General features: G+C 42.8%; 2 protein-coding genes and 2 long non-coding RNA genes across 5 annotated transcripts; 1 reads left to right on the forward strand and 3 right to left on the reverse strand.

Annotated features, from left to right (window-relative positions):
• Window positions 1-287: 287 nt before the first annotated feature.
• On the reverse strand, window positions 288-9066 carry CAV2 (caveolin 2). Its single transcript, XM_075929307.2, has 3 exons — window positions 8632-9066; window positions 7947-8134; window positions 288-1876 (listed from the first exon to the last, which is right to left on the reverse strand). The coding sequence occupies exons 1-3, from the start codon at window positions 8779-8781 to the stop codon at window positions 1726-1728; spliced, it is 489 nt and encodes a 162-aa protein (XP_075785422.1). The 5' UTR covers window positions 8782-9066; the 3' UTR covers window positions 288-1725.
• Window positions 8118-125782, forward strand: LOC142829510 (uncharacterized). The gene is made up of 3 exons (XR_012903944.2): window positions 8118-8241; window positions 61880-62053; window positions 125376-125782. It is a non-coding gene; the product is annotated as an uncharacterized LOC142829510 (long non-coding RNA).
• On the reverse strand, window positions 58411-73456 carry LOC112545697 (uncharacterized). The gene is made up of 3 exons (XR_003089243.3): window positions 71338-73456; window positions 68499-68557; window positions 58411-61958 (listed from the first exon to the last, which is right to left on the reverse strand). It is a non-coding gene; the product is annotated as an uncharacterized LOC112545697 (long non-coding RNA).
• A 59072-nt stretch (window positions 125783-184854) lies between the features above and the next one.
• On the reverse strand, window positions 184855-227777 carry TES (testin LIM domain protein). 2 transcript variants are annotated; one of them, XM_014573352.4, is made up of 8 exons: window positions 227375-227777; window positions 219555-219732; window positions 212685-212770; window positions 195803-196055; window positions 194220-194555; window positions 190597-190812; window positions 189348-189506; window positions 184855-187068 (listed from the first exon to the last, which is right to left on the reverse strand). In XM_014573352.4, the coding sequence occupies exons 2-8, from the start codon at window positions 219564-219566 to the stop codon at window positions 186877-186879; spliced, it is 1254 nt and encodes a 417-aa protein (XP_014428838.2). In that variant the 5' UTR covers window positions 219567-219732; window positions 227375-227777; the 3' UTR covers window positions 184855-186876. The 2 variants fall into 2 exon arrangements, with proteins under 2 accessions (XP_014428838.2, XP_006122597.3); XM_006122535.5 differs by lacking the exon at window positions 219555-219732.
• Between the last annotated feature and the right edge of the window lie 56407 nt (window positions 227778-284184).

Below are 284184 nucleotides of genomic sequence, written 5' to 3' on the forward strand. Positions count from 1 at the left end.
ACTTCATAGAATATTAAGATGATTTTAGAAGAAAGTGTTCTATCTTACCTGTGAATTTGTGTGCTTGAGTGGTTCTAAAGCTAACACAGGGAGACAAACTCTCTGCCATTGTAAATGGGTGAAACACCACCAAGTTCAGGGAAGTGGTGTTCATTTACACCATATTTTCCGTACCATATTTTAGTGTAAGATTGCATAAGTATCCTACATTTATTTTTTTAAATTATTTGCATATTTGTCATCTGACCGAGACAAGAAAAAGGACTGATAAATTGGGCCACCAAAAATTGAAAAAGCTAATTGTTTTATTACATACCTCATATCATAAGGAATGCATGACATTGCTTCAGAGGAGAACATATTGCACCATACTATAAACATTTTACAGTTGTAACTTGTTCATCTGCATTTATATAAATCAGTAGCATGTACCCCATCGCAACATCAATACAGTTTTCATGTACCTTTGTATATATGCCATTCTCATTTAAAAAGTTGTGTTAAGTTCAGAGGGAAAACTATCCTTTATACTTAGACCTTAAAAGTAGTAAATAAGCATTTACCAGACTCAAATGTACAGAGAATTGGACGAGCATACTAAATATGTCCACTTGCTTAATACAAGACAGAATGCTTTCCACTTAATCAAAGTGCCAGAATAGTGTATATTATTTTAAATATCACAATATTATACACAGAAATAGGCAAGGTTGCATTTGATACAGCCTATTTTTAATAAAAAATGAACAATTCACTTAAACATGTGATTTCAAACTCTTTTGCATAATCTTGTATGAAAAAAATTATGTGCACTGCTTTTATACTCATGTATGAAAATATATTTATTTGATATACTTGAATTGCACAGTAGCATTTCCCAAAAGCTGCGTAATCTATTCAATCTCATTTAATTTCCTGCAGTGTCAAACTTCTTCAGTATAATAATTCTGCAAGTATAGAAATGCTGTAGAAACAATCCTTCAAGGAAAACTGATAAAGTAACATTTACATAAGTACAAAATATACAGCAAAGTTAAAATTTCATTAAATAAAATACATAGGTTAGCTGATTGTCTCAAACCATAAGATAACACCTCATTTTAAATGGTAACCTTTGGGGAACTTTTCTCCATCGATACGTGGGAGATTTACAAAGCAGTAAAGGGAGTTAATATTTCCCATGTACATCAGTAGAAAAGAATTCCCGCCCCACACTTTTGCACACAGGGCATTGCAGGCACAACTCCTGGTAACAATGATAACTGAGCATACAACCTTCCATGTATTATGCTGAATAGTGGGCCAGACCCATCCTGACCCCTAGAAGCAAGTTTAGACCAGTGTATGACATCATTACTAATTTCACTAGTATTCAGAGTAACACCACCAGCAACAACAATTTTATGACATTATTGTGATGGTCTCATATACCTCACATGAATTTTACTGCAATCTGGCAACCAATGCACCATTAAAATAAAGTGTTGCCAGAATACCTCACTTTTTTCTGTTTAAAACAGGTAGATATGAAATTAGTCTAGTTTATCTTAAATTGATCCCCTGAAAATAAATGTGTGGGTTTTTTTTTTAAAATAACGAGTCCCTACTATAAATCAGCTATTTTAATCCTAACATGTTTTGGAATGGAAGTTAAGTGCATCAGCACTATTTTAGCAAAGAGGCATACCACAATCTAAGACTACAGCAGAATTGTATCCCCGATGTTCACTCCTGGTCCAGACGTATATTGGCTGTAGCGAAGCATCGGCCTAGACTCTGAAATACTGGTGCAATAAGAACATCTGTCATACTCTTCCATACAGTCTGCACAGAAGGCAAGACCATGAGGCAGGTCTTTACAAAAGGCATCACAATCCTAAAAAGAAGAAGAAAGTGGAAGATTTGAGGATTACCACTACTACAAAATAATGGAACTACCAGTCAATCCTTGGTTACATTTATTCATGGCAGTGAAATCTTTTTTTTTTCCTGGTTAAATAAAAGTTCGAGACATTTAAAGCCTTCAGAAAAATAGGAAAAGTGATGAAGAATCCTGTGGCACCTTATAGACGAACAGTTTTATTGGAGCATAGGCTTTCATGGGCAAAGATCCACTTCGTCAGATGTATCTGACGAGGTGGGTCTTTGCTCATGAAAGCTTATGCGCCAATAAAACTGTTCGTCTATAAGGTGCCACAGGACTCCTCGTTGCATTTGCAGATTCAGACTAACATGGCCACCTCCTGATACTTGACACCAGAAAAACAGGAGTTCATCTATGCTGAGAAGCAACATATTGTGTAATTTATGCTAAAGGGATTTGACTTCTCTTCATTTTTTTGGGCATTTCATCAAGCTAGAAGTTGTTTAAATGTTGTTCAGCACAGATAAAAAACAAACGTAGAAATGATTTATGTTATGTTGAACTATGACTGTAAAGTGGTTTTCTAAAAGGCTGCAGCACAGAGCAATACTAAATGTTTGTCTGTTTGGGTTTTCAGCCATTATCAAATCAAGTCCAACAATGCAAACAGTATGCTAATATGTCTATGTTGCACTCTCAGCTAACCCAGATGGATTTAAAGAAGAATTGTTCTTCTAAAGCCTTCTATTTCTTTGTCTCTGCTGAAACAGCAAGTAATGTACATACTATATAGAACTTTGAATGCTGCTGGAATAATATGCATGCAGCATAAGAGGGGACACTATACTCAGACGTGTGGCTACGGCTACCTTCAGTTCAGCTGTTTATACCAGGGGTTGGAACTTCAGACCTGGGAGATGGATACGCCCCCTAGCTTACCTGGATCCAGCCCAGGAGGCTCAGCATTGGGAGCCTGTGCTGGTGCTCCAGCTCCCCTAGCCTCTCATCTGCAGGGCTGGAGCACACAAAACCTACTTGGCTGGGCCCAACCTAGGCTCTGGTGTGCAAGGGGAATGTGGGCAGTGTCTTTCTTCTTCTCAGTCAGGGGCTTCTCACCATGCTTCTCACTTGTGTTTTTTTTTGGGGGGGGGGGAAGTGATCAGCAGCCCCCAACAGAACAAAGGTTCTCTACTTCTGGTATATACAATATAGTATAGAGTGTGCTGCTAGATAAATTGCACCTTCTCTTCTGATTTCCATGAGTAGCTTATGATTTTCTCTACATTATTATCTGATCAAATTATTTGCTGAATAACTTGGTGCAATTTAAACCGTCACCCCAAATCCTATGTGGGAAGCTGCATCAGGAGTGTGGGAAGCAGTTGGAAATCACTCTTAATAGAGAGGTAGTGGTAAAGCCAAAATCCTTGGGTAGGACCTCTGGCAAGGACAGCAGTAACAGAATGTTTATTTCAGGGGAGATTTCCTACTACTGCTCCCCACCAGTATTCTGGAACAATCCTCTCCTTGATTAGCCTCTTCTACTTTCTGAGGTGCACAAGACCAGTGTTTCTCAACCCTTCTTTACAAAGTACTATACCCCTTTTTTTAAAAAAAGCATAAGTACCCCCAGTATCTACAGTTTTTAGACACACAACATTTTTTTCTTCCATTGCAACACATTTGTTTAAACAACTTAATCGTAGCTGGGTGGGCAATGAAATTTTTGGGTGTAAAAAGTATAAAAATAATAAAGTGCTGTAAAATTTAACGCAAAAATTCAAGTTTTCCTCAAATTTCAGTTGTGTTGATGTACCCCCCCTCCCAGACTTCTCTCGGGTACCCCTTAGGGTACTCGTACCACTGGTTGAGAAACATTGCACAAGACGGATCTAGGCTCTACAGTGGAACAGGCTGCAGGCAGTCAGAGCCCCTCAAGCTCCACTTAGAGCAGAGGGTACATCTACATTGCATCTGAGAGCAAATCTCCCAGCCTGGGTGCACAGACTTGCTCTAGTGCTCTAAAAACAGCTGTATAGACAGCATCTGTGGCTGGGGGAGGAGATCAGGCTCTCAAGCCCCCTCTAGCATCTACCCAGCTATTTTTATAGTGCTGGCATGAACCCTGCAAATGCAATTTGGTGGGCATGGGCTGGGAAGTTTGCTGTGGGATATGGTACAGATGTGCCTAATGAGAAGACACAGCCACGTTTCCAAAAGTGAATTAAATCCAGTGGCTTAGAATGTAATCAAAGTGATAGTTAAGACTTATAACAGAAATGCTGTTAACACTTAATAGGCAGTCACGAAAATAGTCCCCGCTGCCCAAGATGGAATACAGTATGAGGTTCTAGTCTATTGCTTCACAAAGATCCTCCCCCTACGAACAGGCAGGTGGGGTGAAGAAGGCAGAGAGAGAAACATCTTTTCCTTTTCATTTCCTGCAGTCAAGAAGTGGGGAGAAGAGATGAGGGAGGACGGACTCCTCTCACATTGACGCCACACAATGTCAGGACAGTTATTGGGTGGCTCTCTGATTCCATTCATTCAGGGAGGATGAGGCTTTCCAGCTCTCATTATTCTGTGGTCATCAAGGCTGAGTACCACAGAATGGAGGGCTAGAGAAAAACGTGAAAGGTGAGAGACATCCACTTCTTTGCATCTTGGTCATTGTGCATGTAGCAAGTAGTGGAGGGAAGTGCAGGCCCTGATACAGATTAATGCCAAGTACCTGCAGCTCCAAATGCAGTCAAGGCATGAAGTTGATTGGCTTTTGGGAATCTTTACATGGGCAGAGGAGAACTTTGCTTTCCAGTGTTGGAGAGGAGATCTGTGCATGCTACACTAGCTTAATGGAAAGTTCCCCAAGAGAAAGCTGCAAGTCCACAACTTTTTTCTCAGGGGTAGGACTTTAAAGAACAAACACTAGGACATTTTTTAGGGAGGAAAGAAAAAAAAAAAAAAAAAGAGTAGAGCCAAATTCTGCCATGAGTTGTAAAAGACAAACAAGTTAGGCTTCAAAATGGTTGCATACATGTATCTCAGAGCAATATTTGGTCTCTGATCTATGGTATGGCTCAATTTTGAGTGCATCATCTGGAATGCTGGTATTGAAGCAGCACAGCCTAGCCATAAACAAATCACTTCAACAGAAAATTCCAGCTCCAGTTTAAGGATATCTCTTAAAGTTTACTCAAGATAGTCACATGGAGCCTCTAACAGTTGGTGTGACAATTTTTCAACAACTTACAGTCTGTAGCATGAGAGAAAGAAATCACTACAGGCAAAGGAATGCAGAAAAGTAACTTTGCAATGAGCTCGTACACAGATCGCTAAACTGTTAGCTGGCATTGGCAGAGTTTCAGACTCTCTCATTCTTGCCCAGATAGTGCAACCATAGAGACCGGCTTAATGTCAGTGTGAGGGAGGGTCCAGGACATGTTACTCTTTAATAGGAACATAAAAATGAAAATTTAAATCAAATCCCACTGTTGGTATTTTTCTCATTTAATTTTCTTTTTCTCCTTACCTGCTCCCATTACATGTTGTGCAATATACTGCATTTCTTTAAAATTAATCAAGCTACCAAGAGCTAGAGTCTGCTCTCAGATATGGGATGCACAACCACTGCTGAAATCCTGGGGAGTTCTAGCTGAGTGAGGAATGCCAAGTCAAGCCAGGCTTATGTGGATTTTTAGTGTGGCTTTATAGTTACAACACTACTTTGCATATCTACAGCATTTTCCATCTGAGGACCTCAAAGTGTTTTACAACAGCATGGAATTTAGCCTCCTAAAAGACCCTATAATATAACTGGCTCAGTTTCATTGATGAAGAAACTGAGGCACAGAGGCTCTGCAGGCCTCTTCTGCAGCCAGTTACATCGGACTGCAAACTCACAATCTGTTAGTTGAGTTTTCCGGGAATTGTTCCAAAAAGGGAGGGTTTGAATGGAATTCCTATCCTCTCACCCACAAAACAAGCAACAGGTATGTTCCTAAGCCCAACAGGATTCCAAAGGAAGCCACAGTACTAGCTATTCAGAAACCCTAAGCTACCCACCACTCCATGAGGTCTCCTGCCCAATCACCAGATCCTGGGGAAACAGCTCCATTCAAATCCATACTCCCAAGGAACCTGGAGAAGGCAGATAATGCTGCACAGAAATTAAGACTCAAGCTTTATTAATTTTAGGTTGGAGTTTGTGGGGAAAACTAGATTAAGCTGATCATCATCATCTACTTGAAATAGATCCTGGGTTGGGTAGGGATGGAGCTAGAGGTAGCTAAGTAGAGCAAACTAGATTCTAGAGCTACACCTCTCCCAGGGCATAACAGGTGATCAGAATGAAAGCTTTCTGTATTGGTAAAGGGTGTGGATGTGGGTGTTGTGTGTAATAATTAGGCCCAGAGAGAAACTAAAGCCATAATTTTCATAAGTGGATGCTTATGGTTAGACACCTCTATCACTGAAGTGCTGAGCAGCCCCTGTTAAAATCAGTGGGGATTATTCATAGTATCAACTTTCAAGGACTTAATTCAGTAAAATTCATGTCTGCATTCAGTTGCATTGAAGCTCATACAAGAGGTGTTTCTGGGGTACAAAAACAACATTATTAATGAACTGGGGCTTATTAAATCAGACTACAACATCTTTAGATGTTTAAAGAGCTGCTAACTCTAGCTATCCATGCCTGAAAATAAGTTCTGACAATGAAAATCTTATCTAAAACTAGCATGCAAAGAAAATCTTGGTTGGTGCGCATGCTACTGGGCCTTTTGTCATCCTACTCTTTTCACCTGCTGTGCAGTCAGGTGGATTCCCAACTTTCTCTTATATAGCCCTTTCATTTCCATCCCCTGGTTCTTTTTTCCTTCCATCCATCTCCACATAGCTGACTTTCTGTTTTGAAGATTTTCCAAACCATTGCTAAAAATATAGCAAAGCATATCAGCTTTCTTGTGAGATTCTAGAGCTACTGCCTCTTGCCTGTGGGACTGGCCATGGGGCCAGGGTCAGACTGCCTGAGCTTAGCAAGGGAACCCTTTCCTGAAGGTGGCTAGGGTGCACAACATTGCATGAAGCACTGACCAAGCCTCACACTAAAAGACAGAGGCAGCAACTTTGATGATAATAGTAAAGCTAAGGTTATTTTTTTCAGCAAAGCAGCATGGGAAAAGAGAAGTAGCTGGCTCAACTGAGTAGGGGACTGGGTGACAAACCAATGAGAAAAAGTTGTAATGGAGAAAAAAAGTTGCAATGGGAAGAAGCAAAACATGGCCCTCCAACTCAGCTGGCATAATACCTCTACCAAGCCCTTACATTAAATAAATGTGAAATAAAAAAAACCCAATGAATGGCTCTGCAGTACCTTAGAGATTAACAAAAATTTATACGGTATCCTGAGATTTCAGGAGCACACACCATTAAATACATATATGATTAAGTAATCTGCATAGTCCAAGAAACTAAGCCATCACCATTATTATTATTTATAACCTAAGTACAGGGCTGGTTTTACCATGTGGTGAACTGAGGCAGCCGCCTCAGGTGCCAGACTGTGTGTGTGGGGGGGTGGGGTGGGGTGAAGGAGGTCACTAGGACGCAGAGAATTGAGACCTTTCAATGTTTTGGCCCAAGCAAGGGGGCACGGGGGCATCATTTGAGCTCCCTGCCACAGGTGCCAAAATGTTGTGGGCCAGCCCTGCCTAAGTAGCATGTAGCAGCCCAAGCCAAGATCAAGGCCCCACTGTGCAAAGCACAGCAAAATTCAAAGAAAGAAACAGTCCCTGTCCTAAGGAATTTGCAAATTACATAAACAAGACAGGCCTCTGGTAGAAATTATACAGATGAAGAACTGAGCACAAAAAGTGTATTGTTGTCCCTTTAATAAATACTCAAATTGACCTGATTATACTAGATGTAGAGGTGACTATCACTTGTTAGGATCTATGGCAATAACACAAGAATGGTTCACTCTCCCTTGTGAAACTGAATTCATAAGAGGCACTTCTTTACTGTATATGGAGATTAACGTTTCAGTAAGAAGACAACTGAAGTGGAAGGCAATTCATTTACTCACCAAATATGCAGACAGCTGAGTACTGCAAAGACAATTCCTGCAACCAGAGCCAGTGGAATAGCAAGGAACAGAGTCAGGAGCTTGTACAGCACGTATCTGCTGAGCTCAAAAAGAGCGTGGCTGCAGATCCAAACTTTGTCAAAGGAGTGAGATGACGCAGGCTCTGCTATGACATCCTCAAACCCCAGCTAGAAGGACAGAGAAAACACCCCCCGTGTAAAGGCAATAGCAGGCGCTGGGGTTGAAGAGGGAACTAAACTGGAGCCTCTGCGACGGATGCTGGGAAAGAGGCAGAGTAGGTTGCACTGGGCTATGTTTAATTTCCCTGCCGCGGCTTTATAGTACAGCAGATGGATTTTGGCTACAGACCCCTGCAGAGAAGGAAACTCGCTGGGCGTGACCTGCACAGGTGCTGGGGCAGGCTGGGCTCAGGCGGGATCGGACAGAGACACCCCGCGATTTTGGTACTGCCCAGTTTAAAACAACAGCCCCTTATGGGAAAACAACCGCCCCGGCTCCTGGGAAGAAAGGGAGGTGCCCAAGCCGGTCACGGTGGCTGCAGCGCGGCGGCTAAGGGGAATCGCAGCCGCCTGCTTTGCAGGGACCCAGGGGCCGGGGCGGCGAGCAGAGACCAGCGCGCGGAGGCAGCGGGGCGCTCAGGTGGCCGCCGGGGACCCTCCCTCACCTTCAGGTGGGTGTTCAGCCCCCGCGGGTCTCTGCCCTGGCCGCTCTCTGCCAGCTTCTCCGGACCGGCCAGCGCAAGGCCGCCGGGGCGCCCCAAGCTGTCCTCGGCCATGAAGATTTTGGTGTCTCCAGTCTCCTTCTCCAGCCCCATGGCGGCTCCGCTAGTGCGCTCCCTCCGGGGCGTCCCCGCAGCCTCTGGGCTTGGGTGGAGCCGGGCTGGCCCGGAGTCCCGCCCCGGCGAGCGGCGCGCCCGCAAGGGGCTGCCTTCTGGCTCCTGCACAGGCTCCGCCCTGCCGAGGGAGGGAGAGTCCGCGCCCTGCACCGTTCCCGCGCCGGGGCTGGGGCATCTCCCCCTGCCCTGCTAATTGCTAAATAGGGTGACGCCACAGGCCTCCTTGCACCCCCTCACCGCAGGCACCAGTGGCCCATGGCTGGGCTGCAGCGACCGGGGTGACTCCCTGGCCCCGCTCGCGAGTGGGGGGATCCGAGGATGGGTCCCCGGAGAACAGGGCCTGTTACATGCCCTGACTGTTCTGGGGTAGCTGGGCGGGACCATAGCTATGGGTGGGCCTGAGTGGGCGGTGGCAAACCTACTTAGCATCCAGGGCCAGAGCCTCAGGATTTCTTGCCCACATGCTCAGGGTTTATTTGGGGTCGGGAAGGAATTTTCCTCCAGGGTAGATTGGCAGAGACCCTGGAGGTTTTTTGCCTTCCTCTGTAGCGTGGGAGGCGAAAATGGCGATCAGGATTTTTTTGCGGAAAAGTGCGTCTAGATTGGCCACGGACGCTTTTCCACAAAAAGTGCTTTTGCGGAAAAGCGTCCTGCCAATCTAAACGCGCTTTTCTGAAAATGCTTTTAATGGAAAATGTTTCCGTTAAAAGCATTTCCGGAAAATCATGCCAGTGTAGATGTCGCCTGGCTGTGAGTGGGCTGCCAGCGGCTGATTCTTATTGATGGTACATGCATTCAAATTGACATCAAGATAACTGAGCCCCTGTTAAAAAGAAACAATGTGCAGCTGGGTTCCTTCCATTTACCTTGGTTGACTTTCGGGTTCCAATGGGGGAAAGGAGACAGGGAGAGAGGTGACACCCTCCCCCCCCAACTTCTCAAACACAGGGGCTGTGTCTACATTGGCATCCCTTTCCGGAAAAGGGATGCTAATGAGACACTTCGTAATTGCAAATCTGCGGGGGATTTAAATATCCCCCGCGGCATTTGCATTTACATGGCTGCCGCTTTTTTCCGGCGCGGAGTTTTTGCCGGAGAAAAGCTCCGGTGTAGACGCGATTTTCCGGAAAATAAGCCCTTTTCCGGGAGATCCCTTATTCCTACTCGAAAGGCTTATTTTCCGGAAAATCACGTCTACAATGGCGCTTTTCTCCGGCAAAAACCCCGCGCCGGAAAAAAGCGGCAGCCATGTAAATGCAAATGCCGCGGGGGGTATTTAAATCCCCCGCGGATTTGCAATTCCGAAGTGTCTCATTAGCATCCCTTTTCTGGAAAGGGATGCCAATGTAGACACAGCCAGGGAGAAGTGACACTCTCTAACATGGGGGAAGTGACTGACCAACCTGACTATCCATGCCCACCACATTCCACTCACCAGCTACGTCTACACTGGCCCCTTCTTCGGAAGAGGCATGCTAATTTAGAACTTTGGAATAGGGAAATCCACGGGGGATTTAAATATCCCCCGTGGGATTTAAATAAACATGGCCGCCGCTTTTTTTCCGGCTTGGGGAAAAGCCGGAAAAGAGCATCCAGACTGGTGCGATCCTCCGGAATAAAGCCCTATTCCGGAGGATCTCTTATTCCTACTTTCAAGCACATCTTTTCTTCCCCATTCTCCCCCCTTTCCCCTCCCCCCCCTGCTTATGGCTGAAAGCAGCTTATCCCTTCCTGTCCGGAAGGCTACGTCTATACTGCACCTCTTGTGCAAAAGCCTATGCAAATGAAGCACGGATTATCATATTGCCATGTTTCATTTGCATAATTAATTAGGGGCCGTTTTTGCACAAGAGGCTTTTGTGCAAAAAGGAGCTGTGTAGACAGCTCCTTTTTGCGCAAAACCCCACTCTTGCACAAGAGCTGATCTTTTGGAAAAAATGAGGAAGAATGGCTCTTGTGCAAGAGGGCGTTTTTGCACAAAAATAAGCTGTCTACACAGCTCCTTTTTGCACAAAAGCCTCTTGGACAAAAATGGCCCCTAATTAATTATGCAAATGAAGTGTAGCAATATGCTAATTTACAGTTCATTTGCATAGGCTTTTGCACAAGAGAGGTGCAATATAGATGTAGCCACAGTGTTGAAAGGCAGCTAACTTCTCTAGACTGCTGCTGGCCACCAACATAACCCAGCCACCTCCTTTTCCCCTGGCTACCACATGAACAGGAAGAGTTTAAGCCTAAAGGGTGTATTGTGAATCAGTGCCCAAGGAACTTGACTGCAGAGGCTACCACAAACCTGGCAGGAGCGATGTCCCAGCAAGGGAGGGTGCCTAGGTGATATAGCAGTCTGACTTTCCTTAGAGTCAGGGCCAAACACAGTTGGGGGAGCCAAGGGGTAAAGAGAGTACTCTGCCCCTGCCAAGGGGGCTGCTGCAGAGCTTGCAGGTTTGTGGTGTGAATTGCCTGGAAATCACTTCTCACCGCCCCCCCCCCACTCCAGAGCTTAGCTGAGGAGTGGAAAGGAGTCCCTGTGCCAGTGTTGTGCATGGCTTCGGTACATGTAGGGCTTGGCTCCTCACCAGCACTCAGGTCTTGGGCTTTCTTGGGGTGCCAGCCCAGTCAGAGGCAGCGGGACAAGGAAGGAGCCTGTCAGCTAGGCTGTTGGTGAGCTGGTTCTTTGCACAACCCTGGGAGTAGGATATGTCCCATAGGGGGAGGAGGGAGGGGTAAGGAGAAGCAGCAGGGCTGAGGGGGGGCAAAGAGGCACAGCAGGGAGAGGACAGTGAAAGGGGGAGCACATAAAGGGTCAATGGGTGGGCAGCAGAGGTGACATATAACAGGCTGATACTTGGCACCTGCCTGTACTTGCCAACCACTGCAGCATACAGCACTCAGCCAGTGCCAGCTGGAAATGAGATGGGGAGGAAGGATGGAGCCACCATTCAGAGGGGGCTGTGCTGATGGATCAGCAGGAAAGTGACTGGCCCCGCATCTTCGCTCCACTATAAGTGTTGCACCCCCACACCCATTGTGAGCCATGGAACCCCTTTCCCACTCACCATTGATTGGTAGCAGGCTGTCAAGCAGGGATCTGTCACTATCCATCCAAACTGTGTCCAGTCTCATGGATCTTTTATGGAACATCTTATTTTCTTTCCTCTTATGCCCTGCCTAAACCTACCCATAGTCTATAACAAGTAAATGAGAAGTGGCCCAGTTATCCTTCACTGAAAATCCTCAGCATCTCATTCTCAGGCTTTGTTTCTCCATTTTATATAACTCATTCCTACTAGGCTGCGTCTAGACTGGCAAGGTTTTCCGCAAAAGCAAGTACTTTTGCGCAAAAACTTGCCAGCTGTCTACACTGGCTGCTTGATTTTGCGCAAAAGCACTGACGTTCTACTGTCCAAAATCAGTTCTTCCGCAAATGCTTTGATGTTCCCGTTCAGGGAAAAGCCCTTTTCCGGAAACGTTTTTGTGGAAGAGGGCCAGTGTAGACAGCTAAAAACTGTTTTGCGCAAAAAAGCCCGGATGGTGAAAATGGCGATCGGGGCTTTCTTGTGCAAAACCGCGTCTAGATTGGCACGGACGCTTTTCTGCAAAAAGTGCTTTTGCGGAAAAGCGTCTGCGCCAATCTAGACACTCTTTTTTGCAAATGCTTTTAACGGAAAAACTTTTCTGTTAAAAGCATTTGCGGAAAATCATGCCAGTCTAGACGTAGCCCTACTGTATTATCTTATACAATGGTGTGACTATAGCAAAGTAAAGGGATAATTTCTGAAAGGCTTTGGTAGCTGTTTGAAAGCACTGATGTATGAACACCCATATATTGACACTCGCTGATTTCTGCTACAATACAATATCCATTATCACATCTCACTCTCCAAAAAGAGACTTTGAGGTTTATAATCCAGCTACTATTCATGTCTGTTACAATGAACCTGGAAACTCTCAGTCATCATTTTCTTGCATTCATACTGCTGCATCAAATTAGTATTAGCTTCAAGCCTTGAACAGTTCTGGCATTCATAGCAATATCAGATTTGGATAAGATGTCACCTAAAGCAATGATAATGATGTTGTATCGTTAGGTGGGCAATTCCTGCAGAGAAGCTCCATGTTATTCCTTTATTTCAATCTATGTATGGAGCTTTATGTTTTTCGTTTCTGTGCTGCAGCCAAATATTGCCTTGTGTACACTTCTAGTCTCATAGGAAATAATGAATGGAACATAATAATGAAGGAGTATGACATTAATTATGTTATTTATTGGAGAATCTGCAGGTAAAGTCAATCCTGATTCCTGTTCGTCAGCCTTGCTCACAAATATAAACTTACAGTGTGCTAGTATGTGTTTGGAGAAAATATTGTGACTTAAGGCTCTTTTTTGAGCTTCAGTTCTTCTTGGTGTCTTCTGGAAGGTTTAAATAATCTATAATAATAACAATTAATATTTCCATTGTGCTTAGGGGTCCCCCATCATAGACTAGGGCACAAGCCAAAACAACGGCCCTTCATGCCAGCAAACAGTTTGTCGTTTAAATAGAAGCTAAGAGAGAACAGTTGGAGATAGATAGATAGATAGATAGATAGATGGTTGAGGAAGTATAAGGAAGGAATGAGGCAATATTGGGCAGTATCAAAGTCAGTGGTCTCAGCACACTAGCAGCCTACCCCTTATTAAGTTTTTTGTAGGAATTGTAGCAAAGGAGTTTGAAGGAGGGATTGTCAGAAGGATAAGGAGGAGGCACCTTTATTTATGTTTATTATGCTGTCCCCCTCAACTTGAGGGGAAGCGTGGGAGAAAGCATCTATCAAATTTGGTAAACAGACTTTTAGAGGGGGCAGGTCTCTGAATTCAGAAGTAGAGGGAAAACCACCTTTGCATATATTGCTACAATAATTTTGTCATTTGAATAAAAAAAATGATGTGGCTCAGATTAGCTGCTGAGTAGCATCTCCAGTGTGTACTATCATTCACTAAACTTACTTTATGTAGATACTCTGATGATGAATAATATCCATTGAATAATATCCATTGTCCTGTAAAAATATTTTAAAAAATCAGAGATTTATGTTTGCTGATGTTCTACTAATATATTTCTAATGTATTTCTTCCCACTCCTAGCTTAGCTTACAGCTTCTCTTGTATTGCCAGTGAGAATAGGTACTGTATAACAAAAAACAAAGTAAATCAAGTGTAGAACAGAATTTGCAAAGAGTGTCCTTTCCCCCTAAGTATCTTAATAAAATCCTGTAATGAAGACTCTGTCCAAGACTCTGGTCCCCACCCCTCAAACAAACTGCTGGAGGCTCTTCTGCTTAAACAAAAGAAAACTTCATTCTCAGATTGGCCTACAAACAAACAAACAAAGACAAACAAACAAACAAACAAACGACAATAAGACTCAAAAGTTCTGTACAGTTCTTCTTGGCTGGCTGCTTAAACAAACCAAAGCATAGACAACAGATAAACAAACCACAGGTTAATTCTCAACTCTTACACACCTAGGGTATGTCTACACTACCCTCCTAGTTTGAACTAGGAGGGTAATGTAGGCATACCGCACTTGCAAATGAAGCCCGGGATTTGAATTTCCCGGGCTTCATTTGCATAAGCGGGGAGCCGCCATTTTTAAAACCCCGCTGGTTCGAACCCCGTGCAGCGCGGCTACACGGGGCTCGAACTAGGTAGTTCGGAATAGGAAGCCTAGTCCGAACTACCTAGTTCGAGCCCCGTGTAGCCGCGCTGCACAGGGTTCGAACCAGCGGGGTTTTAAAAATGGCGGCTCCCCGCTTATGCAAATGAAGCCCGGGAAATTCAAATCCCGGGCTTCATTTGCAAGTGTGGTATGCCTACATTACCCCGCTAGTTCGAACTAGCGGGGTAGTGTAGACATACCCCTAGACTTCCTATGCTTCCTGAGGGAGATGGAGATAGGTTCCTTTAGTTTACCCTCCCTGGAGAATTTCCTCTCTTTATAAGTTTCTCTCTTAGGAATGCAGCACACTTGCCTTTATTTAATCAAGCTCATTAAGGATGAGGTGTCCTTTTCTCAACACTCCAGAGCTGTATGAAGAACTTTCCTGGTGTCTAGATGTCCCTGGAGTCCTAATTACCTAATGTCTATAGGTGGATGTTGTTTCCCTTTATTAGAGATACTGGGCAATGGGTGTATCAAGAAATTCATGACTGCAACGGCTTACTGTGTTGCTGGGCACAGAGACATTTTTTTAATGTGTAAGCCTAGCTAACATACAATAGATAGATACATTTTGTGATCTCTGCAACATGTTATACTTACTTGGTATATGTCATTTACCAACATTTCTACTCTTGACAGATACATTAACCAAAAATATTTTCCATTTAACGGTATCCTTTGAAAGAGAGAATTTAGATACCGAGATCAAGAGAACAAAAATATTCCATTTAAATAGATGAGAGCTAAGGTTCTGTGATGAAAACCTGAATTTATTTGTATTTGTTAAGAGTGATGGAACTAATTCCTATTTTCTGTTCTGTGGCTTCATGTGACTCTAGTGCTGTAGAGAGAGCGTGCTTGGCCAGATGTGTAAGATTTACAGTGTTCTTAATTAATCTTTTCCTTCCTTTTCAATTCTTATGTTTGTGAATGATGTAATAGAGCAATGTACTGTTAGTTTCTGTACCTTTTAAAATTAAGGTAATTGTAGATTACATTTTGGAATTCATTTAGAGCCAAAGAATGGGCAGGTCTGTTCCACTCTAACTTTAAACAACATACTCCAGTTTGTCCTTTGTTCTATAAGTAAAGGATGTTCCTGTTTAAGCTTTGAGCATCACTGCTTGTTGTAATACTTTATATACAAATAGAAGCTATCTTTCCTGAACATAAAAAGGATGCCAATTTAATCTCTGTTAGCACAATTTTTTAAAATTAAACTTTGCTTTGAGAAGAAAGACCTCTCCAATCTCTGCATCAGGATCATGGTTACAGTCCACCTGAATATCTGTCCATTTCAGTAAAGTTTTCAGTGTTTTCCTTTTATTATTTAAAATCAAAACCAAACAAAAAACTTTCCCTGGTATCATACATCTTAAAAAATAACACTGCAGCTTGAATAACACTATATATTTTCAAATAGCTTAATAAACAATGGGCCATATTAATTCTATGTGTAACTCCACTCCTTTCACTTGAGGGGTGAAATCCTGGCTTCCTGGAAGTTAAGGGTAAAATCTCCCTTTGATTTCACAGGGGACAGTTTTCACCGTTGGTCACTGAATGAAATAATCCTCATACTCCCACTTTGTGTAGCTGAGTAAATTTAATCACCCCCTTTCTACAGCTGGAATATTGAGTCACAAAATCCCAGAGTTGATGTGATTAATGGTGTAATTATGAATTTGGCGTAAGATGAAGTAAAAGGAAAAATATAATTGGGTGTAAAATAGTGCTTTCATACACATGGCATTCAATGGCTATACAAGACATGTTAAGACAAAAAAAGAAATCACTCCAGAATTGAGCACCCCTGAGTTTGTAGATTCAAGTTCCAGATCTGAATCTAATCTTTCCCAGTGTTCCGGGTGGTTAGATTTGGTGTTCGGATTTGGCAAATTACATATGTAGATAGGTTTGAGTTGCAAACCTAGATCTGTTGTTTTGGTTGAACTACATACATAAGCAAATGTGACTTACTTGCTGCAGCAGTAGCCAAAAAAGCTACTTATGGAAGGATGTAGGGAAAAATAATTTGCACCTGGTCCACACCAATTCAACTCCGTTGATTCAATGATTCCTGACTGTTTTGATGTAAGAGGAGGGGAATCAGACTTTATTTCTGTGTGTGAATCTTTTGGATTTTTCTTTTATCCAACTCTTGTCCTGTCAGCTGATTTTCATGCTACATTAACTTTCCTCCTGCATTCTGAATGTAAGGCCACATCTACATTATGGGCTGCACAGTGGCACAGCTCTAACATTGTTGTTATGCTGGTGTATCAGTGTCGTGTAGACACTTCCTACAACAATGGGAAGGGATTTTCCATTGCTGTAGAAATACTACCTCTCCAAGTAGCAGTAGCTGGGCTGGTGGAAGCATTCTTCACCATTTTAGTGTGTCTATGCTCAGGGTTAGGTCAGCATAGCTACAAGACTCAAGAGCAGGGGTACTGAAACAAATGTGTATAGTGGAGGTTCTGAGAGCCATTGAACTAAACTGTAAACCTTTATATGATGGAAACCACTTCAAACCAGAGGTATTGTAGCACGCTGGGACCCTTAGTTCCAGCACCTATGCTCAGAGGTGTGAATATTTCACACTTATGAACAACATAATTATATCTATCCAATTTTTAAGTGTAGACCAGGGGTGGGCAATAATTTTTTGCTGGGGGCCCACATTGGAAGGGGCGGGGCCTCAAAAGGAAGGGGCAGGATGCTTCAGGCTTCCCCACCCACAGGCCATGATTGATCTGGAGGTTGGGCAGCCCCATTCCCCCCCTTCCCACTAAGCACCCCCGCCCCTGGCAGTGGGAAAAGACTTCCTGTACTCCCCCACTCTCAGGCGAATCAGAAGTGCTGTGCGCTCCTCACAGAGCGGGGGTAGGGTGGAGAAAACTTCACACGCTTTTCCTGCCCACAGGCCAATCAGGGTTTGCTGGTGGGGGAGCACGTGAAACCTTCTCCCACCCTGCCAGGAACGTGCAGCACTTCTAAGTGCTGAGTGCTCCTCGCAGAGTGGGGGTAGAGCAGAGGAAACTTTGTGTGCTCCCCCTGCCCCCAGGTCCTAATTGGCCTGGGGGCGGGGGAGTGGCAGTGCCTCTGAGGGCCGGATCAACCCGCTTGGTGAAGACCATGCCCGGTGTAGACCTCTGGTGTAGACCATGCCTAAATTAAACGAATTGTTTCTGATCATTGACTGAAAAGGCAGGTGATTCCATTTCACCGTTTTCACCCAATGTGAAATTTATATAATTATTTGTGGCATTACTGGATTTGAACTAGAGACTTCTATAAAAACTTCATTTATGTAGAGAGGCAGAATTTGGCCCAGAGAGGTTAAATACCTGCCTAAGGCCAGGATTCAAAACCATTTCGGAGATGGGATTAAAATTAAGGACTGTCTGGTTCCCTTTCCTCTAAGCCATGGCTCTGCTATTCAGTTTAGTCTCTAAATTCAGAGACTAAATTCAGAGAAAGGGAGAAAGAACAAATCTTCTGAGGGCCTCCTACATTGCTATTTTGGTGGTCCACCAGTTCAGCACTCAAGTCCATCTACTGTGTGTGGGGGTGGGATTGTTTACAGTTAAATACCAGCAATGGGAATCCAGTTCCCACTGAGCACACAGAGAGGTTGGGTAGTTGCCAAGGGTTGGGCTGAGGTATTTTTAGGTTATTTTTTTTTCTTTCAGTGAAAAAATTTGGAAAAGTTTCCAACATGTTTCCATAATCTACATTTATCTATTTGTGTTCTTTTACTGTGTATGATGAACAACGTATTCTTTACTGCAGCACATAGGCTGTATCAGCATAGTTAACATCAGCCTGGCAGGGGAGCTTAATGGTGTAAAACTCCCTGTAGCTTCATTGGGACTTGGATAAGAAGAAGGATGATCCAATGGCTAGAATGATAGCCTCAGATTTAGGAGGGGGGTACAATTCTCTGTTCCACCACAGCTTCATGTGTGATCTGTGCTTCAGTTTCACATCTGTAAAATGGGGATATTCCTTCTTCCCTGTGATGGTAAATACTTTAAATACTGCAGGGTGCTCAGACACTGTAGTAATGTAAGCTGGATAACTACCTGTGGTAGATAACTGTTGGGTGAGTGGGATGGCTGGGATGAATAGATACTGGCCAAGTTAGCTGGTTGCAGATTATAAAGTATAAGAAAAGAAACAAAGGGCTGGTGTACACTACAGGAAGGAGATCAATCTAAGTTATGCAACTTCAGCTACATGAATGACATAGCTGAGGATTAGTAACAGAGAAGTAGCCATGTTAGTCTGATCTTGGTAAGACAAACAAAAAAGAAGTCATGTAGCACTTTGAAGACTAACAAGATGGTTTATTAGGTGATGAGCTTTCGTGGGGCAGACCCACTTCCTCAGATCAGATTCTGAAAGTGAATTGGCATGACCATTATATAACAGAGGGATACAATGAAGAAGTAAATAAACCACACAGTAATGAATCAGTTACATAGAACAGAAGGTGGGGGTGAGGGGACAAGGAAGGAGGAAATTGCTTATTTTAAGTGGCTAATCTGGAGTTACCACGAATATCAAAAGGTGGGGAAGCTATCTTTGTAATGTGTAAGGTAATTATTATTTAAATTAAGGCCCATTCGTAACATGTCGAATTTTAGCATAAATAAAAATTCTGAAGTCTCTCTGTGTAATCTGGTGTTAAAGTTGAAGTAAGACAAATGTTGTTAGGTCTTTTAGGGAATGGCCAGTTTGATTAAAATGTTGGCTGACATGTTTCTCTGTGTGGAGATGTCTGATGTCTGACTTGTGAGCATTGATTCTCTGGCGAAGTGACTAACCACTTTGTCAAATATACATCACAGAGGGACATTGCTGGTGCATGATGGCATATATCACACTGCTGGACGTATAGGAATATGAGCCCTTGATCGTATAACTGACCTAGTTAGGTCCAGTGATGGTGTCTCTAGAGTAAATATGTGGACAAAGCTGGCAACAGGGTTTGTTGCAAGGGAAAGTTCCAGGGTTAGTTTTAATGTGGTATGCCCTGTGGTTATTAGTAAGAATCTTCCTGAGGTTAGGTGGTTGTCTATAGGAGAGTATAGGTGAGAGACCACCATAACCATAACCACAGGCACTATGTAAAGTAAATAAACATGGATGCTTTGGCTCCTGTGTCATGTTGAAAGCACATTTTTGACTCACTAGCTGTGTTTTTTACTCTGTTCAACTAGTGGGTCAAATCCCGGTCTGCCTTACTTGTTCAAGTTATCTTACTGAAATCTGATTTTAATGGGACTTATCACATGATTTGGGTGAAAAGGGATTTAGCCCATATTTTGGAACCACACTTCTGTGGTTTATTACCACAAGGGTTTTCCAAGGATCATTGCAATTTACTATTTAACAATTTCCCGTGTTTGCTTCTCTGATCTTTCCACACATTGATGCTCCTTCTGCACTATGGATGTGAAAAGGAAATGGTGAGTATGCTCTGCCTGAAAGAGGCCATTTGCTTGTACACATCTGTTACCTCACCAAAAACACTGCATGACCTGGTAAACTACTTATCTGAAGAACAAATTTGTAGCATGTTTGCAGTGTGTTAATGAGTCAGAAAACCTCCAAAGAACTGAGACAGTCTCAACTCAGGAACCCCAACCCAGGAGAAACAACAAAATGTTTCACTGAAATATCCAAACATGTCTCTAACATGCACATTTGTATTTCAGGATTCTAGTTTTATATTTTCTCAGGTAGAAAGCCAGAAATAATTATTGGGCATCAATATATAGTTTTTCTTTTTCATAGCACTGGATAGCCCATATATTCGGGGTTTATAAGTGTTAGTTGTTACTGACTTATTTGCATAGCTTTGTCTTTTCAAAACCGTCAGTTCATAACACATTTCTGATTTATGTTTTTTGAGTGGAAGATGTGGAAAACTGGTGGCTTTGGTTGATTGTGCTATTGGGATAAACAAAGCATGCAAGGAAAACAGTCGTGGTGTTAAAATGGGATGCTAATTATTTGGAAATAGTAGAATTGCAGAATGCAAATGGTCTAAAGGGCAGATAATTCAAATTGCTTGTTTGAAAATTCCTGCAAGATTATTATGAAAGAGCATCATAGAAATAGCCAAGTGCTATGGCCAAAAGAAAATGATATATATGGTACTCAGCAATGAAAAATCCAGTCAAAACTGTGTTGTATATGAATAGTATGTATGTTAGAATTCAGCTGTTGTTGGTGTTCTGAATTGATTGGAGATCTCTTGAATTTTCCCTCTATTCTGAAATATATGGTTTCAACTAAATTAGAGAAGGAAAAGACCAGTTAGATCATTGAGTCCCACTCTGGATATTCTTCAGGCAGGTGAGATTTTGTGTACTCTGTTTTGATTCATATTGCTTAATTTCTACTCATTCTAGTAAATTGGCTTGGATCTTGTGTGTTTGTTTTGCTTACTCACTATGAGATGTCACCTTTCTCTATTGTTACCTGCTCGTGCAGGATTATTCAGTGCATTGCAATCTGCATTTGTGCATGTTTTTGTTCAGTCTGTTTAAAAGTTCCAAGCAATGGGGTGTGCACAGCCTTCTTTTCAATCTCCCCTCAGACACAGGGCACACCTAAGTTAGAGTCCAAATTCACCTCTTCAACAGGGTTTGGTTTTATTAGCATAGAAATAAACACAACAATATAAAATTCAGTTGACCTATACATTGTGGCTCCTGGGATTAGCTCCCCCTGACTGCTCAAACCACAGATCCTTTCTCACAACAAAGTCACTTCTACCTTCCTTGTAGCTAAGAGGGGTAATGAGAACCCCTGCCTTTTTGAGTCCACACAACCAGTTAAGACTTTCCCAATCTGCTCAGAGGAGCTGTGTCCACACTTTCCTTTCCCCGTAAGACAGTGGTCCCCAACCTTTTCAGGTTGTCGGGCGCCAGGAGGCGTGGCCGTTCGCCCGCCGGGCGCCAGGGGGCGGGGACACTTGCCCCCACCAGCAGCATGCCCAGGAGCGGGGCCCCCCCCCAGCCACGCGCCCGGGGCCCCCCCCATAGCCACGCGCCCGGGGCCGGCGCCCCCCAGCAAGCGCCGCGCGCCAGGGGCCGGCGCCCCCCCCGTAAGCGCCACGCGCCCGGCGCCGGCACTCCCCCCGTAAGCGCCGCGGGGCCAAGGCCGGGGCCGGGGCCAGGGCACGCGCGGCGCACCCGGGGGCGGGGGTCAGGGACCGGCCATGCGCCCGGGGCTGGCACCTGCCAGCCCAGATTGCTCCGCGGGCGCATGTAAAGAGCCCGGCGGGCGCCATGGCTCCCGCGGGCACCGGGTTGGGGACCACGGCCGTAGGATTTGCTACTCTATGGTAGCTCTGTCAGTGGTAGCAATAGAAAAAATGCTCTTGGAAACAAGTCAAAAATCCACTTATTGTCCAGTACTGCTCCAAGCAAATTTAAAAGATCCAAAGGCTAAAGTGCCAGCAGCCATCTGAGTTCTGTCTGTACTAGTGCTCTCACTTTGTTACTAATGGACACGGAACTGTGGTAGCAATTGTGGGAAATGTTAAGGAAAAGTGTAGTGTGACAAGACCTCAGAGGGCTATTTCAGGCAAACAAGGTTACAAGGGCCTTCCACCACTTCCCTGAGAAGACTATCCATTGACTAATAGATCTCACTTTTAGGAAGATTTTCCTGATTTTTTTAGATGACATTTTCCTTTTAATTTCATGGCATTGACCTTAGTTATTTCTCTTTGTGCTTTGCATAAAAATTCTTCTCCAGCTTTTGTGTTCCTACTCTTCAATATTAGATGACCATTATATCCCTTGTAATTGTTAGGTAGCCAAACTTTTAAAAATCTATTTATCTCTTTTAACCTCTCCTCATAAATCAGTCTCTACTGCCTGCTGACCATTTCTGTTGCATTCCTTTGGACTCCCTCCAATGTACAAGTTGTATATTTAGCTGACCACAAATGCTCGTAAGACCTGATAAAGATGGGCTTTCCTTTCCTTACTCTGATATGATGTGTCTGTGTATGCAGCCCCAGATTACACTACTGTCTTTTGTGTCCTTGGCACATTACAAACAAACTATTGATTTTCCTGACAATTATCACCCTTGTCTCTTGTTGGCATTCCTGTTTTCCAGTATGCTCCCTGTTATTGAGAAAGCAGTTAAAACAGTAACAAACTCTCACCATGCCTCAGTAACAGTTTTGGGCCAGATACTTAGCTTCAGTGGACCCATTTGTGTATGCCCAGTGTGCCAATTTACACCTGCTGAAAATCTGGCCCATTTTGTTCTCTGTAGCTGTCTTTGATCTCTTTGGTTCCTTGTCTGCTTCCTTTTCTTTTCATTATCCTGCATTTGTGCTCATTGGTATTGTTTTATTGCTCAGATTTACACCTGCTGCTGCTCATCTTCCCACCTTTTTTAGGCTCCTTCTTTATGGTGACTCATTCTCTAGGGGTATGTCTACACTACCCCACTACTCCACAAGGAGTAACGGTAGTTTGGACTAGGAAGCCTAGTCCAAACTACCTAGTTCATGCCGCGTGTAGCCACGCGGCACGGGGTTCGAACGAGCAGGGATTTAAAAATGGCGGTGCCCAGTTTATGCAAATGAAGCCTGGGAAATTCAAATCCCGGGCTTCATTTGCAAGTGCGGTATGCCTACATTACCCTCCTACTTCGAACTAGGAGGGTAGTGTAGACATACCCTAGCATACAACAGCACCTTGGTCCAGCTCTATTTCACTCATAGCCTGCTTTTAGCTCCTCAAAGAGAAAGTCATGAGGCATGCCTGTTCCCTCCGTTTGCAAGCTGCAGATCAAATGTAAGTCCAGATTTAAGCTTTTTCTCCATCACCCCTTTGCCATTTTTTTAACTGAACTCTTGAGAGTAAGGGAGTGTATGCAAAGAGACTAATAGTTACAGATAGCTAACCTTTGGTTTGTGCCCACATGTACCTCCTCCACCTTTGTGCTGAGGTGCTCCCAGTGCATCCAAGTTGAAAGATCAAGGCTGGAGGGCTGTTTAGTGCTCAGTATCACCTGTGTATCAGTGATGCACACACTAAACCCATACACACTACGTGCAAAAGATCATGAACTACTAGTGTTCCCATTCCACATTGCTCTGTGGGGTAGATGATTTGTTTTAAAAATACATTGGCAACAATGAGCTTTTTGAAACAGGAGAATTAGCTAATAATACAATCTAATACCAAAAGGCAGTAGAATCCTGAGGTGTGTCTTGAGTTCTTACTAAAGTACTTTCCATTTCAGCTTCAGTTCTGGCTAGATAGTTCAGTTTTAGTTTTGTTGGGTCACCATAACCCCATTTATGGTGATTATTTTCAAGTTAATTTCTTTGCGAGCTTTCTGTCACGCTTTAGATTTGCTAGTAAAAGTGAGGCAAAAGGCAGCAGTCATGCAAGCTTTAAAGGGTCCATCACATGAATGTGAGTAATGCACAAATAGGCCATGCTGCAGGGCACTAGACTAGAGACTCATGACATGAATTTTATTCCTGCCTCTGCCTTACACTGGGCAAGTCACCAGAGCTGTGCTGCAGCTTCCCCATTTGTTAAATTAAAAACAAAACATGGTATTTTATCAAACGTTCTTTACAATCAAGTATATAATTAGGATTTTTTGGGCAATTTGCATCTGCGTCTGTGGATGCATGTTCGGTTTAACAGCTCTTACATAACCTAGACTATATTTAATACATCTTGGTTTGTAGTTACTGTAATCAACAGGCTGTGTCATGAAAATGAAAATACTCTGGCAATCCACTTTTATCTTATGGCTAAATCTTCCAGAACACTCCCTGATGTCATTGTGTACATACCTTGGACTGCAGCAGCCACACATTAAATCCCTGTATTGTCACTGCACGCTGTTACAATAGCCCAGTGTTATGATTCTTTAAATATGTTGTAATGAAGGTAATTTACTGTTCAGAGAGTTTGAAATGGTCACATCAGAGATGTGAAAGCTGTTTCAAATAGTGTAAGATGCATATTGTATGTGGGGAAAATGAACGGGGACTGCATCTTAATGTATGCAGCACTAACTTTGAAGGTACATAAAGGGCTCCGTTGTGGAGTTACCATTAACCCTGATAAAGGGCAACATCACATTCTTGTCTCTGATTTCCCCCTTACTCCAGAACTGTGCTAGTCCTTTCCCTGGTGCACATCACTTCTCCCTCTACATTTACTCAGTTGTGCTGGCCAGAATGTAGGTGGGGGTTGAGTCAAGATTCCACTCCTATGCCTGCCTATGCCCAGCCTGTTTTCATGGAAGGAAGAGCAGTAGTATTCTTCCTGCACTGCTGTACCCTATGTTGAGCACTGCTAATGCAGGTAAGCGAGCAGGGAAGAAAAGGGGCATCTCATGCTTCCGTAGTCCCATGTGTGAGTGCATAGGGAAAATCAGTCTCATCCTGTATTTGTGCCCATTGAAATGCATAGAACCAATGTATATATAGGAATATTGTTGGCCCTTTATTTTGGTTCTGGGAACTAGCCAGCAAAACCCCACTAAGTTTTAGTAAAGTGAGAGGATTGATGGGAGATCAGAACTCTGAGACTGACAATCCCCGGAGGCAGTGGGGAGAGGCCAAAGCTCCAGGCCAGCATGTTTAACAGGGTGAGCAGGCTAATGAGAGAATCAAGAGGCCAGGTGTCCCTGTGTGAGGTGGGACTGCCTGAGCCAGAGTGCTGCTGAGCTACAGAGAGAGCAATAGCAGGTAGTAGGGCCAAAGAAGCAGCCCAGGGAGCTGTGCTGGACACAAAGCAACAGCAGGGCTGAGACAGAGTGGGGCTGGGGCTGGAGCAATCTGGAGCCAGGTGTGATGAGCAGTTGAGGAGTGTGTGTGGCGGAGCGGGGGAGGGGAACCCCAGGCAAAGGGCTCAGCACAGGGATATCCCATCAGCCATGATTCTTGTAGGTCAGACTTGGAGGGGAACTGTGACCCCGGCAGGGTCCATGCTGGTAAGAAAGGTCTTGTCACCTTGAGGCTGACAGCATGTGGCTACTGCCAGAGCAAAAATCCGACCCAAAGAATCCCTGCAGCACAGCCAGGGCCTGAGAAATAGACTGTGAACTTTCCTTGTGATGTCCTTATGCCCAGAGCGAGGTGACATGTTTTCCCTCTAACCTTTCTCATTTTTCCTTTAAAAAAAATTGATTGCTGTTTAATACATTGTATTTGCTTGAACTATATGCAATGATCAGTGGGTCAGGAAGTGGAAAGAGCACCCTGGAGTGGGGACACTCTGACCCCTGTCCTAAGTGATCACAACAAGATTGGGGGTGGAGCTCACAAGGAATCCTGGGTACAGCCTTTTTGGGGTTGTCAAGGTTCTGTCATGCAGGAGTGTGGTAAGGGAGCCCTCCAGGTTAGGGAGGCCTATGGGTAAAGGAAGTGAGAGTGAGGACACAGATCCTTTTGTTAGACTAGTTCACCAGGATAGCGTATGTAGCCCCCCTCTCCACCTGGTTACCTTCTTTTAAAGCCAATCTCCTTTCAGGTTTGGATGGATAGGTCTGGGTTCTTCTGGATCCCGCCACCTACTCAATTTTATTCTTTCTGATTGATGTACTTGGCGGTGCCTCCACCCCCCTCACTCCTTCCTAGCAGGGTCACCAGGGCAGCTTGGGAGGAAAATCCTAGCCCAGGATAATCCCCACGTATTTGCCAGATAGTTGGAGACTCCCAGAAAATAACACAAACACATACACTATAATAAACACAATTATATTAAACAGGAGACAATAATAACAGAACAGGGTAAAACACTATTTTTAGGGTCACCGGTGCCCAGCAACTGTGAGGTTAGTGTCCCGTTGGTACGCGTACTTTGTTGGGGCCCTTGATGACTGTTGACCACACAATCCTTCTCTGCAGTGGTTTAGCAGTGGAGCTGACTAGGTCCAGTACAGCCCAAAGGACTCACAAATGGGAGAAGGCAGTAAATCCCTCCAGAGTTTAATATGCTGCAGGTAATAAAATCCCCAAACAAATTCCCTGCCTGACTAACTAAAAATTGGTGCACTCACACACTCCATGAATGAGCCTCAGGTTGAGAGATGACTCAGTCTCTGCAAAGGGCTGCTCTCTTCTCACAGGGGTCCTCTTTAAGCAGGAACCAGGCTGCTTCGGTCCCAGAATTTCCCCTCACCGCGAAGGGGTGCAGGGCTCAAGATGCAGACCACACAACTGCACCAAAATTCAAACTATAGCCTCCCAGCCCAGCCTCCAGACCCACACAGCAGGCAGCAGCCCTGAACTTGCTGCTAGAGCCGAGCTGACCATGCAGTGACTCTCTCACCCAGGGAGCTGGAGAGCCAACTCCGCCTGGCTGGGGAAGCCTCCCAGCAAACTCCACAACTGGGAATCAACAGTGGAGACATAAACCCAGCTGAGGGATCCTGCCTTCAGGTCCCTAGAGGCTAGCTCTCAGGGGGAACCCTGCATGCAGGCCTGGGGCTTACTAGCTCCCACACACTCAGTCCTCCCCTTTTCCTGGCTGGCTCCAGACTCCCCTCAACAATGGTCTCTACTTCCCCCTGGGAGGGGCATCTCACTCCCCATGGGTTGCCTGGCAGACTCTGGCCCTGGTAGAGAGGGGAAGCCAAGGCAAACTCAGAGTGCCTCTCCCTGAGCTGCCAGCAGACAAAGCCCCGGGAATCCAAGCAATCTCCTTGGGGGTTACACGTATAAGTCAGGAAAGTTCCCCACAATAGTGGGACGATTACCTCACTTACATGTATAAATATGCAGTTTAGTGAAATGAATTATGCCAAAAAAAAAATATTTCAGAGCATGCAGCTTTGACCTGTACAATTGGGGCACTCCTACTGCCAACAGCTTTGCTAAGAATGTTCTTCTAAATAAAGATTGATATCTATGTAATCAAGAAACAAATCCGTGATTGCAACAGAAAACATGAGCTAAGTATTCTGACCTTCCATATAATGTCTGCCAAAGGATTGGGAGGTAGAATGCAGATATCAGGCTCACCTTGGAACGAAATGTCAGTCACATGCAGGACATACTAAAATCTGTCTTTTTTTTTTTTTTTATGGTTAGGAAACCTGGGAGCGAACACCAACTGTTGGTTTTTTTTGTTTGTTTTGGTTAGGAAACATTCTCTACAGGCATCTGTGACATGACACAACTTGTCTTTATAGAAATATTAAACTAAGTGTTTCTGACAAATCATTGCTTGAGGCAACCATTTCTGAAGGAAGGTACCATATGAACTTACTCCATTGTGATGTCACTGTTCCCAACCAGTAAAGGCATGTTTTTCCAGCCAATTGTTCAAAAATCATCAAGCATTGAGGAAAAACTCAAGGCTGGCAATGTGAACATTGTGCTCAGAATTCACATGGAGTAAAGATTGATGCTTTCAGGATTAGAAAAGCAGGGTCAGAGTTTTTGTTTGTATGTTTAACGGAAAACACATTTTCTATTTTCCAAATGATGGCCTATGTCTTTTGGCACTCACAAAATTCACAGAAGGGAGGTCTATTGGGTAATAAGCAAAGCTGGCACAGAGCTTCCACTTATCTTTCCTAGTCCTGATGGTTCTCTTCATGTTTCCAATTGTGTGCTATGTGGCGTGCTCTGACGTCTCCCTGCAACATCAACAAAGCGTAACATAGTGCTGTCTAAGCCACGTGTCCTTTTGGTAGTGACTCCACCTCTTCACTCTCTCACTGACAGTAGTGAGAATGGGTGGCTTGTGTCCTTATGTCTGTTACATACTACTTCAGGATCACACTTGGGTAGGGTTGATCCTTCCTGAGATACTTAGCAAGATTCCACTGCTAAAATACATCAGCAATGTAAAAAAATGAAGGGCCTGGACAAAACAAAGCTCCAGATATTATGGCAAAACTAACTTGCCCATTTAGAAGTTATTCTCATCTCCATTAGTAGCCTCAATAATGTACATTCATATAAGAGGACCCAGAAGATGCTGAATTCTGCCCCTCTGTTATATTCTGTCTACCAAATCCAGTACACAAGTCCCCAAAGCCAGCAAGCATAGTGCATAAGTTTTGTCATTCCTTTCAAGTATACCAAGCTAATGGAATGAGAAATCTTATCTGTGTTTTTTATCTAAGAATGTTTGGCATAGGCAGCAGAGGGTTGGCTTTTGAAGTCCTTGTAAAACTTGGCCAAATATTTTAAGCCGACTCAAGCCCAGACAAGGCAAATTCAGATTCAGCTCTGAGAACTAGTTTACTCTCATACTAAACTTTATGGGTCAGACTCTCCATTGCTGTGAATCTGTGCAAATCTGTTGACTTAAACAGAGCTAAGGCAATTTACTCCAGTCGGGGATCTGGCCCCACTGTGAAGTGAAGGATGTAATGAGCATTTGTGTTGTTAATGGACTTTATCTTAAGTGTTTACCAGAATCAACTAATTCATCTCAAAGTTATGTCAGAGGCCAGGAGCGACTACCTAAACTGTACACTATATCAATCAGTCTATTAACCCAGCAATTAGTGCAGAGGTGGGCAATAATTTTTGCAGGGGGGCCACTGTATACATTTCAGAAGTGGCCACAGGCTGATTCAGAAGGGGCTGGGCCTTGGGTGCAAGGGGCAGGTTTGAGAGCTTTGGGTTGCTAGGAGCTTTGCTTGGCCTGGGGTCCCTGCCCCCTGACTTCTGGCCAATGGAAGAGACCTGGGGCAGATGGGAAGGTGCTGGGGCCTAGCCTCCTCCCAGAGTTGTGTGGGGTGGAGGCTTAGAATTCACATAACGTCATTGGCAGCTCCTGGCCCCGCTGCTATCCTGTTGCCTGGCAGCTGCCCGGTAGGCACAAGCCCTTTGAACAGAAGCAGTTGAAAGGGCTTGCGACTCCTGGGCAGCTTCCAGGCAATGGGCCAGTGGGACCGAGAGCTGCAGGCCCTTTCAGTTGCTTCTGTTTAAAGGCCTTGTGCCTGCTGAGTGGCTGCCAGGCAACGCACAAGCCCTTTACACAGAGGCAGTTGAAAGAGCTCGCGCATCTCCGGCTCCCAGGCAACACGCTAGGGCAGGGGTCAGCAACCTTTCAGAGGTTGAATGCCAAGATTTGACTTTATTCACCTCTATGTACACATCTGAGAGCACCTGCGATACTTTTTTAAAGTCAATAATAGTCTTACTGACAGCAGCTTCGTTAATAAATAAATAAAGATGCAGATCTTACCTTTTAGTGCAGGGGTTGGCAACCTTTCAGAAGTGGCGTATTGAGGTTTAACTTATTCACTGATCTGTGTGCTGGAGAAAGGAGGGAGAGGGGAGTCAAGGGCAGGCTGGGTACAGTGACCCTATTTTCTGAACCAGTTGCCGCTAGTGAGAACGATTTCATTTACATTATGAAAAAGATTAAGTGTTTTAACTTTTTCATGTTAGTTTATCAAACTTCATTTTAAATAAAGTAAAATATTATGTCCAACATAAAAGGTTTCAATGTTTTCTTTATTTATGGCAGGGCTGGGGAACCTTTTTTGGGTCGGGGGTCACTGATCACAGAAAACTCAGATGGGGACCACATAAGTGAGAAATGAAAAACTTCTCCAAACACCCCCAATGCTCACTGATGTGGCCCCAACTGAGACACCTCACTTCTCTGGTGCCCCAGCCTCACAGGGTGAGGGGAAGGGAAGAGGAGACTGAGGTTCAGGGATTCCATAGATCAGATTGCCTTTTCTGGGGTTCTGGAGTGAGTGGATTTTATGGACCGCCTTAGGCTCTAGGGTAGGGACAAAAATGAGGGCTACAGTACATGAGACAGGGCTGCCCGCAAGGGATAGGGTGCAGAATCTGGGAGCAAGGTGGGGTGCAGAAGCAGACTGGGAGTAGAGTGTCTGGCTAGGTGGAGGAGCAAGGCAGGATGCAGTGTGTGGCCAGAAGAGAGAGTGCAGGAACAAGGGAAGAGCAAGCTGGGGGTGCTGGATCTTGGGGGGAGAGGGAAGTGAGGGGATTGGAGGACAGACACGAGAAGGGATCTTACCTGGCTTTGTGCCCCTTTGCAGCAATGGCTGCAGCCACACTCTCCTGGCTGATCCGTAGGGAGGCCCCGCTACCAGGGCACTCATGATACGGGCCCGGGCCCATCCCTAGCCCCAGTGGCCCCACTGCTGCTTTTGACACAGTCTAGGGCCGCCTTAGAGGCCCCACTGAGGTCCGGGGCCAGCCCCAGAGGCCGGAGGTACCGCTGCTGGCACAGCCACATAGCCCCAGACTGCATGGCTGTAGCAGAGGCATCTCCAGCCTCTGGGGCTGGCCTAGACTGCATGGCCAAGAGTAGCAGTGCCTCCAGCTCTGGGGCCAGCCCCAGACAGTGTAGCTACAGAAACGGCACCTCTGGGACCAGCCTCAGACCGCATGGCCATGACAGCAGCGCTTCCAGGGCCAGCCCCAGACTACATGGCCATGGTGCCTCCAGGCTGGCCTCAGTGGCATGGCCATGGAACCTCTGGGCCTGCCCTGGACTGCGTGGCCATGGCAACGGCACCTCTGGTCCCTGCCGAGGCGCTGATGAGTAGCTTTAGCCGCAGCGTTGCCTCCTCGCATCTCATCCTAACCTGCTGCAGGAAGGAGGGAGCTCTTTCCAGTGGCTGCACAGGGGAGGAGTGGCGGGGCTGAGCTCCCTCCCCCGTGCTGCTGAAAATTGGCACCCTTGGCACACGTGCCATAAGTTGCTGACCCCTGTACTAGGGGGCGGTGCCTGTAACTGCCTCGTGGGCTGGATCCAGCCTGCTGAGAGGCTTTTGCCCACCCCTGAGTTGGTGGCTACAGCACAATACAAGAGTTATGCAATAACCATCACAATTGGACCTCTTCTGTAATGGATGCCCGAAAGGAATGGAAAGTAGGAATTCATATGATAATGACTCCTGTTGAAATAAGACATCTGTAATTTAGAACTCCTACTAAGCAACTCCTGGGAATGTATAATGAACCTTATTTTTGTTGCTATAGTAATGACTAAAGTGTTTCCTTGACCAAAGTAGAAGGATATGAATCAAGGCTGTCAGTGGGAATATTATTGTTGTCCTTAGTGACTGAAGATGACCTTGAGAATGGTTTTAGCTGTGGCTAAAAGGGCGAATGCATGCCTATGGCAGTTCCTTCCACATGAAGTGTACAGTAGCTCAGGGCAGAGGAAAGGTTCTTGCTGAGTCTGCTGCTGCTTATGATTCAGCCTCTGTGCCTCAAGAGCCATACAATGGGTAATGTCAAACTGGGTAGCCCTGTGACTGATTACTGCTCACCAGCATGACTTATTTGTTGCTGTTGACTCCCAGGTATCAGTCATTATTACAGTGGTTTCTAGTTATGCTTCACTGTGCATAGGGACGACTCCAGGGTTGGAGCATCCCCAGAGAAAAATTAACTGGTGCTTAGCACAATGTTGCCTCTAATCTTTTCCCTCTACGTGCAGATTTTCTTCATCCATGTGTGGAATACAGTCATGTGCGAATGTGCATCACCTGTAGAAACAAAAAACCTAGCTGTGGGCACTCTGCTGATCAGCTGGGCAGCATTAGGGGGATAGGTAGATATGCTGGAGGGCAGAGATAGGGTCCAGTGTGACCTGGACAGATTAGAGGATTGGGCCAAAAGAAATCTGATGAGGTTCAACAAGGACAAATGCAGAGTCCTGCACTTGGGACAGAAGAATCCCAAGCATTGTTACAGGTGGGGGGACTGAATGGCTAAGTAGCAGTTCAGCAGAAATGGACCTGGGGATTACAGTGGATGAGAAGCTGGATATGAGTCAACAGTGTACCCTTGTAGCCAAGAAGGCTAATGGCATATTAGGTTGCATTAAGAGGAGCATTGCCAGCAGATCCAGAGATGTCATTATTTATTGGGCTCTGGTGAGACCACATCTGTAGTATTGTGTCCAGTTCTGGGCCTCCCACTATAGAAAGGATGTGGACGCATTTGGAGAGGGTCCAGTGGAGGGCGACCAAAATGATTAGGGGGCTGGAGCGCATGACCTATGAGGAGAGACTGAGGGATTTGGGTTTTTTTAGTCTGCAGAAAAGAAGAGTGAGGGGGGATTTGATAGCAGCCCTCAACTTTCTGAAGGGAAGTTCCAAAGAGGATGGAGAAAGGCTGTTCACAGTAGTGATGGATGGCAGAACAAGGAACAGTGGTCTCAAGTTATGGTGTAGGAGGTCTACGTTGGATATTAGGAAAAACTATTTCACTAAGAGGGTGGTGGAGCACTGGAACGGGTTACCTAGAGAGGTGGTGGAATCTTCATCCCAAGAGGTGTTTAAGTCTCATCTTGACAAAGCCCTGGCTGGGTTGATTTAATTGGGATTGGTCCTGCTTTGGGTAGGGGGCTGGACTTGATGAGCTCCTGAGGGATCTTCCAGCTCTATGATTCTATGAATCTCTTCTGAAGGCTGCACGAGCACACAGTTTACAAGGAACACTGCTTAGCACCCACCAGCAGCCAAGTGCCTCTCCTCTCCCTTGCACTCCCACCCACTGGCAGCCTCTGCCAATCAACTCCTTCCCTGCCCTACCAATGCCTCCTGAACAGTGAGGATCAGCTGTTCTGTGGCATGCAGGAAGCTCTGGGTGAGAGGGGAAGGAGAGGGGACAGAACTCATGTGGAAGAGGTATGGTGAGAGTGGGAAGAGGCAGGGTGGAAGTGGGGACTCAGGAGGAAGTGGTGGAATGGTTGTGGGACCTGAGGCTAAGCAGGGGTTGAACACCCTGTGGAAAATTAGAAGCTGGCGCCTATGTTACCGTGACCTTGAAACAAAGGTGTTGCCTCTGTGGCAGTGAACCTTCTTTCCTCCCCCACAACTTCTGCCCACTGGTGACCCCTGCTGATCAGCTCCTCTGCCTCCCTCTCAGTACCTTCTGCCCACGGTGGATAAGCTGTTCTGTGGTGTACAGGAGGCACTGAAAGGGAGAGGGAAAAGTGGGGACAGGGCGTGATCAGGGAATGTGGCAGGAAAAAGAGGGAGGGCAGGTGTAGAGTAAGGTCAGGAAGAAGTGGGGTAGGGGAAGGAGCTTGGGGGAAGGAGTGGAGTGCAGGTGGGTCTGCAGGTGGAGCAGGGGTTGAACATCCCCGGGGGAAATTAGAAGTTGGCACCTGTGCTTTGAAGTGTTTCTTCTGGCTGCTACAAATGTGGTTTTCCCCCATTCAATTTGCCATACAGCAACTGCTTTGGCATCCTGGTGTTATCTGTCTTCCACACAGAAACTGCCCCATGTGACTGTAACACAATAAACATGGCTTCAGTCCCCATGGAGTAGCTACAGTCCAGAGCCTCACAACTGGTGACTCTATCCTTCCATAGGATGAAGAATATGGCACACAGGTATCCTTAAATGGAACTTTCTTAGAAGCTTAATGTGATGCCAGTAGCAGGTCCAGGTCTCACACCCAAACAGCAAGTGGGACAGAGCAACTGCGTTTGATGCTTAATACTATGTTGCAGCTGATGCTGCCTGACCATCTGCCAAATGATGAGCGGGCTTTGTTGATGTAACTTGTCAGCTCCTTGTTTATAATAACATCATTTGACAATGTACTACCAAGAGAGCAAAAGTCTGTAACAGCACTCATCTGTGTGTTGCTAACATTGACTTTTGGCTTTGTGTAGCGTTTCCCTGGTGCAGGTTGCTATGTGATCTTTGTCTTTTTCAGATTTATTATCAGTCTGTGCCTCTCTCCGCAAATCTGTCTGTAATCAACTATAAATCTTTTAGTCTATGTATCTCTAGAGTAGTCAGTAGTATCAGCAGCTCATGAACAATTGATTTAAAGATCTTCATGATTTAAAGATCTTTAATCATAGCCTGATCAGATTAAATAATTTTTCAGAAGATTGGAAACATATTATACCATCATTCAGCTATCTTGTAGCATCATTGATATTGCTTCATAGAAAAGATTCATCAAGAGTGGACCAATTACTCAGACTTGCTTAATACTATTTGTAATAGGAAGTAGGTCAGATAGAAGGCCATTGGCTCTGACTTGTCCCAATGTTCCTTCATGAAATAGTCACAGAATGTTGGTGATTTTTTTCTGGACAACCAGAAAATTATATAATAATTGCCAAAGCCCAGATCTATTGACATTTAGCTAGGTTACTAGAGACAGTGTAAGCATCCTGTTGCTATACTCTGTATTTCTCCTGCAGCTGACTGACAATTATGTTTGCCATTCCTTGTATTGACCTAATTCTGCACTACTTCTCCAGTAGCACACAATTAGTGATGTTGTGTAGCAGATGATCAGACAGTACTCTAGTGAGTACCTTTCTGGCAATGGAGAATAACAAGATACTTAGTTGTACTTTTCAGTTTTCTCTTATATATGGTGACAGTGATGGCATCATCTGTGAATTCCTGCAGTCTTCAGTGTGCATATAAGGAATAGTCCATGCAGTTGCCTCAGTAGGATCTCACTTCCATACTTGATTATGTCTACATAATCACATAATCACACGAATGCCATCTGATTCAGGAGTGCTGAAGTTCTTCATGGTACTGATTGTAGTGCTGACTTTGCAAAGGATGGGGCTGTGTCCATCTAGTCATTACATGCTGGCTGATCTGCTACTCTTATTATAGCCTTACCTGTGTTGTTGGAGGATGTGTTCTAAAGATCACTGAAATACTCTAATCTCCGATAGATTTCTGTTTCATCAGTGATCAGTGTTAGGCTGTCTACACTCCTCAAAGGCACTGTAGTTGCATGTGTAGGACCCTGTACGTTTTTCAAAGCTGCATGGAAGTGTTTGGTCTCATGGCAGTCAGCATAGCCTGGATTTCATCTGCTTCACATTCCTCCACTGATTCCACATGTCTGTAAGATTAGATTGCATGTCACTACACAGATTCCTGTATGTTATAACTCTACCTAGATGCCTGAAGGATACAAGAATTTGACAATTCATCTGTCACGGGGTGGGTTCACCACCACAGGCACCTCCTGCTGGTCACTCTTGGAATTAGCTTCTGGGTGCTAGAGAACCCCCTTCTCACTGGTGTCTCCCTGTGTCTCTGCACTCTGGGGTCCTCCCCCACTGGGAACTCCCAACCCCCTATGCTCTCCTTGCCTCAGGGACCCACTGCCAGTCTTCATCTAGCCCCTTACTTCAGGGGCAAACTGCAGTCTGAAATGCCCACTCATCATTGGTAAGGGAGTGTGGCCCTGCAGCCTTTGACTACCCTTGCTGCCTCTCTGCAGCCTTAGTACACTCAGGCCTTGCTTCAGGCACTGCAGCCTGGGAGCTTGCCTGGCCAGAGCTCCCCAGCTCTGTCTGCCTCCTCCCAGCACTACCCTGTCTCAGGAAGCCTTCAGCTTCCCTGGCAGCCAGGTCCCGCCTGCTCCCCAGCCAGAGCAAGAGTGTGTCTGTCTCCATCCCACCAGGAGCCTTTATTTATACAGCCCTCAGCTGGGCCCTATTTGGCTCATGCTGGCCACAGCTGCTGGCACCACAGCTCCACTGCTCCATCCCTCTTCCAGGGCTGGGTTTTAACCCTTAAAGGGCCAGTGCGGGGCAAATGCCCTGTCCTACCATCTCATGTATTTGTGAGCAGCAGTTGAATTTTTGGACCATTCTTGTCAAACCAATCTTGATGACATTTTGTTATAATCAAGGTAATGAGAACAGCTTGATATACCATGTTGAGTGAGGAAAGTCACCCCCTCACTGCTCGCAGTGAAGTTACTCTAATGTTATTACAGCCCTGTGCACATATAGCTTCATCTCATACTCTATGGTGAGTAGTGCAATTGGCTTAGATGATGTCTTGAATGACAAATGACAGTAAATCATTGGAGCAGATCATGCAATGATCTGTCTAGCACTCTGCCCTGTGCATGGTTATATCCTATACATCTCACTTCTGTTGATAAGATGCCATTGTTTGGATCTCGGATGCTTTCATGACATTTTCTTTTGTCTGGAAGCTGGAAAAAGGTATTCATGATTACACATTCACTAAGTAGCCTTGTTCCATTGCTACTCTCTTTCCCACTCCCATGCTGCCTAACAGCACGCCACCAGATTACCACATACCTTCCAATCCTTTCTTTAAAGTCCCCCATGATAAATCTGTTTATCTGCCACTGACGAAGACACTGTGGCTACGTCTACACTGGCCCCTTTTCCGGAAGGGGCATGTAAATTTCACTAGTCGTCGTAGGGAAATCCGCGGGGGATTTAAATATCCCCCGCGGCATTTAAATAAAAATGTCCGCCGCTTTTTTCCGGCTTTTAAAAAAGCCGGAAAAGAGCGTCTAGACTGGCCCCGATCCTTTGAAGTAGGAATAAGAGCCTCCGGAAAAGGGCGCTTTTTCCGGAGGATCGGGGCCAGTGTAGACGCTCTTTTCCGGCTTTTTTAAAAGCCGGAAAAAAGCGGCGGACATTTTTATTTAAATGCCGCGGGGGATTTAAATATCCCCCACGGATTTCCCTACGACGACTAGTGAAATTTACATGCCCCTTCCGGAAAAGGGGCCAGTGTAGACGTAGCCAGTGAGTTTGTATAAGTCATGACCGAACTTTTCTTTTTAATTGTCAGCATTTGTCCTGGTAGGAGCAAAGTGCTGATGATAGTAACATACAACTTACATTTCAATAGCAACCATAGACTCATCAGAGGATCACTGATGCCTTTAGGTAGACTTTCAAGCTTGGAAGCAAAGGCCAAAGCCAACACCCAGCTATGATGGCTCTGGGATGGGTGACCTTGCCAGTAGAATGTGTGCCCTGCACCGGTCTCTGCCTTCCATCAGAGAGTCTGGCTTCACAATGTGATGCAATGTCAACCCTATACCTGGCTAGTTCTTTTGCTGTGCCTCAGGTTGGCTGGTGGTAGGGTTGATGCATGAAGTTCTAACATTCTACGAAGTTACTGGAATTGATGACATGAGCCATCCACATGTGGATCTGTGATTATGACCATCAGCATCACCACACACCTCACTTCACTATTTACCCATCACTTTAAAATTGTCTTTCCTTTTCAGTACACCCACACGAATTGTTAGATCCTGCCTGTTGACCCATGCTCCAGTGGCATGCATTAACAAAACATCTGGCAGGTATTAGAATACAGTCTGTGGCCATCACTGTGGAATTACTGCATGCACCCTGTATATTAGTAGGTAGCTGCATAGGTGCCAACACCAAGGGTATTCCAGGGTTGAAGCACCCATGGAAAAAAATAATGGCTGTTCAGCACCCACTAGTAGCTGTGTGTGGACCATCCCTTCCCACTCTTCCCCCAGCCCTCCTTCCTGCCAGTGGGCCCCACCAATCAGCTCCTCTCCCTCCCTCCTAGCCCCTCCTGCCTGTCACAATCAGCTGTTCAGAGGTATTCAGGAGGTGCAGAGGGAGGGGCAGAGTATGCTCAGAGGAGAAGGCTGAACGGGGTATGAAGAGGCAAGATGAAAGTGGAACTGGGGTGGGAAGAGGTGGCACAAAGCAGAGTCAGGAAGAAGCTGAATGGGGGCAGAGTTTGGGGTGGAGCTGGGGTCAAGCACCTGCACAGCAGTTGGGGAAGTTGGTGCTTCTGGAGAGCTACTATGCCTGCATTTGCATGCTACACTGTTAAATTAAAAATTAATGGAGATTGCCTATCTCCTAGAACAGACCTTGAAAGGTCATCAAGTCCAGTTCTGTGCCTTCACAGCAAGACCAAGTACCATCCCTGACAAATTTTTGCCCCAAATACCCTAAATGGCCTCTGCAGGGATTGACCTCATAACCCTGGGTTTAGCAGGCCAATGCTCAAACCACTGAGCTATCCCTCCCCCTGTTTACTGTTGTAAAATGTAACACTCTTGCCCACCATAGAAACCATTGAGATCTTCACTACTGATGTAGGTAGCTAAGAGTATGGCCTAGAGAGTGTCAGTGTGTTTTTCCACACACCAAGGGACCTGTTTCCTACTTCTTTGGGGCCCATACTGCTATGTGATCCCCTGCAGAATCTGCCTGGGCATGCAAGGATTCAGTTACTGGTTGGTACCACTCAAGAAATACTTCAGGAGTCTTGCCTATGGAGAGGCTATGTACCAACAGGGAGAACTTATGTACTTGATCTTCTTTTCATATAAATGAAGCTAGCTGGTAGCCAGGGGTGGTAGTAGTAGAATCACATGCACTAACTGCTTCAAGAATGCCTATGCTGTGGCATTAACCAACTAAAGTGGGACATGTTAAATGTGAATTCATCTTTACAGTTTCTGAAGTTTCCACGGTTTGTCTCAGCCTACCAGTATGTCTGGTTTTACAGATGAGGAAGAAAAGAGAGAAGGGGAAGGAAATATAGAAGAAGGAAGGAAGATTGTGAGAATCTTTCCCTCCCTCAATCTTTTACATTTAAAAGCATACTGCCTACCACGATTTGAACTCCAAGTTCAGTATTTCACTTGACAACATCCGAATGCCCTGATCCTGCAAGCTGTTCATCACACTCAACTACCATCTAGCTGAATGTGGTCAGGACCTCAAAGCATCAGGCTAAAGCAGAGTAGGGAGCTGAGTTCCTTAAAGTGCTTTAGGTGTTAGATTATCAACAGGTGCAAAGGCAATACTGAACCCTGAACTCAGGGCTTGGCAGGTAAATAAAGGGAGAATTTACTTTCAGCTCTTTTGTCCTAAAATGTATTTATTGAAGTGTGCCCATATTCTATTAATGATCTAGCAACTGAACTTTGTAATTTAATAAACTGTTGAACTCCAGTTCACCTTGAAGAAATTCTTCTTGTTATAAAGGAATACAGATTGTTTTCAAAGAGCTCCAGAAACAGTCCTTGAGTGATGACAATCACACTAGTATCTGCCTAGTGGCTGTTTAAATATTTAAATTCCATTCATTGTGCCAGATTTGGGGGACCTCTGGATTCTGAATCCCAGCAGGGCAATCTGTGAATACCAACTTGATGTATCACCACACATTCCACAGCATAATAGAACCACTTTTCTGCCTTGAAAAATGCACAATATGTGGTTATGCCAAACTAATAATTGCTTTTAGATACATTTTTTATTAAGACTCGTTGGAAGCTTGGAAATAGCAAGTGTTCAATTTATGACCAGATCAGAAACCGACAGATTCTGTTTGACTGTAGTTAGCCAAAATCTGTTGTAAAGCTACATTAGCTCTATTAGTTTCAATGGATTTGAGCCCTCATGCTCCACCATGCCCGAGCAAGAGTGAGCCAGTTGTGATTCTCAATTGCTCAGCCATGGTGGAAGTTAGAGCAGTAAGGGGCCTGTTCTTACTTCCATCAATAGGGTAGGCTCCATAACGGATAAATCACCATTTTAATTTTGTGTTCTTTCCTATGAGAACTTCACAACTTTTCCTCACATGATTTTGTGACACTGGCCTCACTCCAAACTTTGCTTTTTGTGCAGCTTTGACAAAACATCTGCTTTTGCTCAGCAAGGACAGTTTGTGCATGTTGGGGTGTGTGATGGCATGTGCTTCCTACCCTACCCCTAGAAGAGCTAAATTGCGCCCAATCAGCTATTTAAGCTGCAAACAGGGGAGCATCAGGCAGGAGACAACTAATTGGAGAGAGGCTTGTCTGTACAGGAAAAACAGGACCTATAAGGCTAGGCAGTGGGCTACAGAAGAGGCTGCTGGTAAAAGCTGCAGGAAGGCAGGCAGCAGTCACTCCCTGGGAAGAGGGAGTAGGGCTCTTGGAGTTGGTACAAGCAGAGAGAAGGGGAACCAGAGTGGCTGAAGGCAGGGAAGAGGCAGTGAGAGGAAAGCACAGAACTGCTGAGCTTAGGGTCCCTTGACTGGAATCTAGAGAAGAGGAAGGGTTTCCCTGGGTTTCCCTACCAATGACAGAGGATGTGGCACAGACCTGAGGCAGTGAACGGGAGGACTTCCAAGGAGTGCTGAGAGACCGTACCCCTGAGGGGGGAATGCTGAGTGATCTAGTTGTAAGACTGAATCATGAAGAGGATGCTGGGACGCTGAATCATGAAGACACTGAATCATGAGAAGAAAGACACTCCCCACATTCCCCTTGCACACCAGAGACTAGTAGGGCCCAGGCTAGTAGATTTTGTGTGTTCCAGTCCCTTAGTAGGTAGGAGGAGAGCCCTGAGCCTCAGGGGCCAGATCCAGCCAAGCCGGGGGCCGCATTTGGCACCTGGGACTGAGGTTCCAGCGCTAAGTAGTGGCAAACATGTTCACAAACTAAAGATGTTGCACAAATTTCAGCATGATGGACATTTGTCCAAACATTAAGACCAGAATTATTGGTTGCTATTGCTTATTCTCTTCTTTTAAAAGTTTCAGTCATTCTCTCAGGGTATGTCTACACTACAGTGTTATTTCGAAATATTTTATTTCGAAATAACACTTCTACACACAAAATGCATTTTGAAATAGCTTTTTGCTATTTTGAAATAGCCCATCCACACTGAATGGACTCTGAATCGCATTTAAGGCCGGCAGGAACCAGGTCTGGCACGGCATCAGGTCAGGATTACTTTGTGTGGCTGCTGCCTGAGGCTATCTGAGGCCTGTGCTTAAAGGGACCCCCCTGGACAGCCAGTTCTCAGGTTTCCCTGCTTGCTTGCCAACCTCGATGAGGGACAGCAAAGCATTTTGTCTCTGTGTGCCCTGTTTGCTCTCACTCGGGACACCACAGCACTCTGCAACATGGAGCCAGAACTGCCCTGGGCACTCTGGTGCTTCTCATGGACGCATTGCTGCGAGTCTGTCTGCGCTTGCTGCAGGCTGCCATCCGGGAGGTCCATTGAGGGGTGTCAGTATCCAGGAGGCCCTGCGGGAGAGCTTCCACCCCGAGGAGCACTAAGAGCCTCCCTGGTCTGCCCCAATGGGGGCTTGTGCCTCATTCCTCCCTCATATCCTTCCACTTACCCCTCCCTAACTTCCCTTCCTGATGTCAAATAAAATACACGTATTTTCATAAACACAAACTCTCTTTATTTAACAAAACTGGGGGGCAGGGAATGAAACTCTGGTGAGACTGGGGAAAGGAGGTGAGAGAGGAGAAGAGAGAGGGTGGGAGAAGGGAGGGGGAAACCTGGGAGGAGGGAGCTGGAAGGGGGAAGCAAGGAGAAGAAGGGGGAGGAGAAGCTCAGGGCTCAAGGTTGGGGGGTCTCGCTGAACCAACTTGATTTTCATGCAAACCTGCTCCTGGGTTCGCATGTGGCCTTTGGACAGGCTGGCAGCTATCCTGCATAGAGAGCTGAGTTCCTCCATCTAGTGTGGAGATCATGGGCGTTGGGGGCATCCCCCACAAACCTGAACAAGGTCTATGATCTCCACCCTGGACCAGGAAGGTGCTCACCTTTTCTGGGCCCTGGCAGGCTCCTGAGCTGGCAGACTGCTCCTGGGGAGTGGTGGAGGGCTGGCTGCCAGTGGCTTGCTGGCTCATGTTTTGGGGCCACTGAGTCAGGTGCAACAACTGCTGGCTCTGGGCTGGCAGGCTTGGAGCTGGCACAGGTACTGTGACCAGAGTCTACCCCTTTAAGGGCTCCAGGGAGGGGGAAGGGAGAGGAGTTTTCTTGGTTGAGGCTGGAGTGGCCACCAGGGCACCCTGGGAAGGCTGGAGGCCCCCTATTTCAAAATAAGTGTCTACACAGCTCTTATTTCAAAATAGCTATTTTGAATTTTGCGTTATTCCTCATGGAATGAGGTTTACCAAATTCGAAATAAGAGCTCTGCTATTTTGAATTAATTTAGAAATAGTGGTTTGGCTGTGTAGACGCCAGTAAAGTTATTTCGAAATAACGGCTGTTATTTTGCAATAACTTTGCTGTGTAGACATACCCTTAGGGAAAAGAAAACAGTACCCTGTCTCTTTTATTGGCCAGGCATATAACACCAAAGACAAACAGTGAAGAGCTGAATCAATTGGGTCATGTAAAAAGCATTAATCTCCAAAACAAGTCTCTGCATGTCACTTTGCAGCAAAAAGCTGGGGATTCAACAGAGGAGGGACAAGAATGGAGCTAGTAGATTAGCTGCTCCATAGGTTTCCTGGTGATAGGAAGAGGCTGTATACCTGACTTATGAACCAGTTACGGACCAAGCAATTGGTCGTAACTCAGTTCGCTCGTAAGTCGGACCCCATAGAGTTACACGCGACTGCGCTGTTCGTAAGCGCGGATCGTGTTTGTAACTCAGGGTCCGCCATTTATGACAGCTTGGGTCTTAACTGCGAATGGTTGTAAGTCAACAGTTCGCAACTCAGGGACCGTCTGTAATATAAATACCTAGGAAAAACAGCTATGCTAACCATTTCTTCAGTGAAAAGGGAATAAGTTCAGCAAAGGCTACTTCAGCATTGAGGATGGAATTTAAGGTGTGGAACTGTTGGAATCTTCTCTGCTTGTGGAGATGGATTCCTTTCTCCAGCTGCTATTTGGAACACCAAGTACAAAAGCCTAATTCATCCATGCCTTATGACTCATTTGTTTGAGTTCCATTACACTGATGGCATTGATGGTATCAACACCCTCATACACACAATTGGGATTTAATTAATGAACAGAGGCTGAGGTACAAGTTAGTCAAGCACATACACATCTTGATGACCTTCTGTACTAATAGTTCTCTTATGGTCTTCTGCCCTCTGCTGTGCTTGTATAAACCAGATGGAGTCTCTTTGTCTTGGTCTGCCTTTTGGAATCAGAAGCACAGAGGGGCTAGGCAGAAGCTTCATTTTAGCCAATGGAATGATAGGGGCAGTTCCACTGTGTCATTTGAAAAATGTATTCCTGCATATTTATGTACACCTTACAAATCTGTGTAGCAGCCTTTAATATTTTGCCTGCTCTGTCTTAAGTTTTTCCGACAAAACTTGAAGAATGTCCATACTGCAATTGCATTTTTCCGCAAGAAAATCGAAAGAACAGAGGGATTTTTCCGGCATTGGTAATTCTCATTCTACGAGGAAGAAGATTTTTTGCAAAAGAGCTCTTGTGGATGGGGAAGAGGGAGTTCTTTCAGAAGAAGAGGAAAGAGGAAAAAGCACAGGTTCCTGGGTGGCCATTCTGTTCATAGCAATCACAGCTTACATGCGAGAGCATCCATTCAGTATAGACTGAATTGCTTTTTCGATGCACTTTTGCATCCATTCAGTATAGACAGATCACTTTTTCGATGCACTTTTGTGTGTGGATGCTCTTTTTCAGAAGTTTTTTCAGAAGATCTCTTCAGAATAAAGCTTCTTCTGAAAGAAGCCTGTAGTCTAGACGAAGCACTAGTCTTCACAACATCCTCTGGCAAGGAGTTCTGCAGGTTGATTGTGAGCTTAGTGAAGTAAAACTTCCTTTTGTTTGTTTTAAACCTACTGCCTATTAATTTCATTTGGTGACCCCTAGATCTCACATTGTGGAGAAAAAAGTAAATATTTTTTCCTTATTCAGTTTTTCAACATCAGTCATTATTTTATAGACCTCTATCATAAAAAAAGGTTTTCCTTTTTTCTAAGCTGAAAAGTTCAAGTCTTTTTAATCTCTCTTCATATGGGACCCATTCCAAACCTCTAATCATTTTTGTTGCCCTTTTCTGAGCCTGAACTTCTAAACTTGGGGGCCCAGTCATGGTACTTGCATTCAGGTAAAACTCCCTGCTATCTGGTTTGCAGCCAATGCACTTGCCAACTGTCATGTGAGAAGGATAAATAGTCACATGAGGAATTTCTCACTTCTAACATCTCATTAGCACCTATTCTAAGTATTTTGTGCCTAACATTATTCTCTTTGTGTCACTGCAAAGCTTTTACCTAGAACTTTCCCCAGCTCCCTTTCTGCCTCATTTCCTTCTTCAGATATAGAGAAACAGCACACATTTCCTTCTAATTTGCCTTCAAACTTGGGAGCAGATTTTGTAGTCTCAGAGTATAATCAGGACAGTTTTTAAAAATGAATCGGTCCCTGCTTTTAAATGTATACAATCTGAAAAAGCATAATGGAAAAACAAAAAGATTTTGCCAGGTATCAAACGTGATAAATATTGTTACTAGATTTCATTCTCCTGGTTATTGTTTATAGCACCTTGGCATGCTACTGCATTTTAAATCAGTCAGTGTCTTCTAGGATAAGATAACCTGCTTTTCTTTGGCTTTTGGGCTCCAAGAAGACTGGACTTGCTGTTCTAACTATAAGAATTCTCTGCAACATGTGTCTGTATCATGTAATCAAAAATTCTTGTTTATTCAGGTTAAAGGTTCTGTAATACAATATTACATTAACGTCACCTTTGAACAAAATGCACCTATCCACTAAAATCAATGCATGAATGTAGCAACCATATATTATTTGTGATTAGGTTTGGAGAGTCTCAAACCAATCAATACCTGAAATGTAAACAAATCAGGATCAGTCATTTGACCCTCTTTAATTTTCACTCAGGCAAAGTTGAGGATGAAGTGAGAACACTTAGGGTATACATAAGAACATAACATAAGAATGGCTGTACTGGGTCAGACCAAAGGTCCATCTAGCCCAGTATCCTGTCTGCCGACAGTGGCCAGCACCAGGTGCCCCAGAGAGGGTGGACCGAAGACAATGATCAAGCGATTTGTCTCCTGCCATCCCTCTCCAGCCTCTGACAAACAAAGGCCAAGGACACCATTTTATCCCCTGGCTAATAGCCTTTTATGGACCTAATCTCCATGAAATTATCTAGCTTCTCTTTAAACTCTATTCTAGTCCTAGCCTTCACAGCCTCCTCTGGCAAGGAGTTCCACAGGTTGACTACACGCTGTGTGAAGAAGAACTTTCTTTTATTAGTTTTAAACCTGCTACCCATTAATTTCATTTGGTGTCCTCTAGTTCTTCTATTTAGGGAACTAATAAATAACTTTTCTTTATCGGCCCTCTCACACCACTCATGATTTTATAGACCTCTATCATATCCCCCCTCAGTCTCCTCTTTTCTAAACTGAAAAGTCCCAGTTGCTTTAACCTCTCCTCATATGGGACCTATGTCACCAGAGGGATTGTAAATTAGACATACCGAGATTGCAAATGAAGTGGGGATTAAATCTCCTACGCTTCATTTGAATAAAAATGGCCACTGTGTTTTGCTGAGTCAGCAGTTTGTCAGCAAAAAGCAGCTGTCAAGATGGGGATCGGGTAACAAAGGAAGCCTTTGTCGGCCAGTCCCATAAACCTCATTTTATGAGGCATAAGGGCTCGGCTGACAAAGGCTTTCTTTTTCGCCCGATCCCCATCTTGACAGCTGCTTTTTGCTGACAAACTGCTGACTCGGCAAAACGCGGTGGCCATTTTTATTGAAATGAAGCGCGGAAGATTTAAATCACTGCTTCATTTGCAATGTCGGTATGTCTAATTTATATCCCTCTGGTGACAGAGGGATGTAGTCTAGACATACCCTTAATGATTTATCTCTAAGGCTATGTCTACACTACAAAGGTATTTTTTTGTTTTGAAAATGGTTGTTTTTCTGAAAAAACTTAATTTACGTCCACACTGCAATTGCGTTCTTTCCAAAAAAAATCAAAAGAACAGAGGGGTTTTTCCGACATTGGTAAACCTCTTTCTATGAGGAAGAAGCCTTTTTCCGAACGAGCTCTTTTGGAAAAAAGGCATGTGTGAACAGGGAAGAGGGAGTTCATTTGAAAGAAGAGGAAAGCAGAAAAAGCACAGGTGCCCTGGTGGCCACTCCATCATAGTAATCACAGCTTACATGTGAGATAGCGTCCACACTGAATGGACACTATCTTTTGAAAAAACAGATCGTTTTTTCGATGCGTTTTGACAGTGTGGACGCTCTCGTTTGGAAGAATTTTTTTTGGAAGATCTCTTCTGGAAAAGCTTCTTTCAAAAGAAGCCTGCAGTCTAGACATAGCCTAAGTATGTTTTGATTTGGGTTTTCTGTTTCCTCCACGCACTGAGGTCCAGGTCCTGCAACACTGAAGTGAAGGAGTATTTTTACCATTCAGGTCAGTGGGAGCAGGAGCAGGCAAGAAAAGCCTAATCCCATATCCCTTATGAGACAGATGCTGCCTGGACCTCAGATCAGCACAAGGACTGCTCCCTAGCTATTTCATTGGACGCACACCAGGACCTCTCAAAATATGTACGGGCAGACCATAGGTCTCTGCCTGTGTAGGGGTGCCTCTGCATTGCTTGCTATGCTAAATGGTACTGTCTAGCTCTAAGCAGGTCTGGTGATATATGAACTCTGGTTTTGCCCTATCTGCCATCAGCAGAGAGGAAAGTGCCAGTGTTGGACTTGGGAGTTAGTTGGAAGAGATTGCTTCTATGAAAGATTTGTTGTCAAGTAATATTACTCCTGAAGTTAAAGTTAAAGCCAAAACCAAGATGTCCTCATATAGAGGATGGTGTTTGATACAGGAAGATCAGTACATAAGCACATGAATCAAACCGATTTTAAAGCTCATGTTTCCTGAGCATGTTCTCCATTTGCACAATGGGGAGTTTGCAGACAGAGAGAGTATTGTATTATATCGTTAGAGGACAAAATAGACATGTTGAAATATACCCACCATCCATCATTCAGGAGGAGCCTGGAGTGAACCAAAATATACAGTTAGATGACAGGCATTGATGTTGAAATATTGTACTGATGGGCACCAGAGCAGAGCATGGTGAGTTGCATAACCAAATGAAGTTATTGTGATACAATAGAAGTTGACTGTGCCATTTCTAAGGAGAGAAACAGGCTTATTTGAAATTTTGTGTGGGTGAAACACAAGTTTCTGGAGAACGGTGAAAGGACATCCCCCTTTCCCACTTATATCCCTTGAAATCATAACTTTTTCTCAGTTGTTTAACTAGAAAAGCATTAATTATTGAGTCTTGATAATATTTTAGCATTATCTACCATGTACTTGAGAGTGTTTGTCTGTCTGTATATCTATCTGTTCAAGATCAACTCCTGAACAGTAAGGGTACGTCTAAACTACATGCCTCCATCGACGGAGGCATGTAGATTAGCCAGATCGGCAGAGGGAAATGAAGCCGCGATTAAAATAATCGCAGCTTCATTTAAATTTAAATGGCTGCCCCGCTCTGCCGATCAGCTGTTTGTCGGCAGATCGGGGCAGTCTGGACGCGACGTGCCGACAAAGAAGCCTTTCTTGATCGGCACAGGTAAACCTGGTTTCACGAGGCATACCTGTGCCGATCAAGAAAGGCTTCTTTGTTGGCGCGTCGCGTCCAGACTGCCCCGATCTGCCGACAAACAGCTGATCGGCAGAGCGGGGCAACCATTTAAATTTAAATGAAGCCGCGATTATTTTAATCGCGGCTTCATTTCCCTCTGCCGATCTGGCTAATCTACATGCCTCCGTCGACGGAGGCATGTAGTCTAGACACACCCTAAGAGCTAGAACTACCAAATTTGGTATGCAGCCTCTTATAATAACGTAAAGCAAGGTGAGTGCTTGGTTGTGCCAGGAAAGTGGGATGTGCCTGAAATGGAATTGTTTCTCATAAAATAATACAGAAAAGAGAGAAAGGAGCTAGCTGGGGGCGTGCACTCCTGTCCGTGACTGCCCCAGTAGCAAGCCTCCCACCCCCCTGGCACCCTTTAGGGATGGTGGCGGGGGGGCTGAAGATTTCCCCCAATTCATACTGGGACATTGCTGGCTGTTCCCCTTCAATGGGAAGTGAGGGGAAGGTGCAGTTTGCTGTATTCCTCAGTGTGGCTGGGGACCACAAAGGGCAGATGAACCTGGACCTACTCCAGTTGGGAGACATGCATCCCTCTCCTGGCTATGCCCACTGGAGCTGTAGCAGCCTTAGAGAGGTGCTTCTCCCTGACCCCAAGCTGTTTCAGTGAGAGAGGGCTGGGGTTGTTCTGAACCCCTCATCCCCATTCGCACCCTACAGCAATGTACATTTTCATTTTATTTCCCAAAACACAAATTAGTTGAGGCAAGGACCCAAGCAATGCTTGGTAAATCATCCAGTTAATAAATATATATCTATGACAATAATTTATAATACCTTGTCATAAATAGTTGTAGCCTGGGAAATGTAGTGGGAGTTGTGTGTTTAACTTCCTAAGGTGCTTTCAAAATCCCAGACTTAAAGTCTGCTTTCATCTGTAATTTCTCCTTTGCCTCAGTGAGCTACAGAAATTGACTTGCTTCATAGCTGAACATCTGCAGTACCTTTGATACAGATTTATTTACTAATAGCATGTCTTTGAAAGATAGTTGGTCAACAGATTGCTCAGTCTGAAATCAAAGTGTCTCACAGTTTTGGATTGCACCAAGTGTCTTGAGAAAGTTACCCTTGGGTGTATATATATGTTTCATATTGCTCTCCTGCCAGTAAAGTTTTCATGTGTTTCTTTTATGTCAAGCGATGTTGCTAAAGCCCTGTGTCTTATTTTTATATATCACTGGGCAAAAGCTCTACTGTGCAACGTGAAAATATATTTGCATGAATAAAATGTTTATTAATCTGATATTGACACATTGCTGTGTCAGAGTGCCTGTAACACATATGCATTCACAAGGGGGTGCATAAAGCAGTATTGCCACACACAAACCACATGCACTAGTTAAGAGAAACATTTCACTTTCAGTAATTGTGCATTTCTGAACACACTATCCAGAGCCTAATTCAGTTAGTACCAAAAAAATATGATGCTTTGATATAGGCTGAACCTTTCTCTAATCCAGCACTGTCTGTTCTGGTAACATCAATGGCCCTGCATAATTTTAGTTAGCCAGATGTCCATTTATCACGGGTGTGGCCAAGTTTCCTGTGATCCCATAAAGTTTGTTTACAGCCACCAGTCCTGACTCTGTGTTCTGTGCTGTTATTTAGCTCTAATTTACCCTTAAATATCTTCTAAGAGCCCAGAAAGCAGTGGAAATGCTGGTAATACTGCTAGACAATATTGACATCCTGTGGTTTGGCAAATTCTCTAGTTTGGCACCGGTCAGGTCCTGAGGGTGCTGGACTACAGAGCTTCAATATGTGCATTTATTTCTCAATGCCATGTTGCAGCACGCTCTGGCCTTACATTGTACATACTTGGTCACTCCCATCTAGACTCTTTCAATTCCCTCTTTTATGGTCCCCCTAGAGAAGTGGTCTCCAACCTTTTTAAACGTGAGATTCCTATTTGAATTTAAGTGCAATCCAAGATCTACTTCAGACCCAAATATCCTTGTCCTGCATCCTTTGTGCCCCTTGTCTGAGGCCTTCCCAGGCAGGGGCAGTGGGTTAGAGTACAGGCTCTGGTCTTGGATTAAGGGATTCGGAGTGTGAGAGGGGCTTGGAGCTGAGCTTGGGGCAGGCAGTTGGGGTGTTGGAGGGGGTTCTAGGTGCAGGCTATGGGAGGGGATTTGGATGAAGGGGTACTCAGGGCTAGGGCAGGGGCTTGGGATTCAGGAGGGGGTTCATGCCTGGGGTAGGGTTTCAGGATGTGGGCTCTGACTGGGCACTGCTTACCTCAGGCTGCTCCTGGTTGGTGGTGCGGTGGGACTAAGGCAGGCTCACCTCTGCTGTGGCCCTGCACCACTCTCAAAAGCAGCCAGCAAACACCATCTCAAGTCCAGTTGTGCCCTCTCTCTACTCTGAGGAGATAGGATACAGGGTGAGAGGGGGCACCTTGACATCAGCACCCTTCCTCTCCCTCCCCTGCCCTGCAAGCAGGAGGCTCCCAGGGGTGGGGGTAGGCAGCTCCAAGGCAAAGGGCGGGAGATGTGCAGCAGAAGGGGGAGGGGCAGGTGAAGTACCAGCACTTGAAATCCTCTTGGCCAAATCAGTCAGAATCACCTCTCAGAGGCTCCAAGATCTACCAGTAGATCCTGATCTACTGGTTGGTGACCACTGCCCTAGAGCCTTTCTCTCAGCTTTTGAATGTCCAAAGTACAGTGGCTAAATTGCTTTCTTACTCAAGGAAATGGAAACTTCCTACTCTTATCCTCAGCCACTGTCACTGCCCTTCTGGCCAGCTCTAAATCTAATTCAGAATTGTCCTTCTGTGTTCCAAACTGTTCGTGGCAATCTTCACCCTCTCCCACTAAGGCTATGTGTACACTGCTGTTTTTTTCGGAAAAAGGTACACAGGTTACCTTTTTCAGATTCTTTTTTTGGAAGATGGGCCAAATGTTGGAAAACTCTCCTCTTTTGGAAGAGCCCTTATTTCTCATGAAATGAGGAATACAGGGCTTCTGAAAGAGCATGTCTGCTCTTCCAAAAAAAATTCAGAAGAGCAGACGTGTTCCCTGGATGCGGCAGAGGTTTTCTGCGATACTGGACGTATCCCAGAAAAACTCCATAGTGTAGACATAGCCTAATACTCTATACCAGTGTTTCTCAACCAGTGGTACGAATACCTTTAGGGGTACTCGAGAAGTCTGGGGAGTACATCAACACAACTGAAATTTGGAGAAAACTGAATTTTTGTTTTAAGTTTTACAGCGCCTTATTATTTTTGTACACTTTACACTCAAAAGTTCATCGTCCAGCTGGCTATGATTAAGTTGTTTAAACAAATGTGTTGCAATGGTAGAAAAAATATGTGTGTGTCTGAAAACTGTAGGTATTGGGGGTATTTATAATATTTTTTTAAAGGGGTACTTTATAAAAAAAGCTTGAGAAACACTGCTCTATACTTATTTTCATTATCATGACAGAAATTAAAAGTAGTAAATTCAGCTACTCAGAATTTCCACTTTATTGGAGCACCATAGACCAAATGACCACTACATTTCATTTCTATCACTTTGAGTGGGGATATCAGAATAAAAAATCCTCATCAGACAAATATTGAATGCTGTGTCTCTGAGATGGATTCCACCCACATGCCTCTGGATAAAGACTGTTTTCTGGGCAGCAGTTCTCAGGGTGCACAAAGCACTGACAAGTCAAGATCTCTTAGATTTTCAGAAGTGATAAGGACCTTCTGGACTAAACCATTCCAAATGTGACATATTTAGAAATAGCCAATAGAGTAAAATTGTGACCCCTCTGAAGTTGGTTGCAAAACTCCTACTGGTGTTCCTTGTGATCTTCCACAGATCACTGAATTAACTTCACTGGAGCTTCAAGTGGTCAATACAAGGCAACTTTGTAGCTCTCTAGACAGACCTTCCTAACCTTTAAGTTTTAGCAATAGAAACCCTTTGTGACAGAAATAGCAATTTCCTGTCCCAGTTTTATTCAATTAAGTTCAACCTTACTGAGTTAAGTTTAAGTATCATTATATTACAAAGACAAATATGTTTTAATTATTGTGGGATTGCATGTATTGTCTCAGGGAGGGGAAGAACATGACCATTGTAAGTTTGGGTAAGTATTTTGAGCTTTAAAGGACTATTTGAACTATTGTATCTTCTTAGGGTATGCAAAAACTCAGCTCTTTTGAAGCTTCACTTTGAGGGTGGGACTTTTGTCTGCTGGTTACAAGAGGACATGATCAGAGTAACTGTATAAAGGAGTAACTCGAACATTTATGGGGCTGTTTGTTTGGAGCTAATTGGCTGTCATGAACCCATGGGTGAGATTTGAAGGACTGCCTCCTATCAGAGCCCTTGTTGGAGTTAGCTTATTAGTGTGTGTCCATTGTTCTTTTAGCTTATTAGCATGTGTCTATTGTTCTTTTATGGTTTTTAATTTTTTTCTGTAATGCTTTTGCCTTAAGAATCTGCTGGCTTAGAAAGAGCTGTGTGATAACTTAAAACCATGGATAGTTACATTATGTTTAGCCTCTGAGAAAGCAAAGCAGCCAGCTGAGGCAGTCTGACCTGCTGGGGATCTCAAAGTATAGGAAGGGAATGGAGCAGCCTAAGCCTAGAAATGCGCCATCAAAAGGGAGAGAGTTGTGTGATAAGTGAAGAGCCAGACACCTATGAAGGGTGCCTGTGCTGGATGCCAAAAGGAGAACACTGTTGTAGTTTCCTTTGACTAGGACACCTTTGACAGGGAATGTTTATATAATGAAATCTAGTAAATGCTTATTTCACTGAAATTCTAATTGTACTGAAGAATTTTCTCAGATTTAACACAATTTGCACACATTATGGTTTCACATTACAGTGTATCCTATGGCACAATACGTCTCTTCAACCTACAGTTTCCTTGGGGTTTCTTTTACATTATTTTTCTGTTGCTATTTTTGGTTGGTTATTTCTTCCCATACATTATTTCAGCAAGGTATCCTATAACACATTGGCAAGTCAAAGAAAAATGTGTATGTGATCAATGTAAAAAGCATGTTATAAATCCAGTCATGATAGATTTAGTCAAATCACAGGGCTTTATTAGATTCCAAAAGACAAGCAGGTATTATGAATGTAAAGATTTTTACCTGTTTCCAACACCTTATGTTCATTAGTCATTCTTTGCTTCCTATTGTTCGTCCTTACACAATAGGAAAGGAATCAACTGGGATAACCATGGAATTCCAATCCATTGAACTATATTTAGGTTACAAAAGCAGCAAAACATAATGATGGACATCACAGGCTGTATGAACAATGCCTTTAGAAACATGCACGTAGATTTCCTTTGATTCTGGAAGGAGCTCTTTGAAATAAACAGTGTGGTAAATTATTTAGCCTAGTTTTTTTGGAGGTTCAGATGGCTAATGTTCCAGATGTGATAAAACAGGAAGCACTATCATTTCCTCAGTATATATGATGTATAGACATTTAGGACTGTAACTTTGATATAGTGATATGAATATAAAACAACTAAGATCTAATTCCATTAAAATAGTTCTATTTCCTTATATAAATATTATGCCGTGAATGTAGCTTGTGTTGGCATTGCTTCTAATACTGGGTTCTCACATATGTGTGGCGTGTACTTTCACTCTTTAAATTGATAGGTTCTCATAGACTCATAGACTTTAAGGTCAGAAGGGACCATTATGATCATCTAGTCTGACTCCCTGCACAGTGCAGGCCAAAGAATCTCGCCCACCCCTCTTAGAATAATCCTCTCACCTATGTCTCAGATATTGAAGCCTTCAAATACTTTGAAGGCCCCAACATGCAGAGAGTCCTTCAGCTGTGATCTGTGCCCAATGCTACAGAGGAAGGCGAAAAACCTCCAGGGCCTCTGCCAATCTACCCTGGAGGAAAATTCCTTCCTGACCCCAAATATGGCGATCAGCTAAACCCTGAGCATGTGGGTAAGACTCACCAGCCAGACACCCAGAAAGTCCCCTACAATGAATGGTCAATTAGTTACCAAGATCATGTTATTTCATCCAACCATCCCCTTATCATAGAATCATAGAACTGGAAGAGACCTCAGAAGGTCGTCAAGTCCAGCCCTCCGCTCTAGGCAGGTCCAATCCCATCTAAATCAACCCGGCAAGGGCTTTGTCAAGCCAAGACTTAAACACCTCTAGGGATGGAGACTCCACTACTTCCCTAGGTAACCCATTCCAATGCTTCACTACCCTCCTAGTAAAATAGTTTTTCCTAATATTCAATCTGGACCTCTCCCACCACAACTTGAGACCATTGCTCCTTGTTCTGCCATCTGTCACTACTGAGAACAGCCTCTCTCCATCCTCTTTGGAACCTCCCTTCAGGAAGTTGAAGGCTGCTATCAAGTCCCCCCTCACTCTTCGCTTCTGCAGACTAAACAGACCCAAGTCCCTCAGCCTCTCCTCGTAGGTCATATGCTCCAGACCCCTAATCATTTTGGTTGCCCTCCGCTGGACCCTCTCCAATGCGTCCGCATCCTTTTTGTAGTGGGGGGCCCAGAACTGGACACAGTACTCCAGATGTGGCCTCACCAAAGACGAATAAAGGGGAATAATGACATCTCTGGATCTGCTGGCAATGCTCCTCTTAATGCATCCTAATATGCCATTAGCCTTCTTGGCTACAAGGGCACACTGTTGACTCATATCTAGCTTCTCATCCACTGTAACTCCCAGGTCCTTTTCTGCAGAATTACTACTTAACTGGTTGGTCCCCAGCCTGTAACTATGCTTGGGATTCTTCCGTCCCAAGTGCAGGACTCTACACCTGTCTTTGTTGAATCTCATGAGATTTCTAGTGGCCCAATCCTCCAATTTGTCTAAGTCACTCTGGACCCTATCTCTGCCCTTAAGCGTATCTACCTCTCCCCCTAGCTTAGTGTCATCTGCAAACTTGCTGAGGGTGCAATCTATCCCCTCATCCAGGTCATTAATAAAGATATTGAACAAAACTGGTCCTAGAACCGAACCTTGGGGCACTCCACTAGAAACCGACCGCCATCCTGACATCGAGCCATTGATCACTACCCGCTGGGCCCGGCCTTCTAGCCATCTTTCTATCCATCTTACCGTCCATTTATCCAATCCGCATTCCCTTAACTTGCTGGCAAGAATATTGTGGGAGACCGTATCAAAAGCCTTGCTAAAGTCAAGGTATATAACATCCACTGACTTTCCCATGTCCACTGAGCCAGTTACCTCATCATAGAAGCTAATCAGATTGGTCAAACATGACTTGCCCTTTGTGAATCCATGCTGACTATTCCTGATCACTTTCCTCTCATTCAAGTGTCTCAAAATGGATTCCTTTAGGATCCCTTCCATGATTTTTCCAGGAACCGAGGTAAGACTGACTGGCCTATAGTTCCCTGGATCGTCCTTCTTCCCTTTTTTGAAGATGGGCACTACATTTGCCTTTTTCCAATCATCCGGGATTTCGCCCGATCTCCACGACTTTTCAAAGATAATGGCCAAAGGCTCCTCAATGACATTTGCCAACTCCTTCAGTACCCTTGGGTGCATTAAGTCTGGACCCATGGATTTGTGTACGTTTAGTTTTTCTAAATATTTCCTAACCTGTTCTTTACCCACCAAGGGCTGTCCATCTTCTTCCCATCTTGCGTCGCTTAGCACAGAAGTCCAGGAGCCGACCTTGTCCGTGAATACAGAGGCAAAGAAAGCATTGAGTACTTCAGCTTTCCCCACATCCTCTGTCACTAGGTTACCCCCTTCATCCATTAGGGACTGCACACCCTCTCTGATCACCTTCTTCTTGTTGACATGCCTGTAGAAACCTTTCTTGTTATCCTTTACATCCTTAGCTAGTCGCAACTCCATTTGCGCTTTCGCCTTCCTAATAACCCCCCGGCATTCTTGAACTATACATTTAAACTCCTCCCTAGTCATTTGTCCAAGTTTCCACTTTCTGTAAGCTTCCTTTTTGTGCTTAAGTACACCAAGGCTTTCCCCTGTAAGCCAATCCGGTCTCCTACCAGGTTTGCCTCTCTTGCTACGCGTCGGGATGGTTTCTTTCTGTGCCTTCAATAAGGCTTCTTTAAAATACTGCCAGCTGTCCTGGACTCCTTTCCCCTTCATGTTAACATCCTAGGGGATTCTTTCCATCAGATCTCTGAGGGAGTCAAAATCTGCTTTTTTGAAGTCCAAGGTGTGTATTTTACTACTCTCTTTCCTTCCTTTGGTCAGGATCCTGAAATCTACCATCTCATGATCACTGCTTCCCAGGTTGTCACCCACCTCTACGTCCCCTATTAGTTCCTCCCTGTTTGTGAGGAGAAGGTCAAGCTGTGCACGGCCCCTGGTCGGATCCTTCAGCATTTGTACCAAGAAGTTATCCCCAACATTCTCCAAAAACTTCCAGGATTGCCTGTGTACTGCTGTATTGGTTTCCCAACAGATGTCAGGGTGATTAAAGTCCCCCATGAGAACCAGGGCCTGCGATCTGGAAGCTTCGCTCAGTTGTCCGAAGAAAGCCTCATCTACCTCATCCACCTGGTTCGGTGGCCTGTAGCAGACACCAACCACAACATCACTGCTGTTTGCTCCTTTAAACCTGACCCATAGACTTTCAACAAGTTTTTCTCCCTCTTTATACTGGAGTTCAGAGCAATCATAGTGCTCTCTTACATATAGTGCAACTCCTTCTCCTTTTCTCCCCTGCCTATTCTTCCTGAACAATCTATACCCTTCCATGACAGCGCTCCAGTCATGCGAGTCATCCCACCAAGTCTCTGTTATCCCAATTAAATCATATTTCTTGGTCTGGGCCAGGGCCTCCAGTTCTTCCTGCTTGTTGCCCAGGCTTCTCGCATTAGTGTACAAACACTTCAGGTAACCAGTTGATTGCACTATCTTCTCCATTCGAAACTGGGGTCATCCTTTCTCGCTCCTTGCTCTATGCATTTCTTCCCGGTATCTGACTTTCCCACTCCCCTCAGGGTTTTGGTCACCGTCCCCCGACGAACCTAGTTTAAAGCCCTCCTCACTAGGTTCGCAAGCCTGCCCGCGAAGATGCTCCTTCCTCTCTTCGTTAGGTGGATCCCATCTCTTCCTAACAATCCTTGTGCCCGGAACAGAGTCCCATGGTCGAAGAAACCAAAGCCCTCTCTGCGACACCACCTGCGCAACCACGCATTTACGTCCTCAATTCGACGATCCCTGCCCAGTCCTTTCCCTTCAACAGGGAGGATGGACGAGAACACCACTTGCGCTCCAAAGTCTTGGATCCTTCTTCCCAGCGCTACATAATCCGCAGCAACCCGCTCAAGGTCATTCTTGGCCGTATCATTCGTTCCTACATGGAGAAGCAGGAAGGGGTAGCGATCTGAAGGTTTGATCAGCTTGCTAAGCCTCTCAGTGACATCCCGAATGCGAGCTCCCGGTAAGCAGCACACCTCTCGAGATTCCAGGTCCGGACGGCAGAGGGATGGCTCAGTCCCTCTTAGGAGGGAGTCCCTGACCACCACCACCCGTTGTTTCCTTTTGGGGGTGGTGGCCGTGGAACCCCCATCCCTAGGACTACGCATCCCATGCCTTTCAGTAGATGGTGCTCCCTTCTGGTTTCTACCTTGTGAGGTCCCTTCCAGAGCTTTCAGCTCTGCAGAGCCTGTGGAGAGAGCTTGAAAGCGATTGCTTACCTCTATAGCATCGGGGGAATCCCGTGCTGGCCTTTTTCCCCTTCTAGAACCTTTAACAATTTGCTCCAAATGGTCATTGAACATTGAAATGAAACAGGTATTAATAGAAACAAGCAAAAAAGAGCATTTTTAACAGTCTGATTATAAATCACTTCCCCTATCAACTGATATACTTTTATTCTTTAGACGTAGGAATCTTATAATTTTACTAATTCTCCAGTATCCATAGAGTCTTCAAGGGTAGGTAAGACCTGAATTTCAAATGCAAAAACAAATAATAATTTTTTCTGGCTTCCAGAATAAAAAATAGCAACCTAACTCTTCGTTCTGCATAACTTTTTATTTGCATTGTCTCTTTATAAAAATATTCCATGATCCTAGAGCACTTTCTTTTGTCTCAATAGATTTATAGTTCTGGGATAACTTATTTCATAGCCAAACTGTTATGAACTGTTTTTAGACAAAAGCCAACTGTCAATGTCCGAAACAAAACAACCAATCAAAGCTACCAGTAAGGCTCATAGGAAAAGGACTCACCCAATTTTGATGAGACTAGAATCTGATTTAACATTATTACTCTCATTGTTTAATGTAACCTGCTTCACTGTTTATTGCCATTTTTTTCAGTGTGAAAGGGGTAGTACATGGTAGCAAGACAACATGTGTTGTTTGTGATTCCTGTGAATTTTGGAAGATGTGAAAATAATGACTATTTGGCCAGAGCCTACACCATATACATTTAAAATTTGCCTTCCAAAACAGCAGGTTTAGATTGTATTATTATATTAAGCAAACAGCTCCAGCAGTCAGTGAATCTCCATTTTTTCAATATTCCAAGAGCTGGGATAAAAATATACAGTGTCATGCCCCAGTATATTTTTTTCTTTCCCTGCTCATACACAATATTGCATAATGGGATCCTAGTACAAGGTGCCGCTGAAGCATAAACAAACAAAAGAACATGGAGAGGATGAGGTTCAGATAAGTGATTTTTTTGCTTGGATTTAAGGAAGAGCAACAGGACAAGATATATTCATAACATACAAAGTCACATTGATGTAAATCATGAGTAACTTTATTGGGAGTTAGTTCAGTATAACTGAGAGCTGAATTTGGTTACCCAAGGCGTGCTCTTGAGAACTGTCTGAAAACCAGGAAACTTTATAGTCTATAATCCTGAAAACACCAGGAAATTAATAGCTCCTTTCAACTCCCACTTTTTGGCTGTGCTAATGCATTGTTTTTTGGCCAGGTAACAGCTGTGAAAAGAAGAATACTTTCCCATTACAAATATAAAAGTGCCCTACCATGCAGAAAGTTTATAAAGATCATTCATTGGGACCATTTAATTGTTTTATTTATTTTAAAAAAATTAACATTCTGTGCACAGTTCATGTGTAGTCACCAAAACATTGGCTAAAACCATTGACTTAAACAAAAAAAAAAACCCAAAACTTAAATAAAAGCTAAAGTCATTGACTTAAACAACACTTTATGGCAAGGATAAAGGATAAAAAATCTTTCTCTAGGTTATATGGTATAAGTGCATGAACAAATAGATTTAATAGAAGTAGGTTCCAACATATTCAGCTTGATCCTAATCCTGCTCTCAGTGAAGTCCATAGCAAAATGCCCAACAACTTCATTGGTGCAAGATTAAGTCCTTTGCTTCTAGCACATTCTCTTGGAAATTCCTTGTCCTAACACATTAGGACATGTTTTATTACTTTGCATAAGGAAACAAACCAGCAACGGTGAGTCAGTGTTCTCCATGCCTAATCATTTGCTTGTTATGAAATATGGCAATCTGTAAATCCCAACACAAAAAGATATAATAAGACATAAGAGTCTTTAGAAAAAAATCACGTGCTTCTAATTTAATCTAAAATGTTGGTAAACTCCAGGTTATGCTAAACTCTTCACCTTCTTTTAGTCAGATAAGAAGAAAAATCTATGGGAAGGTCAGAATTTAAGTGATTATCAATACATATCCGATTTTTGACTCCTTCACACTGCTTTTATATTGGTATAACTTTAAGTGACACCATTTTAAAACTAGTGCCCTAGAAGGGAGACTACATTTGAAGGTACTTTCCTGGATTCAAAAGATCTAGGTACTGTGTAGACACAGAAGTCACCATGATGTGTCACTGGCAAATGAAAATCCAGTGCAGCATGTAAAGTTTACTTTGAGCTAGGCTTCTAAAAGGAGAAGGGATAGGAAATAGGCAGGCATGTAGATTCATACAGTCATGCTTTGTCTACACTGCAGGGTTTTTGTGCAAGAAGCTTTTTGTGGAAGAGATCTTCTGCAAAAACTTCTTGTGCAAAAGCGTGTCCACATCTCAAAGTGATGTGCTTTTGTGCAAGACAGCATCCACACTACATGGACACTCTTGTGCAAGAAAGCTCTGATGGCCACAGAATGGCCATCAGATCACCTGTGCTTTTTGCGATATGCTCTTTTTGCACAAGAAACCCGTTGAGCATCCACACACACCTTCTTGCGTAAGAACTTTTGCGCAAAAAGAAGGTATACCTACACCGCAAAAATCCCTCTGATCCGTCGATTGACTGTAGATTTTCTTGTGCAAAAATATGCTTGAGGTGTGGACATTCCGCGGGTTTTTGTGCAAAAACAGATGTTTTTGCGCAGAAACCCTGGCTGCGTCTACACTGGCAGCTTCTTGCGCAAGAACTGTTTGGGAGAAGAGTTCTTGCGCAAAAAGTGTTCCACAAGAGTGCATCTACACTGGCATGTGCTTTTGCACAAGAGATGTGCTTTTGTGCAAGAGCGTCTATGGCAGTGTGGATGCTCTCTTGTGCAAGAAAGCTCTAATGACCATTTTAGCCATAGGGGCTTCTTGCTCAAGAAATTCATGTTGCCTGTCTATACTGCCCTCTTGTGCAAGAGCTCTTGCGCAAGAGGGCTTATTCCTCGTGGGGAAAGGAATAACTCTTCTGGAAGAAGCCCTGTTTTCCGATGCTAGACTGTAAATTTACTTGTGCAAGAACTCGCATGCAGTGTAGACACCCGGCAAGTTTTTGCACAAGAACAGCTGTTCTTGTGCAAGAAGCCGCCAGTGTAGATGTAGTCCTGTAGTGTAGACATAGCCTCAGAGATTTTAAGGCCACAAATGATCCGATCATGTGGCCTAACACTCTCCCTCACACAGGCTAAAGAGCCTTACCAAATAATGTCTATGTGAGGGAATGAGAGGCGGGCCTGGCAGTGCAGGGATTAAAAAAGGCCTGACTAGCCCTGCCCTGTTTTATCTGCAGCCAATGCCAGGCCTGGAGAGAGAATAAAAGAGAGGAACTTGGCTCAGTTAGGGGCTGACCAATGAAGAGACAGGAGCTGGTTCTGCCATCTGCAGGACCTGAGCCAGAGCTGTCTACTGGGTCAGCCATAGGAGCACATAAGACTCCAACCCCTGCCCCAGTACAAAGGGGGAGAACCAGAAGGAACCTTCACTGAAGGAAATTGTACTCTTGGGCTACACCCCAAACTGAAGAACCAGACTCTGATAAGAGGCTGGAATTCCTAGGCCCAAGGCCTCAGTGGCAGGGGCCTACTCCCCAGGCCACCAGCTAACTCTGGGACCTAACTACTAGGCCACCCTGCTGCTTGGGGGACTTGGCCACAGTCTACAATTCCATAAAGTATGCTTGTGCTATGGCATCTCTTTTAGAAAGATACCCAGGCTTGATTTGAAGAGTGCAAGTGATGGAGAATCGATCATATTCCCAGATAAGCTGTCCTGGTAGTTAATTACCCTCACTGTTAAAAAGTAGTTCTGACTAAGTATTTCAAAGCAATGAAACAAATGAGAAATTACAAAAACAAATAAATTAATATAAAATTCACTGAAAAATATCCAGCAGGTTAATCATGGAGAAGGAAAAAAGAAGGGTGAATTGTTATAAAGCCACATTCACATTCCCCTACTCCAAAAGGAAAAGGCAGTATGGGCTGCAGCCTGATCATTACTCCAGCGCCTTTGCACTCCACCAGCAGTACAAAGGGGCCTGACTGTGGATCTAATAGCATGCTGCAGCTGGGGGAGAGAGGGCATAGTTAGCTGTACTGCACGCTCTGCTGACCCATCACATAGAGCTATCACAGGGACACGCTGTAGCGTGCTGAGCACTGGTGATCCCCTGGCCTTACTGCCCTTGTTCCAAGCTGGCGGAAGTTATGGATGCTTCAACATACACTCAGGGTCAAAACAGCCTCTAGGATCACTGGGATCAGGGAAGTACAAAATTGGTTTGAATCCACCTTTCTTCCTGCTCTGCTCTCCCTCCCCCTGCCAGCAGAATTGTGGCACAACCTGGGATATGTTACCATGTGTGATTAAAAAAGGCATAGCTACGTGTGCTATGTTCACATGACAAACACACTCCTCCAGTTCACAATGTCTTCTGAATAATCTACTTTTTAAAGTAATCGTGCTGCTTTGTTCTTCTAGCAGGAATCAGCGGTTCCCATCCAGAACTTCCTTGTGGCATGAGTCAGGAGACAGCATCGCAAGGACCATGAGATAATTCCTGCAAGAGCCAGAAGAAAGTAGTTAAGTGTGCAGCTTGTATCAGTTATGTACAACCCAGCAGCCAGCTCTAATTGCATTCTACAAAAAATGCAGGTAATTGTGTGACTCCCATTAGCATAGTGTCTTAGCAGCTCACCATCTTTAATGTATTTATCCTCCCATCATAGCTGTGATGAAGGAAATCGAAGTGATGCACCCCATTTTACAGATTGGTGACTGAGGCACAGAGACACGAAAGCCTAGATCCTGAAAGATATTTAGACACCTAACTCCCATTGATTTCACTGACTCATGCTCTGATTCTCCAAGCTCACGAGGAGAGCTTTAAATTAGGTTCAAAGAAGGCAGGTGACACAAGCCCATAGGTTAGCATAAAAAAGGGGCTAGATGTGGGCAATGTTCCCTCTAATTTTTCCCACCCATGTGTGGAATGAATTTTGTTATGTGCACCAATATGGAAGTTATGTAACAACTCACCTCCTTACTGGTGCACATAGGAAAATACATGTGGCAGGACAAGGCTGAGGGGTTCAGAGTGGGACAGAGAGTTGGGACATGGGGGGGGGGAGTGCTCTGGCTGGGGTGGCACTGGGGATGAGGACTTTGGGGTGCCCCAGGACTAAAGTGGGAGAGAAGACTCCCCCAACTCTCTCTCCCTGCTGAAACACTTGAGAGGGGGGCGAGGAGAAGAGGTGCCTCTCTCCAACTGCAACAGCTTTGGGCTGGGACTGGGTTGGGACCAGGGGAGAGACTGGGAGAGGTGGACTGGGGTGTAGAATAGGGGTGCTGCAGCACATCTGGGGTGTGGAGAGTGGCATCCCTCCCCGCCACAGCCCTGAGCACCCACATGGCTCTTAATAGTCAGCTGCACAGCTTCACAATTTAGAGGGAATTTAGATTGTGGGGTAAGAGATGGAAAATTACAACAAAGTCATAGGAGCAACAAGAGGGAAATCAGTGAGGGAAATCTGTTCAACATCTTAAATGTCTATATACAAATGCAAGAAGTATGGTGAATAAACAGAAATTAAACAGGAAGTATTAGTACATAAACTAAACAATGACTTAATTGATATCACAAAGTCTTGATGAGATAAAACTCACTACTGGATTATTAGTACAATTGAACCTCTCTAGTGTTGCACCCTCGGGACCTGACTAGTGCCAAACCAGAGAATTTGCTGACCCCGGGGAGGTCAATGTTGTCTAGCAGAGTTACCAACACTTCCACTGCTTATTGGGCTCTTAGAAGACATTTAAGGGTGAATTAGGGCTAAATAACAGCATATAACACAGGGAGCCAGGACTTTTAGCTGTAAACAAATTCTATAGGACTGTGGAAAACTTGGCCACGCCCATGATAAATGGACATCTGGATAACTAAAATCATGCAAGATCACAGCTGTTGCCGGATCAGAGAGTGTCAGACTAGAGAGGTTCAACCTTTCTAGGAGGTTATAGATTCTTCAGGAAGATCAGTCAGAGAAAAAAAGGGAGGAGATTTTGCATTCTAAATCAAGAATATATACACTTGTTCGGAGGTCCAAAAGGGGGGACTTTTTTGTAGCATGTACAGAACATTCCCCATTGGCAACATAATGTTGCCAATGTTGGCGCTTAATTTTTTAAATTCATTTTCATACAGAAACAGCTAATGAAAAGTGAACAAAGGAAATGAATCATAGTTTGTCTGTGTTTCTGTAAGCTGTATGCTTCATGGCATTCCCAATAGAATTTTACAACGAGGTAATTTTATGCCTTGTAACGGTTACAAGCCTGGACAGTGCTACATAGACATAGTGTATTCCAGTGGGAGTAACGGCCATCACACACAGAAGACCTATGTGAATAGGGAGAGGACAGAAGCAAGGGACCAGAGTGGACAGCAAAAAGTAGAAGGAGTAAATGGAATTGGTGAAAGTAATCATGTAATATTAGAATTGACTACTTTGAGCCCACTCATCATTTTATATCCAAATAAATATCTTAAGTTTATTTTAATCTTATTTTATAGTCATGCTTGTATTTTATTTAACAATAATGAATCATTGTTGTAATACGTTGTAAAATATACTCTGAACTTGTCCTTGTTGAACCTAATTAAAAAAGGGGCAGAGAATAAAACAGAAAATATTTTATTGCCTCTATGTAAAACCATGGTACGCCTACATCTTGAATACTATGTACAGATGTGGTCGCCTCATGTAAAAAAAGATATATTGGCATTGGAAAAGGTTCAGAAAAGGACAACAAAAATTATTAAGGGTTTGGAACGGGTCTCATATAAAGACAGATTAAAAAAACTTGGACTTTTCAGCTGAGAAAAGAGGAAACTAAGGGGGATATGATAGTGGTCTATAAAATCATGACTGGTGTGGAAAAAGTGAATAAAGAAAAATAATTTACTTATTCCCATAACCTAAGAATTAGGGGTCTCCAAATGAAATTAATAGGCAGTGGGTTTATAACAAACAAAAGGAAGTTGTTCTTCAGTCAATGCACAGTCAACCTGTGGAACTCCTTGCCAGAGGATGTGGTGAATCATAGAATACTAGGACTGGAAGGGACCTCGAGAGGTCATTGAGTCGAGTCTCCTGCCCTCATGGCAGGACCAAGTACTGACTAGACCATCCCTGATAGACATTTATCTAACCTACTCTTAAATATCTTCAGAGAAGGAGATTCTACAACCTCCCTAGGCAATTTATTCCAGTGTTTGACCACCCTGACAGTTAGGAACTTTTTCCTAATGTCCAACCTAAACCTCCCTTGCTGCAGTTTAAGCCCATTGCTTCTTGTTCTATCTTCAGAGGCCAAGATGAACAAGTTTTCTCCCTCCTCCTCATGACACCCTTTTAGATACCTGAAAACTATCATGTCCTCACTCAATCTTCTCTTTTCTAAACTAAACAAACCCAATTCTTTCAGCCTTCCTTCATAGGTCATGTTCTCTAGACCTTTAATCATTCTTGTTGTTCTTCTCTGGACCCTCTTCAATTTCTCCACATCTTTCTTGAAATGCGGTGCCCAGAACTGGACAGAATACTCCAACTGAGGCCTAACCAGCGCAGAGTAGAGGGGAAGAATGACTTTTCATGTCTTGCTCACAACACACCTGTTAATGCATCCCAGAATCATGTTTGCTTTTTTTGCAACAGCATCACACTGTTGACTCATATTTAGCTTGTGGTCCACTATAATCCCTAGATCCCTTTCTGCCGTATTCCTTGCTAGATAGTCGCTTTCCATTCTGTATGTGTGAAACTGATTGTTCCTTCCTAAGTGCAGCACTTTGCATTTGTCTTTATTAAACTTCATCCTGTTTACCTCAAACCATTTATCCAATTTGTCCAGATCATTTTGAATTATGACTCTATCCTCCAAAGCAGTTGCAACCCTTCCCAGCTTGGTATCGTCTGCAAACTTAATAAGCGTACTTTCTATGCCAATATCTAAATCGTTGATGAAGATATTGAACAGAGCCGGTCTCAAAACTGACCCCTGAGGAACCGCACTTGTTATACCTTTCCAGCAGGATTGAGAACCATTAATAACTACTCTCTGAGTATGGTTATCCAGCCAGTTATGCACCCACCTTATAGTAGTCCCATCTAAGTTGTATTTGCCTAGCTTATTGATAAGAATATCATGCAAGACCATATCAAATGCCTTACTAAAATCTAGGTATACCATGTTCACCGCTTCTCCCATATCCACAAGACTTGTTATACTATCAAAGAAATCTATCAGATTGGTTTGACATGATTTGTTCTTTACAAATCCATGCTGGCTGTTCCCTATCATTTTACCACCTTCCAGGTGTTTTCAGATGATTTCCTTAATTACTTGCTCCATTATCTTCCCTGGCATAGAAGTTAAACTAACTGGTCTGTAGTTTCCTGGGTTGCTCTTGTTTCCCTTTTTATAGATGGGCACTATATTTGCCCTTTTCCAGTCTTCTGGAATCTCTACTGTCTCCCATGATTTTCCAAAGATGATAGCTAGAGGCTGAGTTACCTCCTCTATCAGTTGCTTGAGTATTCTAGGATGTATTTCATCAGTCCCTGATGACTTGCAGGCATCTAACTTTTCTAGGTGATTTTTAACTTGTTATTTTTTTATTTTATCTTCTAAACCTACCCCCTTCCCACTAGCATTCACTACGTTAGGCATTCCTACAGACTTCTCGGTGAAGACCGAAACAAAGAAGTCATTAAGTATCTCTGACATTTCCAAGTTTCCTGTTACTGTTTCACCTTCCTCACTGAGCAGTGGTCCTACCCTGTTCTTGGTAGGCTAGGACTTTAACAGGGCTCAAAAAAGAGCTAGATAGATTCATTGAGGTTAAGTTCATCAATGGTTATTAGCCAGGCTGGGTACGGACAGTGTCTCTAGCATCTGTTTCTCTGGATGTGGGTGACAGAGGAGGGATCGTGTGAGGATAACCTGTTGTGTTCCCTCCCTCTGAGGCATCTCATATTGGCCACTGTGAGCGGACAGTATACTGGGATAGATGGACCATTTGTCTGACCCAGTATGGCCATTCTTATGTTTTTATTAGATTTCTTTTGGCCCAATCCTCTAATTTGTCTAGGTCACTCTGTACCTTATCTCTGCCCTCCAACATATCTACCTCTCCCCCTAGTTTAGTGTGATCTGCAAGCTTGCTGAGGATGCAATCTATCCCCTCATCCAGGTAATTAAGAAAAATGTTGTACAAAGCCGACCCAAAACCAATCCTTAGAGCACTCCACTTGAAACCGACCGCCAACCAGACTTCGAGCAGTTGATCACTATACATTGGGCCTGACAATCTAGCCAGATTTCTATCCACCATACAGTACATTTATCCAATCCATACTTCCTTATCTTGCTGACAAGAATATTGTCGGTGAACATCTCCTGCATTTGATTTAATTTGTGGGATTTTGCCTTAGGCAATGTCTACAGTAGCACTTTTGTCTGCATAACTATTTTGCTTCAGATGAGGACCCCCCTCTTCACCACCAAGTAAAATAAGTTACACAGACAGAGGCATTGTTGTGGACAGTGCTGTGTCAGTGGGAGATACTCTTCTTTCGGCCTCACTACCACCGCTCATAGAGGGTCATTTAATTATATCAGTGGGAGAGCTCTCTCCTCTTGGTATAAAGCGGCTACATGGGAGAACTTACAGCTGCACAACTGGATTGGTATAACTGTGCCATTGTACAGGCTGTAGTCTATATATAACTTTTTGTTCTCATTTCGTAATGAGAAAGTTAGCTTTATCAAATATAGTGAGTATAGTGCAAACAAGCAACCCATTGATTAATAAGATTAATTTAAGCATATTTGTCAGCTTCCGTTTGTATGGCAGACATTTGAACATCTATTTCTGAGATGTCTTCAAGTACATACAATGGATCGTGTTGAAGGAAAAACAAAAAAAGGAGGGAAACGGCACCCAGAGGAGGGGGAAAAAGAAGGAGACAGATGAAATGGAGGTCAAGTATTCTTTGCTTAAATTTTTCACATTGAGATGGCTCGATCTCCTAAGAGAACACCATGACATTAACAGAATCGAAAACATTTTTTTCTGCTGTTCATGTGGGGGTACGTCTACACTGCATATTTCAAAATAAGCTATTCTGGAATGGTTATTCTGAAATAGCACATCTACACTGCAGGGAAGCCTCAAAATTAGTCTGAGGCAGGCTTCCCTAATGTAGACATGCTATCTCGATTTAGAGCCCTAGGAAGAATTACTTAGAATGGCCCTGCTGAAGGGTTATTTAGAAATACTAGAAGTGGAGCATCTACACACGCCTTATTTAGAAATAGCTATTTCGGAATAGGCATTATTCTTTGTAGAATGAAGTTTACAGATTTTGGAATAAGCCGTCTGTTATTTCAAAATTATTTTGAAATAATGGAATGGCTGTCTAGATGCTCTCATTGTTATTTTGAAATAACACTAGTTATCTCAAAATAGTGGTGCAGTTTAGACACACCCTGGGTGTCCTTAAATAGGCTATTCTGAAACAACAAGGTGCATTGCTAGGTGTGCCAGAGTATGGGGTCAGCAAATGTATCTAGAAAACATAGAACTTGGTGAATTATTCTTTAAACAGAGTAACCCAAATATTTACAGTAAAAACACTAATCTGCTAGTGTAATATCAGCGCACATATGCAAACAAGTATGAATGTTAGATAAATATGTCCTTTTCAGCTGGGCATGGTAGTCCTGGGCAACGGCTCTTTAAGACACAATACTGCAACTCTTATAATGACTTCCCAGGCTTAATTGAATCCAGAGCAAAACCAAAGTTAAAGCTGTTTCCTTGTAGCACAAAAATTAAAGCGTCTTGGAACCAAAACAAAATTCATTTTAAAAGTACAGTAAAGTAAATTTTGCTCACTTGAAATATGAGAATATTGTTTGTGATGAATGGAGTAGAAGGACCAAACAATCAGTGCCAGAAACTGTGTGTGTAACATGAAAGTTAAGATGTTTGTGTACAGAAAGTAGTACAATAGCTGAGAAAAGGGCTTACCTCGTCTCTCTGAAGTCAACAGCAAAACTCTCTTTGACTTAAACAGTGCAGGATTGCTCCTAAATTAAAAAAAGTTTAAAAAAATACATTCAAGTCAATGATGTTTGAACTTCCAGTTCTCTTGGTTGGTGACACAAGCCTCCTGCAAAAAAGAGATTTATATAAAAGTGAGAGAAAAGATTGACAGAGCCAGATGGGTACCCAGAAGTCACCTACTGCTGGATAGCTCAACAAGTTAAAAAACAGAACACTGGGTGGTCATCACCTGCAGCCCCCAGCTAAAACCTCTCCTACACATCATCAGTGATCTACAACATATGGAAAATAATCTTTCACTTGCACAGACCTTGGGAAGTAGGCCAGACCTCCCAGACAGCCTCTCAAGGTGAAGCAAAATATTTACCAGCAACTGCAAACCATGCAGCAGAAACAGTAACCAATCCCTGTAATAAACCCTGTTGCCAGCTCTGCCTCTAATCTCCACAAGTAACACCATCATAGGACCTAACCATATCAGTTACACCATCAGTGTCTCACTCACCTGTACATCTACTACTGTGATACATGGCATCATGTACTAGCAATGCCCCTCTGCTATGTACATTGGCCAAACCAGACAGTCTCTGCACCAAAGGATAAAATAACACAAATCAAGAATGGTAACATACAAAAAACAGGAGAAGAGCACTTCAATCTCCCTGGACACTCAGGCTATGTCTACACAGCAGTGTTATTTTGGAATACCTGACATTATTCCTAAATAACATAGTCTGCATTTACACAAAAACAGTTATTTTGACAATGTCAAAATAATGTTGAGATGGAGGACTGCTTACTCTGACTCCTGTAACCCTCATTGTATGAGGAGTAAAGATAGTCAGGAGAAGAATGCTCCATTGAAATAATGCTGTGTAGACAGTGCCAAAAGTTGAAATGAGCTACTTCGACTTAAGCTAAGCAATTAACGTAATTCAAGTTGCATAGCTTATTTTGAGTTTAGCCCTGCAGTGTAGAAGTGTTCTCCGTAACAGATTTAAAAGTGTGAATGGTCCTGTAACACCTTAGGCTATGTCTATTCTGCAAGCTTATTTTGAAATAACTCACATTATTTTTAAATAACAGAAGGAAAAACTATGTAACACTTTAAAGACCAACAAGATGGTGTAATAGGTGATGAGCTTTCATGAGCAAGACCCACTTCCTCAGATCATCTGGCCCACGGAAGCTCATCACCTATTAAACCATTTTGTTAGTCTTTAAAGTGCTACAAAGTTTTTCCTTTTGTTTTAGCAAGATCAGACTAACATGGCTACCTCTGTATTACTATTTAAATAACAGAGGGTATGTCTACACTAGCTCGTTAGTTCGAGCTAGGTAGGGTAATTAGGGCAAGCGGAGTTGCAAATGAAGCCGCCTTAGTCCCGCAAATCCCCCTTAGTCCAAACTCCGTGCCTGCGGCTACACATGAAGATCCTAATTCGAACTACTGTTATTCCTCGTGGAGCTACCTGTATATCCACAAGGAGTAACAGTAGTTCGAATTAGGATCTTTAATTCGAACTACCTACTCCGTGCTGCGTGTAGCCGCGGGCACGGAGTTCGGACTAAGAGGGATTTAAAAATGATGGCACCCGGGAACATGCAATTGAAGCCCAGGATATTTAAATCCCGGGCTTCATTTGCAACTCCGCTTGCCCTAATTACCCTATCTAGCTCGAACTAACAAGCTAGTGTAGACGTATCCAGAGTGTGTGTCTACCCAGCAAGCCTGCTATTTTGAAATAATTGCAAAATAATGGGCTTCTTACTCTGACTTCTTTAACCCTCATTTCATGAAGAGTAAGGGAAATTGGAGTAAGAGTGTTCTTCCTTCAAATTTCTGCTATGTAGACAGCACCAAAATCCGAGTTAAGCTACTTCAACTTCAGCTATGCAATTAACATAACTGAAGATGTGTATCTTAACTCGACTTTAGCCTGCAGTGTAGATGTACCCTTAGAGACTAACAATATAGATAGTATCACGAGCTTTCGTGGGCACAACCCACTTCTTCAGATGAATGGAGCAAGGGGTCCAGAGGTACAAATAAATAGCAGAAAAAGAGGAGAGAGGGGGAGGGAAAGAAAAAAAACCTTGTTAATTAAGGTGTCTGTGCTAAATGAGGCAAATAGAGTGTGCTCCCATCATCCTCCCACAGTGTAGATGCTGCGGTGGCTCAGTTTAAGGTAAGCCAAATTCAGCTACACATCTTGGCATACCTTTAAGCCAACCTGCCAGGTTTAGTGTAGACCAAGCCTTAACCTTAATGGTGCTACAGGGTTTCTCATTGTCTTTTAAGAGATTTGTACGTGAATATATTTTAAACTAGTATTATATGTTTTCCTAATATATAGTTTGTATGCCTCCTGCATTCAAACAGTATTGGCCATACTAGCTATAAAACTGAAGCAGCCATTCAGCCTGGCCCATCAATGTAGGTGTCAACCATTGCCTGAGCAATAAGTGGCCAGTACAGCTGGAGAAGCTCATGGCAAAAGTTGAAGACTAGAGGTAACATTATAACCCTACCTGTGATCACTTTCCATATCATCTGGAGGAGCAGATCTAAAGACTTGGTCAATGTGAAGTTAAAATCTCTGGGGGATTGGGACTGGCTGAGTTTTTGACACATGGCTCTGCCTGAAAGACATGAGGAGTAAGGACTCCTTGAAGACTGGAGGATTCAATGCTTTCTGCTTTATAACACTAACATTTGCTGTTTATTTCTGAATGTTTGATGAAATAACACATTTTGAAGAAGAAAATCAGAGAGACACCCTGCCAGCAGCCGTTTCCTCACCTCTTTCTCCAGAGCAGCAGCCAGTTCCAGCCCCCTGCAGCCTCCTTGAAGCTGTGCACAGCAAGATGAATGGAACTGGAGTGTGTCTATTGCAGGGAGCTGCAAGGCATCAAGAGATCAGTCTCTGAGGAGAAGCAAGGTGTGAAGTAATCCTGAAAGAAGGAGGAAAAGGGGACAGAAAGGGGAGCAGCTTTCAGTGGGAGAGAGAAGGAAGCAGAACTAGTAATGAGGAGGAAAGTTTGGAGAAGCGTATAGATAGGGAGAGCCCTGAGGCAGAAAGGGATTCTGGGAACAGCACTTTTCAAAGGATGATTTCTCTGATGACCTCAGACGGATTCAACGGCCACTATAGGTACTTCTATATACTGCACACATTTTTGGTTATTTTCTGTTTGAGAATTTTCTGCTCTTCCTCAACAGAGTATCTGAAGTCATCATCAGCTTTAACATAACATCCCTATGAGGTAGGAAATATCCCAGTTGGGGAACGAAGGCACAGAGAGATTAAGAGACATGACAGATCACAGAAGAAGTCTCCTGATCTCCTAAAATCCAGTCCTGTGCCTTAACTATAAACTTATTCTTCTTTCTTAGTCCTTTTTTTTTCACACCCTCTAAGGTGAAAATCATCTAAAATTCACCAGAATGCACACATGACCTTCTAGCAGCTCTCAAACCTCAGTGTATTTAGAGAATTATCCTTGGCAAATGTCATCTAAATAGGGATGTAAGCGACTAATCAACTAAGCAAAAGTTTATCAGATAGTCGACACACTAGTTGACTAGTTGCTTCCCCACCTCTCCTCTACCCCCCCCCCCCCGGGTGCCTCTATCACAAAGAGGCAATGGGGGGTGGGAGGTTGAGAAGAGGAGAGGGTGGTGGAGGGAGCCAACCTAAAACCTGATTTTCTCCAGCTCTGTAGGAGGGGGCAGCGGTATGGCCCGCTGGGGCTCTTGTACATTTCAAAGAGGAAGTGCCCGTGTGGAGCCCGGGGTCAGTGGAACTCTGTGCTGGCCCAAGGCTCCATGCAGCATTTCAAAGGTGGAATGCAGAAGTCCTTACTGATTAATTGAATAGTTGATTGAATTCCCATCATCTATATGATTAGTTAATTAATCAAAATTTAACATTCCTACTTCAAAATTGTTAAACTTACCCCTTCCCCCCTCTACAGAAAAAGACATTCATTATTTTAGTCCCAGGCCTTCACTACATCAAATGATCCTAGTCTCTGCATTGTAAATATTGATGCTTACAAAAAAAGTTTATAAGGACCAGGGAGGATTGAATGGAAAAAAAAAAAAAAAAAAACAATGTTGAGCCCATCATTCAGAGGCATTCAGACTCATTCTAGTTAAGGGACCCTATCTTACATGGCTGGAATGTACAACTTGGAGCCTTTTCAAATAAAATTGTTTTGGAAGATCTTTTTCCTCTTCATTAGTTTCACCAGCGAAGCTTGCTTGGCTGTCCCAGATAAACACACATTTCACCAAGAACAATTTATAACAGCCTTATTCTAATCTTGTTTATAGAAATTTTACATTGGTGTTGACTTTAGCAGAGTCACTGCTGATTTACATTGTTGCCAGTGAGATCAAAATCAGGCCTTGAATAATTACAGTACATTATGAGATTTACTAAAGGGGGAAATGTCAAAGCATCTTAGATTTTATTTTAATCTATACAGCACTAGACATTCCTATTTAAATTGAAAATGTCATTCCATAAAACATCTGTGCAAGCAACAACAAACACAAAAAAAACCACTTATCTGTTTCAGAAGATCACTTTTCACTAGTTGGTTTCACTTAATAAGGGCCTGGTCATAGATGGTTTGTGTATCCAAAACTGCTTTGATTGTTAGGCTGCTCTGATTGATGCTGGATACCAAACACATACTGATTGATATCATGATCAGAGAAACAAAAAAGAGGGTTATAGCCGTCTTTGCTCCCAGAATCAGGTATTATGCTAAGTGCCATTTAGCCAGACTAGAAAATTAAGCCCCTTGTCTTTTTTTCTGCTCTACTGCTTTCCAAATATTTCTCCTCCTTTGGATAATTTCATTCTCATAATACTAGTTTATATTATTCCACATTGAATCATTTCCTGCCATTTTCCTTTCTAGTTCCCTGTGCTCACAGCACGCCCAGTTTTGTATCTGCAAATTCAATTAACATTCTGTTTACCTGTTATTCCAGATTATTATAAGTGTGACCACAATGAACAGAGTTGAAAGGATAATATTTTTACACCATGTTATTTTGAATGGGATGCTCATTCCAGCCAAAGTCTGTACTGTTGACATTACATCTGTTTCTTTGTATCTAAAGCAGAAAAATTAAACACACACCCATCACCTTTAGCCTGCTTGATCTATTTCATGTCATTACATGCTCAGTCTCATTTCTGGGATTTCCTCTTGTCTTTTGCAGTAACAATCCCCTCTGCTGAATCAACATTTTGTTTTTCAAGAATAGTTACCTTATTCTTTTGAACTACATCCCCCACCAGAATGTTATTTGTAAATCTCTACTAAATTTCAGGCTGGGAGGAGCTGGGTTGTTTACAGTTAATGAATTGAAGTTGCTAATCTCTTCCTGCATCTGATTCAAATATAAATTAAAAAATGTGTGCTTTGTAAGGAGTCCAGATAGAAATCCCTTCTGTAATATTAAACCACAGCTATGACTCATTCTAAATGCAAAGCTTAGCAAGAACATCAACATCTTTAAAGAGTATGGGGAAAAAATCTGTTAAAATGAATACTAAACTTCCAATTCCCAGCCCATGTGAATAGCTGCTTTCTAGCGAAGATCTATCCCCTCTGATAGGCTAATAAAATTGTGCTGCTATGAATATGAATGATTTGAGCATTCATGTCATTTGGGGTTTAACAGAAATACATTTATGATTGCAGCATCACTGTGTTACACAGTCAAAAGATCGGTGGCCGACAACAAACACCGTAGGCCAAAGTGATAGCGAAGTAAGCAATACAGAACTAGAGGGAAGGGTCAGAATTTGAAGAATGGCCAGCTCTTATGTTAACAGATATTAGCTAAAAATTCTGGTGACCTTAATATATTTAGAAAATGAATGACGTCCTGTCACAGGCACTTTGCCCTCTAAACTATTTACAGATGGAATCCTTTGCCATGGTAATGGTACTTACTAAGTCAGTTAGACTTCTTTTTTTGTGGCAAACTCACCTCCCCCGAGTTTAGATTCCCCCCCCCCCCCCCCCTCATATACTTACTAATTGTTCTATTAGGTACTATCGCTGTTGGAATGACACATAATGTTTCGGTGCTATGCAACCTTCCTTTACAGGAGGTATTGCTGACAGGGACATAACCTCTGGACTGCAGCAAACATTTGGGCCTGCTGATCAGCAGCATAGCTCACTGAGGTCAGTTCATCCTAAATGGGCTTGTGTTGTGTCTACCTTGCTAGTGGGTATATCTAGTACTAAGTATTACATGGACATTTCTAGGACATGCACCACAGTTGGGTAGATTGCTGGGCACTCTGTGGTGGAAGCAGCTGTTTTTCAACCTCACAATGTCTGGAAACGGTGGCAGTAACTGTGTACATACTGACTGTTTCACAAAGTTTTATTTACTGGGGAAGTAGAAAAAGAAGGTATTTTCCAACAATTGTTCTGTTGATGTCTCCCTCAGCATGCTAGTAAGGCTCATGTGTTTTCTTCCTGCTCTCAGTGTTTTGTATGTGTTTTCACAACTGCTGTATCAGTGAATACATATGATATGTGTGTGTAGTGACTGTGTCTGGAAGCTTTATGGTCAGGAGAGACATAAAGCCTTAGTGATAAGGCCAGAATGGAACCACCAGATCATTATATCTGACCTCCTGCTTATCACAGGCCTCCGACACCACCCAGAACCCACCCAAACCCTCAAACTCAAACAAGACCAAAGGCTGACAGCCTGCGAGAGACTAGACTATTATGGGCCACAGGAGAAGCTCAGTTTTTTTAGTACTGAACACATTTATCACACTTTCCAGGATTCACTTGTTCTTAAGGCACTTCCCTACTACTTGAATGGACTGGTCCCAAAGGGACAAGTTTAGACTATCAAATGCAATTGCTGAAATTTATCATTTGAAATCTCCTAGGCCAGTTTTCTATGACTCATAAAGGAGAGAGAGCACACACTAGTTAAAATAAAAAATGTGGTTAGTTGATGTCTCAATAGAGAGTGCAGACTTAATCAAGATAACCTTCAGTTATTCTTCCTCTGAGCTCTGGGTTGTGGGAAGAATCTTTTCTGCATGGCTGGTCTGGGCCTCTGTCACCATCAGGGGATTCTGCTGTTTTTTGTGGGTTCAGGGGTGCATGAGTCCATGACTGAATGCTAGTTTCAGTCTGGGCTTGTGTAAGTGTTTCAATTTTCTCTTTGGTGTATGATCAACCAGGGTAAAATCACTACGCCAAAGTTCCTCTTTTTATTTCACGTTCTCTTCCTAGCTACTGTGTGTTGGTGGCAATAAATCAGAAGGGTAGCATTCCCTGGATTTCATCTTCAGCTGTCCATGTGGGGTCAGTTACTTGTAAATACATTTGTACTGTGGCTTCTTCTCTATCCTTGTGATGTGCTATTGCCCACTGGACTAGCAGAAAGGCTGTTCACAATCATGATTGCAGGTTTACAGCTTTCTGCAGCCTGGGTACTGATATTTGATGCATCTCCCCCTGTCCAGGTTTAATTGGTCCACTCCATTTCAAGCCCTTTTGTGATTTTTTCAGTACCCTCCCTTTGACTATGTTTGGTAGTAAAATTCTCCACTTACCTCTATCCACCGGTTTCCGTATTTTGGTGGATAACCTCTTGGATGGCTGTTTACAGACTGAACTTACTTTTAATGCATTGTTTGTCTGTTACAATAGCTTGTGGGCTTTTACATACACTGGCAAAATAAATAATCTGAAGTAGACTATAATCATGTATCTCAGATTATATATATTTCTGTCATAATAGAGCTATTACATTAACTTGGGCGAAGCTGAGTGCTACTATTATCAATACAGGCTGTTGCAATAAATTAGAGAGAAATTCAAATCTCAAAGTTAGGCAGAAAATAGGTTTTAAGAATCCAGTCTCATTGTGCCAACCTGTTCTCTCTTAATTTCATCTGCTACTAGTCAGTTTGTTTTCTGAGTATTTTTAGCAGCATCAGTGTAAAGGCACAAATATTAAACTCCATCAAAAATACCATCCATGCACTGTAGTATGTCCATACAAAGCATTTCTTCCTCATTTCCTACTCAGGAGAGTAGTTTATTAACAAATCAAATCTCTGTTTGTAGCATTAGTGGTAACAGGGATATTATCCCAACTTTCATTTGCTTCTGCCTCATTTTATTAAGCTCTTTATTTTAGAGCAACTTTAAAGTCTCAATGGGACAAAATATAGTCTTCTCTTCTTTACTCAACCTATTTTCAGAAAACTCTCCATGGGAGTGAATAAAGATATCTAAATTTGGCTGTATAAATGTTCTTCCATATTGGGCCTAATCCAAAGTCCACTGAAATCAATGGAAAGACTTCCGCTGACTTCAGTGGGATTTGAATCCAGTCTTAGATTGCAGTGTTTTTCCCTGCAGTAAAAAAAGGTTAATGATTTTGTAGCAGGTGTCATGATTGCTCTTCAGTCATTCAGTCAAATTGTATTATGCCCATCAATGACCTTCTTAAATAACCATAAATTAGAACATAAGAACGGCCATACTAGACCAGACCAATTGTCCATCTAGACCAGTATTCTCTCTTCCGACAGTGGCCAATGCAACATGCTTCAGAAGGAATGAACAGACCAGGACAATTATTGGGAGATCCATTTCCTGTTGTCCAGTCCCAGATTCTGGATGTCAGATTTTTAGAAAAACCCAGAGCATGGGGTTGCCTCCTTAATCATCTTGGATAATAGACATCGCTGGATCTATCCTCCATGAACTTATCTAATTATTTTTTGAACCCAGTTATAATTTTGGCTTTCACAACTTTGCCTGCATTGTTATAACTATGAACCAGTTTAAGATAATAACAAATGCAAAATTAAAATAGATAGTTATCAGATAGAATGGATGCAAATCTCTCCTCTTCTAATAAATTCAGCAAGAAATCCACAGAAGTCCTAGTTTTGCTGCGATTTAATTAGCAGACCAGCCTGCACTTTTGATACCCCTCGTCAATCCTTTCATTTCAGGGGAACATAACACAAATCAACTAATTCTTTTATCTAGATAGAAGAAAATAGAAAATAAGGGACAGAAAAATATGCTCCAATCCTAGGCTGTGTCTAGACTGCAGAGTTTTTTTTAAAGTAGCCTTTTTTCGAAAAAACTTCACCTGCATCTAGACTACAGCTGCGTTCTTTCAAAATTAAATCGATGGCAGTACTCCTCATTTCACGAGGAAGAACGCCTTTTTTCAAAAGTGCTCTTTCGAAAAAAGGCTTTCTTGAATGCAAATAGGGCTTTTTCGAAAGAGAGCATCCAGACTGCCTAGGTGCTCTCTTTCGAAAAAGCGGCTCACTTTTTCGAAAGAAGAGGTTGCAGTCTAGATGCTCTCTTTCGAAAGAGGCTTGTAGTCTAGACGTAGCCCTAACCTAAGCCTTTTGTCTGTCACAATATCTGACCATTTTTGCAATGATTTGACCTAAATACTGAGACTGTTAAAATAATGTTTTTCCCAAATATGCCTAAGATCAAATAAAAATATTGAGTGATTTATAGGTTTTAACTCTACCACTTTTTTCTTGATAATGTTTAACTGAAAGCATATCTTCAGGAATATTATCCAATCTCTTAATGGATAAAGACTAAATAAAGCTGAAATTTGTTCTCTGTCTGAGTAATGCTCTAATTGTAGAAAGAGGTAATCCTAGAGCTCTGGCCAAGACTCTGTTTGAACTGAAGTGAGCAGCAAGCAAATATTTACGGCCAAGAACCCAGTCTCATATAGGACAATTATGAAATCTGTTTGACCTTGAAAAACTAATAAGGCTGGCTTAAAGACTTGTGCCCTTATTTGTAACAGACTCTCAAAGCTCCTCCTACAGATTGCATAGTTTTATCTTTATGCTGATCTTTGTTAATTTGCCAAAAACTGGACTTAGAAAGCTGTGCTCTCAACTATTTATAACTACTAATGCTTTCAAGTTACGCTCAAAAAAGCAACAGGATATGTTCAGGCCCTTAAAATAATAAAGAACTTGAAGCTCTACTGACTCCAGATTATTTGGGAATTACCTTGCCCTAAAATATTTAATATTTCTGGTTTAACTTTTAAGAGACCAGGATGCTGGACATCTTTTTTATTGCAGTCACTGATTTTAAATTCTGTATTATCATGTGTTGGTTTTTCTCATTAAGTTACATCCTGCCTCAGGGATTTGTTTACCAACTGTTTACTAAATGTTCTACAAGTTACTATTGGAGCTTTGTCACTCTCCATTCTGTGGCTAAATAATTTCTTCTCAAAGAATGAAAATAATGTATCTTAAATTAGTCAGTGACAGTTTTATCATTCAGGACTCTTTAAGAATGCACACTCCATGACTGCAAAAGCTAGATCAATTAAAAAATGGTAGCTGTACCAAGAGGATACAACAGTATAGGGGCATAGCCCCTGAGCAGAGGATGGGAATAGTCTGTCATGGAGCAAGATGCTATACATCAACTGCATGTAGGAGAAGTGGAACTCAGATTTAGAAGGCAAGTGGACTAGGGTGGAATTGCTGAAACCTGTTCTTAGCAGCCCACTATGTTATGAGCTGCATAGGGTAGCTTGGCCTAATAAGTCATTACATTCCAAACTTGATATAGAAACAATAGAGCAAACCAGACTGACTTGCGTGGGTTTCTCACTGATCAAGTTTAGCAAATGGAATTGGTCATGGATTTTGGCTAACAGCTCAATATATTATGGCTACGTCTACACTGGCCCCTTTTCCGGAAGGGGCATGTAAATTTCACTAGTCGTCGTAGGGAAATGCGCGGGGGATTTAAATATCCCCCGCGGCATTTAAATAAAAATGTCCGCCGCTTTTTTCCGGCTTTTAAAAAAGCCGGAAAAGAGCGTCTAGACCGGCCCCGATCCTCCGGAAAAAGTGCCCTTTTCCGGAGGCTCTTATTCTTACTTCAAAGTAAGAAAAGAGCCTCCGGAAAAGGGCACTTTTTCCGGAGGATCGGGGCCAGTCTAGACGCTCTTTTCCGGCTTTTTTAAAAGCCGGAAAAAAGCGGCGGACATTTTTATTTAAATGCCGCGGGGGATATTTAAATCCCCCGCGCATTTCCCTACGACGACTAGTGAAATTTACATGCCCCTTCCGGAAAAGGGGCCAGTGTAGACGTAGCCTCTATGTATAGCGAGCTGGAATGTTAGCGCTCTATTTACTCCAGGTCAGAGTGAGCAAGCAGTGGAGGAGTTAAGGAAATAACGTTTCCTTTGCTGCTATTCAGGAGACACACTGACTGAGTAGAGGAGAGTTCTCAACTGGAAATTATACTTTCCTTCATTCCAAACGTTACAATGGACAAATGACATAGGCTCATATTGTTGGTTGATGTAGATCAACAGAAATTAATGGAGCAATGCAGATTTGGTGGGAGTCTACCCCATTATTTGTCCTCTGCCTTCATTCTGATAAAATGTTCTTGAGAATGATTATCCCTGTTTAACTAAGCAACATCCTCAAATACCAAAGCTGTCAATCGACTGGATAATTTAGCCCAGTGGCTGGAGCAGGCAGCAAGCCTAGTGGTCAGAGTCTGAGCTGTATCAGTTGCCAAAGCCAGGGATGCCAAAGCCTGGAACTGAATACCAGAGCCAGGCAATCAAGCCATAATTTGTACTCAGGAGCCTAAGTCAGAGCCAGGGATCAAAGACAGAGATCTGGAACTTGAGTGAGCTGGGGATCAGGCATGGAGGAGCTCAAGGGAGGAAACAGACAGAGGCAAAGCAGAAGCAAGAAACAAGGGCATGCAAGGGCAGCTTAAGAGCCAGCCTGCTGATCTTGGCAGTCAAGCAGGTTGCATGGCTAATTTGGCAGCTGTTGCAGGCCAGCTGTATTGCTGAAGAATGGACCACATCCCTGGGTAAATTGTTTCAATGGTTAATTAACCTCACTGTTTCAGTTCTGCGAATGGTTTTTCCCTAACTGTGGGCTTCTAATTCTATAGGTTGGCATTCGAGAGATATAAACAGTGTATGGGATGCACTTTCCTCTGCCGAATGGGCACTATATACCCTAGCACAACTGCTTATAAGCTCTAGTACTTGATTTATTTTTTTAATGACCAATTACTGAAGTTACTGTAAACTTTTCTCTGAAGTCTCCACTTTCCTAGATAACAGCGTATTAATGCAGATTAAGTGAGCATGAAAGTGGCCATTTCAGCTTTTAATTCCTCTTGTCAATTACTCACAGGTTAGAAATTCTCCTCTACTGAGTCCATATTTGTGTCCAGTTTCAAAATCTGACTGCTTGTTGGCATCAAGGTTGGCCTTCAGCCTTTTTTCCATAGAAGTTATGGCCAGTAAAATTGTTTTTAATGAAATTTCTTGAGAAAATGCCTCAGCACCTGACTCCTCGGAGGTTATTTCAGAGCACAAAGAAAATGGACAGCTGTTGCGGGAGTCCTGCTACTTACAGCTGCTTACTGCTGTGCATCAGGCTTGGATGTCAGTTTCTCTCTGGACAGATTTCTTCAGTGGTTTTTATTTAGGTGCCATATCACTGATAAACTTCAAACAAACAAACAAACCAACCAGAACAAACAAACAAACAAACAAACAAAAAAACCCAATAAAACGTCAGGCAAAGGAACCTAGCAGATCCGCATTGAGAAACAGAAAATACTCCAAAGCTACAGAATGGCTAGCAGCCACCAGATTTCATGATCTGCTCACAGGCAGAGATGCAAGCAGACTCTGGGAGTATGTTAACTAGGGCTCCTTCCCTATAAAAAAATGCATAGAGTCTGAGTCTATGTTCATCAGTAACTAATAACTGCTAACAATGTAAATCAGATCTCTTTCCAGTGGAGTTAAGAGGTCAAATTCAGTGGAGTTGTGCTAATTTACACCTTCTAAGAATGTAGCCCAATGGTGAAAAGTAGATCAAAATCAAGATAATTTATAATGATGTTAATCATGGATTATGGCTTGTTATGCTGATTGATGGGCATAGCTCATTATGAATGTAAAAATTGCATAGTTATATAATTCAAAATAAAGTTACAAAGCAGTTATGGATGGGGATTTTGTCTCCTGCTGAGCACTAGAAATTTCAATCAAATGAGGAGGGAACCCAAGTTTATTTTTAAATATTAGCCATGTTTTAATCCTCATGCATGGATGGGGAGTGAATGTTTTCAAACAGTGCCACTGGTCAAAAAAAGTATGTCAATATTATTTTGTCCAGTAATGAACGGAGAGCAGTTTAAATACATCCCTCTATATTTTCTTTTGTGGACACAGTTTCTTTCATGCTGCACTCCCTTGGAAAGTATGGTCAAGGTTTCCTCACCTGTGTTTAACAGTTGATGAGAGCCAAGCTGTATTTTTCTTCAAAGGGAAACATTTCTCAGAAGCCTTTGCAATTGTCTTAACAATGTACTCTTTGTTTCAGTACTAGTGTCCTTACTCCAACAAGACATATATATGCTTGAGCACACGTGTGTATTGCTCAATTGCTCCTTGGCTGGTATGATTCACCATCATAGCAGAACTGTTTCAGAGCTTTCATAGCAAGGAGAGATGAGCTTGGAACATTGAGTCTTAACTTTAGCCACACATTTTTAGACACTCCCATATGAGCAAATGGGAGTCTTAAGATTTCTTTTCCTCTAAGGCAGACTGGAATTACTAACTCTTGTTACTGTTTATATTTATAAAAAATACACGTCTCAAAATTTACATTAAGCGGCTTTTCATAAATAAGATCTATCGATAGTAGCTACTCACAGTGCTAATCACTGTAGTGTCTTGACTCCAAAAATACCACAATAAAATGAGCAAAAATTGATAAAGTACATGCAAATCTTCAGCCCATTTGTCACTGGTCAGCCAACCAGATAAGAAAATTTGCGGAACTTTTTCTGCGTTACATTTGTTTGCTGGCATTTTTAATGACAAATTATTCAGAGTGCTGTCACTGACTAAAATCACAGTTCAGAGTAATTCTGGTGTAGATAATATTGTCTGACCCAAATGAGCCACTGTGGCTTGGAGTATGGCCCTCTATGGATGTGCTCAAATTTTGTAGCTGATATTTACATTTCCTGATTGTACCAATTTTAGAGTGGCAAAGTGACAGCTTGGCAAATGATGAAAAGGTCAGTTCTGGGGTATACACTTTTTATTTACATGGATGCAAGCAAGGCTTTAATGTTAACTTGTGTATGATATGGGTAGCTATTATTTGCATACACATTTTTAAAAAATATATCTCACAAGACTATTTCCCAAATTTTTCTGACTTAAAAAAAATGAATGAAATGGTCTGGCCTATCAGTAAATGATACATTTATTTTGCAAGGTGTTGAACATCTTCATTCTCAGCTCTGCAGAGAGATGGTAGAAAGACATCAGCAGGCTGCTAATGTAACACAACTGTTTTTATAAGTGGTGCTTCAGGAGAGGCATTGTAAGCGAGAGACTATTTTTTCTGAATAAAATCACTTCTAGCATAACTCTAGGCATGGGGGCCAGCTACACTGAAGATGATGTTTTCATGATGTAGGTTTTTCAGGGAGTGTCATAAATCATAACCAGTTTGTGATCAACTATTTGCAGCTTAAATGAAGGCAAATGGAAAACTAGTCCTATCCCTGAATAAGGCAGGGATTTCAACATCACTCATTGCCAGCGTGAGCCACAATTAAATGAAAGATTTCTTTGTGTTGTATTTCTTTTTAACTTTTTTGTAGCCCCAAAAAATTATTTTTGGGGGGGGGGGACAGAGGGCTAAATAAAAAACTGAGATGATCTTAAGCTTTTCGGCAGGCATCCCTTAGCCTCAGATGATCCCCAATTTTATTGGTGGGCCATTGCCAGTTCTTTCCTCCGCAGAGATTGGAATGCGCAGCAGTACGAGGCAAACAGATGGTGTGGATCAGAGGTTTTCCACTTTTCCACTCAGAAATTAGGAAGAATGGAAAAAATTAGAGCTAGACTCCAGAGGCTCGCTGCTTCATGTGTTCATTGCATGTATGTTTTCATATACTACATGAAGCAAACACTGTTCTATGGCTCAGAAACCGTATTACATTTTTAAAATATTTCTTCACATCACTCCCTTTAAAGGCATCACATAAAGGATATAGCATAAGGACATGTGGCATGTGAAACAGATGCACTTTTATGGAGTGTTACATATTCCATTCATTACTCATCTTTAATCATGTTTTACAAACTACTGGGTCACATGAGAACATGAAATTTACTAAATTTAAGGATACATCGACTTCTGTTAGAAATAATGTCATGTGAATAAAGACTTTGAAATCTGCATTCTAAACACATACTTACAGGTAAATACAGACCTCCTGAGAAAATCCTATAGGCTTTGCAAATTTTCTTTCATTCAGAATTTGAATCTGTGTGGTGTGTGTGTGTGTGTGTGTGTGTGTGTATGTGGAGGGGGGTAGGTTGGTCAATATTCCTTTGTGATTATACGAGTGACAAGGCACATTGACAGCTTTCGAGGCATTGGGCTATATTAGTGCTTTTTATTCCAGGTACCATATTGATTGCAGCAGCCTAGAGTAATCTACAGTAGAAGCCCTGCAATGTTCACACTGATCATTGTGAATTCCACAGTCTCCTTCAGTGCCCCTTGTGCAGTATTCATCTCCATTTACTAACTTCTCTCTATACGCAAAAGCTATTCGATTGAAAGATTTGTCAGGGTATCAGAACTAGAGAAGAACGTGAGCTGCAACTTTTGGATCCAGAACTTTTCCCAAGTCTCAATGAGTAGCTAAGAGTTACACATACATGTGCACATGCATGCACGCACGCACACATTGCTGTGCCTGGCCCATTATAAATATGGGCACTATCATGAAGCTTGGATCCGGATCCAAACTTTGCAAAAGTTTTGGGCATGTTCAGAGTAGGTAGTAAGCAATTTGTAATCAACTATTTGCTTTTTAAATGACAGCAAACTAAGCCACTCTGCACTGGACAGGAAAGATGGAAGGAAATAGTGAGGGAGGCATTGGACACCAATGGGTGTTGAGCCCATGGTTGTTGATGATGATGATGATGAAATGGAAGACGCATCCTATCCCTGAATGAATTAGAGATTTCAACATTCACTTGCTGAAAGGTACTGGAGAGCTTCTGTGCACAAAGTGTTCTACTTGCCATGTTTGTTTTGGGGGGCAAGGGTCTGTGAAACTCTTTCTTTACTTTAGAGGCTGTGTCTAGACTGGCAAGTTTTTCTGCAAAAGCTCCTGCTTTTGCGGAAAAACTTGCCAGCTGTCTACACTGGCCGCTTGAATTTCCGCAAGAACACTGACTTCCTACTGTCTGAAATTAGTGCTTCTTGCAGAAATACTATGCTGCTCCCGTTCAGGCAAAAGTCCTTTTGCGCAAAAGGGCCAGTGTAGCCAGTTCAGATTTGTTTTGTGCAAAAAAGCCCCGATCACGAAAATGTTGATCGGGGCTTTTTTGCGCAAAAGCGCGTCTAGATTGGCATGGATGCTTTTCCGCAAAAAGCTCTTTTCCGCAAATGCTTTTAATGGAAAACTTAAGAAGAAAGGTTTCTACAGGCATATTAACAAGAAGAAGGTGATCAGAGAGGGGGTGCAGCCCCTACTGGATGAAGGAGGTAACATAATGACAGATGGCTGTGGGGAAAGCTGAAGTACTCAGAGCTTTCTTTGCCTCTGTATTCATGGACAAGGTTGGCTCCCGGACTAATTCGCTAAGTGACACGGGATGGGATAAAGATGAACAGCCCGTGGTGGGTAAAGAACAGGTTAGGAACTATTTAGAAAAGCTAAACGTACACAAATCCATGGGTCTGGACTTAATGCATCCGAGGATACTGAGGGAGTTGGCAAATGCCATTGAGGAGCCTTTGGCCATTATCTTTGAAAAGTCGTGGAGTTCGGGAGAAATCCCAGATGATTGGAAAAAGGCAAATGTAGTGCCCATCTTCAAAAAAGGGAAGAAGGACGATCCAGGGAACTATAGGCCGGTCAGTCTTACCTTGGTTCCTGGAAAAATCATGAAAGGAATCCTTAAGGAATCCATTTTGAGGCACTTTGAATAGAGGAAAGTGATTAGGAATAGTCAGCATGGATTCAGAAAGGGAAAATCGTGCCTGACCAATCTGATTAGCTTCTATGATGAGGCTCTGTGGACGTGGGAAAGTCAGTGGATGTGATATACCTTGACTTTAGCAAGGCTTTTGATACACTCTCCCACAATATTCTTGCCAGCAAGTTAAGGGAATGTGGGTTGGATAAATGGACAGTAAGATGGAAAAAAAGATGGCTAGAATGCCAGGTAGTGATCAAAGGCTCGATGTCAGGATGGCGGTTGGTTTCTAGCGGAGTGCCCCAAGGTTCGGTTCTAGGACCGGTTTTGTTCAATATCTTTATTAATGACCTGGATGAGGGGATGGATTGCACCCTCAGCAAGTTTACGGATGACACTAAGTTGGGGGAGAGGTAGATACGCTTGAGGGCAGAGACAGGGTCCAGAGTGACTTAGACAAATTGGAGGATTGGGCCACAAGAAATCTGATGAGGTTCAACAAGGATAAGTGCAGAGTCCTGCACTTGGGATGGAAGAATCCCAAGCATTGTTACAAGCTGGGGACCAATCAGCTAAGTAGTAGTTCTGCAGAAAAGGACCTTGGGGTTACAGTGGATGAGAAGCTGGATATGAGTCAACAGTGTGCCCTTGTAGCCAAGAAGGCTAATGGCATATTAGGTTGCATTAAGAGGAGCATTGCCAGCAGATCCAGAGATGTCATTCTTCCCCTTTATTCGGCTCTGGTGAGGTCACATCTGGAGTATTGTGTCCAGTTCTGGGCCCCCCACTACAAAAAGGATATGGACGCATTGGAGAGGGTCTAGCGGAGGGCAACCAAAATGATTAGGGGGTTGGAGCATATGACCTATGAAGAGAGACTGAGGGAGCTGGGTCTGTTTAGTCTGCAGAAGTGAAGAGTGTGTGTGGGGGGGGGGGGAGATTTGATAGCAGCCTTCAACTTCCTGAAAGGGAGGTTCCAAAGAGGATGGAGAAAGGCTGTTCTCAGTAGTGACAGATGGCAGAACAAGGAGCAATGGTTTCAAGTTGAGGTGGGGGAGGGCCAGGTTGGATATTAGGAAAAACTTTTTCACTAGGAGGGTGGTGAAGCACTGGAAATGGGTTACCTAGGGAAGTAGTGGAGTCTCCATCCCTGGAGGTGTTTAAGTCTCAGCTTGACAAAGCCCTGCTCGGGTTGATTTAGTTGGGATTGGTCCTGCCTAGAGCAGGGGGCTGGATTTGATGACCTTCTGAGGTCTCTTCCAGCTCCATGGTTCTATGATTCTATAATCTACTTGATTCTCCCAGTTCACCGATCACATTCCTTGCTCTTTTAGCCTGCCTTTTAGCCTGCCCAGAGATTCCCATCTCACCTGGGAAAGATTATCAAATACATCCCAGGGTGTGTCCCATCAGGCTTGCTCACACGCATATGAACCACACACATAGAAAAAGAAAAACAGTCTGGAGTGGTGAAAGTGAGTTTATCCCGCTATCAGATGAGATAATTTAATCCTGCATAATAGCATTGCTTCCAGATGCTTCACATCAGCAGAGTACATGTAGGTGGAGGCCTGTGATCTCCCAGTTTAATATATCTGAACCTGATGAACTAAGATAAAGGAGAGAGGACAAAAACAATTAGTCACCAAAAAAATAAATTCTAAACCTCTTGCATTAGCTGTCTCCTCAAGCTACTCATTCAGCCAGGGGAGCCTGGTACCAGCCCCTTCTAATGACAAACTAGAACAGGTCTGTCACCAAACATGGAGTTGGCCACAAAAACCTGTCTCCTGTGTCATTGAGCAGGCTGAGTCTGATCATGGGAGGGACCATAAGCCTCAAGTCAAAGTGCATATTCCAGGATAGTTGTAATTATTAATATATTTGCATTTTAATACAGCCTGTAGTCATAAACACTGCTGTTGAATTTGTATGTGTTCATGTTGTTTCTGTTTGATGCGGCTCTTATTTTTCAAGTCTGTGTTTAGTAGACCAAGAATTAGTTACCAAATATTTGTTTACAACAATTCATGGATTACAATAGCTTGAGCTCTAGCAAAGGTGAAGGTGTTTTTAATACAGAATTGGTACACAAGTGCAGTTGCATTCAACCAACTAAAAAGAGGGGCCTGGGCAGGAAATTAACCTTTACTGCCTTTGCAGGGGCATGTTCCACACCTACAAATTGAAGGTCCACAGGTCCCTCCACCCCAATTTCTCAGGACACTTGTGGCAGGGACATCCAGCGGCAAAGAGGCATGGCTCCTCTTGGTAGTAGTGTTCTCCTTGTCCCTGCAGCCCAGGGAGGGAGGAAGCAGCAGGGCAGCTGGCTGCCAGCTGAGCTCCTCCTTCCACACCCCTCCAGCTGCTGCTTCTCTTTTCCTGCTGTTGCTGGAGTCCCAGAATGGCTGCCTGCATTGCAGATTCTTTGCCAAGGTGAGTCAGGGAGTGGAGACTGAGACAACGTGTGGGACTCCAGCAGCAGCTGTAGGGCTGGGAAGGGGAGGAGCTCATCTGGCAGCTGGCCACACTGCTGCCTTTTCCCTCCCTGGTCTGCAAGAACACTCAGAGATGGGTGGGAGGGAAAGCAGTGCCCCCGATTTGCCCCCTTGTGCCCTGCTCATGCTTTAAACATAAGCTTTTCAGAGCAGGAACTATGTCTTCTTCGTTGTTTATACAGCATATAGTAAACTGGGCACTACTGGAAATGAATATATCATTTAATAAACACTGGTAATAGCAGAAGATTCAGGATGGCTGAGGATGGACAAGTCTTGTGACGTGTGGGACTTTGTTAAGGGTTGGGTGAGTGGAACCTAGGTAGTAGAAGCCAGATCAGAGGGATTCCAGGAAACAGGAGTCATACCATTTAGGCATCTGGCATAAGTGATAGGACTCTGAACACAGAGAGAGAATGTGGAAATAGTAGAGCCAAGCAAAGTTTAACTGAGCATAGGAGAGAAAACGACATGCTTGAAGGTAGAGGGCAGAGAGCTGGATGAGAGGAGGGTGAAGGGAGCAGGAGAAAGGAATGTGAAAGGCAGGAAGGAAATGGGGTTGTGGTTTCAGGTGGAGGTAACTATTTCTAATGGAGACAAGAAGAAGAAATTGTAAGGTAGATTCTGCGGTTGAGGAGGGGGAGTCGTGGAGGGAAGGGGTGGAGCAAACAATAAGGAAGGAGAGAGAGAGGAGGTGATGGTAGCATATGGGATAATGTATCATATTTCTCTGAAGAAATTAGCAAGATGCTGGCAAGTTGCAAGAGCATGATTCATTCAGAGAGAATTAATAGGAAAGAAGGCAGTAGAACTGAAGATGGTTAGAGGAAAGATACATGGGAAGAGGTCTGCATGGCCTCTCAATTTTGTCCAGGTGCATTCTCTAGTGCAGTGGTTTTCAAACTATGGGTCATGACCCAGCACTGGGTTGCACAATGGCAGGCACTGGGTCACCTTGCAGTTGGGTGACTCGGTGACTAGTCAGGGTGCTAAGGCAGGTTTCTTGCCTGCCCTGGCACTGCAGACCATGCTGCATCCCAGAAGCAGCCAGCAGCAGGTCTGGCTTCTAGGCGGGGGGACCATGGGGCTCTGTGCACTGTCCCCTCTCTGAACACTGGTGCCACACTCCCATTGGTCAATTCCTGGCCAATGGGAAGCAGGGAGGCGGTCTGTGCCTGTGGCCAAAACCAGTGTTCAGTGCTGCTTGTGTGCCTCTGCCTAGGAGGCAGATCTGCATGTGACAGCTTCCAGTGCACAGCGTGGTCCATGGTGCGAGGACAGGCAAGCAGTCTGCCTTAGCACCCCTACTGTGCCACTGAAGAGGAGCCACTGGAGGTGATGCCCATGCCTAATCACAGTGAGAGTAAATACCCACAGAGTTAGTCTAGATACAGAAAGGAAAAGGTAAAATAAAGGAATTACTATTATCCCGATTATACAGATGAGGAACTGAGGCACAAAGAAATGAAGGTTGTGATATCCTGGCTCCATCAAAGAGAATGAGAATTTTGCCTTTGACTTCAAAGTTATGAGAAATGCACTCTAAGGGTATGTCTACACTACCCTCCTATTTCGAAGTAGGAGGGTAATGTAGGCATACCGCACTTGCAAATGAAGCCCGGGATTTGAATTTCCCGGGCTTCATTTGCATAAGCCGGGCGTTGCCATTTTTAAATCCCGGCTAGTTCGACCCCCGTGCCACGCGGCTACACGCGGCACGGAGTAGCTAGTTCGGATTAGGCTCCACGAGGAGTACAGCTAGTTCGGATTAGAAGCCTAATCCGAACTAGCTACTCCGTGCCGCGTGTAGCCGCGCGGCACGGGGTTCGAACTAGCTGGGATTTAAAAATGGCGGCGCCTGGCTTATGCAAATGAAGCCCGGGAAATTCAAATCCCGGGCTTCATTTGCAAGTGCAGTATGCCTACATTACCCTCCTACTTCGAAATAGGAGGGTAGTGTAGACATACCCTAATTTACTTGCCCTAGGACCAGTTTGCAATGGTGAAGGGAATTAGAGCCACTCCTAACCATCAATTTCTTGTCTGGAAGGAAGGTGACTGTGATGTGGAAAAGAAAGAAAATGTGAAGTGGAAGAAAAAAAAATGAGCTTCTATCTGATTTGCTACTATTATCCCAGTGACTATCCCAGCTCTGAGATGTGGCATATAATCAGTACAGAATGCAAGTGTGTTAATTACAATTGCTCATGCTATACTTCCGCGGAAAAAGAAAGGAATTCAGTTCCCGGAGCGCTCTCAAACACTATGGCTACGTCTAGACTGGCATGATTTTCTGGAAATACTATTAACGGAAAAGTTTTCTGTTAAAAGCATTTTCGGAAAAGAGTGTCTAGATTGGCACGGACACTTTTCTGCAAAAGCACTTTTTGCGGAAAAGCATCTGTGCCAATCTAGACGCACTTTTCTGCAAAAAAGCCCCGATCGCCATTTTCGCTATCGGGGCTTTTTTGCGGAAAACAAATCTGGGCTGTCTACACTGGCCCTTTTGCGCAAAAGGTTTGCGCAAAAGGACTTTTGCCTGAACGGGAGCAGCATAGTATTTCCACAAAAAGCACTGATTTCTTACAGTAGGAAGTCAGTGCTTTTGCGGAAATTCAATCGGCCAGTGTAGACAGCTGGCAAGTTTTTCCAGAAAAGCGGCTGATTTTCCGGAAAAACTGGCCAGTCTAGACACAGCCTATGTGAAATTTAAAAATTCAGGTCTGGCACCTGTATTCAGTAGAGTTGTTCAACAGAACACATAGCCACATGACAATATCATTTGTATCTCCCCAAATAGCAGCAAAGAAGTTCATTATATGTCCCTTCTGTTACACAAAAGAGCACTCCTGTGTCAGGAGAGCCAAAATACTATTCAACAAAGTCAGGAAAATTCATTTGTATTTTGAAAGCAAATAGAGCTTCAAGCTTGAATAAGAATGCTACATTCCCTTGTTCTTGTATAAGATAGTCTTGCATAGACAGCCACTGTATCATTGTGAAGTGTGAATGAATAAGGATTATGCACTGAGAGTTCAAATTGTCTAGCACACCCATATTCGTGAGCATCTATTAAAGAGCATACTTGATTCCATGCTTTATGAAAGTGAAATATGGGAAAATATTGCTCCCTTGGTGGATTGCAATATTCAGAAAACAGCAGTACAGCACTAAACCTATTTAGAAATAAAGACCTAAAGACAGATCATTCAGAGTTAGAAATGCATGCATCCACACAAAGCACCAGAAATTTCTACACAGTTATTTAGCTGATCGGCATTAAATACTCAGGGTACATCTGCACAGCTGGGCTAAAGTTGAATTAAGATATGCAATGTCAGCTACATCAATTGCGTAGCTTATGTTGAAAAGCTTAACTTGGATTTAGGTGCTGTCTACACAGCTGGAAGTTGAAGGAAGAACTCTTTTCCTTCAACTTCCTTTACTTCTTGTGAATGACAGTCATCATGAGTCGGAGTAAGAAGTCCTCCAGCTCGACATTATTTTGAAATAATTGCTTGTAGTGCAGATATGCTCTTTGTTATTTTGGAATAACGTCAGTCATTCCAAAATAACTCTGCTGTGTAGATGTACCCTCAGTAAATATCTTTGTATGTATTTTTCCTAATCTGTATTGGAAATATATGGTTCATTCGCCATCCTCTCATTTATTTTAGCTTTCTTTTTTTCTTCCTTTCCTTAAATTGATTCTGAAAGGAATTTGTTAGGAGTCAGTTGTGGATGAGGAAGATGAAGGAGTTTGTTATTCTTTTATTACTCGGGTTAGCAAATTGGGGATTTTATTGTCTCTGTGACAGCTTCTGGATCTCCAAATGGTAACAATGACTCTACTGGTACTAACTGCATTTTAAAAACATGTCAATATTTTTATTTTTAAAGCCAATTCTAATGCATATAGTGCACATGAACAGCTGCAGGACTGGCATGGAGTACCAATACACAAGCTGTGAAAATGGGGTTTTATTTAATATATCCTACCACACTTATCTGATTAGAACGATAAAAAGGAAAACTATGAGATAGGATTTATGGTAATTTATGCTTTAACAGCTGCCTCCTCAGTTTTCTTTGACAAAGAAGTCTTCATAGAGCAAAAACAGTTTAAAAGTTCTCTTTTACTTTTTGATTTTTAAGTAGGCCAAAATGTTGATGTTCTAGTAATGTTCCCCAGTAGATTTCCATTCTTGCAAAAATGTAAGTGGGTGCTTGTCATCGGAGCCCAGGAACTCCATCTAGTCACAGTGGAGTTAAGCATTTGCTTAAGTATTTGCAGTGTCAAAGTCTATTTCTATAGTGAGGTCTTGTTCAAAGAGATAATATCTTACCTATGAATAGAAAGGTTAAAAAAACCATTTTAACTGCAGCTGCATAAAAATGACATGCCAAAATCAATTAAAAAGTAATTTAGTAGATCAGTTTGATATTTTAAACAAAAAACTTTCCTACTGAAAAAAGGAATTTTATTGTGAACGTATTTTGTGGTAATTTTGTTTGAGTTTTCAAAATTGATTTATTTTTCAAAATTTCAAATGTTTGTTTTCTCCTTTTCCCAACACTAAATGAAACAGACTGAATGGTGTGTCTGAGATTTGGTTTTTTTCCCAATTTTTCTTTTTTTCCACACTAATTTTTTTCAAAATATCATATCGTCTGTGAGAGAAAGTGGTATTATTAATCTCATTTTACAGATGAGAAAATTGAGACAAAGTGACTTCCATGGGGCTACATAACAAATCAGTGGCAGAGTCAAGACTAGCCCTCAAGACTTCATGGCTTCCGTGGAAGCTGGGAGTTTTGAGCAATTCTGAATATCAGTCCCCAGTGTCTTGAGATGGACACCCAGAAAATAAGGAACACACAATTACTGGTCCCCTGTGAAATGTTTATTTAAAGAACTGTGAGGGGTAGAATCCAGTCCTCCAAAGTGACATTCAGTAACACTGACTAAGAAACTACCTATTTTTCCTGCAGTTTCCCTACCTCATTCATTACAGACCTGGAAGTATTAGACAGGTACCCTATTGATGACAGCTGCATTCATTATACAGCCCTGATCCTTTCCCTAAAAACTCCATCTTGTGCAGGGGTTCAATGAAAAAAATAATGTATTATCATGTAAATAAAAACTGTGCTTAATTAGGGATGGTTCAAAATTTTTGGAGAAACTGTTTTTCCATCAGAAAATGTCTATTAATCAAAATCAAATTATTGTCTGAGAATGTGTCGATTTTGACAAATTTCATTATAAAAACAAAATGAAGCATTTGGATAAGGTTTGATATGAGTGGAATGAAATGTTTCATTTTTTAAAATGACTTTTCCTTGAGACATGTGCATTAGGCAAAACTTTCAGTTTCAACCAAGCTCTGCCAAAACATCAACATCAACAATAGATAATGGCATAGTTCAGTAATGGCAATGAGTTCAGTAAGGCTTTCCTGGATCCAGCCCCCGAGGCTCAGGGCTCCTACCAGCATTGGGAAGTGCAGTTACACTCCATATACCCCCCACTGCTCCACCATGAGGCTGAAGCACACAAAATATACTAGGCTGGGCTCTGGCCTGGGTGGGGAATGTAGGGAGTGTCTTTCTGCTCCTTGTGTGCAGCTTCCAACTGATTTTTTTTGTGGGTCAGTGCCCCCCAACCCCCAAAAAGGTTCCTCACCCTGATTTACACTGCCTAATTGATATGAATTTTGATGGCCCCACAGTAGGCCAACATTTTTATGGCTTCCTCAGCTCCCATCCCCAAGTTCCCCTCATCTACCTATGCTAGATTGATGACATCTTCATTATCTGAAGGTCCTTGAAAAATTCCACTGGGATTTCAACAATTTCCACCCCATCATCAATCGTAGCCTGGACCAGTCCACACAGGAGTTCCACTTCATGGACACTACAGTACAAATAACTGATGCTCATATAAATAGCACTTTACACCAGAAACCTACTGACTGCTGTACTGAGGGTACATCTACACTGCAATCTTATTTCGGAAAAAGCTATTATGGAAGTAATCTTCCAGAATAGCTTATTTCAAAATAGAGCATGCATCTTACAGGGAAGCCTCAAAATTGGTCCGAGGCAGGCTCCCTTAATGTGAATGTGCTATATCGATTTAGAGCCCCAGGAGGCACTGGGGAGGAATAACTTTGAATGGCCCTGGTGAGGAGCTATTTTGACACAGCAGCAGTGGTGTGTCCACACACACCCTCTTCTGAAATAGCTTTCTTTGAAAAGGAAAGAGGTTTACCAACATCAGAAAAAGCCCTCTGTTATTCAGATTTTCTTCTGAAATAACACATTTGCTGCGTGGACGCTAGTATTGTTTTTCTGTAATAATGGCCATTTTCCCAGAATAACGGTGCAGTGTAGACACACCTTACTTATACACCTCCAGCTTTCATCCAAAATACATCACACAATCCACTGACTACAGCCAACACCTAAGATACAACCATGTTTGTTCCAGTCCCTCAGAGACAAACACCTACAGGATCTCTATCAAGCATTCTTAAAACTATAATACCCACCTGGAGAAGTGAAGAAACAGATTGATAAAGCCAGGTGGATTCCTAGAAATGACCTACTACAGGACAGACCCAACAAAGAAAGCAACAGATTGCCACTAACCATTACCTATATCCCTCACTTAAAACCTCCCCTACACGTCATCAAGGATCTACAGCCTATCATAGATGACAATCCCTCACTCTCACAGACCTTGGGAGGCAGGTCAGTCCTCACAGACTGCCCCCCAAACTGAAGCAAATACTCACCAGCAACTTCACACCCCACAAGAGAAACCTTAATTCAGGGACCAATCCCTGCAACAAATCCCATTGTCAACTCTGTCCACATATCTACCCTAGTGACACCAACACAGTACCTAACCACATCACCTATACCATCAAAGGCTTATTCACATGCACATCTACTAATGTAATGTTTGCCATCATGTGCCAACAATTCCGTCTGGACAAACTGGACTGTTTCTATGCTAAAGAATAAATGGATACAAAGCAAACATTAAGAATAGCAACATCCAAAAGCCAGCGTGGTAGCACTTTAACCTCCCTGGGCACACAGTTTTGGATTTGCAAGTTGCCATTCTCAGACAGAAAAACTTCAAAAACAGACAGAAACTGCTAAACTGGAATTCATATGCAAATTTGATACCCTGAAATAAGGATTGTTTGATTCTCCCATTTCACTAGTTTAATTTCCCATTCAGGTATTCTCACCTTTTCACCACTGTTGGAGATGATTTAATTAGCACTATTGTCCCACTCCTTTCTTTCTTTCTTTCTTTCTTTCTTTCTTTCTTTCTTTCTTTCTTTCTTTCTTTCTTTCTTTCTTTCTTTCTTTCTTTCTTTCTTTCTTTCTTTCTTTCTTTCTTTCTTTCTTTCTTTCTTTCACGAAGTGAGTTGTAGCTCATGAAAGCTTATGCTCTAATACCCTAGTAAATATGTTAGTTGTTAAAGTGCCACCAGACGCTTTGTTATTTTTGCTGAAACAGATTAACACAGTTACCTCTCTGAAGCAGGTCATTACAAAAGGTGGATTTTAAATGTAGGGTACGTCTAGACTACCGCGTTTTGTCGACGGAAGTTTTGTCGACAGATACTGTCGACAAAACTTCCGTCGACAATTTGCGTCCAGACACATGGAGTTCTGTCGACAAAGCAAGCCGCTTTGTCGACAGAACTCCGTAGTCTGGACGCAGTTTTACAGGCAATAACACCTTCGGTCGACAGAGTTCTGTCGACAGAAAGTGTTATGCCTCGTAAAACGAGGTATACCAGCGTCGACAAAACCGCGGAGTTCTGTCGACGTTATGTAGACAGAACTCCGCGGTAGTGTAGACGCTGGTATTGTTTTGTCGACAAAAGTCCACTTTTGTCGACAAAACTAGGTAGTCTAGACACACCCGTACAGTAATATTAAATTGCAGACAGTATTGTGACTTAGGTACAGCTGCAATGTTTGTATGCAAAAGACCTGTAATGTCTGCTTTACAAATGATAGTACGTGTGATGTATGGCAGATTTTGTCCTGTGTCTATTTGTGACAATTAGTTAAGTTTTGTTATCCCTTGGCGATGATGACAGAATCTGATCTCATCATTTTGGCTTGCAAATATTCTAAGCTGTCTCCCACAATCGGAGTAATTTGTGTCATTTCTAGTGTAGAATGATTTGGAATAATTAAGGGAATGCAGGACATTGCTGACATCTGGGTCCAATAAAAATAAGTGAACAAAGCAAATAAACATGCAAATAAAAAAATCTGGTGCAACATGGTATAAAGTTTAATCCAAATAAGGCTAAGAGTGGCCCTTTCTGATGCCTCACTGATATGAAAAAAAAAAGTACTTTGGCTGGTAAACGTGCAACAGCTGGCAAGAGTTTTTGCCAAGTCTTATTTTAGATTTTTCAGGGAACTGCAGCTCTCAGTCGACTGTTTCTCTGATTCCCAAGGCATGCTTAGCTGGGGTTTCTGGAATTTCACATTTTCAGAGCCTATTGGCTTAATAAATTTTGTTATGGAACTGCTGTCCCAAGAGTGAAAGAATGCACAGTAGTTTCTGAGTTGATGAAAATGGAGCAAATGTAGACAAACCTGAGAAAAGCAAGTAGTATGTTATACTCAGTGAACTTAAAATAACTATAGAGAAGTGTAAAGAAAACAGGCTTGCAAATCTTTCAGTGACAAGTGGCTTATCATCTCTTATAGAGATGGGAGATCTTGAAAGTTCATGTAATATCTGCTAACTGGTTTTATTCTGTTTTTTGCTTTGAAATTCTATTTATATGTCTGCTTGGGAATGGGATTCATTTTAGAAAAGTTAGTCATAGATTTTAAAGCCTATAAACTGTAATAGGAGCCTTCTTAGAATAAGCAATTTATTCTCAGAATTGGGTCCTGCAGAGGAAAGCAACATATAAAACTTGTTTCTGATGAGTCAGAAATTTATTGCTTTTTGCTGTGAACTACCAGCTATTCCTTTTTCATCTACGCAAAGATCTGTACTTTCAGACAGTACTGGATAAAGTGGCTCAAGAAGCTTTTATTGGAAATTAATTTAAATGGCTTTGGATATATGAGCAGAACAGGGTGGAATGAAAACTGTCAGAAGGAAGACAAATCACAGGGTGGTGGCAAAATGAAATGTATCAGGTTGTGGTGAGGTTTCTATAGGGATTACATATTACGTTCATTTGCACCCAGCTTCCCTATTAAAATCCAGAAGGAAGTGGTTAGTGCATATTGATTCAACCCACAAATGACAGTGTTACTTCAAATGACTTGGGTGGTCAGGCAAAGTTTGGGGCCTTTCAGATTGTTTCCATTAGAAGGAGAAAATAATTATATGAATCAGGTATGTTTGTTGCAATCTTATTTACTGACAAAGAATGTACCAAGCCTTGTTTTGAGGAACCAAATGAGATGGTTTCTTTGTTCACATCTCTAAGCCCCGTACAGCTACTACTCAGCCCAAGAGCTCTCTCTATAGAGGCTGTTTCTCAGGCTCAAGTTCTCTGTGCCTGTTCAGGCTGTGTCTGGTGCTTACTTGCAGCTTTCTGTGGCTGTTTCTGGGCATTTATCTTGCTGCTGTATCTCATGCACAGCCTTCTACTAAAATTGCTCTCTGTCTCATGAACAAACTTCCACACTCTTCTCCCATATGGTTCGAATTCCAGGCTGCTCTGCATATGGCTTTGTTTTGGACATAGGCATGTACATGCGTTTGCCCTGAGGGCCACTCCTATTTCATAAAAAAACCGAAATGTAATTAAACAAAGGGCAAGGGGATACCCCACCAGCTTCAACAACATTTTGCCCAACCCACAGCTACTATAAATTTTGAGGTGCTGCCAATAGAAGTGAGGTCATTTCCTGTTTTTCCTTGCAGATGACTCACACAAAGGGTGAAATCTTGGCCCCACTGAAGTTGTTACTCACACAATTTTCCTCTACCCCTTCCACATTTTAGGGACACACACCTTTACCCAATTCCTAGGGCTTAGGGTGTAACTTCCTGTGGGTCTGCAGGATCTTTTGTCATTGAAAGAGCCTTACATGGTAATATTCTTATTCCCTGTTTATTGACAATTACCTGCTAAGCCTACAGTGTCATACTCACCAACCCTGATAAAGGCAGGCAGACTTCCCCTATTGGCCGGGCAAGGTCAGTATCTTGGGATCTTAGCTGCTGCATGTCCTGGTCATGCAGAGGAGTTCTGGCAGCTTTGGTCTCAGTCTGTGACTTGGATGTGAGTTCTTCTTCCAGGTCTCTCCTCCTTCTTCATGTTCCTTTCCTTCTTCCCTTTTTCTGCTGGTTTCCTTCTTGGACCCCAGTTTATATAATGAAACTTGAGTGCTGCTTAGCCATACTTTAACCAATTATTTTAGTATAATTTTACTAACTAATCATAATGTACTGTAACAGAATTACCTAACCAATCGTACCACACCACCTTAGTTGATTTACACCTAACAAAATTAATTATACAGCAGACAGAAACAGTTACAAACCAAAGAATCAATGCACACAAAACAGATATCAAACAGTGTCACAAAGAAAAAACAGTTTCTTGCCATTTCAACCAGAAAGGGCATTGTCTCAACAACTTGACTACCTGCATCCTGCTTCAAAGACATTTTAACATAAGACTTCAAAGAGAAACCTCTGAACTGTCATTCATGCTTAAATTTGACACTTTACAACTGGGTCTCAACAAAGATGCTAATTACCTTAACCATTACAAAGATAGCTTCCCCAATTATCACCTCTAATATCATTAGCTCACAGACATTAACCTCCCCCCCTCATCTCCCCCTCTGTTCTGAAATTTGATTTGTCCTTTTTATATGTATTCACTTTTTTTATTGTATCCCTTTGGTATATATGGTCATGCCAATTTTCTTCCACAATTTGATCTGAGGAAGTGGGTCTGGCCCACGAAAGCTCATCACCTAGTAAACCGTTTTGCTAGTCTTTAAAGTGCTACATAGTCCTGTCTTTTGTTTCAGTTACAAACTAGACAGAGAAACAATAGGAAAGTGAGGACAATAATCATAGAATGAGGATTCCACAACCTCAACTATTGATAAACAGTTTCTTGCCAGATTAAATGCTGTTAACTAAGTTTTTATCCATCTTAATATCTGTTTCTTTATCTGGTGACAGTGGGTGCCATTAGGGTAGGATCTACATCTTAACAGCCTGGTGTGACACTATTTTAATTCAGTTTAATATGTGACTCCAGGCTTTACAGCTAATGGCTGCTGCTCTTCAGTCTGGCTGCAGAGGAAGGCTTTAGGCCTACCAATATGGCTGCAGGCCTTCTAATATGGCTACAGAAAAACCATATTGTTACATTGTCAGTGGCAAAATCTTGGGAATGTCACCAAAGCTCTATGCTTCATTTAAGATCTACTTAAATTCTATTTTGAAGGTTTAATTTGGATTACAGGCAGTCCCCGGGATACATGGATCCGACTTACATCGGATCCCTACTTACAAACGGGGTGAGGCAACCCTGCACTAGCTGCTTCCCCCCAGCAGACCAGGGAGACGTGAAGCTAGCGCCCCTCCCCAGCAGACCAGGGAGACGCGGAGCGGCTTTTCTCAGCAGACACCTCAGCTTGAGAATAAAGGACTGAGGGAAGTGAGGTGTGGGAGAATAAAACTGAGCTCTGGAGAAATGTTTGGCTAGAGTTTCCCCTACAATATGTACCAGTTCCGACTTACATACAAATTCAACTTAAGAACAAACCTACAGTCCCTATCTTGTACGTAACCCGGGGACTGCCTGTATATGGTGAATAACCTGTGCTGGCTGTCAACATAGAGGTGAGTTTTGTTTTAAAAGAGAGGATGGTAAAGAACATTTTCTATGAAGCGTCACTCACTTGGAATCTTTACATGCTTTGGGCTGACAGAGCCTAAATTTTTTAAGGTACTTTGCAAACATACAAAACATAGTTTTTCCCCCAAAAAATTGGGGAACAAAGAAATGACTGGACAATATTCCTTATTATTTTGGCATATCATCAACTTCGTTTTTTTAACTGAAGTAGCCAGTGCAGTCTGTTATTTGTTATTATTCCCTGTTAATTTTTTTAAAATGCTTTGAGCTTGGCTTACAAAGCTGTGACATTATTGACTTTTTGAGAGGAACATGCAGAGCATTGTTTCACCCACTGTTGTATGTCTGCCTCAAATTTTGTACAAAGTGGGCCAAGTGAGGTTTCTATTAAAAGCTTGTGCTTTTCTGATTCTGTTTAAACTATTCATACACATTTGTGATTTTTGTATTTTAAATTAAAAGTGTTGGCTACGCACTGCTATTCCAAATATATTCTTCAGGGAGATATCAATAGACTTTACCCTCCTATTCTGAAAGGATGGCTAGTCAAGTGAATCAGAGTACTTGACTGACAATGGAACTTAAGTAATGCCAATCCATAACTGAGGGAATTTTGCTATGAACTTGTAGAACAGCATGTACACCATGGCTGCATGCCTAAAAAGGATTGAGTCATGCATAGACAGGTGACTTGCTCATATGACAAATTGCATCTGGGGCTTACTTTCACACAAGGACAACAATGAAATTCCCTCCGCATGGGTAAGGGTATAAAGAGGGCCCTGGGGATTCCTCCATCTTCGTCTTCACTCCAGCTCATCACTTGCTATGAACTGAGCCCCACAAGGACGGATGACCCATCCAAACAAAGGATATATTCCAGAGACTTATAAAACAGCAGATTATTACATCTCTGCTACAAGCCTACACCAGGAACTTTGTAATCAGTGTATGTAATTTGTTTCCTTTTACAATTTTACTCACAAACTTTTTCTTTTATTAATAAACCTTTACATTTTAGATTCTAAAGAATTGGCACAGTGCTCTTTTGGGTACTATCTGAGGTATAAATTGACCTGGGAATGTGGCTGGTCCTTTGGGATCAGAAAAGCCTGTTTGGATTTGTTGAGACTGGTTTTTATAACCTTTCATCTGTGTAAGGTGTGATACTAGTTGTGGCACAAGAGAAGCGGGAGTGTCTGAGGGGACTGTTTGTGTGATTTCTTCTTGGTCAGTGTGGCAAACAGAAGTGACCTTTGTGACTGGTTTGGTGTGCATTATAGAGGAGGACCCCAGTCTTGACCTGTAAGTAGCCCGGTCTCTAAACAATTTGCCCTGATTTAACCTCTCATAGTACCTCAAGGAAGCCTGTTATATTAGAGAGGGCTTTTAGAGAAAAAGCCAAATTATAAATGAATGATGTAGCATTGTCTGCAAATTATTTTATATATTTTTTCTTTTCTCTCTGTTACAAAGCAATAAAATAAACCTTTTAAACTGTTCAGATATGGACAGGAAATAACAAAATAAAACTAAATATGGAAAAATGTAAGCTGATACATCTGGTGAAAAACCAAGTAAAAACATGGATATTCAATGGGAAGGAGGATCACTGGAAAACAGAATAACAAAAGAGACCCAAGGATAGCAACAGAGAGACAATTAAAAAGGAGTTGGCAAGGTAATATAAAAATAATATATTTTGTTCTATTATGTTGAATGATATCTTATAGCTCACCCTGGCAGACCCAAAGCAGCATGGTAGGTAGAGTCCATATGTAGCAATCACATCATCAAACAGTAGGGAACAGTCGTCTTGGGGATGTTGTTAAGGAAGTTGTGCAGGGTGAGTACTATATGTTTTGGTTTCTTGAGACACTGCTGCTGGATTGTGCTGATAGTGGTGCCCTTAAAGGGGCTCCTCTTTGCACTCCAAATGCTCTCCTGGCTGCTGAGGTGATTGGCAGGTGGTCAGGTCAGACTGGAGTTGTGCTGTGTATTTTGTGCCCTGTCCCCTGCTGATAGTGTTGGGGTGTCCTCAAGGTGGCAGACTCATGCTGAGCTGTCTTAGCTGTTGTAGAAGTTGCTGGAACTGCCTCTAAACATTTCATTCCCTGTGTGACCTGTGATTAATGCTGGTCCCAAGCAGTTATTTAGCAGTACCAGGGTCAAAGTATGGTGACCATTTCTGTAGCAGTGCTAAATTATGCAGTGTATGCATAATTTGGTAGTAGGATTGCCAATTTTCTATTTGCACAAAACCAAACACCTTTGCCTTGCCCCCTATCTACCTCCTCCTCCAAGGCTCTGCCTCTTCTCTGAGGTTGCACCCCGGTTTACTCCATCCCCCCATCCCTCTGTCACTCACTCTCCCCATCCTCACTCAACTGCTCATTTTCACTGGGTTAGCCTAAGAGATTAGAGTGCAGGAGGGGGAGAAGACTCTGACTGCGGGTGTTATTTCCTGTTCATATCTGTACAATTTAAAAGAGTTTTATTGCTTTGTAATGGAGAGAAAAGAAAAAAATATAAAATAATATGGAGACAATGCTACATTATTTGTTTATAATTTGGCTTCTTTCTAAAAGGCCTTTGTAATATAACAGATTTCCTTGGGACAGCTCTGAGAGGTCAAATCAGGGCAAATTGCTTAGAAACAGGGCTACTTACAGCCCAAGACTGAGGGCCTCCTTTATAATCATAGAATATTAGAACTGGAAGGGTTCTCAACAGGTCATCAAGTCCAGTCTACTGCCCTCATGACAGGACCAAGCATTATCTAGATCATCCCTGATAGATGTTTGTTTAACCTGAACTTAAGTATATCCAGTGATGGAGATTCCACAACCTCCTTAGGCAATTTATTCCAGTGTTTAACCACCCTGACAGCTAGGAAGTTTTCCCTAACATCCAACCTAGACCTCCCTTGCTGTAATATAAGACCATTGATTCTTGTCCTATCCTCAGAGATCAGTGGGGAACAATTTTTTCTCCTTCCTCCTTTTAACAACCCTTCAGGTACTTGAAAGCTGTATCCTCTCCAGTTTGTCCACATCTTCCTTGAAATGTGGTGTGAAGAAACTGGACACAATACTCCAATTGAGGCCTAATCAATGCAGAGTAGAGTGGAAGACTGACTTGTTGTGTCTTGTTCACAGCACTCTTATTAATGCATCCCAGAATCATGTTCGGAGTTTTTTTTGAGGGGGCGGGGGGTTTGCAGCAGTGTCACTCTCTTGACTCATATTTCACTTGTGGTCCACTATGATCCCTAGATCCCTTTCTGCAGTGCTCCTTCCTAGACAATCACTTTACATTCTGTATGTGAAACTGATTGTTGCTTCCTAAGTGGAGTACTTTGTATTTATCCTTATTAAACTTCATCCTATTTACCTCAGACCATTTCTCCAGTTTATCCAGATAATTTTGAAATATGACCCTATCCTCCAAAGCAGTTGCAACTCCTCCCAGCTTGATATCATCTGCAAACTTTATAAGTGTACTCTCTATGCCATTATCTAAATCAATGATGAAGATATCAAACAGAACCAGTGTCAAAACAGACCTCTGCAGAACTCTACTTATTATGCCTTTCCAGCATGACTGTAAACCATTAATAACTACTCTCTGAGAATGAAAGTTTCAGAGCGATAGCCGTGTTAGTTTGTAACTGGAAGCACTTAAAAAACAATGAAGAGTCTTGCAGCACCTTAGAGACTGACAAAAAATGTAGATGGCATCATGAGCTTTTGTGGGCACAACTTCATCCGAAGAAGTGGGTTGTGCCCATGAAAGCTCATGATACCATTTACATTTTTTGTTAGTCTCTAAGGTGCTGCAAATCTATTCATCGTTTTTAAGTTTTTCTTTGAGAATGATTATCCAGCCAGTTATGCACCCACCTTATATTAGTCCCATCTAGGTTGTATTTCCCTAGTTTATTGATAAGAAGGTCCTGCCGGATCATATAAAATGATTTACTAAAGTCTAGGTATACCATGCCTACAACTTCTCCCTTATCCACAAGACTTGTTCTCCTATCAAAGAAAGTTATCAGATTGGTTCGACATGATTTGTTCTTACAAATCCATGATGGCTTTTTCCTGTCACCTTATTATCTTTCAGAAGTTTGCAGAAGAATTCCTTAATTATTTGCTCAGTGATCTTTCCTGGCACAGAAATTAAGCTGACTGGTCTGTAGTTTCCTGGGTGTTCTTATTTCCCTTTTTAAAGATGGGCACAATATTTGCTCTTTTCCAGTCTTCAGGAATCTCTCCCCACTTCCTTGATTTTTCAAAGTCATGGCTCTGATACCTCCTCTATCAGCTCCTTGAGTATTGTAGGATGAATTTAATTAGGCCCTGGTGATCTGAAGCAATCTAACACATCTAAGTAAGTTTTTTACTTGTTATTTTCCTATTTTAACTTCTAAATCTACCCCATTTTCACTAGCATTCACTATGTTAGGCATACCCTCACTGTCAACCTTCTTGGTGAAAACCAAAACAAAGAAGTCATTAAGCACTTCTGCCATTTCCATGTTTTCTGTTATTGTTTCTCCTTCTTCACTGAGCAATGGGCCTACCCTGTCTTTGGTCTTCCTCTTGCTTCTAATATGTTTATAGAATGTCTTTTGTGTTCCTTCATGTCCCTAGCTAGTACTGAGGGAATTGGCAGGGTACTGAAGGAGTTGGCATATGTCATTGCAGAGACTTTGGCCATTATCTTTGAAAACTCATAGAGATCGGGAGAGATCCCTGATGATTGGAAAAAGGCAAATGTAGTACCCATCTTTAAAAAAGGGAAGAAGGACAATCCATACAGCCTTACCTCAGTCCCCGGTAAAGAGGATCTTCAAGGACTCCATTTTGAGGCACTTGGAAGAGGGGAAAGTGATCAGGAATAGTCAACATGGATTCACCAAGGACAAGTCATGCCTGACCAATCTTATTAGCTTCTATGATGAGGTAACTGTCTCTGTGGACAAGGGAAAGTCAGTGGATATGTTATACATTGACTTTAGCAAAGCTTTTGATACGGTCTTCCACAATATTCTTGCCAGCAAGTTAAGGAAGTTTGGATTGGATAAATGGACTGTAAGATGGATAGAAAACTGGCTAGACTGTTGGGCTCAAAGGGTAGTGAATAATGGCTTGATGTCAGCGTGGCAGTCCATTTCTAGCGGAATGCCCCAACGATCAGTTCTAAGGCCAGTTTTGTTCAACATCCTTATTAATGACCTGGATGAGGGGATGGATTGCATCCTCAGCAAGTCTGCAGATGACACTAAGCTAGGGGGAGAGGTAGATATGCTGGAGGGCAGAGATAGAATCCAGAGTGAACTAGACAGATTAGAGGATTGGGCGAAAGAAAATCTGATGAGGTTCAACAAGGACAAGTGTAGAGTCCTGCACTTGGGACGGAAGAATCCCAAGCATTGTTACAGGCTGGGGACCAATCAGCTAAGTAGTAGTTCTGCAGAAAAGGACCTGGGGATTACAGTGGATGAGAAGCTGGATATGAATCAACAGTCCCTTGTAGCCAAGAAGGCTAATGGCATATTAGGTTGCATTAAAAGGAGCATTGCCAACAGATCTAGAGAAGAGATTATTCCCTTTTATTTGGTTCTGACGAGGCTTTATCTGGAGTATTGTGTCCAGTTCTGGGCTCCCCCACTACAAAAAGGATGTGGACGCATTGGAGGGGGTCCAGCAGAGGGCGACCAAAATGATTAGGGGGCTCGAGCACATGACCTATGAGAAGAGGCTGTGGGCTTTGGGTTTGTATAGTCTGCAGAAGAGTAGGTGCAGGGGGGATTTGATAGCAGCCTTCAACTTCCTGAAGGGAGCTTCCAAAGAGGATCGAGAGAGGCTGTTCTCAGTAGTGACAGATGGCAGAACAAGGAGCAATGGTCTCAAGTTACAGTGGGGGAGGTCTAGTTTGGAAATTATTTCACTAGGAGGGTGGTGAAGCACTGGAATGGGTTACCTAGGGAGGTGGTGGAATCTCCATCCCTAGAGGTTTTTAAGTCTCGGCTTGACAAAGCCTAGGCTGGGTTGATTTAGTTGGGATTGGTCCTGCTTTGGGCAGGGGGCTGGACTTGATTACCTCCTGAGGTCTCTTCCAGCCCTATGGTTCTAAGATTTTTATTTTGTGCCCATAAGATACATAAATGAGGAGTTCAGGAAGCAAGAGGGAGCTCTGGATTGAGATATGAGAGGGGGTGAGGCTCTCACTGGGGATGTGTGGTCTGGAGTAGGGCATAGGATGATGGGTTTAGGGGTAGAAAGGGGCTCCAGTCTAGGGGATGGAGCTGAGTAGTTTTAGGATAGGATTGGGATCTGGGTTGAGATGAGGGTTGGGATGTGGGAGGGAGTACAACTCTGGACTGAGGCTGCAGGTCCTAGGGTGGGGCCAGAAATGAGAGGCTCAGAGTGTGGGAGGGGGCTCTGTGCTGGGACAGGGAGTTGGGGTACAGGGGTGTCAGGGATCTGGCTGGGAGTATAAACTCTGGGATTTGTCTTGGGTTAAGGGATGCAGGTGGGTTCTCTGGACTAGGACTGAGGAGTTTGGAGGGTGAGAAGGGGATTGGGTCATGTGTGTGGGGTGGTAAAGGCTCCAGCTGGGCATGTGGGCTCTGGAGTTGGGCTGAGAATGAGGGGTTTGGTGCGGAAGGTTGTACCAGGCTGGGACTGAGGGGTTCAGAGGGCAAGAGGGGGATTAGGGCTGGTGCAGGGGGTTGGAGGTGCGGGGGTCTGAAGCTCTGGCTGCAGGGTGCAGGCTCTATCCCAGCCCTGATTCCCAGCCAATGGGAGCTGAAGAATTGATACTTTGAGTGGGCCCCCCAGGTTGTCTTATCTGCCCCTATACATAGGAACCAGAGGAGGGACATGCCTTCTGGGAGCCATTTGGACCCATAGTAGGGAGCCCTGCTGTGCCACTGATCAGACTTTTAACAGCCTGGTGTGCAGTGCTGACCAGAGCCATCACAGTCCCTTTTCAGCCAGGCCTTCTGGTTGAAAACCAGCTACCTGTGCAACCCTCTATCCAACTGCTATCTGCCTAACATGCATCTAAGGCCACTGGAAACAGCATCATGGGTGGACCTTACATACACAGCTGCTTTATGCTGCTCCCCTGCATTGTGGTGAGTTAACTAGGGAGGGACTGGATCAGTGCTACTGGCAGTGTGAGTGGCCCCCAAAAGGCTGTCTAGGTGAGGGGGCTTTGAATAGCCCCAACTCCCAATCTACCAGCAAGTAAGTGAGCAGAGAGACACCTTTTCAATTGGTTGAGCAAGATGTTATGCACACTGTGCTCCCCACACTCCCTTGAGGCAGAATGAATTCTGATGACCAGCCATAATAGCTCCCTGGCCCATTTGGAAGCTCACAGTGCTTGGCCTCCTGCAGCACTCCACAGTATGTAAAGTTGTAGTCTAGTTCTTGTCTTGCATTAATTGTAGGACATAAACCAGCAGGATTGCTCTTTAATTCAAAGATGGGATAACTCCTGAATTGAGCTGATCAAAAGCGTGCATAATTATATCCAAATGTGTTTTTCACTCAGTGACAGGAAAAAACTGGAAAATAATTTCACACATTGTCTTTGGCTATTGATGGAAGGCAGCCAAATAGTGGAAAATATTATTGGTGAATAAATTATTCGGCAATGAATGAAAAACATAATCTATAAACTAGTCATCTTGATTATTATTTAACAAGTTCTACTGATTAAATATTTTTACTAAATGGAGGAAGAGCAGATGTTTCGTAGGAGCCACTGCATCACAAAAACAAACTAAATTTAGGTCCAAAATTAAGGTTGTTTCTCATAATGAGGGATGCAGAAAAGCAGCTGACTAATCAGTCTGCATTCCCTTTTGGAGAACTTGTTTACATGGATTTTGATATAGACTGAGTATCTGCTATTTGCTTTAGCTGATGGACATACCAAGACTATTTTCCCCTGTGTTCTACAGGTTTTGGATCTTTTCTCTGGGTTTTCTCCACTCCCTCTGTAATCTGCTAGCTTTGTTGATTGCAGCCTCAAGGCACAGTGTGGGGGAAATACATAACAAAACACTTATTTTATATGAATGTTAAGAAATAGCCCTCATACTAAAATTTTCCAAACCCATCCTTGTTTCCTCAACTTCTCTCCCAGTTTAGATTATCCAATGAACTTACCCCAGTCTCTCTCCAAAGAACAAGGCTACAAGTACACTACAGCACTTAAAAACTATCTCACAGGACTGGATAACTCATGGGATTAGTGATGCCTCATAGGGTTTGATTTTAAGTAATGTTTGGTTTTGTATGCTGAGTGTATCTGCACTGCTGCAAAGCTTGTGCTAGAGATGGTCTAAGCCAACAGGAAAGAGCTCTCCAGTTGGCTTAATAACTCCTGCCTCTGTGAGTGGTCTAATCCAGTGTTTAAGTCTGAGGATCTTATGTCACTCAGGGTGTGTCTACACAGCAAAGTTATTTCAGAATAATGGCCATTATTCCAAAATAACTATGCGAGCGTCTACCCAGCAATTCCGATATTTCAAAATAATGTCAAAATAATGGACGGCTAATTCTGACTTGTATAGACCTCATTCTACGAAGAATAATGCCTATTCCAAAATAGCTACTTCAAAATAAGTCATGTGTAGATGCTCCACTTCTGTTATTTCAAAATAGCCCTCCTCCCTCCAGGGCCATTGTAAGTTATTCCTCCTGGAGCTATAAGTCAAGATAGCACATCTAAACTACACCCCTCTGCCGACAGAGGGATGTAGATTAGGCACATCGCTATTGCAAATGAAGCGGGATGTAAATATCCTGAGCTTCATTTGAATAACAATGGCCGCTGCTTTTTGCCAACGCAGCACTTTGCCAGCAAAAAGCGGCAGTCTAGAAGGGAATTGGTTGATAAGGAAAGCCTTTTCCGACTGATCCTGTAAACCTAGTTGCATGAGGCATAAGGGATTGGTCAGAAAGGGCTTTCCTAATTGACCGCGTTGGCAAAAAGTAGTGGCCATTTTTATTCAAATGAAGTGCGAGATATTTAAATCCCTGCTTCATTTGCAATAGCAATGTGCCTAATCTACATCCCTCTGTCGGCAGAGGGGTATAGTTTAGACACACCCTAATTTTGATGCTTCCCTGCAGTGTAGCCATTCTATTTAAAAATAAGCTATTTCAGAATAACCATTCTGAAGATTATTCACATCCCTGAGTAACATAAGTAACATTGAAGAGATCTCATTTTCTCTCACCGAAGTTTGCAATATGCTATTTCAACTTCTTGGGGTTACTATGACATTTTCCATGTTGCTCCTTGAGGTCAGAGACAAACACTATTAAGATATTTATATCCCTCACATTCCAGTGTAAAAATGCCATCCCAGTTCTTCAGAGTACACGAGTCACAAATCGATTTAAATGTTCTTTTGAGATTTGGGGAGGAGGATTAATTAGATGCTCATGTTGACTGGCACACTTTACAATTTGTCCCCATGAAAAGGAGAGATGGGCACACACAGGAACACTTTGGGTATTTTTCAGATAAAAACAGTCTTGTGGGACTAGACAGCTCAAGGGACTAATAATGCACTCCAGAGTCTAATTCTAAGAAGCATTCAGTTTTGGATGCTGAGTGCAGCAAAATGGGCATCTCCCTGATTCTGTGCGCCAGCCATGGCCCTGGCTCGGGCTAGGGTTTGCTGTAACTTGTACCAGCTGTCAGTTGTCTCCAACAGACCATGTGTGGATAGCGAGAGCAAATGACATTCTCCACTCTTCTTTCTGCCCTCAACACACCACTCACTGTTCCTGGTAAGAAATTCCTAGACCTAAGTCTTTGCAAAGGGAAGATATGCTCCATTCCTGTTAGCTGCCTGAGCATCACCTAAGGAGCAATCCAGAAAACCTTACTTCCAAACTGTTAATTCAACTGTAGCCCTGTTCCTTATGCTGCTCTGTTTATACAGCAACTAAATACCCATGTCTAGTCCATGCCAGTTGTCTTGGGCTCCAAAGGCTTGAACTATGGATTGGAGCCCGAGCTTTGTGACCCCATGAGGTGAAAGGGTTCTTGGGCTGTAGACCATGACCTGAAGTCTACATAGCAATGAAACAACCCCACAGCCCAAATCCCACAAGCTTGAGTTGGCTGGCACAGGCCAGCTGAGATTGTCTAGTTGCTATGAAGATATGTCCCTTGTGATCAAAAGTTATTACCCACTGGTGTCTATTCACTGCCCTATCTCAAATGCATTTTCCACTTTTGGTCCAGGCCCCAGTAGATGGGTGTCTGCATCACAAAGGGTATGTCTACACTGCAGCATTTTTCTGGAAAAAGTCATTTTTCTGGAAAAACTATACTTACGTTCATACTGCTATAGCGTTGTTTCAACAGAAAGTCTAAAGAATTGAGGGGTTTTTCCTTCTATGAGGAAGAAACCTTTTACCAAAAAAGCTTTTTCGGAAAAAGGTGTGTGTGGATGCAGAAGAAGGAGTTCTTTCGAAAAGGTCTCCAGGAAATAACACAGGTACTCTGGCCACTCAGTCCATACTAATTACAACTTGAAAGTGAGATAGTGTCCACATTGATTGGATGCTATCTTTCAAAAAAGCACATCGCTTTTTCAATGCGCTTTTGCTCTCTTTCTAAAAAAGTTTTTCCGGGCAATCTCTTCCGGAAAAGCTTCTTCTGAAAGAAGCTTGCTGTCTAGACATAGCCAAAAAGCAGCAGAAGCAGAATCACTATCCTATTAACAGTCTCCGCAGATTGAAAGAGCTGTAGAAACTGAACCAAGCCGGTTCCTCTATGAGGTATATTAGCAGAGTACTGTGGGAAGCTTGCCCGTATGGTCCCCATTCTGTGGAGGCATTCAGACCCCACACATGTCAATTTAGCACCTCATGACTACTGTATATAACTACAAAAGAGTAAAAAGAAATAAAAATGAAACTGTCATTTCAAAAGAAAATGACAGATTGCCTCGAAATGACCTTTGCAAGTTAATTCTGTAGGGGCAGACCATTTCTACTTTCACAATTGTGCAAAAACCATTCATTCATACTCTGGTGGGGAGTAACCATGGGGGGAAATGATTTCAGAAAGTGAATGTGACACCATTGTCTCATGTCTTTATGTTTTTATTGATGCATTTTTCATGTAGGCCACAAGCCTTCCCTTAATAAATCATACATCTTGACCTCGGGTTATTTTCCTGTCAATTCACTTCTGCCTTTGAGCACAAGCTTTTACAAAGAGCTTCTCTTCATTCAATTTGCCTGGTTACTTTATTTTTAATCCCAGAGGGTAGCTGTGTTAGTCTGAATCTGCAAAAACAATGAGGGTGACACCTTAGAGACTAACAGATTTATTAGGGCATAAGCTTTTGTGGGTGAAAGTGGGTACCCATGAAAGCTCATGCCCTAATAAATCTGTTAGTCTCTAAGGCTGTGTCTAGACTGCAGGCTTCTTTCGAAAGAGCCTCTTTCGAAAGCATCTTTCGAAAGAGGCTCTTTCGAAAGAGCGCGTCTAGACTACAATGCGCGGATCGAAAGATCGAACCGCTATTTCGAAAAAGAGCGTCCAGACTGCCGGACGCTCTTTCGAAATTGAAAGCCACCCGGAACTGCTTCTGCCAGGGCATGGGGGCAGCATTTCCTTCCGGGTGCTGCCTGCCTGCCCTTTGCAGAGACGCGTGGTGAGAGGGACACTCCTGAACACCCGTTGCTCTGCTCCTGCAGCTGCCTTTGCTGTCCCTTGAGGAATTTTGCAAGGCATTGCAGTGCTGCTTTGGAGTGCTCAGCTTCCTGGGACACCCCAGCAGCTTTTTTCTTTTGAGGTTTTTCTGCTTGCGGACCCTTATTTTTGGCATGGAGCCAGAGCTGCCCCTGGGCAGGCGAGGGCCCCACACCACCATACTGCAGCTGTTGCTGCATCTTCATGAGACAATCATGAGGCTCCTTCCCGAGCTGGACCCAGACCAGAGGGACGAGGGGTTCCCCCGTCCGGCAGCCACACTGCCCTTGCCTCCGAACTTTTTCGTGGACAGGCGTGTTTGGAGGTTTGACACCAGCTCTGACTGGTGGGACCGGCTCGTGATGGAGATCTGGGATGACCAAGACTGGCTACGCAACTTCCACATGAGAAAGACCACTTTCCAGGAGCTCTGTACCTGGCTCGCCCCTGCTCTGCAACGGCAAGACACCCACCTGCGGCCCGCCATCCCCCTGGAAAAGAGGGTCGCCATTGCCCTCTGGAAGCTGGCAACCCCCGACAGCTACCGCTCCGTGGGACACCAATTTGGAGTGGGGAGATCTACTGTCGGGGCCGTCTTGATGGAGGTAAGTCATTGTCTGGGGACAGTCACAGTTTGGGGTGGGGGGAAGGGAGACTGTCAGGAAGGGCCAAGTGGAGTGGGAGTGGGAGTGGGAGTGGGAGGGAGCTCCTCCACTCACCCTGAATTGGGGGGGGGAGGGTTCTGAGGAGGGGATTCCTGGGCTGTTTGAGAGGGAAGGTGGGCGGTGGGTTCTCCTCCTAAGACATAAGGCACCCCTTCTAACACTTTGTTGTCTGTCTCGTTCTGCAGGTGGTGAGGGCCATCAATTCGGAGCTGCTCAACAGGCTCATCTGTCTACCGGATCTGGACAGCGTCATGGCCGGCTTTGCTGCCCTCGGCTTCCCCAATTGCGGAGGAGCGCTCGATGGGACACACATTGCCATCCGTGCACCGCCCCATCGAGCAGCCCAATTCATCAATCGAAAGGGCTACTTTTCTATGGTCCTCCAGGCCCTGGTCGACCATCGTGGACAGTTTTCAGACATTTGTGTTGGGTGGTCAGGGCGGGCACACGATGCCCGCATCTTCAGAAACTCGTACCTGTACCGGAGGCTTCAGGCAGGAACACTTTTCCCCCATCGCCAGTTTGCGGTTGGGGATGTGCACATGCCGGTGTGCATAGTGGCTGATGCCGCCTATCCCCTGATGCCGTGGCTGATGAAGCCCTACACCGGCCAGCTGGATGCGAGCAAGGAGCAGTTTAATGCTCGCCTTAACCGGGCTCGCAACCAGGTGGAATGTGCGTTTGGCCGTTTAAAGGGCAGATTCCGGTGCTTGCTCACACGCCTCGACATGGGGGAGACCAACATCCCCGAGGTGGTGGCCGCGTGTTGCGTCCTCCATAACCTCGTGGAGAGGAAAGGGGATGCCTTCCTACCAGGGTGGGGGAGAGCTGCTGATGGCCAGGAGAGGCTCTTTGCCCAGCCCCGGACAGCTGCCATCCGCCAGGCTCACCGGTCTGCAGTTGGCATCCGGGAGGCCCTCCGGGAGCAATTCTCCAGTGGAGGCCACTGAGTCCACTGAGGGGCTTCTGCCTGGGGACTGGGCCCTGGCCCCCAATAGAAGCTTCCCTCCACAACCCATCTTCTGACCCAGTTTGGACACATCACTTACACCAGGGTGTGTTTCAAAATAAAATGTTCTCTTTACTTATTTATAATTTTGTACATATTATCCAACAATGTGGCAAAATAACAAAAAAAATTTTCATTTTTGTTGTTGCCAAACTATATACAATAAACAAACAGTTCCTTTAACCCTTTGTGTGTGCTTAATAAGTGGGGTGATGGGGGTGATTGAAACCTGGAGGGGGGAAGGGGACTGGAAACCTGGAGGGGGGAAGGGGATCAGGTTGAACGGGGCTTGGCAGATTTCCCTTTCCTGCCTGGGCCTCGTGTTTGGGGTGCTCCCCGGCTACGGGATCGGGTGATGTACCTGTCGGTTGGCTGGCTGCTGGGGGGCTCTTGGGACGTGGAAGCCTGGGGGAGAGGAGGGCCAGGGGGAGAGAGGGGCTGGGGAGCTGGGGGGGCTGGGGGAGAGGGAGGTCCAAGGGGGGAAAGGGCTGCTGTTGTGGAAGGGGGGTTTGGTGGGGTGGGGTCATGGGGTGCTGGAGGAGCAGGACCAGGCACAGCAGCAGGCAAGCCGCTGACCTCCCTCAGGGTGGCGTTCAGCACCGTGCGCTGCAGGACCAGCTCATTCATGAGCCGATCACGCCACCGCTCCTCTGCCTCCGCCCTCTGTAGCAGGATGGCGTTCTGCTCCTGCACAGCCTCGACGTGCTGCCGGAGGATGTCGGCGTAGACACGCCTGTGTCTGCGGCTCCCATGTCTCCGAGGTGGAGATGGAGATGGAGGTGGGGCTGGGGTGCTGCGGCCCTCTTCCACGGCTGGTCCGGCTGTGGAGGAAAAGAAGAAGACACAATCAGTCCTATAAACTGGACTCTGTAGCACTTACAATACTAACAGGATGGTTTATTAGGGGATGAGCTTTCCAGGGCCAGACCCACTTCCTCAGATCAGAGTGACACGGATACATTTCTATCACAATCAGTCATGTGTGCAACAGCTGTCCAAAAGGGCATGCCCTCTCCCTTGAGACAGGGGAAGCAGACATTCTGAAGGTCACACTGTGTGTGTGTGTGTGTGTGTGTGTGTGTGTGTGTGAGACCTGGGCATCAGCCTGAGCATGACAGGTTTCCCTTGTGCATCACCCACTGTGCACCCACCCACCTACCTCCCCCCCCCCCGGGTGTGACACAACCTCACTGTACTCACCTGCTGCTTCCTCTCCCGCGCCAGCTGACGCCTGGGAGGCCTCAGAGGTCTGGGTGACTGGCTCCAGGGTGAGGGTCGCCGTCTCCTCGGTGTCCTCCTCCTCTGGGCCCATGTCCCCGTCTCCAGAGTGCTGTAGCTCCCGCTCTGGAGCGTCCACCACCGGGTCTGCCAGTCCGGACTGCACGAACCGCCGTGGTGTGCGTGCTTCTGCACTGCCACCCAGGATCTGGTCCAGCTCTGGGTAGTAGGGGCAGTAGTGGGGGGCTGCCCCAGAACGGGAGCTCTCCTCCCTGGCTTTGGCGTAGCCCTGCCGCAGCTCCTTTACTTTGGAGCGCACCTGGTCCTGGGTGCGGGGGTAGTGGCCCTTCTGGGCCAGGGCTTCAGCCATGCGGCCATAAATATCGGCGTTTCGCCGCCGGCTTTTGAGGGCCTGTAAGGCCTCCTCCTCTCCCCACAGCTCCAGCAGGCTCTTGATCTCTGCGCCGGACCAGGATGGTGCCCGGTGCTTGGAGCCCTTGGCTGGGTCCCCAGAAGGCTCGGAGGAAGGGCCAGGACGCTCTTGGGGCTGTGACATGCTGCAGGATGGTGCCCGGCGCTTGGAGCCCTTGGCTGGGTCCCCAGAAGGCTCGGAGGAAGGGCCAGGACGCTCTTGGGGCTGTGACATGCTGCAGCAAGGTCGCCGTGTGCTCTGGCTCCTTGTCTGCAACAAGTGGCTGTGAGGGTGCGCCTGTCCCTTTAAGGAATGGCTGCAGCCAGGAACCACAGACGTGCAACCCATGGCCCAGATTGTCCACCAGGGCTTGTTCCTGGAGGCCAATTCTTTCGAAAGAAAGGGCTCCCCCCGTCCAGACTCACGTTCTTTCGACGGATCTCCCTCGAAAAAGGCGTTCTTCCTCGTGAAACGAGGTTTACCGCCGTCGAAAGAAAAGCCGCGTTCTTTCGATTTAATTTCGAAAGAACGCGGCTTGAGTCTGGACGCAGGGGAAGTTCTTTCGAAAAAAGGCTACTTTTTTCGAAAGAACCCCTGAGTGTGGACACGGCCTAAGGGTGCATCTACATTGCACGCAGAGCTCAAAATAAGCTATGCAATTTGAACTGTGCAAATTGAGTAATTTATTTCGAGTTAATTTCGAATGATCTTATTTTGAAATTTGGCGCTGTCTATACAGCACTTATTTCACAATAAATCGTTATTCTAAAACGTCCCTTACTCCTTGTGGAATGAGGTTTACAGGGACGTTGGAATAGTGAGCCTGTTATGTTTTGAAATAACGAGCACGCTCAAAAACCACAGAATAGCTATTTCAAAATATCGCCAGTATAGGTCTCCTCATTGTTTTTACTTGTAATGTAATTTAGAATGTGGATGCCCATTTCATAGATCTCATTTAGTCACATTAAATATTTTTATCTGCTCCCTTCCAATTCTTTATGTACATGCTTTAGTCCTTCTTATGTCCGTGATGTCCATAACTGGCACAAATTCAGAAACAATGACTCAGTTTAACCTCCGATTCTAAGTGAAAATATTGGATTCATGGTGCTAGTTATGCCCCTTGGACTTTGAGGTTTTTTTAGTCTACAAAACAGAGACACTGTTTGTATGCTCCAATTCCCCTTTTCTGTTGTATTTAATCAGAGAATATATAGAATCTTTGATTCATGCATCCTAATAGATAGAACGTCCCATTGAAAGGATTTGAAAAACATACTTTGAAAGTGCAACAAGGCCTGAATATTTCTTAAGGGGCTTGTGTAGATGGCAAATGGAACCAAAATAAGTAAATTCACCCCTTCAGGCATTTTGAATCAAATCTGTATGTCGTCACGTTTATTAGAAAACAGAAAAAACATTTATGAAAAAAGAACTTTAAGGCCACCATGTCAAACACTCAGAAATTAGTTAATACCAAACTTGAGATTATACTCTTTATTAATAATACAGACTTACATCAATGATAGTCTTTAATTACATGATCATCTACTTTTTACCTACACCACTGCTGCCTCATTTGGTACACTGCATAGACCATGCTAACTGAATGAGTAGTTATTCAATATTTCTTTTTTTCTGCATCATTTAATGAGTAGCCACAAGCCTTATTTACTGTACACCAGCCAAACCCTGCACTGAATGCAGACATATTTATTTAATTGTGGGCTTTTCTATGATGCTCTTACCACACTAACTGAATGCTCCAGAAACATGAATGTATCTTCAGAACACCTCTCTGAAGGGGAGGTGGTGAAACTCTATTTCTGATCCTTTTTACATATAGGAAACTGAGGCACTCAGGTCCAGACTCTCAAAGTTATTTTGGCATCCAATTTCTCCTGATTTTTATGGGAGTTAGGCACTTTAATGTCTTTGAGGACCTGAGCCTGAGTGACGAAGGCAAACATTGTCACGTGTGCCAAACAACTTTGAGTGCTTAAATTGGGAAGCCTTGGGCCTGATATTTTTAAAGCACCTATCCCTTTTAGAGCGCAGCACCAGCTCCAAACACTCAGCATTTCTCTAATCTTGCCTCAGGTGTCTCAAGTTAAGCACACAGATGGGTTGTGTCTCAAGTTAAGCACACAGATGGGTTGTAATGAAAAAGGTTTGTGACTTGCCCAGCATCACATAGAAACAGGGGTCAGATATCATGTATTTAAATATTGCATTGCATTGCATTAAGGTCTCATAGGAAACCTGAATTCTGGTATCTCCTGATTGTTGTGTCTTTGATTTTGCAATCTGTGTTCTTTAAGCAATTTTTTTTAGACTTTCACTTTCTAAAGAACTGTAAAAGCAGACTGAAAAACACAGTAATTACATCATGTGGAAGCATATTAAACTCCACATGGATCATTAGCAGGACTGGGGGCCTTAAGATTCCCAGCACAGACATCTGCCACTTGAGCTAACAGTAGTTATTATCCCCAGTAGAGGGTGTAATTTGTCAGAAAAATATTGAACCCAGGATTCCTGTATTTCAGTTTTAGAACACCTCAAGAATGTGCACTAACAGTTATGCTTCTTCTCATGTTCCCTCCTTGGCTCTGATCCCCTCTCCTCACCTGCTTTTGCCAGGGCTGTCCTGCATAACTTCTGCTCTGGGTTTCTCCCCAGTTTGCTTCTATTACTCCTGGACTCTCCCTCCTACAGCTCCTCATCTTCCTCTGGCTGCTCCTAGCTTCATCTCTCCCTAACTCATTCTCACCCCAACCCCCCTCTTTTCTGCTCCTATCTCCTTCCCTTCCATTGCCCCCCACCATTCTTTTTCAATAGGGCCTATGCATGCACACCCTGACACACACCTTTACCCTTCCCAGGCCTCCTCCCTCTGCATTTAAGTCAAGCTGCAAGCTGATTCCTTCTCCTCCTCCACACTACCTATGCATCTGCAATTGGCAGAACTGACAGCAGAGGGGAGAGAGATTTTCAGTTGTGAAGATCAGTGTGCAACTCCAGGATGGAACATGTACAGCCTCTCTGTGGGGACGGTTCATGTCCAGTCATGCAGAAGAGCATGGAGCATGCTCAGTGCAGATGGAATTTTTGAGCCTTTAACCCCTAACTCAAAAGTTTCTACTGAGCATGTGCAAACAGATTTTCAGAGGCTTATAAACTCGGCCCAATGTGGGTGGATTTTCATGGGGATAGCACATGGTACTTTCCTGACATCAGGTCCCCGAGCCGGAAAAAAGCGGCAGCCATGTAAATGCAAATGCTGCGGGGGATATTTAAATCTCCCGCGGCATTTGCAATTCCGACTGGTCTAATCTGCATCCCTTTTCCGGAAAAGGGGTGCAGTGTAGACACAGCCTGTGATTTTTTCCTTCTTAGCCTCATTTGGAGAAAACGGATCGATTATTTTAGATGAAACTTTAAAAAAGGGCCAAATTCCCTATTGACGTAAAAGTACAGGAGTTTCATCTGCTTATGCTAGTGGTAACTTTGGCCACTTCATATTTTACTCAAAAAATGTCAAGAAGATTAAGCCTTTTAAGTGCTTTTCTTAATGCAGAGTGAAAAAGAGTGCCACAGCCTTAATTACTCCTTATGCCCTGTGATACAGCATTGGATAATACAACATTTTCTGTGGATAATGATTATGAAATGATTTTGCTGAAAATCTATTTGAAAACCTCACATAACAATCAGACCATTTGCCGTTCCTGTGTTTTCCACACTTGAGTTGCACTGGACTATATCAGATCACATATTGCAAGTGTTGTACACCCATGTGTTACTATTCTAAACAATGTGAATGGTTCAGGGCAAGCCAGTTCAGTGTGTGTATTGCATCAGAGAAGCTGGTGACCCCTTGCTCATTTAAATGGAAATTGGGAAAACCAAGACCAGGGAAGGCGTATGTTCATGATTCTAGTAACTTTGTACAATGGCCCCACACCATGACAGATAATCTAATTTTTTTTTTGTAATAAGAGTCATAGAGGAAGATTTAAAACATGTATTTTCACTAAAATAAAATATTAGCCATCAGGCTTAGGGATGTAATAGTGTAGTCGACTAAATGATTAATTGATAAGTGAGTGCTTATCGGTTAACGCTATCGACTACATGCAACATACACACACAAGTACATTTTTTAGTGGGCTGGCTGATAGGCCAGCTCAGTCCTGGCATGAATTCCTGCTGCAGCTCTGTAGTACAAGCACTAAGAACCGGCACTCACGCAGACTGGCTCAGTCCTGGCTCATGCCGGGACCTGGCATCAACCCCCGCTGCGGCTCTGCAGTACAAGTACCCCTCAGCGTGGGTAGCTGCTGAAACCCGGCACAAGCCGGGACAGAGTGGTAACAGTGCCAATCCTTATCAATTAATCAAGTAGTCTACAACATTTTTGTCGACTACACGATTAATGAATTACACACTTCTTAACATCCCTAACCAGGCTACAGAATCATTCTCTTTGCTGGTTAGGACATTTCCCTAGCATATGAAGGCCCTACAGTCAAGTCCCTGGTCCTCCTTCTAATCCCAAAGGGTATGTCTACACTTGCCCCTAGTTCAGACTAGGGAGGCAAATGAAGCATACCGAAGTTGTTAATGAAGCCCGGGATTTAAATATCCCGTGCTTGATTAGCATATTTGCGACTGGTCGCCATTTTAAAATGCCAGTCACCTGATTTAACTTGCTGTGTGTAGACGCGGTAGTCCGATTCAAAACCCGTCCCTTGAATTAACTGTTACTCCTCATGCAATGAGTGCACTGCCTCATTTGCCTCCCTAGTCCAAACTAGGGGGCAAGTATAGACATACCCAAAAACTTTTACAGACAGGAGGAGCAGTGCATTCTTTATTCATTTCTGCCCATGGCTTGTTCCACCACTAAGCCCAGCTGGTCCTGTCTCCGTGTATGTCCTGCTGTCTAGTTGGTGGTCAGCCTCTAATCTGACTGACCCCTGGGTTGTGTTTGTGTAACCCACACACCTACCGGGTGTGGTTCATTGTCTCCTTTGTAGTGGCACTTAGACCACTTACAGAGAGAATAATGAGTGTGCTCTACAGCCTTAGTTTAGAGCCAGCTGACTTTATAGCTCAAGCTGTAGAAGCTCACACACTAAGCTCCAGAGGCGCCAGTTTTGGTTTTGCCTGTCAGCATTACATTTGCATTATTTCGTTTTGACATCCTATCATTTGTTTGTCCTCTGTATCATCTTAATCTGCATCCCATCATCTTAATCTTTTCAACTGCAGCCAATTCTGCACTCTGTACTCTGTCCAATTTTCCCTCTAACTTCTTCATTTGTCTTATTCCTCTTCACACCTACCATCTTCTGACGAACTTTCTACTGCCTTTAGCTTTCGTGGAGGATAAGTCCATCAATGCCAAGATACTCACAGATGAAATCTCATGCTCTGGGTACGCCATAACCTTTGACTGCCAGAAGCTGGGACTGGACAACAGAGGATGGAACAATTGATAATGACACTATTCAGTTAATTTCCTCTGAAGTCTCTGGCAATAGCCACTGCAGGAAGGCAGGACATTGGGCTGGATGGACCATTGGTCTGATCCACTGTGGACATTCTTATGTTGTTGTATTCATGTTCTTCTGATAGCTGTTTCACTTAGGCTACGTCTACACTGGCCCCTCTTCCGGAAGGGGCATGTAAATTTCAAGAGTTGTCGTAGGGAAATCCGCGGGGGATTTAAATATCCCCCGCGGCATTTAAATAAAAACGTCCGCCGCTTTTTTCCGGCTTTTAAAAAAGCCGGAAAAGAGCGTCTAGACTGGCCCCGATCCTCCGGAAAAAGTGCCCTTTTCCGGAGGCTCTTATTCTTACTTTCAAAGTAAGAATAAGAGCCTCCGGAAAAGGGCACTTTTTCCGGAGGATCGGGGCCAGTCTAGACGCTCTTTTCCGGCTTTTTTAAAAGCCGGAAAAAAGCGGCGGACATTTTTATTTAAATGCCGCGGGGGATATTTAAATCCCCCGCGGATTTCCCTACGACTGCTGAAATTTACATGCCCCTTCCGGAAGAGGGGCCAGTGTAGACGTAGCCTTAATGTAGCTGCTTCTACTTTATAGAATAATAATGTTAGAACACCTCTATGGTGATCAATTTTCACTTTGGTTCCAAACTTAGTTTTTATTAGTCCATAATTTCATCACCTGCTGGGCAGCACTTAAAGCTAAAGTATCAAGTTCCATAAAGTCCCTGTTCCACTGTCTACTGGATTATTTACACACAGCGGAACAGCTTTAACAGGAGAGCTTGAGGGAGAGTCCCCACAGACTATCCCATAAGACGATGACGAAGACTCTCTCTCACAATGTGGGCAACCCAAGTTCAAATCCCTTCTCCTTGTCAGACAGAGGAGGGAATTGAACCCAAGTTCTCTACCTACCAGATGTGCACCCTAAAGACAGGGCTAAAAGTTATAAAGGAGTTGGCCACCTCTATCCAGAAAAATCCATTTGGGGCCAGTTTGTTCTCCCTGAAATGAATTTTTTTTATTCACCAAAATGTATTGTGTTCTTTGAATTTGGTTTGACCCAAACTTTCCTTAATTCAGAACGATCAGCAAACCAAAACATCACTCATTCACACAGCTCTAGTATATATACTGGTCTGCCCTCTAGGGGTTAGTAGCAGTGGGACAGGTATTTTACTCACATTGAGTGTCAGTGAAACACTGGTGTGTTAAATATATTAAAAAGAGAGGGTAGATGGGGCAGAGATCTAGTGCAATCCAACCAGACTTATCATTCCCTTATTTACATACTCTCTCACACACTCTCCCCCCCCGCCCTTCCCCCACACACTCTGCTTTGAGCATACAATTTTGATTCTAAAATTTGGTGCAGTGTGATCAGCAAATAAGCACTTTCCCAGCTCTAGGAACATGATGGCACAGTCTCATGGTCTGCTTGAATGATCAGGCTAGGTGTGGACCAGAATGCAAGCGAAGTGCCACTCTCAGGGGTTAACAGACATACTGCAGCATCTCCTTTACGGGCCCAAACAGGATAAACAAATCATAGATAAGTTCAACAGTGCTCAGAACACAGCCTCCTTGTTAAGGAAAGTCCTTCCCTAAACCATGTGACTGTAGGAAAATATTTGGTGGAACTTCTGCTATCTAGCTGGCCTTTTGATTAAGTCAGTTTTTGTTGAAAAGTGAGGGTTTTACAAAGAGAGTATTGAAGAGAGAAGCAAAGCTGTTGGGAGCCCTTGTGGCATGAGATGTATGTTTTGTGTCGCGGATACCAGCTGGGGATGAAAACACAGTAAAGCTGCTGTGTGTTTGGAACCCCAGGCTGCAGGCATGTTGCTGTGTTTCCTTTATTTGTTTTACCACTTCCCTTCAAAACTTTTTGCATCATTTTGGAGATTTTCCCAAGTTGTGGTTTACATCTCCTGTTTGCTCACTGGAGACTGTGCATTCTCTTCAGTGATGGCATTAGGTTGCGTTGCCATGGCAGAGGCTATTTGTTATACAGAAAGACTAAAAAAAAGCAAATACCATTGCCCTCGTGTTTGAAGGATGGTGAGGAAAATATGTAACATCTTAATCAAAAACGATTTGACTAGGGCATGAACTTTAGTTATCTGCACATTGAAAACATGGCAGAATTTGGCTCCTTCGAACATACTTGAACTGGGCAGAGCCTATTCCACAGCTCTGACTAATCCTCTTGTCATGGCCAGAATATTTAGGGTGGTTTTTTATGTCCAGGTATATCAAAGCACAATAGCTAAGGCTCTGAAAGCAAAAATATTTTAAAAGCCCAGGGTGCTGAATTGGGTTAGTGCTAAAAATCCACACACTTGACAAATGTCTCTGTTTATTGTTCGGATTTTCTCCAAGTGACTGAAAGCTTAACGGAAACCTGACAACTCTTTCTCCCCCCTCACATTCCAGCTAAGGAACCAGTATGTGGTAAGATAACAGCCTAGTGCAGTGACTCTGATTATGCTGAAATTGTACATGGAAGTTGACTTCATCAAATTAATAAGAGCAGGAAATAGGTTTTGTTTTCTCTTTGAAGGGAAACATTTTGTAATGGCTTTATCTTAATTTGTCAGGCATTGCCCAAGGGACCAAAATTAAATGGCCGGGGGCCAGAGGAGTGCTCAAGACCTGAAGAATTAACACCCTGATAAAAAATAAGAATCAAATTATTTTTCCAGCTGAAAAATAATATAGTTCTATATGCCAAAAATGTAATACAATAATGGAAAGCCTGGAGCTTATACAATGGGACCTGATTATAATCTCAGGGCTCCATTTGGATTCATTTGCAACATGAAACAAAGGAAGGTGTTCGGATCCTCTGTCTTTATATAAAGACTCTGCTACAGAACTCGGGCTGGTCTTGAATCAGGCTTCCCACAGTCTCGCTGCCAAATCTACAAAAATTTTCCTGGCTGACATTCAGGAAAGTACAGCTCGGGCAGTAGGACGGAAAGTTAAAACACTCTGCCTGGATACACTGAAACATATACAAACACTACTTGATGTATGGCATTGATTCACTCTGCACAAGCTGTCTCCACTCTATCTGAAGGGAAGAGAATTGTGAAGCTCTTTAGCATCATTTCAGCTAAGAGCTTTAGATGTTAGCAAGAAGAGTGAACCTAAACACTCATCCGGGCACTTTCACTCGGGGAATTAGCAATGCCCAGTCAGATTGTGACAATATTCAAACTGAGGGTGGGTTTGATCCTTGAACGTGCAGCAGTGGATGTATTTCTAAAAAACAGTGGTGGAAATTAGTGTTATTCACCACATGACTAAATTATTTCCCTGAACATTAGGGAAATTGTAGGCATTTAAATGCTCAAGGTTACTTTTCCAGATGGAGGATGGTTATTATAGCATAACCTGAGGCACAAGCTGGTTTTATTTACAGTAATGCTATCCAGCTAATACCGGCTACCATAGAAAACCTCTACTCCTGGGACAGGAAATGTCTCACTGCCCTGGGGAGCATAATAGACACTTGCCTTGTTTTTAACATATTACTGACCATGAGAATCAATATAAATGAAGGGGAAAAATAGCCCAGCTCTGGGCTGAAGATATGTCCTTAAGCACAAAATCCTGCAAGCTGCTACATCACAGAGGCTATGTCTAGACTGCTTCTTTTGGAAGATGTTTTTCTGGAAGAGATCTTCTGGAAAAACGTCTTCCGAAAGACCACGTCCACACTGGCTAAGCAGATCAAAAGAGCAATGTGCTTTTTTGAAAGATAGTGTCCAGACTGATTGGATGCTCTCTTGCCTAAAAGGCTACCTGGAAACACTTCAGGCAGGGCCTTAGGTCACCAGCTGCTTCCGAGTGCTGGTGCTGGAGCCTAGCAGAGACATGCGCTTAAAGGGGCCCCCCTGGACAGCTGTTTCTCTGCTTCTCCTGCGTGCTTGCTACCTCTTCGAGGGACAGCAAAGCTCTCGCCGTGCCTGCTGTGGTTTCCCAGCTTTTCTTGGACACTTCAGCTTTTTCCTTTGTGTCATGGAGCCGGAGCTACCCCTGGGCATGTGATGGCCCCACACGGTCATGCTGCAGTTTCTGCAGCACTTTGTATCAGCTGACTTCCTGGTCCTGACTGAACTCGACACTGTGCTCATTCTGGGGACCCTCTCCCTGGATGCTGGAGCAACACCCTTGCAACCGCAACCAACTGCGGAGAGGCGTTTCTGGAGGCTGGATACCAGTTCCGACAGGTGGGACTGGCTGGTTATGGAGTGGTGGGACGACCAGCAGTGGCTCCAAAACATCCGCATGCAGATGGCCACCTTTTTGAAGCTGTGTGCCTGGCCTGCCTCTGCTCTCCAATAACGCAACACCCACCTGCAGCCCGCTATCCCCTCTGGAAGCTTGACACCCAGGCAGCTACTGGTCGGTGGGCAACCAGTTCAGCATGGAGAAATCCACTGTCAGGGCCCTCCTCTTGAAGGCAGGCACTCTTGGGCTGCAGTCCCTGCAGTGGGGGGTTCTGGGAAAGGGAGACCCTTGGGAAAGGGGAGTGAAGGAAGGGGGTGTGTGGGGTGGAGTGGGAGTGGGGGGGGAGCCCTGTCCCCAGGGGGTTGTGCCATCCACTCTCACACAGCCTTGCTGCTGGAGGGGTGGTGGTGGTGGCCTCATAGGGGGTGGCTCCTGGGGTGTTTAGGGGAGAAGGAGATGGGAGGGGGTGGGCACTTCCCAAGGGCTCAGGCACCCCCCCTCATTCTCTATTTTGAGTGTTTGTTTCCTTCTGCAGGTGGTGAGGACCATCAACTCCATCCTGCTGTGGAGGGTCATCCACCTGGGAGACCCGGACCTGATCGTTGCTGGATTTACTGCCCTTGGGTTCCCATACTACGGGGGAGCAATTGATGGGACTCACATCCCTATCCATGCACCTCAACATGGAGCAGCCCAGTACATCAACCACAAGGGCTACTTTTCTATGGTGCTGCAGGCCTTGGTCGACCACCATGGACATTTTTGTCAGGTGGTCAGGCAGTGCCCGGATTTTTCGCATCTCAAGACTCTACGGCAAGCTGGAGGCGGTCACATTCTTTCCCCACCAGAACTTTGCGGTCGGGGATGTGCAGATGTCATTGTGCATCATGGGGGATGCAGGCTACTGCCTGATGCCGTGGCTAATAAAGGAGAAAAGAGTGGAGGGTCTCTGCTACTGTCCTCTGTCATAATTCAGGGAACAGTCCAGACCAGTGTGTGTGTGTGTGGGGGGGGGGGGCTGTGTTACTTCTTCCATGAAACCTTAATTAGATGTTTTACAAAACTTTGCTAAAGTAGCTCCCAGCTGGGCTGCCCACAAACAGCCTTCTGCCATGCAAGCAATGCCCTGAGTATTTGCGAATAATCGCAATCTGCCTGTCACAGTTGGGTTGCTCTCTGACACTCACCAGCCTTGGTTATACTGAAGGGTGACTATGAACAATGGGTGAACACCTAGCTAAGGAAGACAAACCCCAGCCCGTCCCCTTCCTCCAGAGGTCCTGCCCCTTTGGTATGGAGCCAAGCCAGTTCCCCACTCCAGGTACTGCACCATATCTCACCAGTCCCAGAGGGTGGCATGGCCCCACCCTTCCTGACCAGCTGGAGCACCTGGTGACTGGGGACTTGAGAAGCCGCACCATGGCCCCTTCTTGGCAGCTGCAGAGCTGGGCAGACGTGCCATATCCTCAGCCTTCCCAAGTGGTGGGAGCATGGGCAATTTTGGGAAGGCAATGCCACCACCCTAACACATCTCCAGTCTCAGATTTCCCTCAGAAGTGTATGTCCTGTTCTTCCCAGCCCCCCACTTGGACAGTACAAATATTTTAAGTCTATTATTCCTTAAAGGGAATAATATGCCTGTCAGGGGGTACGCCCCCGTCAAGGGGCTCGGCCCCCTCTGACCGGGCCTGTACAGCACTTCAAAGTCTCAACGCAAAAGTCCAGGCCCTTCTATCAGGGCATATACGGTATGAGAGGCCTAGCCGCTCTGAGAAGCCTCTCCTGGCCTGGGGTTCGCTTGTCCAGGGAAGGGAAAAATGGGTGGTAGGGGGACCCGGGCCCTCCCTCTCCACCAGGTCCCAGCCCAGGGCCCTTTAGGCAGGGTCTGTGGCTCCTGCCGGCTCGGCAGGGGATCCGGCTGATACGCGCCGAGCCAAACTTTGTCTCCCTTGCCCTGGGCTGCTTCCTACCGCGCCCCGGTTCCCCCCGGCCCCTTCACCTCTCAGGCAGTACCTGTCGGGGTTGAGGGCGCACTCCTGCCGCCCTGGGTCGGCGGCTGCTTTCTCCGTGTCAAGGTCCAGCGCGGGCTGCGACTCTGGACCCAGCGGCTGCAAGAACACTGGCCCGGCCTGGTCTCCTCCTTCGCCCTGGGGCCTCCCTGCCTGCTGGGCTCCTTCTGCCTTTATACCCGGCCGCTGTTGGGAGCATGCCCAGCAGGGTCGGAGGGGCGGGGCCTTCTCTGCCAGCTGGGCCTGGGCTATCTCCTGTTCATCCCCTGTCCGCCCCGTCACAATGCCAAGGGACCAAAATTAAATGGCCTCCCTGGCCAAGCACCCTAGGGACCTGACCAGTCCCAAATGATGGAGTTTGCCAGACTAGGGAAGGTCAATGTCAGCCCCCTTGCCATTGCCCCCCACTGCAAGCCTGGCTGGATTCCCATCCCTGGCAGGGCTCTCGGCTGAAGCTGCTGGCCCCACTGCCATGGCCCAGCAGGGCTTCTGTGTACCAGCCTCCCTGCTGCTAGCCTGACTGGACTCTTGGTCCCTACAGGGCTGCCAGTCCCATTGTTGCTGGCCTGGCCAGGCTGCCAGGCTGGCCCCATTGACACCAGGCTGCCCGCCCTGGCAAGGCTCCCGACAGCAGGCCATTCTGCCACACAACTCCCAGCCCTCGGGGTTCTCTGGTCCAGAAACGTTCACAGCCTGGCAGGACAACAGAGATTGCTGGACCAGAGAGCCCTAGTTCTGAAAGGTTTAGCCTGTAACTCAAAGAGTTATTTAGACACTTCAGTTGAACACACTGGATTAAACAAGTTGAACAAGTTTATTAGCTAGAAAGAGAGATTTTAAGTGAGTGCAAGTAATGAGGCATAAAAATGAGAATGGTAACAGAAAAAAATTAAGATAAAATGCTCACTAATGCCTTACTGCAATAAACTATATCAGTGTGATACACTGTACCCTATAACCCCCATAGTCATTATTTGTATATGGTTGTGATAATACAACACATGCCTTGTAAGGTACCATAAGAAAGGTTCCTCATTGTTCTGTCATAATTAGGGTTTCCAGGTGTCTGGTATTGAAGCGGACAACCCGGTATTTGTGCCTTCTATCCGGTAAAAAAATTCAGAAAATACTGGCCATCTAAAATTTGATGTTTTTCCTTGGGACATGCTGGGGTGAAGGGAGGGGGGAGTGGCCTGGGAATTAAAGAAGCTGCAACTGCATTTCAGCCCTGGTCCCTTTATTTTGTTTACTCAACAACTTTTCCTGCAATTTTTTTTTTTGGCTCAGCAGAATTATTTCCCAGTGTTTTTGGGGGTTCAGTATTTTTTGTGAAACCATCTGGCAAACCATCTAGTCAAAACCATCTAGTTTTGTGAAACCATCTAGTCAAAATATGTATATAATCAGGGCTCGCTGAACCGTGGCGAGCCCCGCTCACCAGCTGCGTTGTCCGGAGATCTGCGCATGCGCAGATTGTTCTACACATGCACAGATCGCCCGAACCCGGCTCTTCCGGGTGGCAATCTACTCGCCACGGGTGAGTAGATTGTATTATTTGTCAAGCCCTGTATATAATTATTGTAGATGAAATATGAGATTTTTCTATATGGTTTTTATTTAAATACATTTTAAGATGCTCACAACTAGCTCTCCAGTGGGTATTAAATGACCATCACCAGCCATTGACTAGAAGAGGAATTGTAAACGAGATTCACGGATTCAATAAGAGACAGTTGCACAAGTACCACACAATGGGGCTTACTCAGCTCTTTGACTCAGCAAGGTCCACCAAGACATGTCTGGGCCAGTACTTTTCCAGGGATATGAACTGAGAAGACAACAAGAATGCTGGGAAGACAAAGACTTTGAAGAGGAGAGACTGGTCCCAGGGTGAGAAAGGAATTCAGTCAATTGACTTCGGGCTAGTCAATTTCTAAAATGGCAACCAGCGGGGAACATGCAAATTAAGGGCGGGACATTTAAATCCTGGGCTTGATTTGCAATTCCAGTCATCCTCATTAGCCTCCCTAGATCGATCTAGGGGACTAGTGTAGACATGCCCTTATATATTACTTTAAGAAATTAACATAGCTAGTGATGTGCTTACAAAATGACAAATCCCACAGGGTTTCTTTTCTCAATCCCTACAAATCAGGAAGGCCCATCTTCTCTTAAAGACTCTATGCAAACCATTTCCTGCAGCCTCCTTGCCAGACGCCCTGAGAAATGGAGGGGATGTCTCCTGGGCTCCGCAGCAGCAGCAAATCACTGCTCCCCAAGTAGCCTTCAGTGCGCGCTCCATGGGGCAACCTGAATGGACTTCCTAGCGGCAGCTGGGCCGGTTGCATTGATCAGACAAAACGAAAGACCTTCAGACCAGGTGCAATGAGTGATATCTAGATGATCAGAACATGCAGCACCTGAACGTACCTGTTCTAATGAGAATAGGCTGTTCTGAGTGTACCGTGTCCTCCTCAGACTCCATGGTGCTCAAAACCTTCTCCTCCTATCCTCCTCCTCTTTGTACTGTGAGCTAAATCCTGCAAAGTGCATAGTGCCCGTGGCACTTGCTGATAACGCACACAGCCCTGCCAGGAGAATGCATGCAACCTAAAGGAGGGTGAGTGGTGGGATGGCTCGTTTGGGTGTGGGAGGAGAGAAGCAACTTTAATTTCCAGAAGGGGTTCAGTCTGAGCCCAGCTGCGTGAAGATATTGAGAGGCTGTGATAGTTGGAGGCTTCTCCCAGCCACAATTAGCAAGGCTAGACCCCAGCCACATTTGGGTCTGTCCCAGAGACCTGCTGGTGCCCTAGTATAGGGGAGGCTGCTGATTCTCTGCCCCAGTGCAGCCTCTCCCGCATGGCTTTCCCTTGATGGTGCTGAAGGTGCCCACATGCTTTTTCTTCTAGGATCTCGTAGTTGCAGTTTATGTGACATGCTTAACAGAAGAGGCCAGCAAATGCCTATGATCAGGTGCTACTAAAAGCTAATTATCAGTGGGCCCAATTGGGGCTCTGGGGGAACCGATTTCGAGATATAACCAATCCAGTTATGTAAGTTAGGAAATCAGTAATATCCGTGCAAAATTTGGTGTTACTAGCTCTTACCATTTCTGAGATCTTTCAGGACAAACAAACAAACAAACTTTCAGAAATATAAATAAGATATAGCTATCTCTGACTTTTATACCTGCTGCTTATCATTTGAAATCTATTTTTCATAGTTAATACAGAGTTTTTCAAAAGTTTTTGAGGAATCTGCTCTGATTACAAAGTGATGCATGTCCACTATCCTTTGACAAAACAGCAAACTAATTAATGAGCTTGCATTGTTCAAGGGAAAGTTTTGAGCAGTGTAAGACAGTATATTTCTGGGGCTGCAAGGCTAGGAGGAGTGGGAGGTTCGCTGGTGTCTCATAGTTCATGAGTGGCTTAGACAATATTCCTACAATTTAGCTACGTGTCTCTCTGGCTACGTCTAGATTGCATCCCTTTTTCCTAAAAGGGATGCAAATTAGACGTATCGCAATTGCTAATGAAGCGGGGATTTAAATCTCCCCTGCTTCATTAGCATAAAAATGGCTGCCGCTTTTTTTCAGCACGGAGCTTTGCCGGAAAAAAGCGCCAGTCTAGACGCTGATCTTTCGGAAAATAAAGCCTTTTCCAAAAGTTCCCTTATCCTTTATTTTAAGAGGGATAAGGGATCTTTTGGAAAAGGCTTTATTTTCCGAAAAATCCGCGTCTAGACTGGCGCTTTTTTCCGGCAAAGCTCCGTGCTGAAAAAAAGTAGCAGCCATTTTTATGCTAATGAAGCAGGGGAGATTTAAATCCCTGCTTCATTAGCAATTGCATCCCTTTTACGAAAAAGGGATGCAATCTAGACGTAGCCCCTATGTTCTTGACTGAGAGATCATAGCACCTGGAGGGGTTTGCTGCTTTTCACTAACTAAGCATCATGAAAGACAGGCTGGGCTGGCAAGTGAAGAGGTCACATGGGTTCCAGATTTCCAGGCGGTACCCTAGGAATCTATCACAATCAGATTTAAGCAAAGTTTCTCACCACATGGTTTTAGTAGTGTTACTGAATAAACCTTGTGGGTGAGGGACCTTTTCTTTCAGAGCCCTGAGAACGCTTTCTTTATCACTTTAGGTACAGTACATGTGATAGGTACTGGTGGACAGAGTGGTCCCTTGGGCTGTTTGTCACTTCTTTTTATAGTTTCAGACCCTGTCTTGAAAACCATTTCCAACTGAGAACAAGGAGTCAAAAAGTCTATGTGGAAGGATATTTCCTGATTGTTTTTTCACCTGCTTGAGCTTTTTTTTGTCTTTCCTTCCTGCTTGATGACTCTATTTACTGCTTAAATGTAAATTAAGCAGTGCACACATTCCTTTGTTTAGGCCAAACCTGTTTGCCAACTTTTGTTCTGCATGACTGTGGAATATGGTCTGGAGCATGTCTTAGTATCACGATGCAGGGGAATCTTATAACTTCTCATACAATGTCACCACACATATTTTATCAGGACTATATTGACCAGCAAATTATGAGTTTTCAAACGATATCTTAAAAGACATGTCTTGTATAAAAATTATTACAATAGGGTATTATATTGTCACACCTCTCCCCTTAAGAATGGCAGTAAATTAGCCACTGGCTGACCTGAAGGCAGTAGGTGAGGCTTTGTCTTTTTATATAGCTCTGCAACTGCAGGTACAATGTCACTGAACCTGCACACAAACCTTTTGCGATAGTTTACCAGACCTAGGAAAGTCCTATTTTTTTGTTTGGGCTACAGTCCAGTTTACAATGGCTTCAACTTTCAAGGGATCAGACGATATTTGGTCTCTCTCTAGCCCGTGTCCCAAATAAAGAAGTCTGATTCCTCCAGTTTAACACGCAGAGGCTTTTATGGATAGGCCTGATTCTTGGACCTTTGATAATGTAATCTTTAATTGTTCTGAGGGGGTTTGGTTTGATTTGGTTTTATTTTCTGCTCAGCCCAAGTGGGAGCTACTTCAGAAAGGCATTGTAAGGCACCCATGTTTGGACAGGGATAACTGATCTGGACTTACCCTGGTATCTCACACCCTCCCATTCAGATTTCTCCACAGACATGTGTATATTTAGGAGAGCAACATTGAAGTCTAATGTGCAGGTGAGTCTCTTTGAGTGAAGCAGCACAGCCATCAAAGGGCATGGTAATGAGCTTGGAGATGTGATCAGGTGCCATGCCAGCATACACACTAGGACCTGCACCAGGTACTAGGTAGGAATGTTCTCTGGTAATTGTTAAAAGTATTGTTCTGCAGGATACCATGCATTGCATCTCAGCCCTTCAGATGGGTTTGGTCCCCACAACATGGCTGGCAATTGTTCACTCCCAGCCCTGATCACATCACATGCCCTTTTCTTGTGACTTTGTGAGGCCACTCTGCAGCCAAATCAAATAGAACAGCTGAACCTAGCTATAAATATTTAATAAATAAAATAGTTAAACACAATAAACAATAAATAAAAACTGGATGGGGATAGAAATAGCAATGGAGACTGTAGTGTGAAGAACAAAAACTCCTTTGATTAAAAAGATTTAAAACATATAAAATGTGGAGGGAAAAATAATAAAGAAATAGGCATATTAGTCTGATCTTGCTAAAACAAAAGGAAAAACTATGTAGCACTTTAAAGACTAACATGAGCTTTCATCACCTATTAAACCATCTTGTTAGTCTTTAAAGTGCTACATAGTTTTTCCTTTTGAGGGAAAAATAAGGCAGTGTAAGAATAGTAAAATCAGTGAAATGAGGATCTGTTATCACTGAAAAATCCTATCATGTCAGCCGTGGAATATAAAGCAATTCTTGATAGATTTTCTTTAGACGACTTTTTTCTTTCCATACCCAGGAGCTTAATTAATTCCTTAGTACCTTCACTCCATTTTTCACAGGCCCAAGAACAAACCCATAAATGGCAATAATGTAACACCCAGATATCTTTTTGATCTCCTTCTCCAGCTCAGAGTAGTAGTCCACCTTATTTATTTATTTATTTATTCAAAATATTTTTAATATTTAAAATATTTGAGGCAGCCCACAATTTTTTAAAAACACAATACAAATATGTATAAAAAATTAAAATACGAGACCCCAGAGGGACATAAAACCTGCTAAAAACATCTCGAGAGGAGGAACACATACACAGTAAAAGCATGAGTAAAAAAGGTATCTTTAGCCTTCTCCCATGGGCTGACTCCTCACAACTGGAATTATCCTCCCAATAGTCTGTAACATCAACCACAACATTTTCACAGTCTTTTATAAATACAGTGCTGTTGTTATTTCCCAGATACTAGCAAGAGAGGCTGGATGAGGTAATATCTTTTATTGGACCAACCTCTGTCAGTGAGAGAGACAAGCTTTTGAGCTTGTCTCTCTCACAGATGGAAGTTAGACCAATAATAGCTATTACCTTTCCCACTCTATTCCTCTAACACAATTTCAGGCATTCTTAAGATATTATCTTTATTCCTGATACACGGTTCAATCACTGCCTTTCAGCTCAGTTTGGTTATTTTATAGACTAGGGAATGAATTATTCTATTGTTTCCTGTAATCCAGGCCTTTTTAATTTAAAAGACTATTTAGAAATCTGGACAATTGTGTCCTTGACCCAATCACACCATCTACACATAGCATTAACACTTGGCTAATCTGTCGAGTGCTTTCCTCGTAAGGTACAAGTTAGTTCTTAACTGAAGTGTAGCTATCAGAGTAGAAGATTTATCTTAAAAAAGGACATTTTTAGAAAACAACTTATAAAATAGGTCTTAAAATAATGAATACCAGCAATTCCTTCACACTTTAAAATTCTCCTTTCATTAACTTCCTCTACTCTTCATATTTTGGGGTTGAGTGCGAAGGCACTACACTTAAAATCTTTTTCATTAAATCTGTACCAGCATAAAGGATAAATCTATCCAGCTGTCCTTGGCTTCTCCATTTTTGAATTAACATGTTAGGACTTTATACCTAAAATGTAGTGTGAGGTCACCATCCATAATGCTTAAATAAAATAGCCCATGGGTAGTAAACAATGAGTAATGAAAAGTTTTTGTCATTGTCTTTCTAACTGACATGTATGCATTATTTAAAACATTTAGAAAGCCCATTCAATAAATCATCTGCACAAATTATAAAATTTTAAATGATCAGTATTTAGCTGGTTGAAGGGGAGTGCGATCTAAATTGTTACATCAGTCCACCGGTTTCACTTCAAATGATGCATCAACTATTCTAGTCCAAGGTTACCTTGGTGCCCTAATATTTAAATTTGTCCAGGTTCCTCCTGTTGTATCAATTCACTGTAAGTTACAGTTTGAGTAGAGTAGTGGGTCAGTGTTGCCTCCTGCTCACCGGGAAGGGGAAGCACTCCATGGTAGGGCCAAAGCCACCCAGCCCCTCCCATAGGAAATGGAAGGGCAGGGCTGGGACTCTTAAGAGCAGGGGGTGAGATCTCAGTTAGAGCCCAGGGAGCGAGCAGGCCAGATGCTCTCCCTGGCCTCCCCAGAAGGGAGGCATGGCTGCCCCGCCATACAAGGGACAACTGGGTTGGGCCTCTGAGGCCACTGCCAGACCCCGGAGATGGGCCAAGGCCACCCCGACCCCTGCCAGACTTCAAGAATGGGCTGAGATGGCCAGATCCCATACCAGGCCCTGGAGACTTGGCTGCGCTGCTGGGACCAGTGAGCGACCCTGACCCTGAGTCCATGGGCCCCCTACCAGCACCGTCATCCTCAGAAGACCCTGAGAATCACTAGTCATGCCAGGTAGGCCCACGGGGGGAACTGGGAAGTGATCCAGGGAAAGCCAACCCCGGGTTGGGCTGATGAGATGGAGGTTGGTTGGCAGCGTGTTGTGGCCTGGATCCCTGCTGACCCACTGACCTGGTAAGAGTGTTGCAGGCAGGATCCCTGCTGATCCAGTGGCAGCCTGTGCTGCCACTGTTAGGGCCCTGGGCTGGGACGCTGTGGAGAGGGGGGACTCTGGGTAGCAGGTTCCCCCTGTGGGGAGAAAACCCTCCGCCAGAGAAAGGAGAACCAATTGCCACTCAGCCTGCACCCAGGCCTGAGCCCTTGAACTCTCTATAACTGCTTGTTTGCTGCCCTGACCAGAACCAGGACCTGGGCTTTTGAACTCTCTGTAACTGTTAGTTTGCTGCCCTGCCCTGAACCAGGGCCACTAAACCCTGAGACTGATAGTTTGCTGCTAAGTCCCGACCTGTTTGGGACCTCACCAAGGGCTAGGCCAGGCAGCTAGAAATCCCTGTTCATCTGGACAGTGTAGTGAGCCCACTGACCTGGACGTTTACAGGTAGACAACATACATTTTATGTCTGAATGACATGAGTCTGAATGACTGGTGTGGAGAAGGCGGATAAAGAAAAGTTATTAGTTCCCATAACAGAAGAACTAGAGGACACCAAATGAAGTTAATGGGTAGCAGGTTTAAAACTAATAAAAGAAAGTTCTTCACACAGCATGTAGTCAACCTGTGGAACTCTTTTCCAGAGGAGGCTGTGAAGGCTGGGACTATAACAGAGTTTAAAGAGAAGATAGATAATTTCATGGAGGTTAGGTCCATACAAGTCTATTAGCCAGGGGACAGAATTGGTGTCCCTGGCCTCTGTTTGTCAGAGGCTGGAGAAGGATGGCAGGAAACAAATCGCTTGATCATTGTCTTCGGTCTCTCTGGGGCACCTGGTGCTGGTCACTGTCGGCAGACAGGATACTGGGCTAGATGGACCTTTGGTCTGACCCCGTACGGCCTTATGTTCTTATGTTCTTAATACAATGTGGAATCCTTTGGTCTTCTTGATTTTAATTGTAGACTGATATGGTAAATATTGATTTAAGATATCTACATTTTCCTTCATATCCTTATATGATTCAGCAAGGATTGCCACATCATTGGAAAATGACAAAGTCATGATTTTTTTCCCACTAAACACAACCACATCCCTCAAAATCCACCTTTGTCAAAAGTGAATGCAAAGCAATATAAAATAATATTTGAGATAAGATATCTCCTTGTTTCACCCCACCATAAAATAGGACAAAGTCAGAGCATTCCTCAGCTACCTAAGTTTTATAGAGCATTTAATATAGATCTTTGATAATTTCTATACATCTTTCATTAATGATGATTTTTTAAAAGCAATAAATAGTATATTCATGGCCTATAGAATCTACAGCTTTGGTTGAAGTGATACAAACTAGAAAATTCATCACTTTTATGTTTAGTATCTTGAATTCAGTTATTTAAAATACATATATAATCCCACATCCCAGAACTGAAATAAAACCTTTTTAGTTCACAAATTAATCAAGTCACTAATATTTAGATTGTTTTATGAGCCAAACTAACCCAATAGTTATTGGTTTCCATGAAGAGAGATGAGCAAACTTGTCAGGATCTTCAGATTTGGCAATTAAAATAGTCCTTTAAATACTCTGAGATTTGTAAATTTAAAAAAAATGCTTTAATTATGGTAGAATTTAAATTAAAAATATACTAAAGATCATTGACTGTACCTTGAATGGGATCAAAGGCACTAGTTTTACAAATTGCTTCTAATTCCTCTTGAACTACACCCGCTGATATTGGCCTCATAAGGAGGTTGCTATCTGCCTGCTCTTCTGCATGGGGCCATCCTATCATTCTGTCATGCCCAAATTTGTCCAAAATCTCTAAGTAATGTTGCATAATTGCATTAATAGAAATACAGCAGTTAGCCCTATCTAGCTCACCCAAAATAATGTGTACTAATCTCTGAGGGTACGTCTAGACTACAGGCTTTTGTCAACAGAAGTTTTGTTGACAGATGCTGTTGACAAAGCATCTGTCGACAAAGAGCATCTAGACTACACCCTGTTCTGTCGACAAAGCAAGCCGCTTTGTTGACATGAGAGTGTAGATGCAAAGGACAGTGTAGATGCAATAACGCCTTCTGTCGACAGAACTCTGTCGACAAAAGGCATTATTTCTTGTAGAATGAGGTTTACAGCCGTCGACAAAACTGCTGAGTTCTGTTGACGTTATGTAGACAGAACTCAGCGGCAGTGTAGACGCAGGTATCGTTTTGTCAACAAAAGTGCACTTTTGTCGACAAAACCCTGTAGTCTAGACACACCATGACTAGGCCAGGAAATGGGCAGCTTGCATGTACCAATCAGCTACTAAATTGTGTTTCATGGGATGAGTAGCATGGTTGGGTCGAGCTAGATCAGTATACAAAGAAAATGAGATAAGGCATCAAGCTGTAGACAAATAGCAAAAAGGGGATCAAACCAGGTCAGGGTATCAGGAAGTAATGGTCAAGTACTAGGTTATAGTAAAAAAGTAAACAGCAGTGTGGGACAAATCAGGGTCAGAAGCCAGAGTCTAGGGACTACAGCAACATTTGGTTTAGAAGCAGCAGGCAGCCTGCATTATTGCTGGGACTACTCCCCATGAAGACTCCCTGGTTAAAATACCAGCATAAGCCAATCAGTGGCTGTGAAAAGCCCAATGCAGGCTCTGCTGGGTGGCACTTCCTGCAGGGCCATGTTTCAGAGGGTTCTCCAGCCAAAGCTTCCAATGGCAATATAGAGGAATAAGCGATCCAGAACCCTCATTGTAGTCAGCTGTTAGACTCTCTTCCCTTTACAGGAATTCTTATTTGCATTAATATCATTTCTAGCCCAAATGGGATATTCAATTAAGTGAATCAAAGTGAACAGTTCTAGAAATTTCCAACAAGGATTTACATAGCTCTTTCATCAGTCCCCAACCAACTGAAGTTAGCTGCAATCTCCAAAGGCTTTCCTTTTATCTTTTTCAATAAATTTAAGATCTGTTCTGCATTGCTGTCGGTATTAAGATCCTTAAGGATGTTGAAATTAGGATATTCCTTTAATAATGTAATGCTCTTATATTGCTGAGATTTTCCAATATGCTCCCAACAAGTTCATTATCTAGAACTTGAACCATATTAATTGAAGCTTTTTAAACTCTTTTTTAAAGCAAAAGCCTTCCTCTAATCTGCTGTCTGTTTATTGGTTTTGGTCTTCAGTTGCACTAGGAGCTTGTGATTGTGGAGAAGCCTGGTGGGCAGGGGGAATGGCTGGGACTCCCCCACCCCCACCAGGCTTCTGCGCAATCACAGGCTCCCAGCGCTGATCGTGGCCCCACCTCTGTGCTGAGACTCCCAGGCTGGGAGGCGGGGCTGCGATCGCCGCTCTTGGTGCATCAGAAGCTTGTGGAGGTGGGGGGAGTGACTGGGAGTCCTGCGTTGGGTGTTTGGTTTTTTTTGGTTTTTTTGCTTGACCAAAATACTGTGTGCCCGGTATTTTTGGGGGGACCATCTGGCAACCCTACATATATTGCCTTTTGGATTAAAAACTAATTTCTTTCCTTGGCCTTACCTTAGAATGAGGATTACATGCTTTAGCTTCTTTCCTCATTTCATTCTTAGCTGCAGGATGTTTAAATCTTGAATATTGATATAATCCATCTCTGCTATGGAAAGCAAAGAGTACACAGAGGGCAGATAAAGCCTTTCTCTAGGCTGGATGCCTTCTTGGACAAGCATTTGGGGAATGGCATGCAATACAGTATAGCCCTTATAGATATACTTCTGTGTACAGTATTTATAGTCTTTGTCCACTTATAATTATAGCACTGCGCAGCATATTCTAATTTAAGTATCTCATCCTTGAATGAATTATTATTATGTCTATTTTCCACCAGATTAACTGTCACAGGTAAAGTTATTTGTATAATCAGTCCAAAGCAAATATAGATCATCTAACATATGTAAATTCTTATAATAAAAACTAGACTTAGAAGGCATCCCATTTCAACACTTTAAAAAGGCCATTTGTAAAATCTGTGATTGACAAAACATTATTCATTTCTAATTTCAAAGCACGTGGTCATTGTGTCTAATCATTGAGTAAAAATGTATTTCTCATTGTCTGTCATCAGAGAAAAGACCAGGAACTAGTTACACTGTCAATTTATTTCTGTGAGTAGAAGCTGTAAGTATGGATTCAGGATCATATGTCTCTGGACTGTTTGGACTCATTTGGGAAATGTACCAGATATAAAACACACATCCCCCAGGGACAATCTGGTACCCTGAAAAGACTTTTGGGAAACTGGAGTTTATTACATCATTACCATCATTTGGAATTACAAACTGTGACTCACGGTGCATATATTTTATCTGCTTTTACTTATCAATAACCCTCACTTCCCTTTCTTAGATTATAACCCTTTAGTTAGTTTTGTATAGAATTGGCAGTCAGCATTGTCACTGGTGTAAGATCTAGAAAACCACTTGATCTGGGATAAGTGATTAGTCTCTTGAAATTGGGAGCAACCTGATGTGACATGATTTGTGGTTGGAGTGACTTTTTATCACAAAGTTCAGTCTGGGTATCAAGATAGGCTGCAAAGTAAGGGGACCAATCTGGTAAAACTGGTATAGTGATCCAGGACTTCACATTTGTTTCTGACTTGGTGAAATATCTCTGTTTTCTGACAATCCGCCTTGAAGTAATCACTCACAGTGTGACAAAAGTCTTCATGAATAGTACCTATAACCTCTATCTTATTTATTGGTGAGGGCCTCAAAGCTGGCCATGGGGACATTATTAATCTGATTAGTGCAATTCTAGTATAAATAAAATATTATTTAAAATCTCCATAGTTTTTAAAAGTATAACCCTGACCATAGGGAAGGACCCATGTCTGGAGCAGGTTACCCTTTTCAGTGGGGTAAATGTAATGGGGCTGTTCCCTTCCCCAAACCCAACTTCCCAACAATAGAAGGGAGGATCATCCTCTGAACTCATCCCAGTGACTGGAACTGGTTACTAGTTCTCACCATCAGAAGGGTTGTGGTAGAACATTTCATTCAGGTGCTTTCCTGAAGGAGGGGTCCTTGAAAGATGTCTGCTAAGTCCTAATGGGAGGCTGGAAGCGGGCTTGGATCTTCAGAGTAGTGCCTTTTCTTGGCCAGACTTACACTTCACCTTCCCTCAGTCCACCTTTTCCTCTTCAAGCATTTTGGGGGACAGTATCCCTCAACTGCTCGAATATTGAGACTTGACAATTGCAAGAAATCCAAAATAACTGTACAAAAATCTGATGACACCCAGCCAACATAAAAACAAAAGTGGAATCAACTGCAACTCCTCTGCAACCTACAGAACATCACCTCTGGTCCCAATCAAGTTATACTTAATGATCTTTGGGATATTTGAAGGCAAATAGGCTAATTTTAATCCCCAAATCTGAAGATCCTGATAAGTTTCCTACTACATGGATGCTACACAACACTGGAACATAATCTGTTTATAAAAAATACCCCTAATTGGAGCTGAATTATCTGTCCATGCTAAGGGACTGAATTTGTGCCCAACCAAAGTACCTGATAACCTATTAACATGGAGAACTTGAAGAATTATTTTGCCGGCTGTGCCTCAAAGTGTTCTTTCACAACAATGTTAATGCCACTCACAATCACATCTCCGCTGACAGTTATAAATAAATCTGTTTCTATAGCCATGCACTTAGATATCAGAATAAAGCTTGAGGAGAAAATATGGGAGATACAACTTAACACACTCAAACTCCCAACCTCTCAATATTTCTCAACACATGCTGTAGGTCAAGACTGTAACAGGTGAAAACATGCAAAATAAATAAATCCATGGAGATTAGGCCTATCAATGGCTATTAACCACTATAGGCAGAGATCCAACACCATGCTCTGCATGGTCCTTTACCTCTGCCAGAAACTGAGAATGAGTGACAGGATGACTCACTCTGATTGCCTATTGTATTCATTACCTCTGAAGTACCTGCCCCTCCTGTAACCTACCAGACCTTATTCCTCTCCCAGAGCTGAGACAGAACTCAGGAGTTCTGATAGGGTCTTTCTTCACAGAGTTAGTAACAAAGTAAGAATACATATACAATTTTAAATCGAACTTGTGTCTCTTAAGTGACTTTGCCACAAGATGTCAGAGAATGTTATTATTAGACCTGACTGGGTCTATTATTTGTCTTTTGTTTATATAGGAATTAGATACAGGGCTCCTGCCAGCTAACTGCTAAATTATCTACCAGAAAACTAAAGTTTCAAGTGCCTAAGTAGCCCCTGGAATAATACCTAAAGTTTCCCACCCCCAAACAAAATCTGAAATGGTTCCCTTAATTCATAGAGGTCTCTTCTGAATCAATTAGATTAATATTTAGGTACTAATGTTGAAAATGTTGCCCTGTGTGAACTGCCCAATATTATACAATGATGATAGGATAAGTTGGAAATAAAATCCAGGACCTTCAGCACTCTGCTCTAATTCCTAGATATTACTGCCTTATTGCTGTTATGGAAGGGTCATACCCTGAGAATGCCACTGAGTTTACAATATGAGATTCAGAATAGTTTCAATAATACCACAAGGGTGTTAACACCACTAAAGAGATTACAGGACTTTATTCTTTTAATATTTTGGTGGCCAGAAGGAGCAAGTGACGTAGTATTACACAAGACCAGCTTTCCTTTGAAGCAGGGAGTGAGGAACCTACAGCCCACAGGCAAGATCCAGCCCCTGGCTTGCTTTGATCCGACCTGCACTGAGGCTCAGGGCTACTACCTGCAGTAAATCTCCAAGCCTCAGCATTAACATGAGCTTGCCATGCTGCTTGGGTCAGCCCCCGAACCTTGGACTGCTCCAATGTCTCTGGGTGGCTTCGTCTAGATTGGCATGATTTTCCGGAAATGTTTTTAACGGAAAAGTTTTTCAAAAGAATGTGATTGCAGTGTGGACATAATTGAAGATTTTTAGAAAAACTGCAATTTTTCAAAACACCCTGAGGCTATGAGGGACTCATTAGCATAAGTTGTAACATCATTAGCATATTTTCTGCCGTTTCTTTTTGAGCAAGGGGTTTTTGCACAAAAAGCAGTGTAGCCGCTTCTGTTTTATGCAAAAACACTGTTTTGCGCAAGATCCTTATATCCCTCATTAGCATATTTTCTGCCGCAAAAATGTGTAATGTTGTCAGCCGACGGTCAGGGCAGTGAGTCCCTTATGACCGGCTGAAGTTCTTTTAAATTGTGCTTGGTTCTGTTACAGCAACTGAAGGAGTCAGGTTAAAGCTTAAACAGTTACTATTTTATTGTTACAGGGTAAACTTAGTTGTTAAATGCTACTACTGTGTTACAGATAACACAGACACTACAAAGGACAGGACAGAAATTACTAATAAGTCACTTACAGGTACCATGAAACCCTTTTGGTTCTCTGAGCTCTTATTAAATGCATGCAAAATAGACACATAGCAGGTATATATTCTCACCCCTGCATTCCAGACTTGGCGTGGCCAGCGTCTTTCTCTCAATCCCTCGGGAAGAAGTAGGGCGAGGTTGGGCGTCCCACAGACCTCGGGAGACAATCAATACCTGCCAGCAGGTATAGATGACTGGAGCTCAAATAGGGTGGGCTGCTGAACCTCTTTTTATACCCCTTGGGTCATGTAGGCTTCTTCCTGGTTTCAAGTGGCCAATTAGGAAAAATGGCTTTGAATGCCAAGTTTCCCACGAAGGGTGCAAAGCATAATTTACACCTGGGAAAATGCAGACAATGGGCACCTCTGGTATGTGATGGGCGAAGATTCCTCTCCTGGGACAGTGCAGGCGTGTCAATTACTGGTACTAGCCATCAGGGCGACGGGAGGCCCCGGGTCGTCAGCTAGCCCATTTACTGTCTGGTTTCTGTTTATGGTAGAGTCAGGGACAGGCAGCAAACCTGTGTTCCCAGGGCATCAAAGGCTGACTGCCTTTCTCTTGCTCTCTGGGGGGGGGGGGGGAACAAGATGGGGCTCGTGGAAAACAAGATGGGGTTTTGTGTCTGGCTACATTCCACCCCCTTGACACGCCTCACTATGTCCCAGAACGCAAGATGGCGGTGATGCCAGCACCCTTTGCCCTCCTTGGAGGAAGCTAAAATCGCCCTATCAGCAGGGTCTGATCAGATAATTTGGATCAAGGGATTGATTAGGATCGCTTCCCAATGCCATATACCAGATTTGTGCAGAGGAGGTAGCAGTGTACACAAAACGCCTAACAATACATAGAAGCATGCAGCAAGCAATTACAACAAGTAAAATGGTTAATATAGTATTTACAATAGAGTGAAGGAATGGAGTTAACGGAAGTCCTAGGTGTTGGGCTAGACAATCTAGCCATGAGGCTTTACATTTTTAGTTACAGCATGTCTAACCCATACCGTTCGTTGCCACTTCCCTTGCCTCCCCCCTTGACCTCCCCCCAGAGTTATTTAGAGGATTGCGGTAGTCGCTGTCATCGAACCATACCGGTCCCCATCGGAAGATGTCACTTTGTTTCACCAGTCATTTGGGCTGAGAGGGACAAACTCGATTCCCAGTCCAGTGGAGGAGTCAAGTAAGGTGTTCTGGTACAGCAGTAGCAGTTGGGATGAGGAAGAAGACCATGGCGAGTTGGAGTACCATGTCTTATTTCAATAGTCTGTAACTAACAACAGTGGTTGCAAGCACAACAACAGCAAGTGGTATATATATATACAAAAAGTTCATGGTGGTGTCCCGGATCCACACCAGAATTGGGAGGGATCCATCCCACTGGAGCACTGTTCAGGGATATTGCCTCAGTTTTCTGTAATAAAACATAAGGTTTGCCGGTCTTGGATACAATCCAAGCCTCAGTAATGGTTATTGGTGTTAGCCCAGCATCTGCAGTTGTCCAGACTCCTTTCCCTTATAGGAGTGCAGTACATGGGTTTGTGTTCCCAAACTGGAGTGTTGGGACCAGGGCTATTAAGTGGTTTAGTCCCATGACTGTAAACAACCCTGTTGTCCATCGGGTTGGGTAAGCAAAACCAATTTTTGAAACAATTTTTACTCCAGTTAAAACATACTTCCACCCTTGCTTACTGCTGGGCGGTGGACCAATATAATTTACTTGCCAGGTTGCCCATAGTATTTTTCCATCTCTTAGCCTGGCAAATCATTGCCTTTCTGTTATATGTTTTCTGAGTTCAGCACATAGGGTGCAAGCTTGTACCAGATTTCTGGCTTGTTTGTGGGTGATAGGCCACCCCCTGGCATGTGCCTGCCGCACCAGCTTATCGCTCTCTGTGTGTCCCAAGGTTTCATGTAGCCAAATGTACAGGCGTTCCCAATCCACCTGGGCAGCAAAAATTTGTACTGCTGCATCTGCTAGGTTATTTAGCTGTGCAGTCAGGGTGTTATTCTTGTGGTGAGCTGCCACATGACCTATGCTTAAGGCATTTTGGGTTGCATACTGGTATATCCATTTCCAATATTCCAATCTCCAAACAGGCTTTCCTATTTCCCAGTTATTATTCTTCCAATTAGTTATCCACTGGGTGGCTCCAGCCCATACAGCATAGGAGTTAGTGTAGATGGTACTGGCCCCTGCCTCACAAGCTAATTGATTGCTGCCAGCTCTGCAAGCTGAGCTGTTCCTTCTATGTTTGTGGACAGGGGTGCAGTGGATGTGTCTGCTGAAACAGCAACAGCCTTCCCTGTCCACTTTCCTTTGAAATAACCAGGCAGCCTGTATTTACATATAATGTTGAATTTAAAAGCAAGCCAAAAGTGTTATAAACTCAGCCTTGAAAGAGACAGTTAAGTTTCAAAGCTTGAGTTTCTAAACTAATAATTTGGTTTCTAGAAAGTTAAGTGTCCTAAAAAGTTGAATGCCCAACAGAAGCACTAACCAATTTGTGCCTTGTCTGTTTGCAATTTTAAGCAAGAGGACATTATCCAAAACAAAATAAAACTATTTAATTTGAAATTCACAAAATAGAGTTACAATATATATAGCTCATTCCTTTATGCAGTTAACCAATTAAGTTTCAGTAGAATCCTTAATTTTCCTTTGCAGATTTAACAAAGGTGTCCATAGACAAAATGTTTACATTTGATTGTTTCTTTGCCTACATGATTTGCACAGTGCTTAAGGAAGAGGCTGCAAAGAAACAAGGTGTCATTTTTAAAACAAGATTTCCCTTCACATATTACAACCACCACTTAGTTCCTTCCACACTCCCATGGAGTCCACCTTTATCTTCACATTCCCTCAAATCACTTGCTTTGTTCTTTCAAAATGTTTCTCATTCCTAGTAACTTTCTAATGTTTGCTTTACTTTCCTTATTCCTTCAACCATGCCCATATAGGACTCCAAACTTTTTGCCTTCCCTTTTTCACATGCTAAATGACTTTTCCCAATGAGACCTCTCCACTTTTGCATTTCTACCTCTCCACTTTTGCAGCAGAGGCTTTTACATATTTACAGGTAGTTAGCCAATTTGTAGGTCTGAAATTGTAGGGACAAGCAGTTAACACTTGATCAGACCAAGGGCTATGCCCGAACCTTTGCAAGATTTTGTTTAAAAGGGGTAACATCTTTTACAAATGCCAATTTCTCAGTCTTCTCTCTGCCTTCTTAAAAGACTGCTTACATTTAAACTTTTCCTAGTATACCCAACCTCCTATTTCTTTCTTTCTTTCTTTCTGGAGGGCTACAATTTGAACTTTCTGATATTAGGTAGTTTGCTAATCAAACTTAGCTATTACCTGCAAAGCTTCTTTGTGCTGCCAGCTAGGGCATTTGCACCACAAAGGGAATCACAACCTGGTGTGGCTCCTGGAGCTTTCACAGCATTTTAGTCTGTTTGCAGTTTTTCTGTACCTTCATTTAACAACTTGGACTAAAAGTAAACCAAACCAATTTGTTTTAAACCTACAAACAAGATTACTGGACCTTGAAAACTTCATTTATTTACACTATATATATATATATATACACACACAGATACACATACATTCTCTCTGAACCTTTCTTACACTATTTCTACATAGCTATACAACAATTACATTCCCTTTTTATTCATTGGGGTAGTTCAGTTCCAATAGAACCCCCTCCCTTTCGAGTTCTTTTAGCAGTTTCTCTAATCAAATGTTCAGATTTGAGTCAAATTTGCCTGGATTATTTACAGACATTCCTTTGGAAAAAGGGCCCATTTTTCCTTCAGAATGGCTGCAAAGAAACCACAGTTTTCTATCTACACCATTTTAGCATTTGCACAACTGCTCAATTCTCTCCATTCTCTTCAGAGTTTAAATTCTCTGTTTCTCTTTTCTTAAAACACTTTCTTATCTCTAAAATAAAAACTGGCCTTGTTTCAGATATTACTCTTGTAAGTATGCTTAAGGATTTAGATTTCCAGTACTTACAGCCTTTTTCTCAATTCTACCACAAGGCTTTCAATCTTATCTGTTACCTGCCTGCTTGTCTGGGCCTGATCCTGTTTTCCTTTTCTGCCTGCTTGCCTGGGCCTGATCCCGTTTTTCTTGCTAAATGGAAAGTGGCTCCTTTCCACAGACTCAGGCTTTGTCCCATTCTTTAGCTTGCAGGCAGTTCTATACTTACAGAACTGTACCCACAACTCCTTAGGATTTCCCCAATCCTTTTCTAACATTTCTCTATCCCATTTTGGGTTGCCCCAACCTTCCTGGGCAAACCCTTTCTCTATATCACTAAAATCCATGTCTATCATGACAGGCTTCATGTTGCTGTATGTGAACCAGTAGCACAATCCTGCCGACTACGCCAATTCTGTCAGCCGACGGTCAGGGCAGTGAGTCCCTTATGACCGGCTGAAGTTCTTTTAAATTGTGCTTGGTTCTGTTACAGCAACTGAAGGAGTCAGGTTAAAGCTTAAACAGTTACTATTTTATTGTTACAGGGTAAACTTAGTTGTTAAATGCTACTACTGTGTTACAGATAACACAGACACTACAAAGGACAGGACAGAAATTACTAATAAGTCACTTACAGGTACCATGAAACCCTTTTGGTTCTCTGAGCTCTTATTAAATGCATGCAAAATAGACACATAGCAGGTATATATTCTCACCCCTGCGTTCCAGACTTGGCGTGGCCAGCGTCTTTCTCTCAATCCCTCGGGAAGAAGTAGGGCGAGGTTGGGCGTCCCACAGACCTCGGGAGACAATCAATACCTGCCAGCAGGTATAGATGACTGGAGCTCAAATAGGGTGGGCTGCTGAACCTCTTTTTATACCCCTTGGGTCATGTAGGCTTCTTCCTGGTTTCAAGTGGCCAATTAGGAAAAATGGCTTTGAATGCCAAGTTTCCCACGAAGGGTGCAAAGCATAATTTACACCTGGGAAAATGCAGACAATGGGCACCTCTGGTATGTGGTGGGCGAAGATTCCTCTCCTGGGACAGTGCAGGCGTGTCAATTACTGGTACTAGCCATCAGGGCGACGGGAGGCCCCGGGTCGTCAGCTAGCCCATTTACTGTCTGGTTTCTGTTTATGGTAGAGTCAGGGACAGGCAGCAAACCTGTGTTCCCAGGGCATCAAAGGCTGACTGCCTTTCTCTTGCTCTCTGGGGGGGGGGGGGGGAACAAGATGGGGCTCGTGGAAAACAAGATGGGGTTTTGTGTCTGGCTACAAATGTAGACAAAGCCTTAGAGGGAACAACAGAGGTGTCACTTCAGGGATGGTGGCATGTGGGCACGTGCCTCCCTCCCCGAATTCTCCCAGAGTTTTTTTTTTTTGTGGAGAATGGGTTCAAAACATTATATTCTATATTCAATTGTACATTACTATGAACAAAAATTAACTGATGTATATCTTTAGGAAAGGTCAAGAGGATAAAGATGAAAGAAGCAAGCAAAACTGTAACAGTGAAGAATGGAAAAATGGAAGGAAGTCAAATCAAGATTAGTTTCCAAAGTACATAGTAATCTTTCATTAGTTGCTAAGGTAAATTCTTCAGCTCCTAAATATTTTTCCTCCATCTTCAGTTAAGGAACCATTAATTTAATCACTGAGATTATTAAACGTACCCCTTAAAGCTTTTTTTTTTTCTCTCTGGTAAACTATCATGGAATTGTTATAAGATTGTGCTGCCTGACATGGCAAACTGCAGTATCTAAAAACAGACCAGACATATCCATCCGCCTTCTTAAACAATTACTTCTAGCATAGTGGCCTTTGAGATGCACTTTACTCATTTATAGGGTTTTTGTTACTCCATGGAAAAGTTACTGATTTCCAGAGATAAAATTAAATAGTGATAACTCTAACTCTAGCAACAACTATAGCTTATACATTAGGGCCAACTCTTCAACTGGTACAACATTGACAGATCCTTTGATTTCTGTGGAACTAAACCAGCTGAGGATCTAACCATAGAAGTTAACATTTTGTCCAGTAAATCATGGCTAGACTTGAGAATTAGGAACTCAAGGCAACCTGTGGCTCATATGTTTGGGAGACCCCTCTGTGACTGTAATTGCTTGAGCAGCCTCACCTTCTGGCAGCCAAACCAGAGATGGAGAAAATTCACTGTCTGATCTTCCCATGCTTTCCCAGCAGGAGAAATGAAGGAAATAACTCATCACAACTCAGCTACATCACTGGAAGGTTGGGATCTCACAAAGCACCAGGTCACCTCAGCCAGATATTAGCACTGTAGCTCACTGAGGCTATGTGTAGACTGCATTGCTTTTGGGGGATACCGGAAATATCCTGGAAAAGCAACGCTGCGTCCAAGGAACGTGTCTGTTTTTTTGAATTTTTTTTTGAAAGAACAGACGTGCTCTTTCACCATCCCTGTAAACCTTGTTCTATGAGGAATAAGGGATGGCTTGAAAGAGCACTTTTTTTCCCGAAATTTGGTGCTGTGTAGACGAGCCTCTTTCAAAAGTAAATAAAAAAAAGAAATGCAATTTGCGTATTGCACATTGTGTATCTTTTTCTGATTTAACAGTGCAGTCTAGACGTAGCCTGAGTAATTAAAATAATAGAATCTTTCTTCCTTTCACTTTTTTTCTCTAATTCATCAAGACCCCGATCAAGACTTCCTTTGACTTCCTGCTGGGTAGACAGCATCAAAAGCCGACTTAAAGTACCTTGACTTCAACTATGCAATTTATGTTGCTGAAGTTGCCTATCTTAACTCAACGTTAGCCCACAGTGTAGACTACCCTTTGCGGGGGTCAGGCATCCTCACAGCATGCCTTCTGGGTCAGCTCCACAAGCAAGACAGGCTCAGCAACACTTAGTCTGAGAATCCTCTTAGGCCTAAGCTATAAGACAGACACCTAGGCATTTGCACTTGGACAGCTGTGTGTATGTTCTTTGGTAGAAACTGAGGCACTAAGTGGACTTATTGGTAGAAATTTAGGCCCTCATGGACTTGAGGTGCCTATAGTATTATGCAGCAGCTGAGCAGAGGAAGATGCCTGAATGTGGGACTTATATGCCTAACTCCTTTTGTGGATCTAGATCCTCATTTTTTGAGGAGTATAGGATCTTTCAAAATGGGGCATTTCTGTCTAAACTGCCATTTTTTTCGAAAAGCCCCTTTACATGATCTTTCTAAATCTATAGCTTGTTAGAGTTCTCTGTGGACATTCCTCATTCATGTGTCTAGGTATCTCTTATGCAAATATATTAATATTAGCAAACACAAATTATGTTTAGTAACAGTTAAGGTTGTAATGAGACACACTTTCATGTCCTAAAAAACTTCATACATGGAAATAAGAAAAGGAAAGACTTATTCATTCCCTTCTTCTCTCTGAGGGTATGTCTACACTACAGCACTAATTCGAACCACTTAATTCAAACTAGGTGTTAGTCCTCGTAGAATGAGGTTTACCTAGTTCGAATTAAGCGCGCCGCTAGTTCAAATTAAGTTCGAACTAGCGGTTTGCATGTATAGCGCCTATTAAAGTTAATTCGAACTAACGGCTGTTAGTTCGAATTAACTTTGTAGTGTAGACATACCGTGAGAGCCTACAACACTCCATAAGACACCAATACTCCATGAAGTTCTCAATTCCTTCTTCAACAAATATGGAAAGTAGTATGTAGCCCAGCTTCATCAAACATATTCATTTTGTTAGTCTTAACATTGACGACAAAGAGAAATGACTGAAATGAGACTCTGTTTTGGTGAGTCACACCATAATTTACATATTGTCATAATTTTTAAGTTTAAAAAATGACCTTTCACTGATGAAACACATGTAACCCCTCCCCCATAGATAAACAGCAGGAATTAAACTCCTTGAGCTTTGGGTCCCAACCATAGGCCCTTCCTATTTGAGTTAAAGGATCAATTGATAATCCCTTTGTAGACAAGACACAGGAGTAAGACTTGATATAAACTTTCACAGTAGGTTATACAACTATTTACTAGTCAGCAGTAGAATACAGAAATCCCAGATTCTTTTCCCAACTCAGGGGAAAACGTGTGGTTTACATTGGCCAGAAATCATAGAATACTAGGACTAGAACGGACCTTGAGAGGTCATTGAGTCCAGTCCCCTGCCCTCATGGCAGGACCGAATACTGTCTAGACCATCCCTGATAGACATTTATCTAACCTACTCTTAAATATCTCCACAGATGGAGTTTTCACAACCTCCCTGGGTAATTTATTCCTGTGTTTGACTACCCTGACAGGAACTTTTTCCTAATGTCCAGCCTAAACCTCCCTTGCTCCAGTTTAAGCCCATTGCTTCTTGTTCTATCCCCAGAGGCCAAGATGAACAAGTTTTCTCCCTCCTCCTTATGATACCCTTTAGATATCTGAAAGCTGCTATCATGTCCCCCTTCAATCTTCTCTTTTGTAAACTAAACAAACCCAATTCCTTCAGCCTTCCCTCATAGGTCATGTTCTCTAGACCTTTAATCATTCTTGTTGCTCTTCTCTGGACCCTCTCCAATTTCTCCACATCATTCTTGAAATGTGGTGCCCAGAACTGTACACAATACTCCAATTGAGCCCTAACCAGCGCAGAGTAGAGCAGAAGAATGACTTCTTGTGTCTTGCCCACAACACACCTGTTAATGCAACCCAGACTCATGTTTGCTTTCTTTGCAACAGCATCACACTGCTGACTCATATTCAGCTTATGGTCCACTATGACCCCTAGATCCCTTTCTGCCGTAGTCCTTTCCAGACAGTTGCTTCCTATTCTGTATGTATGAAACTGATTGTTCCTTCCTAAGTGGAACACTTTGCATTTGTCTTTATTAAACTCATCCTATAAGATGAGTTAATAAAAACTGGTTTGATCTGTCTGACAGTGTGATTTAATAGCTAAGAGTGACACATGCCCTAATAGAAACCTGGGTTTCCAGCCTGCCCTGATCGTACATAAATTCTCTTAAAAAACAACATATAGGGTACGTCTAGACTACAGGGTTTTGTCAACAGAAGTTTTGTCGACAGATACTGTCGACAAAGCTTCTGTCGACAAAGAGCGTCTACACTACATTCAGTTCTGTCGACAAAGCAAGCTGCTTTGTTGACATGGCAGTGTAGACGCAAGGACAGTTTACATGCAATAACACCTTCTGTCGACAGAACTCTGTCAACAGAAGGCGTTATGCCTCGTAAAATGAGGTTTACCAGCGTCGACAAAACTGCTGAGTTCTGTCGACGTTATGTCGACAGAACTCAGCAGTAGTGTAGATGCAGGTATAGTTTTGTCAACAAAAGTCCACTTTTGTCGACAAAACTCTGTAGTCTAGACACACCCTAGTCTAGTAACACCTTAAAGACTAACAAAACATGTAGATGGTAACTTGAGCTTTCATGGGCACAACACACTTCTTCAGATGACCGGAGTGTTGGAAGTCCAGATCCAAGAATAAATAAGGGAAGCGGGGAGGCGGGAGAGAAGGGGGAAAAAATGGAGGGGAGGAAGAAAAAAGAGACAGTGAGTAGATAAGCTTCAGATTAACAATGTAGAAGTTTGAGTAGCTCTTTTCTTTCTGTGTTCTAGGTTGGTGTTCATGGCTATTTCTATCTCTGGACAAATGGACATTTGCTCCCTCATTTAACAAGAATGAAAAGTGGCTAGCATGGGCAATGGGTGGAGCCACCCTAACCTTCCCTCCCCACCCTGTGGTCAGAGCCCTGAGACCACCCCTCCTCCCGTCCCAGAGACTGGAGCCCCAAGTTCTGGCCCCACCCAGAGGAACCTGGGTTTCTCAACTGCCCCCCCAGCCAAAGGAGCCTTGGTCAGCTGGAGCCCTGAGCCGCAGCCTCCATCTCCTGCACTTTAATGGCCAGAGGAGCTCCAGGACACCTGGATCCCTGAGCCTCCTCCCTGTGGCCAGAGGAACCCTGGCTCAGCTGGGCCTCCCCAGCAATTCTGTGCCTTCCCAGATTCCAACCTTCCCTTCAGGAAAAGTTCTTGTTTCTACTCTGCTGGAAGAACCTAGATGTTTGTTATGTGATATGTTGGGCCTGGTGGCAAAGAAGGTGACATATATTAAGTGCAGGGAGATTATTGAGAATGCAGGAAGCTGAAAAGCAGATACCTCCTCCTTGGCTGCCCCAGCACCTGCATGGAGCATTAAAAAAAACTTTCTCCAACAAACTTACAACTTGTGTCTGCTGGCAGAAGCTGCACAAGAGGATGCTGAGTGTCCCCTGGCCTATTATACCACTGTCCATGGTGGCTATCATGCCCATCAGCTTCAGTATAGCCTGTGATTGCCCATAAATCAAACACGTGTTTGCTGATAGTCACCAACAACCTCCCGCGCAATCATATCAGTCAATCTCTCTTGAGCACTACTGTGGTGCTCAAATATATTTGACAAATCCTTGTTAATTTATGGCAGCAGGATTTGAGGGTAATAAGTCCTCCAGCTCACCATTATTTCGAAATAATGGCTTGCTGTGTAGACGTATTCTTTGTTATTTTGGAATAATGTCAGTTATTCCGAAATAACGCTGCTGTGTAGACATACCCTTAGATTGTAAATCTTCCTCTATGTATATTGTTGTCTTCCTCAAGCACTTCCTGAAAGTAAAGTTATCTAAGTTCCTATACATAACCACGCTATAACCCCCCTCTAAAGTTATAGGAACTGATTTATCATTACATTCCTTTTGCACATTTCACATAGGAAAATTGTACATGGATATCACAATCTGCTTGTGCACTTAGCATTCCCACACAGCCTTTATCTTCTCCCATGTATAACACAGCATCAACTTAGAGCTGCTAACATGGCACACAGAATAGGAATTTTTGGTATATGAGTCACAATTTACACATATTACTCACAACTCTGGTAGCTAGTGAATTGATTGCAGTTTATAACCTCCTCAGGGATTTCTCTAATTTTCTCTGATGGGATCTCTACCAAATAAATAAATAAATAAATAAATAAATAAATATTTTTTGAAGTGGCCACAGGGGAAGGGGCGGGACTCAAACGGAAGGGGCAGGACCAGAATACTTCCAGGCTTCACCGCCCACAGACCATGATTGGTCTGGGAGTGGAAGAGCCCCTTTGCTCCCCCCCCCCACCCACTAAGTACCCATGCTTTACAGTGGGAGGAGACTTCCCGTGTTCCCCCACCCCCAGGCCAATCAGGACCTGGAGGCAGGGGTGCACATGAAGCATCCTCCCACCCTGCCAGGAGTGTGCAGTGCTTCTCAATGTCACACACCCCTCGCAGGGCAGGGGCAGAGCAGAGAAAACTTTGCACACTCCTTCTGCTCCCAGGCCAATCAGGGCTTTGGGGTGGAGGAGCGCACAAAGTCTCTTCCCACGAGTGTGCGGCAATTCGAAATGCTGCGTGCTCCTGGAAGGGTGGAGGAAACTTTGTACGCTTCCCCTCGCCCCCAGGTCCTAATTGACCTGGGGGCAGGGGAGTGGCAGGGCCTCTGTAGGCCAGATCAACCCACGTTTTGGGCCAGATCTGGCCCGTGGAGGCCCTTTTGTCCACCCCTGGACTAAGAAGTAATTCCGGGTAAAGATCACTTACCCGGATCTTTGCATCCTTCTAAGGCTATGTCTACACTAGAGAGCTTACACCTTTTTCTGCTGTAAGCTCTCTTGTGTAACGGCTCTACGCCAACCAGAGAAAGCTCTCCTGTTGATATAATTAATCTGCTCCAAAAAATCAATGATGGGTATGTTGGTGGGAAAACTCTGCAGCTGACATAGTGCTGTGCACAGTAGCCATGACAGCATGAGTATTTCAAACAATTTTTGAGGGGAGTCTTTCATACTCCACCACGAAAGGGGATGATATGATTTTAAAAATATCACTATATGATTGTAAAAACAAAACATTGTCTGAGGATTTAAAGGGTGAAAGGTGGGATTTAGACATAGACCATCCATTTTCTATGCCCTCCCCAGCCAATCTTAAAGAGACATCATCAACCTGAAATATAGTCAGTGTAAAAGAAAAGTTAATATAACTTTTAAAAGCTGATCATGAAGTTGATGATGTCTCTTTAAGACTGGTTGAGGTGCACATGAGAAGAATGGTCCATTTGTTAGGATAGTAGATATCAATTCTCTCCTCTGTTGACTTCCTCCCAGAATTAGGAGTTAGGCTGTGTGACCTTGAATAAGGCCAGGTCTACAGTACAGAGTTAGATTGACATAAACATCTCGATTAAAATGTTTTTTCCACCAATGTAATTTGCCCACTATAGCAACTTAATAACACCACCTCTGTGAGAGGCCTAGTGCATAAGCTGATGTAGTTAGATCAATATAGTATCAGTGTAGACACAGCATTGATTATATCAATCGTTGCTGCTTTTCTAAAGCTATCCCACAGTGCCGCTCACTAACAATTAAATCAGTACAAGTATTCCTGCTGAGGACATACAGCACTAGCACAAGAAGAATAGTGCGGACATGCACAAGTCCACACCAATAAAATAAAATAAAATGGATAGAAAATAAATTATTGCCTCCACAGAACACCATGATATGTCCACATTTTGAATACTACATACAGATGTGGTTGCCTTATCTAAAAAAAGATATATTGGCATTGGAAAAGGTTCAGAAAAGGGCAACAAAAATAATTAGGGGTCCCATATGAAGAGAGATTAAAAAGACTTGAACTTTTCAGCTTAGAAAAGAGGATACTAAGGGAGGATATGATAGACGTCTATAAAATCATGACTGGTATTGTAAAAATGAATAAGGAAAAGTTATTTCCTTATTCCCACAATATAAGAACTAGGGGTCACCAAATGAAATTAATTGGTAGCAGGTTTAAAACAAACAAAAGGATGTGTTTCTTCACTCAGAGCACAGTCAACCTGTGGAACTCCGTGCCAGAGGATATTGTGAAGACTAGGACTTTAATAGGGTTCAAAAAAGAGCTAGATTGATTCATGGAGGTTAGGTCCATCAATGGCTATTAGCCAGGATGGGTAGGAATGGTGTCGCTAGCCTCTGCTTGTCTGGAAATGAATGACAGGAGAGGGATCATGTGATGATTATCTGCTGTGTTCCCTCCCTCTGGGGCATCTGGTATTGGCCACTGTTAGCAGACAGGATACTGGGCTAGTTGGACCTTTGGTCTGACCCAATACGGCCGTTCTTATGTTCTTATGTTCATATAATTTAATTACTGTGGTGGCTATACAGTGACTTAATTTAGGTTGACTGAATTTTGTAGTGTAGACTTTCCCTAAGTTAGGGTATGTCTACACTACAAAGTTAGTTCGAACTAACGGACGTTAGTTCGAACTAACTTTCATAGGCGCTACACTAGCGCTCCGTTAGTTCGAACTTAATTCGAACTAACGGAGCGCTTAGTTCGAACTAGGTAAACCTCATTTTACGAGGATTAAGCCTAGTTCGAACTAGCTAGTTCGAATTAAGGGCTGTGTAGACACTTAATTCGAACTAGTGGGAGGCTAGCCCTTCCCAGCTTGCCCTGGTGGCCACTCTGGCCAACACCAGGCAAACTTGTCTGCCCCCCTCCCGGCCCCGGAGCCCTTAAAGGGCCACGAGCTGGCTACACAGTTTGTGCCAGTTGCAAGGCTGCCAGCACCCGTGCCAGCAGACCCTGCACCTGACACCCATGAGCCAGCCACCCGAGGACACCCAGCCATCCCCCTCTTCCCGGGACCAGCCTGGCGGCTCCCAGAACCTTGCCCGGGGCCGCAAGAGGCGGGCGCTCGCGTGGTCTAGTGCGGAGATCGTGGACCTCATCGAGGTTTGGGGGGAAGCCTCCAATGTCCACGATCTCCGCACTAGCCACAGGAACGCGGCAGTCTACGGCCGCATGGCTGCCAGCCTGGCCGCCAGGGGCCACCAGCGCAGCCGGGAGCAGGTGCGCTGCAAAATCAAAGATCTGCGGCAGTCCTACTCCTGGGCCTGCCTGCCAGGGGCTGACCCGGAGGCCTGCCCCCACTTCCAGGCTCTGGACCGCCTCCTGGGGGCTCATGCCGTCCCTGCCCCCTGGGACGTGATAGACCCCGGGGCATAGGGACCGCTCCAGGAGACGGAGGAGGAGGACGAGGGCTCTGAGAGCCAGGAGCCTGCCGGCAGCCTGCCCAGAACCTGGGACCCCTAAGGCACCCCACAGAGCCGCTCGCCTGTGTCGTCCGAGGCTGGGGAGGCGTCCACCTGTGAGTACCATCATGCTCCCCTTATGTGTACGGGGGGCTGGGGCGAGAGGGAGCCCCGGGACCGTGTGCCTGGGCCTTGCCCACCACGGAGCAGGAGCTGGGGATCCTGCAGGGGCCCTGGCCTTACAGAGGGGACCTGAGTTTCACACACCTGGGCCCCTGGGGTAATTGACCTCTGGTCTTGTTGCACCACAGCCACAGCACCTGGGACTGCAGGGCGCACCACCCCACCTGCAGCAGCCGCCCGTGCCCGGGCCAGCAGGAGAGCCAGGAATCAGGAGGACTACCAGAGGCGGCACCTCCAGTTCCTGGAGCAACAGCTCCGTCTCCAGGACCACTGGGTCCAGGAGGACCTGAGGCTGCGCCGGAGGAGTTTGGAGGCCCTGGAGGAGCAGGGCCATGCCCTGCGAGTCCACCTCCAGAGTCTGCTGGACCACTTCCCAATTCCTCCTGCTCCTGCTCCCCCTGCTCCCCCTGCTGCTCCCCCTGCTCCCCCAGCTCCCCCTGCTCCCCCAGCTCCCCCTGCTCCCCTAGCTCCCCCTCCTGCTCCCGTTCCTGCTTCCTCCACACCCCCGTCCCTCCTGCCCCACCCTCCACAACCATTCCCCACCGACGCCCCCGGACCCGCAGTGTGGCGAGACAGGAGAGGCAGCTGGACTCCCACCCCTGAGCTTTCCTTTCCCTTCCTCCCTTCCCTCCCCTTCCAGCTCCCTCATCCCAGGTTTCCCCCTCCCCTCTCCCACCCTCATTCCTCCCTCCCCCCACCCCAGTTATGTGAAATAAACAGACGTTTTTGTTTGAAAAACAGGTGTCTTTATTTTACAGTAGGTAGGGAGGGGAAAGGGGAAGGGGGGTAGGGTGGAAGAAGGCCCCAGTGGGGCATGCAAGGGAGAGGTCAGTCTTCCTCCTCCAACTGGAAGCTCTCCCGCAGGGCTTTCCGGATCCGGACGGCCCCCCGCTGGGCTTCCCGGATGGTGGCGGTGCGGGGCTGACCGTAGTGTCCAGCCATGCGGTCAGTCTCAGCCATCCAGGCTGGCAGGAAAGCCTCCCCCTTTCGCTCACACAAATTGTGGAGCACACAACATGCTGCCACCACGGGAGGGATGTTGTGCTCGGCCAGGTCCAGATGGGTGAGGAGGCATCGAAAGCGGGCTTTCAGTCGCCCAAAGGCCCCCTCCACCATGATGCGGGCCCTGGTCAGCCTGGCATTGAAGGCCTGGCAGGAGGGATTGAGGTGCCCCGTGTACGGCTTCATCAGCCACGGCTGCAGTGGGTAGGCGGCATCCCCCACTAGGCAGACGGGCATGTCCACGTCCCCAACCCTGATGTGGCGGTCGGGGAAGAAGGTCCCGGCCTGCAGCCGCTGGCACACGGAGGAGTTGCGGTACACCCGGGCGTCGTGTGCCTTGCCGGACCAGCCCACATTAATGTCCGTGAACTGTCCCCGGTGGTCACACACGGCCTGCAGGATCACGGAGAAGTACCCCTTGTGGTTGACGTACTGGGACGCCTGGTGTTCCGGGGCACGGATGGGGATGTGCGTCCTGTCGATGGCCCCCCCGCAGTTGGGGAAGCCGAGGGCACTGAATCCCCGGATGACGGCGTCCGGGTTGGCGAGGCGGACCACCCTGCGGAGCAGCACCCGGTTGATGGCCTTGACCACCTGCGGAGAGAGACACAGCAAAGCGCCAATCAGTGGGGCGCCCGGGTGGCTGGGAGAGTTCGTGCCCTGGCAGTGCCCCGCGCCCCACTCCCGGAAGCAACCCCCCTGGCGGCGTGTAGTATGGCCGGGACAGACCGACCCCTCCGGTGCGGGGCGCGTTCTCCTCTTCCCACCCCCCCTTTGTCCCTGGGGCGGCCCATCCCCTCCTCGCAGCCCCCCTTTCCCCTCCGGCGCAGTGGCCGACGAGTGCCATACCTGCATGAGCACCGCTCCGATGGTGGATCTCCCCACGCTGAACTGGTTCCCGACGGATCGGTAGCTGTCCGGCGTGGAGAGCTTCCAGAGGGCGATGGCCACCACTTCTGGAGGGGGATGGTGGGCCTCATGCGAGTGTCCCTTCTGCGCAGGGCAGGGGCGAGCCACTCGTAGAGCTCCAGGAAGGTGTCCCTCCTCATCCTGAAGTTCTGGGTCCACTGTCGGTCTTCCCAGTGCTCCAGGACGATGCGGTCCCACCAGTCGCTGCTGGTGTCCAGACGCCAGATGCGGCGGGGCACGCCGGTGCCGGGGCGCCGCCGCGGCTCCTCCACGGCCCCCAGGGCGGCCAGGCGGAGAGGCAGGGGGCTGACATGCACCAGGAGGTGCCAGGCAGCCTCGAGCCATTGCTGGCAGGCTTGCAGCAGCAAGTCCAGAAAGTGCACCAGAAGGTGCAGGGCGAGCTCTGGCTCCATGTTGCCACCTGCGGCCGCGTCCCCGAAGGGAAGCACCGACACAGACGGGCACAGAGACCAACGCTTTGCTGTCCCTCAGCGAGGTTGGCAAGCAAGCAGGAAATCTGAGAACCGGCTGTCCGGGGGCGTCCCTTTAAGCACGAGCCTCAGATAGCCTCAGACAGCAGCCACACAAAGCAACTACTGACCTGATGCCCTGCCAGAACCGGTTTCAGCCACGCTTAAATGGCCCCCTGCGTCCAATCAGTGTGGACGCGCTAGTTCGAATTAGCAAAACGCTAATTTGAACTAGTTTTTAGTTCTAGACGCGTTAGTTCGAATTAGCTTAGTTAGAATTAACTAAGTTAGTTCGAATTAGCGCTGTAGTGTAGACGTACCCTTAGTTAGGCCCAGATACTCAAAGATACTTGCTCTGCTCAATGTTCCAATGCCTAATGCATAGATTGATGATCCCTAGTGTAATCCTCAGCGCAGCGTTAGATAGCCAGATTCCCCATACAATGCATGGTGCCTCAGGAATGGATCCTCAGAAGCCACAAAGATGGTTCGGGATAGATACCTCCTTCCTCCAGGGAGCCTCTCCCCAGGTAAGGTGCCTAACCCACATTACTTGCTTAGGAAGCCTATGCCCTGGATCTGAAACCCATTTGGACAATACTGAGACCTTTAACCAGAGAAAGCACACAGAATAGCCAGGAGCTTGGTGGTTAGGAATTCAGAACAGGACATGAAACCAACATCTTCAACATTTTAGGTTAGTACCCTAAATAGGCAACAGGCTATTCTGGAGTCAAGTTTTTGCAGTCTTTCCTGTTTATTTTATATAAATAACTGGTTTATTTTATATAAATAACTAAATATTCTGGGAAATCAGGACTTTGACTGTGAGTCTCCCACATCTGAAGCGAGTGCTCTGTCCATCAAACAGTGGGTATACAAAAACATAAACATTCCCAACTGTCTGGCTTTGGTGGCAGGCATCAAGTCTTAGCATACCTACATAGATTCTCCACCACCTCGTTAGAGCGACAAGGAGTCCTGTGTCACCTTATAGACTAACAGATGTATTGGAGCATGAGCTTTCGTGGGCAAAGACCCACTTTGTCAGATGCCGGCTAGAGATAAAGAGGTTAATTCAGTCAGGGAGGGTGAGGCCCACTTCTAGCAGCTGATGTGGAGGTGTGAACACCAAGAAAGCTTATGCTCCAATACATTTGTTTTGGATGTGCCACAGGACTCCTTGTCGCTTTTGCAGATCCAGACTAACACGGCTACCCCTCTGATACTTGACACCTAGTTAGAGAATCCTGCTCCAGGGATATAGGCTTATGCTAGACCGCTGAGCAGCTCAATAGCTGGAAAGCAGTATCAGCACTTAGGCTACTTTGTGAATGTCAGCCTATGGAAAATAAAATTCCCATGCGATTAGTGAGCAGTTGAGTGGTGATTCTGAAAATGTGAGTAGTGCCTAAATGGCAGGCACCTAAATACATTTGAGGAGCTGTGTATTATGTAGCATGTTCACAGGAACTAGAGTCAAGAGGCCCATGTTCCCTGGAGGGACTGTTATTGCCAGAATGCCAGAAAAAAGAATGCAGGATGTTAGGCTGGAAGCAATAAAGCCACATGGACGGAACAATGCACTTACAATTCCATTTGTTCAACTTGACCTGCATTCAACATCACCTCTTTGGAATGAGACAATCTGGGCCTTTGTTTCTATTACTCAGTTTTCTATCTGTAAAATAGGAATAATGGGACTTTACAACCTCATTGAAAATAAACTTCTGAAAGATCGTGATGTACTATGGTGATGGGGGCTGTAGATAGAATGATTTACAATTGTGGTAGTTTAATTTAAAAAATCAATACAGGTGAAATCCTGCCTTCTTTGAAGCCAATGAGAGGTTTGCCATTGACTTCAATGGGGAAAGAGCTTCAACTGTGTTTTAGGTTAGAGCAAAATAAATGAATTGACAACTTTGCATCCATTTATTTTAACACGTTTTGAAAATTATGTAACCATTTCATTTCATACTACTTTTATTGGCTTTAACGCATGTGCTTTCCCCATTAGATTAATCTTCAAAATAGTTCTTTAACTCAGAAACCTTTGTTATCTGAACAATTTTTCTCGGGTTTTTCTGATTAAAACCCTATTGCCTTCCAAATGTAATTTATTGGGGTTTAGGGTATTAACCTAAAGTAACAGTGTGTTCTAAATCTGCCCAGAGTGGGAAATGAAATGAAAGCTTTGTATTTTCAAATGATTCTTGTATTTTCCAAGCCAAGAATCTAATTAGCTAACTCCTCCACTGCTCTTACAATTGTGTGTACAGTAAATATGTGTGGGTAGCTTGTACAAGACTGAAGTAGAATAGGCTATTGGTTGTAATTAGCAACAGCTGGTGTGGTCTACTTTTCCCAGCAATACCTGTTTCATTGGGGTCCCACACTGAGTAAACTATTTCAGCAGTATAAAATAAGGTTATGTTATTGAGTGCATTTTAATATTTGTCAGTATTAGTCATAGTTGCAGTGATTCATCAATTTGGCTCCAAAAGTGAAAGCAGATTTACCCTTCATGGGCTTTGACAGTTGGCAAATGATTGCTTCCCTTCCTTGAATCGGACCTGTATTTACTTAGACTAATCAAGAAGGAACTGTCTGTTTTGTGACCTTCTATGCTGGTGAAAGGGAACAAATGACTTTTTTTTTGGCATCAGGAAGTTAACAGAACAATGCAAAACTGTAGACTAGTGACTGCTTCATTTGGCTGACTGGCCTGGGCATATCTGTGCCTCACATTATTCCACTTGGACTGTAGAATTCTTTTCCATTAGCAGAAACAGCCACTTGTCTATAAAGAATATGAATTCCAAAACTCATAAAACTTTTTGGGGCTTATTCCCACTTTTCTGATGACTTGGATGGCTTTTTCATATGTAAGACACTGTGGTTTCCCCAAATATCTGCTAGTAAGTTTTTGTTAGAGAGCCAATAATAAGGAAAGTTTACAGCACACTCTTAGACAGAAATGCTGCTGCTAAATTATGAATACTTCACATTCAAATTATAGAGAAGAAAATTGGATAACTAGGGAAAGTTGAAATTAGTTTATGGACAGTAATACTGAGGCCAAGATGCAGTGTGGATAACAGACCTCAAATGGGTACAGAGATTGCTTAAGGGCATTGGAGGTGAACGAATTTCTAAAAAATTGGAGGTTAAGAAAAACTATCCAGAAATAATGATAGAAATGTAGCCGTGTTAGTCTGGGGTAGCTGAAGCAAAATGCAGGACAATGTAGCACTTTAAAGACTAACAAGATGGTTTATTAGATGATGAGCTTTCGTGGGCCAGACCCACTTCCTCAGATCAAATCAGACCCACTTCCTTTGATCTGAGGAAGTGGGTCTGGCCCACGAAAGCTCATCATCTAATAAACCATCTTGTTAGTCTTTAAAGTGCTACATTATCCAGAAATAATTAACTGCTTAGTGCTTTTTAACCAGATGAGGAAAATTAGAGGAACCAGTATTAGAAAATTATATAAAATTCCCCCCAAAAATTAAAAAGAGAAGTACACAAATCCACATTTGAATGCAGGAATCTTGTAAGCATTTTACTGAGACTTATAATAAATGATCTGCAATAAGTTCTGTGAATGCCAACTAACATTTTTATTCCTTCAGATGTGTTTATTTTGTAGCCATTGAATTGCTTTATTTCTGTTTTCTTTCTCCAGCTTGAGTTGAAGAACACTTCACATTGGATTTGAAATATTGGTGGTACTTAGTGAAACTAACAAGATGACCAATATGAAAACGAGCTGAATGTGAAATCCTGACTGCACTGAAGTTTTGCCATTGATTACATAGGAGCCAGCATTAAAGTTAGGCATTTGGTCCCAGAGTTTTAAAGGTATTTAGATGTAGCTTTTCTAAACTCAGTTGATGGAAATGGAAAGTAGATGAGAGGTGAGTTCTTAAGAACCTAAATCACTTTGAAAATAAGTAGTGAGCTTCTAAATTAGTTAGGTTTTTTACAACACGGAGCATAGCAATGCCAGATTCACAAAGGTACTTCAGCACCTAATGGCCACTGAAATCAATGAGAGTTTGTGAATCGGGGCCTTGCTTTTCTAAATTAGGGGCTATTAGAATTGCCACCTTCGTAGAATTTTAGAACTGGCCACTCCAGGAGTTAAGTGGTTATATAGCAATACTCCTCAGATCACAGTTTTATTCTATTGTGTCCATAGAAGGAATCTTTCATAAAAATGCAGTTCTTGAATCCAACAGTCTCTGCAACTTTACATATTAGTAATATGAACAGGATGTGTCCTATTGGATTCATTAAGAACAGGATTAGATCCAGAATGATAGTTGTTTGTGATGGATGATGTACAATGGTGTACTGTGTAGCTGCTGTTTTCCTGTATGCCCTAGAGCTACAGGGCACGCTGCTCATTTGATTAGCAGAATCACGAATTTTCCAGCAACATGACAGTAACTATAATATATGGCATTTAAGAACAAAGCACAAGGAAAAATGCTTGCAAAATGGTGAAGATTTCTACGTGCTTCTGTCTAATGTCCGTGATAATTCCTATAGGTTTGGTAAGGGGACTAAAGGCCACAGCATTTGTTTTTGTTTTATTGTATTTCTTTGACAGTGTCTACAAAAGCTCCATTTTCTTTAAGGAAGTCGTCTACAATGCTATATAATAATTGGATTTAATTTTCTTTCTTGACACTGTAGTATCTGTACTACAGTCATGCAGCTGTGCAGCTCTAGTGTAGACCTACCTTGAAATCTGTTGCAGGAATTGAACTCAGTTCTTCTAGGTGATGGGAGACTATCTGCCAGGTGCTAGTGGGGATGTCTGAAGACCTCCTGCTGTCATCTTTGACATTTGTTACCTTGAAACAAGGGTCAGCAACCTTTTCAAACCAAAGAATATCAAAATTCAGAACACGTGGTCAACAAGAGTGTATAAGAATGCCCATCTGCATAATTGAAAATGTACAACTTAATATTATTGATAATTGATATAATGGTTAACAGAAGCATGAATGAAACATTGTGCTTACAGACTTTATCTAATGAGATTTCTGCTGCTGCATCTTTTCACACATTTCTTTGAAATTTACATCATAACTGGTCAAATCCAGCTTTGTGCATGCATTGTGGCTGTCTTCTGTCAATCTTATGTCTGGGAGCTGGGGATGTGGGCATGCAGGAGTCAGACTTGGAGTGTATGAGGGGCTCAGAGCAGGGAATTTGGGTGTATGAATGACAAGGTTGGGGTGTGTGAGGTGTAGCAGTATTATGGCAGAGGACTGGTGATGTGGGGATGCAGGAGTTTGGGGATATGGGGGAATGATGGGCTCAGGGCAGAGGTTTGGGATATGAGGGGGTGCAGGAATGTTATGGCAGGAGACTGGAAGGGGGTGCAGGAGCCTGGGGATTTGGGGGTGCATGAGTTTGGGGATATGAGGGACTCAGAGCAGGGGGTTCAGGTGTATGATGGGCTCAGGGTTGGTGTGTGGCGGGGTGCAGGAGTGTTATAACACTGTAGCCAGATGGGGGCTGGGCCCCAATTGGGGACTTAATGGCCAGACTTCATTTTTAAATACAGTAAAATATTACGTCCAACACAAAAGGGGCAGGGATGCCTTAGACCAGATTTACTCTTCTGGGGTTCCAGGGCTAGTGGATTTTGTGGGCCCCCCTAGGATCTGGGGTGGAGCCAAAATGAGAGGTTAAGTGTGCAGGATAGGGCTGCCAGTGAACGGGATAGGGATGGGGATGCAAGATCTAAGCAGGAAATGGGATGTAGGAGGGGGTGAGGGTGCGAGGTCTGGGTGGGAGCTGGGGTGTAGGAGCAGGCTGGGAGTGGGGTGTCTGGCTGAGGGAGGGAGCAGGCTCTCTGGCAAGTGGACTAGAGCAGACTGGGGGCAGGCTGTCTGGCTGGGGTGGGGTTCAGTGGGGGAGGGTGAGTTCTGGGCATGAGGGTTGAGGAGCACTTATGTACTTTTGCACTGCATATAACATGGCCTCCCGCTGCTCCCCAGAAGGAAGCCTGCAGGAAGTGTTTCCTGGGGTAGGGGAAATGGCAACATACACAGAGCTGTTTAGGAAAAGGGCAGTGCATGGAGCCATTTTTTGTTCCGTTTGTTCCCTACACAGCAGATTCTGTGGGGAGGCTCGGGGCTTTCTCCCCCCTGCAGGAAGCTGATGTTCCAATTTTGCAGGGGGCTGTAAGGCTGTAGCACTAGGGCTGGCCCCTTGCTGTGGGGGGGGGGAGCTAGGGGAGGTTGAGTTTGGGCTTTAGAAGAGCCACATCTGGCTTTCTACTGAGCCATGTTTGGCTCGTGAGCCATGGGTTGCCGACCCCTGCCTTGAGAGCACACTTCTGCAGTGCATGGTACATATTGCTTAGAACCAAATCTTGTGTATAATTTGGCAGCTCTTTCACTAAACAGTATGATTCACCATGAGTATACAATACAACTACTCTGCGTGCTTCTCTAACTGCCTTTTAGAACTTGTGACTTACCTGTCTACTACCAAGGTGACTGCTCTGAACATGCTTTCACAGATGCAATCCACTGAGATATTCAAGTTGGAGCTAGAGAAAGGAGGGTGTTGGCAGGATTTTCCATAAGACAGCTTCTCAACTTTGAAATTTGCTTTTCTCCACCGTAAACCAAAACAGCTGAAATTTGGTAACCATCAAGCATGCTGCAAAGCCTACATAGTCTCCTTCACTTTGGGAGAAAGGATGGAAATTTGAAGTTGAACATTTGTGGGACATGAGATTTTTCACTGACTCCCTTCATCTGGTCTATTCTTGTTCAAGTTGGGAGAAGGGAGTGAAATACATGGCATTGTAAATTAAAATAATATTTGTATTTGCAAATATTGCAAAGGGCACGTAGGGCAAGGAAGACATACTGTTATCCTTTTGGGGGGTATAGATGAGAATAAATTATTCTCATGTATAATAGGAGGTTTGTAGTTATTTTGATTTTGTCATTCAGAAGAATTTTGTATTCTTCTAATGTGGAGAAAATATGGACCAGATTCTCAGATTCTCCCAGTAGTTCCATTGAAGTCAATGGCACCATGCCAATTTATATCAGCTAGAGATCTGACCCATAGGCTATTCAGAGTGTACTCATATGCCAAATAGCTGCTGCAGCTGTGAAGAAGTTCCCAAAGATTCTTCCAACCAGGCTGCATGCTTTCACCCATATCTGGCTATGCTATCTCTGAGTCACTTTCCCGGAATGTAGCATATGGAAGCTAATGCTTCATTAGCTTCATTAACAATGGAAGACTGCATCACACTGAAAAATATTTTCCCCAGTATACGCTTAATGGCACTTATCTAGATAATCTAGACTCTCAGGGTGCATCTACTCAGCACCCTAAACTTGAAATAAGATATGCAGTTTGTGCTGTGCAAATCTATTTCAAACTAGTCTATAAAGTGCCAAAGTTCAAAATAATGTGCTATTTCATGACCAGGATACCAAAATAGCACGCCCATTATTTCGAAATACAAGGTGGCTCACGTCGATGCGGGGTAGCTGCAGTGTAGACATACCCAAAGATAGGATCTAATACTAATTTCTACAAATAAAAAGACTAACATCTACAAGGTCTCTATCAAGCACTCGTAAAACTACATATCCACCTGGGGAAGTGACAAAACAGATTGACAGAGCCATATGGGTGCTCAAAAGACACCTACAACAAGACAGAAACAACAAGGAAAGTAACGGAAAGACATTGCCTGGCAGGCCCCTGGGGTTGCTGCGGCTATTGCAAAGGTTTGCGGCTCAAGCCCCTGCCAAGTAGCACCATGAGTGTGAGCTGTGAACCCTTTAAACAGAATCCTGCTGCCTGAGCCACTCCCTGGAAATTTGGTGGCACGGGCAGCAGGCTAGAAATACAAAGTGACCAGATGCGTTCCGTGGGTCGGATCAAAGTGTTAAATGGGCTGGATCCGGCCCCTGGCCCACATCTTGTCCAGCCCTGCGATAGCTCATTCCGAAAAGTAATTTCCCCCCCTTTTGGTATTCACACCTTCTCATCAACTATTGGGAGAGGGCCACATCCACCCTAATTGAATTGATCTCGTTAATACTGATCCTCTGCATAGTAATGTAAATCATCCATCTTTGCATGTGTTTATATACCTGCCAACCTGAAGTTTCCACTTCATGCATCTGATGAAGTTGGTTCCAGCTCATGAAAGCTTAGTGCCAAATAAGTTTTTTAGTTTTTAAGGTGTCACAGGTCTCCTCATTGATTTTACTGAAACAAACTAATCTGGCTACTCCTCTGATACAAATAAAAAACACCTGCATATTATCAGCATTGTCCATCATCAGTGTGGAACATAGTCATTTGAGTAGAGAGCCTGAAAGCACTGCAATCATATTCAGAATCCGCTTCCTAGGCAAACAGGTCAAGACCCAGATTCTCAAAGGTTAGACTCTTAACTTGATTTGCTATCAGGGGAGGTTGCAAGTGTAATATCTTTCCGTATCTGGGCTTAGGTCCCAGTCCTGAAGTGAGTTTGTTGAGGGCTAACCCTAGCACCAATAAATATGTCTACACTGCATTTAGACGCCTGCAGCTGGCCCCTGCCAGCTGACTCTGACTCATGGGTTCTAGAATCTTGTGCGGTGAGAGGGACCCAGAGCTTGGGCTGCAGCTCAAGCCCAAAAATTGACACTGCAATTAAACAGTCCCATAGTCCAAGCTCCATGAGTCCAAGTCAGCTGGCACAGGCCAGCTGTGGGTGTCTGAGTACAAGGTAGCTGTCCGTTGGACTGTCCATGCTAATTCAGTGGCAGAATTGGTACCTTTACTTTTCACCAACATGACAAGAGCTATCTGAATGCATACCTCAATCCTAGCTTCCATGGTTTTTATGGAAACACTTGAAATTTCATTACCTAGCCTTGACATTTAAAATTAATATTGATTTTGGAGTGGATCTCACCAGGATAATTGACATCTCTAAAGGCAAAAAGTGCTATTAAGATTGCATGTAAGTATGAGTAAGGCACATGCAAAGTTAAGTCAAAATGGTCTAGATAGAAAGCACAGTCTAGACCAGGAGTTTTCAAACTTTGGGTCGCAGCTACTAAGTATAAGTTACAAGCTGGCCGTGAGATGCTTTCTTTACCTGAGCGTCCACAGGTACAGCCACTGGTAGCTCCCAGTGGCTGTGGTTTGCCATTGCTGGCCAATGGGAGCTACAGGAAATGGTGGCCCAGCCCACACTGCTTCCTGCAGCTCCTATTGACTGAGAGCAGTGTACTATAACCACTCGGAGATGCGAGTGCACACTCAACTAAAAAAAAAGTATCTGGTGGCCAGCTAGTGGCTGACCCTTACAAACTGAGACCCAAAGTTTGAAAACCCCTGGTCTGGATGGTAGATTTAGCACTATGGATGATATTTCCATAGGAATTAAAAGAACAGCCACAACTTATGTTTAACTGGACAAATAAGATGGAAGTGGAATAGTCAAACGAACGTTTTATTCAGAGAACACACCCAACTGAGCACCAATGGCTTTTGACATGACATGACTAGCTTAAGTCTGACATTCTGTTCAACTCATCTTAGTGCAGTATAGGTGCATTATACACTACAGGAGATAAAAAGCAAGTTAAATCATATTGCAATCACACTCTTCTTTAGCTCAGACTTCTGCATCATGCACCTTAGTCTCTTTGGAGTCTACAAAAGGTGCACGATGCAGAAGTCTAATTTAAAGAAGAGTGTGACTGTGACATGGTTTAACTTGCTTTCTATCTCCTATCATGTATAATGCACTTACACTGCACTGCATTGTTATAATTAATGTAAGAAAACCAGTAAAATGTGTAACAAAACAAGTATGCGCTTTCTAGGGTCTGGATAAGAACATACATAAGAACATAAGAACGGCTGTACTGGGTCAGACCAAAGGTCCATCTAGCCCAGTATCCTGTCTTCTGACAGTGGCCAGCACCAGGTGCCCCAGAGAGGGTAGACTGAAGACAATGATCAAGCGATTTGCCTCCTGCCATCCCTCTCCAGCCTCTGACAAACAAAGGCCAAGGACACCATTTTATCCCCTGGCTAATAGCCTTTTATGGACCTAACCTCCATGAAATTATCTAGCTTCTCTTTAAACTCTATTATAGTCCTAGCCTTCACAGCCTCCTCTGGCAAGGAGTTCCACAGGTTGACTACACGCTGTGTGAAGAAGAACTTTCTTTTATTAGTTTTAAACCTGCTACCCATTAATTTCATTTGGTGTCCTCTAGTTCTTCTATTTAGGGAACTAATAAATAACTTTTCTTTATCGGCCCTCTCACACCACTCATGATTTTATATACCTCTATCATATCCCCCCTCAGTCTCCTCTTTTCTAAACTGAAAAGTCCCAGTCTCTTTAACCTCTCCTCATCTGGGATGAACAAAGCTATCCTTTCCTGAATTTCATAAAATAATTATTTATATTTGGCTTCTTTTTATCTTTTTATCTCTCCACAATCTGGACATTTATTTGGGTAAAACTCTGAGTATGTTTGGAGCAAGAAACTCCATGGCACACCTAGATCTTACAAAACAATGGGACATTATTCATGTGTAAATTAGAGAAGGGCCCTCAGTCTTCCAGAAGGATTGGTGCTATATTGGTTTAAGTTAGGGATGTTAAATTTTGATTAATCAGCTAATGAAGTAGTGGATGGAATTTAGTCGATTAGTCGATGAGGCTGTGCCTCTGCCTTTTAAATGTAGCAAGAGCGCCAGAGGCACAGCATTTGGTACCTGGTGTTAACAGGGACTGCTTGAGTCCCCATTTGCCCCGGGTTCCTCGCTGCGCTTCTGCCTCCCCTGCTGCCCTGTGGAGATGGTGCTGGGGGAACAGATTTTTAAACTGGCTCCCCCCCAGCACTGGCTCCTGTCTCCTCCTTGCTGCCTCTGATACAGATGCAGCAAGGGGGGAGCAACTAGTCGAGTAGTGACTTGACTACCTGATAAGCCTAAACTTATCTGGTAGTTGACTAGTTACTTATATCCCTAGTTCAAGTGCTGTAAAACACGATGACACTGGCCCTCCCTGAGGGCTTACTATCTAAGGGTACGTCTATACTTGCTCCTCAAAAAATGAAGAGTAATGTTAGTTTGAATCAAGTGCTTTGGTTCGAACTAACGTGTCCCGGTGCGCACTTCCTCGTTCGAATCAGTTGTGATTTGAACTAGTGCGCCGGGCGAGATCTTGCTAATGAAGCACGGGATATTTAAATCCCCACTTCATTAGCAATTTCGGTACACTACATTTGCATCCCAATCTCGAGATAGGGAACAAGTGTAGACGTACCCTAAGACACAGATCTGGTATAAGTTTTGATCATGTTAATAGGCAATATCTGCCAGTCAGTGTTTCCTGTAAGCTGAGTGCTTAAGTGACCACCCAGGAAAGATTCAGGTGTTGCCCAGCTGATTGGCAGAACATTGACAACTCTCATAGGCAGCAGCATATGTTTCTATTGGTGGTGCACATCTGCACGTGCCTTGATGCATATAACAACATTTATTCTGTGCATGGATGGAAAAAGTAAGAGGGATCATTCCTTCCCCCATCTTCTGCCACCCATACTAAGGGAAAAATGTTTATGTGCTTATTTGCACAGGAATACCCAGAATTCTCTTCTAGTCATGGCTATGGCAATGCAGTGATGCCTTGGTTCTAGGATCAAACTGCAAATGGGTGGTATGATAATGTCTGTACAGAGCATTTATAAAAAATGAAGATTTTATAACTTTTTTTTCTAAATCTTGGTTCCACAGTGGTCCATTTACTTCTACACTGTATATTCAGGAACAGGGCCAGACGGAGGCATGGGCGAGCCAAGCAGCTGCCCAGGGCGCCAACCAATGGGGGGGCGCCTGATGGCATGTGTAAGGGGCGCGCAGCATCCCTTACAGCTGCCATCAAGCGCTGCATGCCCAGCCGCATCCCCGCGGCGCTGGCCAGCAGCGCCCTTCCCCCCACGGCTGCGGGGCCCTACATGGCCCGGCGCGCATGTCAGCAGCGACAGCCAGGCTGGACTGGGCCATGCTTGCACTGTGCGCTGTAGGGGTGGGCCCTGCGCACCCTAGTGGGATGGGCCCACTCCCCACGGGAAGGCCCGTGCATGCACCGTGCGCCCAGGGGTGGTGCCGCGCGCCTGTGCCCGGGGCGCCAGAATACCTCGGGCCGGCCCTGTTCAGGAATATAACACCTATATCTGTTTTTTTCCCATTGTGCCTATTGAAACTCAGTATGACATTTAAGGACTAAAATTAAGTAGCTAAATATGTGAGGCCCAGAGATTTCTAGACTCGGTGTGAGTCGGGGTGCACAATCTGATCTAGTTGTTTGGACCGAATTTGACACGAAAACTACATTTTTAATGTAGCTTAACAGCATAGAGTAAAAGACATAATGAATGAAGAAAACCCTCTTCTTGATCTAGCGTGATGGTACAAGAATCTACTGTGGTGCAGCTTCTGCTTCCTGTATCTCTATTCCTCATTGACTATCTAGTTCAAAACATCTGAACGCACATGTTTTCTTTCTAACTTACATTAGTCTTAATCTGTCTCTAGGTAGTTTCATTTAACTACATTCAAAAAATGTGTTTGTATACTATGTTTTGTAAGGAATCTGTTATATACAATTTCATTTGTATTGTTATTAAATGTAGTAATAAATATAAGGAGTAAGGGTAAGATTTAACTTTTTACAGAATCCATGCATGGCTCAATATTTAACCCCTTCTCTTACAGTCTCATCCCCACTACCGTCTGTACTCACAGAAGAAAATAATTAGTAAATATCAGAGTTGTTGACTTGGGTCCCACGACTTGAACTCGAGTTCGACGTAAGACGCTTAGATGACTCGACTTGAGACTCAACTCAGTTTCATTGTTTGTGACTTGAGATTCGACTTGAGTTTGTTTGTTAAATTGACTTGGTGAAAATATTGTCCAAAAATGCTGATATTGATGGCTTGTACAAAAGTGACTTGACATTTTTTAAATTAAGACTTGAGACTCGACTTGAGGCTTGAGCTGTAGTGACTTGAGACTCGACTTGGACTTGACAATAATGACTTGAAGACAACACTGGTAAATGTATATGATGATTTTTTAGAAATTTGTTGTTAAAAAGAGCTCAGGGAGTGTTCTTTGGCAAATATCAAATATATACTTATGTAAAGTATTTGGTGGTTGCTTTTAAGAAGCCTTTTGCAAGTCCCTATCTTCAGTTACGTCTAATTTTTTTTAGAATGTGTGTGTGTTGCTTTGATCTGGTCTAAAATCCCATTAGGGTATTCACTGATTTTATGTGGATGTATGACATTAGACTACACTCCTGGCTGAAGGCTCCAACACTGGAATGGCTAGCATGCAGGTGCAGCAATATGTCAGAATGCTTTCAACTGCAGCATCATGGCATAGGTGCCTTATTTCTTGTTTGTACAGATGTTAAGGAAATTGTGTAAAGTGAGAAAAGACAAGCATTAATTCTTTTCTGACAACTTTGAAAACCTGAGCAAGTTATGAAACTGTTCCTGTTCTTGCCTTCCATTAGCAGAAAAATAAAAAAGGAAGAAGAGAGATAAGTAGCATTTATTTATTACAGCTGTCTACTCTCTGGAGCTGTGAAAAGCTCTTGCACTTGGAAACAGAGAGATGGAGACATTTATGTTGATATTTAAGTGTCTATAATTATAGTAACTGTTTAAACTGATCATTTTAAATATTTTAGCTTTAAACTCTAAATGATGTACATGAAAAAATGTTTGTACTTTAGAGAACTTTACAGCAGAACAAAGATTCACCTTGCTCAATCCTGCAAGGTGCTAAGCATTCTGGTTCCAAGCCAGCAAGACTTGAGCACATACTTAACTTGAAACTTGGGAGAAGTTCCAAGGGTGTCAACAGGACTGCTGAATCAAGCACTAAATCTTGAAAAATGATCAACACTTGGAAGTCCCATTGAAATGGTTCCTTTTATGCACACAAATAGCTTTGAAATGTGAAGGCCAAAATCTTTTCCTCTATGTCACTTTTCATAAAGATGGGAACTGAAGGAGTACTCTGAGAGCTTGCACCTCTTGGGATTTGGCCCTGAACTAATGAATGGCTGAATATTAAACAACCAAATAATATTTTCAGTTACATTCAGATTAAAATCTCTAGAGACAAGAATATTTAGAGGAGAGAGATAGAATCTCCATCATGAGCTCATCTAATGTTCATCAGTAACACTGATGCATATTTGTCTTGTAAACAGATATTAAATACAAATGGATAAAATAAATATTTGAACAATGTGAATGAGAATATATGTGTGTAGGCACGCACACACACACACACACACATACACTTTCCCCTTACACCAACTGTGATGTGCTGAGCACCCACAATTTTCATTTAGGTCCCACCACTGGGTTGGTCCTCTAATAAGCAGAAAATTATCTATCCCCAGAAATTGTCCATACTTTTGATTTTAGTGCATGAGGACTTAAATTCACATACGTCTAGACTGGCCACAAATTCTGGAAAAGGGATGCAAATCAGGTAAGTCAGCATAGGGAAATCCACGCGGGATTTAAATAAACATGTCCGCCGCTTTTTTTCCGGCTTGGGGAAAAGCCGGAAAAAAAGCGTCTAGACTGGCGCGATCCTCCGGAATAAAGCCCTTTTCCGGAGGATCTCTTATTCCTACTTTCAAAATGGCATGAAAGAGCAAAATTCCTTTCAAGTAGGAATAAGAGATCCTCCGGAAAAGGGCTTTATTCCGGAGGATCGCGCCAGTCTAGACGCTTTTTTTCCGGCTTTTCCCCAAGCCGGAAAAAAAGCGGCAGACATGTTTATTTAAATCCGCGGGGGATATTTAAATCCCCCGCGGATTTCCCTATGCTGACTTACCTGATTTGCATCCCTTTTCCGGAATTTGTGGCCAGTCTAGATGTAGCCACAGTGTCATACCCAAGGCTTTTGTTAAATAGAAATCTGGATAAGTGTGTAGCACTTTGATTGTGAAAAGTTAAAACCTATTTATACACAGTAGACAGATGATAACATTGTTAACTTGCTCTATTTTATATCTGGGCTTTGAACATGGTTAAAAGGGCCCACACGTTATTATTGGGCTACAACAAGAACATTGCAGTTGCAACAAAGCTCCAGAAAACATTGATTTATTTAGCTGTCTGGTTTAGTTTTCAAAATGGCATGAAAGAGCAAAATGTCTCTTTTCCAACAATATTATTGTTTTAGGCCAAGAGGAGGACTGAATTAAGCAGCACTGCCCTGATTTCAATTATTTTGTTGCGTTGTTGCAGATCTAATGAAAACAAAGCAAAGCAAACACTTCAGATTATGAAAGTTGTGTTACATGCTGACTGACTTACATCTTATATAAAACACCATTTTACAAGCCTCAGACCATAATGCCAGAATAGCTGCCTGTCAGGCAAACCAATGGGGTCTGACTATATTGGGAAGTGAGCTTAGGGAGGAAAAAAAGAGACCGTCTTGGGGCCTGTCTACATTACACGGTGGGCTCGTCTACACTGGCCCCTTTTCCGGAAGGGGCATGTAAATTTCATGAGTCGTAGTAGGGAAATGCGCGGGGGATTTAAATATCCCCCGCGGCATTTAAATAAAAATGTCCGCCGCTTTTTTCCGGCTTTTAAAAAAGCCGGAAAAGAGCATCTACACTGGCTCCGATCCTCCGGAAAAAGTGCCCTTTTCCGGAGGCTCTTATTCCTACTTCAAAGCCCCCTCCCGCATCCTGAAGCCCTTATTTCTGGTTCCTTCCTGGAGCCAGCACCCCCCTCCTGCACCTCAACCTCCTGTCCCACCCCAGTGACAATGAGCAAGTGAGGACAGGGACAATGAACAACAGGGTGGCCTGGAGTGAGCAGGGCGTAGGCCCTTGGAAAAGGGGCAGGGCATGGTCAGGGCCTCAGCAGCTGGGGCAAGGGAGTTTGGTTTTCTGTGAGCAGAAAGATGGCAATCCTACTCCCACATGCCATGGCATTTAGAAAGTGGATGTTTTCCTTTGGACCCCTTCACTCTCCCACAGACCCTTTGATTCACCAGAAATGTACGTGTTTGTGATAATACTGAGAGATTATTTATTCAGTGGAAGTTTCCATTCTGCTGCTCTATGCACACATGTGCTGTGCCAGTGGATTTTTGGCACATCTTCAGTTTATTGTAAAACAAATGTAGTTGACATGCATGAAGTACATTTTTAACCCTTTTAACTCAGCTGGATCACTATGGAATCTTCTCAGAGCACTCAAACACACATAGGCATAACTCCTAACTTTGTAGTATTGGTCCCTGACAGTGCAGAACTCTTTGCTTGCTTTTTGTTCAGATTCACACCTCTTCTCACAGCAAATTTCATCTGGAAAAATAAAAGCAAATCTGAAAATGACCCTCTAAAATAAAATGTTTAGGTGTTAGTAAACACTCTACCTATTTAAACCCCCCTCTCCCAACAATTCATCTTTAAAGCATTTTATATCAATTAACTCCAGAAGATTCCGTTAAGTGTTATAATCCCTGTTTTTAAAATGAGGACACTAAGGGCTCATCTAGACTACGGGGAAACGCCAAAGAAGATATGCAAATTCCATGGGAATTTGCATATCTTCTTCCGATCACACTTTCTAAAGTGGAGCTTTCAAAAGTGAAAGTAGTTAAGAGGTGGCTTTTTCAGCAAACCCCCTCCCTTTCCTTTTTTGAGAAAGAGCAGCTTTTCGACAAAGGGGGGGAATTTGCCGAAAAAGCCACGTCTTAACTACTTTCACTTTCAAAAGCTCCACTTTCGAAAGTGTGATCAGAAGATATGCAAATTCCGTGGAACTGGCATATCTTATTTCGACTGTTCCCTGTAGTCTAGATGAGCCCGAAGGCAGAAAGGTTTTCTAAGGTGGGTAGCGATGAAAGAAGTAATGATAGAGTCAAAGAGTATCAGGTTCTCAGTTCTGGATTCTCACTGCTAACTCTTTAAGGTACATCTATACAGCAGTGTTATTTCAGAATAAATGATGTTATTCCAAAATAACAAAGAGTGTATCTACATTGCAAGCCATTATTTCGAAATAATGGCGAGCTGGAGGACTTCTTCTGCCGATTCCTGTAACTCTCATTTTACGAGGAGTAAGGAAAGTCAAAGGAAGAATGTTCTTCCTTCAACTTCCTGCTGCATAGACAGTGCCAAAAGGTGAGTTAAGCTATTTCAACTTAAGCTACGCAATTGACGTAGCTGAAGTTGTGTAGCTTATTTTGACTTTTGCCTGCTGTGTAGATTGGCCATAAGTGACCAATTAGTCCATTATGCCAACAGAAGCACATCTTACATGCTTCACAAATTTTGCTTCTCTAGTCACTTGCCATATAAGTATATCGAATGCTTAAAAAAATCAATCCTGACCTCTATATATCTTAGGATATGTGTACAAAGCAGCATTATTTCGGAATAATGAACATTATTTTGAAATAACATGTGTGTCTACACAGCAAGTTGTTATTTCAAAATAGTGTGAAGATGGAGGACTTTTACTCTGCCTCCTGTAACCCTCATTTCATGAGGAGTAAGGGAAGTTGAAGGAAGAGTGTTCTTCCTTCAACTTCCTGCTGCGTAGACAGTGTCAAAACCCAAATTAAGCTATTTTGACTTTAGCTACGCAATTGATGTTGCTGGAGTTGTCTATCTTAATTCGACTTTTGCCCTGCTATGTAGTCGTGCTCTTATATACTATCACTCTCACCTCCTTGCCTCCCCCCCTGCAATCTTGGAGCAGAGGGGAGGGGTGGGGTACATGTGGATTGTAAAGAGAGAGCTTATCCCATACTCCCTCTGCAAAGGCAACTTCTAGCCCTAAGGGCTGTGCCTAGCTTCCTTCTCCACTTGGTGCATAGGACTGCAACACTTCTCAGGTTTGGCCTACTCACCCCTCCAGCATGAAAAAGGGGAAGCGAAGCCATATATGGCCATGGGGCATTACAACCTAGCATGCAGGATCAGAGTGCCACTCAGGTTTTGCTTGGTTGCTCCTCCATCACCCCATACATCAAGTCACAACTACTGGACCCGGAAGCCAGGCCTAGCACTGCAAGACAGGAGTCACCACTGTCGGTTGAGTGTGGGATGGGCTTATTCTACCCCACCCCACCCCAAGGGACCTCCCTTCCACGTCAGCCCATGTATACCCTGGTCAGGATCCTCCATTTGTAAAACACTGCTCTATAAGGATTTTTTCCTCCCTCTCTACTATATGCACAATCCAGGGGAGAAATTAATTCCACCAACACCCTCGCAATGTGATAACTATAGAAACCTTTCTTGCTGAGTGGTAATAAATCAACAGCTGTTTAGGATACCAAGTTTTGGAAAGGTTTGCACGTGGCGTGACCCTGTACCATTCTGGAACACAGTGTGCATTCCAAGTTTGTTCAAGAGCACATTTTATAATTGTGCATGAAAGCAAGTTTAAATTGCTTACATTAAAGGGCAGCACTGAGCTTAGGGAAGTGAGTTCTATAACTATCAAAGAAAATAAGCTTTTCTTCTTTCGCCTTCCCCTTCTTTCGAGACTCCACCCTGTTTCTCAAAATTGCTGTCCTGTTTACAGACGTTTAAATGAACCTCTGTGTTGGAATGTTTATACCACAGAGCATTTCAAATGCTGTCTGAACACAATCAAGGCCCACCCCAAAGACAAGACTTGTACTGTACTATTGAAGTATGTACTGGTTCTATGCTCTACTACCATACAAGGCAGTTCTGCATTCCTGCTGGTAACCTTTCATTACCTCTTAAGTTTTCCAGATCACTGCCAAACTTCTTGAACTCCATGGAATGATTACAAGGCTTTATAAATATAAACTTCAGATTCTGTTTTGCAGTTCTGTAGAGGAATGCTAAAATGAAGATAATAAGAGAGGCTCAAGACCCTATTTAATAACAGGAATAATCCTTTTATACTTCTAAAATATTGTATATTAAAAAAAAGCTTTAAAGGTTTTAGTGAATCAAGCCATAAAACATTACAACCAGGTGATGTATTTTTCATGCCCATTTTATGCAGGGCTAAACTGAGGAACAGGGAGTTTAACACAGGACGCGAAGTGCGTGATTAGATTTTAGGAGCAGTGGTTTCTAGTCACACTGCTTAGTCTAGTGATTCTCAGCCTTTCCAGGCTACTGCACCCCTTTCAGGAGTCTGATTTGTCTTGCATGCCCCAAGTTTTACCTCCCATAAAAAGAACTTGATTAAAAAATCAGACATACAAATACAAAAAATGCTAATGCACACTATTACTAAAAAACTGCTTACTTTCTCATTTTATCTGTCTGAAATTTTAGTTTGCACTGACTTCACTAGTGTTTTCCATGTTGCATGATGGAGACTAGGCAAATATCTAGATGAGTTGATGTACTCTCTGGAAGATCTCTGCATTGCCTTTAGCGTATGTTGACCCCTGGTTGAGAACCAGGCTTAGGGCTTGTCTACACTGGCAAGTTTGTTGAGGAAAAGTGCATTTTGTCAACAAAACTGTGTGAGCATTCACACTGCAAAGTGACTTCTGTCTCAAAAACCAGCCATTTTCATCGACAAAAAATGTCCAGCTCTATGAGGGACTTCTGTCTTTTCCCTTCCCTATGTTGTTGACAGTAATGTAGTGTAGACACCTTGAGGTGTTTTGTCGCCGATTCTGGCCTTCGGGAAGTGACCCACAATTACCAAGTAGCTGCTGTGGTCAGTAGTTTGAACTCTGCAGACAGTTGACCAGCTATCTGCCCCGTTCCCTTGCGGGACCCAGAAAATTTAAATCCCATTTCTTGAAACATGAGTACCTTGACCACCCTCCCCCACACAGCTGGTTCTGGGTGCAGTGGTCTCATGGCATCTTCGCAGGTGCCCATGCCTGGCACCAAATGCTCACCTACTTGGACCATAGTGGAGCTGTTGGATCTGATCAGTGAATGGGAAGATGAGTCTGTCCATCCAGTCCCAGCTGTGAGTGACTTGTAGGAACTGGGACACATATGGGCAAATTTCTCAATCCTTGCGTGAAAAGGGGCATAGGCAGGACATGCTGCAGTGCAGAGCAAAGATTATAGAACTCAGACAAGCCTAACATGAGGCTCATGAAGCAAGCCAGCACTCTGGTGCTTCACCGAAGACCTGCTATTTCTATAAGAAGTTGGACGCTATCCTCAGCATGATCTCACCTCCACCACCAAGAACCCCATGGATACATCAGAGAGCACAGAGACAGTATACAAGGGTTTTCTAGCGTTGGCTGGAATTTCTTTTGCCCATATACACAGCTGCCATTACCTCCTTTCCCTCACTCACCACACTTAAGCTATGTCTATACTCGCGGCTTCTTCTGCGAGTAATATGCAAATGAGGCTAAGTGTGTAATATCGCCGAGCCTCATTTGCATACCTAATGAGCCACCATTTTTTTCAGAAGAGGCTCTTGAGCAAGAAGGAGTGTCTACACTGCCCCTTCTTGCGCAAGTAAAACCCTCTTGCGCAACGCCGTTACACCTATTACTTTTCAGGAAGAACGGCGTTGCGCAAGAGGATTTTTCTTGCGCAAGAAGGGGCAGTGTAGACGCTCCTTCTTGTGCAAGAGCCTCTTCTAAAAAAAAATGGTGGCTCATTAGGTATGCAAATGAGGCTCGGTGATATTCCACGCTTAGCCTCATTTGCATATTACTCATGCAAGAAGCTGCGAGTGTAGACATAGCCTTAAGGTGATCGTAAGTGAAATGTTACAAGGTTGGGATTCATGTTAAGAGATTCCTTTTTGTGCATTGTGTTGAATATCAGAGCCCTTTAGGGTATGTCTACGCTGCACACTTATTTCAAAATAAGCTATTCAGGAAGACATACTCTGAAACAGTTTTTTTGAATTAACATGTCTACACTATAGGGAAGCCTCAAAATTAGTCCAAGGCAAGCTCCCCTAATGTGGACATGCTACTTCAATTTAGAGCCCCAGGAGGTACTGGGGAGTAATTAATTTGAATGGCCCTGGGGAGGAGCCATTTCAAAATAGCAGCAGTGGAGTATCCACATTACTGCTATTATGAAATAACACCTATTCTTTCGGAATAGGCGTTATTCCTCATGGAATGAAGTATACAGAAGTAGGAGTAAGGTATCCGTTATTTCAAATTTATTTCAAAATCATGGAATTACTGTATAGACACTTAAGTAGTTATTTCAGAATAACGGCTGTTGTGTAGATCTTAGTGATCCCGGTGTGCACTGTCTCTGAGAGGTTGCAACTGATAAGGAAGTGCCCTCAGAACAATAGAGAGGACATCAGGAACAGCGCTTAGAAAAGGAGCTGAGGAAGTGCAAAGACAGCCAGGCCTTTAACCAGGCAAGCCAAGGGGTTATGGAGGAACAGACTAAGAACCCAATGTGCTTGGTGAGACAGCACAATGAGCCAACATGAGTTCTCCTCCGCCCCAGCAGATTCAAAATTCTGTGTCCAGCAAACACCCTCTCACATTCCTGTTCCTCCTCTGGGAATTCAAAGTTTCCCATGCACTCCATCTCCTCTTTGATTATGATGCCTGGACCTGCAAACGTTTGGGATCTGTAACCCTTTGCCAGCAACTCCCTTAGCTGGAAAGGGGGCTGCTTTCTTGCATTTCAGTGCACTCCTTTCTAATCAATAAAGACACACTTTTAGAATGTTAAACAGTAAATAAAAGCATAAAACCACCGTCACAAATGAGTCACTGAGATCACAGGTACAGGAATTAAAGGCATGTTCCTGATTGTGTGTTGTATTGCATAGGGGGTGGGGATGCATGGAAGCAACTGTTACAGAGGTTTACTTCAGTACCCCTCATTTTCAAAGTGTACCCTCAAAACTTGCCTGATGTTGACATCAGCCCTTTGAGCTCCTCTGACAGCTCTAGGGCCTGGTAGCTCAAACTCTGCAGCCAAGCACCATGCCTCAATGCTCCACCCCAAGCAAACGATCCCCCCTTACATTCACACACCAAGCTGTGATAAACATGACAATATTGTCCTCAGCGAGGTTTAGCCAGCCGTAGAGACACCTCCATCTCAATCTCCCAAAGGTGCATTTGACCACTATGGGGCACCTGCTCAGTGTATTATTAAAACACTCCTTACTGCTGTCCAGCTGCCCTGTGATTGGTTATATGAGCCAGGGCTGCAAGGGGAAAGCTGGGTCTCCAAGGATCACAATAGGCATTTCCATATCCCTCATTGTAATCTTGTGGTCTGGAAAGAAAATCCCTGCCTGCAGCTTTCTGGACAGACCAGTATTCCTGAAGAGGCATATGCATGCACCTTTCTACACCACCTCATGTGGATAGCTGTGAAATGCCATGGTGAAGCACAAGCATCTACAGCATCATTGAGAAGTATCCCTTCCTGTTGATGTACTTGGTGGCAAGGTGGGCTGGTGCTAAAATCATGATGTGTGTACCATCTATTGCCCCCTATGCCCACAGTTGGGAAATCCCATGTCTGCAACGACATCGTGCATGTTTCCCAGTGTCACGGCTCTCCATGGCAGAATGATTTAGTGCCTTGCACACTTCCAGAACTACAGCTCCAATGGTAGACTTCTCCACTCCAAACTGACTGGTGGCAATTGGGAGTCCCCAGCTTCCAAACAGCAATTGCCACATGCCTCTAAGCCAAGATGGCAGCTCTCCTTCTGCTGTCCTGGTGCCACAGTTCAGGGGCCAGCTCAGCACACAGCTCCAGAAAGGTTACGCATCCTAAAGTTCTGTAGCCACTGGTTTTCATCCCTCACCTGCATGACAATGCAATTCCACCCATCAGTGCTGGTTTCCCTAGCCCAGAAGTGACAGTCTACCCTGCACAGCCAAGTGTAATGACAGCTTGCTCCTGTCCATATCATGAACGTTGTCCAGCTCCTCTGAGTCTTCTTCCTCTGTCAGTAACTTTTCTGCTATTCATGAGGGCCTAGCGACAGTCAACAGAGTATGAGAGAGAAGTGGGGGATCCATTCCTACTCACTAGATGCTGGAGTGCACAGCTGAGAATGGCAGTTGGAAAAAGAGTGCTGGAAACCCCTAGACAAAAGAGGTGCCCAACAGCATGTTTTGCACAGTCCCAAAATGCCCCACACACTGTTCTGTGGTCCCGCAATACCTAATGGCAGATGGGATACATACCTACAGTGCATTGTTCCTGCTGTCAATGGAGGAGCTAAAGATGTGGACACAATGTGTCCAAGAGAACAAGTGTAAATATACTTTTGGAATTTTTTTTAGGTGTCTTGCCCATGTTGACATTACTTTCCTCAACAAAACTTGGTAGTATAGACATACCCTTAGTTTACTAAAGCCATGCTGCCACCTGTTTAAGGAAGTACTCCACAGTAATGATTAGAAAGACTTCAGTTTACTACAATGCTTCTGTGGTATTCTGAAAGGTTGAGGTAGAATAAGCTAGGATTTTCATTGTTTTAGGAGAAGCATATGCAATGAAATCTAATTTTGATAGGGATTTATTTATTTTTCAAATGCATTAGGTAGATATACCTGGTGCTATGTGTTTATAACGAAAAAAAACCAGGGTCAAAGAACTGCACTTTGCATTTGGAGCAGAAAGTGGCAAGTTTTGTGATGGTCCATTGGTTCTTGGGGGAGTTGACTCCGCAGTTTCCCAAGAAGGGGCTAGCTCTTGCACAAACAAATCTGATGCTAATGCAGGGGTGGCCAACCCATTACAGACAAAGAGCCAAAATACTAGTGGATACAGGCCAAAAAAAAGTGCCTTGGCTGCCCCCTCCCAAGAGCAGAGCAGGCTTTGCCCTTTTAAGGTGGCCATTCGGAAGGTGGCCATTTTGAAGTCTACACTAGCATCCTGTGCAGACAGAAACACGCTGCCCCTTTCAGAGCTGAGAGCTGCGGGTGCAGGTGCCACAATTTTTTTCTTTGAAGAGCTGCATGTGGCTCGCTAACTTCGGGTTGGCCACCTCTGTGCTAATGGTGGAGAGCTCCACTGTTGCTTAAGAGTGAAATTGTTGACCATGGGCTTTGTGACAGAGCTATAAACAGTCTTTTTGGACCCATGCCATGGAGCACCTTGAAGATAAGGACTAGGATCTTGAACTTGATTTGAGTGCATCAGAAGCTAGTGCAAAATGTGTGGTGGGACCAGGGATGTAAAAATGCTAGTTGGTTAACTTAACATTTAACTGGTTAACCTAAGCAGGATCCCAGGCAGGAGACCATTCCAGCCCAGCTCCTGCTCCCAGCCTCACATGGGGCAGGATTCCAGCATCATGCAGGGGCCAGGTGGGGCTGAGCAGTCCCCGGCCTGCAGCAGGCCCCAGATGAGGGGCTGCTTCCAGGTAACTGGTTACCCATTCACATCCCTACGTGGGACAGGTGTGATGTGCTCGTGATAGCCTGTGTTACTGAGATGATGAAGTGCAGTGGATTTTCACTGCTCGCAGTTACCTAAGTGCTTCAAGCATCATGCTCAAGTATAGCATGTTACCATTGTTCATTTGAGAGGCAACAATGATATAAATAACTGAGGCTAAGTCTTTGTTCACCAAAATGGGGGAATGGGTGAGGGGCTCTGAAGGAGAGGAGCCAGGGCAGTTGAACCCTGTGGTAGTGGTGCCTCAGCTCAATTTAATTCAGCCCTGAATGCAACAAAGGATAGGGCTACACAGAAAAACTCAGGGAGCTCAAGTTGTGTAGTTCTTTAATTGCCCTGTATATTTCCAGACCCAGGCTGGAGCCCGAGCTCTAGGTCCCTCCCACTCTGCAGGTGAAAATAGCCCTGCAGCCTGAACCCTAGTCCGCTGTCACAGGCCAGACATGGGTTTTTCTGTGCTGTGCAGACATACCCAAACTGCTAACATGGAGGTAGACCAACTGTTGCTTTGCAAGCACCTGGGGTCCAGGAGGACATGGGCATTATAGGAACATAAAGCAGAGAGAGACAGGGAGTAACATGCGTTTATGCTAGCTAAAGAAGAAAGCCAGGCTAGCCTGCTTCAAAAAGCAATGAGGTCATTACTACAAAACACTGAGCTTTGGCTTGACTCATTTCATTAGAAAAAGTAATTGACTCGAGAACTCTTGGTTAGTCACTCATTGAGATGATGAGCATGCATTGCCTCAGTTTGGTCTAAACCGACACACAATGCTATCTATAAGGTTCAAGGGGCAAAATTATATCTCTTAATCATGACTGTAACCAGCCACCTCTGGGATGTTTGACTTTTTTTTTTAAACCAACCAACCAACCAACAAGTTCAGTGCTAATTCAAAGAGCTGTTTATAGAATCGCTCTCACCACTTCCTACAGCACACTTATTGTCCTTGGAGGTTTCCCAGCCAGCTACAGTTTAACGTTCAAAATCATAATCCATTGTGGTACAGGTTCAGGGACATGACCTTTACCTATGCCCCTTTTGGCTGTTAAGATGTCTTGAGCCTAAGGAGAAGGTTGCACTAACAAAGAGTCCAGGGAACCTATGTTTGAATCCTGCTAGACTGTACTATTAAATTAATTATTGTTCATGTAGTTCCAACAGTATTATTTTGCAGCATACTCATAGGATCTCAAGCTTTAGTGCTCTTTTGCTGTTCTTGCATATCAGTAAGACAAGTTACAGCCCTCAAGGTTCCCAGTCCTATGCCTTAGACACAAGACCTTTGATGCAAAATTGGAACTAGAGGTATTTGAACAGTTGTATAAATGTATATGAAGATCATGATCAGTACATGATTTGAACACGCCTTTCCCTTTTGTATTCTAAAATGCATAAAAAGACAACGTGAACAAGTACTGTCTCCAGAACAGTACAAATAAGACTATTCTTTGTCCTTGACATTAACTCCCCCTGCTGCAATAAAAGCACAATTACACCAACTAAAAGAGTGGAATAAAAATTATGCAACTTTATTTGTAAGCTTTTTTATTTGTGAGCATTGATACACACATAGCTATGTGAAATTCTTAAAGAGCTAAAATTGAAGTTTGCATAGTTCTTTACATTTGGCACCTGTATTACACAGATTAAGAAATATCAGCACAGAACTGTTATTCTTAGAAAGTAATCAAATGTAACGATAGTTCCACACCCCATCCGATCACTCCCCAGAATAATCACAAAGTTAATCCATTCTGAAATTTAAAATAAGTAAAGTTTGTATGCAGCTGTAAAGTTTTTTGGTTCAAATACTGAAAAACTTCAGATCACTCAAAAGTCCTTCACCTTTTGTGGAATGCTAGATCCTCAGAATAAAATAGATACGTCACTCTGTGCCATACCCCTTGATAAATTGCACGTTAGGAAAAAGAATTCATAAATACTGGAAAAGCCAGTTTAGAATTCTTTACAGAGGAGAAAGGATATGCCCAACAGCCAATGGCCTAATCTTTTTGAACTAACAGAGTGAAGGCTCACTCATATAATTCCAGCTTGACAACCGTTTTCTTTAGTTTTCATGTGCAGCTACTAAAAAATGAAGTTGTTTCCAAGGACCATACATTAAGAAGATTAAGTGACAGGTTGCATTCTACTTTTATCAAGGTGTTCTGTAAATTTGGGTGTGTTTTCACTTCAGACAAAATGTGTGGCCTTATCAAAGTGTATGATGAAAGCAGGAATACTTTAAAATCTGTTACATTAATTTATCACTAACTGAAATGAGAAACCTCTATATATCTCTTGTAGGCTGTGTCTAAACTACATCCCTTTTTTGAAAAAGGGATGTAAATTAGACACTTCAAAATTACAAATTAAGCCGGGATTTAAACTTCCCACGCTTCATTGCGTAGAGGTGGCCGTGGTTTTTTCGAAATGTGGCTTTTCAATAGAAAAATGGCAGTTTAGATGGGGATCTTTTGAAAATAAAATCCTTTTTTGAAAGATACTGTAAACCCCATTTTTTGAGGAGTACAGGATCTTTTGAAAAAGGGTTTTATTTTCAAAAGATCCCCGCCTAAACTGCCATTTTTCTATCGAAAAGCCACGTTTAGAAAAAACTGCGGCCGCCATTATGCAAATGAAGCACGGGAAATTTAAATCCCGGCTTCATTTGCAATTTTGAAGTGTCTAATTTACATCCCTTTTTTGAGAAGAGGGATGTAGTCTAGACCCACCCTCAGAAACAAATAGCCCCAGGCAAGGAAATACACTCTGTTAGTTCTACAGGTTGAACCCCCTGTTGTTTGGGATTCCTCAATCTGGCAACATCCATTATCTGGCAGGACCATGAATGTTTCAGGAGCAGAGACACCCGGTGGAGGACTGGCAGCTGGGCTGCCCATCTCCCCGAAAGCTGGGCTACCTGGTGTGCCACATCTAGGCAGCAAGGCACAACCCAGAGGGGCTGCCCAGCGGGGCCAGGACCCAGCGCATAGGGAACTGGGCTGCAGCTGGGCTGCCCAGAATAGCAGGGAAGGGCGTGGGAGGACTGGCAGGGCATCAAGGCTGGTGGTAAGGGGGAGTCAGCCAGGAGGCTGGTCCAGGGCTGGGGTGAGCCGGTAGCTGGGGAGCCAGATATGACCTCCCCTGATCTGGCAGAATCCCTCATCCAGGACTGGTCAGGTCCCAATGGTGCTATGCCAGGGAGGTCCAACCTGTAGATGGTTTTCTATCCTTTTGCTTAAGAGATTGCTTAAGATATGTAGCTCTGATCACATTTTTCTACATTTCTGGGATATGAAAAAGTTTAGCATTAAGTGCTTAAAAGCAATACTATAAAGAATATAGAAATATGAAACTTTCACAAAGTATCACTAATAGTTAAAAAAAAGAATGTTACAGAGCAAGTTTCTTGATTATTCAGAGTCTTTGGGAATATGCCAAATATTTGTAAATGCCCGCATATTACATTAGAAATGCAGTGACTTTGAAACATGGTGATACTTAGTTTCATGTACATGTTCCCCCTTTTAAGACATCATCTTTTTCTTACATTCTACTGAGCAGAAGACCATTCCTTCTATTGGCATGAATTTCTGGCCAATTAGACTCTTGCTACAACAGGAACACAGGAAGCATTCTGTTGTGGCATGCCAGTTGAAGTTGTTGTAGGTTACACGTTGAACTTCTGGATCAATAGCATTATGACAGCCTTGGCAGACCTGATGAGTGAAAATAGCAATCTAATTATAAACACATTCTCTCTCCAGTTTCAGGAAGAGGTAGAAGCTAACCAATGGTGGAAGAGGGCATGGGAGCTGGGGAACTGGGCCTGGGGAGCAGTGGAGGGCTGGCTGGCACTGGCTGCCTGGCTCATGATGGGGCCACTGAGTCAGAGGCAGTGACTGCTGGCTCTGTGCTGGCAGGCCTGGTGCTGGCACAGGCACTGTGGCAAGAAGCTACCCCTTTAAGGGCTCCAGGGCTGGGGGAGAGGAGAGGAAGTTTTCCTGATTATGCCCAGAGTGGCCACCAGAGCACCTTGGGAAGGGCTGGAGGCCCGCTATTCTGAATAAGCATCTACACAGAGCTTATTTCAAATTAGCTATTTTGAATTTGGCATTATTCCTTGAAGAATGAAGTTTACCAAATTCGAAATAAGCGCTCTGCTATTTTGATTTAATTTCGAAATAGCGGTTTGGCTGTGTAGACCCTAGTAAAGTTTTTTCGAAATAAGGGCTGTTATTTCGAAATAACTTTGCTGTGTAGACATACCCTTAGATAGATATTAGCAAATGTGCAGGGCTCTAGATACAAAATTAGTATCTGCGTTTACAAAAATTACTTGGATATTTGCACCTACATACACAGATGCAGATACCTGTGGTTATAAAGCGGACAGCCACGGACTTGCAGGGTTCTATTTATTTGGAACTGGAAATACAATCAGGCAGCAGTACATCCCTCTTCCCCCCCAAAAAAGGGTAAATACTGCACAGTTCTGTGTTAAGTAAACTGATAACAAAAATAAAGGAAGTGTTTAGAAAAAGATTTGAATAAGTAAGGAAACTGTTTCAGTGCTTGTTTCAATTTAAATTAAGATGGTTAAAAGCAGCATTTGTCTTCTGATGGTACAGCTCTGGAGTTGTACCAAGTTAATGTTCAGTTGTAAACTTTTGAAAGAACCACCATAATGTTTTATTCAGAGTTGCAAACATTTCAATTATGAACAACCTCCATTTCCTGAGTGTTTGTAACTGAGGTTCTAATGAAGCATTATATGTATCATGCCTAGACCTTGTATTCAAGGAGTTGAAAGAAAAATCTTAAACTCCAAGGCAATTCAGGAACTATGTAAAAAGGGAGATTTTAAATTCTTGGTAATATATAGAGAAAAATCTTATAATTTATGCTCATACATAATTTAGGGGCTGTTCTTGCCCTCAACAAAAACAATCATTCACATCAGTGATTGCAGGACTAAGCCTATAGAAAAAAAGACACCCCTGAATGAAAAGCATTAACAATGCTTATAGCATTCCTAGTGTGGATCTCATCAATTAATTGTCAACATACCTACAGTAGATGTTCTAGTCCTTTAACAGATGAATAGACCAATGTTAACTAATATGTGTGGTTAAAGTTACTGCCAAAACTACAAAGTGAAAGTCAAAACCCCAACTCTTGCTCTTCCCACTAGACCACACTCACTTCCTGTTTCATGATGGATGTGCACTATTACTTTATGTGTAACTGGTAAGACTTGAAAAGTAGTGATGAAGTCTGATATAAAAACCCCTGATGGTGTTGTGAAGAAACTGACAGTTAAAGGTGGGAAAATGGTAGCAGCACTGCTTTACATTAGCAAAATGGATTAATGTCTCCTACACCTTAAAGCTATCCTCCTAGCCCGTTAAGCTAAATAAGTCATCATTATTGTAATCAGTGTTGTTGTAGCTGTGTTGGTCACAGGAAAAAAACAGACCAAGTGGACGAGGTAATATATTTTACTGGATCGGCTTTTGTTGGTGAGACACAAGCTTTTGAGTTTACAAAGATCTTCAGGTCTGGGAAAGGTACTCAGAGCGCCAAAGCTAAATATATTTCCCAGACCTGAAGAAGAACTCTGTGAAAGCTCAAAAGTTTGTCTCTCCTCACCAACAGAAACTGATACAGTAAAAGAGATATTATGTCACTTACAAAGCCATCATCATCCCAATTTAAAATCTTTGTTTCTAAGTAGTCTTGGTTCAAGTTTACACACTAAATGCTCTCAGTTGTCTAGTAGGTTAACTGATTGCAGTCTTTTAATCTGCTTCTATATATACACACACACATTAGAAAATTGTTTCAGTATCAAGTGAAAGTAGAAAACAATTGATTGACTTCAACAAACGGAAACAAGTCATACTTAGTATGGATGAGAATGTGATAGCATTCTGTAGTGTCATATGATGTTGTGCTCCCTATTTCTGACAGATCAAGCTCACTTCAAATATCTTACCACAGCATGATTCTTCACGTAGCATGGTTTGCAGACAGGCTTGTCATTTACCATGACATAGATTTCCCCAGCCAAGACGCAGTCACAATCAAAGCAGCAAAAGTGTTTCAGATGCCAACTTTGACCCTCTGCTTGAGTATATTCATTGCTGAATATCAGCTATGGAGGGAAAAACACCAGAATTGTATCATTTGAACAGTATTTCTGTCTAGGAATCTTTATACCACTACCAAGAAACATTGCCATGTTTCGAAAATTGGTGAGCTGATTCCACTGTTTATGAATCCAGATTGTTCCTATAAACTAGGGATGTAATAGTGTAGTCAATTAACTGATAAGCAAAAGCTTATCAGTTAATGCTATAGACAATGTTATTGACTACCTGCATTCTTTCCCTCTTCCCCACCTACAAGTAAATATTTTAGCAGTCTGGCCAGCAGCCTGGCTTGCAATGGGTCCAGGACCTATCCCTGCTGTGACTCTGCATTTAAAGTGTATTAGGAGCCAGGCAGGCAAGCAGCACGACTCAGTTCCAGCTCATGCCAGGTCTGGGAGCTCGGAGTCCACCCCCACTTTCCGCCCACCGGACAGGAACTGCTGCCACCCCATGCTGCTGCCTCTGTATCAGAGGCAGCAGGTGGAAGCCAGTATTTATGGGGAGCTAACTTTTAAACTGGCTCCCCTCAAGGACTGGCTCCCGCCTGCCACCCTGCACTGCTGCCTCTGATACAGAGGCAGCAGCGTGGGATGGCAGGGTCTCCCTGGGAGTGGGGCCAGGAGTGCACTGGCTGCCAGCCCCACCTCGGGGGACTATAGAATAGTCGAGTAACCTCATAAATGATCACTTAATTGATTATTCAATTAACCAATATTTAACATGCTTACTATTAACATGCACGTTTAAAATTACATTTAGTTGGCTTTGTTTTGGAGACATTCTAATGATTGTTAACACAGTAGGGTCCAATGGCACTGATCAGTATAATCTCTGCATTTTTCATTAAGATATTTGTATAATTCACAGGGCATTCCACCTACTGTCCTTAGCCAGAAAGACTTAAACAAGGCCAAGCTAACTACATTGTATTCCACATAAGTCATCTCTTATTTAGTTGATTAAAATGTATCATTCAACACTTTGTATGTCACCGTTTTGTTCAAATTCAATTACTTTCAGAATCAAAAGGAAGAACTGGATCACAGTAAAAAAAATAAATATATATTCCAAATATGCACACTATGGGGCTACCTCATCACATCCAGCACATCGGGGTTTCTCGCTGTCACAGTAATGTCTTCCACAATATAGCTTTCCGCTCTTCCAGAAGTAGATCATGTCCACAAGGAGTTCACTACAGGTGCAGCAGACAAAACAAGCAGGGTGCCACAGTTTGTCATATCCAGCACGCTCAGCATAAACAGCTGGATCCCCTTCTTTCATATTTAGTTTGCAGCAGAAGCAGGACTAGAATGAAGCCATCCAAATTAAGTCAGATATAAATGTTGGTTTTTTTATAGATATATTTATATAGCCTCATTTTATATTTCAGTAAATCCTAACTTCCTAACCTTCCTAAGGAGGTGAAGTTACTCCCAAGGTCAAGGTTAGTAAATTTAATCCCAGGTTTAATTAAGCAATAATACAAGAATGCAAATTAACTAGGTGGTGGACATTCATCCACTGGAACTGGACAGAGTACAAGAAAATTTCACATGGTTCATGGAACAGTATGAAAGTGAATTAAGTGCATGTTACTACAGGAGTTCTATAGGCTGTGTCATACAGGAGGCTAGACTAAATGATCACAGTGCTTTTTGCCTTAGAATCTGAGCAGAGTCAAGAACAGCAAACAAGAGGTGCCTGACCATTCTCCCATTAGTATTATTTTGTGTTCCAACTCTTGGCTACACTGAGGGAACTAGTGAAACCAGCAGTTGCTGAAATAAAATTGGATTCCATGAAATAAGAATAAGGCCAGATACTTTTAAGTATTGAGAAGAAATTCTGAAATAGTAGCTGTGTCTGCCAAACATTAAATGCCGGTATTGTTCCTATTTCAAAAATCTTTGTGTTAAGCCTACCCTCCTATTCTACTGAGCCATTCATGGCTGTTGTCCAATTATCTATCTTTGGGCAGGGGGAAGGAAGAGAAAAGTATAAACACGATCACATTACAAATAGGTTCCAAGAAGTTTAGGGATAGTGTTGTACTAATATTTATATTCTATACAGAAGTGGTTTTGTCTGCCAGGTGGAGAGCAGAGACTCTACATGCTATTTAGTTTATTTATCACTTGTACATTTGATGCACTGATTGATTTTGTCTTACTTTGTATCTTTTTTCCTTCCTCCAATAGCGTTGACTATGCAACTCTCTATTGACTAGCTACTGTGATCCCCATATTCTGTTTTCTTTCAATTTTTTACAAAACTTTAGTCAAAAACAAAATAGGCTACTGTGCTTTTCACTCCTTTCAAATAAAATATCTCCTGGAAGTGTACATGAATGGGAGAGCCTGGATAACAAAGAAACTGTTGGAGGGGAAAGTAGTGGAAGAGGTAAATATTTTTTTAGCTCATCTCCTTACTTCAGGCCTGCTTATGCTCCCATAGGAAAAAAACTTCTAGTTGGCTCCAATTAGTTTCAACCTGAGCTAGAGCAGGTCCTCCATCTCCCCTGTAACTCTCTAGCCTTGTGAGATAAAGAAGGGGCATTGTCCACACAAGATTTTTTTCCACAAGACATAAAAGTTCAATTCATGGAACCCCGACTATCCAATGTTCCTGCTCTACAAGACTTTTTATTTATAGCAAAACAAAAAAATAATTGTAATGAAAATACTAGTGGGCTGAGCCCTGTGCTCACTACGCTTGCCAAGCAGTCAGAGAGTGTGACAGTGTGACGACATCATTGCATGAGAGCTTGATCACCTTATTTTGTTGCCTGGCAGGAAAAACATATAAATGTGAGTGAGAGAGCGATTTGAGTGTGTCCTGACACCTTGACAAAACCTAATTTTTACTTTTACTGGGAGAGTCCCAACTCCCCCCTTGTATTCAGTTTGGAAATACATACATATATATATATGGGTCTCAAATGTCCAATGTCACTATTTGCCCCCTTCTTACTAGGGCAAATCATCTATACTCAAGTGCTTTAGCTTATACCCTCCTAGAAGATTTAAATGGGAGAGAACTGGCAGGAGTGAATTTTCTATAAATGTTCCTCCATAGGGGGTTGTGAACGATGTTCCCCTTGATCAAATGCAATTCAGACCAGTTTGTCATTAGGGTGTCTTGTGAGGTATCACACTTTGCACATGGGATTTTTTTTTTTTAAACAGGAAAGATATTGTTGCTGCAGTATCACCCAAGAAGGTACAGAGTGCATGGCAATATCTTGTTGTATTTTAGCTTAATTTCACCATAATAGGTGATTTGCTACACGTGGGCACATTATTTTAGCTTGCAGTGGTAGCAACCATTATTGCAATAGCAATTCTGCTATTTATTTCAAAAAGTAGTTTTCAATATTTAAGTTTGTTGCAGAAGGTAAGGATAGTAAAGATGGTCACATAAAGTTCCTTAACTGCATCAGTGCACACTTAAATTAAAAACTGGACAACAAACTACAGAATCTTGCCTAATGTTAAGAATAAATATTATGATGCACATATATAAAATGAACTCTAAAATTACAGATTCCTTCCCCATTCAGCCCAATACCATCCATCTATTACCCCCCGCCCAAGATGCTCTGAAGAAAGAGTTCCTTGTTAATAGTTCATGTGAATAATATGAATTCCACAGTCTATCCACTCTTCACAACCCAAGAGCAATGCTGTTCAGGGAGAAGAAAATAAATAAGTAGTAAAAGATGAATTCTTAATTTCTGGTAACAAGTCACCTGCGGTTGAGTCTAGCTTGCTAGCTAAACTGCACTTCTTTATATTTACACCCAGCTGGAGTTTGCAACCTTTAATCATAACAAAGCAAGTACGGCTAAAAAAGGCTTGTACAGTAAAACTCCAGTTGTCCGGCATCCAGTGGTCCGGCACTCCTGCTTGTCCGGCATCACCTGGAACCTGGAAGTGCTCCAGGCAGCTGGACAATTGGAACTGCTCTGCCCTGGGCTTCCAGGAGTCAGCCGCTGGTCAGTTTCAGCAGCGGGTGACTTGGGGAAGTCTGGGGCAGAGCATAAGAATACAAAGGAACACAAGAGGTAGTATTTATTTGCTGCATTTTTGTGGAACAGTCCACTAAGAGATCTTATTCATATCCTTGTTGAGACAATATACTACCAATACTGGGAATTTAATGCCATCCCCTAAACATTGCACAGAACTGAAGATAATAGCAGACAAAGAAAATGTGGTTCTCAATATCAACATCTGACTAGTCAAAATATCAGTTATACAGTCTGACTGGTGAGGAAACTACTTTGTTCGGAATATATAATATTTTGGTTCTAGGTTTAAAAAAACCCAAAACAAACCAAAACAAACAAACCTCCCAGCAAATTTCTCCCCAGCAAGAGGACAAAGGAAACAGGTTACTAAGAACATTTCTTCCCCTTAGGAAATTAGTTTATAGCATAAAGAACATTATTCCCATCTACAATCACCTCATTAAGAACCACACTGTTACATTACTTATCAGAATAAGGTATAATTGTCTACATAGTTAGAAAGTTTAGAAGTGTTCGCTGTAAGCAGTTATTTAATATTACCAAGAGTCTTGCATTTCAACCAAAGGATATTTCAAATGCCTCCAATGTACGAGCTCAGTAGGTTAAAATAGTAGATTAAATGGTATCCGACAACAGTCCACTTGTAGGCTTTAATATTACTGGCTGCTATTTTTACACTTACATATTGGGATCCTTTTTGATTTGCTGACTTGTCCTCCATTGCCCCTACAGCTGCTGAGGTGCTTCTGTCACCATTATTTGCATTATTCTTGTCAGTGGCTTTAGCTTCCACCTCATTAGGGAACTTGACATCCCCCACACCAAGTGCCTCGTTCTTGTATTTCTTCACAAATTGCTCCATCTGCTTCACCTCATTAGGAGATAACTCATGGCATTTCGAAGGATCCTGATCATGAGCAGGCAGTTGCTTTGCCAACTGTTTCTTCCTATACTGAGCGCCTTCTGAGCCAGCCACAGGTTGTTTCTCCTTCGGAAGCATCTGCATATATTGCCTAGCCTAAACCAGGAAGAATTACATATAAGATGACACTTCAGTTATGGAATCTAGCTTTTTAAGCAAGTAGCTAAAAATCAACAACAGTCAAATTCATCACTTGCAAAATCTTCTGTATAAACATTAAACTCCCAAATTTTAGTAGTTCAAGATGAATGCAGTAGATTAACTGACTTGTGCCCATTATGAAAACATTCCCATTTCTAACTGGATTGTTCCCTACATTTAAAAATTGTGGTATTAACTCCCATAAGTTATAAATCCAACGTTTAATATTTATATAGCACTCTGAAACACCATCAACATGTCTGTAAAGTAGCTAAGTATTATACAGATGGAGAAACCAAATCCAAAAAAGCATTAGGCAGCTTGCCCAAGGCTCAGTACCAGATAAGCAAAAGAGGGAGATTTAGCGTCAGGAAAAAAGGTACAAAACTAAAAACACAATCTGTAAATGAATGCTAAGTACTGAAGGGCTTGAAATATGTAATTTTACTTAAGTCATTGAAAAAAAGATACTGCATCCTATCAGAGAGACAGGCCATAAAGACAGGATGTACAGATATGGATCACATTGAACTCCAGTATATAAAGTTAACAATTCAAGTTAAAAAGTAAAATAAAAATCCTCAAAAGGCTATCCAAGTGTCTCATCTGGTTGAGCTGCTAACAAACTGAAAAGAGCTCTTCCTTTAGATGTCAACACTGAGCTTGTTCTTACCATATACAGTAACAGAAATGTGTAGCTCAGAGTGTTTCCCTTTGCTTTAAACAATGACATAAATTGTATTTTTATAGTACATCTAATTTCTTTCAGGCCTTCTAGAAAAGGACAGATTTAGGCATTTGAAAATTCTCTTAGCTGCTATTACTAAAGGCACATGTCTAATAATTAGGATTAAACACTGCATTAGGCAATAACGCAGCTGCTTCCCCAACACTCCTGAAGTAAAAACCTCACAGACAGTATGCATTAAACTATAATATACTGAAATTTGTATGAAGACATAGGTGGGACAGGCTGAATAGCAGAACATTTTTATTTGGGAAGTGGAAGGGTAGGGGGAAGAGAAGGAGAGAATCAGGTTTTAAAGTATCTGGACATTTTAAAAGCTATAAACAAGGATATCCTATACGAGACCCACAAAAACTAACCCTTTAACTAAGTTGATTTCCACAGCCTCCCCTTCAACCACCAACATAGAAAAACACTCCAGTAAAAATGTTACTACTAGTTCTGCATTTCTTACCAGGGTCTGATTTTGAACAGGGGGAGCCCATTCATAAGTCACAGTATTGATGGATATATTCTTCTTGGCAGATACCGGATTAGTCAGTATCATTACGTTGCGTTTATACATGGGAATCCCATCAGTTTTCAGCTTTGCAATAAGGGTTGTGTATTTTGTATCTTCAAAGAGCTTCCCTACTTTCCGATCTTCCTCGTTGCTTGTGAGGACATCATGTTCCTCTTGGCCACATTTGCAGTTTCGACATATTTTTCTATAAATTTTGGAGAAATGTAGGCAGTTAGCACCTTGACTTCAGGCTGCCTCTGAAACTAAAGAAGTTTTCCACAATTCCTGTAGTTATCTTCTTTGCTCTTAAAAGACCCATTCTTTATAAATAAACCTCAAGTTGTAATTTCTTTATCAGTTTCCACACACCCCTTTTATTGCATTTGCACACTGAGGTTGTTATTACAAAGTTACTAATAACTGCAATACCTGGCTTTGTTTTAAAACACTTGCTCAAGAGGACAAATAAAAATCTATATTTGAAGTAGATACCACAAACACAGATTACAAGAACGGCTATATACTAACTCAGACCAATGGTCCATCTAGCTCAGCATCCTGTTTTCTGAGAATGGCAAGTGCCAGATGCTTCAGAGTGAATGAACAAAACAGGACAATTTACTCTAGTGATCTACCTCCTGTCATCCAATCCCAGCTTCTGGTAGTCAGAGGGTTAGGGGCACTCAGAGTATGGGGTCTTTACATCTCTAGCAGGTAGCAGCAGAAGGTGATTTGCAGCCAGTAAACAAGTGACTGGTGAGATACACAGTGGAGATGAATTGCAGATAGCAGGGCACCCAGCCAGAGCAAGTGCTCAGATGACAAAGCAAGCAAGGGGCCTTCTCCTCGGAGTGGGAGGTGAACTCACAGACATTGAACTCTGAACCCTGGGTCCTCAGTGACCAAGTACAAATGAGTGACACAGGAATGGGATAGAGACTATAACACTGCAATTCAAGTTTACTACTTTGGAATGAAACAAAGTAAACTGAAATAAAGTATGCCATCTGATCAAACACCCTGCTACAGCTCGGGACCAAAGTTATATTAACATACCCACAGCAGCACTCTATCAACCTCTCTAAGACAAAGAAAACTGAGGTGATCAGAGAACTCATTTACAGCACAGAGAAGTTTAATAACCAAGAAGAGGAAAAAACCTCAAGATACTTGAATAGCTGGAAAGTTTTAGAAGTTTATACATCATTCTGACTGACTAACCAATTATGGATTAAAATGAATATTGTTTTTAATTGAGTTTTTTTTTTTAAAAATGTTGGTTTAACAAATATCCGATTATTCTTCAAAATAAGCCTATTTAAAAACAAATTTGGGAAAAAATGTCAACCTATGTTAAAGCCTAAGTTCACTGCAATCTAATCTATTAAAAATATTTAAAATAAAAATAGTAAGCAATATGAAGTTTTAAAGAAACCTACATCACAGAACTGGAGGAAGTCACTGGCTCAGCTCCGTCCTGATCCAGAGTTTCCTGAACTGCTAAATCAGCTGTAGACAGCAGCAGCCTCTTCTGGTGCTTAATGAATATTTTTTCATTTTAGTGTATTCAAATAGTTCCAATCAATGACTAATTCAAAACTAAAGGAGCTGAAAGCAGTTTGTTTTTCCCTTCAAATTTATGTATAAACTCTCAAGGTGTGTTTAGATTACAGGATATTTCAAAAAAAATGGCCTTTTTTCAAAAAACCTTCCCCTGCGTCTAGACTGCTGCCGCGTTCTTTCGAAAATAAATCGAAAGAACGTGGCAGTTTTTTTGACCAGGGAAAACCTCCTTTTACAAGGAAAAACATCTTTTTTTCAAAAGTGCTCTTTCAAAAAAAGGTGCTATGTAATTCAAACTGTGCTTTTTCGAAAAAGAGCATCCAGACTGCCCCTTTCGAAAGAGGCTTGAAGTCTAGACGTATAATAGCCACATATAACACTTCAGCTGTTTAATAAGCAGTTTTAAATGCAAAACATTTTTTGATAAAATGATACTTTGTGTCCTGTACATTAGAGATACATTTATTTAATAAAATTTTAAATGCTGTTGTGTATTTAATTGAATTCAAATTTCCATACAAAAAGAGCTTGATGCAAATAATAAGGAAAGAAAAATAACCTAGTAACTAAGAAGTGCAACATTCCCTATTGTCATCAAATGTTTAAAATTAACAATGGGTAAGTGTAAGTAAAGAAAATATATTGCTTAAATGTTCACAGATGCAGCATGTCCTTCTGTCCTTTTTGATAAAAAGAAGCACAAAATGTAGGGCAAAGATTATATTTAGCTGCAGATCAAAATAGGTTTAACGATTACAAACCAATGAGAGAATCAATCTTTCTGTAGGAAACTAATGAAAAACAGTTAACAGTGCCCTCATGCCTGGTGTTTAAATCCTCAAGCCAGTAAATCTTTTCAATCAAGTTAGGGTTGCTAATATTCTAATTGCACACAACCAAACACTTGTCCCATTCTTTCCCTAAGGCTTGGACCAACCCTCCATTCATCTCATCTGCCCTCCCTCTGTCACATGCTCTTCCCCACCCTGTCAGCCGACAGTCAGGGCAGTGTTTGTGTGTGTGTGTGTGTTACTGAGAAAAGGTTTAACGTCCGTGCCTTTACCGCTAGGACCGGGGTCCCGTCGCGGAGGGCTGACAGACGCCCCAGAAATTTATAGGAAGAGCTTATTCCATCTCAGATTTCAGCTGCTAGCATACAGGATCCCTTCGCAGCGGTCAGTCTAGGGAAGACTGAGAGATGCCCCAACGGATCTGTCACCTGGGAGTGACACGATCCAAAACGCCCAAACTCTTCCTATACCTGTCCCTTATGACCAGCTGAAGTTCTTTTAAATTGTGCTTTGTTCTGTTACAGCAACTGAAGGAGTCAGGTTAAAGCTTAAACAGTTACAGGTTTATTAAAGAAGCTTATAAATCATATGGTTACAATGACTATTGCTCTATTTTTTAACTGCTAGCAAATATAGATCTTAAAAATGGTTACAAAGAAAATAAAGATAGAAAATAGAAATAATGGTACCAAGTGACAGCTTAATCTTTAAAGAGCTCTAAGTCTATGTGTATACTTAAGACAAAGGACCACATCCAGGTACAATTTTTACCCCCTTCTGTGCCTCTCGATTCCAGCGGGTCAAGCCAGGGCCGGTCCATCAATTCCTAGGAAAGACGAATACGAGATGGGCATCCCCGTGGAACCTCGGGAGGTCAAACACCTAACCCGACCAGCAGATAGATGGTAGATTGACACTCAGAGTAAATGTGCTGCTGGACCCATCTTTATATCCATAGCGGCCCGTTTCCTCTTTCTTATCTAAGATGCCAAATTGTACTGGTCCGTCTTTGTGATGCCAGTTCTTACAAGCAAGTTTCAACTTAATTTACACTTGCAAGAGAGATAACTATATTGTGAGTACTAGACATTTTTTTTACTGGGCGAGAGATTCACCTCCCGCGGACGGCTGTGTGTTCATATCAATATGGGTTTCAGTCAAGGGCACTTCTTGGCAGCCTCTTGGTCAGCAATTGGCATATCTCTGTTTACAGCCATTCATGGTCACTGAGCCTGCATAACCGGGCCTTCTGTTCGAGGCTTTTACTGCTCTGTGTGCCCTGTATGCTCCAGGCAAGCAAAGATGGATGTTACAGGGGGGTTCCTGTCTGGCTACACGCCCTCATTCACTCAGGGAATGTCTACACTACCACCCTCGTTCGAACTAGGGTGATAATGTAGGCAACTGGAATTGCAAATGAAGCCCGGGATTTGAATTTCCTGGGCTTCATTTGCATAAAGCCGGGCGCCGCCATTTTTAATTGTCCGCTAGTGCGGACTCCGTGCCATGCGGCACGGACTAGGTAGTTCGGACTAGGCTTCCTAGTGAAATGAGGAGTAATGGTAGTTCGCACTGGATCCCCCTTGTCCGCATGTTTGTTAACCCCTTCAAAGAACTCTAACAGATTAGTAAGACAGGATTTCCCTTTACAGAAACCATGTTGACTTTTGTCCAACAAATTATGTTCTTCTACATGCTTCACAATTTTATTCTTTACTATTGTTTCGACTATTGTTTCCGGTACTGAAGTTAGACTTACCGGTCTGTAATTGCCAGGATCGCCTCTAGAGCCCTTTTTAAATATTGGTGTCATATTGGCTACCTTCCAGTCATTAGGTACGGAAGCCGATTTAAAGGATAGGTTACAAACCACAGATAATAGCTCAGCAATTTCCCATTTAAGTTCTTTTAGAACCCTTGGATGAATGCCATCCGGTCCCGGAGATTTGTTAACATTAAGTTTTTCTATTTGTTCCAAAACCTCCTCTAATGACACTTCAATCCGGGACAGTTCCTCAGATTCATCACCCACAAAGGACGGTGCAGATTCAGGAATCTCGCCAACGTCCTCAGCCGTGAAGACTGAAGCAAAGAAATCATTTAGTTTCTCCGCACTGGCTTTATCGTCCTTGATTGCTCCTTTTATAGCTCGATCATCTAGGGGACCCACAGGCTTTTTAGCAGGCTTCCTGCTTCTAATGTACTTAAAAAACATTTTGTTATTTCTTTTTGAGTTTTTGAATAGCTGTTCCTCAAAATCTTTTTTTGCTTTTCTTATTACATGTTTACACTTGATTTGACAGTGTTTATGTTCCTTTCTATTTATCTCACTAGGATTGGACTTCCACTTCTTAAAAGATACCTTTTTGTCCCTCACTGCTTCTTTTGCTCTTACCCCGCAGCGTAAAGGAATAATAGGTACTTCACGCTGCTTCTCCTTGTAGGCATAGATCTTTCTGAGCATGAGTAAACTTGCTTTTAACTTGATTTGAGCGCAAAGATAGATTGTAAATAAGGGTGCGTGCTAGAGATAGAGTTTTCAGGCTAATTTAAATAAATGGGAACACCCTGAACTGATAAGCTTGAAATGTAGATAAAGTGAGGACAAAGCAACTGGTCCTTGCACAATTTTGCTACATGCCCAAACAAGTTACATTCAAGAATTGATGTTCATAGCTACAAAAAAATGTACATAAACAATGTAGTGTTTATGATTTTGTATTGTGGAATCACCCTGTATGTAAATAGGGTTGTCAGATACTTTCACAAAAAAAGACTGGGGGACCAAACTTGTTGAGCACAAAAAAAAGGGGAGGGGGGGAAGGGGGAGCTGTGCCTTTACATTTCTGCACTCCATGCCAGATGCAGCAGGGGGAAAATATACAGTATTTTCTTTTCATTTGTTTTTTTTAAACCGGACAGAAGATGCAATTACCGGACTGTCCGGGTGAAAACCAGACACCTGGCAACCCTATATGTAAACTCCATGCCTGGGCCCAGCCAATCTGTGTATGTAGTTGTTCCATGGCCAAGTTACCTAATTAAGTTACATTGAGTGACAGAGTTTTTTTTGATCCCAGAGAACAAGATGAAATGTTGGATGAGGTGTTTCTGGATAAGCTAAGTGGAAAAGGTCTTGAAGGAAATCCTAACATCCCCAGTCTTTGAGGTACAAATGAGGTACAATGAGGTACAAAATTTGGCTTACGCCACCATATTTCCCAGCTCCTGGTACAGCTCTGGACAAAGGGTTGGAGCATAGACCTTGAAGAAAGTATTGGTCCCAAATAGCTTTTTGTGATCTAGGCAGGCTATTAGCATCTTTTGGTATTCACACAGTAGTGCTAATTCTCACACTGCATTTCAAAGTTGTCGGAACATTCCTGGAAGAAGGTTACATTATGGGACTCCATTCTACATTATGGTTGACTCCCCTGTAGGGGAAAATATGTATCCATACTGTTGAGAAGTATACAGGCAGTCCCCGGGTTACGTACAAGATAGGGACTGTAGGTTTGTTCTTAAGTTGAATTTGTATGTAAGTCGGAACTGGTACATATTATAGGGGAAACTCTAGCCAAACATTTCTCCAGAGCTCAGTTTTATTCTCCCACACCTCACTTCCCTCAGTCCTTTATTCTCAAGCTGAGGTGTCAGCTGAGAAAAGCCGCTCCGTCTCCCTGGTCTGCTGGGGGGGGGGGGGGGCACTAGCTTCGCGTCTCCCTGGTGTGCTGGGGGGAAGCAGCTAGTGCGGGGTTGCCTCACCCCGTTTGTAAGTAGGGATCCGATGTAAGTCGGATCCATGTAACCCGGGGACTACCTGTAGTTCTCAATCTTTTCCCTACCGACCCCTTAATAGATAAACCTGCATGCAGATCTCCAACCAGAGGCTGTGTGTGTGTGCGTGGGGGGGAGAGGCGGGGTATCTGGGTCACATGTGCTCGCCCTGTTTTCTGCCTTCCATTTGGCCATGCACCCTGAAGTGCCAATGTAGCCGGGTAGAACAGTGCTACTGCTTAATCCAGGAGTCAATGACTGTGAGGTAACCCCTTCTGATGGCAGGAGAGATATTTCTTCTGCAGTGATGCTGCAATTTTTGGTTGCTCCCTCTCCCCAGCACAACCCAGGCAGGGTTACCTACTGAGGCAAATCAAGGGGTAGAGTTCTGCTACCTGAGGCTGGTCTTGGTGGACCCCTGAAATCTGCTGCACAGGTCCCACCCCAGTTGAGAGCCAGTGCTGTAGAATATTAATGTAAGAGAATGCATGAAGTTTTTTCCTTTTGAAGGGCTGTTTTGCCAAGTTTATAGGGATATGCATTTCAACACTTTCCTTGCTTTCCAGGAGTGGGCAAAAACCTGCAGGAATGATTCTTTCATCAATTAACTCTACATTTAATTTGATTAGTAGATTCCACATTGCCTTACTTTAATAGGCTTTAGGTTTTTATTTTATATAGTGTTGTATATAGCTACCTCTTAAAAAGTAAAATCCTGACAGTGATAAAAAGTTCAGAAATGAAAAAAACAAACAGAAAAAGCTAAACTGCTCAGGCAAAAGTATGTATTGTGGGTAAGTTGAAGCCTTAAGACTACAGGATGAATACCACACTGAGAAGAAGCAGATGCATCCTCACTACATAGGCTTTCACAGTTATGATAACCCAGTATAGACAGAGGTGTTTATTTTTTAAAATCTTAGACTCTCAACCAATCCTGTAGCAATTCGAAAATCCTCCATAGTTACATGGCTTCACAATCATACTATTTAGAATGCCCTATTTAAAGCTTTCACTTTTGTCTTTCAAGCCATTTTGTGCTATGGACAGAAAAAGGCTTAGAGTTTCTAGACCTGGTCTTTTCCAAAGAAGGGATAAGCAATGACCAAATAGATAGCCATTATAACTTTCACTCTTGTTCTCCAGAAAGAGCCTATGGATCTTTTACACACACACAAGGAGAATCCCAGCAGCCTTCTGAAGTGTGCTATGCTAGCTTTGGGCTTGACATTAGAGAGGGAGTTTCCAAACTGTGGCCATGCCAGCACAGTTGGGGACATTACAATCCCTCTGTGTGGTTGACACTATTTTGCTCTGCATGGCATGACCTCTTATACACAGTGCATGCAAGATAATGATTCATGGAGGATGCCATTTTGTAGAGCAAAATGGCATCCTCTATATGATATGACCTCATAGTATGGGCATCCAACGTCAAACTGTGTGGAGGATGCCATTTTGCTCTTCAAAAATGGCGTCCTCCATACTGTCTGGGTCCTGGGAAAAAATAATTAAAAACAGGATGACACTAGCAAAAAGCTTGGGAACCCTTGCAAGCCCATTAAAACTGAAACAGTGGAGTGCAGCTTCAAATTATGTCCAGTAGAGGGAAGTGCTAGACTGATATCATGCAGAATGTATTCCGACAGATGTTAAAAACCATCCAAACAGTTGTTGCATTTAACAATCTCATTTAAGCCTTACAACTTTACATAACATAAGAACGGCCATACTGGGTCAGACCAAAGGCCCTTCTAGCCCAGTATCCTGTCTACCGACAGTGGCCAGCACCAGGTGCCCCAGAGAGAGTGGACCGAAGACAATGATCAAGCGATTTGTCTCCTGCCATCTCTCTCCAGCCTCCGACAAACAGAGGCCAAGGACTCCATTTTACCCCTTGGCTAATAGCCTTTTATGGACCTAACCTCCATGAAATTATCTAGCTTCTCTTTAAACTCTATTATAGTCACTTTAACAGCAACTCAGGCTGCAATTGTCACTCCTACGGCCCACACTCTTGTTTCAGTGAAAAGATTGCCTTGAATGGACTAGCTAACAAATGAAAAGCTGATCAAATTAATGTTTTGTCCATTTGGCTGATACCCTATTTAAAATATGAGCACTTTTGTTTCAAGCTAGTATGCTCAACTGAATAGTTTTTCAGCTGCGTTTCCTGCTCCTGACTGATAAACTGCTGCAACACACACTCATAGGTCTGCATTTTCATTTAACAAAACTTGGAGCTCCTTTTTATTCATTACCCATTTATACATCACAATGCACTTTACAGACTACTTGCTTCACTTTATAAGGCCATTTGAGAAGAAGAATAGGTCAGTAGTTAGGGGCAATAGACTGCGGATTGGCAGACACTGGTTCAATTCGCCACACTGCCAGAGATCTCCTTCGTGATCCTGGGCAAGTCACTTAGCCTCTGTGCCTTGGTTCCCTCTCCCCCATGTAAAAAAGGAGATTTCTTTCCTATCTGAAATATTATTCATAGCCTAACACATTCTACTCTTATCGGATATAAAAATGGGAATTTTCACTCTCATTCTGAAAGTGCCAGTCTTGATTACCCATTTTAAATATTTCCAACAAATGCCTCCATGTTTTCTCCTATGAATGAATGCCCCATAAATATTTGCAAAGCCCCTGCATTGTCCTCAAAATTTTTCTATAAGATCTCTTAAAAATACCCTTGACAATTATTCAATTGATTTTCTGTGATCACTATTTTTTTTTAAATGATGACCAGTACTTTTCTCCTGCATCCTCCTAGTTGGTTTTTATCTGCCTATTGTCTACATTTTACACTTAGCCTGTGTCTAGACTGCAGGGTTTTTTCGAAAAAAGTAGCCTTTTTTCGAAAAAACTTCACCTGCAGATTACAAATTAAATCGAAATTAAATCGAAAGAACATGGCTTTTCTTTCGATGGCAGTACTCCCCATTTCACGAGGAAGAACGCCTTTTTCGACGGAGATCCATCGAAAATAAGTGAGTGTGGACGTGGGGAGGCCTTTTTTTTGAAAATAATGGCCTCCAGGAAGAAGCCCTGGTGGACAATCTGGGGCATGCCTTGCATGTCTCTGGTTCCTGTCTGCAGCCACTTTTTAAAGGGACAGTCACCCTCACAGCCACTTGTGGCATCAAAGCAGCCAGAGCACATGGCTGTTCAAGTGCAGCCATGTCCCACCCCCAAGACCCTCCTGGCCCTTCCAGAGAGCCTTCTGGGGACCCAACCAGGGGTGCCAAACACTGGGCACCAGCACTGTTTGGGCCAGAGCTCAAGACCCTTTTCAAGCTCTGGTCAGAGGAGGCAGCCTTACAAGCCCTGAACACCAGGTGGTGAAATGCGGACATTTTTGGCCACATGGCAGAGGCCCTGGCCCAGAGAGGGCACCACCCCCACACCCAGGGCCAGGTGCACTCTAAAGTTAAGGAGCTGCACCAAGGCTATGTGAAGGCCAGGGAGGAGAGCTCCCATTCTGGGGCAGCCCCCCGCTCCTGCCCCTATTATTCAGAGCTGGACCAGATCCTTGGTCGTGGTGAAGCATGCACACCACTGCGTCTTGTCCAGTCTGGCTTGGGGGACCCTGTGGTGGACGTGCCAGAGCAGGACCCAGAGCAGTCGTCCAGGAAGTCTGGAGACGGGGAGATGGTGCCGGAGGAGGACAGCGAGGAGACGGTGACCCTTGCTCTGGAGCCAGTCACCCAGACCCCAGAGGCCTCCCGGGTGTCATCTGATGCCGGAGATGAAGCAGCAGGTGAGTGCAGTGAGATCGTGTAACAGAGGGGAGGGGGGTGGGATGGGTGCACAGTGGGTGAAGCACAAGGGAAACCTGTTATGCTCACCATGGACATCATGCAGCTGGCTGTGCATGTGCCAACATGTTCAGCAGTACAGTGTGACACATGGGGGTGCACCACATGGTGGCATAAACCATGTCCGGAACACACCCAGGTGGGTTGTCAGTGTGAGGTCCCATTGGCACTTCGGGACCCCTGTGATGCTCAGGCTGATGCCCACGTCACACATGGTGTTACCTTCAGAATGTCTGGGTCCCCTGTCTGAAGGAGAGGGCATGCCCTTTTGGACAGCTGTTGCACACATGACTGATTGTGATAGAAATGTAGCCGTGTTAGCCTGATCTGAGGAAGTGGGTCTGGCCCATGAAAGCTCCTCACCTAATAAACCATCTTGTTAGTCTTTTAAGTGCTACATAGTCCAGTTTTTTATGACTGATTGTGTCTTCCTCTTTTCCTCCACAGCCGGACCAGCCGTGCAAGAGGGCCGCAGCACTCCAACCCCACCTCCATCCCGGGGACATGGGAGCCGCAGACACAGGCGTGTCTATGTAGGCATCCTGAGGCAGCATGTGGCGCCCGTGCAGGAGCTCAACACCATCCTGCGAGAGAGGGCGGAGGCAGAGGCTCGGTGGCATGATTGGCTGATGGAGGAGCTGGTCCAGCAGCGCACGTCCCTGTGTGCCCCTCTCAGGGAGGTCTGTGGCTTGCCTGCTCCTGTGCCTGGTCCTGCTCCTCCAACACCCCATGACCCCACCCCACCAAACCCCCCTTCCACAGCACCATCCCTTTCCCCCCTTGCACCTCCCTCTCCCCAAGCCCCCACAGTCCCCCACCTCCTCTTTCCCCCTGGCCCTCCTCTCCCCCAGGCCTCCCAGTCCCAAGTGCACCTACCCTCTGTCATCCAGCCAATGGACAGTCACCCCACCCGATCTCGTGGCCATGGTGGACCCCGAACACGAGGCACAATCAGGAGACTGCGAGCAGGCAAGCACTGTGCAACCTTATCCCCTTCCCTCCTACAGGTTTCAAGTTCCCTTCCCCCCCTCCAAGTTTCAAGCACCCCCATCACCCCAGTTAAATACCAAGCATTGTGTTAAAGAAAATGTTTATTGTACATAGTTTGTCATGAAAGTATATTTTCTCCATCAAAAATCAACAAAAGCTTTTTTATGTTTGCAACAGTTATCAGTAACTGAAAGAATGTATATTTATAACAATAAAACAGAACTTATTCTTTTGAGACAAACCCTGGTGTTTATTATTTCTACAAACAGAGTCAGGATATGGGTTGAGGAGTGAAGCTCGTATGGGCCAGGGCCAAGCCCCCAGACAGAAGCCCCTCAGGAGAGTCAGTGGCCTCCAATAGAGAATCGCTCCTGTAGGGCCTCCCGGATGCGAACAGCAGACCAGTGAGCCTGGCGGATGGCAGCTGTCCCGGGCTGGGCAAAGTGCCTCTCCTGACCATCAGCACCTGTACCCCACCCTGGTAGGAAGGCCTCCCCTTTCCTCTCCACCAGGTTATGGAGAACGCAACATGCGGCCACCATCTCAGGGATGTTGCTCTCCCCCATGTCTAGCTGTGTGAGCAAGCACCGGAATCTCCCTTTTAAACGTCCGAACGCACATTCCACCTGGTTGCGAGCCCATTAAAGATGAGCATTAAACTGCTCCTTGCTTGCATCCAGGTGGCCGGTGTAGGGCTTCATCAGCCACAGCATCAGGGGGTAGGCAGCATGTGCACATCCCCACTATGCACACCGGCATGTGCACATCCCCAACCACAAAGTTGTGATGCGGGAAAAATGTTCCTTCCTGAAGCCTCCGGTAGAGGTACGAGTTCCTGAAGATGCGGGTATCACGTGCCCGCCCTGACCACCCACCACAAATGTCAGTAAACTGGCCACGATGGTCGATCAGGGCCTGGAGGACCATTGAAAAGTAGCCCTTTCTGTTAATGAATTGGGCTGCTCGATGGGGCGGTGCACGGATTGGAATGTGTGTCCCATTGAGCGCTCCTCCACAATTCGGGAACCCAAGGGCAGCAAAGCCGGCTACGACGCTGTCCAGATCTGGTAGACAGATGAGCCTGTTCAGCAGCTCCGAATTGATGGCCCTCACCACCTGCAGAAAGAGACAGACAACAAAATGTTAGAAGGGGTGCCTTATCTCTTAGGAGGAGAACCCACCACCCACCTTCCCTCTCAAACACCCCGGGAATCCCCTCCTCAGAACTCCCCCCCCAACAATTCAGGGTGAGTGGAGGAGCTCCCTCCCACTCCCCTTTGCCCTCTCCTGACATTCTCCCTCCCCCCACCCCCCAAAACTGTGACTTTCGCCAGACAATGACTTACCTCCATCAGGATGGATCCAACAGTAGACCTGCCCACTCCAAATTGGTGTCCCACGGAGCAGTAGCTGTCAGGAGTGGCCAGCTTCCAGAGGGCAATAGCGACCCTCTTTTCCAGGGGGATAACGGGCCGCAGGTGGGTGTCCTGCCGTTGCAGAGCTGGGGCAAGCCAGGTACACAGCTCCTGGAAAGTGGCCTTTCGCATCCGGAAGTTGCGGAGCCACTCTTGGTCATCCCAGAGCTGCATAACGAGCCTGTCCCACTAGTCAGAGCTAGTGTCAAGCCTCCAAAAACGCCTGTCCACAAAAAAGTTTGGAGGCAAGGGTAGTGGGGCTGCATGACGGACGAACCCTTCGTACCTCTGGTCTGGGTCCAGATGGGGAAGCAGCCTCATGACTGTGTCATGCAGATGCAGCAACACTTGCAGAATGATGGCGTGGGGCCATTGCCTGCTCAGGGGCAGCTCTGGCTCCATGCCAAAAAAAAAAAAAAAAAGGGTCTAAAACAGAAAAACCTCCAAACAAAAAACCTGCTGGGGTGTCCCAGGAAGCTGGGTACTCCAAACAAGCACTGCAATGTCTTGCTTACCTCCTAGAGGAACAGCAAAGGCAGCTGCAGGAGCAGAGCAATAGGTGTTCAGGGGCATCCCTTTAACCACGTGTCTCTGCAAAGGGAAGGCAGCAGCACCCGGAAGGAAATGCTGCCCCCATGCCCTGGCAGAAGTGGTTCCGGGTGGCTTTTTCTTTCGAAAGAGCGTCCAGCAGTCAGGATGCTCTTTTTCGAAAGACACTTTTTTGAAAGTGTCTTTCGAAAGAGGCTTGCAGTCTAGACGTAGCGTTAGATAGTAAGTTCTACAGGTCAGAGACAGACTCTTGTTTGTACAGCATCGAGCGCAAAAGGCCCTGTCTTCTACTACAATACAAAAATACTAGGAGGGCAAGATCCCTATCCAGAAGGTCTTACAACCTTTATATTCAAGAGTAAAGTGGGCGAAATCCGATGGCAGAAAATATGTGTTAAGTGAGCACTAAGAGCCAGCATCTGTCACGTGAGAGCAATAATTGTTTGGACCCTGTCTTATGTTTCTCTTCCATGACCACTCTCCCTAGACTAGGAGGGCTAGAATTTATATGGCCTATTCAAAGCCAGGTTTAGAGGAGGAACAAGCCTCTGACAGTGAAGCTGAGCAGGCCAGCCACTAGGGATAACCAACCAAAAAAAGGGACAAAAATCACCAATTAGGTTATGAAGAATCCTAGATGGAGAGCTTTAGCAGGTTCTCTCAAAAAAGCAAGTGCTTCATAATATTAGTATGGTAGCACCCATGAATCATATCTTAAAAGGTAATTAATTTATAAAAAAAGGGGAAATGTATTAAATGGAATTGTGAGATATTGATTAATTTAATAATTGTGTAACCACATCAAATCTTAGCAGTTACACAATTATTCAATAGGTCCTAGGGGCAGGGCCAGCAGCCAGTGCACTATTGGCCCCACTACCAGGGAGATCCCTGCCATCCTGCGCTGCTGCCTCTGTATCAGAGCCAGACGTGCAGGGTGGCAGGCAGGAGCCAGTCCAAAAGTTGGCTTCACACAAAGAGCAGTTCCCACCTGCCACTCTGCGCTGCTGCCTCTGATACAGAGGAAGCAGCAGCCCCTGTCCGCAGGGGCCAATGCTCTCCGTGGACAGAGGCTGCACTGGCATCCCACGGAGCAGGCTCCCCTGCACACACACCCCGCCTCTGTGGGAGTCAGCAAGGGGGGTGCAGGCAGCTTCATGGAGAGCCCACTTGAAACCTGGCTCTCCATGCATATCGGCTCCCGCCTCACCCTCCGCGGCCTATCAGAGGCAGCAGCTTGGGAGGGAGCAGGTAGCTCAGCAGGATCCAGTGCTCATGAGGAACCTGCTCCTGCCCCCAACTGCTGCTTCTGATAGAGGCAGCAAGGGGGGAAGATGTATAGTTGATAGGATTAACCAATAAGCCCAGGCTTATTGATTGTGTAGTTGACTACACAGTGACATCCCTAGTATGAAAAAAAACAAACAAACAAACCTACTGACTTGGGGTATGTCTACACTACCCCGCTAGTTCGAACTAGCGGGAGTAATGTAGTCATTCGCAGTTGCAAATGAAGCCCGGGATTTGAATTTCCCAGGCTTCATTTGCATGAAGCCAGCCGGCGCCATTTGCATGAAGCCGGCCGGCGCCATTTTTAAATGCTGGCTAGTTCGGAGGCGTACAGCTAGTTCGGATTAGAAGCCTAATCCGAACTAGCTAGTCCATGCCGCGTGTAGCCGCGGCATTTAAAAATGGTGCCGGCTGGCTTCATGCAAATGAAGCCTGGGAAATTCAAATCCCGGGCTTCATCTGCAAGTGCGGATGACTACATTACCCCCTCTAGTTCGAACTAGCGGGGTAGTGTAGACATACCCTTGTATACTAGTAGTTACTGACCTGTAAGATTCATATCCACTCCTTAACCCAATTCCCTGTTAAGATTTCCAATAGATCTACATTCATACATAATACTGAAGTGTGTCACAAGATGTAGTTGCATTCACAGATCACATCCTGCATTTACAGGTTCTCTTGCATATGCAGCAGTGATCCAACAAACTGAGTTTACTCTCTGAAGCAGTAGAATGTCTAAATAGAGAGTGAATGAGCCACAGACCTTGTCTACCCTCTTGAGTTTTGTTTCTATAGCCAGGGCTCGGAAAAGCCGGGTTCGGGCGATCTGTGCATGCGTAGAACGATCTGCGCATGCACAGATCGTTGGACTGCGCGGCTGGTGAGCGGGCCCTGGCTATTACTATGCTGGTATAAAAGTGTCAGAGGGGTAGCTGAGTTAGTCTGTAATTGGAAAAACTTAAACAATGAGTAGTCTAGCAGCACCTTAAAGGCTAACAAAACATGTAGATGGTAGCTGGTATCATGAGCTTTTGTGGGTCTTAAGGCACTGCTAGTCTATTAGCTGTTTTTTAAGTTTTATGCTGGTATAGTCAGAGCTGCATGCCCAACTCAGTGTGCTGCAGTTCTACAGTAAGAGAGTGCTTATACTGACATAGCTTATTCCATTTGAAGAATTATACTAAATTATATTAAGACCATTATTTTGTGTTCATACTAGGGCTTGTATACAACTATTACACACACACACACACACACACACACACACACACACACACCACCTATTTATGGGACTTATTTGTAACTATTTCATTTAAACATACACATTCCTAACTGACATAAATTTTACTGATACTGTATAACTAAATGTAGTCAGGTCTTAATAGAATACAGACTCTGGTATGTGCATGGCAACATGGGAGAAGCAGATGTTCTCCTGTTCAGCAATAATACTGCAAAATACTAATGTTATAGAAGCCTCACAAAGCACTAACAAGCCACTATCTGTTTATTATATAGAAGATAGGAAGCCATAGCAAATCTTGGATTCAGGAAAAGTATGCCATCCAAGTCAAGTAGCATTTCATCTAAATTACTTCAATCTGACAAAAGTTAAGTTAGCAACTGTATAAATACTCCACAATTAACTCAATTTCAACATAAATTAAGTTCTCAGGCAAGCAAACATTTAAGCATTTTGTTTGTATCAGGGGCACAACACAAATGGTCATCAAAACCAAGTTTGGGTGTTCTCATTTCTCCCATTGTATATAATAGAAGGAATGGAGTTTTTAATTTATGGTCTTGATTCAACAAGATCCTGAAGCATCCGCCTAACTTTTAAACACAAAGTGGTAATCCCAGTCCCTGTTGAACACAAGGCTCTAGAGCAGAGTGAAATTTTTCAGACAATTTTTTTTTCTTCCCCAGCTTAAAAATTCAGGTCAAGCAAAACATTTCAGGAGTTTCTGCTGAATTTACCAAATTGTTCCAACTCCACCTCCAAAATGTTTTATTTAGATTTTAAAAAAAAGTTTTGATTTTTCCATTCAAAAAAGGCTTTCATTTAAAAATTTACTTCCAATCTTTAAAAACGTTTTTAAAAATGAAAAGATTCATCTGACAAAAAGTTGAGACTGGCCTTCAAGCTAAAAAACCCCCAAAAAACAAAACAAAACAAAAACATGCCCCTATTTGCACAATACTAGGAGGTGCAACTCAAGTACCTTGTCAAATCATGATAGAAATGTAGCCGTGTTAGTCTGGTGTAGTTGAAACAAAAGACAGGACTATGTAGCACTTTAAAGACTAACAAGATGGTTTATTAGATGATGAGCTTTCGTGGGCCAGACCCACTTCCTCAGATCAAAAAAAAAATATATATTTTTTTTTGTTTTGATCTGAGGAAGTGGGTCTGGCCCACGAAAGCTCATCATCTAATAAACCACCTTGTTAGTCTTTAAAGTGCTACATAGTCCTGTATTTTGTTTGGTCAAATCATGGCCTTGATCCTGCAAATGTGACCAGGTGCCTTAACAATAAAGCATTTAAAACATTCTTATTAAGGACAAGGACATTAGCATTTGAAGAAACAAGCCTTATATTTTAGCTAAGTTACACCTGTACTCACCTCCAGAAGTGTAGTTCAAATCCTTCACATTTTTCCTTGCATTTTAAACATGGGGCACCAAATCCTTGTTCATGACCCAAGCCCATCTGTTTAAGAGTGAAGTGAAAATTTATGAAAATTTAAAATAATTTTAAGAGATTATATTTTGCATCTCAGTTACTATTATTTACCCTTATATTTTACTGTTGAGATATTAAATGTCAAAGAACAAAAGTTTAAATAATTAAATGACAACTTATGAGGCTGACATCTTAGTCACCAAGCCAAAACTAGAGACATTATAAGTACAGGAGTCATAAAAACTATTTCATCTAGTTATGAAAGGTAAACACTGAAAACACTAAAATAGCACATGTTCAAATGAAGGATCTAAACTATAGTCAAGAAATACCTCAAGACATTTATATACGTTAACTTCAGTGAGAGTCGGAATAAAACAATACAACACAATAAACTTTAACCTGTGTTATCCTTAAGTGTTATTAGCCACTGAATAGCTAAAAGTCTGGCATATCCCACCCTCAGTAGGCTAAAGGTTAGGTTGACAATGTTTAACCTGTTAATTGACTAAGTGGGATCTGGGCTGAGGATATGAACAACAAATGGATCTGAAAATGAGAGAGAAAGATTTCCTGAAGATTGTCATGTCTGGGAAGAAAAGAATTTCAGATTAAAGAAAAGTCATTTACATTATTCCTGTTCTCTGCATAACTTAATGATCTGAGTATAGATAAACTATTTTTTTAAGCCATGATTATCAGGTCAAGATTAAATAGAGATAATCAAGATTATCTATGTTAATTATGTATTCTAACATGTCCAAACAAAAAAGAACACAACTAGCATGATTATACAAAAGACTATAAACCATCATACATGGAAGACACAAAGTGAGTGAAGCTGGAAAAAATTTAAACAAAGGGCCAAGAGAATCATTTAACGTAAGCCCCTAAGTCTACCTCATGCTGGGTGCCTTAGCATATTTCACAAAAATAGTTTTTGTCAAACAATCTTAAAGAACAGAATCAGAAGTTCTGTTGATAAAGGAAACGGTGTTGGTATAATATACCCAGACTTTTGTAAGTACTTTGACTTAGTACTGCCTGACTGTCTGAATAAAAATACCACTATGCATTATTAATAAAGCACATGTCAAATGGATCACAACGAGGCTAATAGATTTTAAAAAAGTAGATGTCAATTGGGAACCAACTAATCAGGGTATTTCTGGGAGAGTAATAAACAATGGGGATACAATTTATAGGTGATACAGATTGGTGGAATGGTAAATAATTATTAGAACAGGGTAGTCAAAGAGCAATCTGGATTGCCTGGCAAAATGGGCCCTTGAAACAGAATATGCTTTTAAAAAACACAGTTATTGGAAAGTTATACATCTAACAACAAGGAGGCCACACCAACATAATGGAAATCTGCATTCTGGAAAGCAATGACTCTGAAAAGGATTGAGGATTGATAGCCGACAAGCAACTAAACAGGAACTCCTAGCACACTGTTGTGCCAACAAGGGCTAAGATGCTTGGATAAGATCCAGGGGGGCAACAATGCAATTTAACCTCTATATATGAAAAGAGAGATGGGGACCCTAGGCTGCCCATATGAGCTAGTTACCTTAAAGAGACTGAGTTGCTTGACACTTAATCCAATCTCTCTGCCCACAAAGAAAAGGATTCCAAAGTTTCTGTAGAAACTTGTAAGTTAAGCCTGTAAGTTCATATCGATCCATAAGTTCCAAAGTTAAAAGGGACCATTATGATAATCTACTCCAGGGGTGGGCAATAATTTTCGCAGGCGGGCCACTTAATGATGTGGTAGAGGCCAGCTTCACCCCTCAGAAAGGGTGGGGCTTGGCGTGGAAGAGGTAAGGCTGAGGACTGGCCTCCCCCCAGAGTTTGCCTAGGGCCAGAGTCTTAGAATTAAAAACACAGCAAAGGGCTCATGGCCCCGCCACTACCATGTTGCCTGGCAGCTGCCCAGGATTGCTGTGGTTATTTGAAGGGCTCGTTGCTTTGATCCCTGTCAGGGTAGCGCTGTGACTGGGAGCCTTGGACCATTTAAATAGAATGCTGCTGCCTGAGCCACTGCATGGAAATTCAGAGGCATGAGCAGCAAAATATAAATAGAAAGTGGACAGATGCAGTCCAAGAATCAAGGTGTTAAGAGGGCCAGATCCAGCACTCAAGCCACATCTTGCCCAGCCCTGATCTACTCTAACCTCTTACATAATAATTTCCACCAAAAATGTCTAGAGCATATCCTTTAGAAAAAATATCCAACTAGGATTTAGAAAATTGTCAGTTAGTAAATAAGTTATTGCAATAATTAATCACTCAGTGTTACAATGTATGCCTTATTTCCAGTTTGAATTTGTCTAGCTACAACCGTCATGAATCTTCAGAAATGTATTAGTCTCTACCCCACTATCTGGTCATATTCAGTGCCTCTGACAGCAGAACTACTCATTCCACCTCCCAAAACATTTATAGAACATCCATAAACAATGCTGTTTCAGAGGTTTCTCCTTCACATGAGCACTCTGCACTTACCAACAGGTGTCAAGTAATATTGTCAATGGATATTTAGGAGATGCCGGTCTTATTTCAGCAGTAAGGACTGACTATATACACAGAACTTCTGAGTATTGACTACAACACACCATCTTTGGTGCACTCAAACAGTCTTTAAATTGGACAATGAAGCCAATGAAATGCACTTCATTTTCCCCATTGCTTCTCTCAAAAATGGTATGCGTCTGAACCTTCCAAATAGCACTTTATGTTGGATCTTTGGCACCATTACTCTATGCCACAGTAGCCTGTCAATGTATCCAAAAATATACCAAAGTGGACTCAATACGTGCATAAGTAGAGAATGAGAGTTTAAAGAGGATGGAACCAATTTATCCATAAATGGAATTATGGAAGAAACTGGACAGATGGGTCAGATGAAAGGCTGCCAAAGCAAGGTTTCTTCACGTCAGTTTCTGTTAAAGAAAATGTTATTCAAGAAAGCTATCCAAAAATATCTGCTATTTCAAACCAGATTGCTGACGTAGGGACAGGCTGGGTATGGAAGACAGTACAAATATAATGGATACAGGTCATCTGTTTAATGATCCTTTCATGACTCAAGGGCACATGTTTTAAATGGTTACAGCTAAGCAACTACAAAATCACTACTCCATTCCAAGTTGAACAACTGTCACAGTTAACCAGCTATACATGCCAGAGCTTATAGCAAAATTCTATAACCCCACTGGCCGTATATAAGCATTTAATAGTTTATTCATATGTAAGATATTATAGCAGCCTTGAATTATTACTACAAGCCTGGATTACCATGGATTTATAACTAGGCCACAAATATTTGACTGAGGCTCAAATTTGGCATAAAAGATATCTGTAGCACTTCCCACCCATATTTCGTACTCCAAATAGGACTTAAAAAAAACAGGCTGGCAGCATGTAAAAAAAAGAAAAGATTTTAGCACTTTGTAAATGAGCCATTGCACTGGAAATGGAGGGGTTTTTGTTTTTACAAACGTTGATATGGAGGGATTCAGGCAAAACAGCAGTTTAATCTAATGCCTGTGACTAATTTGTAGCCTATAAACCAATGTCACTCATAAAAGGATGGGAGTTAGAATGCAGAATATCCTTACATTTCCAAGATTCAGATACATACTAGTGCACCTACCTTGGGGATAGTATATTTCATGTTTTAGCGTGTTACCATCAAATATCACTTTCAGTTACCATTGCTGTTTGTGATTATTTTTACCTAGCACAATATTGCTTAGTGCTAGAAATGGATAATTAATCTGTAGCCATTATATGAGTTTTGTTTTTGTAGGTTATGAAATACAAGCTGCAGGAGTTATCACTTCAAGAGTTAGGTTCAAGAGTGAGATGAAAATCACATTAGAAGAAAATAGATCATCTATTGAGATCTCATCTGAGGAGATGTAGTCAAGGTTCCTGAAATGTAACTGAAAATCCCTCTTACAAATTAAAATGTGAGAAGTGATTCCACCAGACTTCTAGGGGACGCTATTTGGAAGTTTCCTTAAAGATTAACAGTCACAAACTTTCCAATGCAGTACCCAAACCCAGGGTTTGGATTTCTCACCTTTCCTTAGTTTCCTTTGTACTTATCTGAAGAAAAAAAGCTAAGTGAAGGACGTAAAGGAGAGAAGAGACATAACTTAGTGTCATTTCTAGAGATTTTCTACTGCAAATCTTCCTTTTCATCTCTTCCTTTAAGAGTCCCCTCCTATACTGAAATCAGTGAGGCCTATTTGATTTTACTGTGATCATGAGTTACCCTAAACTCTAGCTCTACGAAAATATCAACCTCTGGGGGGGGGGGGGGGGAAAAAGGTCCCTAAGTACTTCCAATGTTTTCAGATCTGTCCGGGATTTAAAAAGTTGTGTTTCTATGTATAAGTCATTCTCTGAGTCCTCAATACTATAAAAACAGAGATTTTTTTCTCAGTCTTAAAGCACCTATACAAGGAGGGTCACATTAGGATACCCAATACTTCACATTGGAAAAGTTTTCAATGTGCTGTATTTTTTATATATATTCTTTTGCTGCTGAGAGAAAAGAATCATTCACATACTTATTCACATTTGCAAAGCAACACAAGGAACATGCTTTATACACGTGTCCTTGGAAGAGTATTAGAAAACAAGAAGTTTTGTTGTTGTTGTTTAAAGCATTAATTATTCATCCATATGGATGTGGAAGAGTGAACAGAAAAAGATGAAAAAAACCCACTTAGCTTTCCACAGTGCCTCACCATACTGTAGGGACTGTCAGAAATCAGTTTGTTTTGTGATCTTTTTTCTAATTTAGTTTAAAGAAATGTCTAAAATAAGTGTAAAGACAACAACAAAGAGGAGAAAATAAACACAAGAGATTCAGCTGTGGGTACCACCATATTGATACTATTTTCATCAGGCAACTAAGTTTATCCTCGCTGTTGATTTGGCTTTTACAATTGATAAACCTGATGAAATGTAATTTGAAATAAAAAAAAAAAAATCAAGAAACAGATCAGAGTGGTATTAGATTTCACATTCTATTTCTTATGATGGCAATGTATAACTACAATTTATAGAAAACCTATTAAGAGAAAGAGTTACTGTCTTGATGCTTTTCTATGTAGGTATAGGCTTCTCAGACAATGGCTATGCAATTTAATACCAGCAATATGCATAATGAAGAGCATCATGTTATCCTCAACCCTAGCACATTCCACAGTTTTCTGACTATAATCGGTCATAAAACAGGATGATGGTTTTATAGGGGTATGAAAGAGAAATAAAATACTCCCTCCCCCCCAAAAAAGATTAGGATTTAGATTGGCTCCAGTTCTGCCCAGTATCTTCATCAATTCCATACTGTGTCCAGTTCTTAGTGCCACATTTCAGGAAAGACATGGACAAACTGAAAAAAGTTGAGAGCAGTGCTCCCTGTAAGTTGTGCACTTGTACAGCTGCTCATTAGAGATTCAAAAGCCACTCAGCTAATTAAGAGAGCACCCACAGGGTTTTTTGTTATTAGTAGTGCATATAAAAATTATTCCTCACATGGATGGAAAAAATTAGAAGGAACATTGGTCAAGAGGGAAGCAACAAAATTGATCAAAGGTCTAGAAAACATGTCCTATAGGAAAGATTGAAAAATGTATCTTTGTTTTGTTTTGTCTAGAGAAGAGAAGGCTGATAGAGACAAAAATAGTTTTCAAGTACATTAAAGGTACTTTGCAAGGAAAGGAGGAAGGAGTAAAATTATTCTCCGTAACCTCTTTGGATAGGACAATAAGCCAGGGGCTTAAATTGCAGCAAGGGAGGTTGTCAGATGTTAGGAAAAACTTCCTAACTGTCAGGGTGTTTAGGTGTTGGAATAAATTGCCCAGAGATATTGTGGAATCTCAGTCATTGTCTACCTGTTCTTAAAAACATACAAAACACTTGTCAGAAATGGCGTAGTTGTTATTTAGTCTTGCCTTGAGTGCAGGAGACTGGACTAGATGACTTAACTAAGTTCCCTTTCACTTTTACGCTTCTAAGATTTAGGAGCATGTGTGGGGGGGGAAAACCCATTTACCAATATTAAGATGCCAGAAAAATGTTTGCATCTAAGAAGAACATTAGTGAGGATAGATACCAGCATACATAACAGTATAAATCATGGAGCTGGACACAACAGATAAAGATTACTACACAAATAGTCTAATAATTCATTTGTTACAACATTCTGTAGCTAAAAATTATAAGAGTCAGAATGTAAATATTAAAGCACTGGTACACTGCCTAGCGATAAAATCTAAGGCTATTAAAGAGACTTATTCTTAAAATTGACAAAGAATGCTAGTTATGTTTATTCAAATTGTACAACTATTTGCCGGTTACATATACATCCAGCTGTCAGAGATATGGGAACGATAACCATGGTCATAAACAGGGCCATTGATGGGGACAGGGGAGACAGCGTTCCCTGAAAACTGAGTGCTTGGGTGGCCACCCAGGAGAAATTAAAATGCCACCCAGCTGATTAGTGGAGAGCTCACAGCCATCAATTCAGCCATCAATTCTGTTCTAGAGATTTTTCCCTTCATTCTTTTGTATGCCTCTCACATCTTTGAGAGGGTGGAGAGGGATCATATGAAAAAGGAATGATCAAAATACAAGAAACATCAGTTAACAGTTTAGTCTAGTCTATTTCCACTTCAGTGAGTTATGTAGCTGGCATCCTGCACAACAATCATTTATGCAATCAACTGAAATTAGAAAACTGTGTCAAATGAGACTTTTTAAAAACACATGCCTAGAGGAGACATACCTGATGTATCATTTAGAAAAGGAACAAAAAAAAAAAAAAGCAATGTTTTTCCTTCAAGTTCCTCTCATGCTTTGTTCAGTTTTGTAGATACCATTTCATATTTAGCTAGAAGCCATTCTGTATAACAAAAGCCATTTCAGTTTCTTGTGTCTGCAGGAGGGAGTGAACTGGCCTTCACCTAGGTGGGGAGAGACCAGAGGAATGCGCTGTTGGAATGTGTTAATGAACTATTTTGAGCTGAAGCTCGAACTCCCTTTTAACCTGTTTCTTTCTATGCTGATAATAATTCCTCTTTGAAGTTCTCTTTGATTTCTTGCCGTGACGTCAGACGTGTTTGGTTAAGGGTATAAAATACTAGGATTGATTGTATTAGCCAGCTTTACTGGGCCCGACTTTGCTGGGACCACGTTTGGCTCACTTTGCTTTGCTGATCAATAAAGCAAATCAGTTGTTAGCCGCCTAAACAGAGAGGAGCGTGTTTTTGCTTTGACAGTTTCAATAACAGTAAAAAAAAAAAATTATAAATCGGAGAAATCTCTGTTACAAAGGAGGCTGTTAACCAGCTTTCTCTTAACAATTCTCAGAGCCAAATATTGTTAGTAATCTTGTTATTTAGGTCTTGTTACTTTTGCTTGTGAGGAAAGGATGGCTTGTTATCTGTCACTTGAATCACTTAATGATTACCTGTTGTGACCATTCCCTCTGGGGCACCTGGCATTAGTCACTGTGTTTCATAACACAGGTTATGAAAATGGGCCTTTGGTTTGACCCAGTGTGGCTGTTTTCATGTTCCAAGTGCACTTGGAGGCAGTATTCCTTTTAGCTTCTTAACCTAAACACAGGACAACTTTTTCACTTCAGAAGTGATTTGCTGATAGGAAGAACATGTTCCATACAGCCCTTCCAGGATGCATGAGCATTTCCTGTTTTGTTTTCTTCAAATGAAGAAAATAAATTGCTCTAAGCTTAACAAAACATAGAATTAGAATCATCCTCCTCCACTTGCTGTGATTTTTCCTTGAGAACAAAATTGTTAGTCTGTACAGTACTGACAAGTTAAATGGATTTTCCTTAATTTTTTTAAACACTACATTGACAGTGACTGGGCTCAGCTTTCTGTTGTAAACAGTTTCCATGGCAGTAGAAACCAAACAGAAGTGTCACAAAAAGGAAGTGAATTTCAATAGATATTACTAAACTATGCTTTTGCAAAACACAGCATCCATCTGTATTTGTTTAGGTGGGAAGTTAAAGGTTGCACTCTTTCCTCAAATATTTTTACTAATGATTTCTAAAGTTGCTTTCTCCATTTGTATTCAGTTTTATTGGAAGATCTTGACATTTTAATAATGAAAAAAGCAGACACTCCACATTTTTAAGAGCAATGTTTTGATCTTTTTCTGTCATAACTATGTAGGCATTTTCACAAAGCAAGTAATGTACCAGGGAAGTGGTACAGAATAGTAGTATTCATTGCCAGCTTTTCATTTTCTCTGGTAAGCCATGCTTACAGCATAATTACATTGTTTGTAATGCAGGATGGGCCATGACCTACTGACTCATTTTACAAAGTTCACCAGTGTGACAGACAGGGCAAAGTCAATTCAGACTTAGAAAAAATGTCTTAACAGGGAGTTTAATGAAGTGTAACTGTTTGGTATTCTTTTGTTCTTGTAGTGAAGTTAATGAAAGTTATAGAACAAGGCTAAACAACCCACTATTCTTATCACATGCCGATTATACGATAGGCATATGCCTATTACATCGTCAAATATTGTGTTGTGTACTTCTTTCACATTACTTCTATTGTATAATCTTTTAGTCCTCATTTTAGATACAAGGCATTTTCATTATACCTAGTTTAATGACAGTTTAAAAAAAAACTACTGAATTAATGTTGTGAGAGTAGAATAAACATCTTTATATGCAAAAGCAGTAAAATTAAAATATTAAGAAAAATAATTAAGTTCACTTGTTCCAGCCACTGTTGTACGGTTACATTGTCAGTGTTGCAATTCCAGGGCAGTTTTGGAGGACTCTGTTTCATAGCTCAGGAACTCCTTTCATAGCTGGGCAGCAGTGGCTTCCTTTTCCCAACACAATGCAGGAGGAGTAGTTAATGAAGGTAACAGCCCAAGGGAAATCCCTTCCCCTGTTGCCAAGAGGTGACAGCAAATGGGACAAAGGGGAGAGAGAAGGGCTTACCTTTTTGCATGTTCACTTTCAGCATGGGGGTATATATATGTTGAAAATTCGGCTGGCAATTGCCATAAAACATACAGAAGGAGTAGTTCAGAAACTACAATACAGACTAGAAAACAAAACTTTACTTTGCTTATTCTGTTTACATTATTTCATGACTTTAGGGCAAATCTTACGAATCCTGGGTGCTGATTCACTCTTTGAGCTCATGAGTTGGTAGTACCACAAACTCACATGCACAAAGAAGATTGAGTTAATGGTAGTCAAGTGAGTTAAGGACAGTCAAAAGAGTTTTACAGTACAAGGGGAGTTGAAGTGAGTACTACAGCAAATTCATTACTAAGGGCTTGTCTGCACTGGCAAGTTACTGTGCTGTAACTTTCTTGCTCAAGAGTATGAAAAATACCCCCTTGAGCACAGCAAGTAACAGCACTGTAAAGCATCAGTGTTGATAGTACTACCCCACAGAGCCATACTCCCACCGCTGCTAGCTACTCCCTTTGTGGAGGTGGTTTTCCCAGAGTGCTGGAAGGTCATGACCATGCTGTTGTATTAATATGCAAATGTGGCTGTGCTTTAAACTCAGAAGCGTAAACAAAGATTTATATGAAAACAGCAGAGCCTGATCCTGAATTCCAAGTTCCCACTGTCTTCGCTGCAGTGCTCCTCAGAGAGGTGTTTAATACTGTATTACTGCACAGCTTGAAAAGGAGAAGGGTGTGGCCCAAAACCACAGTTTCCTGATACTTTGTATCCTCCATCTCAAGGCTCTTGATCTGGAGCGGAAATAGAGACTCTGAGCTTATGTTTATTAGGCTAGGTGTATAGTGCACCGCTAACCCAAAGTAATCAGCACCCGAATCTGAGCATTTGGAATAATCTAGCCTGGGTAGGATCTTCCCTCTTGAAAGACTGCATCACTGTGTCCTCACTGTTTCTGTATTTGCCTGTATGTAGCCAGGACATATCCTACAGTACTTTATTCTGAGATGCTCTACGAACTTGCCTAGTCAATTGTGAAAACAATTGTCTGTCCTTTTGCGAAAGAAGTAGGGAGAAGAAACTGTTGGAAGTGGACCCTGAATGATTTTTGCCAGTATCCTCTTTGCAAAGTTAACAGGTACCAGCCCAACTTTAAGTGAACCTCAGATTCTTTCCGATGCTCCCTGCTCAGCCCGCTATCTTGAATTTACAGAACCAGCAAACCTCAATGGGTAGTGCCAAGGGTTAAACCTGAATAAAAGCCATTGTTAATTGTCCAGCACAGACATACCCTTAGAAAGGCTGTGCCAGTGTAACCAAATCTATTTTTAAAATGGATCCCATTACATCAGAGCAAATTCCTAAAATACTTGTATTTGAATCAGTTTAAAAAACAAGAAGTCACACTTGAACCAATTTGGCAATTCCATATGCATTTACTGTGATATTATTTAAGTCTAAATTAAAAGCAATTAAAGATTTCATAACAGATTGTGTCAGAAGAATGGTCTATCTAGTCTTCTGACAGTAGCCAATGCCATTAGAAGGACTTAAATTAACAGGTTATCATCAAGTCATCTAACCCTTGTTGCCCATTCTCAGTTTCTGAAAAACAGAGGGTGGAGACACTTCAGACACTTCTAACCCTCTTGCGCAACGCCATTCTTCCTGAAAAGTAATAGGTGTAACTGCATTGTGCAACAGGGTTTTTCTTGCACAAGAAGGGGCAGTGTAGATGCTCCTTCTTGCGCAAGAGCCTCTTCTGAAAAAAAATGGTGGCTCATTAGGTATGCAAATGAGGCTCAGCGATATTCCACGCTTAGCCTCATTTGCATATTACTTGTGCAAGAAGCCACGAGTGTAGACATAGCCTCAATGTACTACAGGAAAAATATTGAATTGTCAAAGATTTTTTAATTTCTAATTTCTGTCAACATTGGATCTTGGAGTTTGTGGCACATTCTACTCAATTCACTGTTCCTTGTTTCATTTTTAGAACATAAGCCTTTCAGTTCAATGAACTGCTATTGCGAAACAACCACATTACAGATTTAGGGCACCAGATATATCCACAACCACATCCATTACTAAATGGCAGGCTTCTGACCAAATACCAAGCCAAATTTCTTCCTTAAAAAATAGGTTCTTAGGTTTAGATATGGTGATTACCCAATTACCTTATCAGCTCTGGAGTGGCAAAATTCACTGGTTGTATCTGAGTTTCTCTGAAAAATTCAGTGGTTTTGATGTTTGTTTTGATTGTGTTAAGAGAAAAACAGCTGGTGAAGTAAAATGAGGGTTGGAGAGAAATGGGAGAAAAGAAAATGGTTTTCAATAAAGCATAGAGAAGGCATTAGGAAGAAAGGAGACAGCTAGGATTCATTTGTTGTGTAATGTAGACATTCAGAACTGTGGCCATTTTGTAAATTCATGGCAGTATAAAACAATTTTAAGCAACATTTTATTTCACCGTACGCATTAAAGAAAGAAACTCAGTTGTACAATGAGGGTTGATGATTGACTGTTGAACATAGGATCACACAATGAAGCTGTCTGTTCATTCTGTTGATGAGCAGTTAACAGGCCAATTTCTGTCCCTTTGAGTAATATAAAGGTAGTCTTTACTTGTTTTTTAAAAAATTGAGGAGACAGGATAAAAATAATTATTGAGAGTTTCATTTTAATGTATATAGTTGGGACCTCTGGGGAAGTCTTCCCTATTCCTGACTGTCAGGTTAATTTATAGAAATGCAGCTATTCAGCTCTTTTTATTGTGTCTTCTTGAAAGTTTGTATATCTGATATCAACAGAAAAGTCTTTGGAGAAAGAATAGCTTTGGAGTCTAAGGGTATGTCTAGACAACATGGCTCCGTCGACAGAGCCATGTAGATTTGTTTGTTTGGCAAAGGGAAATGAAGCTGCGATTTAAATAATCGCGGCTTCATTTAAATTTACATGGCTGCCGCGCTGAGCCGACAAACAGTTAATCAGCTGTTTGTCAGCTCAGCACGCTAGTCTGGACGCTAGTCTGTCGAAATGAAAGCCTTTATCGACATCCCCGGTAAACCTCATCCTACAAGGCATAACAGGGATGTCAATAAAAGGCTTTCAGGTCGGCACGGAGCATCCAGACTAGTGCGCTGAGCCGACAAACAGCTGATCAGCTGTTTGTCGGCTCAGCGCGGCAGCCATGTAAATTTAAATGAAGCTGCGATTATTTAAATCGCGGCTTCATTTCCCTTTGCCGATCTGTCTAATCTACGTGGCTCCCTTGATGGAGCCATGTAGTCTAGACACACCCTAAGAGAGAAAAGTGAAAGCTGGCTAAAAACAATACAGAACAGAAAACCCTTGCATATCAGAATATTATCTTTCACCATTTCTATTAACTATTGCATGATTTAAAGCAGGTATTCATCCATGACAGTTTTGCTCAAACTAAGAGCAAACTATTAAGCAAAAGTAGAACCTGACGACACCTATCTGTTTTCATAACTGATATGCTAACCTATGAAAACACAGGTGTGACATTTTAGATTTACTCTTCTCCGACTCTTCATCTTATACACAAGTAATTTTTCAGAAAGGGTGGGGACCCTGAGGTTGTCAAGCATCTAAATATTCTACAGGGGCTTAGAGAGTCCATTTCATAACTGCACTCAGATAGGGTTTTTTCCCCCCCACTAATTAAAGTTCCATTCATAAGGGATTGTGAAGGCACATCCCTGCCCATATGTAACTGCTATTACACAGCCTCATTAAAAAAAAAAGTTCAATGGATGTGTGTGGCTGCACACACCCACCATCAACTGCATGGTCAGGGCCTAAATAATGATGTGTGCAGGCTGAGAAGTGTTAGGCAGGTTGATTATGTTTGAGCAGGAGTCAACAAATGAGTTGACTCAGTCTCCCATGACAGCTTCATCATTTTGGTAAGTTTCTGGTGAACAAATTGAAAGACCACGCAGTTACTTTAAAATATTTTATTTTTAATCTATGTATGTATACACACCACACACACAAAGATGTAATGTTTACCCTTACTGGATTTTAATACGGTCATACAGCAACATTTCTGTCAGATTTTAAGATGTCTCTTCCACTTATTTCTAAACAAAGGAGATTTTTATGTCTGCAAGTTTGGATAAAAGAGCAATAAAGTAACTTATGAATCTCTCTACCTAGACAAATACTTACTACAAAACTGAAAATATTCACATTTGCAGACAACCTTTGCGCCTCAAGCCAAGTTTTAATATAATCTTTTAAGACACTTCTATATTCAAATTAACAGGCATGCAAGGTTTCTTCTGCATTTGTAATGTCTGTCACCAGACAAATGAAATAGTTTAATAACTATAGTTTTCAACTATGAATAATTTGAGACCACTCAGAACCCAATACTGAGTCCTTAAAAAAACATACCTTTTACAGAATCTTGCAAAGATTATATTCTAGCCACCTATCCAAAATTCATTGCTGAAGAAATCTAAATTAAACAAGAACTTTGACTCTCCATCAGCTCCTCTTACTTCTTTTCAAATCAAATAATAATAATAATAATAATATCCCAAAGAAAAATTTGATATCCTAGCAGACGGACAGTTTTTTTCATGCCAATAAAACAAGGTCATCATTGGACAGGACATGAAATCCATGTACTTCTGCCCAAAAATCAGTCAACTGGTTTTTGGAATATCCCTGTACTGCACTTAACAAATTAGCTACAGATTTAATAGTATTTAAGATTTAATAATATGGCCTTTATATTTGTTATATACCCAAACACAGGTTAGCATGTTGGGTATATCACAATCTGTTTTATTTTTTCAGTCTTCCCTTTTTCTTATATGGCACTAACTTTTATTTGTCCCCTCCATCAGATGAAAAAAAAAAGTAAGGGCTGTAAGATCACCAGACTGCAGTGACATCTACCTTGAGAGAAGTTTTCTGTACTTAAACTGAAAGTGGAGAGAACTCTTCTTCGGCTGGGGCAGGGCAGGAAGGTCACTAAGTTAGTCATTCAGTGCCTCTCATACCTTATATTGTACAAGTTTATTCTGGTCATATTACACAATCCTTCCTATAATCTTCTACTTTAAAAAAAGGCAAGTTCCCAACTTTCCCCCAGCCGCCACTTGCACACTACCCCGCCCCCCACTTCCATTTATGAGTCTGAAAGCTAGCAGCAAAGCTAGCAAACTTGAGCGAGAACCAGGAACCGGGCAGACATCACGCAGGCTGGGAGAGCTTCACCTCATATTCAGCCAGATGTCCGATGCAGAGCCCCAGTTATCCCGAACCACTGGCACTCAAGCGCTGTCCCTTGAGAAGACACCAGCAACTTGCGGGACAAGTGAATGCAATTCAAGCAGATCCTGGCCGACCTCAGAGTTTAACGTGTGCGTTTGGGTCTCCCCACTCCCCCTCCCCCCAACACACACCGGTTAGCTATGAGTGAGCCAGGAGGGGCACACTCCTGTGGAATGCGCTTCGCTATCCCCCGTGGATCTGTGGACAGGCTAGCGGAGCCTGCGGCTAGACCGGGAGGGAACAATGAGCAGCAGCGGGGAGCTGGGGCGTTGCCCACGCCCGCAGCGCGCGGGGCAGGTAACCCGGGGCACGCTCGCGCTCACCTTTTTCACTTTGCTCTCCAAGTCCATTGTCTCGCTCCGCACCAAGGCCGGGCAGGCGGGCGAGCGAGGGAGACGCTGCCCAGCGGCGCGCGGGCGTGGTTAGAGCCGGAGGCGCCTGGGCTGCGCGAGCCTCACCCCGGGTTGCCCCCGCAGACCGAGGCGCTCTGACACGCCAAACTTCCGCTGCCCTGCGGCACTGGCGGCTGCTCTCACCGCCGCGGCGGGTGCCGAAAGGGAACAAAGGCAGCTCCCCAGCCAATCGCGGCTTAGCGGCTCGAGCCAATCAGAGTCGTACACCGGGCTCCGGGTGGCTTGCACGCTGAGCAGCCCGGGGCTTGCGAAGGGTCCCGAGGTGGGCGCGCCGGTGCTCAGGTTCAGCGCTGTGCAGCCGCCGCCGCCGCCGCCGCACGTGGCAGCCTGCTCAGCGCCCAGTAGCGGTGTGGGAAGAACTGCGAGGCGTTGGGGACAGAGAGGGGCCCGTGTGAGTGGGGCTTTTGACCCATTCACAGACGGATGAGTCAGCTGATAAGGTCATGGAGAAGGTATTTGCTGGCACAACTCTCCAGCTGTGGGCATATCCGCCTAGATTCAGTTGCGTTCCTCCCCAAAGGAGGGGAAATGGCCTGAAATCTAGTGATGTATTGGCAGGAGACCGGATCAGGGCCTGCCTCTCAAACTCTGGCCCCACGTGTTCAGTAACTTCCCGGCCAGAAACTTGCCTCTGTCCTCCCCTTCCTCCTCCCCCCTTTTGTTTGACTTGTCGGTTGATAAATATGTTTCCTCTGCCTTGAGCTCTGCTGCCTTTGGGCATCTTGCCAAGCTCTAAAGAATTTCGCTGATAAATCACTGTGGTCTGAGGATGACAAAGCAGCTCAACCGAATGTCAAGCTGACACAAACTATGTTTAAAGAAAACTATGTCGGGATTTTGGCTTTGTACCCTTCGCTTTGGGACATCTGGCCAATTGCAGGCTACTTGGCTGGGACATCACTTTTTGCACTATTCTGGTTTGTTTATTGTATTATATGTTATCATTTATATTCTTGTAGGGTCGAGAGGCCTCTGTCAATTAGCAAACGGAGGAGTTGGGCAGGGAGGGATTTAAAGCCAGATTTTTCATAGTATGTAGGTTCATACTAAAACTCCATTAGCATTCAGCACCCACACACAGGTACTTTTAAAAATTCAGTTAACAGTAGGATTTACGAAAGTATTTGGGGGGGATGGTGGAATCCACAAAGAGATTTAGGCATTACAACATTTGCCTAATTTGTAGAGAAGAATAGTCCTGTGATCTACAAAGCAGAATTAGATATCTAGACTTTCTATAGAATAGAGAAAGATGCCTTAAAATATGATCTATAAAAAATAGCAAGCCTACACTGAGAAATGGGTGGTGCTGATCTATCAAACCATGCACCTTTCTCCGAAATAGGTACCTAAATCCCTCTAGGCAGCTAGGGAAGTGCCTAGCTTTGGTAGTGATCCACATTCAGGACCTGTCTCCATACTTAGATTCCTGCATGGTTTCTTGTGGGAAAGTGTTATGCATCCCTTCACCTGCTGGTACTTAATAAAACCATATAAAGTTGTAAGTGGTGCCCACCTTACAACTTTTATCCCAGTTGCTGGAGCACTCATCTGGGAGTCCCCTGTTCCACCCACTTCCACCTGAAGGTCCTGCCCCTGTTCAACCTCTTCCCCCTGAGGCCCTGCCCATCACTTGCATAGTGGTGGGGAGGGGAAGAAGGAGAGTAACAAGAAGGGTTGGGGGAGAGGAGTGAGCAGTGGGTGAGGCCTCAGGGGAAGAGGCTGAGTGTGTTTGGAGTCTGGCCCCTTCACCCTGGCACTGTTGGTGCCCTTGTAAACCTGGTACTTGTCCTAGGTATCCTGAGAATCATCACAGTCTCCCACATCCCAGGTGACTATTCTAATCATTGCACTAATAGGTATAGGATGGATTCCATTTCCTTTGGGTGGCTTTTAAATGGGGCCTGGTGCCAGTAGGTACCCTCTGATCATGCTTGCCACATGAAGTCCATGGGCAAATTAGGTGGTCAAATGCTTATGTTCTCTGGTTCATGAATTAATATGTGGCTAGGGCAGGAGATAGGAGACCGGATGTCTAGAATGAGATAGCAGTGAGCATGCCCAGAAGCAACGTCGTGCCTAGATAATTTTTACATTGAAAACTTAGGCACTAAGGCTGTGTCTACACTGGCATGAATTTCCGGAACTGCTTACAATGGAATACTATTCCATTTTCAGTTTTTCCGGAAAAGGAGCGTCTACATTGGCAGGCTGCTTTTCCGGAAAAGCCCTTTTTCTGGAAAAGCGTCTGTGGCCAATGTAGACGCGCTTTTCCAGAAAAGAGCCCCGATCGCCATTTTCGCGATTGGGGCTTTTTTCCGGAAAAGACTACTGGGCTGTCTACACTGGCCCTTTTCTGGAACAGTGTTCCAGAATAAGGACTTATGCCTGAGCGGGAGCAGAATAGTTTTTCCGGAATAGCGGCTGATTTTGTACAGTAGAGCGTCGTTGCTTTTCCGGAAATTCAAGGGCCAGTGTAGACAGCTCGCAGCTTATTCCGGAAAAGCGGCTGATTTTCCGGAATAAGTGGCCCAGTGTAGACACAGCCTTTGTGAATTTTGGTGCCTACAGGGTTTGGTGGAAATTTTGTGGCTCAGAGTGGGGGATTTAGGTGCCTACATAGATTTGTGCTTAGAAAATCAGCCAAATTCACAAAGCCTGCATCTGTCACCTGGGTTTATACAATCACTTGGAAGCATATGGGAGTTTCCAGGGAGAGAGGTAAGTCATAAATTACACACTTGGTGCCTAAGTCTGGGCTAGAGGGACATTCCACCTTCTTTGCGTTGTCAGCTGCCAGCCCTCTCCATTAATGGATAATTAATGAAAGAAGAAAAAGCAAGCATGAAAATGCCTTTGTAGCCTGGTGGTTTGAGCACTCGCTGGGAGATCCAGGGTCCAAGGAGCCTGGTACAATGACTTTTTAAAATTATGTATCCACCAGCTTCAGTTGATCAGAATAGTCCAATATCAAGGACATTCCACTTGAGAGGTCACAGATCCCTGTTCAAATCCCTTTTTCCCCTCAAGCAGAGAGGGAGCTAAAACTGGGGGTTTCCCACATACTGGGTGAGTTCCCTAACTGCTGGGCTAAAAGCTGTGAGAGAAACTATCCTCTTCCACCTGTTTGTGTAAGGTTGTCCGCAGAGGCTGAGTCTGGTTGATGAGTTCTGGGCATGCTTTTTGGATTGTGCCCTGTAGATGAGTTAGGCTGAAGAACACCCATTTGTCTCCAGTTTGTGCATCATTCAAAGGAAGGGATGATGGGAGGGAAAAAAGGGGAGAACAATTGTGTTGGATCTCTGAGCTCAGGATCTCCCCCAAAATCTGTAATGGGATGAAATGGGAATTGGTGAGGCTCCAGCAAATATGATGTACTAGGACCCAATTTTCTCTTGATAGGCCTGATTCTAGGACTGGCTGAGGCATCCAGATGTCTGGCAGAGGCATGTGCACAGGCAGAAAGATAAGCTTTTAGGAAACTTTTACTCCAGAAAGTTAGGCACTGAGCATGTATAGGAACCTACAAGGTTTTGGACAGCTAAGTGGGGTTTTGTGTATCTCATTGGGGCTGGATTCTGGGATCAAGGTTATGTCTACACTGCATGGCTATTTCAGTATCCCGAAATAGCTACCCCAGGTCTACACAAGCTGCATGTTATCTCAAAATATTTTTCGAAATAACGCATACTATTTCATGATTTCAGTAAACCTTGTTGCAATGAAAGATAAGGAATGTCTCAAAAAAGTGTGTTATTTTGAAATTTGGGGCTGTGTAGAGGTGCCAAATTTCAAAATAACATATTTTGAAATAGATTTGATATAAGATATGCAATTTGCGTAGCTCAAGTTGCATATTTTATTTCGAGTTTAGGATGTTGTGTAGTAGACGCACCCTTAGATGCCCAAAGTGACAGTTAAGCACCTAAGTTCTTCTGAGAATCTAGCTCTGAGAATTTTTCCCTTGAACTAAATGGATTTTAGAAAAGGCTCTTAGCAGTGAAGCAGCTGTTCTGTTTATTTAGGTGTGAAGCAACATATTCCACCTTTCCTGATTGTGTAAAGTAAAACAAGTATATGTGTCATAGTCATAGTTATGCTCTGGACTCAAGAAATTTGTAATGAAAGTGGATGTAAAGCAGGGGAAGGTGTGTCAATTGTTCTTGTTTACACAGTGGGTGGAGGGAATCTGATTGATTTTTTTAAGAAATTAAAATTTCAGCTTATAAGAGGAAGTGTTGAAAATTAGCCTAAGAGTTTCATCTTGCACTCTTTAAAGTTAATTTAAATTTATTTTTATCTGCCTATTTTAAACATCAGACCCAACTTTCCCAAACACTAGGTCGTCCAATCCCTATTGCAGTAGAACCTCTGGAAAGAAAGTGCACTGTATGTCATACTGCCTAATTCTATTCTCACTTATACCAGTGCAAATCTGAAGCAAATGTATCGAAGTTAATGGATCAAACTAATGAATTTACCTCCAGATTAACACCAGTACAATTTGAGAGAACTTGGAGTCATGGTGCTTTGTAGTGCTTCTTTGTGTATCTGTGATTTTTGTGTACTGTAATTAACTTGCTGCCAAAAAGCAGTGTGATTCAAAATATTAGTATTCTTTTTAGCAGTTGGTGTGCATTTTTGAAAATGTAAATTGTGGTCCAGACTTGCAAATACTTATGCCCAGGCTTAACTTTAGGACAGAATTTCTGGAAGATCTCATACAAATCACAATGTTAGTATAGATATAAATATTTAAAGAATCAGATCTTTGCATTTTATCCTAAAGTGCTCAAACAAGTAAGTCCCACATACATTTTCTCCTTTCATTATTTTCCTATAATCTTGAGTGGAGAAATAGATATATTCAGTTAAACAGCCCCAAGGCAGATTATTTTTTTATTTCACTGGTTTAAGCAGCTCATATTCTCACACACACAAACTGTTCTTAAAGAATTGTCAGATGCAATGTGTTGTTTTCTCCTGCCAAGGCCAAACAGGTCTTATTTCTAATGTGTAGGTTTTTTTAAATTTTAAGTGCCATTGTTTGCTAAGACATTATTACAGGGAAAGGAAGATTAATATTGAATCCTTTGAATTGGGGCCACATCACAGCAGCTGTTAAAGGCTCAGTACAGGCAGTCCAAACACTAGGTCGTTACATACAAGATAGGGACTGTAGGTTTGTTCTTAAGTTGAATTTGTATGTAAGTCGGAACGTGTATATATTGTAGGGGAAACTCTAGCCAAACATTTCTCCAGAGCTCAGTTTTATTCTCCCACACCTCACTTCTCTCAGTCCTTTATTCTCAAGCTGAGGTGTCTGCTGAGAAAAGCTGCTCCGCATCTCCCTGGTCTGCTGCGGGGGGGGGGGGGGGGGGGGAGGGGGGCAGCGCTAGCTTCGCGTCTCCCTGGTCTGCTGGGGGGAAGCAGCTAGTGCGGGGTTGCCTCACCCTGTTTGTAAGTAGGGATCCGATGTAAGTCGGATCCATGTAACCCGGGGACTGCCTGTACTGCCTTCCCACTGAAGTAATGATAAAATTCCAAGGGACTTCAATTCTGCAACTCTAGTAGCAGGAGGCAAAGCACATTGCTAATTGTGCTAGTTGCTCCTTTTAAGGGATCTATAGATAGAGCCCTGCAAATCCATGGATATCTGCTTTTTATCCGCAGGTAGCCGCATCCATGGATATGAATGAGGATATCTGCAGATCATTTTTGCAGATATAGATTCAGATAAAAACATTTTATTTAGAACCCTGCAAATCTGTGGATATTCACTTTATATCTGTGGGTATCCTCATCTGTAGATGTGTATGCGGATATCTATGGGTCATTTTTGCAGATACAGTTGTGGATACAAATTTTATATCCATGCAGGACTCTTATCTATAGCCAGGGGTGGATATACGGCAGGGCGAACGGGACGGCCTCCCTGGGCCCCGCGCTTCAGAAAGCCCTGCGCATGCGCTGTGGTGCCGCTGCGCATGCGCATGGCGTCACTGCGCATGCGCTGTGGCAAAGGGGGGGGGGGCCTCGCGGAAGTATGCTGCCCGGGGCCCCGCAAAACCGTCATCTGCCCCTGTCTATAGATACAACTAGACCTGTGGTGGTTCTTCAGGTCATGTCATGATGAGAAATGAGACAAAAGGCACTGGAGGCACCAGTTGGCAGCTGTGATAATGACATAACCTGCATCTGCATCACTTTCCAAAATGAGACTGATGGTAGTGTGTGTTTGTTAAGCAGGGCAGGACTAGATAGCAACCTATGAGCGCATTATAAGTAACAGTACAGATGCATTAGATAGGTAGGTAGATGAGACAGATGCATTTATAAATCCAATACTGAACTAACAGGATGATGTCATAATGGCTTTTCATAAAGTTTAAAATTCACGTATAGTGAAACTGATATTTAATAAACAGTTTTTTAATTTAAACATTTAAAGTGGCTGTGTCACTTTAACTCGCAGATGAATTCATCTGGTTGTGCTTGTTTATTCAAAGCTTCATATGTTATAGCAAATGACAGCGTTGTGCTTTTAAAATTTTTTCTTAAGTACAATAAAGTGTAGCATAAATACAGATGTCTGTTTTGTCTCAATGTACTTTAATACACTAATTTAGTTTTTAGAAAACAATTCAGCTCTAAAAAGGGATGATATTTGTCTTTTGGGATCTATTTAAATGTAACAACTGATGTAACGGCTTGAGGAGAGACAAATTACTAGGAACAATGTAGCTGGTTCTTTAGTCCACTTATTTTTGCTCTCGCTCTTAATCCAGGTAGCAAAATCAGCAATTGTGTATATTCTGAAGTGCTCTTCTACTGGAACATGATTGAATATATTAAAACAATCTATAGTTTAAACAAAGTTAGCCAAAAAATGTCAGAAAAGGACCAAATAAGGGCTGAGATACTCTTTGGCTCTGTGAAAAGCCCATTGCACAATAACAGTTTCCATAATATTTCATTTGGTTTTTGACAGTGCATAGAAGGGCTATTTGCTTCACATAAAATGTTAGAAAATAACCAGGAGACAGCAGGGTAAGTTTATCAAGGCTTTTTGTTGTATTTTTGCTTAACTTATTTCCATGTATTTATCTTTTCTTATCTTGTCTTGATTTAGAACACTTATTTTCTGCATCTTTTGTGCTAAGAACAAAGAACATGAAATAAAATGAAGCTGGCTATCAGAAACTGACTGATTTTTAATCAAGTCCGTAGCATAGCATTTTTCCTTGTTATAGTCTGGACCAAAGGTCACTGAAAAACTACCCAATATAAAAAAAAAACAGTGATATCAAATCAAAAGTCCTTACATTTGGATTCCCTTCTATGCAAGGTGACTCCAGCACTCATCATATCTCCCTTATTTTTTCACTAGTCATAATTTAGAGATTTTTTTTTCCTGAGAGGATAATATAATGACCAGCTAAGCAGAAAAAAAGTTATCCTTATTCCATACATTCTTATATGGTAACCTCTATCCGGATTGGGAGATCTCTAATACTGTTTAAGAAAAGTTATCACATCGCATGAGCTCATGCTTTCTGGCTACAAATGCTAAGACAATAATTGACATATATTCTGTCCATTCAGTATTACAGACTATTCTGAGCTTTGCCAGCCACATCCTAGTAGACCCTGCTAGCTGGTCTTAGGAAACAGCGTCTATGCATCAACAATCCTAAATACTGTTTTCCTTTTTTAGCCCTAAGAAAAACTCAGGCTTGGCTCCACAATTAGAGTATTTTCTTGAAGTGGATCATTAATGCTGTCTGGGTCATGCATTGTCAAGCTACTACTGTACTTGAAATACTGAAGAGTTCAAAGTCAATCCCTCTCTCTATTTCATGCCTAGAAAGACTAACAGTAGACTAGAAAAAGAAGTTTCCAACTGAAAAGTAGCCCCTTGATCTTCCCAATAAATCATAGAGCAGTTGTAAAATCATAGAATGTTCATAGAAAAAGCTTGGATCAAAATGATGAATAGTTCCCTTCCTACGTCTACAAATAAAATTAGTTATCTAGGGTAAAGTCTAAACAGTTTCCCTCATTTTATATCATTCAATCTGTGACTTCAGTACTTTACTGTCACACTCAAATCTTTCTTCAGATTTGCATGACAGAAAAGCAAGATATAGTTACCCTAAAGTAGCTACAAGTATCCTCTTTTAAGTACAAATGTAGGCCCTAATCCTGCAGATTGTTCTGCATGGACAGAATCCTGCATATGCAGGACCTGTTCACTGGGACTTCCTGTGGGCTCTGTGACCCACCTATAAAACACTTTTTGCCAGATTTGGATCTCAATTGCAGTGTAAAACTGGAATTACAATTGTAGCTGTTTTTAAAGGTTTCTTAGACAGTCCTTTGTTCTTAAACCTTTTGCTGGAGAGATCTCTAGATCTGCTATGAATTATAAAAAAAGGCTATCCAAATATTGAGTGATCCAGGAGGGATAGGCAGCTAGATTGGTGACTACTACAAAAAGGTGAACATTGTTTCAAAAACAGAAAAACACCCCAGAGCAAATTGATTACTTAATCAACAAAAAATAATTCACAAAAGATTAAAAACAGGCTTGGTATCTTTCTTCTAACATGGAAACTTTTCACAAGTTGTCATTACTCTGAGCCTAAACCCATCATCATGTTTTATGTTCACTTCTTGTGCCTTGTCTTTAGTTAGGCCTTGATCCTGCAAAGACTTATGTGTGTGCCTAACTTAACACATTTGAGTAATTCCATTGACTTCGAACAGAGTATTGACAAGCATAAAGTTGAGCACAGGGGGTAAGATCCAGACTTAGGCATTTGCAATGCCGAAGACTACGATACTTAGCTATGAGATGACTAGAAAATCACAGGAATATCACTGCAGAACACAAAGCCAAGTTAGATTCCGGGTCTCCTGATACAATGAATGCAATCCCCACAAGCTAACTTGGAGAGCTGTCTAAACTAGCTAATGGGATATAACAACAAGAGGGGTGTTTGCTAAGCCCTGGCTCAGAGAGAGGCATAGGTGCATCCAGGAAGCAGATTCCTAGATCACTAAGCAGAGATAGGCATCTACATTTAGGCTGTATGCAGGAAGGTGCCTATCTCTGTTTGGCAATTTAGGAACCTGCTTCCTGGACGCACCTATGCCACTCCTTGAGGGAATGAGTTAGGTGCCTGCTTCGCTTCACAAACAAAAGGGTTGGAGGGAAAGGAGAGAAGAGCCCCCAAATCACTGCTCAGTGGTTAGAGCAGTCTCTTAAGATGTGAAAGACTCTTATTCAAATTGGTTCTCATCCGCTGGCAGAGAGGAATAAATTGAACCTGGATCTCCCACATTCTACTGGGCTAAAAGTTGTAAGATCTCCTCCTCCTCCTCCAGCCAGACTTTACACGGGACCTGGTCTGGTAGGTGTACTTGGAGCCGTGGTGTCCAACATGCTAGTGTGGTGAGTTGGCTTGAACAATGTGGCTATTTAGCTAAATGAGTATGGCTAGTTCACTTCAGTTGTAGCCACTCTGGCCATGTCTACACTGAGAAACTATTTTGAAATTAGTACGTACAACTTAACTCCCAATTTAACAAATTCGTACTAGCATGTCCACACTACAGGGAAGCCTTGAAATTAGTCCAAGACAGGCTCCATTATTGTGGATGCACTACCTCAGGCTTACAGCCCCAGGAAACCCCGGGGAGTAATTAGTTCAAATTACCCTGGGGAGTAATTATTTCAAAATAACTATTTCGGAATTAGCATTACTCCTGATGAAAAGCAGGAGTACAGATTTAAAATTTCACAGCCCATTATTTCAAAATAATGGGCTTGGTAGTGTGGACTCTCTGTTTATAAATTCAACCTGGAGGAGGGGTTATTTTGAAATAAAGTCCTAATGTAGACCAGGGCTATAGTGGCTACTGTTTCAGAACTGGTTGGACATCACAGTTTTAAAGCTATCTACTGTCCTGTCCCCACACATGAGCAAGGAAGCCAAATGCCCATCCTCCCATGATTTGTTCTGCCAATACTCAAGAGGCAAATGCTTAAGTGTTGACGGTAACTTTACCCTGAAAATGTAGGCATCAAGTGAACGTAGGCACCTATGGGGTATGGCATGAGTTTTGTGGATCATAGTGGAGCCAAAACTGAGATATAGTCATATAAATTTGAGGTTTAGGTGCCCATATACCTCTATAATGCTGACTGAAAAGGATTTGCAAAAAGTCAAAATAAGGGCTTTTCACGGTTTTTGCTTATACTTTGCTTTATATATCCTTCCACATATTTTCTCTGTCTTCCTTGTCCATGTGCTGCTCTATTAATTGCATCTAAATTCTCTTGTTTTTCTCTAAAGAAATCACAGATCCTAGCTCACCCATCTCATTCATTTTTCATCTGCTCCACAACCAACATATTTTTAATATATTTTTGTAGCATCAATTCTTTATCTGTCACCAAGGCTGTGTCTAGACTACAAAGTCGGAAAAAGATAAGCAAATTGCCAACTGCAAGTTGTGTTTCTTTTTCTGCTTTTCTTCTGAAAGAGGCTTTTCCAACATTTGGCCCATCTACACTGGGCCAAATGTTGGAAAGAAATCCTCTTTTGGAACATCCCTTTTTTTCCTCATAGAATGAGGTTTACAAGAATGCCGAAAAAACACGTCTGCTTTTCCCGGAAAAAACTCTGCAGTATAGATGTACCCCAGAATATCTGATAAAGATACAAAAAGCAATAACTTAAGGAGATATTTAGCTGAAGCAATGTTTCCAAGGACAGGCCAATCGCATTGTCTCTTTCCTCCTTCCCTCTATTTTACTATTAATCATCTAAATTATAGTGTTAATAGTTAAAGTTGCCAAACGCTTTCTATTATAAGACCTTGCTTTCAAATTGCTTACCAACTTCACCATATTTTATCCCTTTGGGATGGAATGCTCGGAGTCTGCCTCATGCTCTTTTTAAAACTTTTTTTCAGCAAACAATTCAGCTATTCTCAGAATGAGATTAGAGAAAAAATATTTTGTTTTGCTCATGAGTACATGCTCAGAGGACTCGACTTGATACAGCTAAATCCTCCTAAATTTCTGTTTTGAGCATGCTCCAGCTGTGTCAATGAGCAAGACCTTTCCTTGCAATTGCTGTTCCCAGCCACTGTGGCTAGAACTAAGAGCAGGAAGACTTGTATCTCCTATGATCAGTACACCCTTGCTGGCAACCAAGAAGCATGCAAGGAGAAGACTGGAATGCCGAGGTTAAAAACCCAAGCCTGGCGCTCTGGAAGCCTGGGTCATGGATGGTGATAATGAAGACCAAAATGGGGAAGTGGGATGAAGAACTGATGAGGAGGGGAAACTGGAAGGTGGTGGTTGGGGAGAGGCTGTATGGAGTATTCTCCATCACCGAGAATTAAAAATGAAGATTGGATTTTTTTCAGTGGGGGCTGTGTAGATAGGAGATTAGGAAAAACTATTTCACTAGGAGGGTGGTGAAGCACTGGAATGGGTTATCTAGGGAGGTGATGGAATCTCCATCTCTTGAGATTTCTAAGTCCTGGCTTGACAAAGCCCTGGCTGGGTTGATTTAGTTGGGGTTGGTCCTGTTTATAGCAGGGAGTTATACTTGATAACCTACTGAGGTGTCTTCTAACCCTATGATTCTATGCTCTAGGAATTATTTTGGGAAAATTCTATGGTCTGTATTGTACAGACCAGTTCAGGACAGACTACATGATCACAGTGGTTCTTTCTAGCCTGGGAATGTATATATCTGTGAGTGATTTGTCATTTATTTATTTTAAATGATAAATGCTCTAGGTGTAAAACCTGTGTTGAGCCAAAATTAAAGTACACAATACAACATAAATGTCAGACCTAGTTCTATAATATCAAACTATAATCCACTGAAAATTGTTTTACACTGTCATCTACCCTATTTGGACATATTTTCTATCTAATTTTGCCTTGTTGCACCCATGAAAAATGTGACTACTCACTGGTAAAGACAGATATATGGCCAAGAGCCTGTAAATGGATGATTTTTAAGAGAATTAACTCATTATTCTTCTGTGTAGTACAGGCAGCATTATTTTATTTTGATAGGCAAGTGGAGTATACCACCAATTTGGTCATTTTATGTACCCTCCCTGCACACATGCACAGCATACATTATATGAAAGTTTTTTATATGTATTTTAAGAAGAGGTCAGTTCCTTTTTTTTTCAGTAAGTTTTGCTGCTATTTGGGGGGAGGAGGGGAAGTATGAGCGTTTCTCAAATATCAAAAAAGGGGGGTGATGCCAAAAAGTTTGGGAACCACTAACTAGAGAGCTGAACTTGGTCTCCTGAGTCTTAGTCTAGTTCCCCAACTACTGGACTATCTTGCCTTTCCATTAACCAGAATAACTTTACACCCCTCTAAAACGGAGTAATGTTGTAGTGAATCAGGAACATTGTGTAACAGTTTTTTACTCTTATTCTCATACCGCAAGTATGCAGGAGACCTATTCGTTCATTGTATTATTTTAAATTGTAAAATTTCATTTTAGATTCAAATCCAGATGACTAGAGGCTTTTAAAAGGACCCCCAAATCCATTTTATTTTCTCTGGAAGCTGGACCTTGACTATATCTTTGACCAAGAAATATCTTTGACAAAAAATAATTGACTTCCCCTGATTTAGAGCAATATACTAGACCATTGTCTCACGTTAAAGCAATCATGTAACTCACACTGCCACTTTTCTTCGGAAGACTAACATGCAGAAATGGGATAAGATAATCTGAGTAACAATGCATGCAATTTTGAAAGAAGGTGAGAGATGAGTAACAGTTTCAGTATGGAAAGAGATGACTCCTGTGCTGTAGGCAAGCAGGAATGCAGATAGCTTGAAATTGCATGCCATCTCAACTGACCATTGCTTTCCAACATAAATCACTCCATATATAAATCTTCATAGGCATGTCACAAATCTCCAAAAAGAGCAATTTGTTGGAGCTTAATGTACCCACACTACACACTCCCACATCATATATAATTTGAAAGTGGTTGCAGTACTCCAGATGTGGCACTGGTGAAGCCACACCTAGAGTATTGTGTCCAATTCTGGGATCTCCATTACAGAAAGTCCAGTGGAGGGTAACAAAAATGATTAGGGGTTGGAGCATATGACTTATGAGGAGAAGCGGAGGGATTTGGGCTTGTTTAGTCTGCAAGAGAGAAGAGTAAGGGGGTATTTCATATCAGCCCCAACCCCGAGGTATCTACTTCATCCATGTTTGGGACTGGTAAGGTTAGAAGGTCCCTCTCAGGCCTGCTAGGTGACTCAGCTTGTATGGACCCTGGAGGTTGGGTGAGTAGCCCCGTGTCTTCTCCCCCAGTCGCACCTGCATTCGTGGGTGAAACCACAGGATGCACCCTGCCCCGGCGTGTGTTGCTGACCCTACCTATCTGGCAGGTTGTTCCACCCCACGGCCCCAATCCCGGTCACTTTATTGGCTGGTGCCAGCTCCCCAGGCTGTGTCCGGTGTCAGGCATTTGGCGTCTGTATGCACGGCGCCTAGCCTTCTCCCTGGGTCCTAGCGCCCACTGAATCTAACCCCATCACCTGGGAGCAGACTCTCTCCCAAGAATCGTGTGCAAAAATTTTTCTGAGGACCACTATTTTTTTTCTAAGGACCGGTACTGGGCCACGGACCACACTTTGGGAAACTCTACTTTAGAGGATAGGATTAAAATTCAAAATTAACTGGACAAACTGGAGAAATAGGAGTAAGCAAGATAAAATTCAAGGAGGACAAATGATAAATACTGTCCTTAGGAAGGAGCAATCAGTTGTACTCCTACAAAATGATCACTGGGGGGGAAAGTGCAAACACCATTCTCTGATGTATTATCAGGTATGTTGTAAGCAAGGCACGATAAATAATTTTTCCATTTTACTTCTCACTGATTAGGCTCCAACTGAAGTACCGTGTCCAGCTCTGGGTGACAAATTTCAGGAGAAATGTGGACAAATTGAAGAAAGGCCAGAGAAGAGCAGCAAAATTGATTAAATATCTAGAAAACATGTCAAACAAACTGGGTTTGTTCAGTTTGGAGAAAAGAAGTCTGAGAAGTGACATGATAACAGTTTCTAAGTACATACAAAGTTGTTACAAGGAGGAAGAAGAATAACCTCTGAGGCAATGGCTTTCAACCTTTCCAGACTACTATATACCTTCCAGGAGTCTGATTTGTCTTGCGCATCTCACAAGTTCCATCTCACTTAAAAACTACTTTCTTACAAAATGGGACATAAAAATACAGGAGTGTTACAGCACACTGTTACTGAAAATTGCTTACATTCTCATTTTACCTTATGATTATAAAATAAATCAATTGGAATATAAATATTGTACTTACACTTCACCGTCTAGTATATAGAGAGGTATAAACAAGCCATTGTATGAAATTTTAGTTTATACTGACTTTGCTAGAACTTTTTATGTAGCTTTTTGTAAAACTAGACAAATATTTAGATGAGTTGATATACTCCTGGATGACCTTTGTGCACCTCCCAAGGGTACATGTACCCATGTTGAGAACCACTGCTCTGGGGATAGGGCAAGAAGCAGTGGACTTAAATTGCAGCAAGGGCAGTTTATGTTGGACATTACAGAAATCTTCTTAACTTGCAGGGTGGGTAAGCACTGGAATAAGTTGCTTAAGGAAGTTGTGGAATCTCCGTCATTGGAACTTTTTAAGAGCAGGTTTGACAAATACCAGTCAGGAAGGATCACTTAGTCCTCCTATGAGTGCAGAGGACTGGACTAGTGTTCTATCCCACTGCTATGATTAAGCTGTAGCATGTGGCAAAAATGACAAATATCAGCCCTATGCAATATATTAACATGTTATGTTTGCATAGGACCCATTTCTAACTAGCAAAGTTTCTATATTTTCAAGTGAAATTTGCTGATCAGATCACTTTGTGCACCAGTAGGGATAGATTGCATGTCCATAGTTTGTACTTAGTGTGTAGACTTGAATGTACATGAGCTCCTAATGTAATTCTTCTCCATGAGTAAGCTTTTGTACATACAATGTAGCATCTACTCCTCCCAATAGAAATTTTAATCGGGTGAACGTAGACACAGTGGTTTACTGGTGCACCCTGCATTGGGTCCAGCATTTTTAGCAAGTGGGTGGGCAGCTCTGAGTCCTCAGAGACTACATATAGAATGCAGGCTTCTTTAGGAAGAAGCTTTTCCGGAAGATAGAGTCCACACTTCCAAAGCACATCGAAAAAGTGATCTGCTTTTTCAACAGTGTCCTCCACACTGAATGGATGCCATCTCACATGTAAGCTGTGATTACTATGGGCGGAGTGGCCAGGAGGGCACCTGTGCTTTTTCCTCTTTCCTCTTCTTTTCAAAGAACTCCCCCGTCCACACACGCCTTTTTCCAAAAGAGCTCTTTCACAAAAGGCTTCTTCCTTGCAGAAAGAGGTTTACCAATGTCAGAGAAACCCCTTTGTTCTTTCGATTTTTTTTTGAAAGAATGCAATTGCAGTGTGGATGTAAGTGAAGTTTTTCCAAAAAAACCTCTGTAGTGTAGGCATAGCCAGAAAGGACAAGGCCGTGGATAGAAGGGGTGGGGCCTCAAGCAGATCCCTCCACTCCCTCCCCCCCAGCCAGTCCTTCATGACTGGCAGCTGGGACCCTGGGACTGCAGATGTGGAAGCCTGGAGCCCCTGTGCGCTGGCGGTAATTTGAAGAGCTCGGGGTCACACCTGTTACCGCAGCAGCCAAGAGCCCTGGGCCCAGCTGTCCCTTTGTTCTCCTAGCTGTCAGTGACCCAGCAGTAGGGTCCTTTAAACTTTAACTTTGCTGCCCTTTGTAGCAAAGCACTGCCATAGCAGCATTACCTGTCCCTACTTCAGGGCTGCCAGCAGGGGGGAGCAAAACGTTGGCTATGTGTGGACCGGATTGGCAGTTGGTTCTTACTGGTGTGCCTCACTGGCACACACCAGCACACTGAAACCTCTGGTTTTAATTTGAAATTGTTTGGGCATGCTTTATTAGCTTTTGGAATACTCTAGAAACTAGGTTTCAGTGACACTCATGACACTTTCTTTAGCTTTCAGTGACACTTATACACAGGCCAGTATTGGTGTTAGAGATGACAATACACATCTTCATGTCATAAATATTACAAAAGCTATGAGGGAAAGAAATTAACTAACAAGAAATACCAAGGACAAAATCCACAAACCCTCTGCACTAAAGAGCTCTTACCATGTTACAGCTCTTACCAACCATGTCCTCAACAATATAACCAATCCATTTTACAGTGAACCACATCCAGAGGTAACTGATCAATGTATGTGGAATATATCTACTGCATTTTAGGCTTTTTATGGGGCCTTGGCGAAAGTCACATATGGTAAGAATTTTCAAAAGGAATTGGAATGCTTCACAGGAGTCATGGGGATAAATGCATTACAGACTAAGAGGTGACTAAGATGCTTAGATAATGTGGCAAACAGGGTAAATATAATGCCTCATAGGTTATATGGGAGTAATGAATCTCCATATTTGAAAATGACAATATTAGAAACAGCTGATCAGTTGTTTATTTAATTCTGTTGGTGTGGTCTATTCTCCTCTTTTGAGAGGATAACATTTTAACAAGAATTCATTTGGTAATTGATGCAAAACCTATTTAGATTAACAGAAAATTTCCCATTAATATCCACAAGTTTTGGATCAGATTCTTGGCTAGGTCAAATTATTATAGCTTGAATGACAACTTGATTTATTTCCTTCCTAAATTACTTAAGTTTGTTCATTACTCCATTTAAAGAAGATGCTCTGCATTTGGAAAAACTGTATTTAAAAAAAAAATCAAGTTGCAGTTTAAACACTGTTTTCAAAACAAGATTATCAAACATCAAATATAAGCAAAGCTCTTAGTAAATCTCAATGCAAGTTCGCAATCATTCATTGCATATTATTAAACATTTTTCACAAATCACAGTGTTGTCACTCTAATTAAAAGCCTCTTTAGGTGGCATTATTAGTTTGTTATTTTGACACAAATGATATTAATACCAGGGTCTTAAATATGACATCTACATTAAAACATTCTTGCTTTTGAAACACCCTGATTATTCTGTTTACTTTAGAGATTTTCACATCATTTAGAAAAACTTAATAATATATTAGGGTATGTCTAAACAGCAGGGCTAAAGTCAAATTAAGCTATGCAACTTCAGCTATGTCAATTGTGTAGCTTAAGTTGAAATAGCTTAATTCGGCTTTTGGCATTTTTGACACAGCAGGAAGTTGAAGGAAGAACACTCTTTCTTCGACTTCTCTTACTTCGTGTGAAATGAGAGTTACCATGAGTTGGAGTAAGAAGTCTTCCAGCTCAACAATATTTTGAAATAATGGCTTGCTGTGTAGACGCACACTATGTTATTTCAGAATAACTGACATTATTCGAAATAACACTGATGTGTAGACGTACGTTTAGAGACTTTGTATTTAATCCTGGTGCAAATCTGATTTAAATTTGTAAAGTCAGTAATAGTCTAAGCTGATTATATTTGCAACTTACATGTTATAACTAAGGCTGGACTTCTGGTATGCTTGCTATAAGTTTTGGAACCAGTGATTTTTACAAAACAGCTATGGTTGGTGGATTTTTGTTTGGTTTTTTTTGCTTTTTTTTTTGTCTTTTGCATTTTCTACATATATGTGAGTGGATGGGAGGAGGGTGAATAATAAATAGAGGAAGAGACTTTAATGAGGACCTCAAATGCTTCAAATTTAAGTCTCGGACTGCTTGAGGAGCTATTGGAGAAAAGAATCTTATTAACAACTATCTTTAAGAGATTAAATCCTCCATGATGTCTTAAAGCCCCACCCCTTATCCAGAAAAAAAATCTATTAACTTGGAGAGCCAAAATGTATCTCCATTATGGTAACACATTTGTTGAGACTTGTTTACTCCACTGTTAGTCACAGGACTATTCATTTTGCAAAGTTTGTTACTTGCAGTAAAAGTATTTGGAAAAAATAAAAGCTGTGGTGGATGCAAAATAATGCCCGTGATGTCTGACATTTTTAAAACTATATTTCCTTGACTTCTGTCTTTCATGTCACACAGCCCCGCTGATTCTTTACATAAAATACCATTTATATTTAAAAAAATCCATGATAAATTGAGTTTTAATTAGAATATACATGTATACATATCAGATTGTGACCCAGATGCTTAGGGAAGTAAGAAACACAATCTCCATGGTTCTCTGGAATTTGGGAGTTCTTTCTTGCACCACTCTTTGCACAAAGTAGACTGTACATATCAATTTAAGATTAAAATTATAAATGCAAAAAAATTAGAAAAATCAGAACGGGGAAAGAAACAAGAATGTCACAATAAGATTACCTTCTCCATGTTACAGGTACAGAACCAAATTCAGCTGAGGTGTAAATGTATCTCTAATTCATATTGACTTTGATGGGAGATGCTCTCATTTACAGTGATCTCATGATAAAAATACTGGCTACGTCTAGACTACATCCCTTTTTCATAAAAGGGATGTAAATTAGACGTATCGCAATTGCTAATGAAGCGGGGATTTAAATCTCCCCCGCTTCACTAGCATAAAAATGGCTGCCGCTTTTTTTCCGCACGGAGCTTTGTTGTAAAAAAGCGCCAGTCTAGATGCTGGTCTTGCGGAAAATAAAGCCTTTTCTGAAAGATCCCTTATCCCTTATTTCATAGAGGGATAAGGGATCTTTCGGAAAAGGCTTTATTTTCCACAAGATCAGCGTCTAGACTGGCGCTTTTTTCCGACAAAGCTCCGTGCGGAAAAAAAGTGGCAGCCATTTTTATCCTAATGAAGCGGGGGAGATTTAAATCCCCGCTTCATTAGCAATAGCGATACGTCTAATTTACATCCCTTTTACGAAAAAGGGATGTAGGCTAGACGTAGCCCTTCTGTTACTAGTTAGGTTGCTACATGTACACTTCACTATACAGGGGCCACCAATCTTTGTTACTAAGGGATTTCTCTATGCCCCTAAAGAGAAGTAAGAAGCTGCACAGTGTGAGTTCTCAAGGAGAGCAGAGTGAAACATAGAGGCTGCTGTGAATAAGCAGGCTTCATCAAAGAAAGCTTGGAGATTGGAGGGATGGGGCTGAAACTACAGATGGGAAAGGCCCGGGAATGACTTGATAAAGAGGTAAATGGAGGGACTTGAAAACTGTGGTTTTTTTATGTTTCTTATTTTAATAAAGCAGATGCTAAGAAAGGGCGTGAATGGACAAAATGCTTTGTGACAGAGGCGCCAACTCCATGGGTGTTCTGGGGCTGGAGCACCCAATTAGTGTGTGAAGCACCACCAGCATCAAGTTCCCCCCAATCTTCCCTCTTGTCCCCCATGCCTTTTACTTGCTTACCAACTCCTCCCCCCTCAGTGCTGCCGGAGCCTCACCATCAGCTGATTGGCAGCATTCAGGAAGCTCCAGGAGAAAGGGAAAAGAGTGAGGGCAGGGCACGCTCAGGAAAGGAAGTGAGAAAATGGCAGGGTGGGGATGAGTTCTTGGGGGAAAGGGTGGAATGCAGGTGGGGAAGGGGCAGAGCAGGGACAGGGATTTGGGGGAAAGGGGTGGAATAGGGGCAGAGCTTAGGGGCATCCTGCAGAAAGTGCTGCAGGAGGTGCAACACAACCTGTAAGAGCTGTCAACTGCTGGGAGGCTAGACTGGCTCTATGTTTAGAGAGCTGAGGTGTCCGCAAGGGCAACCACATCTGACAAAGGAAAGGCTTTGCTGTCCCTCAAGGAGGTAGGCAAAGGAGAAGGATTTGAGACACGACTGTATGGGGGAGCCCTTTTGAGCAAGAGCCTCAGATAGCCTCAGGCAGCAGGAAGTAAATGCTGTCCTGATGTCCTGCCTGAAGAACTTCCGTTGGCCTTAATTGTGATTCAGCATTCCATGAGTATGGACACTCTGTTTTGAAATAGCTCTGCGCTATTTTGATGGGCATTTGCTGTGTAGATGTACCTTCGGAGTATTTCTTCTGGAATAGCTTATTCCAAAATAAGCATGCAGTATAGACGTACCCTCATGGAAGAAACCCAGAGCCTCTTTACTCCCAGGCTACGTCTACACTGGCCCCTTTTCCGGAAGGGGCATGTAAATTTCACTAGTTGTCGTAGGGAAATCCGCGGGGGATTTAAATATCCCCCGCGGCATTTAAATAAAAATGTCTGCCGCTTTTTTCCGGCTTTTAAAAAAGCCGGAAAAGAGCGTCTACACTGGCCCCGATCCTTCGGAAAAAGTGCCCTTTTCCGGAGGCTCTTATTCCTACTTCAAAAAAGTGCACTTTTTCCGGAGGATCGGGGCCAGTGTAGACGCTCTTTTCCGGCTTTTTTAAAAGCCGGAAAAAAGCGGCGGACATTTTTATTTAAATGCCGCGGGGGATATTTAAATCCCCCGCGGATTTCCCTACGACGACTAGTGAAATTTACATGCCCCTTCCGGAAAAGGGGCCAGTGTAGACGTAGCCCCAGTGTAAGAGTCTTTCATCTTGTGAGACTTAGAATCTGTAGAAGGCTGTAAAGCTTTTCTTAGGGCTCCAACAAGGATGCATTTCACTACACTAAATTGCATAAGTTTTCAGACCAGCCACATCATTTCCATTTTTAATTGTGTGCAGTTGGAATGAATGTTACTTTGTCATAGTCTTGAAAGCCGAGTGGCTTGGTAAACAGGCTGCTTCTCTCTTTTTTTTCTCTGTGAAGTCATTTCTTAAGATTAGCTTCCTTGAAAGCTTCTAGGTCAGATCCTAGGGTTTGGCTGGTCTGCAAAGAATGCAGGTTGATGTGGGTGTACACACAAGTACAAAGGGGGTGCAAAAGCTCTGCAATGTACTCTCCTGATTTGAGGTCATTCTCCTGCGTGCCAGGCTAATGCAACCTGAAGGCTGCTCTAAATTACTTGTAAACAATACTACAGTACAGCTGGGAATTAGCTCCTTATTAGGGCATAAATCCTTTCCCCTACTACACAGACATCAGGAAAGGGGAATGGAGTAAGACCTCTATGCAACTGAAAGGAACAGCATTACTTTCAAGTGATTTTGCCAGACTGATTATGCTTGTTTTACTTGTTAGGAATAATTTATAATGACAGCTACATCAGGCCAGTTAATCTGTCCCTTTCTGTTTGATAGGAAATCTTCAAAGATCTTGAACATAGTGTTGGATGAGGAAAGTTTCTTTGTAAAGATCATTTTCTTCTGTTATTTTAGTCTACTATAGGGGTATGTCTACACTTGCATCCTCTTTCGAGAGAGGGATGCCAATACAGATATTCAAAATTGCAGATGCTTCATTTGCATATTTGCATTATGGCGCTATTTCGAAATAGCGCTATTTCAAAATAACAGCCGCTGTTAAGATGCGGTTATTTCGAGAGAAAACCCTTCTCTCAAAATAACCCTTATTCCTCATACAATGAGGTTTACCAGTTATTTCATGAGAAGTATTTTCTCTCGAAAATAACCACATCTTAACAGCGTCTGTTATTTTGAAATAGCGCTATTTTGAAATAGCACTATAATGCGAATATGCAAATGAAGTGCAGGATATTTAAATCCTGGCTTCATTTGCAATTTCGAATGTCTGCATTTGCATCTCTCTCTCGAAAGAGGGTGCAAGTGTAGACATAAACTAGTGACACAACACTTCAGAACTGAATCGCTGTGCTTTTTATTGCTTCTTTAGAACTTTCTCAAATATATATTTAGGAGATGCTGGAGCTTCTTCCAGGCCTTGAAAGATTTAATATTTGTTACACAGATGAGAAGATTTTATTTCTTATACTGCTTTTCCCCAAGAGTCATGGTTAACTTAGCTTTTGAACAAAATCCAACATTATATATACAGTACTGGTGAAGAGTCACAATTCTTCAAAGTAAAAGTTCAACTCATACATTTTCTCAGCTAATGCTGCTCTAGTTTCAGCTCTATTTTTCAAAAAGTTTAGCCCAGTTAAACTTCACATCTGCTCAATGACCTAATGTGATATTGTTTTCTTTAAAAAACTTATTTCCCTCTTCTTAATTTTAAAAATGTATCATGATTAATGTTGGTACTTTGTACATGACAAGGCAAAACATGGTCACTATGTCTGCATTAATCAGGGTAGTATAAAAACAGATGGTTTCCAGTAATACAGTAATTAAAATAGAAAGGGAAGAATGATATTTCTCTAAGATCAGGGACAATATATGTTTCCATATCTACATATTCCATGCTCATTTATTTTTATTTGAGCTGTTAGGAGTATGTTGAGTGCATGATTCTTTATGGCAGCACAGGAATTAGGACAATAGTGTTACTTGTGACTCATGTAACAGTAAGAAATGAATGCGATCTAGACATGGGAAACACCTGTATAAAGACTAAGGAACCATAAATGTGTCCCTTCACAGAGTTGGTAAGGTGTGAAATCTGCTAAAGCTTCAGTTGGAAATCCTGTGGATCTTAGACACTCATGGAAAGCAGAAATGAGGGTCTTTCTTCTTCCCTTTTCCTTAGTCCCAGCACTAAGCATCCCTCTTGTTAGAACCTTCCCACAAGAGGCTTTCTCATTCAGTTGAAATTACCTAGCATGCTGGAGAACCTATGGAAGGTAATGCTGATTTAGATTAACAGTCTTTATTCCCCAGGATGGTGCACAAGCCAAAAAAGAACACAGCGGCTACGTCTACACTGAAGGCTTCTTGTGCAAGAATCTTTTTGTGGAAGAGATCTGCCGCAAAAAGTTCTTGCTCAAGAGATCATCCACACTGCATGGATGCTCTTGCACAAGAAAGCTCTGATGGTCATTAACAGAATGGCCATCAGAACTCTTGTGCTTTTTCTGATAAGCTGTTTTTGCGCAAGAAACCCCCGTTTGCTGTCCACACACACCTTTTTGCGCAAGAGCTCTTGCGCAAAAAGGCTTATTCCTCTTAGAAAGAGGAATAACTCTTGTGCAAAAACCCCTCTCTTCTTACAATGTCCTGTAAATTTTCTTGCACAGAAACGCATTTGTAGTGTGGACACTCTGCAGCTACATCTACATTGGCATGATCTTGCGCAAATACTCTTTAATGCAAGAGTTCTTGCGTTAAAGTATTTGCCAAGAGAGCGTCTACACTGGCATGTGCCTTTGCGCAATAGATGTGCTTTTGTGCAAGAGCATCTGTGCCAGTGTAGACGCGTTCTTGCGCAAGAAAGCTCCAATGGCCATTTTAGCCCTCGGGCTTTCTAGCGCAAGAAATTCATGTTGCCTGTCTACACTGGCCTCTTGCACAAAAACAGTTGTGTAAGAGGCCTTATTCCTGAGCAGGAGCATCATAGTTCTTGCGCAAGAAGCACTGATTTCACACATTACAATGTTAGTGTTCTTGCACAAGAACTCCCCGCCAGTGTAGACAGGCAGCAAGTTTTTGCACAAAAGCGGCTGCTTTGGCGCAAGATTGCACCAATGTAGACACAGCCTGCGAGTTTTTGTGCAAAAACAGCTGGTTTTGCGCAAAAACTCTGCAGTGTAGATGTAGCCAACATAACTTTTAAATCCTATGTTGAGAATTCATGTCTGGCAGCCAAGCGGGTAAAACCCTTCATGTGTAAACTGAAGAAAATTGATGGGGGAGACATTAAGAGGTATTAAATATGGAACTCTAATCACACCTTTATTGTGGAAACACATTTCCTCCACAAGGTAGGAGGGGGATTTCTGTTCATGCTATGGCACATGAAGCACCAGTTTCCAGCAAGCAGTACATAAGTATATCCAATAGAAAAAACTTCCAATTTACTGGCTAGAGACCATGATATCTCCATACAACAGTTGTTATAGATGCCTCAGAACTTGAAATGTCTGTTCTTAGTCAGCTCTCCCACATCCTGGTTTTGCTATCAAAGGAGAGCAACATTTGCCGGGAAGGAGGTAAGCTAGGTTCTAGAACAATGTTTCTTAAACTTTTTAAAACCAAGGAATACAGTTTAAGAAACACAGTTTAAGAAATGTCCTCAGGAACTTAAAGAAAGGCAGGAGGACAGTTGCATCCTCAGTATTAACCCCAAGTGTTCAAAAATCAAAAGGCGGGTGCCCAAAATCAAGAGGCTGGTTTGTTTTTTCACAAAGAGGAACAATTTCTTAATTTGTGCTATTAGTTTTTCTTACTTGAATAGCCAATACATTTTGATACTGCTGTAGACATGGGACCAGAGGATTTGCGTTAGACTGAAAGACCTGTCAAATAGACTAGAACCAGTCACATGGTATTTTTGTCATACAAAACTTTTCTAGCCAGCTAATTGGCATTCAGTCTCAGTGTACTGAAATGTCTAATATTTCAGGACTTCTGTGGTTTTTTGTTATGGAAACTTATGTGTTTAAAAAACCCTTCAGTGTATCAGTGACTCTTGTTGGATTTTTTTTAATGTAGAATGAGATATAGCAAACTGCACAATTTCTTTACAGAACACAGAAGAAGGATATTACGAATTCCCAACTCCTGCTACAGAAGAAGTTTGCTGCCACCTTATGGGTCTGTGAAGTATTTTTTGTGTTCCTTGTAATAATTCATTGCTATGGTTGCGATGATACTTTTTCTTATGAACTCATTTTTTCTTTTAATTTTTATTGGTTATTTGTATTAGAGAAGCATGGAAAATCCCCACTAAGGATAGACGCCCCATTTGCTGCATGTTAAATAGAAGTATACTTTTTGCCATTTTTTTTTTAATATATTTTTTATTCCTTCTTTTTCTGACATTAATAAAAAGATGCCCTGGTATTTTATTTTTTCCATTATAGCTTTCCCCATTGAGACTCCTTTGATTAGCTACTAACATATTTATAAATTCTTCTGGGTAAATATATCTTTATAGATATATTTGGTGTAACTTTAAAAAACATTAATAGAGTGAGTACCAGAAACTGTACCCTTGGCTCACTTTACTACATACTTTACTGACAACAAAGTCTAATAGGAGAAGGCTGATGGAATCTAGTCTTGGACATACAGATGTACCAATTTTATATTTTCTCCTATAGACCTGTAACTATGGAATATCCTGCTCCCTGGCCCAGAACTAGAATTAGCTCTTTTTCAAAGAGATTTAAAGCCTCTCATTTTAGAGGATAGTCATTTTAAGTACTTGGTACATTTTCATACCCAAGAAACTTACAATATTCTAATGGCTGTTGATACAGAATAGGGAGATGGACAGTAGCAGCCACTGGCCACTTGAAACAAGTGACTACATAAAACGCCAAGGTGAAAAGATAGATCACAGATGCCAGTAATATTTTACATTTTTTACTGGTACCGATGTGCCTTTTACCTCCCAAAATCTAATCTAATGTTTGTTTTGGGAATTGAGCGTAATTCATGAATGGCTTTAAAGAAAAACTAAAAAAACAACGAATGGTCTAGCAGCACCTTAAAGACTAACAAAACATGTAGATGGTATCATGAGCTTTCATGGGCACAACCCACTTCTTTCATCTGAAGAAGTTGATTGTTCCCATGAAAGCTCATGATACCATCTACATGTTTTGTTAGTCTTTAAGGTGCTGCTAGACCATTTGTTGTTTTTTTAGTTTTTCCAGTTACAGACTAACTTGGCTACCCTTCTGAAGCTTTTAAAGGAAAAGTTCAAAGAAAACTGTCCAAACATTTTTTGTGGGTAAATAATTACTTTGCGAGTAAATAATTAGCTCAAATATGATATTTGAACTTCACTTTTATTTGTTCCTCTAACTGAAAACACTGAACTGCTACCCCATCTAACTTTCTTCACAGCTACTGCTTAAAATCATGTCTTAGTTATTTGAAGACAGTAGGGTGAAAAATTAGTGTCAGCTGATGGTCAGGGCAGTGCATGTGTGTGTGTGTTATACACCTGAGTCTTCAACAGCTAGAACTCAAGGTTCCTTCGCAGTGGGCGGCCTAGGGAAGGTCGACAGGCACCCCAAAGTTTTACGTCCGTGTCTTTAGCTGCTAGGATCGGGTCCCTTCGCAGCGGGCAGCCAACAGGCTGACAAACGCCCCAGAGTTTTTGCAAGAGAGCTTATTACACCCATGTCTTTAGCTGCTAGGACCGGGGTCCCTCTGCAGTGGGCAGCCTATGGAAGGCTGACAGGCGCCCCATGGATCTGTCCCCTGGAGGCGACACGATCCAAATGCCCAGCTCTGCCTGCGTCTGCTCCCTCTGACCGGCTGAAGTTCTTTTAAATTGTGCTTGGTTCTGTTACAGCAACTGAAGGAGTCAGGTTAAAGCTTAAACAGTTATAGGTTTATTAAAGAAGCTTATAAATCATATGTTACAATGGCTATTGCTCTATTTCTTAACTGCTAGCAAATATAGATCTTAAAAATGGTTACAAAGAAAATAAAGATAGAAAATAGAAATAATGGTACCAAGTGACAGCTTAATCTTTAAAGAGCTCTAAGTCTATGTGTATACTTAAGACAAAGGACACATCCAGGTACAATTTTTACCCCTTCTGTGCCTCTCGACTCCAGCGTATCAGGCCAGGGATAGTCCCTCAATTCCTAGGAAAGACGAATACGAGGTGGGCGTTCCCGTGGAACCTCGGGAGGCCAATCACCTAACCTGACCAGCAGATAGATGGTAGATTGACTCTCAGAGTAAGTGTGCTGCTGGGCCCATCTTTATACCCATAGGGGCCCGTATCCTCTTTCTTATCTAAGCTGCCAAATTGTGTTGATCCATCTTTGTGATGCCAGTTCTTACAAGGGAGTTTCAACTTAATTTACACTTGTAAGAGAGTTAACTAAATTGTGAGTACTGGACATTCTTTACTGGGCGGGAGATTCCTCCCCCCGCGGACGGCTGTGTGTTTGTATCAATATAGGTGCCAGCCAAGGCAGTTCTCGCAGCCTCAAGGTCAACAGTTGGCGTATCTCTTTTACAGCCATCCAGGGTCACTGTGAGCTAGCATATCCGGGCCTCCTGTCAAGGCTTCAAAGACTATGCTGATTTTACTGCTCTGTGTGTGCCCTGTATGCTCCAGGCAAGTAAGATGGATGTTACAGGTGGGGGTTCTGTCTGGCTACAATAAGCAAAGTTCTTAACAGTTGTATCTACTTTATTAGTTCTTATGTGAATAGGGTTAGTGTTCCCTCTAGTGGCTAGTTCCAGCTTGGAGATAACAAGTGAAATGGTTCACTCTGCAGAGCTCCAGCTGGTAGAAATGGCAAAAGAATATCTGCCTATCAGTAGAGGTCACTATAAATCAGGGCAACTTTTTTTGGCCTAAGAGAAACATCTTTATATGAAAAGTATATGGTGGGCCATGAATGCTCTTGAAATTGGGAACTGGAGTGTAAAAGGGGCTGAGGGGTATAGTGGGGTGTGCAAGCTCTGGGGTGAGGCCAGAAACGAGGTGTTTTGAGTGTAGGTGGGGGGCTCTTGGCTGGGGCAGGAGGTTGATCTGTTAGAGGGGGTGAGGACTTTGACTGGAGGTGTGAGCTCTGGGGTGAGGTCATGGATGAGGGCTTTGAGGTACAGGAGGGTGCTTGAGCTGGGAATAAGGAGTTCAGACACTAGGGGTGTGTCTAGACTACATGCCTCCTTCGACGGAGGCATGTAGATTAGCCAGATCGGAAGAGGGAAATGAAGCCGCGATTAAAATAATCGCGGCTTCATTTAAATTTAAATGGCTGCCCCGATCTGCCGATCAGCTGTTTGTCGGCAGATCGGGGGAGTCTGGACGCGATGCCCCGACAAAGAAGCCTTTCTTCATCGGCACAGGTAAACCTGGTTTCACGAGGCTTACCTGTGCCGATGAAGAAAGGCTTCTTTGTCGGCGCATCGCGTCCAGACTCCCCCGATCTGCCGACAAACAGCTGATCGGCAGATCGGGGCAGCCATTTAAATTTAAATGAAGCCGCGATTATTTTAATCGCGGCTTCATTTCCCTCTTCCGATCTGGCTAATCTACATGCCTCCGTCGAAGGAGGCATGTAGTCTAGACACACCCTAGGAGAGGTGTCAGTGTTAGGCAGGGGGTTGGGGTGTGGTGGGTGTCAGGGCTCCAGCTGTGTGTAAGAACTCTAGAGTGGGGCTGGGAATGATGGATTTTGGATGCAGGAGGGTGCTCTGGGCTGGGATCAAAGGGTTTGGAATGTGGGAGGAGGATCAAGGCTCAGGGGTGTGCTTACCTCAAACTACTCCTGGAAGCAACAGCATGTCCCACCTCCGGCTTCTATGTGGAGGTATGGCCAGGCAGCTATGTATGCTTCCTTGTTTGCAGGTGCTGCCCCTGCAGTTCCCATTGGCCACAGTTCCTTGCCAATGGAAGCTACAGAGCTGATGGCTAGGGCTGACACAGCATGTAGTGCCCCAAGCTGCCCCTATACATATCATAGAATCATAGAATCATAGAATCCTAGGACTGGAAGGGACCTCGAGAGGTCATCGAGTCCAGCCCCTGCCCTCAAGGCAGGATCAAGCTCCGTCTACACCATCCCTGACAGATGTCTATCTAACCTGTTCTTAAATATCTCCAGAGAGGGAGATTCCACCACCTCCCTTGGCAATTTATTCCAATATTTGACCACCCTGACAGTTAGGAATTTTTTCCTAATGTCCAATCTAAACCTCCCCTGCTGCACTTTAAGCCCATTACTCCTTGTCCTGTCCTCAGAAACCAAGAGGAACAAATTTTCTCCTTCCTCCTTGTGACACCCTTTTAGATATTTGAAAGCCGCTATCATGTCCCCCCTTAATCTTCTTTTTTCCAAACTAAACAAGCCCAGTTCATGAAGCCTGGCTTCATAGGTCATGTTCTCTAAACCTTTAATCATTCTTGTCGCTCTTCTCTGTACCCTTTCCAATTTTTCCACATCTTTCTTGAAATGTGGCGCCCAGAACTGGACACAGTACTCCAGCGGAGGCCTAACTAGTGCAGAGTAGAGCGGCAGAATGACTTCACGAGTTTTGCTTACAACACACCTGTTAATACAACCTAGAATCATATTTGCTTTTTTTGCAACAGCATCACACTGTTGACTCATATTCAACTTGTGGTCCACTATGACCCCTAGATCCCTTTCCGCCATGCTCCTTCCTAGACAGTCGCTTCCCATCTTGTATGTATGGAACTGATTGTTCCTTCCTAAGTGGAGCACTTTGCATTTCTCTCTATTAAACCTCATCCTGTTTACCTCCGACCATTTCTCTAACTTGCTAAGGTCATTCTGAATTATGTCCCTATCCTCCAAAGAAGTCGCAACCCCACCCAGTTTGGTATCATCTGCAAACTTAATAAGCGTACTCTCTATCCCAATATCTACATCATTGATGAAGATATTGAACAGTACGGGTCCCAAAACAGACCCTTGAGGAACTCCACTTGTTATCCCTTTCCAGCAGGATTTAGAACCGTTAACAACCACTCTCTGACTACGGTTATCTAGCCAATTATGCACCCACCTTATCGTGGCCCTATCTAAGTTATATTTGCCTAGTTTATCAATAAGAATATCATGCGAGACCGTATCAAATGCCTTACTAAAGTCTAGGTATATGACATCCACCGCTTCTCCCTTATCCACAAGGCTCGTTATCTTATCAAAGAAAGCTATCAGATTAGTTTGGCATGACTTGTTCTTCACAAACCCATGCTGGCTATTCCCTATCACTTTATTACCTTCCAAGTGTTTGCATATGATTTCCTTAATTACCTGCTCCATTATCTTCCCTGGGACAGACGTTAAACTGACCGGTCTATAGTTTCCTGGGTTGTTCTTATTCCCCTTTTTATAGATGGGCACAATATTTGCCCTTTTCCAGTCTTCTGGAATCTCCCCTGTCTGCCATGATTTTTCAAAGATCATAGCTAAAGGCTCAGATACCTCCTCTATCAGCTCCTTGAGTATCCTGGGATGCATTTCATCAGGACCTGGTGACTTGCTGACATCTAACTTTCCTAAGTGATTTTTAACTTGTTCTTTGTGTATCCTATCTTCTAAACTTACCCTCTCTCTGCTTGTATTCACTACGTTAGGCACACCTCCAGACTTCTCGGTGAAGACCGAAACAAAGAAGTCATTGAGCATCTCCGCCATTTCCAAGTTTCCTGTTACTGCTTCTCCCTCCTCACTAAGCAGTGGGCCTACCCTGTCCTTGGTCTTCCTCTTGCTTTTAATGTATTTATAAAAGGTCTTCTTGTTTCCCTTTATGCCTGTAGCTAATTTGATCTCATTTTGTGCCTTTGCCTTTCTAATCTTGCCCCTGCATTCCCGTGTTGCTTGCCTATATTCATCCTTTGTTATTTGTCCTAATTTCCATTTTTTATGAGACTCCTTTTTTATTTTGAGATCATGCAAGATCTCCTTGTTAAGCCAAGCTGGTCTTTTGCCATATTTTCTATCTTTCCTACACAGCGGAATTGTTTGCTTTTGGGCCCTTAACAACGTCCCTTTGAAATACTTCCAACTCTCCTCAGTTGTTTTTCCCTTCAGTCTTGCTTCCCATGGGACCTTACCTACAAGTTCTCTGAGCTTATCAAAATCTGCCTTCCTGAAATCCATTACCTCAATTGTGCTGGTCTCCCTTCTACCTTTCCTTAAGATCATGAACTCTATTATTTCGTGATCACTGTCCCCTATACTGTCTTCCACTTTCAAGTTCTCAACTAGTTCCTCCCTATTTGTTAAAACCAAATCCAGAACAGCTTCTCCTCTGGTAGCTTTTTCAACCTTCTGAAACAGAAAGTTGTCTCCAATGCAGTCCAGAAACTTATTGGATAGCCTGTGCCTCGCTGTGTTAGTTTCCCAACATATGTCTGGATAGTTGAAGTCCCCCATCACCACCAAATCTTGGGCTTTGGATAGTTTTGTTAATTGTTTAAAAAAGGCCTCATCCACCTCTTCCACCTGGCTAGGTGGCCTGTAGTAGACTCCTAGCATGATATCACCCTCGTTTTTTACCCCTTTTAGCTTAACCCAGAGACTCTCTACACAGCTATCTCCTACATTCATCTCCACTTCAGTCCAAGTGTGTACATTTTTAATATACAAGGCAACCCCTCCTCCCTTTTTTCCCTGTCTGTCCTTCCTGAGCAAGCCGTACCCTTCCATACCAACATTCCAATCATGCGTCCCATCCCACCAGGTTTCTGTAATACCAATGATATCATAGTTGTATTTATTGGTTAGCAATTCCAGTTCTTCCTGCTTATTACCCATACTTCTCGCATTTGTATATAGGCATCTAAGATACTGATTTGATCTTGCCTCCCTGTTGTGCCCTGACCCTCCTTTCTCCTTGCCATTATAGGCCGTAGTCCCCCCCATTTCCAACCCATCTCCCAGTCCCGCACATTCAGCACTTACCTGTGGGCTTTGCTCACCTGCCCCCGACAAACCTAGTTTATGACCTGGAGGGACATGCTGTTGCTTCTGGGAGGCACATGGAGTGGGGCAAGTCCCTGACCCTGCTCTCCAGTGGGACCTGGAGGGCCAGATAAAAGGTCTGATGGGCTGCACACAGGCCATGGATCGTAGTTTGCCCACCTCTGCTGTATACACATCATCCTAATGCTGGTCTCCCACTTAATATGCACTGGATTTCAGTTGAATGCAAAGTCCTGATCAAGGTGGCTCTCCTATTATAGAAAGCCCTTCATAAGGTTGGCCTTACTTATAGTCTCTTTCTCCACGATTCTGACCTGCTGCATTAACTACAATCTAATGAAACAATGAAACTGACCAATACTGATCTCAGGGGTTAGGAGAAGAGGTGCCAACCTTTCATAGGAGTAGATCCTGGTCTATGGAACGTATTCCATAAGAGATCAAATTACGATGGGCCTTTCAGAGCTAAACTTCAGCTCAGCACTCCCTCAATGTTTTCCTCACACTTCACTCATACAGAAAAAGAAATGGAGTTTGAATGTGTGGTATATCTAGTTCTGTAATTAGGGTTTGTGGTTTTTTTTTTTTTTTTTTTTTTTTTTTTTAAGCAATGGATACATTGCACAATAGCACCCAGAGGTTCAGTGCTTGAAAAATGTATGGAGCATGTGCTAGCCTGAAGACTATGCATGCTAGCCAGATTTTGTTTTTAAATGAATGTAATACTATGAAGCTCTGATCCCCAGCTCATATGCCATCTTAATGCAAATGAATAAAACATTTGGAGACATGTTATTTGGTGACATATTGTCATTCAACATAGAAGAATAATATTGAATTTATTTGATAGATTTTACTAATATCTGTCCAGTATTACCCTCCCTAGCTAATGTTAGACCAGATATAGAGGTGATTGGATGCCATTTGATTTGTTCTACTTTTAGGCTCATCTAAACTCCTAAAGCTAGCACAAAACTGCTGGGAGAGAAGAACCACGACTGATTTATGGATTCCCTTCCTTCAGCTCCATTCTATCTCAACCCAGTATAGAATTTGGGCCAGTATCTGTTGTGTGTTTAGATATCAGTCAATCCAAAGAGACCATGGGGTGGTAGGCATCTTCAGATGTGTTTGCCTGTCTGTGTGCATCCACTCATGCTCCTGAGGGACAGCAACCATCTAGCAAGCAGGTGATAAGGGCATTGGTCACCATCATGAGCTCTATTTACAGAAGAAAAGTTGGCAATTTTAGAATACTGACGATCACTGCTCTGAGAGTATGTCTACTCTTTGAACTGGGGCTGCGATTCCCTGTTCAAGATAATGTATCCATACTAGTTCATCAAGCTAGTGCACTCAAAATAGTGTATCCACGGCAGTGTGAATAGCAGGTTGGACTAGCTATTTTTAGAATGCACTAGCCCTAGGAGAGCTAGCATGAATACATTATCTTGAACTGAGTAGAACTGTAGATGTACCATGACTTTGCTTTATTGGTTACTCACTATGTAAAAGAGGCTTGAAATTCATTAAAATATTTTTTCTAAGACTGGTCTTCTTTATCTAGCTATATTTCTCTGATTGTATTTAGTTTACTTACAAAATGATTGAAATATATTTTACCTTACAGTTTTAAAACCTAAGTACTCTGCACTGGTGTAATGTGGGTCTTGTTGAAGCCAAAGGAAACTGAAGACTTCAAAAGTCCACCTGCAAAGGATTGTTGTGAACACACAGGTCATCTGAACTGTAGATTGGGACACGGAACCTCCAGCCCATTGGCCAGACCTGGTTCATAAAGGTTTGCTCCTGGTGGATCAGCAGACACTTTGTTTACCTGAGCATTCACATGCACGGTCACTCACAGTTCTCACTGGCCGTGGGTCACCGTGCCCAGCCAATGGGAGGAGCCAGTGGCAGTGGCCTGGCCCACACTATTTCCCACAGTTCCTACTAGCTGGGAACAGTGAACCATGGTCACTGGGAGCTGTGAGTGGCCATGTCTGAGGACACTTCAGCAAATAAAGTGTTTGGCCGCCTGCCAGGTGCTAACCCTGGCAAACCACATCTGGACAGTATGCCAGAGGTTCCTCACCCCTGCAGCAGTTGAACTCAGAGCCAGGTTCTGCTGAATAGTGCCTTACTCCTTGAATATTCTCTCTGAAATCAGAAGAAGCACTGATGAAAAAAAGATACTACTCAGCATGAGCAAAGGTATCAGAGTCTGATCCACAGAATTCTGTTTTGGATTCTCTTGAAAATGTACAAATTGGACCTTCTTGGTCCAGCTCCCTAGAGACCTGACCGGTCCCGGATGAGGGATTTTTTCGGATTGGAGAGGTCTCTTCAGGCTGCCCCCAGTTAGTCCCACTTCCTGCCTCTCCCCTTCACAGCTCAGCTGAGCTGTGCGCCAGGTCCCTCCCCCGCCCTTGCAGCTCAGATGAGCTGTGTGCTGTCTCCAAGGCCCCCCTCACATCCCAACTGAGTAACAGTTCCTAGCTTTCCCCTTGCAGCCCAGCTGAGCTGTGCACTGGCTCCGGGACCCTACCCCGTTGCACTGCGCTGTGACTCTGATCCTGGAACATCTGTGGTCATTCCAGACCATGGATTTTGCTGGAGCAGAGAATCCCGGATTTTAGAGGTGTAACCTGTATTTTGGGGGTGGAGAGTCCCTAACCTAATAATTATCTTTTTGATTTTCTCCTCTTATGTGCTGTCCCAGTCACATATTTATTATAACTTTTGTACAATAACCCCTCCATACATAAATCACTAATACCATTGTAGGAGAGTTCAGTATGCTGTTTTATTACATCTGCTTTGGTGGCTAGCATGTTCTGAAGTTTTTTTATTTTTGCTAAGTATCAAGAGTTTCCAGAATGTCTTTTAAACTTTTATATTATATATAAAAACAGAAACCAAAAGGACAGTTCCAGGTTACAATGACATGCCTTTATATTGAGTGATGGACGTTAAACTCCACTCTACTGAACAGCTTGCCACAATTCTCCAGCAACATCACCATGTTTTTGTAATAGTTATGTCCAAATTGGGATCAATGAGAGAAAAGAGTTAAAAAAGTTGCCAACGTCTTGTGATTTACAACGTGTTTTTGATATAATCCAGTAAATTTAGAAAAAATATTCAAGTCATTTATGGTACAGTCAGATGACAGTGACTCAGCAGTTAAACTCCAGCGTCTGCCACAACAACACCTCTTGGGAGTTTCTAACAAGAACTAGACAGTAATTAGTTCAAAAATTACTTGAATTGAATAAAGAGGAACTACTCTGAGTGAAGAAGGGGCCTATATAAAAACTTCCAACGACAAAATAGGAAAGACTCTATTATCTTTCTTTCCTACTTCAGCGTGAGTGCTGTACGAAGCAATCTGTTCTATAAGGCAGACAAGATGTTTAGGAGACTGACTCTTGAGTATTCTCTGTAGTACCAATAGGATAAATTCTGCATTCAGGACGTGCTCCTTCTCTAATTAAGTCAATGAGAATTTGCTACTGATGTCAACGGGAGAGGGATTGGACCCAGAAGACCAGTAAATATTCCACTGAGGCAATGAAATCTATTAACAAACGTTAACACATTACCTATTTCTACCATTTGTTTTTTCTCCTATCTAGTGTACTGCTGTTCTGTGAGAACTTACATAGGTTGTAAGGAAAATATAACATTTTTCAAACTATATATCTTCCAACTTGCTTTTCCTATGACTGCTATCACAAAAAGAGTGCAAATTAAATTTTATAACAAGAGATAATATTTTGCATAGATGAGTAGGAGAATGGTGGAGGGGGAGGGAGTCTGCTCTGGGAATTTTAGGGCATCCAAAACAACATCAGAGAGGGTTTTGTGCTAGTGTTTGGAGTGAGGGTTAGTTATCCTTTTGCTTGTAGGATTATCAATGCATATTCCATCATATGTTTTACATCCAACATACAGACAGAGGTGGGTGCTCCAGTGAATAGTGGTGGGAGGGTCTAGTGTGGAGTCCTGAAATTAGATGTTCAGTGTCAAGTTGAAGGCCTTTTATTTGAGGCCTGGCTGTCATGCAGAGTTGATATTTCTGGGCCACTAATATTTGTATTGGCCAATGGTACATCAGCAGCAAACTTACCAAATAGTTTGGCAACTGGCCAGGGGGGATATTAAAAAAAGGGAGGGATGACTAGAATCTTGATATTTGGATCCAAAAGTCACAAGTAGGTCCTTAGAGGGTTAAACCCTATTCATTAATTCTTAATTGTAATGGTTCAGAAAAGATTGGTGTGAGTTCCAAATAGCTGCTTTGTGAAATAAGCTCTAAATTACTGTTTTGTAAAATCTCTACTAGAGGAACAACCCTTTTCTTTGTTCAGAGAAGCCATTCTATGGGTACAGAAGGACCAGTACTAATGAAGTAGTAAGGTCTGAAACACAGAATTTACTTCACAAAATTCATTAGTGGAAAATATCCAATTGAACTCGTGCTCAGCAAGTTACGCAGCAAATATAACTGAGAAAGAGAAACTATTCAACACAATTTTCAGCCAAACATTGTGCTTCTGCATCCAAAACTTTAAGGATAGAATGGTACATATTTTTATCTCCTGAATCCAAATGTCATTTTATAATTAGACTCCCAAATTGTGTACATCATATATTATTATCATCGTGTGTGTGTATAATATACATTTTAATAATATAAGATTAATTAATTGAAAGATCTATATTGTATAATGAGAGAAATCAAACTCATACATTAAAATGTTAAAATAGTTATGTATATTTTGCATTCATTTATTTGGAGAATAAAGAAAAATATTTATTTGTCCTATTTTGTTTATTTTTATATTGGGAATTAATATAATATTTTGAAATAAAAGTGTGCATTTTTATTTTTTTCTGTAACATGGTATATTGTATTGTAAGAAATATTGTATTCTTTCAACTGCAGTGGAATTATTTTAGGGGAATAGGCATTTTAAAAAAGCACCCTGTTCATCTTCTTGAAGAAACATACTAAAGTAATCCAGCAGGTTATGATCTCTTAAAACAGTGATACTGTACTATTAGTCATTCAGTTGAACATTTTAGTTTTAATAAATGAGAGATGAGTCTGATGTGAAAAAGAGGAAGCAACTTGGGTTGATATAGCTTGATCTCTCTTCAGGGGACAGAACTGCTCATTTAAAACTGATGGAAAGCACATACTGTGTCTGAAAAGCCAGTGAAGAAAACATATACGGCAGATCATATGCCTGAGATATTACTGAAGGTAACGTTTTTCTGAATAACTTTACAGGAAGTGGATACATAGTACCTTTGTTATAGCAAGTTGTGAACATTACAATATTTTCGCTAGATTAATTTGTATTTCATTGTGCCTAGAGAACCCAACAAGGCTGGGTATCTATATACAGATTTATAGAAAAAGACACTTCCTGCCCTCATAGAGTTTAGAATCTTAGTTTAAACCAAAGTTCAACATGTCAGTGAAAAGCTGGAGATGATGGGGGTGAGTTGCAATAAGATGAACATTTATTCATAGACAGTTGTGTACATGTTGTGGAGTTCAATACTGGGTCTGAAATTCAGTTGATACTGTGTTTTCTGATTGCATATCATAAATTATAATTTTTAATGATGCGTACGCTAAGCAGATGTTTTCTTTAAAATACACTCCAATTTGAGTATCATTCTTCAATGTATGTTTTAAAAACTGTCTTAAAACTTGTGTAAATTTAATGCTTATAAATGGTCAGCATTGGCTGGAGTCAGTATTCTTATATTATACTTAGTGCTAATTACAGAAAAAAAACAAGGAACAAGATTTTATCATCCTCCTTAATAGGATTGTGATCCTGCTCTTTTGATGCAAGCAAAACCTATTGTTGCAAATGGGAAATTTGCTCTTAAAAAGGCCATGAAACTTTTGAGTTCATCGACTAAACATTGTTCCATTCAGTAGTTCATGACAGTGCTAGAACATCTCTCCAATAAAGGATACTTTTCCTACATTCCACATGGTAGTCACTTTCTTCACATTGAACACATCCTTGGAGCTCTATGTTCTTAAAGCACTTAGCACATGCTTGGTCTATCAGTAAATCTCAGATTCTCTAGCAAATTACATATATCATAAGGGTTTTATAATTACTCAGGTGTACACACATTTCCCTGGTAAGATAGTTACAAAGAGGCATATGTAAGAGAAACAAAATGTAAAACAAACAAGAAAGTCTCCCACAGCTTCCCTTGGTTTCAAACGGCGAACCGGACCCAATGGGACCCACAAAGCTGGTAAGTAAACAAACCAGCGCAGCCAGTTAGCATGTTTCTCAAAGTGGTTTCGCAGACCACTTTGAGAAACACTGTAACAGAACATACATGTCAGTCAAAGGGAATGTATGTATGTAGTAAAGGGATCCTATTGTTCAGTGAATACGTTTGTTCTGTTGAGCAGCAAATGATAGCTGGCATCAATAGCGGGTTTGTTCCTTGTGCTATAAGAAGCAAAGCAATAAGACATCTTGCTGTGACCTCAGTATGTCTCTGGTATTGCAGACATAGTTGGAATTTTGTTTATGCTGCACTTACCTAATTTTTAATCAAATGGATTTTGAAACTCTTCAAAGACATATACCTGTTGGTAACAATTAATTATGTATTACTTTGATGGTGACTGGTGTATTTATATTGTTTAATTTTAATTGTTGGATGGATATGCTGCAGATTTGTGCTGTTAAATCCTGAACACATTGGCAGGCATCTTGCCAAATATTTTACCAAATTCAGGAAAGAAAACCCACTCCATTTTTATATAGTAGATATCCAGTTTAATTTTCATTTAAATTGGGTTCTAATTGTTGACTGTTCTAACCACTGGGTACAAATTTTAAGGGAGGCACTACTTCATTCTCCATTTCTTGAAAGGAATGACTTGGGTGCCTCAGCTCTGAATCAAGCAGAGTTGATTTTTGCTGTGGATTGCAAGCAGAGTGAGGTGTGGCCCAACCTACGGTGCATATCTCTGTGGGGAGGGAGGAATTTAGACACATCTCACTCATCAGCATCTGCTGTTAGCTAATTCAGGCGGTCACCTGCCTAGCATGCTGGCTTTTGTGGATCTCATACTTGGGTGCCTATTTCTCCCATTTCTCAAATTGAAAGCCTAGTCACTTAATCCAGGCTTTTTGGACTTCAGTGATTTTTCAAGGTGCCTAAAAGTTAATTGTTACAATACCTAAGTTCCCTGTGGATGTTAACAAAACTGTAAGTTTGAAGGAAGCGGTGGGGACATTACACCACCTGAAAAAAGAAACTGAACATCAGGGGTATTTGGGGTAAGATGGGCTATTGGGAGAAGAAAATAAAGCTTACAGTGTAATGTGCAATGAGAATCATCAAATCTAGTTCTGGGAGAATGTTAGTATTGTATTTGATGTAGGAGGCAATTTGGACATGGAAGAGGGCTCTGATTTTGGTGTAGGACTGATATAACATGGGAAACAGAAAGTTGCAGTTGGGACAAAAAGTTCAGATAAGTATCCAAAAATGTAGGAGGTCATTTAAGCTGAAAACTATTTGAGGTCAGTCCAAAATACAACTCAATATTTTTACATACAGCTTAATTGCCATTTCATACAACATGTACTTAGTATCATACATTAACTATTCAGGCTTCCTAAGAGTTGACTGATAGGAAAGCACATTAATTCGAGTTTGCTTTCTTCCATTTATAAGACCCATCCCAATAATTTTCTTACACAAGAAATTCACAAAAAATGGAATAATGGCACATTATAAATGCCATTTCCCTTGCTCCCCTCACACTTTTGGAAAGTCAAGGAACAAGTCATTGTGTTTTAAGAAATGCATAACACAATGCAATGCTAAGAATCAGATTCTGATACATATATTCATAAAGGAGTGCCACCATGCGTCACAGGTAATCTTGTGGATTTCAGTGAGGCTATTCAAGAAAAAGGAACTACATTACATGAGTAAGGGGTTCAGAATCTGGCTCCACACACTTTGGAAAATACATGTTGTCCTGTAAATGCTCCACCTCTGGGGATACTTTAAGAGTATATATAACAATGATTTAGGTTTTTTAAAACATATTTGACCACATAACATGACAATGCTGAAATCCCCACATCTGCTTATACACAAGGGCACACTTCCTCCTTTCAAATGTCACTACTTATTTTTAGATACAAAAAACCTGGGATCTATATTCTTACAAGAGACTGCACAAACAAGAAGTTTGGGAAAAAGACAATGTCATGCATGCCCTTTTTTGGTTATTTTTTTGGCACAAATCATCCATACCCCCACTATTTCTCTACTCCTTCTTTCTCTGAAATGAATCTAGAAACTTATGGGTGAGGATGTTTGGAGACTTCCTATTTTCTGGTTGGTGGTGAGATTAACACACTTTCCCAGCACATATTTCCTCTTACACTACAGGAATTGTCTACAGAAGGTGAGAGGACTGTGGCTGGGCTCAGCTGGAGGGAATTATTCTGTCAGGTGGGATAAGTTATAAGAGGAATATGGAAACCAGATTTGCCATGGCTTTGAGAAGCTTTTGTTTTATTTTGTTTGCTTGACCCTCAAATCTGTGTTGCTTTTCTTTCACATGACCATTGATTTACTTTTTCTATCACATTGTTGTCTGAACTCACTTTTACTCTTTACAATGATTTCTTATTAGTTTGTATGAAACAGTTCTGAGCTGTACCATTCCTTTACTTCCTCTCTTTAGCATACAACATTTCACTATTCACACTAGTAATCCTCTCCATTATTTGAAAGTGATTTGAAAGAACATGGAGGAAGGCAGGGAAAGAGTATCACATAGGTAAAAGAAGAGAAGGAAAGGGAACGGGGAAGATGAAAGAAAAGAGAAACTAACAGATACTGAAAGATCAGCATAAGACAAAAGATTTACAATAAGACTTAACCACTAGGTTACATTTGATCAGTTCTCCTACTACTGGCACCTGAATCAGAGCAATGGCACTAAATGCATTTTGTGGTTCCATAATGATGTGTCCTAATGTTTGGAATCAGAGGCAGTCTGGAATGGGTTACCTAGGGAGGTGGTGGAATCTCCATACCTAGAGGCTTTTAAGTCCCAGCTTGAGAAAGCCCTGGCTGGGATGATTTAGTTGGGGTTGGTTCTGCTTTCAGCAGAGGGGTAGGATTTGATGACCTCCTGGGGTCTTTTCCAACCCTATGATTCTAAGCAACATAATGAGTGCAGCTGGGTTAAAGTAGTAAGCTACCCTATCTGATTGGTAGGAAGAATCAGCAGACCACCTGTGAAACCCCACAGCAGTTTAGTGGATGCTCAAAACATTCACCCATGGCTGTGATAGTGTCTGTACCTGTTCATACTCATGCTCCTGCATCAGACTAGCCTGTTCTCCTCTGACCATTTTGGTTATGACCTGTGACTCCAGTTCCTGATTTCTGTGTCTAGCCTCAGACTCCAGTTCTGATCTTGGGCTTGCTGGCTACTGACTCCTGTTCCAGTCAGGCATGACAGTCCAAATTCTTGTCTCTGGTACTTGAGTCAAGCGTGGTGCATTGTAGGGTAGGATGCCTGTTAAAGATTGGAGTCTAATACCATTCAACATCTTCTAGGAATTTTTTTTCATCTTGCTTTCACTAAATCAAACTGTGAAGGTATTTCTCAGAGGAAGTTGGTAGATAGACCACCTTAAAGAGCACCTTAGAGAGCACTGTTTGAGAGAGCAGGACCTTCTTTTCTGTTTTGATCATGAAGGGCCATGTTTCAGTCCCATAGGTCACAATGCTGAGCATTAACCATTATATGTCCTTAGCTTCATCTCTCTATTTATCAAGGTGGTTGGGGTTTTAGTGATCTTCTGGTGCTACAGTAATAATAATAATAATAATAACAAATAATAAAAATTAAATGAATGGAAAGGAAAAAAGTGAAAGGCATACGTGATAAGCAGCAACAGCTTTTAAAAGACTATATTTAATAGAAAGTGGAATGCCAAGCTATTACAATAAAATATTATCAATGTGAATAGCACATGCAGGTGCATTGGCATCTATATTAATGGCATTAGAGGTTTGGAATGTGTACCATATGAAGAGAGATTAAAAAGACTGGGAATTTTCATCTTAGAAAAGAGGAGACTCTGGCTATGTCTACACTTGCGGCTTCTTGCGCAGGTACGGCTGTTGTTATGCAAGAATCTGCAGAGCATCCACACTGCCCGCCTGCTCTTGCGCAAGTAAATTTACAGTACGGCGTGGTAAGAGGGGGCTCTTTGCGCAAGAGCTACGCTCTTTTTTGACAGGTGTAAGCCCTCTTGCACAGGAGCTCTTGTGCAAGAGGGCAGTGTGGATGCTCAGCAGGGATTTCTTGCGCAAGAAAGCCTTATGGCTAAAATGGCCATCAGAGCTTTCTTGCACAAGAGAGCGTCCACACTGCCATGGGAGCTCTTGTGCAAAAGCACAGCTCGCACATGGCAGTGTGGACATTATCTTGCACAAGAGTTCTTGCACAAGAACACTTGCGCAAGATGTTCTTGCACAAGAAGCCGCGAGTGTAGACATAGCCTAAGGGTGGATATGATAGAGGTCTATAAAGTCATGACAGGTATGGAGGAAGTGAATAAGGAGAAGTTATTTACTTGTTCCCATAACATGAACTAGGTGTTACCAAATGAAATTAATAGGTAGTAGATTTAAAACAAACAAAAGGAAGATTTTCTTCATGCAGTACACAGTCATCCTGTGGAACTTCTTGCCCGAGGATATTGAGAGACCAGAACTTTAACAGGGTTCAAAACAAAACAAAACTAGATAAATTCATGAAGGTTAGGTCCATCAATACTTATTAGCCAGAATGGGAGGGAATGGTGTCCCTTGCCTCTGTTTGTCAGGGGCTGGAAATGGATGACAGGAGAGGGATCACTTGATGATTACCTGATTCTGTTCACTCCTTCTGGGGCATCTGACATTGGCCACTGTCAAAAGACAGGATACTGGGCTAGATGGACCTTTGGTTTGACCCAGTATGGCTATTCTTATGTTCTCATGTTCATCTGATAGTTCACAGTGCTATCTTTCTGCTTTGTTATCTTATTACGTTCAGGAATAATTGACTACACATAGTGCAAAGCATTCTATTAGAGAAACTATGCACTTCAATCTAGCAATTCTACCACTTTATCTAAAGAAAACTGTCAATGTTTGCTTCCATGTATGCATTTTTCACTTTCACTTTCACATTATAATGTCATTTTAAAAACATCCCAGTCTTGAATGTTCTCAGGTTTTCATGGTTACAATGCCCTCTGTTTGCCTGCTGTTTTATTCTGTGGCTTTCATCTTCCTTCTTAGTACATTAGTTTCTATTTCTTGTTTAGAACCTGATGCTGCCACATTTCTTCATGTTGTTGTCTCTGTGGATAGTCTGAAAGAAACCTAGAACTGGGCTCTTGGTTTGAAAATATTAGTGCTAGGAAGTCTCTCCAACTATATATATCTTTTTATGTCATGAGAGAAATATGATTGTGTTCAATGACCCAGATTCTCTAACCTGGCAGCACTGCTCCTGACACTGGATCAGAGGAAGGGGGAAAAGATGACTATACCACTGATGCAGTTCCCTAATTCAGAGGCTGGTAGGAAGGCACTCTGTCCTCGTGCTGGGGCTATCCAGCAGTGCATTGGTGCTCCACCCTTACCTGCTTTTCTTCATCTCACTGTACTCAAGCTGGTAGGGGTTGGCGCTAATAACCTGGCTTTGACCATCATCCTAGGGAATGCTTTTATGCAGGGGAGATCCTCAGAAGGCCAGTTAAATTAAGGCTATGTCTACACAGCAGCGTTATTTTGGAATGAGTTTGAAATATTGGGCTTCTTACTTCAACTCCTGTAACCGTCATTGTATGAAAAGTAAGGGAAATCAGGAGAAGAGTGCTCTATCTCAAAATAACTGCTGTGTAGGCAAAAAGTCAAAATAAGCTATTTTGACTTAAGATATGCAATTAGTGTAGCTTATTTCGAGTTTAGCTCTGCTGTATAGACATACCCCAACTTCATGGCTCCTATTCAGCTTTGGAGCTGGACTGAGGATCTAGCCCAATGTTTGCATAACTTTATTTCAGGATGTTATGTTGACAAGAAGTGAAACTGTACTGAAAGCCCTCATCTAACATCTATGAGGTATGGGTCTCGGGGATAAGAAATTGTGCATACTTTTTTTTTCTTTGTGGGCTTGAAAATCATGAGAGAGTGACTCAAACTCACATTGTATTTATGTGACTTAATAAAACACCATCAAATAGTTCCGTAGTAATTGTAAGCCAGTTTGATAAACCTGTGCTGCAGCATGGGACAATGTAAAGTACCACTGGAAAATGACTATAGCTTATAGTTCAGAAGTATCATTATATATCCTTTTTTAGGATCTAGAACAATGCAGAGAAAGGGAAAAATATCAGCTTATCACTGAATGCTTCCTTAAGCTTAAAACATGAAGTATGGGATCTAAACATTGTTACTTGCAATTACTGCAAAACTGCTTTGCAAAAATTTCAAAGTAAAACAAAAAACAAAAAACAAAAATGTGAATTTTGCTGCAAACTTTGATTCGGGTTTTTATTTTTTCACTGCAAATAGTTAAGGCCAAATTCTGGCATCATCCCTACATGTATTTTCATTAGAAAGTGTGAAATTTCTATCAGAATTCAGGGGGGCAAAAGTTACTTAATATTTAAGTTAAAGTGTCCAGACAGTGAGCTGCTTTGAGGACCTTACCATCTAAATAAAGATATGTTTTTACACATGCATACAGAACATGGAGCTAGAGCCTAGGAGAAAATAAGAAAGGTTTAAAATAAGGAAATTTTGTGATTGTTTAGACAGTACTGCATGTGCACTGAGAAATCTATTAGTTGTGAATTTTGTTTTATTTCTTCATCCTAAACTATCATTTTGCCTAGAATCTGATGGCAGAATACCTGGCAGAACCCATCTGAATCTATTCATTTGTTCCTGCTTTAGAAGAAAAGAGCATGGTTTGGGGAGGGAAAAAAAAAAAAAAGGAACATATTCCATGCAAAAATCCATCATTTTCTGGTCTTTCCTACCAGGCTCAGCAAAATGCTCTGTGTACCTTAGCTGATGACAACTCAGTTGCTACAATAACAGTTTTGCTAACCCTTCACGTTCAGAAATCATGAGTCCCTAAATAATCATGGGATTGGTTTACATATGAGATTTTTAAAAGATAACACAACTTTGAGATTTCTTTTTGTTTACTGCTGATTACTATTTTTATTATTTTTGAGCCCTTACGGTTCAAGTTTGATCACACCCTTCAAAACAAATCACTCCCATTCACTGAAACAGCAATGGTACTTTCCCTTAAGTACAGCTTTCTGAATCCTTTCTCCATATCTCAGACTTAATTAGGTTTCTGTTTAGGTTCTTATTCCCAGAAGAGCAAGTACAGCTCCTTATAGTAGAAGTTCTCTCTCTCATTCATAAGGACAAACAGGCCTATCTCTTTGCATCAATATTCACACTTGCATAAGCTCTTTGAAAGCAGATTTCCATTTTTAATGGTTTTAATTAGCATTTACGGAAAACTGGTTTCATATGATATAAAGTGACAGATTTAATTCGTTAAGTGGCTAATAATAAAATGTGAATTGATTTGTTTCAATAGAGTTTAAAAGGCTTCTGCTCAATGGGGCCTCCTTGTTAATTCATTAAGCATGCTTTGGACCTTATGGAGATTTTTTTATTTAATTAACAGATGACTCCCAGGAGATAGTGCCCTCCACAACCGTAAGTGATAAAGACAGTAATTCAAAACCTATTTATAGGTCTTTGTTTTAATTTACTCTAAAGGGGGATTTTTTAAAAAAAAAAAAACCCTACACAAGATCACTGTAATACAGCAACAGCTATTGAAGTCCTGGAACAAACACACATATTATGGAAAGATGGTCTTGCAGTTAAAGCACAGGTCTGGGCATTGAGAAATCATGGTTAAGTTCCTGGCTCAGGCACTGAGATTTTTATGATCTTGGGCAACTCACTTTAGGCAAATTTTTTAAAAATAGACACTTATTTTGGATGCATCACTGTGTAGGATCCTATCTTTAGACGTCTGGAGTCTATATTTCTGAAGTTCTGAGCACCTACAATTCCATACAGTCAATGGGAGCTGTAGAAATTCAGTACATATGAAAACGAAGCCCAGAATGGGAAGGTGTCACCTGAAGCATGAAAACTCATTAAAAACAATTTGGCTACTAACTCTATATCTTATTTTTTCCATCTAAACAATGAGAATAAATATAGTTACTTAACATCTCAAGGACATACTGTGAAGATTTATTCAGTATAAGTGTCTTAGGAATTAACCCACCAGCTTCAAAATTCTGATTAGTTCAAAAAGCATTTGCCCGTTAACTCAGGAATATTAACTGACCAAATCACATTATTCGAGTGCTCTGCTTTCTAAACTGGCTACTCATGGAATACAGACTCAAGTTAAAGAATCTGGACCTTATTTTTCAAAGCTCTTCTCTGGAATTGTCCCAAGTTACCTCAGGTACTACCTTATACTACATTGTCATGATCTTCCATGGGAGCTATGTTCTATGAGTGCCGTGGAACTGTTATACTCAAGAGAAAAACGTTCACATTTTGGAGGGAGGGAGGGAGGGAAGGAGGAAGAGAGAGAGAGAGCTTTCTTGACAACTGGCTATGGAATTCTCTTATAGGAAATAAAAACCCCCATGAATATCACTGACTTCAGATCCATTATTGGCAATTCTTAAATCAAGAGAGGATGTTTTTCTAAAATATGTGTTCATGTTCAACAGAGAATAATTAGGAAAGTTCTACAGTCTGTTATGCACAAAGAAGACCATAGTGGTCCCATTCTACCCTTTATAATCTATGCATTGGATCAAATAGTTAAATCCATTCTTTTGACCTGATCTTCACAAAATAATAAAGCAAAAATAAAACAAATCCCCGCAATGAGTAGATGATAGAGACTGAGGTAATGTCTTTTAGTTTTAGGGTGGTGGAATACCGTGGTATAAATGTCTAGACAGAGTAATGTTTGAGATCTTTGATTGGAAAACATTTAGGATATGTCTATACTATGGAATAAGCAGAGATCAACAAACCGTGGCGAAATCCACTCGACAGCCCCGCACCATGCATGCGCTAGACCCGCACTGTGCATGCAAGCCCCGCTGGTGAACGGGGCGACCGGTTGAAATCTACTCACTACGGGCGAGTAGATAAATGGGTTTGTCGATCCCTGGGGATAAGGATGAATTAAGATATGCAACTTCAGCTATGTTAATTGCGTAGCTGAAGTCTAAGTACCTTAACTCGACTTTTGGCGCTGTCCACACTACAGAAAGTCAAATGGAGAACATTCTCCCTTCAACTTCCCTTATTGCTCTTGGAAGTAAGACTACCAGAGTGCCCCTCTCAGTTTGAATTCACGTGTCTTCACTAGACCCACTGATTCGAACCCTGGAAGATTGACAGCAGCAGCTTCGATCTTCTCTATGGTGTAGACATACCTTTACTGATATGCACAGTATTATTATCCTCAGCTGGATTTATTTTTTGGTATCATGCACTATATATCATCCAATTTCTGCATGAGATGAGGCAGGGTCCTGAGGAAAAAATATTATGTGATTCCACAATTAAAGACTGTACTTGATTTCATAATTAAAGACTATATCCTAATGCATTTGCATCAGGGAGTGCAGTTAGTGTTGCATGACAATCTTCCCTGAGGGTCCGTCTACACAGCACCCTAAACTCAAAATAAGATACACAATTTGTGCTATGCAAATTGCATATCTTATGTCGATTGAATTTTGAAATAGCATATTTTAAAATTTGACATGTCTACACAGCCCCAAATTTTAAAATAACGTGCTATTTTGAGACATCCATTAACCCTTGTGGAACGAGGGTTACAGGGATGCCGAAATAGCGCATGACCTATCTCAAAATAGCAGGTATCCTGAAATAGCCCCGCTGTGTAGACATACCCTAACATTAGGGCAGTTTATCTTGCAAACTTAATATATTTTGCATATTGTTTTTTGGAATGGATTTTCCTGCTTTTTTAAATAAATAAAGATTTGAAATGCAATCTTGTTACTATAAGAATGCTTTGTTTCTCTGAGTGTGCAACTCTGAGCACTGAATGAGGCAGATCTCCTCAAGGCTTGCCTCCTTCAACAAAAATATTAAGGCCATGATCAAAATCCTTTGAAGTCAATAGAAAGATTTCTGCTTGACTGCAGTGGGCTTTGGAACAGCCTGTAATAAAGCACACAAAATGCTCTTCTAGCCCTGCCTTCTTCAGAGCTCTACTACACAGAGCTCTATGGTAATGATGGCTAATCTTTTTTTAAAATGGCAACTATTGTTTGTATTTGTTTCAGGAAGGTTTGGTAGAAATCTTCCCAATAGCTAGTAGGGCTCAGAATCTTGTGCTTTCTATGGGCTTTAATGACATTTTCTCGCTCCTTTGTTTCTGGTGATTCTATGAAAGCTGCTGGTGTTCAATATGATTAATCGGAAAATTCTGTATTTTGGTGCTGAGATCAGGGATTGCTATTATTCACTATAAAGTTACATATAGTTAGCAAAGGTTGGAGATTGTTCTTCTCCTTTGTTGGTTATTTTATTCTGTATTGGATGGCAAATGTAGAGGATTGTTCTGGAGGACTGCTGCTTCCTCAGATAAAATGCCAGCAGTGTCCTTCCTCTATTCCACTGTTCCTAAGTTTTATTTTATACATGCCGGTTTAGTTTTCATTTAATTTTATTCAGTTGAATTCGATTGTGCTTTAGAGATTTTTAGCACCTGTTGGTTGGATTTTTTTTGTGTTGCATTTCTAAGTCATGGATTATAGAAAAATTCATCGCTCGAGACTATCTCTGGCTTTTTTCTTTTAAGAAAGCATTTATTTTTCCTTTTGAGGATTGCTTTTAGGATTTGTCACAGTATTATTGGTGATACATCTTTATTGTTGTTAATTTGTAGGTAATTTATTATTTCCGTCAATATAAAATATTTAAAAGGAAAATCTTTTAAGGATGGGCAATTAAGCTGCAATGATTTTAATATATGGTGTAGGGGCTGCTTATGGTCATATCGAAGACAGTTGGCTGATGCATGAGATATTAGGAGGGAACTTTTATCTTCTGAAGGTTTGTTTTCCACAAGAAAAGTTTAATAGAGCTCCTTGAGAAATCAACATTTTTACAACCATTTTTATTTTAAAATTTTGCAGTGTTTTTTTTTCCACTTCAAAACAATTATTTTCATGAAAACATTTTCCAGAAATTCAAAATCCAGGAAATGTCAGTATCCTATAGAATGTACACACATTCTTAACTTTTAAGTTCCAACAACTTCAGCTTTGGGCAGAAAGTTAGGCATGTGTTTAAGCATTTGTTGAAGCAAAGCCTGAATTTCTAGGATATGAAAGGGGCCTATCCAGGAGTAAATAATTCCCTCACAAGAAAAAAAAAAAAACTTTGCTAAGGTTTTGGGCACCAGAAGTTGAAAGTATATTACCTATCAAGAACACTAGAGTTACAAAAACAAAACAGAGCAGACCTTAGAAAATTGAGTAGTTCAGAGTTAATTGCACTGCTTACACAAGGCATCTTGGACTCTGTCCATTTAGGAATGCCTTGAGAATGTCAGAAACTTGTACTACTTCATCCTTCCCAGTGACTTAATTTTCTCAATGACTATCCCAGAATACCTTTGTTGCATTTTATTGTATTAGGACTGTCAAATTATTAAAAAATTAATCATAATTAATCATGAGATTAAAAATAATCACACTGTTAAAATAATAGAATACCAATTTAAATTTATTATAAATATTTGGGATGCTTTTCTACATTTCCAAATATATTAAAACACAGAATACAGAGTGTAGAGTGCACAATTTATATTATTATTTTATTCAAATATTTTGCCATCAACAAGTTGAAGCATAAAGGAGCTTATGAATGGTTAGCATTTTTGGCACATAAATACTTTGCAATGTCAGCTACAACAATGAAATATGAATGCCTCTTCTTACTTTCAGATAACATTGTAAATAAGTAGTGGGCAGCATTGGCTATGTCTAGACTGTAGGCTCCTTTCGGAAGAAGCTTTTCTGGAAGAGATCTTCTGGAAAAGCTTATTTCGAAGGAGAACATCCATACAGCAAAAGTGCAAGGAAAAAGCAATGTGGTTTTTCAAAAGATAGCATCCCCACTAATTGGACACTATATCACATTTAAGTTGTGATTAGTATGGATGGAGTGGCCACCAGGGCACCTGTGTTATTTCCTGGAGGCCTCTTCTTTCGAAAGAACTCCCTCTTCTGCGTCCACACACAGTTTTTTCCGTAAAAGCTTTTTTGGAAAAAGGCTTCTTCTTTGTAGAAAGAAGTTTACTGCTGTCAGAAAAAATCCTCCATTCTTTTGACTTTCTGTCGAAAGAACGCAATAGCCATTTTTCAGGAAAAACGCTGCAGTGTAGTTATACCCCTTATCTTCCATAAATGGAAACAAACTTGTTAGTTTTACTGATTAGCTGAATGAGAGGTATGACAGAGTGGATTTCTAGTTACTAAAGTTTTACATTATTTTGGATTTGAATGCAGCTGTGTAAAAAATTCTATGTTTGTAAGTTGTATTTTCATGATAGAAATACCACTACTGTACTTGTACGAGGTAAATTGAAAGATAGTATTTATTATGTTTTTCGTTTTTCGTTTTACAGTGCAAATGTTTGTAATTAAAAATAATAAAGTGAGCCCTGTACACTTTGCATTCAGTGTTATAAGTGAAGTATATCTGAAAATGTAGAAAAACATTGAAAAATATTTATATTACATTTAAATTGGTATTCTATTATTGTTTAACAGTGTGATTGAAACTGACATTAATCACAATTAATTTGTAATGGATTTAATTTGTTTTTAATTAAACATTTGAATTAACTTCGATTAATTGTTAGGCCTAAATGTTTTATTGCTTTATGGGACTATATAATGAACGTTGAAGTAGAGCTTCCTGGGATTTTTTCAACAAAATATTTTTTGTCAGTAAAAGCAGATTCACTCAACCCACAATTATTCACAGTGGAGTGACCACACGTCCTTATTTTATTGGATCAGACCTGATATTCAGGGCTTTTTCTCAGGGCATGTCTACGCTATTCACTACTTATCGATATGGCTGTGTCAATACAGTCATATTGCTAAAAATTAGGCAGTGTTAATGCTGTTTGTCAGCATTTTATGACAAAAACCTCCACCGCCCACAAGCGGCATTTGCTTGCTGATAGGAGTGCTCCTGTCCTGATTTTTCACACTTGCCATCTGATTACCCTAGTTCATGGGAAAGGGTTAGTTCTGATAAATTTTCCATTCTGAAAATATTTGAATATTGAAATGGTCAAATCATCCCAAATTAACATTTTTTAAATAAAATACTTTCATTTTCAGGTCAAATGGCTTTTTTATTTCAAATTTTAATTTATAGTCTTTTTTAAAAAAGTAAACAAAATCAAAATCAAAACATTTTAATTGACTCGATCTGAATTCTTTTTCAAAATATCAAGTGTGTGGAAAATGTTGAAATTTCATCCTGATTCAGTATGGTGACTTTAAAAAAAATCTCCTAAAATCTCATAGGATGGAAAAACACTTCCCTCCTGGTTTTACATAAAAGAATACTAATGCCTTGGCTAGACATATATAATAAAACTTCATTACGGTCTGGATCCTGTGCGGTATTCTGAGAGTATTCTGATCTATAGGCAGTGATCAGAACCTCTGAGAGTTGTGCTGAAGATCCTGCAACCACCCAAATGTTATATTCTTCATATGCCTGGAATAATATTTATTCTAATTTTTCCATCCATGTGCAAAATAAATGTTGTTTTGTGAACCAAGGCATGTGCAGATATGCACCGCCAGTAGAAACACATGCTGCCCACTGTGGGTGGCTGAGGGCACTCTGCTAATCAGCTGAGTGGCACCAGAATCTCTTGGGTGGCAGCCCAAGTGCTCAGCTTACAGGGAATGCTGGACTGAAGTGAGAAACAACTTCACTTTCATGAGTAAAATAAGAGTATTAATAGCATATAATATTGCATATGCACAAGTATGAAACAAATGATAAAATCAATATGTACATTTTTTTATAAACTTCTTATAAAGTTGGGGAGATGGTAGGCTGTTTTCGGGGGGCAGAGTTAAGTAGTTTAGGTGTCTTGCTCCTGCTTGAGATGTGTAACCTTAACTTTGCTATTCCTGGGTTTCTAATGTCAATCTTATGGTAGGTGATAAGGTGGGGCTGAAGTTCTTGACAGTAATATACAGTTAAGCCCCTGACATGTGCCTATAATTGTAGCTTCATCTAAATGAAGTTTTTTGTGTTTGTTGTTATTTCCTTCATTTTCAAATAGTTCTCCGAAGGTGATATAGTGAGCACTGCACACTTCGTATTCTGTGTTATAAGTGAAGTATACCTGAAAATGTAAAAAAAATTGAAAAATATTTATAATACATTTAAATTGGTATTCTATTATTGTTTAACAGTGTGATTAAAACTGGCAATCACAATTAAAACGGAAGAATGCCGAGGGGCATTATTTTTATTTTATTTTATTTGCATTCACTGGCAGCCAGCTGCTCTTCCTCCCCATGCCTCCCACTCACCTGCAGCCCTGCCGATCAACTCCTTCAGCTCCCTCCCAGTGCCTCTCACCTCCTGTGGATTAGCTGTTCCACAGTGTGCAGGAAGCACTGCAGGAGAAGGAGGAGTGAGGCAGGGTGTGCTTGGAAGAGTGAGCAGAATGGAGAGGCAGGACAGAGCAGAGTGAGGATGGGAGAAGGCCGGTGGGGGACTTGGGGAAAAGAGGTGGGGGAGGTGGGGCCTGAGATAGAGTGGGGGCAGAAAGGGATACAACGGGATGGGATTTTGGGGATGGGGTGGAGGGGGGATGGGGCTAGGGTGAAGCAGGGGCAGAAAGAGATTGGGCTGGGGGAAGGGGTGAAGTGGGTGCAGGGTCTGGGATGAAATGGAAGCCATAGGAACTTGGCAGTGAGAGGTTGCTGAGGGCATTGGAGGTTGAAAACATCAGAAAGGGCTAATTGGGGGAACTGAGGAGCAGCTCACCACTGCAGGAGAAGACATTAGAGAAGCATTTTCAGTTCTCTTACGTCTGTAGCCAATGGAACTTGGTCTTTAGCAGCAGGACACCATCCAGACATGAGGGGAGCTTTTCTACAGGGCATAAGGAATCTGTCAGTAGCAAAGAGTTCAGGGGCAGGAAGGGGGCAGTTGAGTAGATTGAAGTGCAAAAGATGGGAAAGGAAAACCACTAATGTTTCCTTACACTGTCCACCATATGAACCTTCTGTGGTATGTCAGAGAGGAGGCTCACTCTAGCAGAGTCTTACAGGGCCTGAGAAAGTTTAAACACATGTGAGACTGGGGAGAACCGATGTCTTAACATGGAGAAAATTGGGAAAGTAGAGGGATATTTCCCCTTACTGAGGTATGCTGGAGGGAGAATCCCCACCAGGCATTAGTCAGTCAACCATGTGAACCTCTGAGAGGAAAAGTTCTCCTTTTCTATTTACAAGCACCGCTCATAGTCTGGTTACACTTTAGCTTTTTTTCCCTTGCAGACATTATGCTCAGAGATGAAGGCCTGGATCCACAAAATGACTTATGCACATAGAAAATCACTGGACTTTACAAAGCCTGAATGAGGCTTCCTGTATAATACATTGGGAAGGACACATCTCTGAGAATAGGAGCCAACATTCTTGTGAGAGAGTTGCCTAATCTAGCCAATGGGCGATGTTGACAAGATGAGTGTATCTTAAGTCCCGATGCTCTCACATAGTTCAGACTGAGCTGTAGGGAGATGTTTGTCATCTGCAGCCAAGAACCCTCTCCTGGAGTCAGGCAGCTTAGGCGTCTGAGGCCAGTCTGCACTAGGGGGCAAAGTCGAACTAAAGTATGCAATTCCAGATACATGAGTAGTGTGGCTTGAATTGGCATGTCTTAGTTCAATTTACCATGGTATTCCCTACCGCAGGTGGTCGACAGGAGAAATTCTCCTGTTGACTTCCCGTACTCCTCATGACCCAATGGTGACCCGGGGTTGACTGCCTCATGAACAGCAGTTGATTTAGTGAGTCTTTACTAGATCCGCTAAAACTACCTCCAGGAGATCGATTTTCACAGTGTGTAGACAAGGCCTAAGCCATTTTTGCAACTCCACACAAAAGAGCTGAGGGAGGGGAGGAGGAGGAAGCCATTTCAATATGAGATATTTTGTTGTACATCTCTCTCAATCTCTCCCTCTGAAGCCATTATTAAATAATTAAACATTAATTGGCCAGTAAGTGAGAATCACCCTATAGTCCAGTGGCTAGTACATGTATCTGAGAGCTGTGAAACCCAAGTGCCAAATTCCTTCATGACATCAAACATAGGGGGCAACTGAACTGAAGTATCCCACATGATCCCAGGCTAATGGCATTAAGGAAGCCTCATCTTTCTGTTTCATAGGGTATGTCTACACTACCCCGCTAGTTCGAACTTTTTTTTAAATGCCGGCTAGTTTGGCCTTGTGGAACGAGGTGTACATCTAGTTCGGATTAGGAAGCCTAATCCGAACTAGCTACTCCGTGCCGTGTGTAGCCGCGCGGCACGGAGTCCGAACTAGCTGGCATTTAAAAATGGCGCCGGCCGGCTTCATGCAAATGAAGCCCGGGAAATTCAAATCCCGGGCTTCATTTGCAAGTGCGGATGACTACATTACCCCTGCTAGTTCGAACTAGTGGGGTAGTGTAGACATACCCATATAGCGCTTCAAAAACAGTTTAGGATTGGTGGTTCTCAGTCATATACAATGCCAGTATCAGAAGAGAGAATTAAACCCAGCTTCCGTAATTCCTAGTTTGTCGGGACTCACTGACTTGACTACACTGCCCAATATGTCATTTTCCTTCATAAATGCATTTGAGATTTCAGTGTGGAGCTGCCCTGTGTATTTTTCATTTGAGGACACAATTTAAAAATTATCTCCCATGTGAATTTAGGGGTAAATTGGACATCATTTCAGCCAGTGTGAAAATATCAGGAGAATCTTTGTTTGATATATGGTTTAGCTCACCCCCACTAATATTAGTGTTCTTTTGTTTTATAACTGGAGATGTCTATTTTTGTGACTGAGAATGACTATGCCATTTTTTTGCTCTTTTATTTTATTTAAGAGGAATAGAAATGTTGTCCTGTCCAGCTCTGTTAGTGGAGTTGTGATGGATATAATTTTGAAGTATGGCAACTTGAACACTGTTTTTTTTGTTTTTTGTTTTTTTCCCCCCAGAATATTTAATGGTCACTGCCCTCTTTTTAGCTGGGTTAATCATACCCCTCAGACACACTAGAGCCTAGAGCCACTAAAAATAACATACTTTTTGTAGACCTTTTCACAAAAACTGAAGGTTAGGAATTTTTTTCAAAATTTCAGTGAAAAAGTATAATCAAATTGTCATCTTTTATCCATTTCTATCATAGGGCTAAATGGTGAAATCCTGGCCCCGACCCTGATGACTCTGATTTCACTGCAAATAGAATTTGAGCTCTAAGCATTCAGTTGCTCTATTCTTTTATTTCAAGTGTTTGCCTTATTTCTCTCTAGCCACTAGGTGTCTCTCTACCCATGTTATTAGGAAGTTATTTTTTATTTGAGACTCTCTTGTTTTTGTTTTACCTTGTCTTGCTACATTTCAATTCTGTGTCTCTGTACATTTTACTCTTGTGCGTTCTTTTTTAGAGCAGTGATTTCATCCCCAGCTCCCTCCACTTCACCTATGTGTGAACTGCAGACATGGTCAGTGATCCTTTTTACCCAGATGAGGTTACAGTTAATGATACAACTTTTGACCCTACTTAGATTCTAGCACCATGGTCACCACTGTGTTATTTGCTTACCTGCACAGTGGCAGCTCATTTCATATTGTTTCCTACTCCACTGGCCATTTGCACTTCCCATTTGATAGCTAATGGAACTAGTTGTATTGCTTTTCAGTAGAGCCCTGGAAATCCATGGATATCCACAGGTATCTGCAACTGCTGATGTGGCTGCAGATATTCACAGCTATTTTTTGTGGATATGGATGTGGATACAAATTTTGTATCTAGGACTCTGAAACTTTGAGGATATCTGCTTTATATCAACAGGTATCTGTAGCTCATTTCTTTTTCCGGATACGCATGTGGATACAAAATTTGGTATCTGTTCGGGGCTCTACTTTTCAGCTTGCCTGCTCCATTCCAGAGCTGTGGTGACACTGAATTCAACACAGGGCATAGGGAATGCTGAATTCCTCTGAGAACTCTGACTGTGTACTAGAGATATGTCTATACCGCAACAAGCTTGAGACTAGGCTCAAGTCAAACACCACTTGTGTTGAACACTGCAATTGCACAAATCCAAGGCTCGGATTCAGGGTCCCAGGACCCTGGAGGGTTGTATGAGCTTGAGTAAGGACAGGACCCAGGACCTGAGCTCTTATGCTTTACAGTGAAGACACAGCCCTGCTTGATTTGTGTCCTGGGAGTCAGCAGGAAGTATCCCACTTTTCTGTTGGGCAACTTGCTTTGCCCTCTCTATTCTAATAATCTGCAATCCATTGTATTGAAAATGGAAGCCACTCTCCCCCTTTGGAAAGGACAGCAGCTCTGGTCAGCAGTTACTCATTGTCTTCTGATCACTGACCTGGGTTTGCAATCAACAGTGAACTGATCATGCTCCTAGATTTGCAATTGAGAGTGAATTGATCAAGTTATTTGCAAAGAAAGCTGCTTGGCAGTCACTGAAGTTTTCTGACAGTGCACTATGGTGCACCTAGCGCTAAAGTGGCCCAATTTTGATGTGGTGGAGAGGGGAGATGCTGGGAATTCTGGATTATGGTTACTTATACTTGTGTCTGTGCATTTCACTGTGGATGCTAGAGCTCTAGGTTCGAGCCTGGGTTACAAAAATTTTAACATAGGGTTAAAACACTGGAACCTCAAGCCCAGAGGTCCCTAATACAAGTCATCTGACTCAAGTCCCAGTAATCCAGGGTTTACATTGCAATGTAAACATAACCTAGTTGTTGTGCCTTGCTGGAGGAAGGG

Source organism: Pelodiscus sinensis, chromosome 1 (genome assembly GCF_052426305.1).
Source record: "Pelodiscus sinensis isolate ZL-2025 chromosome 1, ASM5242630v1, whole genome shotgun sequence".
NCBI lineage: Eukaryota > Metazoa > Chordata > Testudines > Trionychidae > Pelodiscus > Pelodiscus sinensis.

Bases quoted from the DNA above. Each gene is read 5' to 3' on its own strand.
- CAV2 (XM_075929307.2), bottom strand. From the start codon at position 8,781: ATGGGGCTGGAGAAGGAGACTGGAGACACCAAAATCTTCATGGCCGAG. The intron at 8,135-8,631 runs GTGAGGGAGGGT...CTGTCCTTCTAG, and splicing joins GGCTGAACACCCACCTGAAG to CTGGGGTTTGAGGATGTCAT. The intron at 1,877-7,946 runs GTGAGTAAATGA...TCTTCTTTTTAG, and splicing joins CTCAGCTGTCTGCATATTTG to GATTGTGATGCCTTTTGTAA.
- TES (XM_006122535.5), bottom strand. From the start codon at position 227,401: ATGGACTTGGAGAGCAAAGTGAAAAAG. The intron at 194,556-195,802 runs GTAAGAAATGCA...TTCCTGGTTTAG, and splicing joins CTGTTCAAAATCAGACCCTG to GCTAGGCAATATATGCAGAT. The intron at 189,507-190,596 runs GTAGCCCCATAG...TTCCCTCCATAG, and splicing joins GATGTGCTGGATGTGATGAG to CTGATATTCAGCAATGAATA.